Below are 275,710 nucleotides of genomic sequence, written 5' to 3' on the forward strand. Positions count from 1 at the left end.
TCTTCTCTCCTCACAGTTGGATTATTGTGGAACCATACGCGACATCTACGAAATTGATTTCAGACGATTTACTATTTTCATTCTTGATGTAAAATGGTTTAGAACTACTTACAACGGTCCCCATGCGACAGTGAGAAAAGATAGTAGCGGTCTCTTTGCAATAGACTCCACCAAACATTGGACCGATGAAAGTGATACTTTTGTTCTTCCCGAGCACTGTGAGCAGGTGCATACTAATGATTTAATTAGTCAAGCTTTCATTTTTAAAGTCCATTGATATATATATAATTGACGACATTTGGCACCCATCTTCAATATAGGTGGTTTTTCATCCGGATCGTTCTGATCCAAGATGGTGGTACGTGATCCAAGTTGCACCACGAAGTAAGCAAATATTTGAAGATCGAGATGTGGATATGGAGATGCCACTACCAATGCCGGATCCAATTGATGAATCTAGCGAAGAAGATGTAGATCACCATATGAGGCAAGAGGAAGATGCGCATAATGACATCGCACGGGAGGAGGATGGAGATCACGATATTGACGAAGAAGACAACAATCATCAAGATCAATCACCACACTTAAGCTTTATTGAAGAAGATGATCAAATACTTTTAGGTGAACGTACGATACTAGAGTACGATGATGATATAGGAGATCAACTCGGTATAGAGTTGGAGATAGACTTGCTTGGCGCCTTAGACTTGGCTCAAGATGAAACAGTTGATGTAAATGTTCTTATTTGATTTTTCTCATCTCAAACTTGGACATGAATATATGAGCTTCAAAAGCTTGATGTACATGCTCTCTTTTTTCATTCTCTATGAGCTCAAACATGTATGAAAAATTTAAAAATTTTGCCATTGGAAAAAAATAATTTTTAAGGCCTAAAAAAAAAAAAAACCTCTCTGTAAAACGTCGCTATAATATTTTGTCTCAGTGTCGCTATATAGTGACTTTTAAATATCACTATATAGCGACATTTACTAACGTCGCTATATAGCGACTTTTAGAAATAGTCGCTATATAGTGACTATTTAGTAAAAGTCGCTATATAGCGACGATTTACGACACCCGATTTTTATACCGACGATTAACGCTAAGCGGGCGCTAATCGTCGGTACGTAAACGTCGCAATAGGATGCGTGTGTAGTAGTGTTTTTTGTATATAGGTATCTTGCATGACCCATAACTTATGCATTGCTCACCGAAATTCAGGAAACTTTGTCTTCAAGGTGTAGTACACATTCCAAAGTTGAACATGAGAGCAAAAAATTATGGAATAAGTATTTGAAACGAGACCATTAAAGCATTACAAGTGCTATGTCGCATGTGAAGCATGCATCCTAAAGACTATAGGATATAGCAATTTATTCAAAAACATCAAAATAACCAAGTAATCATTCAAAAGTACGCTTCATGATCTTCTCCTCAACCCAAGGACACACGTAAATGAGAACATCAGGCATGGGTTAACAGGCCTCCAATGTTATGCTAAAGTGATGCATATCCATTTGAGGGCACGCTCCATAACTTTTTTTTGATTTGTTGAAAACCAAAACAGATTGAAAATTTGGAATCCAAACTAGTGGAATTACTACATGGTGGTCTTAAAAGATTGATAGTTGTTAGTATTGGTATCTAGATTCACCCTAAAATGGAAGAAGTTGAAAAAGTGCAATTTGTGCATGTGCAAAGATCTTTTAATAAATCCAGCACTATTTACAATTTTGAATTGTTTCTTTTTCCATGCACTTGATTGCTATGTGGATCATGAGCATGCCAAAGGTCGTTGCATTTCATAATACACAGCATCAAACCCGATAGCGTTCCCTTTGGCCTATTTGTGTTTTGAAGCATTTTAGGCCACATTTCACTTGTTTAGGATATCCAATTCTGCTGACATGTATCGCCAGAGGGAGGGAAAGTGGTGACTGAAAATTTCTCTACTCCCGTGAATTTTAAATTTTCACACCTCCTGCCCATCAAATCTTGGAAAATTAAGTACATGAAACTTGCCCCCACCCTGTAAATGCCCTGCAACCTGCACACACCTCGATGTGACCTTGCGTAGAATTTGGTTTGTCATTGTCTTCTTGGCAGCATGCAGCTCGCCATGGATTACAAGAGAAGAAGACAAAGGTTGCGAGATAGGAAAGCTAAAAAGCCAAGTCAAGGCACAAGGAACAGAGTGCGGGTTGAGGAAAGCACAGGCACGGTATCAAAATGGTAACGAAAGACACTTTTGCAACATCTATGAAGGGGAGGGGCAACTAGTCTATCAAGGTCAAAAGATTACCATCAATGAAAGCGTGATTAAAAATGCTCTAAGAATTTATGGAGGTAGTTTGCAAGCACACTTTTGCGAGAAGCAGTGGAAGAGACAGGATATTCTAGATGTATACCCCAATGCTCATATTAGTAAAGATGGTGGAGTCAAGATTTTGAGCTTGCCAAAAGACCTCCAAGATGTGTTAAAGAAGACCATTCACTTCTTTCCTGATACAAGAGGAACCTGCAAGTTCTAGTAGGTTCAGCAGTAGTAGAGCAACTGAAAGGATGTGATGTATCTTTCTCAAGGGTGATCTCCAAGAGCATGTTAACCAATCTAAAGAATTGTGTGGATGGAAAATACCAATTTTCATCTCAATCCGTTGGAGTTGCAATGCACTTGATGGCATCTACCCTCAAAGGGATTTTTTAGCAATACAAATAGCAGATATCTCAGAAAGTGTCTTTTCTACATTAGAAAGCCACCGATGCAGCAAAGGCAAAGCAAGTTGAGAAAAGTCTCAGGGAAGGTGCAGAATCCAAGGTAGAGGAGGCACAAGCGAGGGCCTTGCAAGCATAAGAGCAAGCTAAGGCTGTTACAAAAATGGTTGACATGGAAAGGCATAGAAGAGAAGAAGCAGAGAAGCGCATGAAGGAGCTCCAAGATAGGCTCACAGAAGAGTGAAATGACGGGGACATGGCAGACAAGGAGCTAGAAAAGATGCAAAAGGATCTTGAAGATTAGAGAGCCAAAAAGGAGGGTCTTTACAAACGACTCTGCAACATGCAGCACGCATTGAACATTGAAAAAGACTAGATGATGGAGGAGCTGAAAAGGGAGAATGCAAAAACCAGAAAGGTGATACAGGAACTAGGAGACAGCTTCAAGGTCAGGAAGGATGGGGCAGAGAGCAGTCAGGGTGGAGAAGACAACGAGGCAGCTCCCCAGGCCAGGAAAGATGTAGATAGCAGCCATGATGGAGCAAGTTGCAGTAGCCATAGTGGAGCAATTTACAGTAGCCACAGTGAGGGTTTTTTTTTTTAAACACTATTGGAAGTCCAAAGAGTAAGCTACACATATGCTGAGAAATTCAGATGAAGTTGTTGCACAGAGTGAGAAAAAAGTGGAGGAGATGAACGAGAACATCCGCAGCCTTAGGATGAGGGAGGAAGGAATCAAGAAGCAACTTTAACATGTACAGAGCAAGACTGTGGTGTTGACGGCTGTAATAGTTAAATCGGATGCCTATCCTGCAATGCAGCAGGGTCCGAAATGCATGGTCTTCCATTACCCCATCATGGATAACTGTTGTATCTGATGGCTTGCGTGCTACCACCCTGTGTATGTTTTTTACTTTGGGGTTTTTGTGCATACAAAATCGCTATGTAGAGAATGTCATTTGCCATTGCCCAAGTCATGGACAGATCAAATGTGCCTGCCTACTACATGTATCTACGACGAGAAAGTAGATGCTGCAGCTCAATTTGCCATTTGGGCAAAAGATACAAAAGATAAGGAGCTCAAATTGAAGAAGGCCAAGACTGAGCCTGACTGTGAGAAAAAGGAGCCTGAAGGGAGGAACCAACCCCCTTCAGAAAAGGAGCAAGAAGGGCCAAGCCTGCAACCAGTAAGCTCAAATCAAGGAAAGAGGAAGCGGCATGAAGGGAGGGGTCGGGCCCTTGTAGGAAGGAACCAGCCCCATTCTCGAAAGGAGCAAGGAGGGTCAAGCCTCAATCAGGGAGCTCAACAAGGAGTCCTTGAGATGTAATCTGAAATAAAGGAGTCTTTGAGATGTAATCTGTGTGTAATCTATTGAATTGTTAATCTTCTCCAGAGTTTACTTGGGCAATGTTTTCTCAGCTATGTGACTAGATAGTGTCCTTTGATCCATGCCAGTGCGGTGATAATAATGAGACGAAACATTTCAATTTAACAAGTAATGTGAGACAAAAGATTTCAATTAGATCACTAATGTGAGACTGAAAGATTTCGATTAATGAACTAATGTGAGACGAAAGATTTCAATTAGACAACTAATGCGAGATGAAAGATTTCGATTAGACAACTAACATGAGACTGAAGAATGAGAAGGTCAGGCTCAATGAACTCAAAGATTTCAATTACCAAACTAACACGAGACTGAAGATTGAGAAGGTCGGGCTCAATGAACTCTCACCCTATTTAAGTGCAGTGCAGACACAACTAATAGCCCATTATGAAATCTAGCCCCAAAACTCTTTACACTAATCCAAACTCTGTACACCAATTCACCTACTGTCGATCCACCTATAGCAAATATATGGCATACACAAATAACTTTAAAATACTTTTGTTCTATCTGAAAATGATGTTGGATGGCATCCTCGCAGAAACAGACCTGGAGAAGGAGGAAAATAGCTACAAGGAAGACATGCTTCGGTGGTGGGTGTATTACTTGGAGTCAGTAGAGACGGTGAACATGAATTTCCTTGGCTATTGTTTTTCCTACTCCTTTAAGGTACTTGTCAAGCTCATGATGTAGGTTTCTTTTGGTAGGACATGATAGAGGCGCAAAGATGTATAGAGCGCAAAGACTAGGATGAAGTGGACCCCCAGCGAAAGGAGGAGTTAGTATGGTCATATAAGTCAGTAGGGTCAAGCAAGCAGTGTGTAATCTGAGTGTATGAAGAGGTCTGCCATTGTGCATCATACTGGCCTAAAGAGCTGGGAGATGCTTGCCATAGAGAGGCTGATAAGATAGTTGGGAGTCTGGAATTTCCTTGAGCCGCAAAATATTGTCGTATTTTGAAAAAATAAAAATCTTGCAGACATTTCTTGGACTTGTGGACTTTCTCATGGTGCTCGTAATACCTGATTTTGTATCGACATGCTTCCATGTTAGTACTTAAATGTTTTAAGTAGCCCAGTGGTTGAAATCTAATGGTTAATGATAACCAATCTAAAGGGCACTATTGTAGCATAGCACTATGCAACAAATTTTAGGATAGCACGGTAGTAGTGTAGGGATAGCATGGTAGTAATGCAAGATAAGTTGTCGCCAGCGTCGTGGTTGGTTGCACTAGGATATTAACAGCCACCAGCGTAGTGGTTTGCTTCTATTATTACAAGATGAATGGATTTATAGGATGTGTGGATTCATTATGGGAAACCAGCGCAGTGGTTGTTGGGATATACTAAAAACAAGCATGGGATGAAATCTAACGGTTAACAAAATGATAAACAGTCTAAAGGGCACTATTTTAGTATAGCACTATGCAACAAATTTTAGGATAGCATGGTGGTAGTGCAGGATAAGTTATCGCCAGCGTGGTGTTTGGTTGCACTAGGATATTAATAGCCACCAGCACGATGGTTTGCTTCTATTATTATAAGATGAATGGATTTGTAAAATGTGTGGATTCATTATGGGAAACCAATGCGGTGGTTGTTGGGATATACTAAAAAAAAGCATGGGATGAAATCTGATGATTAACGAAACGATAAACAATCGAAAGGGCACTGTTTTAGTATAGCAATGTGCAACAAATTTTAGGATAGCACGGTAGTAGTGTAGGGATAGCACAGTAGTAGTGCAGGATAAGTTATTACTAGCACGGTCGTTGGTTTGCACTAGGATATTAATACCCACCATGGTGGTGGTTTTCTTCTATTATTACAAGATGAATGGATTTGTAGGATGTGTGGATTTGTTATGGGAAACCAGTGTGGTGCTTGTTGGGATATACTAAAAACAAGCATGGGATTTACTGTTTGGGATTTACAAAAATAATTTAATTAAACTAGCACGGTAGTTGTTTGGGATATACTAAAAATAAGCATAGTCTCAAATACAAATTCCATTTTCTAGGACAAGTGGACATATTGTTTCCTTGCAATGAGACTACATACATTTTCTTAGTAGTATCTCAGTTGTCCTCGTCCACCGCTCCAAGACACCCCAAGATGTGCTCATCCATCTCTAAATCCAATTTGAAGACACTCTTGCCCTTCTTTCATTGTGGTGCAAGTTGCATCTGGAACTTAATAGCTCTTACTAGATGAGAGTACACACATGTTTGTGGACTCTTATGTAGTAGTTCGTAATTGCAGCCTCTCTTAGATGTTCTTTTGTACCAAAAAGCTCTGACTACTACATCCCACTTCTCATAGGTTGTTCCCCAATTATCCTTGAAAGTTTCCTCAACCTTGTGCTTAGGTTTTGTACACTACAATAGAAAGTATGGGTCATCTTCCTCGTTCTCCCCAGAATTTGCAACAACTGCAAAGTTATCCCCTCTTCCAGACACTTAGTGAGGTCATCAAAACTCTCCTCAAACTGTGGCAAGTCGTTTGTCTCTCCATTGTTTGTCACTCCATCTGAACGTAGAGGAAAAACTTGAACTCGCTCTCATGTCCTCACAGTTGCAATGTTCTCACAATCGTCATGATCCCCTATGATGCACTCATTGTAAAAACAAGAAAGTTTTCTTGTTTTAATCATTTGGTTTCTTGAACAGCCCCATATGCTATGCAAACCATGAACTCCTTTAATTTTCTCGCAATCATGCCGGCTTCTCCTTTGCAATTCATCCACTTTCACTTCATGTTTACTGTATGTTGAATGCATGCCTATGGAGAGGTTGGTTATAAGCCATGTTACAACATCATGGGCATCATTGATTTTTTCTTGAGGGCATGCTAATTGGTGTTTAAATAGAGCTTACTTAATAACAACACCACATCCATCATGTTCACCCTTGCTATGGCTAGACCCAAAGAAATTCCACATCATGTCTAGACCGCAGGGATTTGAACCTTGAGACAAAGTAGAAATCCACGGGCTGATTTAAATTGAGAGGCAACACCATCTGACCACACCCAATGTTGTTTTTTTTTTTGCATGGGGATTTTCATTTTTCAGCCATTCCCAATGCAGTAGAAAAGCATGCTGCACAAATAAGGTGTCATGTTCCCTATCATCTGAAATGTAGAAATGGTACATGCATTGCACTGACCTAGACTCCTATGAGTCAGCAAGCAGATTGGCATCAAGCATGGAAGAATCAAGCAAATGACTGTACGTGATATGCACAAGAATTGTTATCTACTTGTTGTACCAGTGAGCACTTTGTATCTCATCTTGTTCTTGAAATGAATATTTTTTTACAAAATCTATGATAGATACAATAGTGTCACGGGGAAAATTGGCAAGGCACATCCTGAACTACTTATCCTACCAGTTGGCCATGAAATTGTGAAGCACATATTGTCGGATGGATTGAACCATGTGACCTATAAGCTCCCTTGGTTGGGTGCTCCTATATGATAGTAGCCATCTCTTTTTATTGGATCCTTCAACATGGACATTTTAAAATCTCCTCCATTTTAGAGCAACATAGTTGTATTCCCTCATGTCATTTGGACAGACATTGAATTTCTTCTTCTTTAGCTTCAAACTGCAATGCTTGCATGTGCCACAAATGCATTCAATCATGTGCCACTCACGATCTCCCTTTGGACAAACCACTGGCTCCCATAGAGACCTTAGGCTACAAAACCTACCCTCCCTTGCAACACACGATGAGGATCTAGGTGGCCTACAAACTGCGCATTCATCGGGGAGGCATGGGCATCGATCCCCATGGAGCAATGCTCCAACACGACTAGATCTCAAGTCATTCATAGCTTGCCAGGCCAAGTCAAAGTCTATGTGTGTTTTGCAACAACAAACATTCCTGTCTTTGAGTTTCCTGACGTACCAGGACTTACAATGCTCAAAGCTCCTCTGCCCAATTGAAATGTTCGGATTCTGATCCATAAACTTGAGATACAACTCCATCTGTTGACCCAACATGTGGGAACAATAGAACAATGAGCCCCCTTTTTGCTACTACTAAAAGAAGACAAAACAATTTTCAACCACCGCATTGGTTTAGGATAGTCACAAATTTCAATCATCGGGTTGGTTTAGGACACGTTTAGGACAGTCACAATTTCAACCACCAGGATGGTTTAGGACACTGTCACAATTTCAACCACCGGGATGGTTTAGCTTGACGGTCTCAACTTCACATATTAGACAATAACAAGTATATTGCTTTTCATTTTTGAATTTCACCATTAGAAAATAATAATATATTGCATTTCATTTTTGAATTTCACAATTTAACAGTGATATATGACCCGAATAGCAGGAAATTAAATTTAACAAATTTAAGTACTAAGAAACACAATAATTTCAACCATCAGGTTGGTCACTAACTAATGTTTGTTCAACCACGCTGGTTCAGTACAATCACATAACTAGTGGATTGAGCTAAAGTAGCCTTGGTTGCATGATGTTCCAACCACTGGGCTGGTTTAGTAAAATAACAATATATTGCGAAATATATTACTACTAATTTCTACTCAACCATGCCACCGGGCTGGACAACAACTAATGTCTGTTCAACCACGCTAGTTTAGGACAATCACATAACTGGTGATTGAGTTGAACCAGCCTATGGTTGCATGATGTTCCAAACACGGGGCTGGTTGAGGACAATCACATTTAGTCCAAGCCTGGTTTAAGAAATGAAACAAGTAAACTATCCCAAAGCTCAATCACAAACAACCACCGAACTGGTTTAGGAACCACTTGCCTGTGTTGTATTTAGCATGTGTATGATGTGCTCCTCAGACACCTTGCATCCCATCCACTTCTTATAGATGTCCTTTCTATTTGGAGAAACTCTCATATTTTTGTGCCAAAACGTCGTCACTATAGCAATGATTTCCACACTTATGCTGTCTCTCCTTTTCTTGCATTCTGTTGAAGCCCACTGACTTCTCAGATCGAGATGATCATGCATTGCTTCTGCTCTATGTTCAACCACTGGAGCCACGTTGGTCCTTCTGATTGACATCTTTGACATTGTGCACCCAAGCCGTTTCTCCTTTGTTTCAGGGGATAACAACATAGCTAATGTCACCCTCTTTGTAGCTATTTAATCTAAGCTATGCACCCCTTTCACTTTCTGTAGGCCATTTCTATAGAGGATTGTGAGGTAGAAGAGATGCATCATCGCACAAAGAGTGAGAGCACAAATGAGGCAAAATTCATTGTTCTTAGAATGAAGGAATGACCTCCATTTTATAGAAAGAGAGGATGGTGTAGGCACCTCCCCTATATCAGTGGCAATCAGCCCCTACATCAGTGGGACTTGCCTAAATCAAAGGAACCTCCCATGTGGGGGCCTTTGGCTTACATCATCACTTAGGTCACACACTAGACACATCATAGCACTTGATGTGTCTCTACAACACACACACACACACATGTGACTCCCCTAGATGCACACATGCACCATAGAGTAAGCCCTTGATCACACTTATCCCAACATACCCCCCCTCAAGGGTTTGCCTCTTGCAATGTCAAGGATACATCTAGTCTCATAGTTTCTCATGCCATCTCATGGTGGTCACACATGGCCATCTCATGGTGGTCAAGGATAAATCTATGTCTAGGATCTCATGCTACCAAAGGTGCCCAAGGGTCAAGGTTCACAAAAATGGAATAGACCAAACACATATCACATGGCCTACATCATATGGTGACCAGAGGTGATTTACAAAAGACAAAACATATGACATTCTTTTTGGAGTACTACTCCAGGCAGAGAACCTCAAAATTTGACCAAGTGATGATTTAAAAAAATTCAAAGACAAGTTGCTCAAAAGGCAAAGTCCTTGTCTTCTACCACAAAGTTGGATGCTTCTTTTGCTGATGGAGTTCTCTCTTCAACCATATTTGACATAGTCCTCTTTTTCTCATTGCAAAACTTTTCAGAGTGATTATTCTTTCCACAATATGAGCAAGGTTTGATTCTATAACAATCCTTCTCAAGGTGATTGTTTTTCCCATAGCATTTACAAGCCTTTGTACTTGCTCTTTGAAAACCTCACTGCAAGTGCCTCTGTATGCATTTTGCCCACTCTTGAATTGTTCTTCCTTTCCTCTTCTTGTAAGGCACTAATGATGCCTTCTAATGAGGATTGAGGTAGATTCTTCAAAGTAGTAACCACATAGTCAAAATCCTAAGGCATGCTCTTTAAAAGCACTGCCATAGCATCATCCTTAGTGAAAGGGGAATTAATTTAATTGAAGCTAGTTGTGTCATAATACTTCTCATAGTGTTGGCATGGGCAGCAACATTATCTCCCTCCATTCTAAGTTCAAAGAACTTAATTTTTAGATTTAATTTGGAAGTATGAGAGCTAGCACCAAACAATATATCTAACTTGTGCCATGCTTCAAAAGGGGATTCCAAATCTGAGATGTGGTGTACATAGTCATCACCCAAACCTAATGTAATGATGGCATACGCTTTCTCAATTGTCTTTGCATCTGCAGGTGTAGAAGTAGAGTCAGTGGCTTTTCCTTTACCTTTTGTTGTAGTTGATTCACCTTCCTGAGAGGTTTGAGTTCCTTCTTTGACTAAGTTCCATAGATTCTCCTTCATAAGCATAAACTTTATCTTCATCTGCCAAGTATGGAATCCTTGGCCATTGAACTTGTCAATTTTATAAGTAGCCATGAGAGGGTCTTACCTTTATCAAGCAGTGTCTACTCTCTTACAAAATGACTAATCTTGTGGAACAAAGAAATCTCCCTCACCATACAAATGTAGATTGCTAAAGATAAATTCAGATATTCCTAATTGTTTAGCATACTCATACCCTGTTGGCTTCTCCTAGAGTTTCTTGGCTGGGGTCTTCTTCACTTTGAATTGTGTCCTTCTTGTAGTCTTCTTCAAGTGTTTATCATTTGAAGATCCCTCAAAGCTTGGCATTTTGACACAAGATCAGTTCTAACTGAATTTCAAACTGAAAATACATTCTCTGAATTGAAGTTTCCATTACTTCAATCCTCAAGCATCAACATAGCATTTACTCTAGCATCAAATTTTCAAAAAACTGTCAAAAATTCAGGACAGTGCTCCAAAGGTGAAGCTGGAAAATGCTTTAGATCACTTCAAATGAGAAAGAATCCAAAAGCCCAAAGATTACTCACATAATAATGAAACTTTCTAGCGCTTAACCATGTTCAATGGTTCATAGTAGAAGTAGATATCACTGTTACCCCCAAATTGAGCAGTCTAAAATTGGAGGGTGTAATTGAAGTTGAAGAGAAAAGCTTTGAGAGGGCTTTCAAAGGAAATGGAAGCTCTTACTGAGGGCTACTTCCAGCAAACAGGATTGTTAAAAAAACACGCAACATTGCTCATGATAGTAGTGCCTTCTCCGACTGGTCTTTTGCTTGTTTTTCCTTATTCTCGCAAGCATTTGAGCTCAAAATTCATGAGCAGCAAGCTCATAATGTCGCCCACCCATGGCTAAGAGGAATTGGCAAAATATTGCATCAATAGGCAGAATTTCTTGAAAGTTCATCGAGCAAAGATTATGTCGGCACGAGCTATAGAGGGCATCTCTCCCTAATTGCTTGGTTTCAAAGGTCCACCCTAAGTAGAGGAAACTTTAACTCAGAGGGCTCTAGGAATGGTCGCTTAATGGAGGAGGACAAAGATAAGCAAATTTTGGAGAGAAAGAGAGCAGAAATGAAGAAAAAGATGGAGGGCGGAGAAGAAGATGATGAGGTGGCATATTGAAGCTACAATGGGCTAGGGACTTAAGGAGGCTCTGATACCAAATGTAGAGGAGTGTGGGGTAGAAGAGATGCATCATGGCACAAAGAGTGAGAGCACAAGTGAGGCAAAATCCATTGTTCTTAGAATGAAGGAATGTCCTCCATTTTATAGAAAGAGAGGATGGTGTTAGCACCTCCCCTATATTAGTAGCAATCAGCCCCTACATCAGTGGGACTCACCTAAATCAAAGGAACCTCCCATGTGGGGGCCTTTGGCTTACATCATCACTTAGGTCACACACTAGACACATCATAGCACTTGATGTGCCTCTACAACACACACACACACATGTGACTCCCCTACATGCACACATGCACCATAGAGCAAGCCCTTGATCACACTTATCCCAACAATTTCTCATGTGAGAGAGCATCGCCTCTTGGGCATGCATCTCTCGAGGTGTTGGTAGGGTTGTTACTCTATGAACTTTAGGGTGTAGGCTAAAACTTGTGAAGACTCAAGACTGGTAGTCACCTGAATGGCCTGATGTTGTTGCCTCAAATGCTCCCACCAATTGTGACACCATAGCTCATGTTCTTTGCTCTAATGGCAATGGTCGAATCCATGCATCTGCAATCCCTTCTTGCTACTATTACTCTGCAAGGATTCTTCTTTCTTCTTGTTGTTTCTCCCTTCGCAAATGTTGCAAAAGTGTCTTCCATTGTTGATTCGATACCGTGCCAATGCTTTCCTCGACCCGCACTCTGTTCCTTGTGCCTTGACCTAGCTTTTCAGCTTTCCTATCTCACAGCCTCTTTCTACTTCTCTTGCAACCCATGGCGAGCTGCATGTTGCCATTGATGCCATGGCCACGATCAGTCCAGAATAGACCCAGAGAACCTAGCTGGTGAGGCAAGCAAAGAATAGAAGACAACTTACTCAAAAGAAGACAATGGCAAACCAAAGTCTGCGACAGGTCACGTTGAGGTTTTGCAAGGCCTTTGCAGGGTGGGGGCACATTGTAGGTACTTGGTCTTCCAAGATTTGATGGGCAGGAGGTGTGAAAATTTGAAATTCGTGGGAGTAGAAAAATTTTAGCCGTCAGTTTTCCCCCCTCCAGCGATACACGTCAGCAAAATTGGATATCCCAAACAGGTACAATGTCGCCTAAAATGCTTTAAAACACAAATAGGCCAAAGGGCATGGTGTTAAATGCAATGACCTTTAGCGTGCTTATGAGCCATATAGCAAGCAAGTGCATGGAAAAAGAAACAATTCAAAATTGTAAATAGTGTTGGATTTATTAAAATATATTTTCACATGCACAATTAAGTGCAATGACCTTTGGCATGCTTATGAGCCATATAGCAAGCAAGTGCATGGAAAAAGAAACAATTCAAAATTGTAAATAGTGTTGGATTTATTGAAATATCTTTTCACATGCACAAATTGCACTTTTCTAACTTCTTCCATTTTAGGGTGAATCTAGATACCAATACCAACAACTATCAATGTTTTAAGACCACCATGCAGTAGTCCCACTAGTTTGGATTCCAAATTTTCAATCCGTTTTGGTTTTCAACAAATCAAAAAAATTTATGGAGCATGCCCTCAAATGGGTATGCATCACTTTACCACAACATTGGAGGCCCATTAACCCCTGCCTAATGTTCTCATTTAGGTGTGTCCTTGGGTTGAGGAGAAGCTTGCATAGTGTACTTTTGAATGATTACTTGGTTGCATGTATGTATAGAACAAAATTATGATGTTTTTGAATAAATTGGTATATCCTATAGTCTTCAAGATGCATGCTTCACATAGCATAGCACTTGTAATGCTTTAATGGTCTCGTTCCAAATCCTTATTCCATATTTTTTGCTCTCATGTTCAAGTTTGGAATGTGTACTATACTTGAAAAAAAAGTTTGCTAGATTCCGTTGAGCAATGCATAAGTTATGGGTCATGCAAGATACCTATAATAGAAAAGTCCCTGAACCTCACCAAAAATGGCTACACCCAAGCAGACAATGACCCGAACATGACACCTTATTTGTGCAGCAGTGCTATCTCTATTTTAAATCAGCCCATGGATTCTACTTTGTCTCAAGGTTCAAATCCCTTACCGGTCTAGACATGATGTGGAATTTCTTTGGGTCTAGCCATGGCAAGGGTGAGCATGATGGATGTGGTGCTATTATTAAGCAAGCTCTATTTAAACACCAATTAACATGCCCTCAAGAAACACTCAATGATGCCCATGATGTTGTAACATGGCTTACAGCCAACCTCTGCACAGGCGCACATTCAAGATATAGTAAACAAAGCCTTAAGAATAGTGTAGTATGCAAACTATTCCATGAAGTGAAAGTGGATGAAGTGCATAGGAGAAGCCGGCACATTTGCAAGAAAATTAAAGGAGTTCATGGTCTACATAGCATATGGGGCTTAAACAACTAGCTGATTAAAACAAGAAAGTTCTTTCTTGTTTTTGCAGCGCATGGATCAAAGGGGATCATGACGGTTGTGAGAACATTGCAACTGTGAGGACATGGGAGCAAGTTTAAGTTTTCCCTCTATGTTCAGATGGAATGACAAACAGTGGAGAGACAAACAACAACTTGCTACAGTTTGGGGAGAGTTTTGATGACCTCACTAACTGTCTAGAAGAGGGTGATAACTTTGTAGTTGTCGCTACCTCTAGGGATAACAAGGAAGATGACCCATACTTCCTGTTGTAGTGCACAAAACCTAAGCACAAGGTTGAGCTAGCATTTAAGGATAATTGGGGAACAAGCTATGAGAAGTGAGATGTAGTAAAAGCAGCTTTTTGGTACAAAAAACCATCCAAGAGAGTCCACAATTATGAATTGCTACATAAGAGTCCATAAACATGTGTGTACTCTCATCTGGTAAGAGCTATTAAGTTCCAGATGCAGCTTGTGCCACAATGAAAGAAGGGAAAGAGTGTCTTTAAATTGAATTTAGACACGCATGAGCACATCTGGGGTGTCTTGGAGCAATGGACGAGGACGACTAAGATAGTACTAAGAAAATGTAGTCTCATTGCAAGGAAATAATATTCCACTTATCCTAGAAAATGGAAAATGTATTTGAGACTGTGCTTTTGTTACTAAATCCCAAACTAGCCCCCGCACTTGTTTTGTAAATCCCAAATGATAAATCCCATGTTTGTTTTTAGTATATCCCAAACAACCACCGTGCTGGTTTTATTAAATTATTTTTATAAATCCCAAATGATAAATCCCATGCTTGTTTTTAGTATATCCCAAACAACCACCGTGCTGGTTTTATTAAATCCCATAACGAATCCACACATCCACAAATCCATTCATCTTATAATAATAGAAGTAGACCACTGCACTAGTGGCTCTCAATATCCTAGTGTACAACCAACCACACTGTGCTGGCAACCACTTATCCTGCACTACCGTCGTGCTATCCTAAAATTAATTGCACAGTGCTATACCAAAACAATCCCCTTTAAACTGGTTATCTTTAACTATCAGATTTCAACCACCGGGCTACTTAAAACATATAAGTATTAACATAGAAGTAGGTTGTTACAAAATCAGGTATTACGAGCACCATAGATCATCGATGATGAATTTTTCAAAAATATAACATTTTGTGGCTCAAGGAAATTCCAAACTCCCAACTATCTTATCAACCTCACTATAATAAGCATCTCCCAGCTCTTTAAGCCAATCTGATGAACTATCGAGACCTCATTACACACTCAGACCACCAACTGCTTGCTTGCCTCACCCATAGTAACTCCTCCTTTTACTCAGGGTCCTCTTCATCCTGGTATTGGCGTTCTATACAACTTTGTGTAGCCATCATCTACTACCAAAAGAAACCTACATTATGAGCTTGACAAGTACCTTAAAGGAGCAAGAAAAATGAGAGCCAGGGAATTTAATATTCATCTCCTTTCCCGACTCCAAGTCATACACCCAATTGTGAAGCATGTCCTCCTTGTAGCTATTTTCCTCCCTCTTCTCTGGGTTAGTTATGTGAGGAGGTCATCCAACATTGTTCTCAAATGAAACATGAGCATTCCAAAGTCTTTTGGGTATGCCATAGATTTCTAGTAGGTGGATTGGTGTACAGAGTTATGGGGCTAGATTTCATAATGGGCTCTTAGTTGTGTCTCATTGCACTTAAATACAGAGAGAGTTCATTGAGCTCGGCCTCCAAACGGGCCCCGCAACCCGAGAGTGGGCTGCCCCAAGAAATGCTATGTCTACCCTCAGTGCGGTCAGTTATGGGATGCCTTCCCGCACTTGCATGTAGCCTAGTTGGCGGTGTGCCAACTCTATCTGAAGCCGTCCAGCCATCAGGCCACACATGGCCCCCATCTGGTGTCCAAACCAGGACCTACCGGATAACTGAGATACTCAAATGCCTTCTCCTCATATGGGGGGCTTACAAGTAGAGTTAGTTGGTTCCCGCGTAGTTACACGAGAGTGGAGCATTGATATCTAACACCCCCCCTCAATGTCCACCCGCAAGTGAACTTACTTTTTTGGTCCAATGCCAAGTCGATGAAGATGCCTCTCCAGCAACTCTCTTCCAAGAGCCTTCGTGAAGATGTCCGCAGCATTCTCTGTAGTCGGACAGTACAGCAAGTTGACCTCTCCATCCATGATGAGCTTGCGTACAAAGTGATATTGAATCTCAATGTGTTTTGTGCGAGCGTGGAACACAGGGTTCTTTGCGATCGCCATGCAACTCTGATTGTCACATGATAACTGCATAGGCTTGTTCTACACTCTGTTTCGGCTCTTGCCAAACTTCCATCCCCAAATAGAAATGCATCAGTCCGAGGTCTATCATTTCAAACTCTCTTCGTAGCAAATGCTTTGTTTGTCTACGAGATCTTCTCTTCATGGTTCCCTGTTATGACAAGGTCGTCCACATAAAGGACCACGATCATACACTTGCATCCTTCTCTGAAGATATACAAATTTGCATCTGATGGGCTCCTCCTGAACCCATTTTGCAAAAAGTAGGCATCAATTCACTGGTACCACGCTCGTGGGGCCTGTTTCAGCCCGTAAAGTGACTTCTTCAGTTTATAGACTTTACCTTCTGAACCGGGGATCTCAAAACCTAGTGGTTGTTCCACGTATACCTCCTCCTTGAGATCTCCATTCAGAAAGGCGGATTTTACATCCATCTGAAATACGGGCCAACTTCCCTAGGCAGCTAAAGCCAAAACACTGCGAATTGTGGTTAGTCGAGCTGTGGGAGAAAAAGTATCCTGATAATCAAAACCATGTACCTGTGCGAATCCTTTTGCCACGAGCCGAGCTTTGTACTTATCCAACGTGCCGTCGACTTGTGCTTGGTCTTGTACACCCACTTGGTTCCGATTACCTTGCGTTTTGGTGGTTGATCCACAAGGTCCCAAGTGTTGCTCTTCATTATGGAGCCATACTCCGACTGCATAGCCTCCATCCACCTATCATCACCCTGTGCCTCTTCAAGACACGGGTTTATTCTCTTTTGCTCAATTTTCACTCGATGAATTGTAGTTGATTATCTGGATGGCACCACCGAGCCTCCAGTCACCACGGTGGCTCAGAATACTTTTGCCCTCATTTAGGATTTACTGCAACAAGGACTAAAATACCAGTAAAGTAGGACTACAACTTCCTTGGTTTAGGACCAAAATAGCGCTAAAATAGCTCCAACAACACACCATTGTGGTTGCATGGACATACATCTAGAAAAATACAACTAGACTTTTAGAAAATGCAATTGATGATATGGCCCTTGAGGGGTCCCCTCTAGGGGCAAGGGCCATGTCGACATACATTATACAATATCCAGGATGCCACTGGACAAAAATGGCATGTTGATATGGCCCTTGCTCCTAACGGGGACCCCTCAAGGGCCATATCATAAATTGCATTTTCCTTGGTTGCACAAGGAAAGACATTTTCCTTGGTACACAAATATATACCTCCAAGAACCAGCGTGATGGTTGTCATAGATCTCCTTTTGTTTGCAAGTGCAATGATCATCATAGAACTCCTCCTATAATATGTAAAAATAGGTGATATAGCTATAACTCCAAGAACTAGTGCGGTGGTCATTCCAAGACAACCTTCAATTCTGGGCAATGACAAGTCGTTAGGCCAGAGATTGCGGCGAGGCAATGTTTAGAATGATAGATTGCATCTCATTATTATGCAAAAAATCAATGCGGTGTCTCTCCAAGCCAACCTCTAATCTGCATGGGCGCTCTGCCCAGTGGTAGGTCCCAAAGTTGTGGCAAAAGGCTGCACAATGATAGGTCATCAAGCCAGATATTGTGCTGCGACGGTGTTCAAAATGATAGATTGCATCTCATTATTATGCCAAGAACCAGCGTGGTGGTCTCTCCAAGCCAACCTTGAATTTTAATGATCTACATGGGTGCGTTGCCTAGTGACAAGTGGTAAAGCTGTGGCAAAAGGCTGTGTGATGATAGGTGGTCAAGCCAGAGATTGTGCTTTGCGAAGCAGTGCAGAGATACACAACATAGTAAAGAACTACCGTGTGTTGATATATGAGGTGTTTAGAATAAATAGATTGCGTCTCATTATTACAACAATGCAGCATCATGACATGAGGAAAATTTTTGGCGACAGCATGGGTTTGCATAAAATTTAAAATTTCACCCAAGAGTGCATCGCATCACGGCCCCAAAATGGCCCCAAAAATAGTTTCGTGATTGGCTACACCCAAGCAAACGTTGACCCTAGATGATAATATGAAAGACAAGGCCCAAGCAAAAAAGCCACAGGTGGCTCCTAGTGCGCCAACTCCCTTTAGTAAGAAGACCTATCAAAATATTGAGTATGGGATGAATTTAACAATATGCCATGAGTAGAAATTATTCAAATTAACTTGGTTGTGTTCTACACTAAAAGAGCTTCAAATATGTCTTTACACCATGAAATTTGGGTAATACATGAAAAAGTTACATCAATTTGAAAAGAGATAGGTTTTCATATTTTAGTGTTTTTTTTATTTTACTGCCCCTCATCCAAAAGACCCCCCCCCCCTCCCCTTGGGCCTCACATATTATGAAAAATATGTACAAATCTTAAAATCTTACATAATATACTTTATATTTTGTGGGAGGGGGGACATGAAACTTTCATATTTTTCTTTGCATATTTGAAAATGTTTAAAGAAATCCATGAATATTATATAGGGACCTTGTCCCCCCATAATGTGGATTTTGGATGAGGGTAGTAACTTATTACATATTGAATTGGAGCCCCAAGAGGTGGCTTCATCCAACAATCTGTCCCACATTAGTAAAACCGTTAGTGGGGTTGAAGCCAAGGAGGCAAATCCACTCACCAAGGGCACAAATATAGATGAGGTGGCCACTGATCTTTTGAATCAGGTGGCCCAACAACAACAAGGGAGAGCCCAAGCAATCTAAACCTATTCCCTAGAAGAGAACTTGTGGTGTGGTCTCTGCACGGGCAACCATCCAACTAATGAATGCCCCCACCTTAGGTCTAGGGAGGCGCTCTACTGTGCCCATTGTGCTAGATGGGGAAACCACGAGACATCTTAGTGCTGCTATCCTAAGGTCATCTTCTAGCCAATGTACCAACAAAGTAGCTGTTGACCTTGCCTGCACCACCAAATTAGTTTAATCAGGGATAGTTGGCCATTCAAAGAGACCCCTCTACCAACCAAGGGAAATGTAGGGATCAAAACATCCCATTACCTCCCCCTATCTTAGGCCCTCAACCTCCACCACCTCAAATCACCCCTATGAACCAGGTGATCATTAAGGAGCCACCCAATGAGTGGGAAAAACTATATTACGCCCCTTTGGCAAGTGACTCTTTGCAAGATGAGAGTGCCCCATATCGATTCGGGTAGACAAGGCATTGCAGGACAAGCAATACATCCCAGTGTACCAAACGACTCCTGCCACTCAAAGAGCTTGAGATATATCCACCTTGACACATAGACTAGCTATGCAACGCTGTACATGTCAAGGACCACACCAAGCCAGTGAGTGTCCCTATAAGATGCCAATAAATCAAAACCAATGGCTTTCTTTAAGTGTCAGACTTCACTTGCTAAGGGACTAGCCCTACAAGGATGATCAACCCTTGCCTACTATAAGAATTGCCACTAACAAAAGTGCTCCGTTGTGTTTGGGCTACGGGGTGAACCATCTTTACAAGGAAAAGGACCCCAAAAATGATCACACATACTAAGACCAGCATTAATTTGTTGAGTATCAAGAGAGGCCAAGTTTTATTGATATCCTTAAATGTTATTACCAGGTCCTAGGCTAGAGCATTAAGCAAGGAACTCCATAAGTAGGCCAAGAAGGATAAAATGGCCATAGCCCAACCTTGGGATACAAACCATAAAGGTGATGTTAAAGTAGGAAGAGAATCAAATAGAGTGATTATTCAAAGTGGGTCTGATGTGGACACAAACACTGTATCCACTTCCACATCTTCAAGACATACCTTGTCAGCTCCAATTCCAATTAACCCATGGACTAAGGGCAAGGATAATGCAAGAGTGGTGCCAAGTTGAAAGTAGAACCCAACCCCTAATAGTCAAGGTGAATACCTTGACCTTGCTATCAAAAAACAATGCCTCGCTCAAGCACAACAGCTGGTGCGAGACTGCCAAGAGAAATTTGAGTAATAGCTCAAGACTAGCAAGGGCACAGATACGATACATCCAAACTACTAAGCCCTTAATAGAGCCCGTAATGCCTCTCCCATTTTGGAAAAGGTAAATGAGGAAGGATAAGGTGGATCATTGGTAAGACATTCTCTCTTAAGGCACAAAATGTTTGAAGAGGACCCCATATGGCATCAAGCTACAAAAGAGGACCCTTTTTCCTTCTATGGATTTGAAGAGCCACAATTAATAGATCAAGAGACTATTACCCAACCTCAAGATGTGGCTAGCCTACCTGCTATCCTGTCCACAAAAGTGAAGATGCCTATTGTCACCCTACTAAGAGGGAATCCCATCCTTTGGAGAGATCTCTCCGACTGGATGAATGGACAGATGGTCACCCCTGAGGAGGTGCCCATGAGGAGGTGCCCAATGAGGTAGTATCTTGGTAGTAGATGCCCCTATGATGAAAATGAACCTTCTTAAAATACTGGTCAATAAAATACGCCAATACTTTGAAAGTGATGACACCAATGTCATACTCCTGATCACCTACCAAAATAAGGTGCCATGGAAATCCTAGATGGAGGTGAGAGGGTGAGAATAGTCACCAAACAATGGTGGGTCAAGTGGGGACAACCATAGATTGAGAGTACCAATTTGGTGGTCAAGCTAGCAAATGGAGCGACTGCCAAACTGGTGGTCAAGCTCGTAGATGGAGAGACTACCAATCTAGTGATCAAGCTAGTAGATGGAGAGACTACCAAACTGGTGGGAGTGCTGAGGGACATCAAGATCAAGACCTTCAAACTCACCTGCCATGTATGGTTCATCATTATGGATTTCCATGGCTAATCAGATGGTTATGATATTATACTAAAGAAGGCCCTTTATGTGCACAATAGGATTGGTCCTCCAACCAAATCTATCTGCACAAAGATGAGCAAATTATGAGGGTCAACAACCTTCAGACTTGGAAGGCCCATCCCATGACTGATAGCCTTTTTGTGGCTAAGTTTGGCACCACATAGTGGACCACCTCTATAAATGTGTTCCAAGCCTACAATGAGAAAGATGTAGGAGAGGACCAAGATGAACACTGATATGCTCTACTACTAGAGCTCGAGCTCTCCCAAGATTAGATGCATGTTCTTGCAACCATAGACATGGTCAAGAAGATAGGAACACAGATGTCGGCGTATGATCCTATGGCTCCCTGGACTATAGTCCCACTAAATATAATTAATGTAAAGATGGAAAGGGGGTAAGGAAGGTCAAGAATAACCTCCATTGGTTGAGGTACATTGGTGTTGTCTCATGGCACACCACAAATTCTCCTCCAATTAGGGAGGAAGGCTAGATAGGGATTTAAAGGCCCCCTTACGATCCCTAAAGGCAAAGGAAGCCCCTCTAGCAGTGCAGCTAAAGCCCCTCTAGAAGCTAAAGCCCCACATGAGGATAAGGCCTCAAGGACCAAAAACAAAAAGACCTGAACCAAAAGGCTGGGGGATGATAAAGAAGAAGAGACGGACATATGCAGGTCCCCAAGCACTTTAAATCCTACACAATCCAAGACCATAAGATACTTCTCAAGCAAGCCAAGAGGATTAGAAAGGAGGGAAACAAATATGATTATGACAGTTTGACTAAGGTAAAGAAAGTAGACGTTTCTTCAAAGAATGGAGACCCTAAACCAGTCTATGTAGCCGATAACCTCACAATAGGACAAGAAGAGGCCCTAATTGCCCTCCTAAGAGAATACAAAGACTACTTTGCTTGGAAGTATACCCACATGAAGGGCATGCCCCCTAAGGTCATGCAACATACCATCCCACTGATGGATGACATTAGATCGGTGAGGCAAATGCCCTACCCCATGAATCCCAAATATGTGATGATTGTGAGGGAGGAAATACAAAAAAATAATCAATGCAGGATTCATTTATGAGATCAAACCTACAAATTGGGTGTCCCCCATTGTCATTGTTCTAAAAAAGAATGGCAAAATTCAAGTATGTGAAAAGTTCAATGCTATGACACATAAGGACCATTATCCACTGCCCTTATAGAGCATGTGCTAGAGAGAATTGTAGGAAAGGAAGCTTATAGCTTCTTGGATGGAGTCTCTGGGTATCCATAACCCCAGTAGATCAACATAAGACACATTCACCACTGAATGGGGAGTATATGCTTCTAGGGTGATGCTCTTTGGGTTCGCCAATGCTCCTGCTACCTTCCAACGGTTGATGATCACAACCTTCAAGGAGTATTTGAGGGACTTCCTAGAGGCATTCTTAGACAACCTATGCATACATTTTTCATGGGATGATCACCTCAAATATCTTAGACTTGTTTTTGAGAGGTGTCACTACTATAGGATTTCTCTCAACCCTCTCAAGTGCCAATTTTGGGTTAAACACGGGTAATATTAGGCCATGTTGTATCCAAGAATGGAAATTCTATGGGTTACAACAAGATCAAGCTCATCTTGGAGTTGCCGTCCTCTACCAATGCAAAGGGCGTGTAGTAATTTTTTGGGCATACAAGCTACTATTGTAGATTCATTTATAGCTACCAAGATTGCTCACCTCCTGTACAAGCTATTGATCATATTCAACTAGACAAAGGCTTGCCAAACCTCCTTAGGACTCTTAAACTCATCCTGGCCTTAGCCCCTATCTTGCGAGCACTAAATTGGAATTTAATATTTCATGTGCATATAAATGATTCAAATTTTGCAATAGGGTGTGTGTTGACACAACCAAGAGAGTATAGCCTGGACTATCCTATATACTTTACAAGTCGCCAGCTAAAAGATATAGAGATGAACTACATGACTACAAAGAGGGAGGGCCTTACAATGCTATACTCTGAGAAGAAATTCCATCACTAATTGTTGGCAAATAATTTTGTGTTCCTTGTGGATCACCAAGCACTCCTTTACCTAGTGAACAGAGCCTGCATAACCGGATGCATCATGTGATGGATGCTCATCCTTTTAGACTTTGATTTCATCATAGGATTTGCAAGGGAGTTAACATTTCAAGGCAAACCATATGTCCTACATCCCCAATGGAGAGCCCACAACTAGAGTGGATGATGATCTCCTAGATGCATCATTATTCCTTGTAGACCTAATACTAGAATGGGCTCAAGAGGTTGGTCATTTCTTGGCCAATGGGTTTCCATAGGATAAGGCCCTCAATAAAAAGACAAATCTCGAATACTCATCAAAGATGTAGCACCATACCAATTAATACCCAACCAACTATACCAAATGAATAAGGACGGCATAATGCAACACTATGTCTGTAAGGATGAGTTTGTAGAGATGTTGGACAAAGCCCATTCAAGCATTGTAGCAAGACACTTTGTAAGAGAGCTCACGGTCCGCAAAGTGCTACAAGCTAGTTTATGGTGGCCTAATCTCTTTGCTAACATAGCTCGAATTCACCAAGTGATATGACCCCTGCCAACAAACTTCCATACCTCAACAGGACTATATGCCTCTTATAGGGGTTTTGACAGACCAACCTTTCAAGAAGTGGGACATTGATTTCATTGGACCTATCAGTCCAATGGCAAAACGGCCACAAGACTCGTATATTACCTAGCTATCAATTACTTCATGAAGTGCACAAAAGCCAAGGCTACTAGGAAGGCCGATGCACGAGCGATGGCCAAATTCCTCTATGAGAACCTTATATCACGCTTGGCATCAAAATCATGAGTAATCATGGAACCCACTTTATCAACAAAACTATTTGTATTCTAACGAGCGATTTCGTTACTGTTCATAGAAAATCCACTCCATACTAGAACGGCCCAAGTTGAGAGCTCTAATAAAACTCTATGCTTGACAATGACTTGCATGGTAGAGGCCAATCGGAATGACTAGGAATAGAAACTCACCACTGCACTCTACGCGTATCACACGGCATACAAAGTTGTGACGAAGTGCACACCCTTTAGCCTTGGATTTGGGGTAGAAGTAGTAATGCTTAGGGAATTATAATGCCAAGCCTAAGGGTGGTAGTCCAAGATATACTATCAAATGAGGCCATTCCCAAGAGGCTAATAGAGCTCAAGAAGCTTGACAAAACGAGGTTGAGAGTGGCGTATGTCATCAAAGTCAAAAAACTTCACCAAAAAAGGTTGTTTGATCACAACTTAAAAAACAAGGAGCTTGAGGAAGGCGACCTTACGCTATTGTACAGCATGAGGAATACTAAGCAGGAATACTAAGCATCAGCTTAAATATCATGGAATGGGTCCATATTGGGTTGTGGATATCATGCCACAAGGGTCATGCTGCATTGCAACCCTTGACGGAGTCTAAATGGATGGCTTCATTAATGGTAGTAAACTTAAATGCTATTATGGGCCCCTAACTCTCCAAACACTACAAGCCATCCATCAAGAAAAGGAACTAAAAAAGGAAGTTATCCACATGAAAAGGCAGGCAATAAAAGAGGCCTGAGCCCACCAAGCCAAAATGAAACAATTAGGGCTAATGTCAATTTGCACAGTAGTAGTATAAGTGCTAGACCCTCTTAAAGACCTAACCATTGCCCCTATTAGATTGCCAATGGACTTTCAACTTTGCAAGGAGAGGATCTGCTCCATTGAAGCATTTGCAAACCCCAAGGCGAGTCATAACCTGATTTCCCAAGAGGTATGCAACCAACTATTAACATCTAAGGTAACCCTTGAACCCACACCTATCATTGTATGAGTAATAAATGGTCAAAGCACATCGGTAGCCATAGGGTATGTGGAACCCAAGTGGAAGTACCAATAACCATAGTGTGGTGAGCAGATGCTATGTGAGGTGCCATGGACAAACAAGTAATCCTTAGCAAGGCCTAGCGTTGGGCTGTCAATTGTCAAATTGATTGGTAGAACATATAGTGACCTTGAAAAGCAGTGGTCACATCCATGTGATCTCAATAGGTTTAGGAGTTAAGGATCCCCTTGACCTACAAGTCCAACAAGGCACCCACCTAGGTCGGCAAGAAAACCAGTGGTCTACCCAGTAAGGTTGAGGCTTCATCATCTGCCCCCACCACATCCATTACTGTAGGTGGAAAAGGCAGTACCTCTTGGATGGTGCCTTCATCCTTCAAGGACATCACTGTGCCAAGGCACCTAGAGGAAAGATAAGGACACCACCAACCGTTGTACTCACCACATCAATGGTTCCAACCCCTGCCTCTCTAAGTCAAGAGAAAGGACACCATTGGCTCCCCAAAGGCACTCCCCAAGCCAAGGCTCTCTTACATCCAACAAGAGAACTTCATCATGTAGCTTTACTTCTGCCCTTATTTCCCACACCAAATCTAGTGCAAGCTACTAAATAAAGGACACCTCGAAGAAGGAGACGTGCAACAAATCCCAAGAAGCAAAGGAGTCACCCACGTATCCCTAAGCAGTTACTAGAAGTACAGGGCTACTATGAAGGCAATGCATATATTTGGGTACCCAATACCCTCCACATAGCTACTCCAACTTCCCTCAACCTCCTCAAAGGCAAAAGGCAATCTTTAGCTTCATCGAGTGGCATGGCAACAATAGTCCCACAAGGACTTGCCTCTAAAATGGAGGTAGTCCCACAAGAACCTATTTCTCGCCCATCAAAGTCTAGTAAGGTCACATGCGACCCCTTTATAGCCTCGAATCCTTATGTTACAAGGGAGAATGTTGTCAACGACTACAGTAGTGACACAAGAACCTACTCCTAAAAAGGGGATAGAGACACAAGAACCTATTACATTGGAAGAAAAGTTAGAGGCCAAAGCAACCAATGAGGATCAATGGGTTCCAAAGAAAAAACCACTCAATGCGGCTTCCACTTTTGCTTCTACATCAACAGCTAGCATGGTAGCACCACAAGAACCTACTCCTAAAAATGGAGTAGTGCCCCACAAGAACACAGGTGCCACAAAAGATCAAGCTGAGCCGAGAGACTACCAAGACTTCAAGGCCACACTACTCCCAGTGGATGCTCATGTTGAGACCATGCAAGTAGAGAGAAGCAAGGTACCCCAAACACCTGCAATTCTAATTTTATTTATCAAATGATAGGGTCTAGGTGAAAATCTGAGGTCCAAGGGATAGGTGAAATCAGAAAGTCTCCATAATAGAGTCCTACTCTTAGGTGAAAATAGCACCCCATCCCCATCAACTTGAGCACTGCACACCCATAATTCAGTGAGTAGGTACCTTATGAGTCCACTTAGGTGACTAGAATTCAATTTGTGCACAATTCAAAATTCAACTGCCTTTTTAGCTTCACCACGTTGCATTGTTTGTAATGTAAAGCATGCTACAATAGCCATAATGCAATGCACGTTGCAATAGCACTCACGCAACACATGCGATGATGTCCATAATGCACTATCCACTAACACACCACATGTTGTGTTATCACTAATGCCTCATCCATGATCACCATGCCATTGCATTCACACTAACACCATGCCACACTGCAATAAGCATAACGCCCCATTCCTAATGCATCATCATGTTGTGATAAGGCTAATGCCCTACTTCGCCTTATGAAAATCTATAAAAACAACTCTTTGCAACCCTCCATGTCACAGTAGCATTTCTAACAGGGTTCTTCCAAAAAAATTTAAAAATTTCTACCAGCTTTCGTTGACTTCCAGCATCCATCCAAGCTCCTTCAAATGTTATTCAATTCTTCCTCATCTACCGATTCCCTTATTGCTAGCCTGAAAGCTCACTTCCCAAAAGATCTTGACCTTGATTTTGAGTTTGATTCCAATCTCCCTCTCCCTCCCCTAACTAATCTCATGGCCACTTCCCAATCATCCAAAATCACCACCTCCCACCCCACCTCATCGTAATTCCCTCCTAGCTCCACGAGGAATAACTCTAGGATGACCCCAACCCTGAACTTCACCAATAGATGGAAGGGTCCAAGTGAACGAAGCCAAAGGACTCCGATGAGGCGAAGATGGACACGGAATATGCAATTACATGGACCACTCGTTCCCCTCTCATAGCATAGCGGTTCAATGAACTCAAAGGCAGGGTCCATTCAAAGTGCAAATTCAGTGCCACTAATGAGTACATGCTACACTATCACACTGCGCCTTGCTATGATGCCCTGAGGGACCCTAAAGTCCAACCTCACTTGCAAGCACTAGGCCTACAAGGCATGGCTGATCTTTTTCCCTATTGCATTGGCATTTTCCTTAACACTAAGTTCCTATAGAACTATAATGCGGCTATATGCATAGTACATTCATTAGGAACAAGGATGAGGAGCTTACACAGCACCACCTCGATCTCAATGTGGTGAGCGTGACATAAAGGTTGCCAATCAGCAAGGAGTAAAAAAGTATTCGCAACATGCCAACCAAGCTACATGAGGTAGTAGACTATAGCACAAAGAAGCACCATGGCAGCATCCCCTTTGATGCTATCTAGCTCCCCGCTCTAATCAAGCTGGCCCATGCTTTGTAGTTCCTCACAAGATGAAGGTGAAATACCACCCCAACAACATCACACCCAAATTATTGGCCCGCCTACATCAACCACAGCCCATAATTGGGCTATGTTTTTTGCAAAGGCCCTCTACAATCTTTGTGCACATCATGATTTCAAGATTGGCAATTCGATGATACTTAGGCCAATCATCTATCACATGAGGGATGAAAACAACTCCCCTCGTGGATTATTTGGCCTAGCAACAAAAGATTTTGGTTCACTAGGATGCCCTATAATAGGTCCAAGCACCAGTCGCACAACCATGAAGCGTAGCCATAGCAACAAGGCTGATATAATAGAAGATGTAGCCAACAAGGCGAGTGCCATAGAAGAGGCTAAAGTCGAACAAACCTACAATGAACATTTAGAGAAACATCTCAAGGACAAGGCCAACAAAGAGGCCGCATGCCTACATGCATCACAAGTAGAGAAAAAGCAGTAGGAGTGAGAGCATTTGAAAGAAAAGGGCAAGGTAGTAGGAGATCCAAATGACACCGACTTGCACCCAGAGCAGCAATATGTCTTAAAGCTGGAAGATGAGGTGGTTTGAGATGCCTACCAGTAAGTAGGATTGGACCAACAAGAGATCTCCACACTTATGGGGTCCCTTTAGAATATCCTACGGCAGCAATCCTCTCAAACACCACCTACAAGTCCCTCTATTGCCCAACAGCCAAGTGGCATGACCACCTCCCAGCCCTTAGCCTAATCCATCCCCTCTTATAGAGTCAACTAGATTGAAGCATAGGAAGCATTCACATTTTGTGCCTCAGTTGCCTATGACACTAAGGAATCCTACATGGCAATGCGGAGCTAGGAGTTCCATCAAGCTGACAGAATGGAAGAAAAGATCATGATGGCCATGATACAATATAAGCAGATGGACTTCAACATATTCCAATGGCAGCATGAAGCACAAGCTCCCACATCTGCCCAACTAATCGTGACAGAATGGAAGAAAAGATCATGATGGCCATGATACAATATTAGCAGATGGACTTCAACATATTCCAATGGCAGCATGAAGCACAAGCTCCCACATCTGCCCAGCTAATCGTGACCAATCTCCACCAAAATGAGCTACAACAACAGTTGAATGTGAAATGATGGACTACCAAGCCACCACCAAGGCTAGCTTCAAAGCAACAAAGCAGTACAAGCAATAGGCGGAGAAATTACAGAACTGCCTGTGCCAACTTGAGGGGCAACTGGCAGAAGCGCAAGGCCTTAACAAAGAGCTGTGACATCAGACACTCACTCTCCACAACAACTACACAACATTGGATAAGGAGTTTGAGTAGTACGGAGTGGAAGCTGAAAGGCAAACAATCTCCCACTATATCCAAACTAGTGTGCAACCCGCGCGTTGAAGAGAGAGAAAGAGAGAGAGAGAGAGAGATAAAGAGAGAGAGAGAGAGAGAGAGAGAGAGAGAGAGAGAGAGAGAGAGAGAGCTCCTTTTGGCACATGCATTGATTGGTTCTTAAATTGCTAATCAATTAACCTTGCATAATTGGATTGGAACTCGTACGTTGCCATGGGAGAGAAAGAGAGAGAGAGAGAGAGAGAGAGAGAGAGAGAGAGAGAGAGAGAGAGAGAGAGCTCCTTTTGGCACATGCATTGATTGGTTCTTAAATTGCTAATCGACAATTAACCTTGCATACTTGGATTGGCTTTTGAAATTTTGGCAAGTCTTAACCCATGGCTTTATCTCCTCCTTTAATCCATTGACCTTCCATCTCCTCGTTCCTCCCAAATGTGAACTTCTATCTCCTCCATTCCATTGACCTTCTATCTCCTCCTTCCTCCCAAAGTTGCCTCTTGTCTTTCCACCTCCTCCCCTCTCCCAACCTTAATCCAAGAGCTCCTTCTTTGTGACACGTGGTAGGCTCTTCTCTTCCAAGCTGCCACGTGTCCTTGCTTTTTTTTCCCTTTGTCCATGGTTAATAGGTTAAAGATATATGCCCTATATGATACTTTCCACTCAGAGTGCAACAATAATTGGCAGCTACATCAATAGGTAGCCTTTGTGCAACAAGTATCTTGACAATACTATTCCCCCCTTAATAGGATGCAGACAGAGGAGTTTGTGCAGCTCACCAGCGCTTACCACTACCTCGCCACACATGCATTGGGTCCATGCATAGTGGAAATCACTTTCACACACTACTAATCCACCCCCTCAATCTTTTTTGCTAACCCATCTTAGCAATGGCCTTTTTCCACAACCAAGACATGGCAGTATGAAGCATGAATCATGCCATGGTAAAGCAATCTACATATAGCTTTCCAATATGCAATGCCATTTTCAAGGTCAATAATTCGTGGAATTTTCTTTGTCTTCAAATGAGAGATTTTCTTGGCATTTTGGCTTTAAAAACATAACAAAATACAATATATGACACATACTTTCCCAAAAAGTTAAAATATGACAAACAATTTTAACTCATACAAACTTTGTGTAGGCTATACCAAACCTTGTGCAAAGATGCTCACAAAACCATTGTTGTTGTTCTTCATGAAGTTCTTTCACTAATGCAATTACCTTGGAAGATTCCAATAGTCAAATAAGAAAGTTTTTCTCTCCCATTGTTGTGGGGATATATCCTTGCTTGTTGACTTTAAAGACAAATTTATAGATTATAGATGCTTACAGAGTCTCTTTGATCAATCTCTTTGAGATCCTCCCTGATCTTTTTTTTTTTGGGAAAAAGAAGTTGATGTTATATTATATTCATAAGATTTGTACAATAATATCCCTATTGAACAAAAATTTCTCCTCTGAGGAGGAATAGCTATATCTAGAGATAAAAGATTCCACTGATCAGTGACCATCCACAAAAGTTTAGACCACCCGTTCTGCTCTGTTGCCATGGGGTAAACTGCTCTGGCACATCTATTAGAGGGAGAAGTACCTTGCATATTTTGGGCAAAGAGTAACAGGTTTAGTAAAAGGCAATCAAACGTCTGGCTCATCTTTGACTGGAAACAAAGGTGGGATAATTTGAATCTTCCAGTCCTGATTGAAGTTGGAGCAGGTTCCAAAAGATCTGAGGTGTTCATCAAATTCAACCTATAGCTGAGAAATCTGATCATTAAAGTTATGAATATCTTGGTCCAATAGGTATCTAGCCTGAGCCAAAAAAGAGGAGAGCTAGTTAGCAAGTAGAGTTGCATTCTTACCATACCAACTTATGGATAACTGCTCATGACTTAAGTCCTCATCATTAAACTGAAAGGCATTTATGGCAATCCATATAAACCACAATGCATGTGCTCTGATAATGACCCACAAGGCATAAGGTATCTTCAAGGCACCTCCTAATAGTAGAGACTTCAATTGACAGGTTCTCCTATCTTGAGCTGGATCACCTTCTAGACCTTACTAGCTCTAGGGCAAGTTATGAACAAATGAACAATATCTTCCTTTGTTGCAGGGTAAGCTTTGCAAATTCCATCTCCCTTACCAATACTCAGACTCTTGTTGCAGTTGGTCCAAACAGCTTTATGAAGGATCAACCACAAGAGTATGGACATTTTTTCTAGAATCTTTTTTTCCAAGATCAAAGAGAATCTACCTTTCCACTTTCTCTCATTGTCTGAGAGCTTTCATCTGGTGTTGAGAGTGAGCACCACCTCTTCTATACCTTCAGATGGGGTGGGGATGGGTAATAGAGAGGAGTTATCGACCCAGCTAAATTCTCTAGAGTAGTTTAATATTTTGCCACCTTTCCAAGTAAGATCACCCTCCCAGAGTTAGAGTCTATTCATAACCAGTTCTTGATCAATGTTAGTTAATCTGAATTCTCTTCTGATCTCTAACCAGGACTTCCATTTGAAATTATTATTGTCCCACAAGTCACCCCAAGTTTGCAACCCTTTCTTTAACAAATCCCAGGCTCTAGAAAAATCCTCATCACATAACTTTTTTTTTTTTAAATACTGAAACCCAAATTGAATCTAGTGCCATGAAAATTCCTTTGCCAAAGAAAACCAAGTGACTCTTGATCTATTCAAATGCACTCCAAAGTATTTTCAAAGTTGGCTTCCTTAGTCATACAAGGCTCAGGGTTACCAATACCAAAAAGAAGAGGGAAATTCTTCCACTTGGGAGCCCTATAAGGTCTTACAAACTTTAAATTTCTAAGAAGTAGGTTAGCCCAATCACTGTCAAGAGAAGTAATGGCTTTTAAAATCCAAGTAGCAGCAAGTTTGTAAGCAGCTAATTGTATATTAACCACTCCAAATCTGTAAAATCTTTAAATCTTGCATTTTTTTCAAGGTATATACCTTATATTTGTGGGAGGGGGGACATGAAATTTTCATATTTTTTCCTTGCATATTTGAAAATTTTAAAGGAAATCCATGCATATTATATATGGACCTTGTCCCCCCATACCTTGGATTTGGACGAGGGTAGTAACATATTACATATTGAGTTGGTGTCCTAGGCCTGAAGGTAGCTCAATTCCCTTTGGTTGAATTACTAGACACCTGATCCTTTATCAACCACCCTAAGGCATCAGCTACAATAGCAAATAATAAGGGAGCCAAAGGACACCCTTGTCTTATGGATCTGTTCAAAGAAAAATTTTGGTTCATCTCCCCATCAACACAAACTCTGCAAAGGCATCGGAGAAAAGCAGAGCAACAAAGGAGGTGAACTTTTCCCCTAGTCTTGAATTCCTGAGAGATTGCAATAGAAAATCCAAGTTCAACCTGTCATATGCCTTGTCAAAATCAATTTTAATAACACAAATATCTTGATGAGTTTCCTCAGCATGATTGCAACCCTCCCAAAGGTTTATAATTGCTTCCAAAAGATGTATGCCCTTGATAAAGCTTTTGTTCCTGTAGAATCCAAATGCCCATCTTGTTCCTCATCCTTAGGGCAAGGGCTTTGGCAAATGTTTTATAAGGACAATTTAACATAGTCAAGGGTCTCCAATTTTTAAAGAGAGATCTGTCGGGATGAGCTTGATAACCCCTCCATTTAGGTGCTAAGGAAGATAACCCTAATTAGAACTTTCTTGCCACACTGCCAAAAGGGCAAGTCCAACAATGTCCCAGAAATTTTTATAAAATTCTATTGGGAGCCCATCTTCTCCTAGAGTTTTGCCATCAACTATGGAGAAAGCAACCTCTTTCAGTTCTTGAATGGAAAATTCATTTTCCAACTGCATCCAATCCAAATTTGACACCATAGTGTGCCTAACTTGTTGGCATCTCTTCCTGGCATCAAGTATATTTTCATCAGCTGTATCCATAGTGCTGAGTAGTTCCTGAAAATGACCAACAATGATCTCCATGTTTTCTTCATCTGACTTAGCATATGACCCTTCTTCCTTCTACAGAAGAGGGATTTCTTCCTGATTTCTCTTCTTTCCAATAAGCTTAAATTTTCCTTGGGTGGCCTGTCTATTTTTCTTGCCCACCATTCCCTGAAATAAACCTTAGCACTCTAAAATTTGATCTCTACTTGTATTTTGATCTCTTTTCTTTTGACTAGAAGTTGTTGCTGGGCATTAGTGTCTTGTAGCGTTGCCTTTTGTTCTAACGCTTCTAACTTCTCCTTTAGTTTGTCCATTCTCCTAGCCCTGATGGCAACTCTACTTTTTTTTGCTTCTTTTAGGATTGATTGATTGATTGAACACTTAACACTACATTTTCCCACCCTTGAGAGCAAGATTTTGTAGAGAAGGCTATATTCCACCTTTTAGTGACTTGCTTCTGAACAGATTAGGGTCAGCTTTAAACGATGAGCTACCCTTCCTCCCATTTCCCATATGTAGCCAAGTAGAGACAGGTTTATGATCTGATAATGTAAGGGAAAAGAAAGTCTTTTGCTTGGCTTCAAAGGATTGATCTAGGAGGGATTGAGAAACATAAATTTTGTCAAGCCTTGCCTCTCTTCTGAGCTCTCCAGTCTATTTGTTGCACTAGGTAAAAGTGCCAATAGAGCCAATGTCCACAAGTTGCAAGTTTTCTTTGAGGTCTTCCCAAATTTGAAGGTCAAGACCCCTCAGCACAGAACCTTTCTGTAGCCATCTATCATGTGACCCCTCAACCATATTAAAGTCCCCTAATATCATAGAGTCGGTGCCAATATCAATCGGAGAATACCACGTATCTCTTCTAGCCATATAACCAGTAGGAGCATACACTGAAACCACAGTGAAAGACACTCTTTTCAATTTGCATTTAATGGAAATGCATATGTGATTTAAGTCTTGCTGAAAGTTGGATACACAATCTTTGTAGTTAGAAAAGACCCCTATTGCAATCCCACTCCTACCCTCTTCACGAGAAGAAAAAAACCAAACTCTTATGTTATCAATACTTTTGAGTCTATTCACCAAAACCTAATTTGTGACTTTAACTTCTTGCAAAGCAAGAAATGTAGGGGAAATAGAGTTCCCTCACAGCCAATTGGCTAACTCTTGACTCCTCAAAGGATCAGTAAGTCCACACACATTCAATGTGAGGAATGAAAAAGGGCTACTTACCATTTTTACTTTTCCCCTTTTTTACCTTGGGGGTAGGGCTTTTGGGAGGGATGCCTTGGCCTTTAACCTAGGAAATTCTTCTCTTGTTTTGCACACTGTCTGGGGCTTCGCTGGCACCACAGCTATTTAACCAAAGGTAGTTCCTCCTTTGATTCATCCAACTCAGAGTCACTCATACTTGCATCTTGATGATTGACATCATCCTCAAATTCCTTAGACCATCCAGGTTTCACATCATCTTCTTCCATCTTGGCCTCCTCAATCCATTGTTTAGTTTCATGCACTATCAAGGCGTCAAAAGTATTGTTTGTGGCTAAAGGAAAAGTGACTCTGTCATTCATCATGAGATTCTTGCTGTCCTTGTCTTTTTCTGTCCCTTTAGTTGGGACATTACTATTTCTTTTCTCATCAACACCTTCCTGTGTTTGAGGTTTTCGTTCTTCTTTGATAGACCACTTGGGTTTGGAGGGTTGCTTAGGAGGTTGCTAAGGAGGCTCCTAAGGAATCTTTGTTTTATTCCTTTTTAAAGGGCAATTTTTTATAGTGTGGGAGGATAATACACAAAGGAAACAAGAATTTAGTAAATTCTTGTAAACTAAAGGTTGCTTCATGAAAATTCTCCCATTTATATTGACAATCACCAGTGTGTCAAGGAGCTCCTCAGCCACGTCCAGCTTGACACAGACCTGAGGATGTCCTCTAGGATTAATAAATTGTTCTTTTCTAGCATCAATTACCTAACTTAGACACCTACAGAGATTGGGAGCTTGATTGACAAATGAAAAAGGGAGATTAGGGAGCTCCACCTAAACTGGTACAAAAGTAGACTTGGGTCTATCAAGATTGAAATCTTGGGACCAGAACTCTAAATATAAAGGCTGGTGTCTAATGGTCCACAAACCATGATGGAGAGCTTTCCAGGCCGTATCTTCTGTTTCAAACAAAAGAAAAATAAACCCTTTCTAAGAAATCTCACACTAGTGACAACTAGGCCCTTCCTAATTCCATTGTTTCTAAGCTAGTTTTCAAGAGACACTGCTGGAGGTCTAGGGATAGGAAGGAAACCTATCAAGGCATGAGAAGAAATCCATTCAATGGATTGACCTAATCTGTCCTCATCAAGGAGAGCACCACTTTACCATTAAAATATGAGTCCTTCTCATCTTTAGAATGAGGGCTCTCTTGCTGATGTGGGCATGGACATGCTGGTGGATTGATGGTTCCTAAGCTATTGCTTCTTGTTGCATTGGCACCTCCAACTATGCTTCTCTTTGAGTCTCCTTCTCTGTAACCGGTTCTATCTACTGCGCCATCTCCTGCTTCTTCTCCTTGTCCTACGTGTGCGATGGTGTTCTTGATGGCTTGCTACTACACATACGCTTCTTTCTGGATTTGATCATCTTCTTTCTGAGGGGAACATGGAGAGGTGTAGGATTCTTATTTTCCATTTTTGGCACTGCCTTTTGTGGCTCATGGTGATCCTCGATTACCTCCTCTTATGGTTCACTGGGTATCAGTGAGGGGCACTGAGATGCTTCCTTTTTTGCCTTGATTTTCACTGGTAGAGCTAATAGCACCATGCGTGAAGGGAGGAGCAAAAATTCCTCCCTTAAACTCCCAAACGATGCCCATGTATGAGGGCCTTGAAGCCTTCTATGATGCTCCACCGAAAGCGATTGGAAGCTAAATAGTGCTGTTGCGTTTATCCCATAGCTCTTCTCCTCAGTTGGATTCATCATTAGGATTGAGTAAAGGAGGGAAGTCGACGAAAATGAAATGCTCCTGGTTTACGTCAAAACGCAGTCTCTGGGTCTCCTTCTCATGATGAGTAGATGACGTCTCGTATTTTAGAGATCCCATAGAAAAGCCATGCATGAAAGAGAGAGGTGCCACCTCATTAGTCAAAACAAAGATAGGATAGATAGTTGGTACTAAGCTGGGGGGAAGTCTCTCTCCCTCTAGAATCCATCCCCATTCTCTTCTACCGATCGATCCCCCCTAATCTTGTGCTCATTAAAGATCATAAACTATCATGGGCCAAGATTGATAGATGCATGTCTCTTCTCAAGGGATTAGAGCAAGACTATTTGGAGCCCAATCAATGGAACTATGGGTGGAGTCTACACTGTAGTATCAATTAGATGGTGCTTCATCCCATCATTCAAGAGGGTATATTGATGGAGAGTAGGGTGGTTTATATAATTCAAGTTGAGAATACCTCTGTTGGCTTTCTCAATGTGTATGCTACCACCACACTAGGGCTCAGATGCAATTTGTGGTAATAACTTAGAGAGTCTCTTCCTCAAGATGACACTTACATTATTGGAGGACATTTCAATATGGTTAACTTCTTTGAAGACAATATTGGCTAGAGAGAGGGAGGATTATAAGATAGAGATAAGGCTGAGTGGGATTGCTTTTTGCTCTATGCTGGACTTCATGATGCATCATCATGCTTGGATGTTTTTTTGCAAATGTGTAGAGATGTGTGTTGGTCTATGTTCTACATTTTATATTATTTTATGCCAAGAAATCAATCTTTTACTAGACTTCTTATTCGCCGAGAGAACACGCACAAGGAGATGCCACGTTCTAAAAGTAAGAAGGTTTGAAGAAAGTATAAATATTGAAGTGGTATTGATAGCATTCACATAAAAAGATAAAAACCTAAGTTGAATATATGTATGAGAAGGAAATCTATGAGAAAAGTATGCAAGAGTATGATGTTATTGTAGTTGGATAGTTGCATTTGATATTACTACAATTGTGTATGAAATGCTTATATTACAAAATTAATTTCAATGTGTAGTGTGAAGCAAATGGTCCTGAAAACTCACAGAGATTAAATCCTTTGTGAGATGTGTTGCATTCCATTCTCAATTTTTTAAGTGGATATACTACTATGAAATTTTTTATGGAATAAAAATTTTAGATCAAGGCCAACCTAACAAGCATTGTTATGTCTTCAAAATGTCAGCAGCTCAAGTTACATATTTAACATTGTTGATCAAATGCATGTTGTTAGTGATGGGGACCTTTAATGATCTTGGATCAATGTTGATCACGTACATCTAATTGATGGTTGGGCAACTATGGGTGCACACTATATGATGCAAGGTTAAGAAAAGTTAAACAAAAAATAATTGGCCACACTCGTATATGAGTATTATTCTTGTTCGTTGATTAGAATAATAAATTTGTGTTTGTGATGTTGTATTTATATATACAGTGTGCAAGATCTTTTCATGATTGCAACTCGTGAGTGTAAAGAAGAGGACCGCATCTCCCAAGTGACTTCTTGCAAAACCTTACCCTAGTCATGGTGGATCATGGCTATCAACTTGCAAATTTCTTTGGGTTCATGTCCAAGGAGGTAGGAGCATACTGGGTGACAAGTGAGGTTTTCAAATTGAAGAGAATATAAAAAATGGAAGGAGAAGAGTGTTCTTGCTTTTTTTTCACCAGAAACAAAGTTTGAACCAACATATAGAGAAGTATGCCATTCTTTAATTCAAATCCAAATACAAGTACATATGTGTAGAATGGCAGATGACAACATTATGCATTAGCTCAAATGAGACACATATGTGCATGGTGGGCTAGCGGCAAGGTTCTACATTGTAATATTTCTTAGTTGCAAAGCTGGCTTAATTGGTGGCACTATAAAATGTCTCACTGGGATGCTTCTTGTAACTTTAATATCCTTGTGAATCCATTGATATCAACATGACTATGTAATGAAAACACATGAACGGACATTAACATTTTTATTGCAAAGGAGAGTGGCTTTTTACTTAGGAAAACCACAGTCAAACCATGGTAGTTGTGTTGTAGGTGAATGTTACAAGCACGCTATTTCTCTATACGATGTATGCATTAATAATCTCAATAATGCAATATTATAGAGTATACGACAACTTGCTTACATTGAAGTGAAGTATATGTGCATAGGACATACATTGCAAATGTTCATTGAGAGAATAATGTCTCAAGATGTATATTGTCCAAACCTAAATATTAATATCTCTTGTAGTTGAGATGTTGTAATGGGTACTTCAAAGTTCAAGGAGAAGAGAACATTGGTTTGACATAGAAAGACTCTAAGGGGAAATCGTCCTCTTCATCAAAATTGATTCAATTAATAAATGCTAAACAAGCACACACATGCCATAGCATACTGTTGTGAATAGAGAGACAAAATCCTTATAGACCATGGACCATAATAGATGGTAGCCCTGATGTAGGCTTTGAGAGATCCATCCATGATATTGCATGAGCTATACAGAGAATTGAAACCACGATGCCAACATTCAAAGAAGAGGTAAAAGTGCAACAAGGTAATGTTAGGAGGATCTTGTGTCCTTGTTTTTGGACTCAGTATCACTAGTTTACTTTTGTAGCCTCCTTGTAGCATTGATATTAAACATACATGGGAGCTTAATCTAGCCTTATGATAATGACCCAACCATGTTCCTTCTATTTGACCTATCACAAAGGGAATAGATCTTTCACCATTTGAAATACACTCATTGTTTGTAGTAGATTTGACTTGGAATTCTATTAAGGACATACGAGCACACAAAGTCCATGAAATAAAAGCAAAGGGTACTTAAAAAGGCTTTTGTCATAGGCAAAGTGTATCTAAGACTACATACAAAAAAATAACAAATGCTCTATCATTATACTAAGGTTGCGGTAATAGAACAACAAATTAGGCTTTGCTTGTTGGCTTTATGAAAGATGTAGGAGGATAACATTGTTCAAAGCATGCCCCAACTTGTTTAATTGATGGGCCGAGACTACCAATCTGACATACATGCACCATGATGCGTTCCTTGGATGGGTGAGTAAGACACTTTATAAACTTTAATGACATGATTCTTTTCATTAAGTAGTATAATAGCACGTAATAAATTTGTGCCTTAGCCTCTAACGGAGAGATTGTGAGTGTGCTTCTTGGTGGTTAGGTCTTGCATATGGTCGTGTGGATAATGAGGAGGCGGGACTCTTTGCACAATGTAATGGGATCATTCAAATGCCTCCTTACAAGGAACCAATAAGGTTTTACCTTCATGCATTTAGTATAAGCATTGTCAAGTATGATGATATGCACTGAGGGCATTTTTGTAGATAAGTTGTTTTTCTTTTTTAGTTTGCAGCAATTCGTGCAATTCGTGGTGAGTTAAGTGGCCAATTTGCACACCTCAAAGATTTGAAGCAGGAATCTCATATTTTTGTTCTCGCTCGTTCTAAAGGATGTACTACTAAGAAGGCCCTCCATTGAAAGGCACTCATGGTTTTGTATCATCTAAGGATTGAGCCTCCAATCAAAGAAAAGTGACTGGAATATAATTTTGTATTTTCATGATTTTACTTTGGATTGTGAAATCTTTTTGGGACAACTTCATTTGTTTTCTACTTGATTCGGTTTCTAGTTATTTCAAAGAAAAACTCATCTTCAACTTGGAGACAAGTTTTAGAGGCATTTAACATTGTGTTCTCACCTAGCAAGATGAAGAACAAAAATGTGCAGTACTACATATGTGAGTTTTCCTTCTAACATCCAGTGCATGGCCAAAAAGTCCCCCAGTGGAAGAAATTGGAAGATAACTTGATAACGTCATGGTTCCAATTCTCACTAATCAGATTCTTGAAGATAGTGTGAATGTTGTGACCTTGCATGACTATCATTTTGAAGTAGCTCCGAGGCAAATAATGAATTGTACAGCTCCAATTTGAGAAAGCAATGGCTGGAAGGTTTGTTCAATTACAAATCCATATAAATTCTTGGAGTACATTTTATTTTTTGTTTGGTATCTATACAATCTATCATCAAGTAACATGCCTAATTCACAGGTGACATGTTTGGTGTTGACTACCTTTGTTACAAGTATCTATGAGGGTTATATGTACGCGGAGCAAGTGCTTGCAAGTAAACTTGGTGATGAGCATCTTCCACTTATTCATGACAAAGTGAGAAGTTGCCTTTTGTTTTTATTTGTTAGCTCTTTCAAGATATTGCAAGCACATCATATGTTGTCAATAACACTTACTAATTTTATTTTTGTATGTAGGTAGTCAAGCAAAAAAGAAAAACGAAAGATTTCATGGAGGGGTGGGTGAGGGAGTGCGATTAAGTAATTACATTCTCATTGCCCTTGAAGTTTGATGGTAGAGTTGTAGACCTATTAGTTTGTTGTCATTTGTTGTAATCAGTAAGACTACTCCATGGTGCATATTGCATAGAGACGATACAAATCTTATATTCCAATGCAATTGATTTCATGTTAAGACTATCGGCAATCTTGCCTGCCCATGGTGCATTGAATGCATTTGGGCCATGGGTTGCATGTTGGTGGGCAATCTTGCCCATCCATGATCCATGGGCATGCCCAAGGTGGCGTAAGTCTGTAAACACTCTAAGGGTGGTTACACACCGCCAAAGGGTGCTTTAAAGGCGCCCACCCTGTGGGTGGCCAAAAAAATTAATGGGCCATCTTCAATGGGCACGGGGTTTACACTGCCCAACCATAAAAAGGTAGCATTTAAGATCCTCTACTTGAATTTGTTTGTTGGGCAACGGGTGTCTAAGCTTGGGCAACCAAGGTTGCTTGCTGAAGAAATCTCTTATGATGGACAGGAGTGGGCAGGGGTGACTCAACTTTTGGAATCACCTAAAATTTTTGCCGAGTGTAAATGAGGGGCGCCCGATTGGCTCCCACACAGGACACGTAGAGGTCCAAAAAATCAGAAGGTCTCTAAAGGGCCTCCTCACCATTTTATTGATTTCATCCTGATCTTTTCAAAAAACCGTTTAAACCTCTGCTGTATTGAAACATCAGCCCCTATGTCCACTTCTGGTATGATTTTTTTAAATTCTGCAGGACTGATCAAATAGTTTAACAGAATGTGGCTCATGTAAGCCATATACTTACTAGCCTCACAGTCGGGATGGGTCCTTGTGAAGTCTTGGCTTCACTTTCTCGAGCAGCTGCTGGGACGAGTGCCGGTTGGCTGTTTTTTCCCGTTTGTTCCTTTTGAACATCATGTTTTTTTAGTCGTGATCATCAAGGTTTTTATTTTTGCAACGGATTCAAGTTAAATCACGAGTGCAACCACTGATTCGATTTTCTGGCATGTTGGGATTCTTGAGCAGACATGGCATTGAGCCTTGGAAATTGGCACAAGGCAATTCAACGAACTCCCTGTGATGCTTGGAAGGGCAGGAATTCTCGTTCAGCTCGTAGGCACGCCAATTTGAGACATTGCAACGTGCTTAGCTCAATATCTGGCCAATTGGATTGTCCCCCGTCTGAGATCGATTCCAAGCCACCAACTGGCATTAAGAGTGTAAAACGGAAGGTCGCAATGTGGGTTGGTTATGTTGGTTCCGACTACAAAGGCAAGGGCCTTGTACCGTTCAAAGTCGACTCTAATTTCGTTTATGCTTTTGTCTCAAGGCTTTGGCGCTTGGATTGATCATATACTTTTTAAATTAGAACTCTGGACTATAATGTTTCGACGTCTCAAGAAATATTCGAGGATAGATCTTGGCATTTGATACTTGCATTCAGCATTGGCCTTCATCAGAGCACTTTAAGTAAAGATTCAGATATGACGTTCCTAGGGTACCTCCCTCTTTGATTCTTGCCACAATAGATACTAGATACAATTAAGCTCAGTGATGGTAGAGGAAAGTTCCTTCCTTAATATTTGTGACAAGATTGACCGTCATATTTCTTGTCATCGCAACTTGCTATCATGTGCTTCATACCATTAACGTTCCACCATTTCGATGTGCATACATTTCTTCACAAGGTTGTTGAGTGAACTCAGTCTTGAGTGCTTGTACGTAGCTCTACCTGTATGGTTAGGATCACAGAAATTTACGAGTAGTACCAAATAAGCTAATATATTGTTCTTAATCACACATGTAAAACATGACGGAACCCATTGCCACGGAGAGCATTTGCGGTGGAACGGCTTGTGATAGAAAGTATATTGTTGTGTTACATTTTGCTCCCTCACAAAATGTTGAAATAAAGAATAATGCCTAATCATAAGAGTCAATCTCGACGACCTGTGGCATCGCTTCTAGCCGCTCTCTGGTCTGTCGTATCAGTGCATCTCAGTGTCGTCGCATCTCAATTAGATAGAGCCCAACACAAACCTAGTCGGGAAAATGGATCAGCTGTGTAAGCGGACCAAAACCATGCCCCTCCTGAAAGAGGTAATGATATCACCCTCGGATCTCATAGTAGACTGGGCAGACGCATAGAAAGTGCTCCTCTGTCTCGACTTCCCCCATCATGCATAGTCTATAGATCCTCTGATCTGTGGGTATGCTTGCAGCTCTCCCTGCCTCAATCCTCAACTGTTGTGACGAGACTCGTAATTGTCCGATGGCGATCTTTAGTGCGCGTGAGACTCTCCTATCCTCAAGATACTGAGGTCTGATGACAAGATCATACTCCGACACCCTCAGGAAGTACTTGGTCATGGTAGAATTGGATCTTGGTGGGGAGCTCCTCTCCTCCCCAAGCCCGGGACGTATGAAGCTGGAGGAGGTCCAACTGTATGATACGATTGATCTCATCTTGTGGGATCATCTTGGGTGGTGCATCCATGCTGTACTGAAAGGGGGGAAGTCTATCCATCTGAAGGCCGTGGCTACCAAACCATGTGGATACCCATGCATACCATGCTGTATCAACACCGCTCTCTGCCAGTCGCGTGGAAGACTCCAATGCTGGCCTTGATAATCTCCACTTGGGTAAGGCCCAGACTCTGTGGAGGAATGTCACTGTCAGAAAGATGGCATCAACTTGGAGAGGAGTCATGGCAAACTGTGCTTGTATAATCTGATGGGGGACCCAAGGCTTACTCCGAATCATCCTAGATCTCATGATTAGCTGTAGCCTCTCAAACCTCTTCCACTCTGTCAATGAAATGTCACTCCCGCAAAAGGGTGCTGCATACATGGCGGCCGGCGGTCTCACTAGGGTGTCAAAGAGCAGGGTCTTGGAAGTGTGCCTGGAAGCACTGCCTCTCTAGTCGCGGACCAGAGCACCCCGCCCTTGTGTGAGTCGTGCTGTAGCTGTATGGGTCATCGTGAAGCCTGGCTTGGTGAGCACTACCCCCAAACATGTGTAAGACTGCACTATCTCCACTAGCTCATCTTGGTATGTGAAGCTATGGCAAGACGGGACACTGCTCGCAAGGTCTTGAAGATCATAACCTTGGTCTTTCCAAGGTTAACTGCCGAGTCTCTCTCTCTGCAAAACATCTCCAGAGCCTCTAGATGTTTCTGCAATCCCTCTACTGAGGATGATATGAGGACTATGTCATCTGCGTATAGCAGTATCTACACCATCAGGTCAGCCACCTAGACGATCTACAAAGGATGTAATCTCATCAATATAGCGCCCGAAGAGAGTCGGTGAGAGGGGGCAGCGTTGCTTCACTCCGATAGTGCTCTCAACCCAATCCAATAGACCACGTGGGGCACGTACTCTCCCTCTGACGGACTCATATAGACTCATCACCTCCCAAATCATGATCTATGGGAGCTGCAACTCTTGTAATCTTCTGATCAGGCGGGAGCACGGAATAGTATCAAATGCCTTACAAAAGTCTACAAAGCAAGTGTAGACTCTACGGTGCCTCGACTTCGCCTCCTCAATGATAGCCCTCAAGGTGAAGATGTGGTCCAAGGTGGAGGGCTGTCTCCGAAAACCTGCCTACCCAAGAGCCCGCTGCCTATGACCCTCTGTGTGCCTGTTGATCTCCCGCTCTAGTACCGACCCATATATCTTAGCCAAAGTGTGGCCAATCATGAGAGTACGGTAGTTCCCAATGCCCATGGGATCACCTGCGTTGTGTATCGGTACTATGGTGGTAGTGCTCCAGGTAGCCGGGAAATCCATGGCATAGGGCATGATTGAACAGCTGCGCTAATACTGGGGTCAAGACCACCTGCCCATGTGCAAAGTGCTCAGTGCGTAGCCCCTAATGATCTAGTAATCTCTGGTTATGAAGCCGGAGAAGGGCAGCCCGTACATTCTGTGCAGTAAACAGGTGGCACGCAGTGGGTCTAGGCATAGAGGACATATCAAGTGGTGTTTGACCTAGGACATCATAGAGGGAGCATGCATGTGTGCCAAACATCTGGATCTGTGATGGGGATGGGTGGCTCCCCTTCGATAAGAGCCCCTATCTTGTAGTAGGATCCCCCCCGCGAAAGGATCCTATCACCTCATCCATCCTATGTATGAGGAAAGCCCGCTTCTTACATCGTGTGACTTGGTGTGAGATCCGCTGTGCCTCTGGTGAAGTCAAATGTCCCAATGTGTGTGCGAGAGAGAGAGAGAGAGAGAGAGAGAGAGAGAGAGAGAGAGAGAGAAAGAAAGAAAGAAAGAAAGTGTATTATTGTCCACTAGAGGCCAAAATGGGCCCATGGGACATCAAGAACTCTGCATACAAGATAGCACAAAATCAACGTGCCCCAAAGAAGAGGCATCGTCGAATATCATCTAAGTGCTACGCAATATAATGCAAGTGAAAGTACATAATGTCAAATCTGAGCCTAAATACAGAGTAAACTAGATGCAAGGAAACCGCCCCCGGGTGCAAAATGGGGGGGATGAGCACAATATGCCAATGCAAAGATACAAGTCCAGGTGTCACGGAGTCTGAGAACCAAAATAATACTGGAAATCCTGTCCATCGACTCTGCCTCCTGCTATGAGAGTACAAATCTGGGCAAAGGTGAGGTGAGCGGCTGGTGGGGCGAGATCTCCATGAGTAAGTCTCCTCCGAAATGCTGCCATCATCCTGGATCGTCTGGAAATGAAGCGGCGAGTACGTCCCCTATGTAACAAGATCCTGCGGCGTCTACAAACCATCTCATATGTACATCCACATGGTGGAGGCATGTGTCCTGTGTGGGCTCTGCCGTCCTCGTGCTCCTCCTGGTCTCTGTCCTCTGGTATGGCGTGTGCCTGAGCTCTATGAGGCTGGGCTCTATCACGCTCCGGTCTGTGCTCTCTGAGGTAGTCTCGCCGAAGCATAGTGGCCTCCCTGACATAAAGGGCTAGGCAATGCTGATCCTCGTAGTCCATCACTCGTGAGAGAGGTCCAAAGCCATCCGTGAAGAGACAGTGGAATCTACCTCTGATCTCATAATATAGCGGGCATCTGCAAATGAAGTGCTCCTCTGACTCCACCTCTCCCATGGTGCAACAAGGGCAGATCCTGGTCTCTCGGCCTGGTCGCCGTCCATCCTCCATGCGTCGCATCCTACCAGCCTCTATCTCGAGCTGATGCGAAGAGACTCTAAGCTGGCCGAGGGCAATCCTCAGTGAGTGGGACATGTGGGTACCTGTATAGCCTGGTGGGATGACAAATCCATCCTCTGAGATCCGAAGAGAGAGAGAGAGAGAGAGAGAGAGAGAGAGAGGTCCGCAAGAGGCCTCGCAGGCCTATGGGACAAAGTACGGAATCAAGTAACTCATACAGACCACTGTGGGCAGGGTGGCATGAAAATATCAAGTGCTCAGAGCTAGAGTCCCAAGTGCATGAACCAGCTCCACGTATCCAGGCTCCATGGTGTCTCTCTGATGAGATGCAAAGAGCTCATGTATTTGCATCCGTCGGGCTGTCTCCTATGGTGGTGGAGGGTGTGGTCTCCTCGATCTCTGGATCCGATGGGCTATGTGAAGGGTGACTCCTTGCCTCGATCGATCTCCCCTAAGGAGAGCTGAAATAGGTCGAACCTCGATCGTGTGTGCTGTGGTCGCCTGTTGCGCTGTGTACGGTGTCTGTGTCCCTCGCCTAGCAGTGCTGTATCGACTCTCTCCACCGATCCATATGTCTCTCATGTCGGCTAGCTCCTCCTCCTCTACCCCAGAGTGCACTGGAGTTGAGTCAAATGCATAGAAATCCGTGACCTGTCTCTATGCTCGGTCTACCTCAGTACCCTGTGGTGTGGTGGTCCCATCCTACTGCTCTCTGATATGTTGTAGTAGTGTCTCCTTGTGCCGTCGCATCTCCATTAGGTAGAGCCCAGTACAGACCTGGTCCTGGAAGTGGATCAGTTGTGAGAGTGGGCCAAAGCCGTGCCCCTCCTGAAAAAGGCAGTGGTAGCGCCCTCGGATCTCATAGTAGGCTGGGTAGACACATAGAAAGTGCTCCTCTGTCTTGACCGCCCCCATCGTGCACAACCTGCAAGTCCGCTGCTCTGCGAGACCCAATCCTCAGTGCGTGTGAGACTCCTCTGTCCTCGAGATACTGAGGTCTGATGATGAGCCCATCCTCCGATACTCTCAAAAAATGGTCATAGTAGAGCTAGGTCTTGGTGGGGAACTCGTGGTCCCCCCCCAAGTGCGAGATGTGTGGAGCTGGTGGAGATCTAACCGTATGATGCGTTTAATCTCATCCCGTGGGATCAACTCGGGCGGTGCATCCATGCTATACTGAAACGGGGGAAGCCGATCCATCTGAATGCCGTGACTGGCAAACCATGCTGTACGTACCCCCCTCTCTGCTAGTCGTATGGAGGACTCTAGCGCCAGCCTCAGAAGTCTCTCGCGAGGTGGGTCCCATCTTCTTACCAAGCATGTACTATGCTGGTCATTACTTTGCCCACTCCTGGGTAGTTGGCATTTAATACCGCCCAGCCATGAGTATACAGCCCGAGGCAACAGCCAACCTATCAAACTCGTACCTGCAAGCCGCCCAAAGGAACAACCAGCCTGCCCTTACTCATTTGCTTATAGTAAGCATTCACTCACCCGTGATGAGCAACTCGTAGTGGAGGCTGCAGATGCTTTGTACCACAGCCCGTACAGCAGCACGTGGATCACCGTACAAGAACTCCTACCCCATTCTGTCGTACCTGACCGTACAGTTCATTGACCATCCATACAAATCCCACACAGCCTACCGTACCAATGGTGCTGAGAGCTCCGTACATAGTCGGTACAAGCAGCAATTAAGGCTCCGTGCACAGCCTGTACCAACAGCGATTAAGGCCCCATACACAGTCCGTACCAACAGCAATTAAGGCCCCGTACACAGCCCGTACTAGCTCATACTTGCAGCCCGTACCAGCCTACGCTTAGGATGCCGTACCAGCCCGTACGTAGGATTCAATACCCGTCCGTATGTTGCTGTACTAGCAGCCTTAATTGCATTAATTGCTCCTCCCGTACCGTCGTACGGACTTTATGCCTTCTCTCCATGGAGGCGCCAACCTTCGTAAGACCTCCTCTGTTATGTGATTCTGTCCCCCCGCCATCCTTTTCTGTCCAAACTCATACCCAAGGTCTTCCTTGGGCTTCCTTTCCAAAAGGGGCCTGCATGGGCTTGCCACGTGGCAGCCGATGCCTTGGGTTGCCCCCAAGGGCTTCATTTGCCCCTAGGCCCCCTCTAGTGGGGCCTCTTTACAAGCCTACCAAGGTCCAACTTGAAAGGCCTAAGGTTTTTGGGCCTTTTTTGGCCCTAAACCTTTCAGTTGCCCCCAAAGCACAATTGCCTAGGGGAAACTTGCACACCCACATCCCGTGACTTCGCCATTTAATTACCGGGGTCAAGGCCACATGTGAGCATCAAAACTCACGCCCTCGTGACACACTGTCTGAAAAATGGCATCAACCAGGAGAGGGGTCATGGCGAACTCTGCCTATACTATGTGATGGGGGACCAAGGGCTTACTCCGAATCATCCTAGAGCCCATAATCACCTGTAGCAGCTCAAATCTCCTCCATTTTGCTGCTGAAAGATTACACCCCCAAAAAGGTGCCGCATACATGGCAGTTGGCCTCACTAGAGTGTCGAAAAGCCAACACTTCGTCAGTGGATCCTGGAAGTGCGCTTGGAAGTACTGTCGCTCTAGTCGGGCCAAAGCACCGTGCCCTCGTGTGAGTCGTGCTCTGGCTGCATGGGTCATCGTGAAAACTGGCCCTGTGAAAATTGCACCCAAGTATGTGTAGGACTGCACAATCTCCACTGGTTGACTCTGGTATGTAAAGCTTGTCGATGAAGCACTGTGTAAGAGGTGTTGAAGATCATGACCTTGGTCTTCCCAAGGTTAACCATCAGCTCTGTCTCTCTGCAGAACACCTCTAGGGCATCTAGATGTCTCTGTAGTCCCTCTGCCGAAGATGATAGGAGGACTATGTCATCTGCGTATAGTAGAATCTGTATCATCAAGTCTACTAGTGGTGCTCCCTCGCCTCCTAGATGGTCTATGAAAGATGTAATCTCATCAATGTAGAGCCCGAAGAGAGTGGGTGAGAGAGGGCATCCCTGCTTTACTCCGATCATGCTCTCAACCTAGCCTGATAGGCCTCTTGGGACACAAACTCTCCCTCTGACGGACTCGTATAGGCTCACCACGCCCCAGATCAGAACCTCTGGAATCTGCATATCCTGTAGTCTCCTGATCATGCAGGATCGCGGGACAGTAAGGATGTCCTCAGTACGCGACTCCTTTACTCTTGGCTGCGGCTCACAACCTTACAGTCAATGTGAACCATTATCTCAGAATATCGTGTCAGGGCCTCCACTGTCTCCTACTTAATTCAGTCCTTTATCTATCCCCACTCTTAGTTGTGTATTGTTGTGCAACGGTCCTCCCTTGTTCTCTAATCGGATCTCGGCATGCGCACATTCATAAGTCCATAAGTCCTATGGACTTATGGACTTATGGACCATAGGTTTCATCAAATCAGGAGAGTCAAGGAATTGACAGTGTCACTGGTGACACTGTGTATCAGTGATACATTGATGTATATGACATTGTGTGATCACCAACTCAATAGAAGCACATACAGAGGAGCATGAAGTTCTCTTTAACATCTTCAATAATGGTGAAGCTTCAGCTGCCTCAGGGTGAAGATGTGGTCTAGTGTGGAGTGCTGTCTCCGGAAACCTGCCTTCCCTAGAGCACGCTGCCCATGTGCCTCTGTATGATTGCTGATCTCCCTCTCCAGTATTGATCCATAGATCTTGGCCAGCGTGTGGCCAATCATAAGAGTGCGATAGTTCCCAGTATCCATGGGGTCACCTGCCTTGTGTATCGGTACTATGGTGGTGGTACTCCATGAGGGTGGGAAGCCGTGACATATGGCGTGGTTGAACATCTGTGCTAGTACCAGAGCCAAAACCTCCTGTCCATGATCGAAATGCTCAGTCCGTAGCCCCTCATGGTCCTATGCTCTCCGGTTATGAAGCCGGCTGAGTGCAGCACGCACATTTTGTGCAGTGAACAAGTGGCAAGTGGTGGGCCTGGGCATAGTGGACGTATCAAGTGGTGCCTGCATCGGGACATCATAAGGAGAGCATGCGTAAGTGTGCCAAACACCTGGGTCAGTGATGGGTATAGGTGGTTTCCCCTCCGATAGAAGCCCCCAGCCAATGGTGGGATCCCCCCCTCGAAATGAAATGATCACCTTGTCCATTCTGTGGGTGAGGAAGGCCCGCCGCTTACGGTGTGTCAGTTGCTGTGAGATCTGCTGATGTCAAGTGGCCAAGGGCTCACTCACGTGTGAGGTGAGCTCTCATCTCTCTGCACTCATCATCATACCAAGGATTCTGTGGCATCTTCCCTAGTGAGGCACGTGCAGATCGAGTCGAGGGGGAAAACCTGATGGCTGCGTCCATGACTACTGTGGCAAGGGTGTTTGAGGCGTGGGCGAGGTCTACATCATCTCCAAGTAGTAGGGCTGGAAGTCCCTTTGCCAGGTTGCTCACATAGATGGGGTCCAGGGCACGATCAAAGTGAACTTGTACACAAGTGGGCGTGGGGGGGACCCTCTCTGTGACTGGCATAGTGGTAGAGATACAAAAGGCTAAGTACAAGTGATCAGCACCGAGTGGGGGAGGGGGCACAATAAAGTCGGTATATCCGTGAGGTAAAGGCCAAGGGACCCAATAGGTAGTCCACTGTGCTTGTCCCTCCGCCATGCGGGAAACAACTGAGACCACCGGATGATGGCCATCTCTGTAGACCATTGTAAATGATCAAATCATGAACAGCCCCTAGCTCAAGTAGATGTCGTCCATACTCTTTCACCTGTGGTGCATCTGCAGAGTGTCTCACTATCCTGAGCTCAGCCGCATCTAGTTCTGGTACTATGAGGGAATCCGATGCAAAGTCCAGTAGGCCCACCTGCCTGTTCCCTGTGCGTGCATTGAAGTCACCAAGGAGGAGGATGTCCCCCTGCCTGGAGAATTCAGTGATATCATCTTGAATCGACTTATATGGACTGTGCCCTTCTGTGGTGACCTCACGTGCATAGGATGAAGTATCTGGGGGGAAATAACACACCGCTATGAGAATCGGTCATGCATCTGGTGGCTGGACTCGTATCCACATGTGTCGCGCATGCTTCTCTCTCCGTGCCACTGATATGAGAGGTCTCATGTGTGATCTAAAGAGGATAGCCACTCCCCCCAAACCCCGTACACCAGTGTCTCTCCTCGTCTCCTTCCTATGAGATGACTCCCATGTATATCTTGTCACAGTGGGCAGTCCTCTCTCGGGGCTCTCATGTGTCTCAGTATAGAAGACCATGTCTCTGTCAGTGTATGTCTCCAAGAAACCACCCGGATTAGACCAGAGTGCCATTGCAATTCCACACTGCAATTCTCAGTCCACTTTGTGTCCCATTGGCCCGACACCGTCATAATTCACCCTCTTCTTTCTCTTCCTTTTCTTCCTTCTCCCCCTAGTCCTGATCTCCTCTCTCTGGGATGATCACCGTACCATCCCTGTATGCAGCCCATTTCCCTGTTTTCTCGCTGCCATGACGTGTACCATACCTTCCCTCCAGTGTTCCTGCTGTAGGAGGGTGAGGTCATCATCCAGGTAGATCTAGGTTCCTTTCAAGGTCACCCTCGTGCTCATGAGGGTCTTCCTATCCATGGGTGTTTGGAGCTTCATCACAAGTGGCCTTGTGGGTGCATCGGGCTTGCCAACTCTCCAAGCTGTCTCACATGTCAGGTTCACACCCATTTTGGTGAACAAAGCATTTGCATCTGCCATAGGAGTATCTCCTACTGTGAGACCTCGGACTAAAACATTTAGGGCTTTACTGTTTCTCCTTTTATCCTCCTGTAGAGCATCTGAAATGAACTCTTTCTTGGGGACAGCAGTACCTTTCTTGACCGCATCTCTCCGTTCCAAGATTGCAGCCTCTCCTTTCTTGATTTTCTGGGTGAATTCAGCATGTTTACCCTTCATAGTGTCTTGCAAAACTGCCAAGTCTTTTCTGAGTTTTTCATTTTCAGATTTCAGTTCATCTATGATCTTGCATCCTTCTTTTGAAGTTCCCTTTGCCCCCTTGAGCTGCTTCATTTGTTACCTAATGATGTTCAGCTCCTCGTGTAGGGATGGCTAATGCTCCCCTTCATTTCCATGTGTATTTGCCTTCAATTTTACATTCTCGTCTTGGAGACTAATCACTTGAGCTTCCAAGCTCTCTATCTTGGATGTAAGAAGACTGTTTTTCACGTCCATATCTCGTATCATATCCATCTGCATTTTCCCAATTTGTTTTGCCCATTTTGCATGCATTTCTTCTTGCCATCCCTTCATGTCGTCGTTCATTTGAGCACGTATGTTTGAAAACTCATCCTTCTTGTATTGTTCCATTTTCTTTTGTAAGCATTCAATTTCAGCATCTTGTAGCCTACATACCTCTTTGATAGTGGATAGACATGCTTTGTATTCCCATCCTTTACTTTCTGCCCTTTGGTCCAAATTATGCTGTATTTCCTGCCTTTGTCCCCTCTGGTTTTCTGATCGGGCGAGCTTTCCATGGCCTCTTTTTTCTGATTTTTCGGCTCTTTTTTTGCAGGCCCTTCTTGGTTGGACTGCCCATAGCGACCCATAAGCTGCCAAGAAAACCGCAGCAACTCATGAGAGGGGGGGCTGAACACCCTGGCGCAAGTTACAGCAGCTCACGATGAGCTTACGGGGGCTAAGAGCCCTGGATTCGATTGCAAACAGCCCGGGGTCCTTGAGGCTTTATTTGCAGATCGCGGGGGCCTTGGGGCCCTGTTTGCAGGTTACGGGGGGCCTTGGGGCCCTTGTAGCTTGTGAAGGTGGCACAATAGGTGGCGGGGAGTGGTATGGTAGGTGGCAGGGGTGGCGCAGGTGGAGCGGGTGTTGGCGCTGGAGCCTTGGAGGCCTGATGGCCTGTTGCAGCAGCAGATCAGCAGGAGCAGCAAGGTGGCCTGCTAACAGCCCGCATGGAGGCTAGAGGGCAGCGTTTGGGGGTTGCGACAGCAGGTTGGCCTGCTGTAAGCCCATGCAGGGGCACGCGGAGGTAGGAGGACAGCCCACGGGGGCTAGAAGAGCAGGCGGGGAGGGAGGGGCTGGCGTCGATGGAGGGAGAGGCTGGTGGGGCTGGCGGGAGGGCCTGGCGGTGATGGAGGGAGGGCCTGGCAGAGGTGGCAGGAGGGCCTGGCGGGGGGGGGGGAGAGAGAGAGAGAGTTTATTAAAGTCTGCTAAAGACCGATGGGTCTATGAGACTGAAGAAAAACCTGATACAATGAGCAAAAGGGTGGAGCTACTAAGCGAGCATCCTAACCCATGTAGACATAGCTAGTGGCATCATAGTATATGGAGCGTCAATGCTGTATTGGAAGGGCGGCAGCCTGTCTATATGAAAACCCAATCTCTCAAACCACCCACATGTGCATGCGTACAAACATCTCTGATCACCCTGAGCTGCTAGTGCCAACCAAGGTAGCTTGCGTCGCCCTATGGTACATGAGCTGTACATGTGCGCAGGTAGAGATAAGTGATAGTCTGGAATGCCGCATCTAACTGTAGAGGAGATGCCCCGAACTCAGCCTGGATGATCTGATGAGGGATAGATGGCTTGTTGCGTCGTATCATCTGTGAGAGTAGGAGAACCTGTAATCTCTCCACGTGAGTCCGGAGAGGTTTGGTCCCCAACAAGTGCTACCATACATGCCCGCAGGTCGGACCAAGGAGTCGAAAAGGAGAACCTTGGTCCGCGGGTCCTGAAAGTGCGAGTGGAAGCATTGTCTCTCCAATCGAGCAAGGGAAGCGTAAACCTCTACTCATCAGTCGGGCCGGCATCGCCGGTCTCATCGTGAAGATAGGTCCTGAAAACAGAACTCCCAAGTATGCGTATGATGAAACGATCTCAAATGGTGCCCCATCAAAAGTAAATTGCTATGTGTGTGCGGCTGCTCTGGAGGTGTTGAAGATCATAACCTTGGTTTTACTCATGTTGACTCTCAAGTCACGAGACTCGCAAAAAGCCTGAAGTGCATCTAGATGTCTTTGGAGCCCCTCAACGGACGAGGATAAGAGCACCACATCATTAGCGTACAAAAGGATCTGAAGCAAGTAACCAGCGAGAGAACAACCAGCACCTCCTAGTGTCCTCATAAAAGACTCAAGCTTGTCTATGTAGAGACCAAACAAGGTCGGTGAGAGTGGACAACCTTGTTTGACCCCAACGGTGCTCAGGATATCATATGTCCATCTGCCCCCCGGGTCCGAACCCTGCGAGAAACCCTCTCATAAAGTGCCATAACAGCCCAAACTATCTCCGTCCCATACCCCAGCTCTTGTAACCTCTTGATGAGGCGTGCACGAGGTACTGTATCAAAGGCTTTGTGAAAATCCACAAAGCAGCAATATACCCTCCGTCTCTGTGTCCTGGCCTCCTCTATGACGGTCCTAAGTGTCAGGATATGATCCATGGTCCCTTGGTCATGTTGAAAGCCTGCCTGTCCATCTTCTTTGAGTCCTTGCATCTCTGCATATAGCGAGTGACCTCCATATCTAGCACCGAAGCATATATCTTGGACATGACATGCCCGATCATAATGGTCCTGTAGTTACTTGGATCCATGGGATCTCCTGCCTTGTGCATAGGTGTGTGAGCGTTGAGGGTCCAAATGTGTGGGAAGCCGAGACAAACTGCTTTATTAAATAGCTTTTCCAGGATAGGGGCTAGGATATCAATCCCATATGCAATAAACTCGGTGCATAATCCCTCATGATCCGCCTAAAAACGCGCTGCTGCTCCTGCGAGCCCTTCTCCCCTCGCCATCGCATCTACCTCCCTACCTCCCTATCCGCCTTGCCTCGCCCGTCGCCTCGCCTTGCCATCACCATCGCCTCCGCCTCGCCTCGCCCGCCGCCTCGCCACGCCATCGCCATCGCCTCCGCCCTCCGCCCGTCGCCTCGCCTCGCCTCGCCATCGCCTCCTCTTCCGCCTCGCCTCGCCTCCTCTTCCGCCTCGCCTCGCCTCGCCACTGCCTCGCCTCGCCTCGCCTCGCCTCGCCTCCTCTTCCGCCTCGCCTCGCCTCGCCACTGCTTGTCGCCTCGCCTCGCCATCGCCTCGCCTCGCCGTTCCCTCATCCACCCCCAGGCTCCACCCCTCGTCTAGGTGGAGTTCTCGTAGTCTGTCTTGGCGGTATGGCGGCTCCGTGCCCGGAACCGGAGGCCCAGCCGGACCCCCCCTCTCCAGAAGCCTACCGCGTGATTCTGACAGAGCAACAGTCGTCCCTGGTAAAACAGGCTGCCAATGACTTTGCCCACACTTCAGTTTATGGCAGAGTCATTGGACACTCTCCCTCCAGGCCAGCCATCAGGGATTGGCTACAATCTACCCTTATGCTAGAGGATAGCCACATCGAGGAGGTGGCCCTTATGGGAAGGGGCATCTTCTGGCTTAAACTCTCCACTGCGAAAGCTGCGAGCAACTTGATTGCTGGTTCCCCCACATCTGTGGATGGAAAGATCATCATGATAGTCCCTTGGTACCGAGGATTCAGCGCAGCGGACTTTGATGCTCGTTTCCGCATACCTCGCCACCCAGTGACGCTAGTATTTCCTAGCCTTGCTGCTGAGTTGCGGCCGATAGTCAGGGACCTAGGTTCCCACTTTGGCTGGGTGATGCATGACACTTTTGTCGACGCGGTTGCTGCGACAGGAGCTCCCAGAGTCCGTGTGGCTGTGGCAGATCCTGCGTCCCTCCCTGCAGAGATCGAGATTGTGACAGATGCTGGCAGCATTACTCAGAGCATGATAGTCACAGGACAGCCAGGCCAGTGCCTGCGTTGTCATGGCTTTGGGCACCTGGCTGCTGCTTGCCCGCGCTTCTCCAGCCCCTCTCGGCCGCCCCCGCCCCCCCCCCCCGCAGCCCCCTCCCCCTCCCTCCAGGCAGCCACGCCAGGCAGAGCAGAGGCAGCCGGAGTCGAGTCCAGAGGTGGTTGGTGGCTGGACCGAGGTCAGAAGGAAAAGAGGAAAGAATAAGAAGACTTCTGACAAAGGCAAGGAGGCAGAGGTTACCCAGCCTGCAGCAGTGCCTCAGAGACCTGACAGGCAGCCGCCCCAGGGTCTAGGGAGAGCTTCTTCTTCGTCTGTTACCCGCCCCCCGTAGCTTCAGGTCCCCCTCTCTCCCGGTCCCCAGCTCCCCCCCACCCAGCCGCAGCCCCTACCCCAGCCGCAGCCCCCTTCTTCCGACCCTTAGCCTCAGCCCCCGCCTCTTCCTCTTCAGCCCCCGCCTCTTCCTCTTCAGCCCTAGCCCCAGCCCCAGCCCCATCCCCCCCCCCCCCGCCCCTCTCAGCTCTCCCGCAGTGTCTGCTTCACCGATGGTTTCTCAGCCGCGTGCAGCCCCTACTCTCCCACCTCCGGCCCCCCTGCTAGTCGCTTCAGTGGAGTTAGTGTCTCCTACCCCGCAGCCTCCTCCCCCTTCCTCACCCCAGGCAGGGCACCCCAAGACAACACCACCCCAGGAGCAGCCTTCCTTGTCTGCTAGCCCGGCCCCCTCAGTTGCAAATTCTGGCGGGCCTCAGCTCCAGGAGAGAGAGCTCCCTCGCGACTTCTACAGGTCCGGTCCCTGGGATTACTTGGATGTGGCCGACCTCGGGACCTTCCCAGCTTGCCTCGACATCAGTATCTTCCTGCTCCGTAAAGGGGCGGATGGGAAGATCGCAGCCTTGGCCCCGAGGGATGGACCCAGCTTTGCCTTCACTTTTCTCAGCGACGGCACCGAGATTTGGACAGACGACTCGGTCTGGGAGGCTCTAAGAGAGCAGACACACGCTCAGATTTGCTCCTGGATAGGCCCGACGGGTGGACAGCTTCTCGAGACCCAGTGGTCCGAGGGTGACGTGCGCCTGCGGTGGCGATGCGTCGCCAAGCGTTTCAGATTGATTATGATCCTCAAGCCCCCTCTGCCTTGGCCCCTCCCCCAGGATGTCAGAGTCTGGACAGCACAGAAACTTCGCGCCTTCTACGGGATGACTACCTTAGAGATCTCGAGCTGGCTCGAGAAAGCGTTTGTCCATGGCACCAAAGGCCTCACGCCTTTGCTAAAAGTTTTGAAGAACGGACAGGATGACCCCGCCTCCCCCTCTAAACCCTCACAGAAGCGTCAGCGCCTTCATTCCGAACTACCAGCCTCTTCATCGACCTCGGCCGCGAGCAGACAGTTGTTCGCAGCCTACCAGTCCTCACCATGAGCTTACACTTTGTTTCCTGGAATGTGAACGGGTTTCATTCTTCTGGCACCCGTGGTCCTAGGAAGCTTATCTTGAGACAGGAACTTCAACCAGCAGTGATCGGTCGCTTGGATATGCTCCTGCTCCAGGAGCATAAGCTTTCAGTGGCTCATACCCGTAGTTGCGGGAAGATCCTCCCTGGGCGCTCTCACACTTATTGGGAGCCCTCGATCGGTGCATAGGGGAGGAGTGGCGGTGTCTGCACGTCTGCCCAGGGAGTTTTTGGCCATGGTACGTTGATCCCAGGCCGTGCGCTGTGGGTTGGCCTAGAGTTGGAGGGCTCCAAAATAGGAGTCCTTAACATTTATGCACCCACAGACCTCCGACGCAGAGCCACCTTCTGGAGGACACTTACAGAGCTTCTCCCAAACATGGATTCGTGGATTGTTGGAGGTGACTCCAACAATCTTGAGACCTTGGAGGACCAGCAGGGCAGAGGACCAGAGTTTACAGGTATAGCTCAGGCAGAGCAGTCCGCTTGGGACTCCTTTCTCTTTGCGACAGGAGGGAGGGACAGCTGGAGAGACCCGTCCTTCCGCCGATGGCATGGGAGCTTGGACTTCTCGTGGGGTTTCCGCAGGGAAGGGGGCAGACTCCTGGAGAGACTGGACAGATTTTATGTCAGTGATTGGGCCATCAGCAGAGGTGGTCAGGTGGGTGTAGTGCCAGGGACGACGCTCTCCGACCACGCGCCAGTGCTCGACACTAGACTCGGCAGCTCAGTCCCTTCCCCCCCGTTCGTGCAGGATTCCTGATTCCATCTTCTCTAGGGAGGAGGTGCGCAGTAGTATCGGTAGCCTTTGGGACAGAGATTGGGGCGAGTGCGTGGATCTAGCAGAGTCGGTGGCGCAGGCTCTGCAGGAGTCCAGCCAGATTTGCCAGCTAGCAGCCCTTCAAGTTCGTCAGGAGTGGTGGGGCAGAGAGAGAGCTCTTCGTAGGGACCTCGCCTCCATTCAGCGGCTCCAGCAGGAAGCTTCGGGTTCGGAGGAGCTTCGGATCCAGGCCCTTCGAGCCAGAGCCCTTCTTGAGGAGACTCTCCAGCATCGCTCGGAGTTTTCTTATCACGCCTCCCTCTCCTACTGGGCTAGGAAGGGCGACCGGATGAGCAGAGAGTTCTTCAGGACGCATGGCCAGAGGGCGGCAGGTGACCAGATCCGGAGTCTTAGGACAGCAGAGGGCCACATCATTACCGACCAGGAGGAGGTCATGGGGTTGGCTACGGACTTCTACAGGATTCTTTTCCAGCAGGAGCAGCTTGCCCCCCGCACCAGACGTTCCCGCGAGGAGGTGTGGAGGCACATTCTGGCCCTTGTTCAGCCCAGCATGCAGACGACGCTGATGGCACCGTTTACCATTGTCGAGATGCAAGAGGCCTTGATGGCCATCGATGGGCAGAAATGCCTTGGTGAGGATGGGCTCTCTAGAGCTTTCTTCACTTCATTCTGGGATCAGATCCATCAGCCCCTCCTTGCAGCCCTCCAGAAGATTTTCAGCAGCGGACATATGCCAGAGAGCCTCTCTTCGGGATTGATCTGCCTCATCCCGAAGGGGGGAGATCGGTAGGAGATCTGTCAGTGGCGCCTGATCACTCTCCTCACCACTGCCTATAAAATCCTTGCCAAAATGATCAGCGCCAGAGTTCGGCCACTACTTCCTGACCTCATTCATGACACTCAGACAGGCTTTTTCCAGGATCGCAGTATCCTGGATAATGTCTTCACCTTCTCAGAGGCGACGGAGTGGGCTCAGCACAGCGGGTTTCACTTAGCCATCCTACTTCTCGACTCTGAGAAGGCTTACGATCGAGTGGACTGGTCCTTCCTGGAGGGTACTTTGGAGAGACTTGGATTCCCAGTGGGATGGGTTCAGGGTATCTCAGCGTTATACAGGACAGCTTCCAGCAGGATCATCATCGGCGGCAGGATGGGAGAGCGATTTCGATTGGAGAGATCAGTGCGTCAGGGTTGCCCACTTGCTCCTTACCTGTTTCTCTTCTTCGTCGAGGCGCTGACGCACTATCTTCGTGCGAGGTCGACAGGGATTCGGGGTGTTCGCCTTCCCATCAGGGAGGACACTGAGCTCCTAGACTCGAAGTATGCAGATGACACGGCGCTGTATGTTCAGGATGATGAGATGACGCTGGAGAGGGTGAGGCTGGCCTTAGAGGTCTTCTGTTCGGCAGCCGGTGCGAAAATCAAGTGGAACAAATCAGTTGGTTTTCTCACAGACCCTGGGGCCTGCTCACAGTGGGGGAGGTTTTTGGGTTTCAGATGGATCCCGCGGGGGCAGACTACTAGATATCTCGGTTTTCAGGTCGGCTTGGACATCACGCCAGCTCAGCAGTTTCTCCCAGTGCTAGATTCCATACGACGGAAGCTGGCTTTTTGGAGCACTGCTAAGCTCTCTCTTGCAGGTCGTGCTCTTGTGGTCAATCAGGTTCTCTTGGCCACGGCCTGGTATGTGGCCTCTTGTTGGTGCTTCTCGAGATCTTGCTTGGCACAGCTCAGGAGGATGGTTTGGAATTTCGTGTGGTCCGGAGGGGGGTCTCAGAGATACCAGAGCCAGGGTAGCCTGGCAGACAGTCATTCTTCCGCAGGCTGAGGGTGGCTTGGGGGTCATTGATCCAGAGCTCTAGAGTCAGGCCCTGCTGGGCAAGTTAGTTATCCGCGGTTTGACCCCGGGGGGGCAAACGTGGAAGATGTTACTTCAGCAGGGGATCAGTTCTTGCACCCCGCGTCGAGGAGGAGAGTGGCTACCGTCCCTCAGGTGGATCTTCACCTCTGCACCGCTTACCCGCCCCCGTTCCCCGCTCATTCGTAGCCTGCTCACGGTTTGGAGGCGACTTCGTCTCAGTCTCATCCAGTCGCCTCCTAGCAGTCAGGAGGAGATCGACCGCCAGCCGCTCATCTGGAACGGTCAGGTCAGAGATGCCTCGGGCCTTCAGCTTGGGGAGAGGTCGCATATCTCGTGGGACGGCTGGATGCGGGGGCCCGCCCGGTCCCTTCGAGTTTGGAGGGACACTTACAGACACTTGGAGACTGCTGCTCTAGCTGCCGCAGCCGGGGGTGTCCGTGGAGCTCAGGCGAGGCATACAGAGATAGATGGAGCGATTCCTGCCGGATGGTTGGTTCCACCAGAGATTCAGACCCTCATGCCTGGTGATGCCTGTTGGCTTGGACAGTTCACCCCTCGTGGCATCCCACTGGTTGTTGCAGGCCGGCTGGACGACACCTCTGTCTCCTTCGCCGTTTTGGGGGACGGTCGACTCAGTAGAGAGGGTGCGCTCATCGACCCCCTTCTCTCGTGGCAGAGGGTTCGTGTCGTAGGCCTCGTGGGGAAGGTTTGGCGGATCGATCCTAGAGTAGAGCAGGATCAGCTGCAGTTGTGGCGTCTCTGGCTTTGGGAGGGGCGGGCCCTTTCAGAGCTTGACTGGGACCCAGGAGAGTGGAGATGGCCAGAGGTTGTGGCAGCCGACCCCTTTCTTCGCTTTCAGCACGAAATTGGGCAGGAGCGTTCTCGGGAGGATGCAGAGCAGACCGCCCACCCAGCAGCCCAGTTGGTATGCTCAGGGTATTTCCAGGCTATTTCTGCAGGCCTTCTGGAAGGCCTTGTGGGAGAGCTGGCGGCCGCGGAAGATTTCCTACTTCCTTTGGCTACTTGCCCACAAGGGACTTCCAGTGGGGAGCTGGTTGCGGCAGATTGGTCAGGAAGGACTCTGTCAAATTTGTCATGAGGACGAGGAGTCACCAAAGCACTGCCTATGGAGCTGCACTCGCGCCCAGGACGTGTGGAGGTGGGCCTTCGGGATCCTTACTCGTGCAGCACCGGAGTTAGGTTTGATCACTTGGGGCGCGTTTGCTGGTGCAGCACCACACCTGGCTATCACCAGTTGTTTGAGGCAGGCCCGCAGGACCCTATGTTCCTCATCACACAGGGGACTTGGGGGCCGCTTGAGGGCATCCCGCAGCACTTGGCAGAGGTGGACACATGATCTCAAGTGAGGCAGCCAGTCTGGGAGATTATTAGCAGCATCGTCGGATGGCACATTTGGACCTCGCGCTGCGCGCAGATCTTTCGACTGCCCAGGTCATGGCCGACATCTGGAGCGAGATTATCCACACGCTCAGAGGCCAGTGGGACCAGATCCAGGGGGATTCCCGGGCCGGCCGGGAGAAGCGGAGACGTTTCCTCCGAGATTGGGATACGCAGGGCCTCTTCTTCGAGCATACATCTCAGGGCCTTCAGTGGCGCTACTCACCGCCTCTCTGGCTGTTTATTCACACCCGCCTGATCCCTCCGTGAGAGAGAGCTTTTTGTTTCCTCTTAGGGCTGCGTCCGATTTGTGAACGCAGCCCCGTCAGCTGCAAAACTGACCCCATGTATTCTTGTTTTTTCGAAGTAATATAATCAGCACTGTTTTTTCGGCAAAAAATAAAATAAAATCCCTCATGATCCTTCGCTCGTGTACCCCACTGTCTTTCCTCATCTCCTTCCTATGGGCTGACTCCCAAGCATATCCTGTCACTGTGGGCAGTCCTCTTTCCGGGCTCTCATGCGTCTTGGTGTAGAAGATCATGTCTTTGCCAATGTATGTTTCTGAGAAACCACCCGGGTCAGACCAGAGGGTGCCATTGCAACTAGGCATTGGCTACTATGTCCTCTTGGTGATTGAGGACTTGGTTCGAGTTTTCAGGGCTTGGTGAGTTGTGATTTTGCTGCTGCAATTTCTTTTTGCCATAAGCTATTGGTTGGCCTCGTGTGCCGCCTCTTTCTTGGCTCACAGGTGCCCAGGTAGTGCTACATGAGTCATTCTTTGGTTGGGTACTTTGCTGATTTTATTTTGGAGCTTTGAAAAGCTTTGTGAATGCCATTTGGAAACCACTCAAAGAGAGTGCAGCTGGGGTGCAGTGTGATTGCATCTGGACAGCCAATGGAATTGCACTCAGAAAAGAGAATGCCTTTGGGTTGAGCCTATGGATTAAGTGCACTTATGTGATGGTGTTCTATGCTTGAAAGCCTTGTGAAGGCTTAGTGAATTGGGGCTGCGTGCTCAGTTGCAGGGAAGGTCTCCCAGATGCAACTTGTAATCATTTCACTGTGAAATATAAAGAAATACCGAAAGGGGCACCACGGTGTTTGGGGCCAATCAGGTGCACTTGTCTATGTTTGTTGAGCAGGGGCATTCTAGCCTCCATCCCTTTTTCAGTGGTTTTGTTTGTGAACAAATGGGTAAACGCCAAATGGTGATCATGCAATGGTTAATGGTTGTGATATATGCTTTGTGAACTGTAAATAAGTGCTGAAGTGATTAAAGCTTTGGTTCCACTGTCCTCTGAGTGATTAGAGGCCGGTTTGATTGGTTCCATTGCCGGGATACCACACACTCTTTCTCAAGAGGTGGGCCCGGTAGTTTGGTGGAAGGATATCTTTGCTGCACTTTTTGACAGCTGAATATTACAACCTTAAACATGGTGAGTACCCATGAGCAAGAGAGCTCCACAACTCCTCAAAGGAGAAGGTAGGAAAGCCTTAATGATCCAGCTAGTGTACGGCTGCAAGGAGCACAACAAATGCCTTTTGAGCAGGCCACACATAGCTCAACGGTGATACTAGTTCTAGCAGTGAGTCAGATGATGCTACTATGTTGAATGCACAACTTGCAAGTGCAGTGACTGCTTTGACTCAGCTGGCTCAAAATTTGGCTCAGATTGTGCAAACAAATGCCAAGAAGAAGAAGAAATCAAGAAAGCACAAGCACGGAAAGAGTGAGTACACACATGCATCAGCTTCTCATGGCGGACTGCACACTCATGCATCAGTTTCCCATGAGGGACAGCCATCAAAAATGACTCAGAAAGTGACTTCCAAGAGAGAGGAATCACCCAAAAGAGCACTTGAGAAAAAGTTACAAAAAGTACAGGCAGTGCAACAGTATGAGCAGCCAGCACAAGGCCTTGGTTTGGGTACTTCTACTCCTCAAAATAATAATGTGCAGTCCATAAATGTGGCTCAACCACCTCAGCCATATTTGAGGCAGCAACCTGAATATTTTGGTACAGATTCTATCTTTGATGCTATGTTGATTTCACCGCCAATTGGGCATAGAAAGCAAGCCATGTATGACAATGTGGGAATGCAGCCAGGCATGCAATCCACAGCATATGCTCCCATGCCTAATGTTCAGCCAAGCATGGCTCTCCCTAGTGAAGGGAATACTGCAAATATACAGCCATCTTTGGGACAGCCAATATCAAAGGTATATAAAGAATTTAAGGATGGTGGTTCTCATGTCAAGTTTGAGACATATAATGGAGTACAGGACAGGTACAAAGCCCTCACATTCCTTCAACAGTTTGATGCTGCATTTCTTGGGGGTTTGTTTACAGAAGCATCCAAGATGAGGAACGTTGCCACATTTTTGAAAGGCAATGCACTTAAGTGGTACACCAACCTTATGCTTCATGGAGATGCACCTGCTACTTGGCTGGAATTTAAGCAAGTGTTCTCTTCTACTTGGCTTACTCCAACTTTTGAAGTTGAAGTACTTTCACACTGACATGACTTGTCATACAAACTTTGCAAGAATCTTGATGATTACACCCAGAGGTTTTGGGATGTTTTGCTGCCATTGAGCTCTTACAAGCATGTTTCTTTGAAAGAGCAAATAGAGAGGTACTGTTGTGGATTTCCTAGTGAGCTACGTGATTATTGCATCAAAATCAAGGTGGGTTCTATGACTCAATTAATTGAGAATGCAAGGATAGCATATGCATGGATGCAGGAGAAGAATTTGGGCTTTATGGACAACAAGAAAGAAGACAACAAACGGGCTGCCAAACACCAGGATAAGGACATCAAATCTGAAAATAAAAATTATGGCAAACGACCGTTTCAAAAGGGGGGAAAAGCCCAATTCAAAGCTGGTCAAAGGCGTGGACAGCCTAATAAACAGCCCCGTACCAAGTTATTTGATGAAGAGAAAAAGTCACTCATGGAGCAAAACAAATGTTTTATATGCAAAGGAGAGGGACACCGCTCTTATGATTGCCCATCCAAGAAAAGAGACAGGTCAGATGATGATAAGAATGTGATAAACAGGCTGATCGGAAGGGCAAAAGGCCTAAACCTTCCACAGGACTTCTTCCAGATGTGATTGGGAGTTTGCCACATGCACATGATGAAGAGGAAACGAAAAAGACTGAGATGTGCAGAGCATGGGGAAAAATCAGAAATCAGAATTGTTTGTTTTTCTTTGATTCTGGGGCAAAGGCAAATTTCATAACTCCTGATATGGCAGGAAGGCTTGGCATCAAACCTGAGGAAATGGGGCCATCCGGCATGTGTGATATGGCCAACCCTGAACTCAACACACCTGTCACTTCTATCATTGGCAAGTTGAGGATGCATATCCAGGGATATCAGGATGCAGAGGACTTCTACATTATGCCTTTGCCAGAGTGTGATGCAAAAAGGCTTGGGATGCCTTGGATGTACAAGGTGGGGGCTGATGTGCAGATGAGAAACAAGAAGATTTCTTTAACTCATAGAGGCGAAAATCATGTACTTGATGTAAAGTTGAAAGGGGAGTCCATCCCTGTAGTTTCAGCTTCTTGTATTTCCAATGTAATAAAGCGTCATATTTCAGCGTACTTGATTTTTGTTAAAGAGGACAGCCAACCAGTTCAGGAAGGCTCTACTCTTTTTGCTTTAGATAGAGAAAGGGTTGCTTTTATTTCAGATTTTCAGGATTGTTTCTCAGATGCACTTCCTCAAGAATTACCTCCCAAGAGGCTCGAGATATAATTCCAGGAAGCTCACCGCCTAATATACCTCCCTATCGTGTCAGTAAGGCACAACAGGAAGAGATAATGTCACAAGTGAAGGAACTCTTGGAAAAGGAATTAATATAGCCAAGTAATTCTCCTTACTGTTCCCCTGTGTTGCTTGTGCAAAAGAAGGATGGCAGTTGGAGAATGTGTATTGATTATAGGGCTTTGAATAAAGTCACAATTAAGAACCGTTTTCCAATTCCACGCATTGATGATATATTGGATCGGTTGGAAGGTTCCTCAATGTTCAATCGTATGGACCTTAAAAGTGGATACCTTTCAGATAAGGATACGGCCTGAAGATGTCTACAAGACTGCCTTCCGCACTTCATTCGGATTATATGAGTTCCTTGTGATGCCTTTTGGTTTGACTAATGCATCTGCCACTTTCAATAGAATGATGGACAGAATTTTTAGAGCACGCAGAAAGTTTGTGGGCACTTTCTTCGATGACATCATTGTGTTCTCTAAAAATGAGCGGGAGCACAGGAAACACCTCACTATTGTGTTTCAAGAGTTGAAAAGACACAAGCTATTAATAAACACCAAGAAAAGTGAGTTCTTTATGCATGAGATTCATTTTCTCGGTCATATAGTGTCAAAGGATGGAGTCAAGATGGATCCTGCAAAAGTTGAGGCCATAAGGAGTTGGCCAATTTTGAAAAATCTGCATGAAGTCAGAAGCTTTCTTGGGTTGTGTTCATACTATCGGAGGTTTATAAAGTACTTTGCAGCAATTGCTTCTCCCTTGCATGCTTTACAAAAGAAAGCTGTACCGTTTCGGTGGGGACCAAAGGAAAATGCAGCTTTTGAAGAGCTGAAGCAAAAGTTGTGTTCTGAACCCGTTATTATCTCGCCAGATCTTGCAAAACCCTTTGCTGTAACTTGTGATGCATGTGGGAACAGCATAGGAGGCACTTTGATGTAGGATGGCAGAGTGGTTGCATATGAGAGTAGAGTTCTCAAAGATGCTGAATTGTACTTGCAGACATACGAGAAGGAAATGTTAGCAGTGATACATGCTTTGACCACATGGAAACATTACCTTCTTGGAGCTGATTTTTATGTGCAGACAGATCATCAGTCACTTAGATATTTTCTCACGCAGAGAAAATTATGTGAAAAGCACATGAGATGGGCTAACTTCCTCTCAATGTTTCATTTTCAAATTGTACATGTGCTGGGTAACAAAAATGTCGTGGCTGATACACTTTCCAGGAAACCACAGCCTGAAGCAGTCTCCAAGAAACCTAGTGTTTCAGGAGTGAGCATTGCTTACAACAATGTGTTAGATGTGATGAAAGATCAATATGTTAATGATGCTGATTTTTCAACTATTTATGATCAGCTTTCTGATGGTCAAAGGCATGATCACTATATGTTGAAAGAGGGTTTCATTTTGATGCATGAACGACTCTGTGTCACTGATCAGATGCGACAGAAAGTCATAATGGAAAGTCATGCTCCTCCATATGCAGGACATAGGGGAATTACAGCAACAATTACAGCAGTGGAGCAATACTTTTATTGGCCATCTTTGAGGAAAGATGTGGAAGAATATGTCAAAACATGCATGGTTTGTCAGAAAATAAAGTTTGACAGGCAGAAGGCACCTGAGTTGTTACACCCTTTGCCAATTCCGGATAGACCATGGCAAAGCATAGCTATGGATTTTGTGTTTGATCTTCCACGTACTCCTACTGGACATGATGGATTGTGGACAATAATTTGCAGGTTTAGCAAACAAGCCCACTTTGTGCCAGTAAGAAAGAAAATTACAGCAGATCAAATGGCCAAATTGTTTCTGCAGCATGTCTTCAAGTATCATGGGATGCCTGAATCCATAATCAGTGATAGAGATCCGAGGATGACCAGCCTCTTTTGGAGAGGGCTGTTTGAAAATATGGGCACTACACTGAATTTTTTGTCATCTTTTCACCCTCAGTCTGATGGACAATCGAAGCAGGAAAACTCTACCATCTTGGATATGTTTAAATGCTATGTCTCAGGCCACAAAAGCAAATGGGAGCATTATTTTCCTTTGCTGGAATATGCTTACAATAATACGGTGCCCACATCCACAGGTAAAGCACCTTTTGAAATAGTGGAAGGTGCCAGGAAGATACCTCCCATTTTGCATACAAAAGAGAAAATCTTCGAAGCTGATCGTTTTGTGGAAAGCCTTGAAGAGGCTTACAAGAAGATCAAATATGCTTTGCAAAGTAGTCAGGACAAGCAGAAAAGAGCAGCAGATAAGCACCGCAGGGAATTGGTATTCACAGAAGGTGATTGGATTTTGCTGCGTTTTCAGAAGGCAAGGCTGAAAAATAAGAAAGGCAAGGAAAGGTTGTACACAAAGCTGAACATGCGTTACTATGGTCCTTTCCAGGTTTCTGAAAAGATAAACGAGGTAGCTTACAGGCTGAAGTTGCCTCCGCATTGGAAGATACATAATGCCTTTCATGTGAGCTTATTAAAGCAATATCATGGAGATATTTCCGAGGATTTACCTGATGAGGTGCAGCCTGAAGTGGAAGAACAGGATGAACTTCTGGTCCCAGAGCAGATTGTGGCACACAGAGATAGAAAGCTCAAGGGTAAAGTTATCTGTTGCTACTTGGTAAAATTTCAAAATTACCCATCACTTGATGTGAAATGGATGGAGGAAGGTGAATTGGCAAATTCACCTGGGATATTACAGCTTTACCTTGATGCTTTCCAGTTAGAGCCGACTGCGGTCCGGGCTCCTACAGGTAGTTCAGCAGAGCGAGCATCTGGAGCATTACCTAGTGTTCGAGAGGGAGGTAGCACCTCCACTCCCTCAGTACAGACGGGCTCACCGTGATTTCATGAGGTCGCTTAATGACACTGTATGTTTCATCCGAGATGCTGAGCTGACATCATTTTACTGTGAGACTTCATGATATTGATGCATCTTGACTATTGATCACCGAAGATCTCATAGATTTTAAGCAGTGTATATGGATGGATGCATGCCTCTCCTAGCCATATTTTCACTGTCTCTGTATACTATAGCTGCGGCTTTCTTGTATACTCTTTTATGCTATATTTCATGCTCACTCCTGTGTTTTGGGGCAGCAAATTGTGGTTTGCTGTTTCAAGAGAGGGGTATGTCACGGGGGCGTGAAATTCTAAGTACTTTAATGTCCTACAAGACCGTGACAACTTTGGTTTTAAAAGTCCAAGCATGGGCTTAATAATGTGTAATTAAACGTGGCATGGTGCCTAGCACATAAGCGTAATTAATCCCTAGGCCCAAAGGCATTCCAAGGAATTAAAAGAGTGGTTGTTGGGAAATGATGATGTGGCATTTTTAATGGGCCCCCTAGAGGGCCATGTACCTTCAGTGGCCCCCCTAGAGTTCCAGGTGGCTCTAGTGCCTTCTACATGCTCCTTTGCCATTCCTGGACCTTCATGGGCCTTCTAAACTTCACATGTGTGGTTTTCTCTCTCATCTTCTCCCTTTGTTGAGATTTTGGACTGGTTTTTCAGCCTCCTTCAGCTGAATTCCGTTTTTCTTCATAACTCCTCACCCTGGATTCCTCGACTTCCGTTTGGCCCGATGGCTTCCCCTTTGCCTCCCCTTCGTAGTGATATGCTTTTCCCTCCGTGCGTTTGGTAGAACGGGCAGAGCTGAGCACTTCTTTTGCTGGTCGAATTTGCAAAAGTGGCTTTTTCTGGACCTTTTTACTTCTACCGCCTCTTGGGCCTCTCCTCTTGCAAAGCTACAGCTTTCTGTTGAATTTCGAGTGGTCCCACGCGTTGGTTAATTGGTTTTTCTCAGTTTTGGAGGACTTTCCGGCGATGAACCTTCTCTGCATTCCTCTCTGAAGCACGCTTCTTTTGAGCCCAAGAACTCCCATTTCTTCGCGACAGAAGTGCTTCTTTTCGCATTTTTCAGTGAAATTCTTGCTCGTCGGCTCTTGTAAATGCTCTTTCTTCATGCCTTTGCACTCCTCTTTGGCTTAGAATGCAATTGGGCATTGGCTACTATGTCCTCTTGGTGATTGAGGACTTGGTTCGAGTTTTCAGGGCTTGGTGAGTTGTGATTTTGTTGTTGCAATTTCTTTTTGCCATAAGCTATTGGTTGGCCTCGTGTGCCGCCTCTTTCTTGGCTCACAGGTGCCCAGTCAGTGCTACATGAGTCATTCTTTGGTTGGGTACTTTGCTGATTTTATTTTGGAGCTTTGAAAAGCTTTGTGAATGCCCTCTGGAAGCCACTCAAAGAGAGTGCAGCTGGGGTGCAGTGTGATTGCATCTAGACAGCCAATGGAATTGCACTCGGAAAAGAGAATGCCTTTGGGTTGACCTATGGATGAAGTGCACTTATGTGATGGTGTTCTATGCTTGAAAGCCTTGCGAAGGCTTAGTGAATTGGGGTTGCGTGCTCAGTTACAAGGAAGGTCTCCCAGATGCAACTTGTAATCATTTCACTATGAAATATAAAGAAGTACCGAAAGGGGCGCCACGGTGTTTGGGGCCAATTGGGTGCACTTGTCTATGTTTGTTGAGTAGGGGCATTCTAGCCTCCATCCCTTTTTCAGTGATTTTGTTTGTGAACAAATGAGTGAACGCCAAATGGTGATCATGCAGTGGTTAATGGTTGTGATATATGCTTTGTGAGCTGTAAATAAGTGCTGAAGTGATTAAAGCTTTAGTTCCACTGCCCTCTGAGTGATTAGAGGCCGGTTTCATACTCCCCTTTCTCTAAGAACTCACTCCTAAGTTCATAAGAAAGTCCGGAAACTCTCTCTGAAGGTTAGTCAATGTCTCCCATGTAGAGTCTTCCTCGACACGATCCTTCCACTTAATCTTGTATTCCATGATTGTCCTATTTCGAACTTAATGTTCACGAAAGCCAAGAATACTCTCGGGCTCGTGCGGTATATGACGGGAAGAAACGTAGGAAGCAAAGTTGAATTGAGACAGTATGTTGGAAACTACAAGGGGAGAAGGTTTTGTCTAAGTGACAAAACCTTATCCTAACCACACCTTATCCTAATCACTAATTGTAGTTAGGGGGAAAAACCTTAAATGAGGGAAAAATGCCCCTAACCTACTTATTACATTACATTGGTCACTGCTTAGAATATGGCAATAATTCTAACACCCCCCTGCAGTGCCAATGTGATGATATACAAGGAAATGATCAATCACCAAAAGGAGATAAGTTCAGGGCACTGCGAAATGCCTCAAACTTTTCACGTGGAAGTGCTTTGGTGAAGATGTCTGCAACATTGTCATGTGTTGACACATAGATCATACTGATCTTCCTGCATGCAACTTCTCTCTGACATAATGATAATGAACCTCAATGTGCTTCGTGCGAGCATGAAACAAGGATTCTTTGCAACTGCTATAGCACCCTGACTATCAGTGAGAATTGGAGAAGGACCCTCCAATGAAAGATGAAGATCAGCAAATAAGCAGCGGAGCCACACACAACTGTTGCTGTGAAAGCTATCCTGTACTCAGCTTCACATGTGGAAGTAGCCACAGTAGATTGTTTCTTGCTTAGCCAAGAAATGCAAGCATGTCCCAAAAAGAAACAATTACCAATTGTGGACTGCCTAGTGTCATTATCTCCAGCCCAATTTGAGTCACTGTAAGCATGCATCTGCAAGCCACCCCCCCCGGGGAAACATCAAGCCATAAGTCTTTGTGCCTTGCAAGTAACGGAAGATGCGTTTTACAGCCTGCCAATGTGTTGTCTTTGGGTTGTGCATATATCTGCTCACTTGTGATACTACAAACTGAATATCGGGCCGTGTTTTGCACAAATAAATGAGGATCTTACAGCCTGGCTGTAGAGTGTGGCATCTATTGATTCACCTGCATCATACATAGTAAGCTTCAGCCCTGGCTCCATGGGAGTGGCTGTAAGCTTGCAATCTTGCATGTTGAACCGATCCAAGAGCTTTTGCACATACTTGGATTGAGACATAATGATGCCATGTCTCTCTTGTATGAACTGGATCCCCAAATAAAAATGTAACATGCCCAAATCTGACAGTCAAATGTAGCTTTCAATTCAGCTTTAAAAGCTGCAATTTTTTCTTTATGTGACCCTGTGAGCAGCATGTCATCATCTACATAAAGAATGATGACTAAAATATCCCCCCCATCCTTCTTGATGTAGAGGGTACTTTTAGTTGGACGTTATGAAGCCCCTTGCTGGTCAGAAAGGCATCAATTTTGGAGTACCATGCACGTGGGGCTTGTTTCAACCCATACAAAGATTTATTCAACTTGCAAACTTTATGTGCATTACCCAAAATTTCAAAGCCAGGAGGTTGCTTGACATAAACCTCTTCCAACAAGTCTCCATTGAGAAAGGCTGTTTTTATGTCCAACTGATGAACATTCCAATCAAAATGTGCAGCCATAGCAATAATTGATCTGATAGTCGTCATCTTGGAAGTAGGAGCAAATGTTTCCTCATAATCTATGCCCTTCTTTTGAGCATAGCCTTTTGCAACCAGCCATGCCTTGTACCTATCAATGGACCCATCTGGCCTTCTTTTGACTTTGAAAATCCATCTGGTACCTATGGCATTCTTTCCTGGTGGCAAATCCACAAGATTCCAGGTCTAATTTTTATCAATGGACTGCAATTCATCTTGCAATGCACATTGTCTTTGGCCTCTTCAAAAGTATCAGGCTCTTTCTCATAAAAAAGAGTATCTGCAAAAGTTGATTCAACAGAATGAGCCACCCCTTCGTGTCTTGCTGCAGTACGAGTTCTGCCAGACAAAGGAGCATCAAGCCTACTCTCCTTGAGAGTTTGGAGCAGACAGTTCAGAACAGTTTTGGCTGCGTTTATGTTTGTAATCTCTTGCCTGACAACTTCTTCCACTGCTTGTGGAGGAACTAAATCAGCTTTGAATCGGGGCATGTGGAATAGGAGGAGCTTGCTGTAAATGCTGATTTTCAGCAGGGATTTCAGATGCGGAACCCAAAGAAATGGGTAGTAATCCCTCAAAAACATCATCTGATGTGGAAGAAGCTGGCATATGAAATTCAGCATGTGTATGTGCTGAATTTTCTGAAAAGATTACATCTCCGCTTACAAAAATCTTGCGTGTTGCAGGATTATAGAGACGGTAATCTTTGCTCTTTGCACTATACCCAACAAATATGCATTTAAGTGCCTTGTCTGACAATTTATGTCAAAACTCAACATGCACATGTGCATATGCAACACATCCAAAGACTCCACTGAAGGTTTTCTCCCATGCCTTTGTTTTCAAAGCCTTAGTGGAGCCGGATTCAAAACATAGTTGGCACACATGAGACCCTCAAGCCAAAACTTGTGAGGCAACTTTTTGCTTGTGAGCATGCATCTATCCATCTCCTTAAGAGTTCTATTCTTCCGCTCAGCTTTGCCATTTTGCTGAGGGGTGAGCCTCACTATAAGGTGATGTGTGATGCCTTTCTCATTCAAATAAGCCTCAAATTCATGAGACATATACTCCCCCTCCTCTATCTGTACGTAGTATCTGTACCTTGAGTCCTGTGTCATTCTCAACCTTTGCCACAAAGTGTCGAAAAGGCTTAAACACATTTGATTTTTTCTTTAAACCATAGAGCCAAGTGTAGTTTGAGTAGTCACAATAAATGTGACATCATATAGATAACCACCCAATGCAGGAGTCCTCATGGGACCGCAGACATCACTATGAATGAGCTGTAATTTTCGAACAGCTCTTATTGCACCATTTTTTTTGAAGGGAAACCTGTGCATCTTCCCAAGTATGCACCCTTCACAAGCATGAGGGGGAGGTGACTCCAAGGGAGGCAAAGCGTCAACCATAGCATGTTTTTGAAGTGTCATCAAGCTGCCATGACTCATATGCCCATATCTGGCATGCCATAACTTTGCATTCTGCATAGCAACAGTGGAAGTAGAAACTGCAAGTGCATGATCTGGTCTTTTCTAAAAAACATCAAGCTGAAAAAGACCACGAAACAGCATGCTAGATAGTCTCAAGGCATAATCATCTTCTCTGTCTCAAACTGCACACTTGTCATCTTCAAAGACAACCTGAAATCCTCTTCTATTGAGAGAGGACACTGAAAGCAATTTTTTTTTAATTCCAGGCACATAAAGCACATCATGAATCCTGAAATTTGTGCCATCTGTGGCTGTAAGCACAATCTCACCAATGCCACGAACTGAATAAGAAGAATCATTTGCACAAGACACCCTTTTTCCAGCGGGTGATGGATGCAGAGAATAAAACAAACACTTCCTGGAAGCGATATGTTTGGTGGCACCACTATCAAAATACCAATTATTCAATGTCTCATTGACATTGAAGGTGTATGCATCCTTAGAAGGGTCATAACTGCAAGTCAAAAAAGCATAAGAGTCATTCTTAGATGTGGTTGTAGTATCCGGAGCAGCCACCTGAAAATCAGAAATGCAAGTCAAAAAGGCATAGTCTTCTTCCACTAAGTTGGTTGAAGCATCACCACCATCATGTGCATGAGGAGCTGAATCTGTGACAGCCATGCTTGAATCCTTTTTCTTTTCCTTGGCAATTCTTTTCTTGCATTCGCCTATGTAGTGACCCGGCTTCTTGCAATAATGACAAACGCCCTTTTTCCTAGGCTTCTCTGCATCACTCTTAGCCTTGTGAGAAGGTTGTCCAGAATCAGCTTTATGCTGATGTGTAGGCTTATTTGCATGTTGCTTATGCTGCCCCTTCCCTTTGGGCTTGAATCTCGAAAGCATGGCATGCTCACCCCGTGAAGCCATGTTCTTCCTGGTTTGCTCGTCCTATCAGGTCGTGAAAAGTGAGAGGGTTTGCCACCCCCCCTCAATGACAAACTCAGCGAGGTGTAAAATCCGAGAAATGACTCAAGAAGAGAATTGAGAGTAGTGGTTATCATCTCATCTCTGAATCAGGAGTAATCTCATCTATTTTCAACAATTGCTCTCTCAAGTCCTGAAGCTTAGTGAGGTGATTAGACATTGAGTCACCCTCATCCATGTGAGTATGTGATAACTCTCGCTTCGGGAAAGAGACCTTGGCATCATTGTGGGATGCAAACATACTCTACAAAATATCCCAAGCTGCCTTTGAGGTCTTGCATGACCGAATGTGCAGAATAATAAACCTTTTGAAAGAAAGGGAGATTACTGAAAGTGCTTGTGCATCACATGAATCCCACCTTTTCTAGAGGGACAACTGCTGCAGCTAGCACTTGTCATGCACCCTGAGCTTGTCCTCTACCCCTTCCTCCACCTTGTTGAGGAGGAGTGGCAGGTGCAACCACATTCTCTGGCCGTGTCTCATCCCGAGTGACATAATCCCACAAATGTTTTGCCAACTAAAAGATTGCGTACCATAAAACTCCATAAAGAGTAATTGGTACCATCCAATTTATCCTGCTGTGTGAGGACACCAAACACTTCACTGGGATTGTTTTGAGCCATAACTGCCCAAGAAAACAAAATGCAGCAAATGTGACAAGAAATATCCCTTCCTGGGATGTAGATGCAAGCTCAAAAAATCAGCCAATCAAAGCCTCAAAATGCAACAGCCCAAAAGCATAAACCCAACTGAAATTCTGCCAAATCTGCCCGCAAAACACTTGCAAAGTGTCCAAAAGCCCCAATCTTGCAAAATTGGTGTCCAAGACCAAAAGCCCCAATTTGCAGGGCGAAATCGGGCTGAAATTGAGGCAAGTATAGGAAAAGCCCCAAATTGTTCAAAATGCCCAATGCTCAAATCTGCCCCCAAAAATTGCTTGAATCCAAGCCAAACATTGGCTCAATGCAATGGAAAAATTGGCCCAAATGCAAAGTACTTCTGTCCAAAAAATCAGCCAAGCATTGGCTCACAACACTGTAGTAATTTCTTGCGAAATCTGCCTACAAATTTCACCTGCAAAGAAAAGGCACCTATGCAATGCACTTTGCAATGCCCACACAAAATTGCACCCACAGTTGTCCCGAATGCACGGGCTGTACGGTGAGCCACCGAGCCAGCAGGTACCTATATGGATAGCTAGTACGGATGGGTAGACGTGAAAGAAAGAAAGAAAGAAAGTTTATTAAAGTCTTCGGAAGACCGATGGGTCTATGAGACTGTGAAAATCCTGATACAACAAGCTGTGGTAGTGGAGCTACTAAACGAGCATCCATACCAATGCAAAATGCAAAAATGCAGAATGGCAGTACGAAGTCCTAAGTACAACATAGTCTAGTCGATGGTCGACTATATATCAATCTCAGCATCATCATCAATATCATCATCATCATCGACATCAGCAAGATATCAGGATGGATGAGGCAGTGGAGGCATGAAGTCGGCAATAGAGCGTTGTCGGCCACTCAGAGGTGCGGTCCAAGCACGTCTCCTGGTCGTAGCTCTGCGTCTGACCAGGGTTACTGTGACCCCCGTCGGTCGGGCTCTGACTCTAAACAAGGAGGAGATGTCCCCAAGTGTGATCTGTGTGTCGACCCTATGTCTGAGCTGTCGGGTCACAGGCTCCGGGTCACGGTCATGTCAAGGCCTCATCTTGTGGGGGTCCATGTGATCTAGCTAAAAGAACTTCGTGATAGAGCTCTAAGAGGGATCAGCCGAGGAAGAAGTCCGCTCCTGTCTCCGCGCTTGGAGTATCCTCTCGTGGTGTCTAAGTGCCTCATGAATGAAACCTGCCAAACACCGCTGGTTTGGGTAGGAGAGCAATGTACGATGGCTGAGCAGGGTACTTGTATAGACGGGTATCAACAACATTGTACGGACGGGATACAGGGTACTTGTATAGACAGGTTCAGCAATGTTGTACGGATGGGATATGAACAATACAACCCTGCTGTACGACGGTTGTACGGATGCACTGAGCAGGTGCGGAGTTGCGAGGCTATACAGGCTAGCAGCGCACGTCTGCTACTGTCGGAGCACGACTGCTGTACAGAGCAGTCAAGTGGATGCCATACGGCGTACGGGCGAAGCACTGGAGCAGATATAGAAGGCTGCTACGCGAGCTGTACGGCAGGCACGTGGGAGCATGTAGGTACAGAATGGATAGATCGTCCGTACAACGTACGGACGTACGGTCGCGCAGCATACGGGTTGCGAAGCAGGTACGAGTGTACGATGGGTGAAATCTTCAACCTCTATCAGTTCGTGAGGAGTAACTATTTGATCCTCAGTTGTAACACAATAACTATCTATTCCTACTGCAGATCACGGGAGCAGCACCATGGATATCCTCCTAGCCAACCTTGCTGAAGCTAAACAAGCAGATAGAGAATTCCGAATCAAACATACGTGAAAATGACTATTCTCTTCTCTCTCTAGCCTCAACAAGCCCCATCTCCCTAGATAGATCTAGATGCCACATGTCATCCATATAGGGCCTTCCTAATGCAACATTTCACCCCAGGCACATTCTTTGCACTAGGCCCTTAGCCTTAGATCCACCTAGTCTGGTGCTATCAACCCTCACCTAGGACCTTGACATTAATTCCCTCCCGATCATTTACATGAAGCGCAAACAAATATATTACAAAGATAGATCCTTTAAGGGAAATGTCGACTGATTCTTCCGAGGTCATGCTACCTCGGCTAGAGCGTAACATTCCTTCCCTCTTCAGACATCAGCGTCCTCGATGATAAAGTCTGGGAACACTCTCCGTAACTGATATACGGATTCCCAGGTAGCTTCGGATAGAGGCTGACCATGCCATGCAACCAACACCGTGGGTATCTTCCGATTTCGTATTTGCATTGTTCCTCGGTCCAGGATTCTTGTTGGTTTGCGCCTCGCATTATCCTCTATCTCCTGAAACAAAGCCACACCTTCGATTAGTGAGTCACTTGTATGTAAAAATTTCTTTAAGCGCGAAACATGAAAAACCGGGTGTACCTTAACACCCCTGTGGCAATTCTAATTTATAGGCTACCTTGCCTATTCTCTTTAGAATTAACCACGGCCCACAGTATCGAGGTGATAACTTAGCACACTCTCCTGAAGTCAACGACTTCGAGTGCGAAGGAACTCTGAGAAAAACTTTTTCTCCTTCCTTAAATACTCTTATAGACCGGTTTTCATCTGCATACACCTCTGCTCTATCCATAGCCTGGCGGATATTAGCTCTCGCAAGTGCTAGCATCTCCCGCATCTGAACCACAAAGTTCGCGACACTAGGCACTTTCTGAGGTACTCCAACTATAGTTGGATTCGCTGGTCTATAACCATAGTTCAGCTTAAACGGACTGAACCCTGTAGAAGAATGTTTTCTATCATTGTAGGCAAACTCCAACAATGGCAACCACTTGTCCCATGTATGTTGCCTCAATGACACATATGCCCTCAGCATATCCTCTAAAGTCTGGTTGACTCTCTCCGTCTGACCATCCGTCTCAGGATGATCCCCACTACTCATTCCCAACTCAATCCTTAGTGTCTCAAATACCGCTGTCCAAAAATGACCGGTAAATCTGACATCTCTGTCTGACACTATGGATCTAGGCAATCCATGTAGACGAAATATATGTCTAATAAACAAATCCGCCACTTGCGGGGCACTAACAGACTCTCTAGTCGGAATGAAGTGAGCCATCTTGGTTAGACGATCAACCACCACAAGGATAGAATCATACCCTCCTTGTGTCGTAGGCAGCCCTACAATAAAGTCCATGGAAATGCTCTCCCACTTACTTAGTGGTATCTCCAAGGGCTGTAAAAGTCCGAGTGGCTTCACCCGCTCGGCCTTGCTTACCTGACACGAGAAACACCGTGTCACATATTCATGAATATGCTTTTTCATCTTTGGTCAAAAGAAATCTCGCTTCACAAGATCATATGTCTTCTCGACTCCTGGATGTCCCGCACACGGGCTATCATGGCACTGTCGAATGACTCTCTGCCTGAGATCATTCTGACTAGGTACTACAACCTTGCCATTTCTTTCTAGCATACCATCCCTTATGGTATATCTTGCATAAGTTTGGCCTTTTCTGGATGCCAGGTCATCCTTTTCATTTTCCCCGGGTTTTAACACATGAGCTTTAGGCCATAAGCTCTGGACAAACTCATCCACTTTTTGAGTTTCTTTGATCTCGGTCATTAGAGCACTCTCTAATACCGTGAAACTCAGGTTGTGCATAATGCGAGACAACGCATCAGCAACCTTATTATCTTTTCCTCTTTGGTACCGAATCGTTAAATTAAACTCCTGCATGAGCTCTGTCCACCTAGCTTGGCGGCCCCTCAAGTCAGGCTGTTTAGAAAAATGTTTCAGAGTATCATGATCCACATCCACATAAAACTCTGAACCATACAAATAATGCCTTCATGTTTTCAAAGCATGGATAACAACATACAACTCCAATTCATGAGTTGGCCAATTCCTTTGAGAGGGAGAAAGCTTCTTGCTTTCAAGGCTACTGGCCTTTCCTCTTGAAGGAGAACTGCTCCTACCGCAATGCCACTTGCATCGGTTTCCAGGAACAACGGTTTCTGGGGATCAACTATTTTTAACACCGGTTCTGTGACCATAGCTTGTTTTATGGTGTTAAAACTTTCTTGTTGATTCTGTCCCCATATAAAAGGTACTTTATCTGAGGTCAGATCAGTCAATGGCGATACTATTTCGGAATATCCTTTGATATGCCTTCTATAAAACTGGACAAATCCCAAGAATGATCGCAACGCGGTCAGACTCTGAGGGATTGGCCAAGTTAGTATCGCAGCCACTTTCTTTGGATCCATTTCTACCCCCTCTGGAGTAATTATGAATCCTAAATATTCAAGCCTAACCATACACAATATAGTTTTCTTTTTATTTACATAAAGACTGGCTTTCCTCAAGGTACTGAACACTACTCTTAAGTGTTCACGATGCTCAGTAATACTTTTACTGAATATCAGGATATCGTCAATAAAATGTACTACGAACTTTCCGATATACGGACGTAGTAAATCGTTCATAAGCATGACGAATGTCGCTGGAGCATTGGTAAGTCCGAAGGGCATTACCAAAAACTCATAATGACCAAACCTACTTCTGAAAGCGGTTTTATGCACATCTTCGGCTCTAATCCGGATCTGATGGTAGCCACACTTAAGATCTATCTTACTGAAAATCACGGCTCCATGTAATGCATCTAGCAAATCATCAATCCGAGCCATCGGATACCTGTGCTTAACAGTGATATTATTCAATGCTCTGTAATCTATACAGAGGCGAAACATATCATCCTTTTTCTTCTTTAATATCACTGGCAAAGCAAAAGGTGAGAAACTTGGTTGAATCTGCCCCAACTTGAGGTATTCTTCCAGTTGTCTACGCACCTCCGCCTCTTCAGTAAAACTCATTCTATAGGGAGGTCTATTTACAGGTTCTGCCCCCGGGATCAGTTCAATCTTATGTTGAACTTTTCGCTCTGGAGGTAACCCATAAGGTAGTTCATCCCTTAAACATTCAGAGAACTCCTCTATTATAAGATTAGCCAGCTTGGCCATCTCACCACTTTGCGTAACATCAGTGCTAGCCGAAGAATCATCAACCGGCTCTACCGATGCTGTGCAAAGGAATAAAAACTCTACTTGAGCTTTTCGGATTTCCATCACGGAAACCAACGGTCCCTGAGGTATATCTTTTTCACCTCGCAAGACATAAAGCACATCATTCATCTTGAATTGATGTACGTGCTTTTTCCAATCAATGGCTGGATTCTTCCTAGAATGCCACGCCATACCCAGGGCTATATCCGCATGAGCAAGCTTAGTCATTTCAAAATCAAGCTTCTCAGCATAGTCCTGAATACGAAGCTCCAACTGGGTAACCCTTTGGTCCCATACTTCAGTTGAACTTCCATCTGCCATCCTGACGGTATACGCATAGTCAGATGGACTTGTCTTTAATTTCAGCCTCTTCACGAGCTTGGAGTTAATCACATTGTGAGTTGACGCCGAGTCAAACAACACAATGACATCATGATTGGCCACTTGCCCTTTCATTTTAATCAACTCCATATCATTAAAGGCTGTATACCCCGTTGCTGCGGGCTTAGATAGGATGTTATCAGGTGCACTCGTCACTAGCTTAGCAACAGACACACATAACAAACAAGGTACTAACCTCTGAGAAGATCCCGCTAGCTGAATCTGCATCTCTTCCGCTCTGGGACTGCCCTCCATCTCCACGTCGCATTCTGAGACCACCATCTCAGCCATCCGACGATCTTTGTTACGTGGATAATTCTTCCACTGATGAGGCTGAAGGCAATCAAAACATAAGCCTTCTCTCCTCGCTTTTTCCCTTTGTTTTGGGTTTAAGGGAGACTTAGACCAAGCCCGGGCTGCCATTGGGGTTACTTTCCTTTTCACTCCAATGGTGGTACTTGGTTTAGGAGTTTCAGCCGGTTTCGCCTGCTTGGCTTGACCACTCGGCTGAGAACCACTCCCTCTACTAGTCCACTTCTTCTTAAACCCAGATTTCTTCGGATACCCATACTGGGTTCCGACCTGTGCAAACCCACTTGGCCTGCTGCCCTTGGCATCTTCATAGTTCAGGGCTATAGCTATTGCATCATCTAACGTGTTCGCGTACTTAGCCCGAACTTCCATTTTTATTCGATCATTCAATCCAAATATGAAATCTTTCACTTGGATTGATTGAGGCAGGGGTTCATCAACCTTCATTACACTCTCTCGAAACTTATCAGTGTATTCTGCCACCGATAAATTTCTCTGACGAAGGTTCCTATATTGATCCCAAGCTCGGGATGCTTCGTCAGGAGGTAAGAAGTGTTTCCTGAACTCTCTTTTAAACCCCTCCCAGGTAGTGGATGCTATATCATCTTTTTGTTGTTTAATCCACCACCGATCCGCTGCCTCACTAAACATGTGGGTGGCCTCACGGATCTTCTTGATGTCATTTCTGATTTTACAAATGGCGAACGCCTCGTCCCATTTGTGTAACCAGGTCTCAATGACATCGGAGCTACGGTCGTTCATCCGACCAGAATACTTTTCTGGCCTGTAATTGGCAATATTTGGCACTTTAGCCTTTCTAGGCTCGACCATATGGACACTAGACTCCGGTTCCATTGGAGCCTTTCCCTTCTCCTCTCGAGAAGGTCTGGCAGACATACTGTGTATCGCTCTCCTAAGTTCAGACTGCCTTGCATTGGCCTGTAACTACTGCGCTAACAACTGTTGCAAGGCATCCTCAAGCAATGCAATCCTGCCAGATAAAGTGTGAGCTACTGGGCGCGACACCTGCTGGGTCGGCCGGACTCCTGATTCACCAGGGTCCCTCCTGGAAGCTCCCTCTTCTGCTTCCATCTAGTCCAATGGGTGTTTTGTTTTGTTTTGTTTTGTTTTGTTTTTGTTTTTGTTTTTGTTTTTTTTAAAACACCGCTAGAAAACTGTATTTACAAGCTGACACAGTTCAGTGTACTGACACTCCGACACAATTCCCTATACTAGGGAATCCCTGTGCAATCAGCTGTGTAAAGATAGCATTGAACTCACTCAAGTGTGAGGTCATAGCTGTACCTTCCTTCTGCGAAGATCAACCAGCTTCTTCAGCCAATAAACCTTACTGGCTGAGCTCTTTTGGGCATATAATTCTTCTAGTCTTTGCCATAGACCATAAGAGGTCTTTTCAGCCTGTACATTGAACACAAGAGTGTCAGAAATAGTGAGCATGATAGCTGCCCTCGCGGACAAATCAAGCTCTTCCCAGTCATCAGCTGCCATATCAGATGGCTTGACACCCTTTACCCTTATGGGCTTAGCAATCTTCTTTAACAGAAGTACATTCAAGCACTGTTCTGCCCATAATGCATAGTTATGTGCTCCTTCCAGTTTCTTTATGTTCAGAATTGAAGAATCACCTCCTCCTGATGCCATATCAGATGAGGAAAGTACCTGACTCCCTGGAAGTAAAAAAGACTGAATAAAAGTTCTGATTTCTCAGAAAAGCCTGCTCTATTCAAGAGCCAGAAGCACTCTCAATGGTGCTGTTTTTACTGTCAGTAAAATCTGCAGCAAAACAGTAAATGTCCCTGCAAATACTGTACCTTCTGACAAACTGTTCTGAGCTCAAAAAAGGCATAAAAAACAGTGATTTCAGACTGCTGCTGCTGCACACTGACTAGGCATTTAACATAGGCATATATCTCAAACCGCGCTTTTTCCCTATCCTAGGGAAGCTCCTGCAAACAAACTCAGACTGTAGCACATAGGCATAACCTCAAGCATAATCTGTCTCTGCTATCGCATCAAAGCCTCATGCAAGCTGATCACTCACGAGATCCTGTCTATGAAAGTAGAGCATCAACCGACTAAATCGAGAAGAAAAAAAACACGAAACTGATGGAGGTCAAAGAGAGCTCCCTGGTCATCAACGGTTTCGTCACATCCCTCTTGGTTCCATGCAATTCCAGCCAACAGTCTCCCGCACTCCTGCGACCAGTCTGCAGTCACAGCTTATGTACAGGCTGCGGGCCACCAGCCTGTCCTACGTCGCCTTTGCGCTCCTAACGGTGTTAGGCTGATGGTTTGACGTTCGTCCAGTTTGTCCGTCGACTAGCGCTCTGCGTTGATCTGGCGGCGTCACGAACTATCTTCGTCGAAGGGTCTCCCTCATTCACGAATCGCTTCACCGTAGACCACAGGCAGCGCCAATCTCTACGTCGCAATCACGGCAGCGGCACCAGCCACCCTTCCGTCGTATTTCGTGATCACCCCTATACTATTCGTCAAACACATTGCAGGTCAGCATGGATCCCGTCTGTGCGTCGTAGGTCATAAGTAACATATTCTCATATCCATCCCCTAGCATTTGTGCACAACACCCTATATCATAGTCAACACTAGTATGATATCATTGATCTCCTCGACTTCATTATTGTCACTAAGTAGCTCAGGCTCATCCTCTTCTTCACTAAATGCACCCTCAACAACAACTTCTGTAGTGAAGCCTATTGTTCAACAATTCTTGTTGCATTGGATTCCCTTGTTGCCCTTGCCGCAACAGTAAACCCTTTCAACAACCACAAATTTCCAAAGTAATAAACCAAATCTATAGCTCTTGGTGTCTTTAATTGATTGCGCCTCTTTGAATGAATAAAATCATACACACTAACAATTTATGAAAAAAATGTGACATGTCAGGATCATACTTGGGATGTCACATGGGGATTGATACTTCAGCTAATTAACGTTAGTTTGCCCATGATCAGAAGGGGAGCCTGATCCGTTTGAGTTATCATGAGTGAATTCACAAACATGGCAGTGTTTCATCCTATGAAGATTGATGGCAAAGCACCAAAGTAGGCTCATCACCTTATAGAGCAGGTTTTTCACTTGATAGTTGTGAAGATCCTAAGTTTATGAGCCACCTTTGTCAAATAGTGTTTCAAAAGTTAGATAAATTATGTCTTGTGGGGATCATCCTAATACTGATAAAGAGACTAAACCTTTTATGATTAGCATACCTGTTCATGTTATAGGGTTACCAGTACTCCAAGGAAGGCAGGAAGGGAGGACCCTTTACCTTGATTTTTGATCAACCAAGCGCTTATTTTTCGACGGACATACGTGAAAATCACTATTCTCTTCTCTCTCTAGCCTCAACAAGGCCCATCTCCCTAGATAGATCTAGATGCCACATGTCATCCATATAGGGCCTTCCTAATGCAACATTTCACCCCAGGCACATTCTTTGCACTAGGCCCTTAGCCTTAGATCCACCTAGTCTGGTGCTATCAACCCTCACCTAGGACCTTGACATTAATTCCCTCCTGATCATTTACATGAAGCGCAAACAAATATATTACAAAGATAGATCCTTTAAGGGAAATGTCGACTGATTCTTCCGAGGTCATGCTACCTCGGCTAGAGCGTAACACCAGTACTTCTTTGAGTCTACTGACGTGAAAGATTGGATGTAACATGCGGAGACTTGCTGTGCAGAAATAAGATGAATATAAAAGGTTAACTCAAGCATGAGAGACACATGAGATTGACCTAACTATAGTACACTGCTTTTTCTATACATGGTTGCCAAATCGGCATACAAAACTGTGCTGAGACCACTCCCCTAACTACGACATGCAGGAGATGGAGCTATGTTGCGAAAATAGGACACCCAAACCTCGCACATATGCTAGCTGGAAGTGCTGCTGGAGGCTGGGAGTTGAGTCCTGAACTGAGGAAGGCTGAGTGAGTGAAAAGGGGGGTTGAAGGCCCCTTATATAGGGCTGGGAACCAGTCAACCTTGGGCCAGCACAACTGACTGGCTAGTCGGTTTTGGCCGACTAGGTTGCTGGCCCTTGCCTATAAAACCAAGCCCTTTTGGGCCATTTCAGGCAGGCTAGACAGCTGGTTGTCACTACCACCTGGGCTTGACCCTGGTGCATGTGGCATTCCCCTCTTTTGAACTATTGCTAGGTGGATACCTTGCAACACTTTGCCCTGGCGACTCGAACTTCTCCGTCGTGTTCTGTGACTTTGGGAACTGGGAACAGACCCCTGTAGCTCGTGCCTCTGACTTGTCCCTGGACTAGGGCTCACAATGAGGTCACGGCATAAATGGGTCAGACTGTGTGTCACATTCTCCCTAGTGTAGGGGGTGCATGTGACATTCCCTCCTGCTTAAATTCTGGATGATGATAGTTGCTGAGGAACAGAGTGAATCTGTGAAGCAAATGTGATCGTGCTGCCCACCAACTGCTGCTCGAAACTTGACTGTCCTCCCGAAGAACTGAGGAATAACAGCCTGGCACTAGGACTGATCTGGTACGGCTCCAAAAGGTTGAGGAACGAATGTTCTATTAAGGCAACACGGTGGCTCAATAAAAACTTCTGAGAACCGATACTGCCGTGAAGACTGGAAACCAAACTGCTAAGGTCAGTCATCCCACCACACTACTACTATGAACTCTTGATTCTTGGGTGGTATCAAAGGAATAAGAAATTTAGGTGAGCGGACCCAGGCGAGCGGCCACAGTTTAGGCGAGCGGACCTAGGCAAGCGATTGTAGTTTAGGCGAGCGGAACAGAGTAGTCCGAGTTCTTTTTTTTGTATTAGATCTCTAAGTATAGGGTTCAATGTTATCATTTATACACACAATTTATGAAAACTCCACAGTGACCATGTTCTTCATCTTCATCTTCATCACCATCTTCTTCTTGACACACAGAGCTCGGAGCTCACCGGCTCGAGCCCCCCCCTCCATAACCTCAAGCCCCTCCCCTCCCTCACCTCCGCCCAGCTCGCCTCCCACTACTAACCAAGAATTGAGAAGGCCTTGAAATCTCGTTGGTAGATGCAATCATCTCGACTGTGGAATTTCGGCAACAAACAGGCATGTGGTGTTTGATGCCGCGGTGGAGATCGGGTGCTGAAGGCAAGGTCTGGCTGAAGGCAAGGCCATTTGCGCCCGGCGCAAATGGCTCAGCTCAGAGCCAATTTTTTTTATTTTTAATTTTTTGCAAATTTTTTTAATTAAAAAAATAAAATTTGCGGGGCTGGTCAGGCCGCCAAAAAAGCAAGGGGACTAAGGGAGTACAAAAAAAAGGGGAGGGGGGTCGACCATGGGCTCACGCCCTCGACCAACGCTAAGAGAGCAAAAACTGGGCTAAAGCCAGGTACACAGCTCCTTTAAGGAAGAGCTCACCACGGGGGACCTCTCCACCCGAAGGTAGTTTCCTTCCTCTATGCTCCCTTCTTGCTAGACTTCATGTAGTTTGGTGGATCAAGAGTACATTTGGAGGCAAGGAGATCATCACTTGGGTGGAGGCACCCTAGTTACGCAACTATGTCCTGTCCGAAAGACACGTTCCAAAATATTGTTGATTGTGTGGCGTTGGGTTCACAAACTCCATAGCTCATTCAAGCCCACCAGGAGAGAAAGGAGCACACATACATGGCAGGAGGTGGAGATTATATAGGTTGTTGCATGGAGAGTAAGGCCCCCATGGTAGGGAGAAGCCTTTCACTACCTGCGTTTGCGTAGAGTGTGACCGCTCACCTAACGCTCACCTAAGCAGTACCCGCTCCGCCTAGGTCCCCGCTCACCTAGACTGTGGCCGATCGCCTAAAATTTTTACCCGTATCAGAGCCTACCTGGGCTTGACCCTGGTGCATGTGACATTGGACGAATCCTTACATTAGGAGGCAAATCCAGTTCATATGCACCTTGGCCAATTCTTTGGATAACCTTGAATGGACCACAGTATTTGGGGAATACTTTTCTAACCTATCCAGTACTGAGACTCTTGGATTCCTTGGGAATACGCATCATTCCAATAAGGAAATCTCTACACGAACGATGTCTATTAGCATAAAATATGTCCCTGTCTTGGGCACTTCCAATAGACTCCTTGGCAAATTGCAACATCTCTTGCATGTCTTGCAACAATGTCTTAGCAACATCATTCTTGATTCCCTTGAATCTGACCATAACTGGAGACTTAGGTTGAAACCCGTACATAAGCATAGAAGGATTGAAACTAGTACTAAAATGCTTTGCACTATTGTAAGCAAATTCAACCATGGGTAAGTAATCTTCTTATGAAGATTGTCTCTTGGAAACATATGCCTGAAGCATGTCCTCCAGAAGTTGGTTCACAACTTCTATCTGACCATAAGACGGGGCATGTTCAGAGGAACTCAAACTAAGAGTGGTATCCAACTTGTCAAAGACAAGCATCCAAAATTCACTCGTAAACGTAGAGTCCCTATCACTAACTATGTCAGCTGGCAATCCATATAGATGAAACAATTGGTCAACGAACTGTTGAGCCAACTGATTCGCTGTGACCGTGGATCTAGTAGGTAGAAATCTAGCCATACTCCAGCATTGTCTCTCATGCTCCCAATGATGCATCTGAGGGCATCTCTTACATTACTGCAACATCCATTCCAGGGTCTAACATTTGTCATTGTATGCGAAGAACTCTACTGGGAGACCCTTCGCACAGTCTATGTGCTTATCCTATTTAAAATGAAGGTAAAGTGACAAATGTCACATGGAACCATCAGATAATAATTTATAAGATTCAAGCTATTCAAGAATGGCCTGAGTTGAAAATTGTTCATGAAGTACGCAGCTTTCTAGGTCTTTGCTCGTACTACAGAAGGTTTATCAAGCACTTTGCTGATATAGCCTGCCCCACTTCATGACCTGACTCAAAAGAATACAGCCTTCAAATGGCATGAGCCACAAAGGACAGTATTCAATACACTCAAAAGTAAGCCTCCGGGAGAGCTGGTGGGCTGAACTGCGTCATGGATCTCAATCCGGGAAACCTGCTGTCCATGTATCCTGTAAGCTGGCGTGACAGGGTCGATCGCAAAGGCGTGGCCTCCCTCTGTGAGCCAAGCCACCATCCCCCACGTGAAATCCTGCTCATCCTCTGCATGCTAGCAACAATCCTGAGGGCCGCCAACCAAATCCGTTGTGCAGCGAGGTAGCCCCAAAGACAATGTGGGAGGTCTCCAAAACTCCATCCCCGCAACCAATGCATCTGCCATCAATCCGAATCTACTCTAGCTAGGGTCCGATGGACAGACCCCCATGCACCAACAACCAGAAGAAGAGATCTTCCGCGGTTGCAAACTCGTCCAAAGGCAGGGCATCTTTCGAAGACTTCTTATAATTTTCTTTCTTTCTTTCTTTCTCAAAGCTCATCATGTAGAGGCATGCTGGCTAAATGGCTGCAGCTTCTTCACAATGCATGTGCCTCCCTTTAGCCATTGGGTAGGAGAATAAGAAAAGGAGTGTTGAGGTAAGAAGAGAGGAAAAAAAGAGAGCTGTGAGTAGGGGGGAGTTTATAAGCTAGTACTGCACAAAAACAGGGTCCTCAAAAAGAGAGGGATGAGGCGGACTGATGCAGATTTGCTTTGCAATTACCCGTTGGACTTATTTGCAAACACTATGGGCTGGTTCGTAGTATTGTGGGGTGGTTAGCAGTGGTTGTTATATAGAGGAGTGTAAGAACCCTAAAAGTTAGGCTCTGTTCTAGAAAAGCAAAATCTAAAAGCAAACCATAGCAGAGAAAAACATATGTCTAGCTTTGGAAAGCCTTCAAAAGCTCCAAAAGCAAGCTTTTAAGATTTTCTAGGACTTTCAGCCTTGCGTAGCTACCCAAAACATCAGCTACGAAGAGGAAGCGGGCACAATCAGCAGCAACCTCCAATCTGGTATCCTTGTTGACAAATTCGCCCCTCCATGTCCTTGGTACTACAACCCATTAACCAATGTTGTCAAGCAGTCCATGATAACCCATATGGAGTCATGACCCCTATGTGTTGGTGGCAATCTCATAATAAAATCATGGAAATACTTTCCCACTTATTACCAAGAATGTCCAAGGGCTGTAGTAACCCCACACTTCTAAGGCGTTTCGCCTTGGTCATTTGACAAGTACGGCAACCTGCTACATAGTCTTGAACAAATTGTCTCATCTGAGGCCAATTAAAACTATGTTTCACAACAAGAGATAGAGTCTTGTGTACTGCAGGATGTCTCGCACTAGGTGCGTCATGACACTCCCATAGAAATTTGGATCGAAGATCCTCCACATTTGGTATACAAATTTTATCATTTCGGAACAGCAAGCCATTCTATCCACCACTGACCTTCCGCCGCCTGAACGGTAGGTGGCATAATCCCTGAGTCTTGGTCAATCATAGAGCTCCCATTCTGGACCTTCTGCCAATAATGACTATCAATCACGCAAAGCCCTCCCAAGGATTGAAATAGGTCATAGGATATCTCAGTAATAAATGATCCCTCAAATCATCCCCTTCACACACATATCGGATTGACTGATGATCAGTCAACACGACAAATTTGGAACCATACATATAATGTCTCCAAACCATGAGAGCATATACTACTGCATAAAGTTCCTTTTCCATGGTAGGCCAACAATATTGAGTATCATCGAGCTTTTTACTTTCAAAAGCTACAAGTCGACCCTCTTGGAATAAGGCTGCCTCAATGGCATAATCACTCGCATCGACCTCTAACACGTACGGCCGGGTAGGATCGGGCAACGCTAGAACAAGTGCACTCTTGATGCCAATTTTCAAAGTGTCGAAAGCCTTGTTCAAATCTTTATTCCAAATAATAGGTTGAGTAGACCTACGGCCACGAGCCTTCAATACGTTGGTCAAGGGGACCGTGATTTTACGAACTGATTTCCTAAAAAAGATAGTAAATCCTAGGAAAGTGCGGAGTTGTTTCACTGTCTGAGGTATAGGCCAAGTCAAAACCTTTTGAATGCGATCTTCATCAGTACTACCACCTTCACGAGAAATTGTGTCCCAAGTAAATGATCTGTTTCATAAAGAAATCACATTTACTGAGCTTAGCATACAACTTATGCTATCTCAATAAAACTAAGACGATCAATGTGGTCCTCTAAAGTCTTGTTGTAAAGTAAGATATCATCCAAGAACACAACAAAAAACTTGCCTAAGAACTCTCGGAACAAGTCATTCATCATCTGTTGGAAGGTTGCGGAAGCATTGGTCAATCCAAAGGTAATACGGGAAACTTGTAATGACCATTCCTAGTCAAAAGGCTGTCCTTTCGATGTGTTTGACATAAATACGAATCTGATGGTAGCCAGTCCATAAGTCAATCTTAGAGAATTACTTTGCTCCAGCCAATCTATCAATTAAGTCATCAGCACGAGGGACAGGATACTTATTCTTAACCTTGACTTTATTTAATCTTTTATAATCCACACGTGCTCTCTATGAACCATCCTTCTTCTTTCTCAAAAGAACGAGAGCACACAGGGTGGTTTGCTTTGGTGGATATACCCCAACTTCAAATATTCTTGAAGTTGCTGAGCTAACCCGTCCTCCTCTAACTTGCTCATCCTATAAGGTTGGTATACTTATAGGTTGAGCACCTGGGACTAAATCTATGCGATGATCTATTGCGCTTTCTGAAGGCAAGCCTACCGGCAGTTGCTCGGGAAATCCAACGTCTTCAATTCAATATGTTCAACCACACTTAAATCATTGGTATCAGACACAAATACAACAAATTAAGAAAATGGAATCAAACACATTGAAACACATCATAAGAAGTTGTTTGTAATATATTCTGAACTTGAATCGCATTTGCAAGAGGTTCCTCGGAGGGATGTATATCATCACACTGAATTGTGAGACGAGTGTCCCCGTGCAAAAGAGAAAGAGTATGTGATTTCCAATCAAATTGGACATCATGGGTTTTAAACCATTCAATGCCCAACAACAAGTCTACATGCTCCAACTGCATAACATAGCACTCCAAAATATCCTCGTAGGCTTGAATCCTGATTGGAAGGCAATCCACCTTGTGATCCCAAAACTGCTTCTCGACTAGAATCTGCACTTTGTAGGTGTGATCACTAGATATCGTAGTCAGCTGTAGCTTTTGCTCAAGTTTATGATTAACAAAATTGTGAGAAATGCCCTGGTCAAACAGAATATGAATCTGTGTCCCTTTGATCTCTCCATAAGCCCGGTAGAGATCATGAGGGCCAAACAATGAATTATTAAAAGAAAAAATCACAAGAATGAGGGCATGTGAGGACATTGACAAAACTACGTGTCAAAGTAGTCTGGGTGGCTGTCTTTGACTTTGTAGGTGGTCCTTTGAGCTTCAATAGAGGTCCTTGTGAGGCTCCAGGTCTCTTCGGGCAATCAGCTCGGGTATGCCCACACTCCTCACAAATAAAGCATCGTCCTTCCTTCTGAAGCCAAAGTGAACGAAGGAAGCCCTCCTTGCTGCCCCTTAGCTGGTTTCTGTTTCTTCTGAAAAGGAGAATTTGAAGGTTTCACTTCTCCTGTGCTAGAAGCTGCATTAACGAACTTTCTCTTGTTCTTGCCCTGGATCTTGGCTGTAGTTAACTTCTTGGTCGAGGCCATGGTATCATCATAAATGCGCACAAAATGAATGGCCTCTTTCAGGGTAGATCTCTTAGTATTCTTGACCTACAACTTGTAGGAATCGGGTAGTGCAGCTACAAAGAAACCCAAGAGGGTAACATGATCCATCTTTGTAGCGCGGGTCTGCAGGTCCCGAAATTTCTAGAGACAGGTCTCGAAAGTGAGGCTCTGTTTGGTCATATCTAAGGCCTTGAACTTGGCCATGATATCATAATCATCTATCTTTGAACTCTGCCCAACTGGATGGCTGATGCCTCAATTCCTTCCATTAGAGAAGAGCCTTCCGGCCGGGTATCCAACTTCTAATTGGATTCGCTTGTCTTGCGGGGTAGGGGTGAAAGTTCAAGTGGACTTGTCATTTGTGAAGCCAAATATCCACTTCTTCTTTCTTTCGATCCTTTTGTTCCCCCGAGAATTGAGATGGGGTTATGTTAGGACCAAGGATAGAAGCCATCGCATCGTGTCCATGTCAGTAATAGGCTGAAGTTGGGTCTGTATAGCAATGACCTGCTGGAAGAACTTCTCATGGTTCAAGTTCAGGAGTGTAAACTTTTCATCCAATCCTGTGACGAATTGGTTGAAACCTCCTTGGTAATCAGATGCTCATAGACATCATAGTTGTCCCCATCAACTTCCCATTCAGACATGGGGGAGGGCTGGTTGGAAAGGGTGATATTTTGATCTGCCTTAGGGAGATTACTTGCATCAGCCATGGAAAAACATCAAGAGAAATACCCAACGAAATAGGGCTATAAACTGCAAGACCTGTCTCAAATTGCGATTGAGGAAGGAGGGCTCTAGCGCACCAGCTGAACACCAGCTGATGGAGCAGACTGATCCAACGAACCAAGTGTAGGCTGCCCAAACGATGACTGGGCTGCTTGAAACCTTGACGAATCAGCTGATCCCCCAACCCTTGCTGACGAAACAGCCTATAGCTGTCCTGAATCCAACAGCCAGCAAAACGAAAGGGAGCCCGAGCAGCCTAGTAGGTGAAGATGAAGGAGAGAGGATGGCGAGTTAGGAGGGTGGTATGGCAGAAGGCAAGGAGGAAACAAAAGCTTGGAACTCAATCCCTAGAGCCGCCTAGGAACTAGCGAAAGTGCAAATGAACAAAGTGCGCCCACGTTGAAGAAGAATTCGTGGGGTTTTTGTTCCATCTAATGCCCTAGCTCTTGAAAAAGCAGGGCATCCAAATCTGGATGCTTGCTTTTAGGGTTACCTTGGTAGAAAAGCAAGATTACATTGAAGTCAAAAGATATGCGAATCAAGCTTCTTCGACAATCTTACAAGCTGAAGGGTACCAAAGTATGGATAGCTGAGGAGCTTACATAAGCTCAACTCAAGAATAAGGCAACTGAATTAGCAAAAGTCAGGGCTGCCAGTGTCTAGAAAGGATGGAAAATGGGCAGTTTACCATGAAGGCGTATCCCTAATTAGAGAGTTTAAATCAAAACCAAAAGACTTCAGTCTTAAAGTGATTACTCTTTCATACTATTATGTAGGTACTCTAAATAAATTGGGGTTGCTTTTGCCTTAGGAGCTGCCATGCACCCTCCCTAAAGCAGATGCACTAGAGGGTTTCTTGCTGTCCCATAGACCTTTTGGTCTCTAGTGGACGTTAATAGACTTTCTTTCTTTCTTTCTTTCTTGCTCCTCAATGTGACGGAGATTTCCCTATCTCTCAGGGTAGATGCCCGCATGCTCGTGCACCACTAAGCTTTCCAACAACTGAAAACTCTACCCTGACTTTTTCCAATCAAAATGCATCTCCTACCATAGAAAAAAGCCTTCAAGACACTCACGAAAATTCACATGCCATCCTTCCTCAATTTCGCCCATTCCTCTCCAACGAATTGACAGATCACCCATTGAAATAGGCACCAAGCCAACCAGTACACATCTTCCCACACACGGAGATCACTCCTTCCCTACCTACTGACGAAATTGAGCAGTTCCTAGCCAAAGTAGTGCAAAAAACGAAATTCGCACCTACTTGGAAGATCCAAGTAGAAATTGCTATCACCTACATAAATTCACCCTCCAGGAGTGGCTCTAATACCAACTGACATGACCACGATCGATCCTGGGAATCCGGACCAGCACAAAAAATCGATCATAGAACCACAAGGAGAGGCGCAGGCATGCTCACCACCCAGCCATAATGCTCAAGGGTCCAGGGCCCGTAGAATCCGAGCATCCACCCCGCGCGAGCCACAAGCTAGGCTGTTGGCACGAACACCTACATACAACTAGTCCACAACCATCCTGGCGTCCCATACCACCAAGAGGTGCCCATAGGTCCTCAGAACTGCCTTGGGAATCCGGGCTACGCTAAAAAGCAGGTGCGCATCCGCAACACTATCCACGATCCAGACTAGCAAGGAAGAGCTAGACGTGCTCTTACTTGAATGAGTGAAAACTGAACCCCTGGGCCCCTTATATAGGTTCTAGCTTAGTGCTGCTAAAAATAGCAGGAACCCTAACTCATCCATTGCCCTTGCAACCCAACTTGAGAATCGCCTGCCTAGCCCCTAGCCTCCCCAGGCTATCAAAGCTAGTCTTGTGCAGCTAAGCACACGTCAAATACGATCCATGCACATGACAGATGTCCTCCGGATGGGGGTTCAAATACCAACCAAAAACCAAAAACACTGCTCCATGTGACGCACAATCATGAACGGCTCAAAACATACATCCACGAGGATATTCTCTTCCATGGACCTAGATAACCTGCCCCTAGAGTTCACATTAAACCCCAAGTCATCTCTAAGTAGCCCTATTTTCTGACATCATGCATCTTAAATACATGTATCCAGCCATTCTTGGTGCTTGCATGGTTAAGTAGCATTTTCATTCAAAAACATGGGAAATCTGCATGTTGCTAAAATTGAATGCATGTTGTGTTTAAAGCTATTTTAACATCGTGCTTGATTTGAGTGTGTCGAAAACACATATCGTGCTTGATTTGAGTGTGTCGAAAACACATATTTCTTCTGTTTGGAGCGTCATTTGCGATTCCTAAAATTTTATTTATGATCCAACTGGGATCATTGGACTACTAATCTATGCTAAGGGTATTAGTTCAAACCAAGAATCTAAATATCCATATCGCTATTCTTGAATTACAGCTCAAGTTCTTTGGAAATTCATTGTGTCAAATTAAGGTCAGCCTAAGGCAGTCTTATGCTCTATAAAAGCTAGCACCAAAGAGGAACTTGTTGGTCCACCTTGTGTACAACATTGAATAGGTGATATCCATTTTTTAAATCTGTGAAAGTGGTTGAATCTGAAGGTTCTGAATCTAACTGAATTGTTGGTATCTTTCATGAAGCAGGTCCTGTTAATAATGCTAGATGACTTTTAGCATATTATTGTATGGAAGCCACATTTCAAAGCCATTTCCGGCCCTCCTTGTTTGTACAGTTGTTGTCCATTCGTGTTGGGTTTCACCCAGTTTTTGTATTCCATTCAGTTAGGTCCAGTTAAATTGTTTGTGAGGGTTTGACATGGAGGGATTAGTTCTTTTGTATTTTGCATGACTATTTTCTCAAGCTATTCTTATATCTTTACAAATAGTCAGAAAATCAGATGTTTCTTTGAATTGACGAATATTTGTTATTTTACAGGTCTACAAATTCAGCGGAATTTAACAATTGGACAAAGTAAGTGCTCTTTGTGAATGGGTTCTTTTGTGTGGTTTGTATCTGATGTTGTTTTGACAATCTTGTATAAAGAGGACTGATAAATTTTTGCAAGTCGTGTTACGGGACTGGGGAATAGAAATCCAACTCATAGAAAGTCTGCAATTTTAAACCTCAACAAACTGGTTTCAGGAATCCTTGGGACAACTACACTATAAACGGTATTGTGCATGTTTGGTGGTACTTTAGATACAGTTTTTGAGACAAGTGGACCCCATTCATTATGAGGACAGAACTTGATGTGAGGGCGATGGAATTGTTATCTGTATGATGGACGTGCGTTGTGAGTTTTGTAAATGCACATTCATGAGTTCAAACATGACATGACAATTATTTGAAGGGCATAGATTAGGCTTTCCAATGGCATGTCTTCCCCATATGTGTGTGTTCACCTTTAATTTAATGAGGATTATATCTACTTAGCTATGCAATCTATTTAAGCAGGATGCCATTACATGTGGAAAACAGATCAGTTCTCCATATGTGTGTGTTCACCTTTAATTTAATGAGGATTATATCTACTTAGCTATGCAATTGATTTAAGCAGGATGCCATTACATGTGGGAAACAGATCAGTTCCTGGTAAATAGATATTAAGTATCTGTGGTTGAACTGAATCACTTCAATAGTAAATCAGTTCCTGGTAAATAGATGGCAAGCACTACATGCACACTCTTAGGGAGGATGTTGCCAAGGCTAGAAGCACTTGTCAGGACTTGACGGAAACAGTCAGCTCCGTGAATTATTTCATGTTGAGTCTGCATGCGTCTGTCAGGCTAGACATTTTGTACAATGCAATGACTGCTGAAAGGTTGAGAAGTGAGAAACCAGGGCTAGGCAGAGGACATTTACTGGTAAGAGCTGCTCCTCCAAGGACCTTTTTAAAGGCTTCTATTATAAGAGGTAATATGCAAATATTTGCAAGATTAAAATTAGGGATGGTACTTGGACCAATTCACGGGCACAACTTGCTACGGCATATGTTGGTCACTTTGCTAAACAATTTGGGTCTGCTGCTTCTCCGTCACATGCCCCAAATTGTTTCATGTCTTATGTGTGCTTTATCTCTATATATCACATGTTGTCATGTCTACAAGAGATCTTATATGTGAACATGTGGTCTTTCATGTAGACATGTCAACATAGGACATGAAGGATCACATGTTGACATGAAAGACCAGCTGCTTCTCCGTCACATGTTGTCATGGCAAAAACTCTTGCAACATGTCAATTCATTTCTATCTTCTCAACAGGCTATGCACCTTGAAGTTCCTTTCAGGGATAGAAAATTAAAAGATACCGTCTGATTGTTGTGGCAAATGGAAATGCCTAAGTTGGGATGGTCTTATAGTGGAGTTCTTTCTGCATTATTGGGATGTCATTTCACTCGCACTATTGTTTATGGTTAATCATGCCTAGGAAAGTCAAAAGATCTAGCTCATGCTTGTCATCTATAAGCTGTTTGCTAAGATGATAGTGAGTCCTATAAAGGTTTTTTGCATCAGAGCTTACACCTTGTCTAGTATGGTTTCATTCAGACTTATTATAGATAATATTGCCAATGCCTATGTGGAAATGGTTGGAGTAAAGGCAAGAAACTAGCTGAAACAGTCTCAAATCTGGGGCAAGTACAGCAAAGAATGGTTCAAATGAGGTTAAGACTTTGAGCATATAATGGGGAAGGACTTTGACAAAGAATGGCCACCTTAGGGTGGAGGGCTTTGATCACAGTTCAGAGGGCAGCAGAGGTGTTGGGCGACACAGTGGCAATGACAAACATACAAGCAGCAATGGCGAGCAGACAATCGATGGATGGAACACAGAATGAGCAAGAAAAGGGGTGCATCGGAGTAGGGGGTTGGCGCGCAAGAGCAGAGCTGGAGCAGGTGGTCAATGGAGCAACCAGACAAGCGATGGATGGCGCATAAATGGTGTAGTTTTGAAGCGCCGGGTTATTGTTATATCACAATAGGGTCAGAGTCATTGCATTGCTCATAAAGAGTGAGTTGGATGTCACTGCATTAGAAAATGCTACATTGGCCTTAAAGAAGTGAATTGATTTTTCTAGCCTGTTTTAGGGTTTGACTGGCATGTTGACCTTCCTAGACTCACCTATGGGCTTGTGAGTGCATGGGGAAGGCGTGCTGACACTGTGATGGACTTTTGTGGGTAGAACAACCATCAAGACATTGAGTGTGGATCTCTTTTGAGAAGGCACATCGAAGGTGTGCTCACAGAACGAGTTTGTAATCAAATTTCAAGTCTATCGGTGCTACATCGGAGATATCCGCCCTGTCTGCCGGCAAGGCTAGGCTAATTCGACGTCGTCCTCCGTTTGTGTAATTCTTCTCTTTGAATTCCAGCATTTACACGAGGATCCCTTGATTTTCTTCTTAAACGCTCAGGTTTAAGCGTACTGCAAGTCGACGACGTCTTTGCTCACTGAAACGCATTAAATTTGAGCAGTGACTTTGCTTCACAGAATCAGACTAAAGGTCGAATGGTGCTATATCGAAGATATGAGGCTAGGCTGATTTGACGTGTCATTGTTTGTGTAATTCTTCTCGTCATGCCGCTCGTTATTTTGTCCTCCAATTTTCGGCTATTGGAGAACCTGTACTCTGGTCTCCAATGTTGAGTTTCACCTGCAGCAGCAATGACGCTATCCTTCCCCTCTCCTTTGTTCGTGATTCAAAGCCTTCTGGTAGCCGATTTGGACTCCGCTTGTGCTGATCTTGCTGAAAAGAGAGGTGGCTGTCCGAGACAACCATCGGGGTTGTAAGAAGGGACATCTGCTACTGGATAAATCGCCTGTGGATTTGTCTTCAAAATCGGAGAAGTGAGAAGAACTACCTGGGTATAGCTGGATTTGTCTTCAAAATCGGGAGAGTGTGGAGAACTACCTGGGTACAGCTGGTTTGAGAGAGTCACTCAGTTTGTAGGACGGCCATGACAGTGGTTGATGGGAAACAATTTCATCCCCATCCGCTAGGTAATTGCCTTGATTTGTTATCTTTTTCGAGGCCGGAACAAGTATGGGCATGAAGCCAAGCTCTCAAGATGCGTTACCTTCACCTTGGCTTCCGGTAGAAGCGTGCAATGTGCCATAGAGATGGGTCATACCCTTCCGTCTTTGCCTCTCTGAATAGATATGTATCTCCCTGCGCGTTAGTGAGGTTTTCGGTCGGGGGAAACACTACAGTCGTTGAATATGATGCAATGAACTAATTAAGAGCAAAAGTCCTCTTTGCTTTTCAGATTCAGTTTGTAGCTGCAAGAAATTTTCCCTGAGATTCTGTTGGTTGTTTAATCTATCAATCTCCCATTAAAAACTTTGAGAGTGAAGAAGCTCAACAATTTATGCATTCTCACAACCATATGTTGAACTATGTTAGGTATTCTTATGCATCTAATTTTATTACTTCATAGCATTGAAAAGGTTGGCATTGTTGTTGCATCTTTGACCTTGCCTCACGTTTTATGCTTGCCTTGCAAAACAATTTCTTGTGAGATAGATTGATCTAGCCCAATATGCAGTTGCAATTGACTTTTTCTATGGTTATGACTTGGTAGCATAGATTAGTACTCAGCAAGGGTCCTAGCGTGCCCTTTGCTTTAGCCCACTGAGGCTTGTATGAGTTCGCTTTTTGTGTACTTTGTCCCATAGGCCCGCGAGGCCTCCTGTGGACGTTAATATATCTTTCTTTTCTTTCTTTCTCTCTCTCTCTCTCTCTCTCTTCTACCCCATCTCCTTCCTTCTTCCCTTCCTCTCGCGTCTCATCAAATCACAGAGACAGGAGTGGGGGGCCTTACCTGGTCCATGTATGATCACAGAGTTGGAGCAGGTTACCCCCCTGACCACAGATAGCAAGAGAGGCAGGACCCCGAGATTGAGATGCGACACACCCGACAAGCAGACGCACAGATCACACTGTCCGACATTTCTTCCTTTTAGACTTGGGGTACGGCCAACTAGGGTTACTGTGGCGCTTGTCAGGCATCGGATAGTGACCAGGAGGGCACGATGGACCTCTCATCCAGATAGCAGACATCGATCTATCACGGGCTTTTTGCCTACACTATCTAGTCCATCATCGGGTGTGTCTTGACATTTGATCAGACTACATCTTCCATGGGGATGTTGATGCCAGAGATGTTTTATGGACATGTATGATGTCATTGACTATGTCTACACAGTCCTTTATTCTCTAGCTTGAGGTAGGTTGCTAGCTTAGTAGCTCCACCCTTTTGCTCATTGTATCAAGTTTTTGTATCAGTCTCATAGACCCATCAGTCTTTAGCAGACTTTAATAAACTTTCTTTCTTTCTTTCTTTCTCCCTTCCCATTCTACCTAATCTGCCCGTACCCGTTTTCTACATATGAGCCAAAGATCTTGAGTGGCTTTGTACTACTTACATTGCAAACGGCATTACTACACTAGCGTGATCTTGGCAAAGCTATTCAATGAAGCGGTTTGCATTGGTTTTCCCCACACCTGGACCCTTGACACCATTGTTGCAATGCACATGTTAGGGGATCCCATGAGTCCGAAAAACTATAGGACCATCATGGTTGGACATGTTTATGTCCAAGATTTCTGTAGAAGCACTTGACACTCATGTTACCCGAGAGGCAGATTGTGAGGGATTCGGAGCGATGGGACGAGCAGGCTTTCGGCTAGATCATGCTACATTGGATGACATATCTACACCAAGAGCTATCATTAAGGAGGCATGTGCATGGAAGCAGAGAGTCTATTGTTGTTTTGTGGATTTCTGCAAAGCCCTTGGCTATATTACGAGCCTGATTATTTAGACGACTAGTTGATATAGTGTACAATCAGGACACATCTGGTCAGTTCAAACATTATATGAGCGGGTATTAGGCAGAGTCAAGACTTCAACGGGGTGGGCAGAGGAGAGCATGAGCACGATGATTGCCAAACAAGGTTGTCCGTTAGCACCCACCTTGTTTGAAAATTGGCCTTTACATCGGCGATCTCAAGTCCTTCATCACGACTCTGGGGGGTGCAGGTTCCCCTTCACTGGGCTCCTTGATCTTAATTCTACTACGCGTAGATGATGTGGTCCTACCCTTCTCCTTGGCTGATGGTCTCCAACGGCATTTGGACACGCTCCAGTCGTTCTACGAATCACGATACACATGATTTGAAGGTCAGCTTGGGTAAAACCCATTCCGAGCAGCCATGCACAGAGAGCACTTTACCTTTCATGGGACTCCTATAGAGATTGTTGCATCCTATACATACGTAGGGTTCTCTTTTAGGCCCGATCTTCACGATGTGACTAGCTATGCAGGTCTATTTGAGTAGAGGATGTGCCATACTAGCCAGGCTCGAGCGTCAGTGCTTCCACTCACATTTTCAGGATCCCAGAATGAAGCTTCTCCTCTTTGGCTTAGTGGTCCTCCCAATTGGGATGCATGGTAGTCCTTTTGGGAGACAGACTTAGCGGAGATAGATTGGTTCTAATTAGCAACAATAAGCCATTGGTCCCACATCAGATCGTACTAGCGGGGTTTGGGACTACCCCTCTATAGCTGGATGCAACCTTCTAGGTGGTGCCTTATCTCCATAGGGTCCGGGACTTTGGTACCACGACATTCAAACGAGTTGCCATGGCAAGCCCCGACTTCATCTATGGCATTAGAGGTGGAAAGGGTGGTACGCTTGGGGACACAGATGGTTTGCAGGCTTGGACTACAGATGGACAGATTGCCACCGTTTTCGTATAGCCTTGAGGCTTCATCCATTCTACTTGCCTGTCAAGAGGTGAACTAGGTCATTAGAGCGAATCTCTTGCAGCTCCACACATATATGACCTGATTAGGGCCTACTAAGCTTTTGGTTAAACTTGGGTTTTACAAAGTTTACTGCTCATGGATCTCAGAGGATGGGTTTACCAAACTGTTGGGCTATATCGAGATTCATCCCCCACATGCATTGAGGATCTCGATTGGTCAGTTCAGATATCTTCACACAGGCTACGGGTTGAGACAAGGTAGGCAGGGAGCATTCCATGTGAGAGATGAATCTGCACTTTATATGAGATGCAGGGGATCGAAACAGAGGATTACTTTGCATTCAGTTGCCCTTTATACTATGAGATCCGTGGATGATGTCAGTGTCTTTTTAGTAGCGGTTTTGGCCCACTTGGAGAGTTCCTAGAACATCCCGCTAAGTGACGTGTGGCTACCTTCCTTCTTGACATAGAGACTAGCTTATATTAGCTGAGAGGAGAGCACATGAGCGGATGACCCTAGCTAGAGCACGATCATGGATTTTTTCTGTGGTAACCAGAGCCAAGGACAATAGGGGACCAGACATAGCAAAGAGACAAAGTGCGCGACTTGAGTAAGCCGACCCCGGGTGGACACTCACATGAGGATTGCAAACATATTTTCTCTCTTCGACGTGGGGAGATAGACCATTGGAGTGACCATAGCAGTTGTAAGACAACGGGTTACATTAGGAGACTATACTAAGGAGACTACAGAGAAGGAGGGATGGACATGTACAGGCCAAGTGCGAGTAGTGATCTATCATTGACTTTCATCCAACACCAACTTTCACTAGAATTCGAACCAATGTCAGACGGGCTCCTGTTGTCTCTCGTCATCCGGCGGAGTTGGTCCCATAGACAACATATATAGGCCCAACACTCGGATGGACATCCGACGATTGGTAGATGGCCAAGGGCTTCATCCTTGGAGTTTCCCCTTTTGGGTTTCGCAGCGACAGCATGATATATTACTCTTTCTTGTCACAGGCATCAACCTTGGGTATGGGTGCCCGTTTTAGTGAACCCAACCTTAGCTTTCATTGTGTCTCGTTTTTTTTTCAGACTCATAGATCTATTGGTCTTTTGTAGAGGTGAATAAAATTTCTTTCTTCTTCGTGCCACCCCCTTTCTTCTTTCTCATATCACTCCCTATCTTGTTTTCCTTGCACATGATGTTGATTTACTTCAAGTGTGTCTTTCAGCATTCTTAGAATTTTCCTTTTAATTTTTCCTATCGTGGTTGGCAATACAGCAATTGAAGAAGAGTTGGAGAAAGCCATTTTTAGGGCTGGAGGGATGCTTGAAAGTAACTTTGGAAACCTAGAGAAGATACGTTGGATGCGAAGCAGCCGAACAGACAAGGGGGTACAGCTCTGAGTACCTACCTTTAAAAAAAAAAAAAAATATTAGGTTGCTAGATTGCATTTTAATTGGAGTGCTATTGTATTCTTGGGTAAACACTAAATAATACATTTGTTTCTTGAAGTCTGCAAAACTTGTGTGTGTTTAAATTTATGTGGAGACTTTGTTTTTCTTTGTTTTGCTTGCAATGTACAAGTTACCACTTATGCATATCAAAATGGAATGATAAAAAACATGAGCAAATAGGACTAGACACGCACGCACACATGCATAGGCACACACACACACACACACACACACACTCAAAAAAAGTTTATCTTTCATACAACATAATTTCTTTTACTTGATAAAGAGAAACAATGTTAGTACTAAATTCTGCAAGCATTCCGGAATGCAGGTCAATATAGACAAGATAAAGGTAATGGTGACCTGGACACGTAAGAAACAATTAAGTGTCACATTTGAAGGGGAACCCCTGGAAATAGTCAACACATATAAATATCTAGGGCTGGATTTCACAGACAACTACAAGTGGAATGCATATGTGGAAAGGAGGATTCTGTGAGGTTTGAAACATTTATACAGCCTCCAAATGCAGGAAGGTGCATTTGTGGGATTGGGAAATGAGAAAATTTCTGTACACCATACACAATAATCCTTTATGGATGCCCAGCTTGGGCACCCAGGCTCTCTAGGATATACCGGGAAAGAATAGAACTTTGCACAAAGGTTTCTTGATAGGGGAGTTAGGGGTTGAGGCACAAACACCCTACCACATCCGCTGAACAGGTATCATACCTTTAGAAGGGGAAGCTTTATGTCTATTCATGGCTCACCTCAACAAAGTTGAGAGATCGATGCTAGTAGGATACCACACAAGGCGATGGAAGCTACGAAATCAGCACAGAGAGGGAATGAAGTGAATGGAATCATAGGTATAACAGCCGCTTATATACCAGAAGATGCATTTGAAATAAGGGAGATTGTGATGCACACAGAGGGAATGAAGTGAATGGAATCATGGGTATAACAGCCGCTTATATACCAGAAGATGCACTTGAAATAAGGGAGATTGTGATGGAGAAAGTGCTGCCAAAACTATGGCAAAACCCAGGGACGAAAATGCAATTATAAACAGTAAATAAACTCAATGGACAGATACGGAATGCAGAAATACCTTGGGATAGACATCAGTATTTAAAAGGCATATAATCTGTAAAATCAGAACTAGTTCACACGATCTTGAGGTAGAGAGGGGTAGGTGAGCAAGACCTAGGATCCCTAGACAGGAGAGAACTTGCAAAATTCTCCCACAGGGGAGGTAGAAAATGAGGAGCGTGTACTCCTACATACACATTAGAGAACGTTATGAGGTCAGCAGAGATAATGTGGATAATCTGCTGGAGCATGCTACCAAAACTATGGCAAAACCTGTGGATGAAAATGCAATTCTATAAACAGGAAATCAACTCAATGGACAGATACAGAATGCAAAAATACATTGAGGAAGACATATTAGTATTAAAAAGGCATCCGATTTGTAAAATCAGAACTAATTCACATGATCTCAAGGTAGAGAGGGGTAGGTCGGCAAGACCCAGAATCCCTGGGGAGGAGAGAACTTGCAAAATCTGCCCCATAGGGGGAAGTAGAAAATGAGCAGCATGTACTTCTACACACATTAGAGAACGTTATGAGGTCAGCAGAGATAATGTGGAAAATCTGCTGGGGCAGCCAAGCCAAAAGGCTAGGAAGCTACTTGAAAGAGATTTTGGAACACCGTAACAAGGTACTGGGACCAGCATATAAGCTAGCCCAACAAGTACTCACTACGTAACAAGTTGTACTACTTTTCTCTCAACTAGATGTAAGGGATCACTATTAGTTGATAGTGATCGCCAGTCCCATAGATCCTAAAGGGTCTCATGGGACTTCAATACAATCATATCATATCATCTGTGTGTGTGTGCAGCCACCTAGCTTCCTGTTGCTACTCTTGTCGCTGCTCCGACCATCTAGTTCGTCGCTTGCTTCAGCCGCTTAGTCGTTCTAACTAGGCCTGTCTAGTTTGTCCCTTGTTGCAGCCGCTTAGTTGTTCTAATGAGGCTTGAAACTATTGACATAGCTCCAGCACCAGTAGCGTTTAGGTCGTGCCACCGTCAGATTCTAGTTTGCCACTAGCAATAGGGGCATCGCTCAGCTTTTTCTCCAGATCGAGGGTTAGGCCTTTCAGCCGTCACAGGTCAGCCCCAACAACACGTATCCAGTTAGGGTTCCTAGGTCCAAACTGACTGTCTCAACTTAGGTTGCAGCGGCCCTTCTTTCTTCTTTCCCCTAATCCCGAGTTGGGCTGAACCCCCATCCCATCCGGGGGTTGGTCTTAGCCAAGGGGTAACCTAGAAATGGCAAAAATGGAGAAGCTAGGCTCCTAGATCTTTGCCTCTTGTGTCTCCTCTTGCCTTTCTTTGCACTCCTTGGGAGCTGCCGGGTGCCCTCCCTATGTGGATGTACTAGCTGGATTTTTTGCTATCCCGTAGACCCATTGGTCTCCCATGGACATTAATAGACATTAAAAAGTAAAAGGGCAACTCGAGACCCTTAGGATTAAAGTATGGAACATAGGAGTATAGACCTTCGACAAGGCCATCACACTAGAAGAGGAAATAGCTGAGACAGATATACTTATAATCTTGGAGCATTGGGAGAATGAGGGGAATGAAAACATCAATGTGGAATGCAAAAACACACTACATGAGAATGACATGGGGAAAAAAAAGCAAAAGTTGTAAAAGAACTCCCACATAAACAATATTTATGGTTAGAAATAGTAGCAAAGGAGGGGAATATCAGACTGGCAGCATGCTATTTTGCACACTCACAATCACCCATCTACGAAAACAATAGTCACATATCCCGAGAAGACCCCTCATGCATTTAGGGGAGGATATAGCCAGGTTCTCTAAAGAGAATACAATTATTCTTGTACGAGATTTAATGCACGAATAGGGTCAATGCAAGGCATAATAATGACAAAATGGGGAGACTTGCAGAAACGAGCACGCCTCACGACAGTCGCCCTAGAGCCTGGGGTCCCATGCTCCCATGTGGAGCAGAGGGTGTAGATGATATTCTGCTAGATGGCGACCAAGGTAGCCGAGGGCGGACCCATCACTAGACTGCAGCGAGCAACCCAAATGTTCCATGCAGTGATACTGGCTACTACCTCCCATACGCTGTCCTCCGGAGGAGGAGGAACCAGGCTATCAGGAGGGACCGCCTCATGGAGCTCAATCCTTTGAATGCTCTAACCGTGTATCCGATAAGCTAGGGAGATCTCATCAATCTGGAAAATGTGTCCTCCCTCAGTCAACCAGGCCACCATCCCCCAAGTGTAGTCCTTGTGAAGACTCTGCATACGGGTCATGATCCTGAGGGCTCCCATCCAGATCCTTGCTGTGCTACGACAGCTCCAGAGGCAGTGTGAGACTGTCTCTAGAAAACTTGCAGAGCAACAATGACACTGTCCCTCCACCCGCATCTGCTCCAACCACGGGCCGATGGGCAAGCCTCCTTGGGCGGCCAGCCAGCAGAAGTAGGATATCTTCCTCGTCCTCAAACTGGGCCGTAATCGTGTCCAAAACCTAGAACGAACATCCCGGGGCACTCTCTGGGCCACCCAATGCCTCTCCCTTGAAGGGGTCCACATCGAAGAGTCCATCTGAAGCCTCCTGCCAATCCGTGTGGTGTAGGAAAAAAAGGTCACCTCGTCCAGTTGCTCAGCAAGGCCGCCTTTGGAGGGCCAGAACCACTCTCCCGCGGATCCCACTGGACCTCCCTCAAGGGCCTACCCTCCCAAAGTCAAAGGCCCCATCTGGGGGCATCCTGCTCTGAGATACTGGGAGGGTCAATGTGCCACTCCTTCCCCAAACGTCCCACCACTGTGATCATCTGCCAGTGAATATCCCATCAAGACTCCCATCCATCTCTGGGTCTCTCTCAATGAGTGCCTGGACTAGACCTCCAGGTCCTACACGGAAAAATCAGGCTGCGTGCTGCCTCACTACACCATCATCCTCAATGGGACACCAGTCCAAGAAAACTGGCCCAACCACCTGTTGTCCATCCACACGTGAAGTCCCTCCCACCAGGACTTAGGGATGGCTAGGTCAATCTCTCTCATCCGTTGCCCTGCCCCTCGTAGATGCGCTACGGCGCTAAGCCTCGCCTCTGCCTCCATGGGTAATTTGCTCTATCTGCCAAAGGACCCGGCCAGTCCACTGTCCCACTGTGCCCAACCAATGTGAATCCGTTGTCTCAGGATACACCCCTCTTGATCTCGGATCTCAGGGTGCCAAACAAGGGGCTAACGCTCGAACTCCTCTCTGCATTTGGGCTGAGAACGAATGAGGCCCCCTGCTAATCTTTGCCAGACCCTATGGAGGCTCCTCATCAAGGGGGAATCCTTCCCCGTAAGGGGGGTCTCTGAGAAGATCCATCTGTGTGAAAGTTGCCACTACCCCCCAGTGCGTGGGGTCTTCCTGAGAAGCCCTCGCTGCTGTAAGAGGAGCTTCCAAGGCTCTGCACCCGGGGTGAGGCCGCGAATAACCAACTTGCCCAAGAGGGCTCTGCTCTGCATCTTTGGATCTATGATACCCAAGCCTCCCAGTGATCACCGTCTGCCAAGCAACCCGGGCTCTAGTATTCCTCGTGTCGTCTGAACCTGCGCATAGGAAGTCCCAAACCAACTGTTGGAGCTGCCCAATGCACCCTCTGTGAAAACACTAGTAGGAGGCGATATACCAGGTCGTGGCAAGAAGGTCGTGGTTTGCCCCTAAGGCACAACCTGCTAGGGCGAGTTTGGCCAAGCTCCAGTAGAGAAGCTTGCGTCGAATACTCTCAAGGACCGGGGCGATCTGCTGCTTTGCTATAATGTCAATACCGACCTGGCATCCGAGTTATCTCGCTGTCAGGACTTGCGGTATCCTTCCAAAACCAAAGTCGCTCCCCCACTCACGAATCTCCTGTGTCTCCTCAGAGCATGTGAAGAAACCTATGGACTTTGTCCAGTTGATCTGCGCACCCGAGGCCTCATAGTAGATAGCCAGGGCTCCCCTGACTCTCTCCAAACTCGCTGTGGTGCCCTCAACATATAAGGCCGTGTCATCTGCAACCTCGAAGTCAAAGCAGTTCCTCCTCTTGTCTGATTGGGAGCCTCAACCCTGTGAGGCCCACCACCTGTGATCTCAAGTAGTAGCCCAAAGCCTCCGCCACAAACAAGAAGAGGAAGGGAGCAAGTGGGCAGTCCTGGGTGGATTGAGCGAGGGAGAGGAAAGGCCTCACCCGTTTGTCCTCCGATAAGCATCCGGCTAGAGCTCCCCGCATAAAGCGCAGAAACTCCTCTGACCCATCTGTATGAGAAACCTAATCTCCGCATAGTACCCTCTAGGAAGGACCACTTTACCCTGTCATAGACCTTCTCGAAATCCAAGAGGAGGACGGCCAACGGCTGTGACTCCTCCCTGGACCAATCCACTGTTGGGTGTTGGAAGCAATGGAAGCTCAAAAATGGAAGCACAATGGAGAAAAACGAGATGCTATAATAGATTGCTGCAAAACTAAAGTGTGGAGGCTCAAGGGAGAGCCAACATAACAAAACCCTAGGGCTAACTGCCCTAACTGGACTAAGTGTCCTAACTAACCTAGATGGTACATAAACTAACTGTACCAATAGTCCTGACTGACTATAACTAGGCCTACAAGGCTCATACCAAGGTATAAGTGGCATCTATGGATAGCCCATGAGATAGCCTACAAACCCCCCTTTATGGTATGGGCTGAAGTATCCTGGACATGGCTTAGGATACCTAAATATCTAGTGTCATGGTTGCACATGTTCGTCCCGTAGGATATAGCAACCTATGACTGTACAGAGTACAACAGATCAAGTTACAAAAGGTACTAAGTTTAAAGCTTGCCAAAAGCCTCAAACTTAGGTCGAGGTAGAGCCTTCGTAAAAAGATCTGCCAAGTTGTCTTTAGTGGGAACATAAGACAATTCAATATCACCTGCTGATAATCGCTCTCGGACATAGTGATAGTGAACCTCAATGTGCTTTGTGCGAGCATGGAAAACTGGATTCAGTGCGACAGCCAAAGCACTCTGACTATCAGTGAAGATGACGGTAGGAGCAGTCTGACATGCACAAAGATCTGCAAGTAGCTTACGAAGCCAAACCCACTCCACTATAGCTGTAAAAGCCGCTCTGTACTCAGCTTCACAACTAGAAGTAGCAACTGTACTCTGCTTCTTGCTGAACCAAGAAACACATCATCCTGATGGATAGAATCCAATTCAGCTTGCATGGCCTTCGTCCAACAATCATTCTGAAAGGCATCTTGATGACATAATGGCTCTTCAGTGCATGCTGTAGCAACCAAAGCATAAGCAATAAAACTAGCATGCTCTTTCCGGACAACTGCTCTCATACGGGCTGGCAGAGGAGTGTCTTGTTTGGTGTCTTTTAATGTGTCAAGGAGCCAACGGGGTACCTTTTTAGGCTCTTGAATTTCTGCTCTTTCCTGGTCAAGAGCCCGGTGCAAATGATCTTGATCAATGATAGGCATATCAGACTGAATTTCTGCATGCACATGTGGCTGTAAATGACCAACAGATGGAGGAGGGACAATTGGCATCACGACCATCCCACTGAATTTGCTCCTGTGAAGGAGGCAAAGCACCTGGAGCAGGAGGTGTAGGAGTCCTGGCTGTAGCAATAGAGCCATCACCTGAAGAAGCAGAGGCTGCAGGTGTAGCACCAGTAACAGTGCGTCTAGGCCTGGTCTCAGAACCTAAAACAATATGCCATAGATTCTTGGCAACCAAAACATGTCCCATCATGTATGACCACATGGGGTAATTAGTGCCATCAAGCTTGTCATCGGCCCGAATCAGCCCAAACAAATCATCTTTGCCATCAGACATGGTGCTGAAATACAAGGCAAATGCACCAATTGGCAAAGCAAATGAGAGAAAGGCAACCTCTCACAATCAAGTGCCAAAAATCTGCCCAAGCTTCAAAGCTTATATATGCAAAAGACTCTGCTGTCCCAAGGTGTACCGGTTGCAAGAAAAATCCCCAAAGGCAACACGAGGCCTTTCCAAAATGCAAATGAAGCAGAAATTGGAAAAAGCCAATGCAACAACAGCTTACCCAATGATGAACAGCAGTGACAGGCTCTGAAAGCGAGCAAATGAGGGCTGGTAGAAAATTCCGTACTTCTGTCCGGTTTGTTAGAATTTCAGTACATTCACTGTGGTACGGGCTGCCTCAGGGTACGCGCTAGTCTACGCGCCAACATTTCGGAGCTGCCTCGAGCTGCGTGCCAGCATTTCGGAGCTGCCTTGAGCTGCGTGCCAACATTTTGGAGCTGCCTTGAGCTGCGTGCCGGCGTTTGGAGCCATTTGGAGCTACTAAATTGATCCGGAGACTTCTCTTTGAGCCCTTCCCTCCTCATTTGGCATCCCTTTGCCTCGGGCTGCGAGCCTCTCTCCATTGGATCTCTTTCTCTCCATTTCTACGTGCTCTTCTCCTCGTGGGAGCTTCTTTTGCTGTAATTCTCATTTGAACGGATTCCCATACAATTTCTGACAGATGTACGGATTTTCGTACAATTTTTGACGCATGTACAGATTTTTGTACAATTTTTGACGCATGTACGTTTTTTTTTGGGACAGATTCGGAATTCTGTACAGATGCTGTAAATGCTCGTGTGTGGTCGTTTTTTTTTGTTGTAGCAGGCTGGAAAATGCATCGAAAAAGAGTTCCCTTCACGAGAGTTGCTCCAAAGTGCGGTCTTCTCGCGACAAAATGGGGTTTTTCGCGACAGAAGTGCTTGAAAAGGTCTCAAACACTTGTGGGAGTGTGAAAACCAGCAAGACCAGCAAGAATGAGAGCTCCAGAGGCTGCCAAACAGCTTGGGAAAGCTGTCAATGGCTGAGGGAATGGGTTCCCGACCTGCTCTGATACCACTGTTGGGTGTTGGAAGCAATGGAAGCAATGGAGAAAAACGAGATGCTGTAATAGATTGCTGCAAAACTGAAGTGTGGAGGCTCAAGGGAGAGCCAACATAACAAAACCCTAGGGCTAACTGCCCTAACTGGACTAAGTATCCTAACGGACCTAGATGGTACATAAACTAAGTGTACCAATAGTCCTAACTGACTATAACTAGGCCTACAAGGCTCATACCAAGCTATAAGTGGCATCTATGGATAGCGCATGAGATAGCCTACATCCAGTGGCTCCCAGAACGTGAAGATGTTATTGAGGAGGTTGCGCTCCTGGACGAACCCGGTCTGTGTGTCGTGAATGATGTCAGTAAGATCAGGCTGTAACCGCAAACTCAAGACCTTGGCAAGGATCTTATATGCGGTATCAAGCAAAGTGATCGGTCTCCACTGCCGGATATCTTACCTATCTCCCCCTTTCGGGATCAAACAAATCCACCCCCTGCTCAGGGACTGAGGGAGGGAGCCCATGTCAGAAATCTCCTGGCAAGCTAGTAGGAAAGGGGTGGAGATGATCTCCCAGAAGTTCCGGAAGAAGGCCGGAGTCAAGCCATCCTCGCTAGGACACTTCTGGGTCGGGAGAGCCTTGAGGGCTTCCCAGAGCTCCTCATCCTTAAAAGGCTCCTCCAGACTGCTGCACAAATCCTGCGAGACTACCGTCGGAACGTGATCCCAAACTACCTCCCGGGCCACAAGACCAGCTGAAGTAATCCTCTCCGTCTGAAAGAGCTGGCTGTAAAAACCTGTGGTTAGGTCTAAAATCTCATGCGGGTCATCAGTGTGCATGATGTCCTACAGATCTCAGAGACGCTGCAGCTGCGTGCCTTCCGATCGGGGCCTAGTGGTCTGAAAAAACTGCTTCGTCATCCTGTCCCCCTGCTGTACCCACCGAGCCCGGGAAGAGTGATGGGAGAACTCAGCCCCCACCGAATCTCCGTGTCCTGAAGCTCAAGGCGAGCACTCTCAAACCTGTCCCTAAGCCACCGAGAACCTGGGTCCTGCTTCTTGAGCGTGCTATGGAGGCGAGGTCTCTCCTAAGTGCCCGCTTGTGCTTGTGAAGAGTCCTCCTCTGCCTAAGGGCATAAGCCTGTAACTCCTCACTGCTCCTCTAGATCGCATCGGCCACCCACGAAGCCGAGCCCTTGCACGGTGCCATCTCTGACTGCTGCCAAATCCGTGCCATGACCTGCTGAATTTCCTCGTCCTGTAGGAGGTCGTCTGGAATGTGGACCCCCTTTTGGAAGACCCTTGCGGGGCTGCTCTAAGTGAAGTACTATTGGAGAGTGGTCTGACATCGTGGTATCTGCCAGAATCCCGGTAGAGCTGCCTCTGTGTAGTGCCCAATCCCCAACGTAGAAGCGGTCCAGCCTCTCAAGCAGTCCATCATGTCTCTTCTTTCCGAAAGAGAAGAGGAGGCTGCTAGGTATCCTGCTGAAATCTGGCTCTCGCCACGGGTCTTTGCCACTAATCATGAAAATGAACTTCTCCCAGGTGCTCCGCTCTGCTGCTGGCATCTCATAGAAAGAGGCGTCGCCCTGCTTGTCCTCCCCAAACTCAAGGTTGTTGAGGTCCGCTCCAACAATCCAGGAATCTACATCCGGAAGACACTTTGAAAGCCTCCTCCAAAAGGCCGGACGGTGCTGTCTGCACGCTGGGGCATACACGTTCAGGATCCCAATCCTGGACTCTGTCATCCTAACTCCCATCCAAACTGCCTGTCCTGGGATAAACTCGCTCTGATCATAGACCTCTAGAGCCACTGTCTGTGAGACGGAGATGCAGACCCCTCTGCTCCGTCCTACTGCAGTGGACCACACCTCTGGACCTCTCCCTAGGAGGAGGCAGTGTCGCTGTTTGATGTCTGATGCTGAGAACATATGCTCCTGAATCAAAAGGATGTCCACTGTCCGCCCTACCATTGCCCTCTGCAACTCCTGCCAAAGGATCAGGTACTGTGGTTGACTACGAGCACGATCGTGGAGCCTGTGCATATTCCAACTCACTATGGTCTAACTCATGAGGACAGGGACGCAGAAAACAAGGCTCTCCTGTGAGTGGGTGCTCGTTCCAGAAAAGCTGCCTTGTGTGACTTTGCCGGGGGTTTGCAGGGCGAGTAGTCCGTGTCTGTACGTCGACATACTAAGGTGGACAAGGCTCAATGCCAATCTTCCGTGCCCACTTCATCATGAAGGAGACTTCCACCCCGAACAACTTCGCACACTTCTAGAGTGGCCAGTAGAATGCCTAATCAACCTTTGCCTCAAGCGGCAATTTGATAACTCCGACCGCCAAACCAGACATCGGCTTCTCTCGTGTGAAGCCCAGCTGAAAATTCACCTCCGCACCATGGGCTTGCCAAAGGTCCAATCCCTATGGCCCCATCCACTCATCCATCATGCGTGAAATTTGATCTCCCATAATATCATCAAACACCATTGGGGACCACTTCTCCAACCCTGTGGATGCGAACTGGAATCTCCAAACTGGATGTGTCTAGGAGCCCACTACGCTGATCGAACCCCCTTTTCGGGGCTGCAAGACCACAAGCGTTACCTCCAGGGGACGGGTACGAGTCCGGAATCTCCAGATAATTCCAGGGTCCCAATCTCCAGAAGTCCCGCTGTAAGGGACGCCCAGGTTGAAGATTGGGAGCTGCTGACCGGGAGGCCGAGCCCCTTTCCTCTGTCTCCCTCCCCAACTGGACTGGATGCTGCGTTGAGGAAGCGGAAGGGGACGTCATCTTATCCTTGCATGCTGGCAGGTGTGTCAAGGCAGGGGAGGGGTGGGAGACTGAAGGGGGGGGCGAAGGGGGAGGGAGGCGGAGGGAGGGGGGCGGGTGGTGAGGGTGATCATATCAGGAGTGGCGAGAGGGGGGGGGGTAGGGGGCGAGGGAAAACCAGGAGGGAAGGGGGGTAGTGGAGAGGGAGCGGGATCATAGAGGGCGGGTGGTGAGGGTGATCATATCAGGAGTGGCGAGAGGGGGAGGGGGGCAGGGGGGAGTTGGGGCAGCCACAGGCCCCTTGCTGATCAGGCTCTCCGGGGCTCTGGACTCGCTCCTCCTTAGCCGCTAACAGGCTAACGTTCGTAACTTCCGCCATCGCAGCGTCAAGAGTACCTGGGGCTCGCTCTGCTGATGCAAGGGTGAGTGCGGACGCTAAAGCTCCATAACGGGAGGATCCTCTGTCTGGGCTGTGGTGTGGCCCCTTCCGCTGGGGGAGGTGGATCTCCACGTAAGGGCTCCTGCTGCTCCTCCTCAGGTGCCTCTCGAAAAGCCTTGTCTCTCTCTGTACGTCTAGCCCTCCACCTGCAACGCTTGCGGGCCTGTTGCTTGGTTTCTTTTTCTTTTTAACCTGGGTCCAGTCCCCTTCTAAGGGGGTCACCCAGGGAGTCTGAGACTCCTACTGCTCCTGTCTGGGGGGGTGCTGGGCTCTAGCCTGTTGACTCTGCCTACTCTGCAGGGGTGGGTGGCGAGGGGCTCGGCCTTGGCCAGGGGGGCAATCTCTGGCTAGGTGACCCATTTATCTGCAACAAAGACATTGGCGTGGTAACCCAGAAATCTCCACTCGCTGGCGAAGTGTGCTCCCTTCGAGGGTCTCTAGGAGGATCAACTCTGGGAGGGACTTTGGGCTCTCAACCACCAGTCTGATCCTGGGGACCCCGTCATCTGCTACCATTGAAGCGGCTGAATCTGGCAGAGACTCGAGCACGGTGCCAAATGCCCGACCAAGGGAGGGGAGGATGGCTCAATACTCCTTTGGGAGCCCTGGGAAGCGGAGCGTAGCCGGAAAACAGGGAACATGGTGTGTCGTGTCCATGTCCTCCACTGTAAAGCCATGGTACCAAGGAAAGAGGTACACCAGATGCGGGCCAAGGAGGATGGGGCTCTGCTCCACGAGTGTCGAGGTGGTGTCGGGGGAGCTCAGCTGGATGAGGAATACACCTCTTCCATTGATGGTGACCTCCTAGATGTGGTCACCCTGTAGTGCCAAGCTTGCTTGGATCCACTCTCGCACCTGTCTCCTTGTAGGAGGGAGGGCCACAATTCTGCCCACGATCGCCTTGTCCTGGAGGGACTGAACTGTTAGCTGTATCTGTTGCTTGTCGGCTGGGGAAAGAAGAACCTTAACAGCGTCATGAAATATTAATCGTAGTTGGTGATCTTTTTTTGGTACACTATGTCTTTCAAACTGGGCTGTGCTGGGGAGGTTTCTTGTAGGATTTGACTTTTGTAGAATCCTTAACTTATGTGACATACCCACTGATATAAATGAAGCTTAATCATGGATATTTTAACATTCCAGAAGCTTATTTCAGGATGGGATTATCTTTGATACTTGATTACAGGTTACTATGATAAATGGGTATATATTTGTCGCCATGGAGACCTGAGCTGCTTTGAATTATTACACATATTAGGCCTCGCTTATGGTTCATATTGGTATGCATGCCTTGAAAAGTAATGCATTGGTCTCATGATGTCAGGGCGGTTATTGAGTGGAGGTTTCTAGAGCTTTGAGATGGTCATTTGTTAGTTGATGGTACTTGTCAAGTCTACTGTAGGCATGCGTAATAAGATAGGATTTGAATAGTAGTGCTTTTGTCTCATCATGTCAGGTGTTAAGAGACTTGAGAAACCTAGGGCTTTGGGAAGGCCACTTGCCTGTGGTGGTTGAGGCTTAGTTTTCTTCACTTGCCTTAATGTTTGTGGTCCTTACTTGCAGGCTAGGCATATTCCCCAAAAGATCCGGATTTCTTGTAGAGTGTCTACCTAAATTAAATCATTTGTAGTTGTTTTCTGTGCATTCTTGGAAGAGTTGACAAATGTGCATTTGTCGGGACGTTTTTGTAGTGGAGGGTTTTTTGTGTTTGAATATTAGATGAGTGGGACTCTACAAGGTGAAATGTCAATTCCTTGATGGCAGAGACTTGGCATGAGCCTATCGTGCTGATGTTGATCACCCTTAGCACAAGATGATCGTTCTTTGGTCTAAGGCACACTAGTATGAAGGGGGTAGGACTAGTCTCTATGATGTAGAATGTGGTAATGGTACTGTAGATAAAATTAACTTAGTGATCAGCAATACTGTATTTCTTGAGTCTTTTGAGCATAAAGTTTGGATGATGTTGCAAGTTGATGAAGGTTATCATGCATCTTGCATATTTGATATATGTTCTGCTGATGTCCTAATTTCTCCTACAGGTACATTCTCTATCCACAGTCATTTCCTTTAAGCTGGAGGTTGAACAAGGTACTCTAGGAGGTGATATGGATGGAATAGCAGACCGAATAAATGAACATCTTCCAAAGAGCATTCGGGTATTTGGAATCGTACCAGTAAACAAGTTAGGGTTTTCTCTTGTGCTCCTGCCATGAAGTCACGGGGTGGTGTTGGTGTAATCTGCTGTAGCTTTGCATTATACACTTAGCAAGATTAGGCAGAAGGTAGATTTGTTGTTATTTTGACTAAATTGAATCAGCATCCTTGTGGACTGGTCAATAAGATATGGATATATTATGATACATGAGCTTCCTGGATAGGCCTATTTTAACCTACCGTGGATAAAGCATAGTCCGCCACTCCGGCCTTCTGTTTTAAACCCAATGGATGTGCTACAGCTGAGAAGGCATATGTACTGCTGAAAACATGTACTCCTAACCATCAAGGTACGATTAAGCTGCTTGCTAGAGCTCTCTAAAGTTCTCAACGTCTGTGGCTACTGATTGGCATGCTCATAGAAGCCGTGAACATTCCAACTCATGATGGTCTAGCTCATCGTGAGGGTAGGGGATGTATGAAGCAAGCCTTGTGGGATCTCAAAAGCATATGATTTGCTAGATTTTGAGGGGGCCTTGGAACATGAATAATCTGTAATTGTGTTAGTGTACAATGCACCAAGATATTGATTTATATCCCTTCCCTCGGTTCACTTTGTTTGCCCAAGCCACCAACACGTGTAGCCCAATGACAATATCTCCGGCTACGAGCTCAATCACTAGACTCTAGCTAATGGTGGACCACGCATCTAGTGGGATGGTGATCTATAAAGCTTGATTTAGGCATATCCTTTCCAGAACACACTCATGATAGGCCTTGGGACTCTTCATGACAAAACCCAGTTGGCATCTTGAGCCACGCAAAAGCTGCATGTAGTGCATCACTTGATCACAAAGCATAGTATCCCTTGCATTGGAGGTTGCAAAGTGGAATCCATAAGCTGTAGCCGTTATGGATTTTCTCTATGACCTCGAGAGGCTTGCCCTTCCATGGCCAAAGGATGAGAAGTAAGGCCTTGAGGGGGTACAGTTTGGTGGAATCTCCATGTAGTCCTGTGGAAGCCTCTAGCATCATCTAGGAAGATCCTATACCCATAGATGGTGTTGCTGTGGAGGTAGTCACCTTCCATTACTAAGCTCAATTGAAACCAATCTTGAACTTGATAAAGTGGAAAGATGTTTGAAATCGTACCTTACAATTGGCCAGTCCTGCAGGTCTTATGTAGCATGCTCAACTTGTTTCTCCTTGGGGAAAGTGAGCTTTGAAGTCAAGGAAACTGCCAAGAGATCGCATTTTGGCCAGACCAATGGTCATTGTACAAAAGCCTATACTTTTGGGAAAAACTTTCCTAGCTACTTTGTGGGAAATCCAAACCAAAAGGAGGGGGAGAGACCATAGGAAGAAGGGAAAGGGATGAGATGAAGAGGCCGAGGGGGGGATGGAGAAGAAGGGGACGAAGAGAGGTCGAGAGAAGAGGGAGCGTAGATACTTGAGGAGTGGTACGGGGAGTTGAGTGCAGGGCAGAAGCAGGGGGATGGCGGCCATTAGCTGCTAGGGCAGAAGTAGGGGGATGGCAGACATTAGCCGCTATGGCTGTGAATAGCCTTTGTTAAAGGGTGGGGGGGAGAAGAGATGCTCCATTGAAGGGCAGGATGAAGAAGGCATGAAGTGGTGATAGGAAGAGCTTGCACTGAAAAGCAGGCACGGGGAGGAGCAAAGGTGGATGCGGAAGGTATGGCAACTCCGAGATATAGAGACCATGAGGGATGCGGGGCATCTTAGTTGTATGATAGCTTGGCATAGTAGTCCCATAGCTCATGGGGAGGTACAGGCTAGAGGGAACTGAGAGGAGGGAGCTGCATTGTGCAGGGAATGTTGGAGACATAGGGTCAATGCCCCACACTGAGCCCCCAGAACATGCATATGGGTAGATGTAGGGGGAAGGGCTGAGGCTGCCATGCGGGCAGCAACATGGATATCACATGGGCGGCAGACCATAGTCCTTGTTAGGGTTTATTTGGAGCAGCCCAAAGGGCCCAGCCATGCACCTAAGCAGTGGGCACATTAGTGCGCAGCATCAGCTGGCAAGGAAGACTGTGATAGTACCTGGCTAGCAAGTACGGAGAGTACTGGAGGTGTTACGGCTAGTACAACAGCAAGTGCAATAGATACAACTGGAGTTGGAGATGGTACAGTATGGACGAGGCAGTATGGAAGGTCTGCAGCAAGCTGGCAGTGACATGACAGACCTGCAAAGGACCAGATCTGGTCGGCAGTACAACAGAGTTGCATATAAGAGAAGAGCAAAGACTGCGCAGTATGGAAGTTTAAAATAGGCTGGTCAACAGGTCAGCTGAACGGTTCACACATGGTTGGCTGGCTTCAAACATGGTTGGCTGACAGACTGGTTGGCCAGGCTGTCGGTTTTGGTTGGCTGGTCTGTAGAAGGCCAGTCGGCCCATTTCGATGGGTAGTTTTTACTATAAAAAGGAAGTCACACTCTTGAGGTAGGTTCAAGAACAGTACGTGTTGGAGAAGACATGCAGTGGACAAGGGAGCATAACTTTTGCAAGAGTGCTCAGCCTTGAGCAGCTACTCAAGCCTACCACAGAAGTGTGTGGCAAAGAGAAGAATCCTACAGACGGTGCAGAAAAACAGAGCTTGTTTTGGTGCCTTACCTCAGGGGTTGTTTACAGAGGCATTGTTACATATGTGGGCACGTTTTTGTTCTTAAGATTCATTTAATATCTTTTGTTTTTGGCTATATTTAGTCAGATCTAGATTTCCCTCTTAAAATATTTCTGTTTTTGGCTCTACATCTGAGTATTTAGTCAGATCTAGATTTCCTTTTACATTTAAGTAGAGCACATGTATTGATGAGTTGCGCTCTCCATTTAGTATCTTGTGATCTCGGGGCAAATGTTCCTCTGCAGAGTAGTGTTGGCCTTGAGCAAAGCAACCTACCTCTACATTTTTTCGTAGGAAGGAGGCAGCTCCACCCTACCATGTGTGAGGTGTGGCGATGGAGATAGCACAAAAATGTGGAGCTATGTTGAAGAGAGGTTAGAAAGAGATACAAGAGGACTATCTACGTGATAAAACCCTAAACCCTTGGTACAGCGTGGGGTGAGTGAAAAATCACTCAACTACTAATGCAATACTAACTGCAGTTAGGGGGAAAAAATCTTAGAAGGAAAAAGAGCCCCTAACTCTTCTAAATAACGAATACATTGGCCACCACTGCCTTGCATATTACAATATTTCCAATGCCCCCCCCTACAGTGACAATATCCTGGTGTAAAAGAATAAATGCAAGCGTACCTGCAAAGGAAAATACAGCAAATGGACAACCGAAAGACCATTGACTGCTATGCAATCACTGCAATGACATTTATTAGATAGTGGATGCTCTGAAATAGCAGTAAATCTGCCCCAAAAATTTTGCTCAAACCTCAGTCCCTTCCGGGATACAAAATGCAATCAAGCACTGTATTTCTGCCCAAAAAATTGTCCTTAACCACAGCCAAACATTGGCTCAAGTGCAATGTACTTTTGCCCCCAAAAAATCAGCTTGAATCTCAGCCAAGCAATGGCTCACAATGCGATAGCAAACTCTTGCTCAATAGGCATCCAAAAGTTCATCAACTTACAGCCAACACTTGAAAAATGCACAACACCTGAGCAACAATTTGCGCTCAATGTGCTGCCCAAAACTGTCCCAAATGCACTCACACCTGTGCAATGCAATCTGCAAGAAACGTGCGCAATGCAATTTGCAAGAACCAAATGGGAGAGGCTGGAAATGAGCTGAAGCAAAGATCAAGAGCTGGAGTAGAAGAAAGAGCTGAGCTAGGAAGCTAAATCCGGAGCTGTAGAAGCAAATGGCGATCCGGAGAGGCAACGGGCAAGCTGGCCAGGCAATAGGCGAGCTGGAGAGGCGAATGAAGCTGCAGGCTGGAGGCAAGCTGTACGGACAGCAAGCCCGTACAGTATGGGCTTATGGTTAGTCCGTACGGATGTACGGATGGCGAGGTAGCTGTACGGACGGCAAGGTAAGCTCCCAGGGCGAGGCTGCAAGCTAGAACCGAGGGAAATCAGTACGTACTGATTGTACAAACTGTACGGACAGCTAGAAGCAGGCTGTACGGCCTGTTTCGGGGCTGTTGTACAGCAGCAGCAGCTCGAGCTGATGGCGAGGCAAACGGGAGCTGGTCCAGGAGCTGTACAGCCACCAATGTGCACCAAAAGAGCAAGGAGCTAAGCTCTCAAGCTCTCACAGATTGTCGGTGAGCTGAACCGAAGTCACCCAGCAATGAAACCTTCTTCTCTGCGACAAAAATGCAACGGGAGCACGCAGAAGAGCGGGAAGGAGGTAGGCTGGATAGACTAGCTCTGATACCACATGTAGGAACAAGAATATATAAGGATTGTGAACAAAAGAGAACAAGAAATGAACCTTGTAGTGAACTCCAACTGAAATGTGCAACCAAATGAGTTCAAGAACTAGAACACGCTAAAACACCAAAATAGACTAAGTCCTAGTCTATCCTACACCACAATATCATTGTATATATCTCTACAATAGCCTCACTATGCTAATACATACTCTCTTTCTCTCCATCATGAGTACTCCACTCTTCCTTCATACTCTCCTTCCCTCCCCTTCCTTCTTCCACAATGCCTCATCCCTCCCCCGTTGTGTAATACTCCTACTCTCTCCAACCTTTCCTTCTCTCATCTAGTCACTCCTCACATATGTATACACCAAAACTAACTCCTATGAGTCAATGCGCCGAGGAGATTCACAGTGACTAACGTACTTTGGCTATCTTGCATGAAGCTATGCTAGAGTCCCAAGGTCTTGAAGGTGTCATTATTGCTAATCTTACAAGGGGAATAACTTAGATGCTCGTCCGCGTATGTAATGACTTGGCTCTTGGATCTCTATTTTTAAGTGGATGAACTATTGCACTTCGTGTTCCTAAGTGACATACTACCATTTCCCCAAATTAATGAAGAGTTGTTCTTGAAACTTGGGTTCCTTTGTGAACAGTATGAGTGACTCTCATGAGATTGAAACTGCACTATGTGTTGTGGTTTTAGAGGATGAGTTTGGGCATGCTTGGATTCATCTCGATATATACTTCCACCGTATTAGCGGACATGCAAACTTTCATTTGGGAGACTAAAATGAAATCGTATATAAGACATGGATCCCTTTTTCATTGAGTGAGAAGGAATTCTTCAATAAGGGAGCATGTTATGTGGATGGTTTCATTGTACGCTTTGCATATATGAGGGTTCATCTTTCTTTCATACCTCATGCATGTGGAAAAGCTCTGAGCATCAATGTTTCATTGAGATGAGCATGCTCACAGGGAACTTACTAGTAGCAGATTTGGAGACTGCAATCTATCATAGATCAAGTTGGGGAGGCACACCATACAACACCATAGGAGGAGTGCATTTAGTGATTCTTCAAAGATGCCCTCACTCAGATTTCATTTAGTATCGAGACATCAGGATCTGTCTCTCCTCATTGAGGACTTCACTAGCTCGATTGAATTTATAACTCATGGACATATCTCCAATGATGGGGAGCCGGCTACCCTTAGTCGAGGTGCATCATAGACTTCCTTGTGAATTAGGAGGCCTTAGCCATGGCTTGGTACCACCAGCCCAGACACCTCTTGAGCACCATGTAGAAGAGCTGCTTTGATCACTAGGTTCTTTCACTTGTGTCCATCCATGAACTTTCACGAATTGGTACACCAGTAGAATCATGGGAACTACATGCCTCAACACTGTACCTATAGAAAAACAGTTTCTTGCTATAGGCCTACTTCCCTCCCAGTGGAAGATTTACCCCAAGATCTGAAGACAATAGATGAAAGACACAACCAATTTCGTGTGCTTACTGAAGTTTGAACAGTAATGAGAGCGACACAGATTTGAAGAGAAGTAAGATGTACAGGCAAAACATAGTATATATAATGGCAGAAACCAAGTACAAAACAGCCAGATCTGAAAGAGAACTCAGATGTACAGCCAAAACAGAGCATATATAATGGCTGAAACCAATTACAAAAGCTACCAACACCTTCAGCAAAAAACCACTGAGGTCAGGTACCAAATCTGGCTCCAGTTGCTGCACCCTTTGATGTGGACGACTCCTGTTCTGCCACACGTGCCTCTGTATAGGCTTCAGTAGTTTGCTAACTCCTGCAAAGTTCTGCTCTAGGGGTTCACTATAGACAAAGCTCCCTCCAAGGCACTTCCTTATGCTCTCCTACATGCTGTAGGCCTACACCTAGGTCTGCTGCAGATGTTTGGGACTCTTGCTCCTGCAAGAACTCCTTCAGTGTACTGATCACTAGGGCTCCCTCTGCCCTTTACCCTCCAAGATGGTCTGCAGGCTGAGCACCAATGTGTACCTGGAACGCCCAAGTGGGCCTCCTTGTATAGGGGCTGATGCCCCCCAAAAATGGCCGACCCTGCTCCAGACTGGCCGACCACTTGGCACTTTGTCAGCCAACCAATTGGCCCACTAACCTACCAACAGTCTGGCCCACTGTTGATCTGCCATGTGGCATGCCCGCAGGTTCGAGATCTGTCTCCTGCGCCAACCTGTACCTGCCTGTCTGCCGACTGTTGCAGACACAACCTGTACATGTAGCCCTCCATTGGCTGACCTGACAGTCTGCTTTTGAGGCCTGCACAATGTCCTGCTGCTTATGCAATTCCTGCCCCCGTACCGGGTCCTGCACCAGCCTCCGTACGTCGCTTTCTCCAGGCCACTACCAAACCATTGATTCAGGCTGCCCTATCCTAAATTGTTTCATTAAGGAGATCTGTCTTCTGCCCATGTGGCAGTCGAGCTGTTGCACACATGGCAGCCAAACTATTTCAATAAGGAGATCTGTCTTTTGCCCATCCTACATTGAACGTCATCCTCCCTAATGCCCTCTTATAGGGGGCTCACAATTGGGGAAGTGTTCCTAATATTCCAATAATACCTCGTTAGAGGGCAGATTGAGGGCCTCTGCCTTGCCTGAAGGGATTTGGGACTTCTCATTCCTTGAGAAGATGGTGCCCAGCCTTTTGCAGATTGTTCCGTACTACCCACTAGATCCAATCATTCTTCCAAGCTGAATTCCCTGTCCCAAACCCCAAAGGAAGCTGAATTTTCAGTTTTGAACATTAGATATGGAGGACCCTCCTTGAGAGGATAGATCTACTCTACTATGACCTTGTTACGGCTGTCTTAGCAATGCCATCAGACATTATGTCCTACACTTAGTACTCTTGTTGCTAATAAGTATGATAGCCAGGAGAAGGCAGTTAGGCTATCTCTTGTAGCATATTTGTAAATGTGTTGTACTTGCTCATACACCATTTTGGTCTTTCAAAGCAGTTTGGAGAGATCCTCCCGAGTAAAGTGTTCGGTACCACGGGCAGCAGAATCAATTCTCGGGAACAGTGATAGTGGACGTGGGAGATGTGATAATATTGAAATAGCCAACCCGCCTTGTTTATAAGTTCAGTAGCAAGGATAGTAGCAAGGATAGTAGTTAGTCGTTGCTGTGGCATTGTGTAATATTTGTTCTTCTTAGTCTCATGTCTTTCAAAGGTGTTTTGAGAGATCCTCTTCACTACTTTCCTGCCAATAGGGACTTTTATCAGCTGCATTGTTACATGGTCCTCTGGTATGAATTTTGGGTGTATATGTGTTTAGCAATTCTGAGGGTTTTTGTGTTTTAGTCTAACATTTTCCAGAGGGAAGATGGCTACATCTTTTACTGCATGTTGCCATAGAAAATTCTCAATATTGCCAGCTCTATGTATCATACTTTTAACAACTATTGCAGTAGCTGAGTCAGCAATTTCAAACGGCTTTAGGGCAAGGGGTACATATATATGTATACATGGTGCTGATTCAGACACTATTTTGCAGATCTTTTGACCCAAGGAAGGACTGCTGTAGTCGAACATATCACTATCTTCTTCCAGCTAGAGCAATAGGAATCACAGATGACAGTCATACAGAAGAAAGACAGCAATGCATTCTTAAATTTCAGAGAGTTTTGTCGTCATTTGAGGTAATCACCAGTCATCCTTGTGAACATGTCTTGATTATCTGTATAAGGTATCGCATCCTTCCTCCTGCCTATTGTTTTTTTTTCCCCCTTTTCTTTCTTTATGTGTCATCCTCACTACCTCCCTTTCATGCAAAGACTATATTTTTAATGTACATATCCCATGTGCATGTGTTTGTGTTGCACATTCACATACGCATATACTTTTTTTTTAAAGTAAGATCCAGTGCTGTATTTATATGCTCATAAATTTACAAGATGGGAAGTCTCCAAAAACGGAGAGTATCCCAATGATCAGAAACATAAAGAGAACAGCTCTAGGCAAGAAGCATCTATATCACCCTCATGGCAGGCATCATATAAGGATTGCCGCAATGAGGCTCGGAAAGATTCATATGACTTGTGAATCTGTCGACCCAAGTATGCCAAATTATGCTCACTCCAGATTGTCCAAAGGGCCCAATATCTCACCCAAGAGAGAAATAGTGAGTATTGAGACAAAGGCCTCATAAATCTACCAAATAGCCAAAAATGTTTCCCAAATCTGTGACTCGGGAAACGGAGCCGAAGATGATCTGAAATTCTCCCGAGGAGGTTCCTAGAACACGGGCAGTGCCAAAGCAAATGAGGGACAGTCTCTGAAGGAGCCTGACATCTCAACAATGTGGATGGTGCAATGCGATGTTTGGCAAGTGTGACTCCCACTGACAATGTGCCTGTCATGCATCTCCAAAGAAAGAGTGCAAAATGCCTTTGAAACATACGCATATACACTCAAATATGCACGTACACGTGCACACACATAGATGATATCAGCAGTGTGAATGTCATGATACCTGCATGCAGGCATGCATGCTTGCCTGCATACATACATACATACATACATACATATACAGATATGACGAGGGAGAACGGATCGTACAAAGAGGTGTCTAAATGGTTGGAGAAATGGCAAATGGATATGAAGCTTGTTCCTTGTAAGAAAATAATACAACGTCTGTGCTCAACAGATAACAGGATCTCATACACAAGAGAGAAAACCAAATAGTATGGAGAATCAAAAATTTGATTACTGTAGAACTGATACAATAGATGGCGCTGCCTCCAACCATGCGCTCCTGTGAAAGAAGCTTCGATAGCAAGCTGGAAACAGTAGAAGACGGAGGCTGGATGCTAAGGAATCAGGGTTGCTGTAGCCAGTGATGAAATGGGCTTCACGGGCTTGCTCTTATATAGCCACCAGTCGTAGTCGGTTGGGCTCAATTGGGTGACCGACCCAGTCTGCCCAAAACGGTCGACTGGGGGTCGGTCCCGAAATAGGCCACCGACCACACGATAGAACCGATGCGCAAAACAGAGCAACCAACCTATGGTTGCCGTTCGGCCCAGAGCCATCCGGGATCATCTGAGGCTCCAAACGGGCCCCACAACCCGAGATTGGGCTGCTCCGAGAAATGCTCCGTCTACCCTCAATGCGGTCAGTCATGGGATGCCTTCCCGCACTTGCATGTAGCCTAGTTGGCGGTGTGCCAACTCTATCTGAAGCCGTCCAGCCATCAGGCCACACATGGCCCCCATCTGGTGTCCAAACCAGGACCTACCGGATAACCAAGCTACTCAAATGCCTTCTCCTCATATGGGGGGCTTACAAGTAGAGTTAGCTGGTTCCTGCGGAGTTACATGAGAGTGGAGCATTGATATCTAACACCCCCCCTCAATGTCCACCCGCAAGTGAACTTACTTTTTCGGCCCAATGCCGAGTCGATGAAGATGCCTCTCCAGCAAGTCTCTTCCAAGAGCCTTCGTGAAGATGTCCGCAGCATTCTCTGTAGTCGGACAGTACACCAAGTCGACCTCTCCATCCATGATGAGCTCACGTACAAAGTGATATTGAATTTCAATGTGTTTTGTGCGAGCGTGGAACACCGGGTTCTTTGCAATCGCCATGCAACTCTGATTGCTACATGATAACTACGTAGGCTTGTTCTGCACTACACCCATGTCCCCCAAAATCCTCCTCAACCACATTGCCTCGCAGGAAGCAAAGCATGCTGATTTGTACTTGGCCTCGGTAGAAGAAAGAGCAACTGTGGGTTGCTTCTTGCTGACCCATGACACAGCTCCAGATCCAAGTGAGAAACAATAACCTGTCACTGATCTCCTGCTGTCCACGTCTCCTGCCCAATCCGAGTCACAGAATCCGGTCAAGATGTTGCTCTTGGTATAGGTGATGCCATAATCAAGTGTGCCTTTGATGTATTTCAGCACCCGCATCCTTGCCCTCCAATGGTTCTCCTGGGGCTTATTGGAAAACCTGCTTAGTACACCAGTCGCAAAACTGATGTCCGGCCGTGTGTTGCACAGGTAAATCAAGCTGCCCACAAGCCTTCTGTACTTCGCTTCGTCCACCAGTGGTGATGAATCCTCGTTTGAGAGCTTCACGTCAACCTCCATAGGGGTACCAACTGTCTTGCACTCAGCCATGCCAAATGCCTTCAGTATCTCTCCAGCATACTTCAGCTGTGAAATGAAGATCTGTTTCGGCTCCTGCCAAACTTCAATCCCCAAACAGAAATGCATCAGTCGGAGATCTGTCATTTCAAACTCTCTTCCTAGCAAATGCTTCGTCTGCGAGATCTTCTCTTCATGGTTCCCTGTTATGACAAGGTCGTCCACATAAAGGACCACGATCAGACATCTGACTCCTTCTTTGAAGATATAGAAATTTGCATCTGATGGGCTCCTCCTGAACCCGTTTTGCAGAAAGTAGGCATCAATTCGCTGGTACCACGCTCGTGGGGCCTGTTTCAGCCTGTAAAGTGCCTTCTTCAGTTTACAGACTTAACCTTCTGAACGGGGGATCTCAAAACCTGGTGGTTGTTCCACGTATACCTCCTTCTTGAGATCTCCATTCAGAAAAAGGCGGATTTTACATCCATCTGAAACACGGGTCAACTTCCCTGGGCAGCTAAAGCCAAAACACTGTGAATTGTGGTTAGTCGAGCTGTGGGAGCAAAAGTATCTTGATAATCAAAACCATGTACCTGTGCGAATCCTTTTGCCACGAGCCGTGCCTTGTACTTATCCAACGTGCCGTCGGACTTGTACTTGGTCTTGTAACCCACTTGGTTCCGATTACCTTGCGTTTTGGTGGTCGATCCACAAGGTCCCAAGTGTTGTTCTTCATTATGGAGCCATACTCCGACTGCATAGCCTCCATCCACCTATCATCACCCTGTGCCTCTTCAAGACACTTGGGTTCTTTAGCACGGATCACTTCTGTCATCAAAGCGTAGTTGACCAAGTGTTCCAGCGTCCTTCTTTGCTCCTCTATTCTCTTGGACCGGCGGTGTTCGGATGGTTCCTCCTCAATGGCTGGAGGTTCTCTGCCGTCCCATTTACCCACTTCGGGAATGGCCGTTGCCGTTGTGGTTCTGCAGGCTCTTCTTCATCTTCTTTGTCTTGAATCCTCCCAAGCACCGTTGGGGGAGTTCGGTCTGCTGTTGGTGCTAGATTCTCGCTGGTGATGGTGATGCCAATCGCAGTCATCTAATCACGCAGATTCTTCATCCTGGTGATGAAATTCTCTGCCGCTTCAGATTCAGACAATTTCTCGTTCGCGAGTTGAGTCTCCAGATTCTGAATCCGCGTCTGATTCATGGTCTCGTATTGATTTTTCAAGATGTCCATGCCTCCTCCGCTGTGGTGACATGTTGAAGACATAATCACTTACACTACAAACAATAGAACACAGCGCATCTGCATTTCTTCTTGTCCATGCGAGAATCTCATCTGCAGTTGGTACTATCTGTTGTCCTGCATTGGCTGGATCCGGTCTCGCAACCAGCCTCACGTCCACCCCAGTAGCAGTGTCCCAAAGCTCATATGCGCTTAGGATGGTCTTCATCTTGAACTTCCAAAGTGGATAGTTAGAGCCGTCCAACTTTTCGCTTTCGCCGAACGGTGGGATTCGCAGTCTTGCGGGTTGGGCCATCTCTCACAATCTGCTCGCAAACAAAAACACACTACCAAATCTTCTTGCTAGAGTCCAGGCTCTGATACCATGTAAGAAAATAATACAACGTCTGTGCTCAACAGATAACAGGATCTCGTACACAAGAGAGAAAACCAGATAGTATGGAGAATCAAAAATTTGATTACTGTAGAACTGATACAATAGATGGCGCTGCCTCCAACCATGCGCTCCTGTGAAAGAAGCTTCGATAGCAAGCTGGAAACAGTAGAAGACGGAGGCTGGATGCTAAGGAATCAGGGTTGCTGTAGCCAGTGATGAAATGGGCTTCACGGGCTTGCTCTTATATAGCCACCAGTCGTAGTCGGTTGGGCTCAATTGGGTGACCGACCCAGTCTGCCCAAAACGGTCGATTGGGGGTCGGTCCCGAAATAGGCCACCGACCACACGATAGAACCGATGCGCAAAACAGAGCAACTAACCTATGGTTGCCGTTCGGCCCAGAGCCATCCGGGATCATCTGAGGCTCCAAACGGGCCCCACAACCCGAGATTGGGCTGCTCCGAGAAATGCTCCGTCTACCCTCAATGCGGTCAGTCATGGGATGCCTTCCCGCACTTGCATGTAGCCTAGTTGGCGGTGTGCCAACTCTATCTGAAGCCGTCCAGCCATCAGGCCACACATGGCCCCCATCTGGTGTCCAAACCAGGACCTACCGGATAACCAAGCTACTCAAATGCCTTCTCCTCATATGGGAGGCTTACAAGTAGAGTTAGCTGGTTCCCACGTAGTTACATGAGAGTGGAGCATTGATATCTAACATTCCTAACGAACTTCTAGCAATAAAGGAGCTAGTGCAATAGATGATGACATATAAATATGGCCTTGAGAAAAATAGCAAATGGCCTTAAATAGAAACGTTTTTAACCACATGATTGTTTATGGAGAACAATAAACTACTTCCAAATTGGAATCTTGATTGGTGAAAGGCATATGATCCAAGAGTGAGTCCTCATGATGTAGATGTTGAAACTGGATGATGGGGTAATATTAGCCAGGGAGAGAGGATATGCAAGTTATCTACAATAGCATTGATATAATGCAGCAACTATGAGCACATCAAAATGAAGTTTGACATCTAGGACTTGCAGCCTCTTACTCTCTACAACCTTTTTAAATAGTCTTTCAATCAAATTGGGAGCTACATTGTGGAGATGTGCAATTAGAAAACAAATAGTGTCATTCCTCATGGATTTTATAATTTGTGATATGTGGTGCATACATTTAGAGCTGCAACAAGAGATTAGTATGCTTAGTCTCATCTTCTTTGTCCCATAGATTCATTGCGGGGTGGGGGGGAGAGAGAGAGAGAGCGAGAGAGAGAGAGAGAGAGAGAGAGAGAGATGATGTGATTGTATGAAAGTCCCTGCGAGACCCTTCAAGATCTATGGGACTGGCGATCAATATCAACTAATAGTGATCCCTTACATCCAAGGAGAAAGAAAGAAAGAAAGAAAGTCTATTAACGTCCATGGGAGACCAAGAGGTCTATGGGACAACATGAAAGCCATCTAGTACATCAGCTTAGGGAGGGCGCAGGGCAGCTCCCAAGGGGTGCAAAAGCAGCTCCATTTATTTAGAGAGTTCCTATATTGTAGCCTAGATAAAACATACACACATATATATAGTATTACAAACTTGTCATGTATTGAGTACTTCTTGGGCTAGCTTGTGCACTAGACCTAGTACTTTGATGTGATGTTCCAGAATCTCTTTCAAGTAGCTTCCTAGCTTTTTGGCTGACTGCTCCAACAGATTTTTTAGATATCTGGTGCCCCCATAGCCATCTCTGATGTGTTCGTAGGCTTTGCATCTTAGGAGTACATGCTGTTTCATTTTCTACCTCCCTGTGGGGCAGATTTTGCAAGTTTTTTTCCTCTTTGGGGATCCTAGGTCTTTCCTCTTTGGAGAGAGAGAAAGAAAGAAAGAAAGTTTATTAAAGTCTGCTAAAGACCGATGGGTCTATGAGACTAATAGAAAACCTGATACAATGAGCAACGGGGTGGAGCTACTAAGCAAACATCCTAACCCATGCTAGAGAAAACTGTGTAGACATAGTCAATGCTATCATCATACATGTCACCATAGTCATGGACATCCCTGGCATCATCATCCGCATAGTAGATGCAGTCTGATCCAATACAATACAATACAGTGCAGCATACACAAGGTATGAAATCGTCAAGGTACATCCGATAACGGACTAGGCACTGTATGCAAGAAGCCCGTAATAGATCGCTATCTGCTATCTGGAGTAGTCCGTCGTGCCCTCCTAGCGGCTACTCTACGCCCGACGAGTGCCACAATAACCTTGGTCGGCCGTATCTTAGGTCTGAAAATCGAAGAAATGTCAGCAAGTGTGATTTGTGCGTCTGTCCTCTGTCAAGTGTGCCGCGTCTCGGTCTCAGGGTTTGTGTCTGTCCTTCTATCTGTGGTTGGGGGGGCAATATGCTTTGACTAGAAGAACTTTGTAATCATGCTTTGGGATGGACTAGGCAGGCAAGGCTTCCTGCTCTTGTCTCCATGATTTGAAAGAGAGAGAGAGAGAGAGAGAGAGAGAGAGAGAGAGAGAGAGAGTCATATTAACGTCCGCAGGAGACCTCACGGGTCTATGGGACAAAGTACAAAATGTCAAAAAGACTTACAACATCTGGATAGGCCAGAGGATCGAGGAGTGCACATGGCATCTTAGCTTGATTATTATATCACACCGATACATTCTAGGACTATAAAACTAATAGAAGTGGCCTTCATAACATCAGTTTAAGACTGAGAGTCTTTAGGTTTAGATTTGAAATCCCTAATTAATGTTGTTCCATCTTGATATACAGCCCATTTCCTAGCTTTACGTGCATCCTTCATTTTGGTGAGCTCGACACTCCTCTGTTTGAGCTGAGTTAAGGTGAGTTCCTCGGAGATCCAAATCCTTGTGCCCTTCAACTTGTTTGTTTGTCGAAGAATCTTAATCCTCCCCGCTCTCTCCTTGAAAAACACTTGTACTTGCATTCCTGTTTGGGAGACAGCTAATATCATTATGATCCCACTCTACTTGTGGTATTTCCTTCTTGAGACATGCAATCCTCTCATCTGCTATGTAATCCTCTTCTTCATTGAAAAGTCCAATGCAATCCTTGGGCAGCCCTCCAATGCGTAGTATCTTCTTATTATGTGCTATAGCCTGCTGCTCTTTTACTTCTGTGTACAGATCTGCTTTGTTAAGTTTGCTGCCCGCAACAATGGCCATCTCTTCCTTGGCTGAACTCACCGAGTGTTAATCATTTCCTTGACCTTGGAGACAAGAGTTGGTGCTGGTGGAAATGTGCTGAACTTCTCCATAGCTTTTGCAATAATTTCTTGCTTGCCGTTGTTCTCCATCTCATTCACCTTTCTGCTAAGAGCTGCAATTAACAGCCTGAGCTCTCTGATTTCATGCTCCAAGTGGTAAATGTGCTCCTGAGGGTCTAATCTAATCGTTTTCCTGTAGGTCAAAGCATAGGGGCTGGGTGTTGCTGCAATGTCGGAGTAAGAGGGCTTGTTGACGGGGGTCATGGCAAAAGTCTTCACCTTCGGGAAATCCATGGTGGCCTTGTAGTTTATGAAAGTCTTCGGAAGACCGATGGGTCTCTGAGACTGTGAAAATCCTGATACAAGCGAGATGTGAGGGTGGAGCTACTAAACGAGCATCCACACCAATGCAAAATGGTAGTACTAAGTACTGAGTACAACATAGTCATGTCGGTGGCCGACTACATATCACTCACATCATCATCATCATCATCATCGTCATCAAGACATCAGGGGTGGATGAGGCATTAGAAGCATGAAGTCAATGATAGAGTGCTGTCGACCACTTGAGGGTGCGGTCCTATGACGTCTTCTAGTCATAGCTCTACGTCTAACAAGGGCTACAGTAACCCTTGTCAGCTGTGCTCCGACACGAAACATGGAGGGAATATCCCCAAGTGTAATCTGCGCGCCCGTCCATTGTCTGAGCTGTCGAGTCAGTGGCTCTGGGTCCCAATCATGTTGAGGCCTCGTCTCGGGGGAGAGTCCAGGTGATATGGCTGAAAGAACTCTGTGATAGAGCTCTGAGAGGGGTCTGCCAAGGAACTCTGAAAGTACTCTGTGATAGAGCTCTGAGAGGGGTCTGCCAAGAAAGAGGTATGCTCTTGTCTCTGTGATCGAAGTATCCTCTCGCGGTGCTAGACTACCTCATGAATGAAGCCTGCCAAGCATCTCTGATCTAGATAGGAGAGGAATCGGGACAAAACCCCATAGCTATCTCTGAAGAAGCAATAGAAATGCCCTCGGATCTCATAGTAAACGGGACACCTGAAGATGAAGTTCTCCTCCGTCTCAACCTCCTGCATGTCACATAATGTGCATAAGCGCCTCTCCCTGGGTAGGCGCTTTGCTCTGCTGCTCTCGATGCAAAGTCTATGTGAAGAGACTCGGAACTGCCCAGTAGAGATTCTCAGTGAGTGGGGTAAGTGGATCTGCGTGTATCCTGGTGGGTCAATGAAACCCTCCTCTGTGATATGTAAACAATGATCTCTGTAGAAGCTAAGCTTCACTGGGAGTTCGCTCGGTCCCAACTAGGTCCGGAATGTGTGTAGTTGTAAGAGATCCTCATGGATTACTTGGTTGACATCGTGTGACATGAGGGGAGAAAACGGAGCGTCCATACTGTATTGGAAGGGAGGGAGTCTGTCCATTTAAAGCACCGGTCCCTCAAACCATCTCTCTGTGCGTGCATACCAGCCTGTTGAGAGTGTCATAGAGGAAGACAATGCTAGCCATGGCAGCCTGTTGCGTCTGGAAGAGTAATCCCCATACTCTCTGACTCGGTACAGATATGTGCTAACCTGAAATGCAGCATCTAGCTGTAATGGAGATGACCCAAACTCAGGCTGAATGATCTGGTGAGGAACGGATGGCTTACTGCAAATCATCCATGATAGCATGAGAACCTGTAGCTGTTCCACCCACGCCCACTCTGTATCCGATAAGTCTGGCTCCCAACAAGGGCTGCCATAACATTCCTGCTGGGCGGACCTAGGAGTCAAAGAGCAGCCTCTTGGTCTATGCATCCTGAAAGTGCGAGCGGAAGCACTGCCTCTCTAGTCTGGCCAATGAAGCATATCCTTTGCCCAAGCCTGCCTGCATCGCGGGTCTCATAGTGAAGATGGGTCCGGAGAAGACAACCCCAAGGTACGTGTATGATGAAACTATCTCAATAGGTGACCCATCAAATGTGAACTGCTCCTGGCGCATGGCGGCTCGAGATGTATTGAAGATCATAACCTTGGTTTTACCTAGGGGACCTAAGTGCGTCAAGGTGTCTCTAGAGTCCCTCTGCAAAGGAAGATAGAAGAGCCACGTCAGCTGCATAAAGCAATAATTGGATCAACGTGCCAGCAAGAGAGCAACCATCCCCTCCTAGTGTCTGCATCACTGTCTCGAGCTTGTCTATGTAAAGGACAAACAGGGTAGGCGATAAAGGACACCCGTTTTTGACCCCAATAGTGCTCATGATCTCGTCTGTCCACCCAGATCGTGCTCGGACCCTGCCTATGACTCTCTCGTAAAGTGCCATGACAACCCAAATGATCTCCTGTAGGCGCCATATGAGGCGAACTCTCAGGACTGTGTCAAACGCCTTGTGGAAATCCACAAAGCAACAGTAAACCCTTTGCTTCTTTGCCCTCGCCTCCTCGATGATACACCTGAGCGTGAGAATGTGATCCAAGGTGCCATGATCTTGTCAGAATCCAGCTTGTTTTGATCTGAGAAGATAGAGAGTGAGTGTCTCTTTAAGCTTCGTGTAATGCCCAAATCTCGTCTCTCTTCTTCAATTTGTGGGTTGAGACGTGACCAAAACCAAAACCCCAGTTTTGTGTCACATATTTTGGTGGAGACGCCGAGTAGGTTTTGCCTAGGATTTTCCTATCATAACCTCACGATCTCATCTTGTTTACAAGCAAAGATTTTCTTCTTTGTGCTCATTTTATGTGCAAGATGTACAACATTCCAGTGTTCCGTGGATCAGAAGGAGAAGACCCGAGGAGTTACCTTCGGGAATTCAATCGAGCATGTCGCTTGACTGGTTGGTCTATGAAGGAACATGCTGAGATACTTCCAAATTTCTTGGAGGGTGTGGCCTTAACTTGGTACGAGGCCTCGCCAAAAGATACCAAGGATGATTGGGAAAGCTTGGTCGAGGCAATGAAGGAGAGATTTGGGACATTGGAGTCACCAAATTCCTTGTTATCGCAGTTGAAGAAGATTTCCCAAAAGGAAGGAGAGTCAGTTTCGACCTTTGCTATGAGGTATGAGGATTTATTCATCAAGTACCAACAAGCTGCTTTGCATATGGTCGAGTCTTCTTCATCTTCTACGGGAGATTCTAAAGGTTCATGGGCATGGAACATCTCAAGATGAGCAAATTTGTTTATGGTTTGGATTCTACCTTGCGTGGAAAGATTCTAAGCAAAAATCCCAATAATTTCAAAGAGGCTCTTTGCATTGCTTTGAAGAAGGAGGCGGCCCATCAAATTGAGTCCGCATTTCAGCCATCTACAAGTGTCATGACTCCGGCACATCGGGTAGAGATAGCCTCAACATCCCAGGTATCTGCTCCCTCACTGGATCATAATATTGCACAATTGATGGCAGAATTTGCTGATTTGAAGTTGCACTTAGTGAATGCCAAGCCATCTAGGGCTCCACGAACTGAGGATAAGCCTAGGGATAAAAGCAATGTTACCTGTTATGAATGTCAAGAGAAGGAACACTATCGTCCCGAATGTCCAAAATTGAAAAAAAGAGAAAACAAGAGTGTACTACTTTTAGAAAGAACATGTTGAGAGGAGGAAGATGAGGAAGAAACTTTGATGCCATTGATGACAAGAAGTTGTAAAACTAGGAGTGACGAGGAAGAGGAGGAAGAGAAAGAACGGAAACATAAGAAAAAAAAATCATCACGAAGAAAGATTGGACAATTTGATTTTCCTCTTGGACAAGGGACTCTTAGTTATGATCTATTGACAGACCTTAGAGAGAAGACGGCACAAATCACATTTGGGCAGCTTATGGCACTCTCTCCAAAAATTAGGAAGGAATGGAGTAAATTGGCCAGCACTAGGGAGTCTAAGAAAAAGAAGAAAAAGGATAATGGGACACATATGGCACAAAAGGTAGACATAGATGTGGGAGATGATGTACCTGCTGTTGATGTCATCATAGATGGCCAGACTATTTCTAATGCATACATTGATGGGGGTGCATCGATAAATGTCATGAGTGAAAAGACAATGAAAGATGCTGATTTGAAGTTATCTTCTCTTAACTCTCCTTATTGCATTAAGTTAGCTAATAATACTAGAGTGAAAACTCTAGGAGTTGTGAAGAATTTGGCAGTGGATGTGTGTGGAATTTCTGTACCTACAACATTTCAGGTTATTCCTACAAAACCAGATGCTAGGGCTTACCCATTGATCTTGGGAAGGCCTTGGCTCCGTCAAGTGAAGGCAGTACAGAAGTGGGAGACAGGTGATCTTATTCTCCAAGGAGGGAATAGGAAGGTCTGCTACAACATCAAGAGTCGCCACAAGAAGGTGATAAAGGAGGAAACTTCAACTTCCGAGAGCTCAGAGTCCGAGTCATCTGATCACGAGACAAGTGGCACCTGCGAGGAGTCCATCTCAGAAGGAGAGGTGGAAGGAGTGGTGTTTGGTCTTTGCCTTGGTGTTGATTGGGGGGACAATCAAGGAAATGGAGCTTCAGAAGGAGAATCATCTTCAACCATGTATAAGGAAGTGGTGGATCGCACTAGTCTTCGCCAACAAAATGAGATTCTTCTTGATGAGACTATAACAGGTACTGAAAGAGATGAATACCTAGAAATGCTTGATGGGTTTCCTTATCTGTTTGCAAATAATTACTCACACATGCGCCAAGTCACCTTAGTGGAGCACAAAATTGACTTGAAGCCTCAAAGCAAGCCAGTGGTGAACGGCTTAGACAGTTGGGAGTGATACAAGCAGAAGTGCTCAGGAAGGAGGTAACTAACTTGCTCCAAGTTGGGTTTATTTTTCCAGTTGAGAATTCAGAGTGGGTTTCTCCAGTGGTGGTTACTCCCAAGAAAAAAAAGAAATGGCGTGTTTGTGTGGACTTTCGCCCTCTGAATGCATGCACAAAGAGGGATTATTTTCCTCTATCATTTCAAGATGAGATATTGGATCAAGTTGCAGGCCATGAAATATATTTTGTATGTGATGGGTACTCCGGATACTTCCAAATTCGGATTTGTGAGGAAGATCAAAGGAAGACTTCATTTGTTACAGCATGGGGGGTGTATGCATATAGGGTGATGCCATTTGGTTTAACTAATGCACCAGCAACTTTCCAACGTTTCATGAGCTAGGTATTTGCACCCTACTTGGAAAAGTTCATAAGAGTGTTTTTGGATGATTTTTGCATTTATTCAAGCCGTGTGGATCACTTGGAAAAGTTGAGGATTGCATTGAAAAGTATTGATGACGCAAAAGGTTGCCTTAATCCTACAAAATGCCGTTTGGCCAAGAAGAAGGTGGCTCTGTTAGGACATGTTATCTCAGAGGAAGGTATAGAAATGGATCTTGAGAAGGTACAAGCAATCATGGCCCTTCCACCACCTAGTAATGTCAGAGAGGTGAGTGGCATTTTAGATAAAACAAAATATTACCAGCGCTTTGTTGATATGTTTTCTGAAAAGATGTATCCTAAAAATTTATTGACAAAGAAAAATGTATCTTTCCAATGGGGACTAGAGCAAGATGAGGCATTTTATTTGCTTAAGGAATGCATGAGCCAAAGGCCAATTATGCAGCCTCCTAGGTGGGAGGATGATTTCTATGTGAATCCACGTGTGTCAACTCATTCAGTGGGAGCTATACTACTTCAGAAGGGTGAGCAAGGACGCATGCAACCAATGTATTATGCAAGTCGGCAACTCACGGAGGCTGAGGAGAGGTACGGTGAAATGGAGAAAGAAGGTTTATCTTTTTTTGCCGAAAAAACAGTGCTAATTATATTACTTCGAGAACAAGATACAAGAGGTCAGCTTATAGCTGACGGGCTGCGTTCACAAATCGGACACAGCCCTAAAAGGTAGCAGAATAAAGCATACTCTCACGGAGGGATAAGACGAGTGTGAATGAACAGCCATCGGGGTGGTGAGTAGTGCCACCGAAGGCCCTGCGTAGTCTGCTCAAAGAAGAGGCCCTGTGTGTCCCAAGCCCGGAGGAAGCGTCTCCGCTTCTCCTGACCGGCCCGGGAGTCTCCCTGAATCTGGTCCCACTGGCCTCTGAGGGTATGAATAATCTCACTCCAAATCTCCGCCATGATCTGGGCAGTCGATAAGGAGGTGCCACCGAGGATCTGCGCGCAGCGCGAGGTCCAGATGTGCCACCCTGTAATGCTGCTAATAATCTCCCAGACTGGCTGCCTCTCCCGAACTCCTGTATCAGCCTCTGCTAGGTGCTGCGGGATACCCTCGAGCGGCCCCCACGTCCCCTGTGTGATAAGGAAAGTGGGGTCCTGCTGGTATGCCTCGAATAAGTGATGAAGACCAGGTGCGGTGCTGCACCAACAGAACGCGCCCCAAGTGATCAATCCTAGCTCTGGTGCTGCGCGAGTAAGAATCCCGAAAGTCCACCTCCACACTTCCTGGGCGCGAGTGCAGCTCCACAGGCAGTGTTTTGGTGACTCCTCATCCGCATGGCAAATCTGGCAGCATCCGTCCTGGCCAATCTGCCTCAACCAGCTCCCCACTGGAAGACCTTTGTGGGCAAGAAGCCACAGGAAGTATGAGATCTTCCGCGGCCGCCAGCTCTCCCACAAGGCCTTCCAGAATGCCTGCAAAAAGAACCTGGAAATACCCTGTGCGTACCAGCTGGGTCGCTGGGTGGGGGGGCGGCTCTGCATCCTCCCAAGAACTCGCCTGCCCAGAGTCGTGCTGTAGGCGAAGAAGGAAGTCGGCCCCTGTCCTGTCACAACCTCTGGCCACCACCACTCTCCTGGGTCCCAATCAAGCTCTGACAGGGCCCGCCCCTCCCAGAGCCAAAGACGCCAAAGCTGTATCTGGTCCTGCTCGATGCTAGGGTCGGTACGCCAGACCTTCCCCAAAAGGCCTACGACCCGAACCCTCTGCCATGGGAGTAGGGGGTCGATGAGCGCATCCTCTCTCCTGAGTCGTCCATCCCCAGAAACCGCGAAGAAGGAGATAGAGGAGTCATCCATACGTCCTGCGATCACCAGTGGGATGCCACGGGGGGTGAACTGTCCCAGCCAGCGGGTGTCACCAGGTATGAGGACCTGAGGCTCAGGTGGAACCAACCAAACAGCTGGGATCGCACCGTCGATCTCCGTGCGTCTCGCCTGGGCTCCACGTGCTCCTCCAGCTGCGTCTGCAAGATCAGCCAACTCCAGATGTCTGTACGTATCCCTCCAAACTCGAAGGGACCGGGCTGGCCCCCTCATCCAGCCGTCCCACCTGATATGTGATCTCTCCCCCAACTGAAGGCCCTCGGCATCTCTGACCTGACCGTTCCAGATAAGCGGCTGGCGATCGATCTCCTCCTGACAGCTGGGAGGGGACTGAATGAGACTGAGGCGGAGCCGCCTCCAAACCATGAGGAGGCTACGAACGAGTGGGGAACGGGGCTGAGTGAGCGGGGCGGAAGTGAAGATCCACCTGAGGGACGGTAGCCACTCTCCACCTCGGCGCGGGACACAAGAACCGACTCCCTGCTGAAGTAACATCTTCCACGTCTGCCCCCCCGGGGTCAAACCGCGGATGACAAGCTTGCCTAACAAGGCCTGACTCTGAAGCTCTGGATCGATGACCCCCAGGCCACCCTCAGCCTGCGGAAGAATGACTGTCTGCCAAGCAACCCTGGCTCTGGTATCTCTAAGACCATCCTCCCCGGACCAAAGGAAGTTCCGAACCAACCTCCTGAGCTGTGCCACGCTGGATCTCGAGAAGCACCAGCAGGAAGCCACATACCAAGCCGTGGCTAGGAGGACCTGGTTAACTACCAGGGCACGACCTGCAAGAGAGAGCTTAGCAGTGCTCCAGAAAGCCAGCTTCCGTCGGATGGAGTCTAGCACCGGGAGAAACTACTGAGCTGGCGTGATGTCTAGGCCAACCTGAAAGCCAAGGTGTCTAGCTGTCTGTCCCCGTGGAATCCATCTGAAACCCAGAAATCGTCCCCACTGAGAACACGCCCCAGGGTCTGTGAGAAAACCAACTGATTTGTTCCAGTTGATTTTCGCACCAGCGGCCGAGCAGAAGACCTCCAGGGCCATCCGCACCCTCTCTAGCATCCTCTCATCGTCCTGGACATAAAGGGCTGTATCATCTGCGTACTTCGAGTCCAAAAGCTCCGTGTCCTCCCGGAGTGGAAGGCGAACACCCCTGATCCCTGTGGACCTCGCCCGAAGGTAGTAAGTCATGGCCTCGGCGAAGAAGAGAAATAGGTAAGGAGCAAGGGGGCAGCCCTGACGCACTGATCTCTCCAAGCTAAAGCGCTCACCCATCCTGCCTCCAATGATGACCCTTCTAGACGCTGTCCTGTACAAAGCTGAGATACCCTGAATCCAACCTGCCGGGAAACCTAGCCGCTCCAGAGTCCCCTCCAAAAAGGACCAGTCCACGCGATCGTAGGCCTTCTCGAAGTCGAGAAGTAGAATGGCAAGATGTGATCCGCTGTGCTGAGCCCACTCCGCCGCCTCTGAGAAGGTGAAGACATTATCCAGGATACTGCGATCCTGGACAAAGCCTGTCTGAGTGTCATGGAGGAGGTCTGGGAGTAGAGGCCGAACTCTGGCACTGATCATCTTGGCGAGGATTTTGTAGGCAGTGGTAAGGAGAGTGATCGGACGCCACTGGCGGATCTCCTGTCTATCTCCTCCCTTCGGGATGAGGCAAATCAGTCCCGAGGAAAGGCTCTCTGGCATCTGACCGCTGCTGAAAATCCCCTGCAGAGCTGCAAGGAGGGGCTGATGGATCTGGTCCCAGAAGGAGGTGAAGAATGCCCGGGATAGCCCATCCTCACCTGGGCATTTCTGTCCGTCGATGGCCATCAAGGCCTCCAACATCTCATCCATGGTGAACGGTGCCAACAATGTCGCCTGCATGCTAGGCTGGACCAGGGATGGAATGTGCCTCCACACCTCCTCACGGGCACGACTAGCACGAGGGGCAAGCGGCTCCTGCTGGAAGAGGGTCCTGTAGAAGTCAGTGGCCAACCCCAGGACCTCCCCCGGATCCGTAACGATGTGACCATCCGCTGTCCTGAGACTCCGAAGCTGATCACCTGCAGCTCTCTGGCCATGCGTCCTGAAGAACTCCCTGCACATCCGGTCACCCTTCCGGGCCCAGAAGGAGAGAGAGGCGTGATAGGAAAACTCTGAGCGACGCTGGAGTGTCTCCTCTAGAAGGGCTCTGGCTCGAAGGGCCTGGATCCGAAGCTCCTCCGAGCCCGGGGAAGCCTGCTGGAGTCGCTGAATGGAGGCGAGGTCCCTCCGAAGAGCTCTCTCTCTGCCCCACCAATCCTGTCGAACCTGTAGAGCTGCGAGCTGGCAGATCTGGCTGGACTCCTGCAAAGCCTGCGCAACCGAGTCAACCAGATCCACGCACTCGCCCCAGTCTCTGTCCCAAAGACTGCAAATACTGCTGCGCACGTCCACCCTCGAGAAAATGGAGTCGGGAATCCTGCAAGACCGGGGGGGAAGGGTCTGGGCTGCCGAATCTAATGATAGGAGCACTGGCGCATGGTCAGAAAGTGTCGTCCCTGGAACTATACCCGCCTGACCGCCTCTGCTGATGGCCCAATCACTGACATAAAATCTATCAAGCCTCTCCAGGAGTCTGCCTCCTTCCCTGCGGAAGCCCCAAGAGAAGTCCAGGCTCCCGTGCCAACGCCGGAAGGACGGGTCTCTCCAACTGTCCCTCCCTCCTGTCGCGAAGATGAAAGAGTCCCAAGCTGACTGCTCTGCCTGAGCCATACCTGTGAACTCCGGACCTCTGCCCTGCTGGTCCTCCAAGGTCTCCAGATTGTTGAAGTCACCTCCAACAATCCAGGAATCCATGTCTGGAAGAATCCCTGTAAGTGTCCTCCAGAAGGTGGCTCTGCATCGGAGGTCTGTGGGAGCATAAATGTTGAGGATTCCTATTTTGGATCCCTCCAAATCCAGGCCTACCCAAAGGGCCCGGCCTGGGATCAACGTGCCATGACCGAAAACTCCCTGGGCTAACTGCTCGCACACGGAGGTACAGACACCCCCACTCCTCCCCTGTGCGCCGATCGAGGGCTCCCAATAAGTGTAGGAACGTCCAGGGAGAACCTTCCCGCATCTACGGGAATGAGCCGCAGAAAGCTTGTGCTCCTGGAGCAGAAGTACATCCAAACGACCAATCACTGCAAGCTGAAGTTCCTGTCGCAAAATGAGCTTCCTGGGACCACGGGTGCCAGAAGAGTGAAACCCGTTCACATTCCAGGATACGAGGTGTAGGCTCATGGAGAGGGATGGGAGGCTGCGAACAACTGTCTGCTCGCGGTCGAAGTCGATGAAGAAGCAGACATATCGGAATGGAGGCGCTGCCGCTTATGAGAAGGTTTGGAGGGGGAGACGGGGTCGTCTTGCCCGTTCTTCAACACCTTCAGCAAAGGCGAGAGGCCTTTGGTGCCATGAGCAAATGCTTTCTCGAGCCAGCTCGAGATCTCTGAAGTGGTCATCCCATAGAAGGTTCGGAGTTTCTGATGGGACCAAGCTCTGACATCCTGGGGGAGGGGCCATTACAGGGGAGGTCTGAGGATCACAATCAGTCGGAAGCGTTTGGCGGCGCAACGCCACCGTAGGCGCACATCGCCCTCGGACCACTGGGTCTCGAGAAGCTGCCCACCGGACGGGCCTATCCAGGAGCAAACCTGGGCGTGCGTCTGCTCTCTGAGAGCCTCCCAAACCGAGTCGTCTGTCCAGGTCTCGGTGCCATCGCTGAGGAACGTGAAAGCGAAGCTAGGGCCGTCCCTAGGGGCCAAGGCGGCAATCCTCCCATCCGCCCCTTTGCGGAGCAGGAAGATACTGATGTCGAGACAAGCCGGGAAGGTCCCAAGGTCGGCCACATCCAAGTAGTCCCAGGGGCCAGATCTGTAAAAGTCTCGAGGAAGCTCTCTCTCCTGAAGCTGAGACCCATCAGAGTCTGCCATTGAGGGGCTAGCGGACAGGGAAGCCTGCTCCAGTGGTGGTGTAGACTCCGGGTGTCCTGCCAGCGGAGGGGGAGGGGGAGGAGGCTGAGGGGTAGGCGACTCGGACTCCACGGAGGCGACTAGCGGAGGAGGTGGAGGAGGAGCGGGGGCTGCCCTCGGCTGGGAAGCCGACGGTGCAACTAGCTCTGTAGGAGAGTCGAGGGGGACGGGGGGGGGGGGGGGGGATGGGGATGCAACTGGAACTGGGGCTGAGAAGGAGGAGGAGGAGACTGAGGAAGAAGAGGCGTGGGCTGAAGCTGCGGGTCGGGCGAAGGGGGGGGAAACTGGGGAAGGGGCTGGGACTGAGTGGAAAGGGGCGGGGGAGCGGGAGAGAGGGGGATCTGAGGCTGTGAAGGGCGGGCTGCCGTCGAAGAAGAAGCTCTCCCAGGTCCCTGGGGCGACTGCCTGTCAGGTCTCTGGGGTGCTGCTGCCCGAAGGGTAACCTCTGCCTCCTTGCCTTTGTCCGAAATCTTCTTGTTCTTTCCTCTTTTCCTTCTAACCTCGGTCCAACCGCCCACTAACTCTGGACCGGACTCCGGCTGCCTCGGCTCCTCCTGACGTGGCTGTCCGGGGGGGGGGCGGGGGCGGCGGGGGCGGGGGCGGGGGGGGTCGAGACGAGCTGGCGAAACGTGGACAAACAGCCGCCAAGTGCCCAAAGCCGTGGCACCTCAGGCACTGACCTGGCTGTCCGGTGACTATCATGCTCTGGGTGATGCTGCCGGCATCTGTCACGATCTCGATCACTGCAGGGAGAGTCGCAGGATCTGCCACAGCCACTCGGACTCGGGGGGCTCCTGCCGTAGTCACCGCGTCGGCGAAAGTGTCGTGCATAACCCAGCCAAAGTGGGAGCCCAAGTCCCTGACAATCGGCCGCAGCTCAGCAGCAAGACCTGGAAAAACTAGTGTCACTGGGTGGCGAGGTATACGGAACCGAACATCAAAATCCGCTGCGCTGAATCCACGGTACCACGGGACTATCATGATAATCTTTCCATCCACCGATGTGGGGGAACCGGCAGTCAGGTTGCTCGCAGCTTTCTCATTGGAGAGTTTGAGCCAGAAGATGCCCCTTCCCATAAGGGCCACCTCCTCAATATGGCCATCCTCTAGCAGGAGAGTGGACTGGAGCCAGTCCCTGATGGCTGATCTGGAGGGAGAGTGTCCAATGACTCTACCGTAAACAGAGGTACGGGCAAAGTCAATGGCAACCTCCTGAACACGAGATGATTGTTGCTCTGTCAGGATAACGCGGTAGGCATCTGGAGAGGGAGGGTCCGACTGGGCCTCCGGATCCGGGCAGGGAGCCGCCATACCGCCAAGACTAACTGCAAGCTTCCGATGAGGAAAAGGCTGCCACCCAAAAAAGGGGGTCGAAGCGGGAGGGTGGAGCCTGGGTGTGGAGAGGACGGTTGCGGAGGCGGAAGGTGGAGAGAATGGAGGGCGGAGGACGGAGGGGCGAAACGGAAGGCTGGGAGGCGGGGGTGACGCGGGGGGAGTGGGGGCGGAGAGTTGGTGAAGTGAAGAGGCGGCGGGATCGGGGTGAGGCGGGGAGGGGCGGAAGGGAGGGGGTGGCGGGGTGGAGGAGTGGAGCGGACGGGCGGGCGAGGCGGAGTGAGGGGGCGGGGGGTTCGGGGGCGGGGGGCGGGGTGAAGGGTGCGGGGTGCCCAAAAAAAAAAAAAAAAAAGGTGAGGGGGTACGGGGCGCGGAAGGGCGGGGGGGGCGGGGTTGGTGTGGCGAGGGGCGGAGAGGTGAAGCGGGGGGCGGGGAGAGCGGAATGGAGGCGGGGGGGGCGGGTGAAGCGAGGGGGGTCGGGCGGGTGAGGCTGAGCTTCGAGAGGGGGGTGAGGTGAAGCGAGGGGGGGAGAGAGGAGGCGAGGGGCGGCGATGGAGAGGCGAGGTGGAGGGGAGCGGAGGGACGAGGTGGAGGGGAGCGGAGAGGCGAGAGAGCGGCGAGGTGGGTGAGGGCGGAGGCGAGGGGCGCAGCGAGGTGGGCGGCGGGTGAGGGAGAGGGGGGGCGGGGGGCGAGGGCGGAGGGGCAGGGGGTGGGGGTGGTCAAGGCGAGGGGAGGAGCTAGGGGGGGGGAGGTAGAGCTAGCGGTGGGGGGGAGGGGAAGCTCGCAGGAGCGTACGCAGAGTAGAAGTATGCTCTCTCAATCACGGATCAGAAAGAAGGTTTATCTTTGGTCTTTGCAGTGAAGAAGTTTAGGTCATACTTGCTGCCTCGCCCTTTTTTCTTCCTTACGTCTCAACCTATTTTACAATTTTTGGTTCGCAAACCCAATCCTGCTGGAAAGTTTGCTAAGTGGATTTGTGTTCTTCAAGAGTTCTCTTTCACTTTTATTATAGAAAGCACCACTAGAGCTTCTCTGGCAGATTTGCTTACAGGTAAGAAGGAAGAAGAAGTAACAAAGGCAAAGGAAAACTTAGATGAAGAGTTGGAGACCCCGCCAACAGCTTTCAAGCTGCATTTTGATGGAGCCTTTAGCCCTTCTAGGAAATGTGGGGCTGGGGGGATAATTCTATTTGATCCAGAAGGAAAAGAGGTATGGGCCAAGGGTAGGCAATCTCCTGAAGTAATATCAAATAATGTGGCTGAGTACAATGCATTGATCTGTGGATTAGAAGATTGCCTAAAGGAAGGAGTGAAAGAGGTAGAGGTTAAAGGAGACTCTCAACTGGTCATTAGGCAAATGAAAGGTGTTTATAAGGCACGGAGTCCTAATCTATAAGATCTTTATAAAAGAGCGATGGAGTTAAAGGGAGCTTTTGAGTTTGAAGTTACTCTTGCATTGATAGATACAGGTTGTTGGCCAGAGCTCCAAGATGTTCAATATTACTTGGATGAAAGACATTTTCCTCATGGATTGACCCCTCAACAAAAGCAGAGGCTCACAAGGAAGGCTCGTCCTTATACAATCCTTGGGGATGTTCTATACAAGCAAGGTAAAGATAAGGTTCTTAGGAGGGTAGTGAGCTTGGAAGAATCTAAAAGGATTATGGAGCTGTGTCATGAATGTTTAGGTCACTTTACTTCAACGAGCACTACTTGAAAGATCCTTAACAGAGGGTATTATTGACCCCGACTCAACAAAGATGTCCATGAGTGGTGCCGAAGTTGTGAGGTATGCCAAGCATATGGACGCAAGCAATTGGTTCGTGGGCCCTTGAATCCCATTCCAGCATATGGTCCATTTAAGAGGTGGGGTTTGGATTTTGTTAGCCCCCTTCCTCGTTCTTCACAAGGGAAGTATTATATATTAGTTGCAACTGATTATGCAACTAGATGGGCAGAAGCAAAAGCTACTGTCAACAACAAAGCAACAATGGTGGCATCATTTCTTAAGGAATTTATATGTGCCCGTTGGAAATCCTTACAGATGGAGGGAGGTCTTTTAGGAATGACTTGATTGAATCTTTGGTGCACAAATTGAAAATAAATCATGTCATATCAACTCCATATTATCCCCAATGCAATGGTCTTGTGGAAAAAACCAAAGGTTTGCTTTGTGGGTCCTTGTCTAAGCTAGTAGACACCATGAAAAGGAAGTGGGATGTGCATATACCAGAGGTTTTGTGGGCTTATAGAACCACTCATAAGCTCTTCCTTGGTTTCACACCTTTTCAGCTAGTTTATGGAGTGGAGGCCATCTTGCCAATAGAATTGGAAATCTCAAGCCTTCGCACGTCTTTTTCTCGATTGTGCAACGAAGAAGAAACACATGCCCAACGTCTAGTACAGCTGGAGACCTTGGATGAGAAGCGGCTTCAAGTACTTCAACATTTGGAGGCAGCACAACAACGTCGCAAAGCAAGCTATGATGCTCTTACCAAGAAGAAGAAGAAGCCAGAACTCAAAGAAGGAAGCTTGGTCATGAAGTTTGACGGTCGTGTGGAGAAGCGGCTAGACAAGAAATTCCTTCGGCGCTGGGAAGGTCCCTTCAGGATGAAGAAAAAGTTCAAAAATAACACTTATCTTTTGGAAGATGCAAATGGTCAAGAGGTCCCTGGACGTGCCAATGAGTACCGGTTTAAAGTATTTTATCCGCGGATCCATGGCCAACAGACCCCCATGCCAAGCACGGGGATCTGCTTGGGGGAGAAAGATGTGACAACAAAAAATGATATTTTGTTTTGAAACCTGTGGGAGGATTTGTGGGACCCGCAAGGTGACAAAAGCTAGCCATTATCCCCTCTAGGGCTCAGTGGATTATTCTTTTGATTGGAGGGCGTAAGGTTGGCTTCCTCAACCTATATGCCTCCAACATTAGAGGGGAACGTGTCCTTATGTGGAAGACTTTGCTCTCCTGGGCCCCCATTGTGGATTCTTGGGTGATTGGAGGTGACTTTAACATGGTCGAGTTACCTTCAGACAAAAAAGGGGGTAGAGAAGGCAGACTTCACTCTTTGGAGAGAGCAGCTTGGGATGCCTTCCTTTTCCATTTCTGTGGCAGAGATACTTGGTGTGATGATGCCTTTCTTATTCAGCCACAGTCCCTCCTGTTCTCTTGGTCGAACAGGAGGCAACAGATGCCTATTCATGCACGCATTGACAGATTTTATGTAGATGACTGGGCACTAGACAGAGGTGGATCGGTATGCATTGCTGCGGGGGTTTCCACTTCAGACCACTTCCCTGTTGTTCCGGCTATCTCTGAGCCTCACTTGAGAGGCCGATCTGCCAGCATCAGGATTCCAGATGCCTTTTACACAGAGGAGGACCTTACGGAGACAGCCCTACGGATATGGTTTGCTCATGTCCACGGTGGGCAGCCACATCCATCACATTTAGCCGCTGCCCTCTCTGGTATTAGCGACTTTTACTGCTCAGTTGCTTCTACCAGGAGACGAGATATTCTCAGATGTGAGATTGGTGTTCGCCAGCAGTTAGCAGCTTTGCAGAGGGAAGAGCAGAAACGGCCTTCAGATGCTTGGATTCAGGAGCGCCTTGCTGCAGCGAGGGCTCATCTGCAGTTATTGCTTGATCAGAGAGCAGAGTATGCCTTTCATGCACGGGAGTCCTTCTGGATTCAGATGGGTGGTAGAGTCAATAAACACTTTTTCTCTACTCTTGGCCCTAGACATAGTAGAGAGAGTGTATCTCAGCTTATTGACTCACATGGGGTTTTACAGACAGAGCCAGATGACGTCTTACGCATAGCTTCAGATTTCTATGCCACCCTCCTTACTGCTGATCCTGAGACACACGATATAGAGGATGCTAGACAGGCTATTTGGCAGAGTATCCCAGTGTTGGTGAATCCGGATATGCATGTTCTACTTGACGCACCTTTCACCAACACAGAGTTCAGGACTGCACTTTCAGCCCTTCACAAGGGCAAGTGCCCAGGTTTAGATGGCCTCACCCTGTCTTTTTCCATTGCATTTTGGGATATGATTGGAGACTATATTACTTCACAGCCATGCAGGCCATTTGGGACTCTGGCGAGATGCCTGAGTCGCTTACAGAGGGCCTCATCCACCTTATCCCAAAAGGAGGTAGCAGAAATTTATTGTCCCAGTGGAGGCCTATCACACTTCTGGGGACTTGTTACAAGATTCTGGCCAAGGCTATCAGCCTCCGATTGCAGCCACTTCTCCCTGATCTTATTCATGACACTCAGACGGGATTTGTGCATGGCAGAAGTATTTTTGATAACATTTTTTCTTTCTGGGAAGCTTCAGAGTGGGCCATGCAGAGTGGCCAGAATCTTGCCATTCTACTATTGGATTTTGAAAAAGCTTATGACAGAGTAGATTGGAGTTTTTTGGAGGGCACCCTTCTACGCTTTGGATTCACTGATGTTTGGATCAGAGGTGTTTCCTCTTTGTACAGATCAGCCCATAGCCAGGTACTTATTGGTGGGGTAAGGGGTGAGAGATTTCAGATTTCGAGATCAGTCCGTCAGGGATGCCCCCTTGCTCCTTTCCTTTTTTTATTCGTGGCGAAGCTATGAGCATCTATGTTAGATCTCAAGCTGACATCTTTGGGCTGAGACTTCCCATCAGAAGAGAAGAGGAGCTGCTTGACAGTGAGTTGGCTGATGACACAGCGATTTATTTGGATGCCTCTCCACAGACGCTGACTTCTTTCAGGACAGCATTGGATTTATTTTGCTTGGCGGCAGGGGCGCAGATAAATTGGCATAAATCCAATGGCTTTTGGATCAGTGATGAGGACACTCCAGTTTGGGGGCTTGACATAGGGTTCACTTGGGTTCAGAGGGGTGTGCCTATCAGGTATTTGGGCTGCCAGGTCGGCTTGGGTATTTCTACCACGCAGCAGTTTGCTCCCGTGTTGGAGAGCATCAGAAGGAAGCTTCTCTTTTGGAGCTCAGCCAAGCTGGATCTTGCCTCTAGAGTTGTGGTGGTCAACGAGGTCCTCCTGGCCACTGCCTGGTTTATTTGTTCATGTTGGTGCCGTTCTAGGGACTGCATCATTCAGCTCAGAAGACCGATCAGGAACTTTCTCTGGAGTGGGCTTGATGGCACAGCAGATGCCTTAGCCAGAGTGGCTTGGGAGACCCTCATCCTCCCTACACAGGATGGGGGTCTCAATATTATTGATCCAGATTCACAGTGCAGAGCTTTACTTTGCAAGATAGTGGTGCGAGGACTTATGCCAGGACAGGAACCGTGGAAGGACTTTCTTATCAGCAGCATACAGAGGTGCACACCTTCCTCAGGAGGAGACTGGATGATCAGTGTTAGATGGATCTTCACCACAGCACACCTCAGATCACCTTCATCCCCTCTCATGGTTGCCATTCTGAAAGCTTGGGCTAGTTTCAGAAGCTCTCTTCGGAGGATTCCTCCTTCCTCCCAGGAAGAGATTGATAGGCAGCCCATCATGTGGAACGACAGTATTTTAGATGATCGTGGCAGGCCACTGGGTGCCTCACTCTACATGCAGTGGGCCAGGTGGGAGAGGGGACCTGCTTCTTCTTTGGGATCTTGGAAAGCTTTCCGTAGGCTTCTAGAGGAAACCAAATCAAGGTTGACAGGACATCTCAGAGGGAGTGCAGGGAGGATCTTGCAGATTGAGACAGCCCTTCCAGAGGCTTGGATAGACACAGATGATATGCCTCTCACTTCCTCCACTTGGGCAGGTACTTTCTCGAGAGGCGGGGTTCCACTTCAGGTCTTAGCCTTCCGAGATGCACAGGAGGATGCTTTGGTTTTCAGTGTCCAAGATGGTGGCAGATTGCTCAGATCTACAGAGGACATCTTGCTTGAGTCTGCTTTTCAGCCTATCAGGGTTGTAGGCCTTTTGATGCAGGGATCAGATTCAGAGTGGTTCTTAGACCCTGACCCCCAGTTACTCTCCACCGGGTCTTGGAGGCTCTGGCTCTATGGAGGAGTTCCCATCAGGTATTTATAGTGGGACCCCGGAGAGTGGGAGTGGATTGACGCGGGGCATCGAGAGAAGACCATCCCCTTCTTTCGTTACACGGTCAGTAATGCCAGGAGATTTCAGCTCAGTAGTAGAGGCTAGAGACCCTCCAGAGTTCCTCATTGGGAGACTTTTGGTATTACTGCGGATCAGCAGAGGTACTTCTGGAGGAGGCTCTGGAAATCCCACAGGAATAGAAAGATCACTATCTTCTTTTGGCTTTCTATACGAAGCTTAAAGAGACACTCACTCTCTATCTTCTCATATCAAAACAAAGATATAGACGTCAAAGGTGAGGTTGTACTCTAGCATTGGAAATAAGAAAGGCTGAGGGGAAGCATTGATTTGAGCTAATCGGTCAGTCCCAAAAGTAAGGGCGAGCCGTTGTTGGAAGAACATCTTTTGACTCAACACAATGTTCCCTCAGTTGGACTTAAAAACAGCTTTCCTTAACGGGGACTTGCAGGAAGAGTTTTATGTCAAACAACCTCTTGGATTTAAGCTTTCTGGCAATGCACTTCAGGTTTGCAAGCTTAACAAAGCTTTATATGGGCTGAAACAAGCCCCATGTGCATGGTATGCCAAGATTGATGCATTCCTGGCAAGTAAGGGGTTACATAATAGTCCCACGGAAAGCACCCTCTACATCAAGAAGGATGGGGGGGATATTTTGGTCATCATTCTTTATGTAGATGGCATGCTGCTCACAGGGTCAAATGAGGAAATAATTGCATATTTCAAAGCTGAGTTGAAAGCTGAATTTGACATGACAGATTTGGGCATGTTAAATTTCTATTTAGGGATCCAGTTTATACAAGACAAGCGTGGCATCGTTATGTCTCAATCCAAGTATGTGCAGAAGCTCTTGGATAGGTTCAACATGCATGATTGTAAGTTTATTGCCACTCCCATGGAGCCGGGGCTGAAGCTTACTATGTATGATGCAGGTGAATCAGTGGATGTCACACTTTACAGCCAGGCTGTTGGATGCCTCGTCTATTTGTGCAATACAAGGCCCGATATTTAGTATGCAGTATTTCAGGTGAGCAGATATATGCAGAGCCCAAAGAGAACACATTGGCAGGCTATGAAACACATCTTCTGTTATTTGCAAGGCACAAAGTCATATGGCTTGATGTTTCCCAGGGGGGGTGACTTGCAGATGCATGCTTACAGTGATTCAGATTGGGTTGGAGACTATGATACCAGGCAATCCACTAGTGGTAATTGTTTCTTTTTGGGCAAAGCTTGCATTTCTTGGCTGAGCAAGAAGCAATCTACAGTGGCTACTTCCTCATGTGAAGCTTAGTACAAGGCAGCTTTCACAGTGACAGTTGAATGTGTTTGGCTGCGACGTTTGTTCGCTGATCTTCGTCTCTTATTGGAGGGTCCTTCTCCAATTCTCATTGATAGTCAGAGTGCTATAGCAGTGGCAAAGAATCGTGTGTTTCATGCTCGCACGAAGCACATTGAGGTTCATTATCATTATGTCAGAGAGAAGTTGCATGCTGGGGAGATTAGTATGATCTATGTGTCAACACATGACAATGTTGCAAACATCTTCACCAAAGCACTTCCACGTGAGAAGTTTGAGGCATTTCGCAGTGCCCTAAACTTATCTCCTTTTGGCAATTGATCACTTCCTTGTACACCACATTGGCACTGTAGGAGGGTGTTAGAATTATTATCATATTCTAGGTAGTGGCCAATGTAAGTGGTTAGGGGCGCTTTTTCCTCTTTGAGGTTTTTCCCCCTAACCACAGTCTAATCCCTAACTACGGTTAGTGGATAAGATAGGGTTTTGTCAATTAGACAAAACCCCTCACTTCACTTTTGTACTCACTTCATTTCAGTCCACTATTGCTCACTCTCTTGCTTTCTAATTGACAAAACCCCTCACTTCACTTTTGTACTCACTTCATTTCAGTCCACTATTGCTCACTCTCTTGCTCTCTCTTGCTCACCTTTTGTTCAGAATTATTATCATATTCTAGATAGTGGCCAATTTAATGTAATAAGTGGGTTAGGGGCACTTTTCCCTCTTTGAGGTTTTTCCTTCTAACCACAATCTAATCCCTAACTACGGTTAGTGGATAAGATAGGGTTTTGTCACTTAGACAAAACCCCTCACTTCACTTTTGTACTTACTTCATTTCAGTCTACTATTCAATAGACTTACGTTTAGCTCACTCTCTTGCTCTCTCTTGCTCACCTTTTGTTCATAGACAGTGGCATGGATGAGGCGATCCCAACGGGGTGTGGGAGCGTAGGCTAACTGAGAGGGAGAGGGGAGAAAGAAAGAAAGAAGGAAAGTTTATTAAAGTCTTTGAAAGATCGATGGGTCTATGAGAATGTGAAAAACCTGGTACAAACGAGCTGTGGTGGTGGAGCTACTAAACGAGCATCCACACCAATGCAAATGCAAAAAATGCAAAATGTCAGTACTAAATCCCAAGTACAACATAGTCATGTCATGTCGGTAGTCGTATCTCATCATCATCATCATCATCAAGGTGGATGAGGCAATGGGGGCATGGAATCGGCGATAGAGTGTTGTTGGCCACTCAAAGGTGCAGCCCTGGCATGTCTTCTGGTCATAGCTCTGCGTCTAACCAAGGCTACTGTGACCCCCGTCGGGCGAGACCCAACTCTAAACATAGAGGGGATGTCCCCAAGTGTGATCTGTGTGTCAACCCTCTGTATGAGCTGTCGGGTCACAGGCGCTGGGTCACGGTCATGTCGACGCCTCATCTCGTGGGTGTCCATGTGATCTGGCTGAAAAAACTCCGTGATAGAGCTCTGAGAAGGATCAGCGGAGAAAAAAGTTTGCTCCTGTCTCCGTGCTCGAAGTATCCTCTCGCGGTGTTTGAGTGCCTCATGAACGAAACCTGCCAAACATCGCTGGTCTGGGTAGGAGATGAATCAGACCAAAACCCCATATAGCTGTCTTTGAAGAGGTAGTGAAAACGTCCGCGGATCTCATAGTAAACAGGACACCAAAGATGAAGTGCTCCTCTGTCTCAATCTCCTGCATGTCACACAAAGTGCATTTGCGCCTCTCCCTGGGTAGTAGCTCTGCTCTGCCACTCTCGATACAAAGTCTATGTGAAGAGACCCGGAACTGCCCAAGAGAGATCCTCAGTGAGTGGGTCAATGAAACCCTCCGCTGTGATATGTAAGAAGTGATCTCTGTAGAAGCCCAGCTTCATTGGAAGATCACTTGGGCCACAGCCAGGTCCGGAATGTGTGTAGCTGTAATAGATCCTCACGGATAACCTGGTTGATCTCGTGTGATAGGAGGGGAGAAAACGGAGCATCCATGCTGTAGTGGAATGGAGGTAGTCTGTCCATGTGGAGCCCCAGTCCTTAAAACCATCTCTCTGTGCGTGGATACCAGTACCTTTGGTCTCCTCCTGCTACAAGTGCCATAGAAGAGGACTGTGCTAGCCATGGTAGCCTGCTATGCCCAGAGGTGTAATCCCCATACTCCGTGACTCGGTACAGATACATGATGACCTGAAATGCAGCATCTAGCTATAATGGGGGTGAGAGAGAAAGGTCGAGGCGTAATGCGGAGCAGTGTATCACACCTCCGAGATAGGTCATAAGCGGTGAGAGAGGTGTAACAGGAGAGGAAGGGAAGGAGGAGGTCTGTGACAACCCCCCTATCCCAGGGGAGTGGGAAGAGGCCAATGTCATGGGTATGTTGCTGGCAGTAACTGTAGCTTGGGATGTAGAGTTTGTAGCTGGAACTGAGGCTGAAGCTGAAGAAGAGGATGTAGCGGGGGCTGAAACTGAAACTGAAGCTGAAGCGGGGGCTGAAGTAGAAGCAGAGATTGAGGCTGAAGCTAAGGCTAAGGTGGATCCCGCCTTTGCTTTGCTGTCAAACCCAAATTTGCTTCGGTTGTAGCGTGTGTTCACATCCTCGAGTTTCAGTTCTGTTTGCTGTTTTTTTTGTCGTCTTTCTTGGTTTTTTTCATCTCTTTATCTCCTTTTCCCATTTCTTGGGCTGACTTCGATGTCCTTTGTATAGGTCCTAGTGCAGGAGCGGGAGCGGGAGTATGAGGCCCCCCCCCATGGCGGGAGGCACAGCCATGGTAGGGAAGATGGGAGGGGTTGTGGGGAAGAGGCTGTGGGGGAGGGGGGTGGTTCGTTGTAGAGGATAGGGGGTGTGGGGGTAGGTTAGCTGCTGCGCGGGGGGGGGGGGCACAGAGAGAGAGAGAGAGAGAGAGACGTCCACAGAAAGCCTCGCGGGCCTATGGGACAATGTGCAAAACACACCAAAAAGGGAAAAGAAGTCATATAAGCCACAAAGAGCTGGAGCAAAGGGCGCAGTAAGGCCCTTGCTGAGTACTATGTAGAAAATAAAATAAAGAAGCTCAATAGCTCAGTAGCTCAAGCAAAATCAAGTGTAAGATATATCACGTGCTATCTAAGGTAGGCTGAGACCGGGGCTGGAGCTCAGAAACTTAGAATCCGAGACCCGGCACCGTGATGGCATGCCTATGAGTGGTACAAATGTCTCGGATCTGCGTCTTTCTAGCTGTCTCATGCTGTGGTGGCGGAGGGGGACGTGGTCTCCTCAATCTCTAAACTCGCTAAGCTATGTTCAGAGTGACCCCTTGTCTCGGGCGGTCTCCTCTAAGGAAAGCTGTAATACGTGTGACCTCAATAGAGGGTGCTCTGGTTGCTCTCCGTGTCGCAAGTGGCCTCTGCACCCCTCTCTCAGAAATCCAAATTGCCCGAATATTGGCTAGGTCCTCCTCCACCCCAATGTGTCCTAGGGCTGACTCAAAGGCATAGAAAGTTGTGACCCGCCGTTGTGTCTGATCAACCTCTGTATCCTGTGGTCTAGTCGCTCCCTGCTGCTCTTGGATTTGTCGTAGCAAGGTCTCCTTACGTCGGCGCATCTCAAGCAGATAGAGCCCAACATAGACCTAATCATAAAAGTGGATCAATCGTGATAGTGGACCAAAGCCACTTCCATCCTGGTAGAGACAGTGGTATCGCCCTCGGATCTTGTAGTAGGCTGGGCAGGCGCAGAGAAAGTGCTCCTCTGTTTCAATCACTCCGAGTGTGCATAGCATGCAGATCCGCTGCTCTCTGGGTAAACTTGCTGCTCTCCCAGTCTCAATCCTTAGTTGATGGGATGAAACCCGCATCTGCCCAATAGCGATCCTCAATGCATGTGAGACTCCTCTGTCCTCGAGATACTAGGGTTTGATGATTAACCCCTCCTCTGAGACGCTCAAGAAATGATCGCAGTAAAATTAGGTCTTGACTCGAGCTCTTGATCCCGCCCCGTCCGAGATGTGTGGAGCTGGAGGAGATCTAACCGTATGATATGGTTAATCTCATCTCGCGGGATCGCGACTCAGGGGGTGCATCCATACTATACTGAAAGGGATGAAGCTTGTCCATCTGAATCCCGTGTCATGTGGATACACGTGCATACCATGTGTCCGTCCCGCTCTCAGCAAATCTTCTAGATGACTCCAGGGCCAACCTCGGTAGTCTCCAATGGGGTAGGTCCCAAACTCTGTGAATGAATGTCACTGTCTGGAAGATGGCATCAGTCTGTAGTGGTGTCATGCCGGACTCTGCTTGTACTATCTTATGAGGGAGTGAGGGCTTGCTCCGAATCATCCTAGATCCCATGGTCACCTGTAGCCTCTCAAATCTCCTCCACTCTGCTATCGGTAGATCACAACCCCATAAGGGTGCTGCATACATGGCAGTCAGTCGCACTAGTGTATCGAAGAGCCAGCACTTCGTCAGTGGGTCTTGAAAGTGCGCCTGGAAGCACTATCTCTCCAATCGTGCCAAAGCACCCTGCCCCCATGTGAGTCGTGCTTGGGCTGCATGTGTGATAGTGAAACGGGGTCATGTGAAGACTGCTCCCAACTATGTGTAGGACTGCACTATATCCATTGGCTCATCTTGATAGGTGAAACTAAGTCGGCGAAGCACTACATGTGAGGTGTTGAAGAATTGCCCCCCACAAGTAGCAATCACCTTAGGTCCCCAAGATCGGAGTGCATCAAGCATCTCCAGAGAAGTGCTTGAAGCATCTTCACAATTGTTAAAAATCATATCTACTTCCTACTGCTAGCATTGTATGGGAAAACAACAATGTGGTAGCCTCATTACACATTACATCAGTTCAAATATAAGAGTGTTAGCCCTTTCTGTTCTTCCTGACTGTCCCTACCTTCTCTTCTGCTACTCTATGCCCCTTTCTAAAACTTCTCGTCATTATAGAGTTGAACAGGCTCATAGACCACCAATTATAAAGCCACAGCATCACACAGATAGATATTTTAGAGAAACTCATTGCCTCTTTTTATCAAGAGGCAAATGAATAGCACAGGACAGGATGACTGAGCAGGTGTGATGGACTGACAGATCAGACAATCTAGTATGCGTGCATGCAAAAAGCTCACTGAAGCTCCGTATGAAAGCCATTAAACCAAATTCAACACCAATGGTCTCAGGGTTGAATTGGATGCAAATGGTGACAAGCCAATTCCATATTGTACGAGCAGCTAGCGGGCCGCTTGAATTATTTTATGACAACTAGGCTTAACATTTTATATGTGGCTAATTGTAGCAGTCAATTTAATTATAGTCTATCCACAATTTGCTACACAGTTCTTGTTAGTAGTGGGGGCATTGTATGAGTTTGCAAGAATATAATACCATTGCTTTCTCATCCTTTCAGCTTTATGGCAGCCACTATTGCAATATGTGATTGCTTCAGTGATTACTTACTGATCTTGGCACATCATAACAGGTTTCTGTTCTTATTGGTTGTAATAACCAGTCTTATATTGCTTTTAGAAGAGAATCAGGGGAATGTTATCATGCCCAATCGCATATGTATCAAGTATCATTTCGTCCATGAGAAAGTGGAATGGGTCCAAATAATTTATTTGGTCTACAAAAGATTGTCTAACAGATATATTCACCACTCTACCAAAGAACACATTCTTTCTTTGCAAGCCTTTTTTTGGCATTTATGATAACTTCTTAAGAGGAAGATTTGATGATGCATAGGATGCTTGTTGGAATGTTGGAATCTTATTTATGGGTTATAACTATTTTTGCATTATGGGTGGGATCGTTGGGATAATGCTCTTGTGGGTTGAACTCATTTATGAGTCAACACTAGGTTGATTTGGTTACTCGGACCTAGATTTGTGTAACCGACATTTACTGTCCCATAGCATATTATTTAGGGATCAGTTTTAGTATTGTGCATCCCTAGGTTCCTTCTAGCTTATGGCGCAATAAATTTCTTAGTACTGTCCATGTGGCAGCACTAGATAAGCTGTGTCACTCCAAGATATAATCTACGTTAGGTCTAGGGTTTCATAACAAAACCCTATGTTTCTTTGTGTTACACTTGATGTGAGTAACCCCTCAAATACTGCATAGTTGAGAGTTAAAACTCTCTGTTTTGTTGGCCAACGTGAGTAAAGTGCACCATATCATTTCATGTTTTAACTTTGATGTCACATTTTATTCTTTGTAAAATGACATTAATATTCTTGTTTATTTACAAGATTCTCTTTGTAAGCTTTATGATATTGGGATAACGTGTGTAAGCTTGTGACAATTTTGATGATACTAATAATGGAAGCACATCATTTATCTGAGATAAAGAAGACCACTCAAAAGGGTTGCCATACTTGCCACATTCATTTGTGGATCAAATCTTTCCTCATCAATTGGTAGCATCATCTTTGAAAGGTTTATAGGTATTTTGACGTACATTCCTTGTTCCAGAATTGTCAAAATCCTGTATGAATTTCAATGTTGAAAATGGAATTAATTATTTATGTTACAAGTCTTTTTCAAAATTAGAAGTATTTTCTAGAAGAAAAAGACTTGCTTCTCTCTCTCTCTCTCTCTCTCTCTCTCTCTCTCTCTTTTGTGTCAACCAAGTAATTGCTATAATCTTGCTTATTGCTTATGGCACAAATGTGATAGGAGAATGTCTTTTGATTGGCTTAGGAATTGCAATACATGAGATAACCATTTATATCTAGTTCTCAACCTAACCATCTTTCAGGGTCGATATGCATTTCATAATTATACTGTACGGGCCCACTATAGAAAAAAAGCTCGCAATCTTGATGAGAATGTTATGAGGAAAGGCGATCCCATGGAAAAGGAAGAAACGTTAACAACATTGGAGGATGACGTTGATTCTAGTGATGATGACTCCCTCTTCGAAAACAGTGCAAACGACTTCAAAAATATAGATTATTGTTCCAAGGATGACAACTCACATATCGTGGAAGAGGTTCAATGTGCAGCTCCATCACCTCCTAAGGTTCGATGGCTTCATGAGCGCGATTTTGCAGATAAGATTAGCTCTGCACATTTCAGAAAGATCTTCACATTTTCATGCGGAGGATTGGATGCATACCAAGGGCTGCAATTTCTTAACCTAACAATACATGGAGAATCATTCATGCTTCATCAGGTACAAATTTATGTGGTCGATCTATTTGCATGTGTATGCATGGAGATTAATTCATGTAGTCACATGCGTGGTTGTTTCTCTCTTTCTCTGTATGTATGTTTGTTGGTGTCCATGGGCATGCTTGTATGTGTTAGAAGTCACTATCCCACCTGTGAGCCCCCAAATAAGGACAAGGGGTCAGTATACGAAGTAAAGAATAGACTTACCGGGGTTAGGTAATGCACACATGCCGGCAGTATTTTGGAGTTTGTGTACACCAGGCAGAACTGCAGCGATCCGCTATGGTACAGGAGAAGACTGCGAGGCTGGAGCGTCTGGAAGATGGACTGCCAGAGTCTATTTCTAGCCCTGGCAGCAGGCCCCTACACCCGCAGCAGTACCCTGTTCAAGTCATGTCAGTCTGGAGGATTACCAATCGGCAATCTGTGTAGGCCATCTTCTGGTGGTTCTACTGATGCCCTATAGGCCATGGTATGTGCCTTGTAGGCATAAATATAGGCACTTGTAGAGTTAGTGCCTTTTAGGCCACATAGGACACTTAGTCCTATGTGACACCTAGGACACTTAGTCCTAGGTCTAGGTACTTGTACCTTGTACTTCTCTTTTTTCTATCATCCAAGTTTGACGTGATGGCTAAGACGTGTGCGACACTTTGCTACCTGCACTCTCTCTCTCTCTCAAGTGATCCTACAGTGGTATCAGAGCCACGTTCGACTCGTTTCCTGCCCCCGGATCTGCATCTGCTCCCTGTGCCACCATCCGTACAATCTGTACGACTGTGCGGACGACCGTACAGATCCCGCATCAGAATCTGTACTTCTTCTACTAGTTGCTTCCGTATGTACTCACGTTGTACTTGCACCGTACATCCTGCACACAGGACACCCGTATACTTGCATCGCCGTACCTGCTCCGTATTTGCGCCGTACAGCTCCATATCTGAGCAGCTGTATAGATACGTACCTGCGTCACAGTACATCCGTACATCTTCCGTACAAAAGTACGGAAGGTCTTGTTACTAGTGTATTCCGTACTTGCAGTCTCGTGAGCACGTACTAGGCTACCGTACAGTTCCGTACAACTGTCGTACACTCTTCCGTACACTCGTACCGTACATTGTACCAGTTTCGTACCTGATCCGTACGATTGAACGTACACAGTACATTGGACCTGCTCTGTACATCCGTACATTGTACATGCATCCGTACAGTTTTGCTTGTTTCGGGATCTCCGTACAGGTTTTGCACGTGCAAAGTAATATTCAGAACATTCTCAAAATTTGGGGCTTTTGAGGGCTTTTGCTGTCCTTACCTTTCTTTTACTGTTTGAAATCTTCTCAAGCCATTTCAACAGTTTGGAAAGCCTACCTCTTGAGGTCTATACTTTTGGACAGTTGCACTTTTGCAGTCAATTTGTGGATAGCAAGTCCTAATTTTTTGCAGTTGCAAGCCTTGAGGCTGTCTTTTGGGATTTGGTCTGCAATTTCTTATTTGATTGGAGTACATTTGGGTCAAATTGCAAGACATTGAGTCACATTTGCAGGACATTGAGTCAGATTTGCATACATTGGGTCACATTTGCAAAAATTTCAGCAAAATTTGAGGCTTTTCTGCATTTTCCCTCAATTAATCTGGGGCTTTTGCTAGATTTGCTGTCTTTGCAGTGAACATTGCCTGCCACAGTCACATTTGGGTCAGATCTGCACTTGCCCTTTGATTTGGGTCAGGACACTGCCATAGTTCTCAGTGGCACTTTGCAAAAAGGGCTTGATCACCTTGATCATCACTCAGCTGCACTTTCTATTGAAGCATTGGCTATTTCAAATTCACAGCTTGCTGAAACTTATCTTTGGCATGAGAGAATGGGCCATCTCAATTATAGAGCTCTTGCAAAGCTACATTCACAACAGATGGCAAATGATGTACCTCAAACTCACACAGTTTCCAAACATGTGTGTGAGGGTTGTCTTTTGGGTAAGATGCATCGATTTCCTTTTCAAAAGAATTGTCCAAAACTCTCACAAAGGAAATTGCAGCTAGTGCACAGTGATGTCTGTGGCCCAATGAGGATGAATGCCATTGGGGGGTACAAGTATTTCATGACTCTCATTGATGATTTCACAAGATATTGCTGGATATATCCTTTAAAAGCCAAATCTGAAGTTTTCTTATGTTTTCAGAGGTGGCTGAATATGGTTGAGAATGAATCAGGATGCGAGCTTGTCACCCTCAACACAGATAGGGGGGGAGAGTATATGTCTAAGGAGTTTGATGCATTTCTGTCTTCACGGGGCATTATTCACTCATGCACTACTCCTTACACTCCTCAGCAGAATCCTGTTTCTGAAAGGAAAAACAGGTCCACAATGGAGATGGCCAGATGCATGCTTGAGGCCAAGTCTTTGCCCAATAAATTTTGGCTCGATGCAATGATGTGTGCCAACTATGTGCTGAATAGATCACCTACACGGGCATTGAAGACTGCTATACCTTATGAAGCATGGAAAGGCAGGAAGCCTTCACTTTCACACATGAGAGTTTTTGGGTCTCTGGCATATGTTCATGTACCATCTCAGCTGAGACATAAGCTTGATGACAAGGCCATCAAATGCATATTTATTGGTTACAGTCAGGAGAGCAGAGGGTATCAGTTATACCAATCAAATACTGGGAAGATTATTGTCAGTAGAGATGTAATCTTTGCTGAACATTCAGCTTCTCCTCTTGTGGACTGCAAAGCTAAGCCAGATGTTGACATGTTTGATGCCTTTGAATCTTGGTTACCTCTGCCATCCTCAGAAGAGGATTTTGACCAGCAACATGAGCCTCCTGCAGGCCCTCCACCAAGCAATAATCAGCCACTACCTCATGCTGATTTGCAGGTTTCTCTTCCGGCACAAAATGATCCCACTATTCATGATGTAGTCATTGAAGAAAGAGCTGTCAATAGATAGCAAAGGCAAGTTCCCAGATGGCTTCTTGATACATTAAGGGACAGCAAACAAGATCAGCCTTTTGCTGCCCGGACAAGATCAGGGAATAGACAGCATGGTCACTTTCTTGAGTTTGCACTCCTTGCTACAGCTTGCAATGAAGAGCCTCTGTGCCATAAAGATGCTTTTGACAGCAAAGAGTGGATGGATGCAATGAGAGCTGAGCTAGATTCCATTGCTAAAAATGACACATGGGAATTAGTAGATCTCCCTCCCGGCAAGCATGCCATTGCAACCCGGTGGGTCTACAAATTAAAAAGGAAATTTGATGGCAGGATAGATCGATACAAAGCCTGTCTTGTTGCAAAAGGGTATGCCCAACAACAAGGCATTGACTTTGAGGAGACATTTGCTCCCACATCCAGGATTACTACCATTAGATGTGTCATTGCCATTGCCGCCCATCATCATTGGCAAGTGCACCAACTTGACATCAAGACTGCTTTTCTTCATGGGGATCTGCAGGAAGAAGTATATGTCACACAAGCTCCTGGCTTTGAGGTTGTTAATTCTGAAAATAAGGTAGGCCGGCTTAGAAAAGCCCTTTATGGCTTGAAGCAGGCACCTAGGGCATGGTATGCCAAAATTCATGCACACATACTATCCCTTGGTTTTCAGAATAGTCCCACAGAACCCACTCTTTATGTCCGTGGGAGTGGATCTGATTTTTTAGTGCTGATTTTATATGTGGATGCTATGCTCATCACGGGCCCAGATACTCAGCAAATTGCAGCTTTCAAGGCTGATTTGCAGCAGGTTTTTGAAATGTCAGACATGGGACAGCTTCACTATTATTTGGGCATTCAGTTTGCTCATGTTGAGGGGGGTATCATGATGTCTCAGTCCAAGTATATTGGACAGCTCCTTGATCGTTTTCAGTTTGAGGATTGCAAGCCAATTTCTACTCCAGTGGACCTTGGCTTTAAATTCTCAGTTCATGATGGGAGCCCACCATGTGATATCACTCTTTATCAGCAGGCTGTTGGATGCCTTATTTATTTATGTCACACCAGACCTGACTTACAATATGGAGTATCTCAGCTCAGCAGATTCATGCACATGCCCAGTTCACAGCATTGACAGGCAGTGAAGAGCGTCTTCAGATATCTCAGAGGCACTCAAGATTTAGCCCTCTTCTATGGTGATCAGGATTCACTTACCATGCATGCCTACACGGATAGTGACTGGGCAGGATGTTTCGACACCAGAGTGTCACATACTGGCAATTGTTTTTTGCTTGGCAATTCATGTATCTCTTGGCTCAGCAAGAAGCAACCAACAGTCGCCACATCTAGGTGTGAGGCTGAGTACAGGGCAGCTTTCACCGCTACAGTAGAGTGTGTTTGGCTTCGACAGTTACTTACAAATCTTGGTATTCGCCATACATCCTCCACTATTGTCTACACTGACAGCTAGAGTGCTTTGGCCATTGCACGTAACCCAGTGTTTCATGCGCGTACCAAGCATATTAAAGTTCATTATCATTATGTTTGGGAGCGGTTGTTAGCAGGAGACATAGAGTTGTCCTATCTTCCCACAGAGGACAACATAGCAGATATGTTTACAAAGGCACTTCCTCGTCCCAAGTTCGAAGTCTTTCGACAGGCTTTACACTTGGCTTCCTTTGTTACATGATCTGACATCCCTTGTACATTCATAGGTGGCTATATCCTTTTGGATGAACATGTGCCACCATGACCAGAAAATACCAGGTATTCTGAGACGTTTCTAGAATACTTCAGCCCATCCCATGGAGGGGGGTTTGTAGGCCATCTTCTGGTGGTTCTAGTGATGCCCTATAGGCCATGGTATGTGCCTTGTAGGCATAAATATAGGCACTTGTAGAGTTAGTGCCTTTTAGGCCACATAGGACACTTAGTCCTATGTGACACCTAGGACACTTAGTCCTAGGTCTAGGTACTTGTACCTTGTACTTCTCTTTTTTTTGTCATCCAAGTTTGACGTGACGGCTAAGACGTGTGCGACACTTTGCTACCTGCACTGTCTCTCTCTCAAGTGATCCTACAATCTGGTCGGTTTGTTTGGCAGATCTGGTCAGGGTATTTACAGACCCAGTTGGCTGGGTTAAGGCAGGGCTAAGTGCCTATAAATAGTCCTCACTCCTCATTGCATTCTACAACATATTCTCTGACAGTATGCAGAGGATGTTTCGTGTCATTTTATTTTTATTGCATCTGTCTTTGTGCACGTGTGTGCATTTTCCTATATGTATGTGTGCATGAGAGAGAGAGAGAGAGAGAGAGAGAGAGAGAGAGAGAGAGATGTATTAACATCTGCAGGAGGTCTCGCGGGCCTATGAGACAAAAGAGGACCCATACAAGCCACTGTGGGGCTGGGGCGAGGGCTTGCTAAGGCCCTTCACTGAGTACTTGCTAAAATCAGAAAGCAAAAACTAAACTAGTACTCAATATCAAATACTCAGACTCAAAATAGTCGGGTGCCCTGGTAGCTGTCCTATGGCTGTGAGGATATCACGTATCTGCATCTGTCGGGTCGTCTCTTGCCGTGGCGGTGGGGGCATGGTCTCCAGGATCTTTGTATGCGGCGGGCCATAGAGCCCTTGAAGTGCAGTTAAGTTCACAAGAGTCACGAGGATAGAGTCCTTTCCCAAAAGCACAAGTATCCTTGTACATAAAGTCTTGACAGTCGAACATCTGGAGCAAATAAATCATCTATAAAAAGCCTAACTTGGCTAAGCTTATGTAAAATGATAGGGCAGGTATTGATAGAAATAAGGCATTGCATAAACTCAGATTCATAAGTGAAGAGACAAAAGTTTTTTCAAAGGACGTTTGGTAAAAGGACATCACAATTAGTGCCCATAGGGATTCCTATATTTGTTGAAACAAAGAATCACCTATTATGATATAAAGGTTATCTTAAAGAAAGTCTATTCAAGAGCAAACATCCTCAAACACTTACAACCAAAGTCTGCTCCTATTGATTGTGACCAGAGTCTGCTTCTATTGATTTTGTGAAGGGGCATCTACCTCCTTTAATAGGTCCCTCCAAAGTTCATGGACACTAGGCAACATGGCTTTGAAACAGTAGCTTAGCCATTTAGAGAAATCTATCAAAGTAGTCTTACAAGCAGCTGCAATAAATCTTGGCTTTTTTGGAATTTTGTGTAACTTCCAAATTTACAAAACCCAGGCTAGACTGTAATTTCAATTGCATCGTATACAAGAAATATGTGGCCAGGGGTTCCCCTCCAAACAAGGCCTCCAAACAAGGCAGGACATCCATCATGTGTGCCGTGGTCCACGCAAGTGGTCCCTGCGTGTCTAGCTATGCCTCACCTCGTCCTCTCCTCTCATTGATCCATGTGGCCTGCAAATCATCGACCTCCTCCTCTACATCTCTATGTCTCAGGGCTAAAATCACAAGAGTCATGAGGATAGAGTCCTTTCCCAAAAGCACAAGTGTCCTTGTACATAAAGTCTTGAAAGTCAAACATCTGGAACAAATAAATCATCTATAAAAAGCCTAACTTGGCTAAGCTTATGTAAAATGATAGGGCATGTATTGATAGAAATAAGGCATTGCATAAACTCAGATTCATAAGTGAAGAGACAAAAGTCTGTTCAAAGGACGTTTGCTAAAAGGACAGCACAATTAGTGCCCATAGGGATTCCTATATTTGTTGAAACAAAGAATCACTTATTCTGATATAAAGGTTATCTTAAAGAAAGTCTATCCAAGAGCAAACATCCTAAAACACTTACAACCAAAGTCTACTTCTATTGATTGTGACCAGAGTCTGCTCCTATTGATTTTGTGAAGGGGCATCTGCCTCCTTTAATAGGTCCCTCCAAAGTTCATGGACACTAGGCAACATGGCTTTGAAACAGTAGCTTAGCCATTTAGAGAAATCTATCAAAGTAGTCTTACAAGCAGCTGCAATAAATCTTGCCTTTGTTGGAATTTTGTGTAACTTCCAAATTTACAAAACCCAGGATTGCATCGTATGCAAGAAATCTATGTGGCCAGGGGTTCCCCTCCAAACAAGGCAGGACATCCATCATGTGTGCCTCACGCAAGTGGTCCCTGCGTGTCTAGCTGTGCCTCGTCCTCTCCTCTCGTTGATCCATGTGGCCTGCAAATCATCGACCTCCTCCTCTACGTCTCTATGTCCCGGGGCGGACTCGAAAATGTAGAAATCTGTGATGTGTCGCTGCGTATGGTCCACCTCTGTCTCCTATGTCACAGTCTCATCTTGCTATTTGGCATGGTGTAGTAGAGTCTCTCTATGTCGCCGCATCTCCATCACATAGAAACCGACACAAACCTGGTCGTGGAAGTGAATCAGCTTGGAGAGAGACCCGAAATCAGATCTGTCCTAGAAGAGATAATGGTACCGCCCTCGGATCTCATAGTATACTGGGTAGGTTCACAAGAAGTGCTGCTTTGACTCCACCTCTCCCAACGTGCATAGCTTGCAAATCTGCGGCTCTCGAGGCCTACCTACGGCTCTCCCTGTCTCGATCCGAAGCTGATGGGATGAGACCCGCATATGTTTGATAGCAACCCTCAAGGCATGTGAAACGCGTCTATCCTTCAAGTACTTGGAGTCTGATAATGACTCCTTCCGCTAAACTCTCAAGAAATGGTCTCGGTAGAATTGTGTCTTGGGGCTCCCCACCTGAACCAACCCCCCCGCCCCCCCAAACAAAAGTCCATGATGTGTAGAGACGAAGTAGGTCCAACCATATGATATGGTTGATCTCATCACGAGGGATCCAATGATCAAGGGGGCATCTAGGCTATACTGAAAGGGAGGGAGACGGTCCACCTGAAAACCCTGTCTCTCAAACCATCTAGATATACGGGCATACCGTATTGTCGTGAACCCCCTCTCGGCTAGCCGTATAGAAGACTCCGATGCTATGTAATCTCCCCCTGGGTAAGGCCCATACTCTGTGGAGGTAGGCAACTGTCTGAAGATACCATCAATCTGGAGCGGCGTCATAGCGAACTCTACCTGAATAATATGATGTGGAATCGATGGCTTACTTCTGATCATCCCGGACCCCATGATCACTTGGAGTCTCTCAAAATGTCGCCATTCAGGCTCTGACAGGTCACCACCCGAGAAGGGTGCCGCATAGGTCTCACAAGGGTGTCAAACAGCCGCCCTTTCGTTGGGGGATCTTGGAAGTGTGCGTGGAAGCACTGCCGCTCAAGTCGGGCTAAGGCTCCTTGCCCTCCTGTGAGTCGTGCTCTAGTTGCATAGGTGATCATGAAAACTAGTGCCCGCAAAGACAGCACCTAGGTAGGTATATGACTGTGCAATCTCAGCTGGCTCCCCTCGGTAGGTGAAGTGATGTCGGTGGAGTGCTGCTCGTAAGATCATAACCTTGGTCTTACCAAGGTTGACTATGAGGTCTCTCTCCTTGCAAAACACCTCTAGGGTCTCTAGGTGTCTCTGTAGACTTGCTGTTGATCAGGATAGGACTATGTCATCTACATAAACAGTATCGGCACCATTAAGTCGGCTAGCATTAATCCTTTCCCTCCCAAGCGGTCAATGAAAGTCCTTATCTCATCAATATAAAGCCCAAACAATGTCGATTGCAAGGGGGCATCCCTGTTTCACTCCTATTGTACTCTAGATTCAGTCTGATAAGCCTCCAAGGACACGAGCTCTCCCTCTAACTACTCATATAGGCTCATCACCCCCCAAATCATCCCCCTTGTGAGACCGTGGGACCGTGTCGAAGGCCTTCCAAAAGTCTACAAAACAGGCATATACTTTTTGGGATCTAGATCTCGCCTCCTTGACGATAGCCCACTGAGTAAAGATATCAAGAGTGGAGTGCTGTCTCTAGAATCTAGCATGTCCCAATGCCCGCTGTCCTTGCATCTCCGTGTGGGAACTGAGCTGTCTCTCTATTTACTGATCCATAGATCTTGGCCAATGTATGGCCAATCATGAGAGTATGGTAATTCCCAGTGACCATGGGATCTTCTGCTTGGTGGTGCTTCAAGCAAGAGGGAAACCGTTCCCGGGTTTTTCTAGAGTTTTTGGAGCATTCTTTGCATCACAATCTCCCTTATTTCACATGCATCTTCAGGTGTATCAGCGGCGGTTGTCATACCCCATGATTCCATACATTGCATCCCTCTCTGTGCCAGCCCATGGTTTGTGTAGCTTCCATCTCCTTGTGTGGTATCCTACTGGTGTTTAAATTCTCAACTTTGTTGAGATAAGTCATGAATTGACACAATGCTTCCCCTTCTAGCGGTATCATACCTGTTTCAGCCAGTAGGATGGGGTAGGGTGTCTATGCCATAACCCATTCCCCTATTAGGAAACGTTTATCTATAGTTTTATTGTTTCCTAGTATATCCTAGACAGCCCGGGTGCCCAAGCGGGACATTCATGAAGGATTACTCTCTCCACAAGCATGGTGTACAAAAACTTTCTCATTTCCCAATTCCATAGACGTGCATTGTTGCTTTTATTTTGGAAGCTATATAGAGCTTTCAAACCCCCTAGAATCCTTCTTTCCATGCATGCATTCCATTTGTTGTTTGCGAAATCCAGTATATGAATTCACTATTCCAGGGGCTCCCCTCTAAATGTGGCATCCACTTGTTTGCTATGTGTCTTTATGACCATTACCTTTGTACATAAACTTTCTCATTTCCCAATTCCATAGATTTGCATTCCTGCATTTATTTTGGAAGCTATATAGAGCTTTCAAACCCCCCAGTGAAATCCAGTATATGAGTCAATTGTTTCCAAGGGCTCCCCTCTAAATGTGACACCCACTTGTTTGCTAAGTGTGCCGATGACCATTACCTTTGTCTTATCTATATTGACCTGCATCCCCGAGTGTTTGTGGAAATCTCTCAGCTCATCCAAATGTGCTTGCAGGCTCTCCTTATTCTTTGTGAAGAATACTACATCATCTACGTAGATAAGCATTAACGAAGCGTACTTGCAATCTGAACCGCCTCTTTGCTGTGTATTTTCATCCACTCTCCCAACTCATCGATAAAAAGACCGAAGAGTGTCGGTTAGAGGGGGTAGCCTTGTTTAACCCCTATGTCGCTTCTTATTACAACTTTTCCCTTGGAGCATGACCCATCCGCTAGTGGCTGTGCTAACTCAGCTAGTACATTCTCATAGAGTTGGTATGTGGCTTCTCTAACTTCTTGAGAAACTTTGAGCTTTTCTAGTCTTCCCATAGCCTGTTACGCGGCATTGTGTCGTAGGCTTTATTGAAATCTATGAAACAGTAGTAGACAGCCTGTGTCTTACCTTTGAATCCTTCAGTTACAGCCCATATGGCAACTAGATGATCCACCATTGAGTGCTTGGGACAAAACCTTGCCTGGGATTGTGCCCTCATCCTTGTTCCTCCGCTTCTACTCAAGGATAGTGCCATATAACTTTGCCATTAGGCTCCTTACCATGATTGTCTGATAATTCTTTGTCATCTTGCTATCTCCCCCCTTATTGATCGGTACAATCGTTCTTATTTGCCAATTTATAGAAACCCTTCCTCTAGAGACATATTAATTGATGTACCGAGGCATGGAGGGTTCCCAGGTTCATCCTTCCTAGTCTCTGGCCAGTATATGGATTGATACTATACACACATTGATGGCCATCTGGGCGAGCATGCATGGATCCTCCAGAGCAGCTACAGCCAAGAAGAGACTTTTTTCAGAGTTTGGAGAGGATCCTTTCTTCTCTGAGTCTCCTTCAGGGTTGAGGTGGCATTTTCAGCCTCCACCTTGGATTTTTGCTAGCTCTTTTTGAGCTGATTTTTTTCTCATGCATGGCATGATGTACTCCCGCATTAGAGCTTGATCTTGCGGTTTTCATTTATACTTAATGAAGTAATCTTTTTGAAAAAAAAAAGAGACATATTCATAAGACTTGTAAGCATTTTCTTTGTTTTCTCACCTCCCCATGTTAATATCTCTGCTAATAGCTCTTGTGTTTCTGGAGCTTTCCCATTGGCTAAGTTTTTCAAGCTGTTTTCCATGTCTTCCTCTGTTATGATTCCATTTGTTTCTTTGATAGTGTAGTTGTGGTTGATCTTTACTTCCCCATCTCTTTTATAGAGGCTTTTGACATATCATATCATGTCTTCCCATTGCGCCTTCCTCTTTTTTGGTTTGTTGCCGTGTAGTTTCTTGAAAATCTTTATGGGGTTTTGTTTCAGTTCCTCAAAGCTCTCAAGGTGCTTGCTTTTGAGATATATCTTAGTGACCAAGATGTGAACACGGTGCGACCAGGTGCGACCAAGGTCTCACCATCCTTGGCATGCTGCTCAGGTAACCATGATGTGACCATGATGTGAACAAGGTGTGACCTAGGTGTGACCCAGGTGTGAACAAGGTGTGACCCTAGTGTGACTCTTGGTGGGAGTCCGTGACCGAGGTTCAAAGTACAACAGTTCCCCCGCCACTATCATTCACCGTCTCGGTAAATGACTGAGGTTTCGTGTTATAAAACTATAGGTACAAATTGCTCAAATAAAAATGGCTTTGAGCCTTACATCCCTAAAATTGAAATAAAAGTCGCTCATGGCCTTACATCTCCAAAACAGAAATAGAAATGGCTCATGGCCTTACATCTTCAAAACTGAAATAGAAATGGCTCATGGCCTTACATCTCCAAAACTGAAATAAAACTAGCTCATGGCCTTACATCTCCAAAATTCCATTATCGACATACCACACCTCTTGTTTTTTGTACATTGAAGTAGAATAAAATAAAGTACATGATAACTACAGGATCCAAATGCACGGAGCTGGAAAAAAAAAAGAACCGCAAAAGTCAGAGATCCAGGAGCCACTGCTTGCTGCATGAAGGTTAGGGAGGGGGAGGGGGTGGTGGGTGTGTGGATGTCCCGGGGTTGCTCTTTGCCTCCTCCTCGACTGTGTCCATGAGGTTGCAGCTGTCTTCATACTTGGATTTGTAGCGGTGGTATCCAGACCTGTAATGATCATGCTTAGATTTGAGAGCAGAAATTTCAGTTTGTAGGCCATGAAAATCTTCTTGCAACCTGGAAAGTGAAACGTGGAGATCCTCGAGAATATTCTTCTGAGAATGATCCATAGAAGATATGTGACTTTGCAACACCTCCACATGTTGGTCAATAGTGTTTTTGTCCTCTGTCAGTGAGGTGTATCTGCCCCGTAGGGCTGCATGCTCCCTCTGAATCTCAGCTTGCTGGGCTGAGTGAATGTCCTCCATAGCCTATTTGCTGGCCTCCCTCTCTATCTTCTTCACCCGAATACAGTGCTCAAGCCCATCTTGCTGAGCTTTTCATTCAGCCTCCCTTGCCTGTAAAGTTGTTCCCCACTCAACCTCTTTTGCGTGTAAGGTTGCACCCCATTCTTTACGTTGATTTGCCATGATTTTTTCATGTTCCAACAGGAGATGTTGCCTCTGTGACAATTGCTTGCAAATCTGACCTGTAGTATTGAAGAGGGAAGCACCCATCTGAACGTAGCTGTCATCCATGATGCGTTGAGCCATGTGAAGTGATCATTTGGCCCATGCATACCTGTCCTGATAGGTCATGCAGTCAGTCATGTCCATGATTTCACCATATTTCGAAGGATGCTCACATTCCTTCATCTTCCGGGGTCTTTAGAGATGCCACCGGAGCGAGTGTGTCGATATCTGGATAGCTTCTTGGAGCCCTGGATGCTTTCTTGTTGCAAGCGAGGTCTCTTGTAAGGGGATCGTGAAGATTTGATCTAGGTCCCCCTCTTCCATACCAATTGGAGACCTCTTGCGCTTTAGTGCATACAAAAGCCATTTGTGATCCTGGCTTTGCTCCTCGATTTGTACTTCATGGGTGACGAGTTTTCCCAAAGAGGAGGCGAAGTATATATCTAGCATAACATTTTGTGGCAGTGAAGGACAATTAGCTGAAAATGGTAACTTACCCCCTCCAAAAATAACTTCACCAGGTCACGTATCAAGTGGGTCTTGTTCAGCAGCCTCCATAGTCTGATCATGTGTCACTCGTTGAGATACCCGAGGAGGTATCTTCACGTCAGCAGCGGTTCCCAAAGTTAGATTTAAGTCCGATAGGCTGCGTTGCTCCGATGTCTCTCTAGCGTGAGATTCCAAGGCAGAGGTCACTGCTTTCGTAACTAAAGGTTGTCCATCCTCTGCTGTGGAGGTGCAGCCCACTGACACTGATGTGATGATTGGGTTGATGAAGGTCATGACTGCGGCAGGGGAGGTAAGTGGTGATGTTAATTTTGCAGGAGGTAAGTTACCATTTTCAAATGATTGTCCTCCACTGCCACAAAATGATATGCTAGATATATACTTCGCCTCCTCTTCGGAAGAACTCTTCACCCACGAAGTATAGATCAAGGAGCAGAGCCAGGATCACAAACGGCTTCTGTATGCACTAAAGCGCAAGAGGTCTCCTGTTCACATGGAAGAGGAGGACCTAGATTAAATCTTCACGATCCCCTTGCAAGAGACTCTCGCTTGCAACAAGAAAGCGCCCAGGGCTCCGAGCTGCTATCTAGATATCGACACACTCGCTCCAATGGCAACTTTAGAGACCCTGGAAGATGAAGGAATGGGAACAGCCTTCGAGGAATATGATGAAATCATGGACATGACTGACCGCATGATCTATCGGGATATGTATGCATGGGCCAAACGATCGCTTCACATGGCTCAACGCATCATGGATGACAGCTTCATTCAGATGGGTGCTTCCCTCTTCAATACTATAAGTCAGATTGGCAAGCTATTGTCACAAAAGCAACATCTCCGGTTGGAACATGAAAAAGTGGTGGCAAATCAGCGTAAAGAATGGGATGCAACCTTACAGGCAAAAGAGGTTGAGTGGGGAACAACTTTACAGGCAAGGGAGGCTCAATGGAAAGCTCAGCAGGATAAGCTTGAGCAGTGTCTTCGGGTGAAGGAGGCAGAGTGGGCAGCCAGCAAAAAGGCTATGGAGGACATTCATGCAGCCTAGCAAGCTGAGATTCAGAGGGAGCTTGTAGCCCTATGGGACAGATACACCTCACTGACAGAGGACAAAAACACTGTTGACTAACATGTGCAGGTGTTGCAAAGTCACATATCTTCTATGAAACATTCTCAGAAGCAGATTCTCGAGGAGAAAGACCATCTCCAAGTTGTAGGAAGATTTTTATGGGCTACAAACTGAAATCTCTACTCTCAAATCTAAGCATGATCGTTACAGGTCTGGGTACCACTGTTACAACTCCAAGTATGAATACATCCGCAACCTCATGGACACGGTCGAGGAGGAGGCGAAGACCAACCCTGGGACATCCACACACCCACCACCCCTCCCCATCCCTGACCTTCATCCAGCAAGCAGTGGCTTTTGGATCTCTCACTTTTGCATTTCCTTTTTTTCCCCAGCTCCGTGCATTTGGATCCCGCAGTTCTCATGTACTTCCTTTTATTCTACTTCACTGTATAAAGAACATGAGGTACGGTATGTAGAAAATTGGAAATTTGGAGATGTAAGGCCATGAGCTAGTTTTATTTCAGTTTTGGAGATATAAGGCCATGAGCCAGTTTTATTTCAGTTTTGGAGTTGTAAGGCCATGAGCCAATTTTATTTCAGTTTTGGAGATGTAAGGCCATGAGCCATTGTATTTCCGTTTTAGGAATGGAAGGCTCAAAGCCATTTTTATTTGAACAATCTATACTTGTAGTTTTATAACACAGAACCTTAGTCATTCACCAAGAAGGTGAAAAATAGTGGCGGGGGAACTGTTGTACTTTGGAGCTCGGTCAACGGACTCTCACCAAGAGTCACACCTTTTTCACACCTAGGTCACACCTTGTTCACATCTTGGTTACCTAAGCAGCATGCCAAGGATGGTTAGACCTTGGTCACATCTTGGTTACTTGAGCAGCATGGCAAGGATGGTTAGACCTTAGTCACACCTGGTCACACCGTGTTCACATCTTGAGTGACCAATACATGACTTGGACATGACTGGAGGAGTACATGACATGACTTCGGCATGACTGGAGCAATACATGACTTGGACATGATGACTGGAGCAGTACATGACTTGGACATGATTGGAACAGTACATGACTTCGACATGACTGGAGCAGTACATGACTTGGGCATGACTTGAGCAGCACATGACTTGGACATGTTTGGAGCAGTACATGACTTGGATATGACGGGAGCAGTACATGACTGGAGGAGTACCAAGCCTCGACTGACCTTGGTCAAATTTGATCAGGGTGAAGTACTGATGCACTGGACTGTAGTAATTAAGAGGGCACATGTGCACATGTGGTAGACATGTTGATGCACATGGTTAGCAGTCCAGCTATTAAGCGGTACAGGCGGTGCACCAACGCTCGCCACCAACTAGTGTCAGTTGCACATGGAATAGATAGGAGTACACATGGAGTACTTGACTCACTAACTTGGAAGAGGTTGGTAAGTTGCAGAACCAATCAAGATGAAGCAGTGGCGGAACGGCTAAGGATACAAGAAGACAACCAATAGGAAGGAGGGAAGGGGATTTCCAGCGAGGAGGAGCAGATGAGGGGAAGTTGAAGAGGGGAAAAAGGGGAGGAAGGGCAAGGGGAGGAAGGGCGCACTAGGCCCGAAGGGCATGAGTGAGAAAAGGAGGCTAGAGTCAAGAGCTCGCCTAGTGTGTATCTTCTCCGGGTATATGCGTCATTTGGTGTAACTCTCATGAGTGCATCATTCTTTCCTTCTAATGAACTATGCTTCTTCCCATCTCTGCTCGCTCCTCTAGCATCTCTTCCTGTTGTGTTCTCCTTCCCTCTTGTCCCTTCACCTAGTATAACAGACCCTGTGTCGTGGTTGTAGTCCTGCTCCGTTCATCTCCAGGTTGGCTTTTGTGATTTTGTTGCACTTTAGTCTTCCTCTCGCTCACATTACGCTTGCACTTGTACCACTCGCACATCGTTGACACTATCGACTAGCACTCGCCCCACGCACCATCCGTGACACCCCTGACACTTCCTGCTTGCTTCTCGCACCAGTGGCCCTAGGCCTTCGGTAATACTTCCGGAAGTGGTAGGAACCCCCCCATCAGATAGTTTATGGGTTAGTATGCACCACGATGGAGTTAACTATCCTTCCAAGAGTTGTTTCCAGATCATGTAACAAAGGGAACCAAGTGTAAAGCCTGTCGGAAGACTTTGAACTTGGGACGAGGAAGTGCCTTTGTAAACATATCTGCTATGTTGTCCTCTGTGGGAAGATAGGACAACTCTATGTCTCTTGCTGACAACCGCTCCCGAACATAATGATAGTGAACTTCAATATGCTTGGTACGCGCATGAAACACTGGGTTACGCGCAATGGCCAAAGCACTTCAGCTGTCAGTGTAGACAATAGTGGAGGATGTCTGGCGAATACCAAGATCTGTAAGTAATTGTCGAAGCCAAACACACTCTACTGTAGGGGTGAAAGCTGCCCTGTACTCAGTGATACACGAAAATCTGTTTGCTCCTAGCTTCTTACGTCGAATCACAGGCGTAGGCACATCGATTATCCTCCCAGTTGATCTCAGTGGTCGTAAGCTTTCACGCTAAAAATTTTTGTTCAAGCTCTTGCTTACTAAATCTCCACCAAGCCCCAAAATTCCCTAGATGGATCTAGTATGCCACATGTCTTCATTCTAGGGTCCCTCCTTAATGCATCATTTACCCCTCTCTTGGGATATCATTTGCCCCTAGGCACATTTCATGCATTTAGGTCTCTTAGCCTTAGATCCACCTAGTCTAGTGCCATGTCACCCTCATTAAGGACCTTGACCTTTATTCCTTTTTTATCATTTACATGAAGCCCAAACAAATATAATACAAACATCGATCCTTTAAAGGAAAATGTCGACTTACCCTTCCGAGGTCATGTTACCTCGACTTGAGCGTAACATTCCTCCCCTCTTCAGGCATCAGCGTCCTCGATGATAAAGTCTGGGAACACTCTCCGTAACTGGTATACGGATTCCCAGGTAGCTTCTGATAGAGGTAGACCATGCCATGCAACCAACACCGTGGGTATCTTCCGATTGCGTACTTGCATTGTTCCTTGGTCCAGGATTCTTGTTGGTTTGCGTCTTGCATTATCCTCTATCTCCTGAAACAAAACAACACCCTTGATTAGTGAGTCACCTATATGCAAAAATTTCTTTAAGCGAGAAACATGAAACACTGGGTGCACCTTACAACCCTGTGGCAATTCTAATTTATAGGCTACCTTGCCTATTCTTTTTAGAATTAACCATGGCTCACAACATCGAGGTGATAACTTAGCACACTCTCCTGCAGTCAAAGACTTAGAGTGCGAAGGAACTCTGAGAAAAACTTTTTCTCCTTCCTTAAATTCTCTAGCGGATCTGTTTTCATCTGCATACGCCTTAGCTCTATCCATAGCTTGGCGGATGTTAGCTCTCGCAAGTGCTAGCATCTCCCGCATCTAAAACACAAAGTTCGCGGCACTAGGCACTTTCTAAGGTACTCCAACTGTCGTTGGATTCGCTGGTCTATAACCATAGTTCAGCTCAAACGGACTGAACCCTGTAGAGGAATGTTTTCTATCATTGTAGGCAAATTCTAACAATGGCAACCACTTGTCCCATGTATGTTGCCTCAATGACACATATGCTCTAAGCATATCCTCTAAAATTTGGTTGATTCTTTCCGTCTGACCATCCGTTTCTGGATGATCCCCACTACTCATTCCCAACTCAGTTCTTAGCGTTTCAAACACCGCAGTCCAAAAATGACCGGTAAATTTGACATCCCTGTCTGACACTATGGATTTGGGTAATCCATGCAAACGAAATATATGTCTAATAAACAAATCCGCCACTTGCGGGGCACTAACAGACTCTCTAGTTGGAATGAAGTGAGCCATCTTGGTAAGACGATCAACCACCACAAGGATAGAATCATATCTACCTTGTGTCGTAAGCATACCTACAATAAAGTCCATGGAAATGCTCTCCCACCTACTTAGTGGTATTTCCAAGGGCTGTAAAAGTCCGGGTGGCTTCACCTGCTCTGCCTTACTTACTTGACACGAAAAACAACGTGTCACATATTCATGAATATGCTTTTTCATCTTTGGCCAAAAGAAATCTTGCTTCACGAGATCATATGTCTTCTCGACTCCTGGATGTCCCGCACATGGGCTATCATGGCATTTGTTGAATGACTCTCTGCCTGAGATCATTCTGATTAGATACTACTACCTTGCCATTTCTTTTCAGCATACCATCCCTTATGGCATATCTTGCATAAGCTTAGCCTTTTCTGGATGCCAGGTCATCCTTTTCCCCGGGTTTTAATACATGAGCCTTAGGCCAAAGGCTCTGGACGAACTCGTCCACCTTTTGAGTTTCTCTAATCTCGGTCATTAGAGCACTCTCTAATATCGTGAAACTCATGTTATGCATAATGCGTGACAACGCATCAGCAACTTTATTATCCTTCCCTCTTTGGTACCAAATCGTGAAGTTAAACTCCTGCATGAGTTCTGTCACCTAGCTTGGCGGCCTCTCAAGTCAGGTTGTTTACAAAAATGTTTCAGAGTATCATGATCAACATCAACATAAAACTCTGATCCATACAAATAATGTCTCCATGTTTTCAGAGCATGGACAACAGCATACAACTCTAATTCATGAGTTGGCCAATTTCGTTGAGAGGGAGAAAGCTTCTTGCTTTCAAAGGCTACTGGCCTTCCCTCTTGGAGGAGAACTGCTCCTACCGCAATGCCACTTGCATCGGTTTCAAGGAAAAACGGTTTCTGGGGATCAACTATTTTTAACACCGGTCTTGAGACCACAGCTTGTTTCACGGCGTTAAAACTTTCCTGTTGATTCTGTCCCAATATAAACGGTACTTTATCTGAGGTCAGATCAGTCAATGGCGATACTATTTCGGAATATCCTTTGATATGCCTTCGATAAAATTGGATAAATCTCAAGAATGATTGCAAGGTGGTCAAACTCTGAGGAATTGGCCAAGTCAGTACCGCAGCCACTTTCTTTGGATCCATTTCTACCCCCTTAGGAGTAATTGTGAATCCTAAATATTCAAGTCTTACCATACACAGTATAGTTTTCTTTTTATTTACATAATTTACATAAAGACTGGCTTTCCTCAAAGTACTGAACACTATTCTTAAGTGTTCATGATGCTCAGTAATACTTTTACTGAATACCAGAATATCGTCAAGAAAGTGTACTACAAACTTTCTTATATACGGACGTAGTAAATCGTTCATAAGCATGACGAATGTAGCTGGAGCATTGGTAAGTCCAAAGGGCATTACCAAAAACTCATAATGTCCAAACCTGCTTCTAAAAGCGGTTTTATGCACATCCTCGGCCCTAATACGGATCTGATGGTAGCCACATTTAGGATCTATCTTACTAAAAATTACGGCCCCATGTAATGCATCTAGCAAATCATTGATCCGAGCCATCGGATACCTGTGCTTAATAGTGATATTATTCAATGCTCTGTAATCTATTCGGAGACTAAAAGTATCATCTTTCTTCATCTTTAATATCACTGGCGAAGCAAAAGGTGAGAAACTTGGTTGAATCTGCCCCAACTTGAGGTATTCTTCAAGTTGTCTTCGTATCTCCGCCTCTTCAGTAAAACTCAACCTATAGGGAGGACTATTTACAGGTTCTGCCCCCGGGATTAGTTCAATCATATGCTGAACATTCCACTTTGGAGGTAACCCATAAGGTAGCTCATCCCTAAAAGAATCAGAGAACTCCTCTGCTATTTGATCAGCCAGCTTGGCCATCTCTCCATTTTGAGCAACATCAGTACTAGCCGAAGAATCATCAACCGGCTCTACCGATGTTGTACAAAGAAACAAAAACTCTTCTTGAGCTTTTCGAATTTCCATTACGGAAACCAACGGTCCTTGAGGTATATCCTTTTCACCTCGGAAGACATATAGCACATCATTCATCTTGAATTGATAAATGTGCTTTTTTCAATCTATGGCTGGATTCTTCCTAGAATGCCAAGCCTTACCCAGGGCTATGTCTGCATGAGCAAGCTTAGTCATTTCAAAACCAAGCTTCTCAGCATAGTCCTGAATTCGAAGCTCCAACTGGGTAACCCTTTGGTCCCATACTTCAGTTGAACTTCGTCTGCCATTCTGACTGTATATGCATAGTCAGATGGGCTAGTCTTTAGTTTCAGCCTCTTCCCTCCCAAGTAGTGGATGCCACTCCATCTTTCTGCTGTTTTATCCACCACCTATCCGCTGCCTCATTAAACATATGGGTGGCCTCGCGGATTTTCTTCATATCATTCCTGATTTCACAAATGGCGAAGGCCTCGTCCCATTTGTGTAACCAAGTCTCAATGATATCGGAACTACGGTCAGACATCCGACCAGAATACTTTTATGGCCTATAATTGGCAATATTAGGCACCTTAGCCCTCCTAGGCTCGACCGTACGAACACTGGACTCCGGTTCCATTGGAGATTTACCTTTCTCTTCACGAGATGGTCTAGCAGACATACTATGCACCATTTTCCTGAGCTCAGATTGCCCTACATTTGCTTGTAACTGTTGCGCTAAAATCTATTGCAAGGCATCCTCTAACATTGCAATTTTTCCAAACAGTGTATGACCTACTGGGCGCGACACCTGCGGGGTCAGCCGGACTCCCGACTCTACGGGATCCATCCTAGAAGCTTCTTCTTCTACTTTCATTTAGGTCAATGGGTGGGGTTTTTTTTTAAATAATAAAACACCGCTTGAAACTGTAATTACAATTCGAAAGTCCAACTTCCAAATTTACAGCTAACAAAGCATATATCACACTGTAACCAAAACCACTTTTCCCTGTACTAGGGAAAACTCTTGCAATCCAAATTAACTCAAACACGGAAGCAAATAAACTTAGAAGGCATAGAGAGATCCCTGGTCATATTTCTGTTGCATGACGAGATTAACTTGACCCTGTAAGCCACTCCAAATCTGCATTTATAATCTGTCCTAAATGGATGATGTGGCTCTCTCTTAAGGTCCAAAGACCTTAAATGACGTGTCCCTGTCAATACCACCGTCCCAACGGTTGTCAAATTCCTCACGCGATGTCAAGGAGCACCAAACCGTGACCAGCGCGTGTGCCACCCTGATATCCTGCGAATTGATTATTCGATCTTGGAGGTTAACACCGTTCTCCCTGGTTCTTTGAATGGCGATGACGTCCGTGAACAATCAATGCCCGAAATATGACAACAACAAGTTCCGTGACCACAACAGTAGCTCTCGTCAAATATTAATCTCGATGGTAGTAGTTCTCACTCACTTCAGAATCGTTACCCAGACTAACGAACTGCCAAATGACGCAACGTTCTCAGCTGTACTATCTTCGTCTTCCTTCCCCTCGTGACGCCAAAGGGCCCTGAAGACACCAAGTTGCAAATCTGCGATAACATCTGTCAACATACGACCTTGCGAGCAACACAACGGACCATCGCCTCTACGCACTACTCTCCAACGACTTTTGATACGACGCACCACATCACGCCTCCACACGCTGTCACGGATTCCGAAAGTAACTACCCGTAAAACTAACGTGTGCGTCAGTCTCTGGTGAGTCCTCGATCCAACCCAATCACAATCGCTCTGATACCAATTGATACGCAAAAATCTGTTTGCTCCTAGCTTCTTACGTCGAATCACAGGCGCAGGCACATCGATTATCCTCCCAGCCGATCTCAGTGGTCGTAAGCTTTCACGCTAAAAATTTTCGTTCAAGCTCTTGCTTACTAAATCTCCACCAAGTCCCAAAATTCCCTAGATGGATCTAGTATGTCACATGTCTTCATTCTAGGGTCTCTTCTTAATGCATCATTTACCCCTCTCTTGGGATATCATTGAAACCATTTGCCCCTAGGCACATTTCATGCATTTAGGTCCCTTAGCCTTAGATCCACCTAGTCTAGTGCCATGTCACCCTCACCAAGGACCAAGACCTTTATTCCTTTTTGATAATTTACATGAAGCCCAAACAAATATAATACAAACATTGATCCGTTAAAGGAAAATGTCGACTGACCCTTCCGAGGTCATGTTACCTCGACTTGAGCGTAACACTCAGCCTCACAGCTAGATGTGGCAACTCAAAGTCCTCTTCTGAGGATGGCAGAAGTAACCAAGATTCAAAGGCATCAAACATGTCAACATTTGGCTTAGCTTTGCAGTCCACAAGAGGAGAAGCTGAATGTTCAGCAAAGATTACATCTCTACTGACAATAATCTTCCCAATATTTGGTTGGTGTAACCGATACCCTCTGCTCTCCTGGCTGTAACCAATAAATATGCATTTGATTGCCTTGTCATCAAGCTTATGTCCCAGCTGAGATGGTACATGAACATATGCAAGAGACCCAAAAACTTTCATGTGTGAAAGTGAAGGCTTCCTGCCTTTCCATGCTTCATAAGGTGTAACAGTCTGCAATGCCTGTGTAGGTGATCTATTCAGCACATTGTTGGCACACATCACTGCATCAAGCCAAAATTTATTGGGCAAAGACTTGGCCTTAAGCATGCATCTGGCCATCTCCATTGTGGACCTGTTTTTCCTTTCAGAAACAGGATTATGCTGAGGAGTGTAAGGAGTAGTACATGAGTGAATAATGCCCCGTGAAGACAGAAATGCATCAAACTCCTTTGACATATACTCTCCCCCCCTATTTGTGTTGAGGGTGACAAGCTTGCATCCGGATTCATTCTCAACCATATTCAGCCATCTCTGAAAGCATAAGAAAACTTCAGATTTGGCTTTTAAAGGATATATCTAGCAATAACTTGTGAAATCATCAATGAGAGTCATGAAATACTTGTACCCCCCAATGGCATTTGTCCTCATTGGGCCACAGACATCACTATGCACTAGCTGCAATTTCCTTTGTGAGAGTTTTGGACAATTCTTTTGAAAAGGAAATCGATGCATCTTACCCAAAAGACAACCCTCATACACATGTTTGGAAACTGTGTGAGTTTGAGATACATCATTTGCCATCTGCTGTGAATGTAGCTTTGCAAGAGCTTTATAATTGAGATGGCCCATTCTCTCATGCCAAAGATGAGTTTCAGCAAGCTGTGAATCTGAAATAGCCAATGCTATTCTCCTCTGTATCGTTCCAATTTTATCAGATGTCTCTGAAATAGCCAATGATCCTCCCCTCTTTGCTTCTCCTCCCTCCCCTCCCCTCCCCTCCTTGCTGCCCCCTCCCTCCCCTCCCTCCCCGACTCCCCTCCCTTGCTGCTGCAGCCCCCCCCCGCACTGCCTCTTCCCTCCCCTCCCTCCTATCTGCGGCTCCCCCCGCCTCCTCCCTCCCCTCCTTGCTTCTCATGGCAGACCTCTGGGCACTTCCCATTATATGCAGTGGTCTAGATGGGAGAGAGGCCCCGCCTACACAGTAGGCACTTGGAAGTCTTTTATCAGGCTACCTGAGGATCAGAGGCTACAGTCCGTGAGTCACCTCAGAGGGGTAGCACGCAAGATTCAGCAGATAGATGCAGCCATCCGAGTGGATTGGACAGTTGAGATGCCTATTACTTCCACCACTTGGATGGGAGCTTTTTCGAGGACAGCAGTTCCTCTACAGGTGATCGCTCTTTGAGGTCTCGGGGAAGATGCTCTGGTCTTTGACATTGGGGATGGAGGTATACTCCCTAGATCCACGGATGATATTCTTCTAGAGGTTGCCTTTCAGCCTGTCAGGATTGTTGGTTTTGTGGACCATGGAGCGGGCTTGCAGTGGTACTTAGACCACCCCGACCCTCTGCTCTTGGCCCTAGGATCCTGGAGGTTGTGGTTATATGGAGGTGCACCTATCAGGTGCTTGCAGTGGGACCCAGGAGAGTGGGAGTGGATAGATCAGGGGACGAGCATTTTCTGAGCGAAATCTTCTGAGCGTCCGAGCGAAGGAAAAGAAAAGCTTCCAACTATGCATAAATATGGCAAAAATCGATCAGAAGAAAACATAGTTTCACTTAGAAATATGCAAAGTATTATAGCAATGCCTATTTTATACAAAAATCTTTAGGTGAATCTGTAGGAATGGTGAGAGCATAATGGGATGGCTTTTGAAGAAACCCACATGTAGAGTAGACTTCTCTATGAAAATTCCCTTATGATCCTTCTTACAACTTTTACTTAATAGGAGGTGACATTGAAAACCCTCTCTCAACCTATCTTCATGAAAGAGTTTCTTCAAAGAAAACTCATTGAAGCAAGCCATCCAGTTAGTTTCGCCAGCGAAACCCCTTTGAAGCAAGTCTCCCAAGGTAGTTTCGCTGGCGAAACTACCTTGGACAGCACTTTTAAAAGTGACATAACTTTCATATCCAATGTCCAAATATAGTCATTCAACCACTCAAATTGATCGGAACACCCCATTTGAGCACATCTATGGAGTTATATTTTGGAAAATCTTTCATATATAGTATTAAATATTACATGTATTTTATGAGAGTGATATATAAGCCTAAGTTAATACTTATTTATAGTAATTTAAACTTCTTTAGAAACATGTCCATAAATATGCTATAAAAACACTAAAAAGATATTGCCATATGATATAAATGTGTTAATAAGTAATTATATATGCATAGTATTATTACATTGAGAGTGATTATGAGGAATGTTTCTTAAAGGAATCAACACTTTTTTAAGGTAATAACAGGGGTACAAAGGGATGTCTCTAAATAAGAAAATTATGTTGTGTAAAAATGAATGAGTGACTAGTCTGTATATTTTTATGATAAAGGGATCTAGTTCTAGTGAAAATAAAAGTGTAAAAACCATGTTTCCTAAAGAAAAACATTTTTAAAAATCTCTTGAAAAACACGCTCGGATAAACCTGCTCATAGGTTTTTGCTCGTAAAATTGACGCATCCTGGATAGATCATGGGCATTGAGAGAGGGGGATTCCCTTCTTTCGTTTCATGGTTGGTAATGTCAGGAGATTTCAGCTGAGCAGTAGAGGTTGGATTCCCTCCAGAGCCCCCCATTGGGATAACTTCTTCATCACCGCAAATTTGCGTAGGAATTTCTGGAGGCGGCTCTGGAAATTCCTTAGAAATAGAAAGATTACTCTTTTCTTTTGGCTTTCTATTCATGGAGGGATTGCAGTGAACGTGTGGAGATCACGATTTGGGGCCGATCCTACTTGCCCTCGCTGTCATTCTGCAGAGGAGTCAGTGCGACATTGCCTTTGGGACTGCAATCAAGCGAGAATTGTTTGGAAAGGAGTTAAAGCCCTTTTTGCAAAGTGCCAGTGAGAACTATGGCATTGTCATCACGAAGATCGTAAACTAGGCATCTGTAGCCATCAAAAATAACTTTGAAACCTAAAGTGGCAATTGCTGAAATTGAAATCACGTTGACTTCAATTCCAGGCATAAAAAGAACATTTGTCAGAGTGACAGGATGGCTTGAAATGGATGTGAGCTGCACATCTCCAATTCCTTTTACAGCATATGAAGCATCATTGACAGTCCCCCCTCGAGGTGCATCAGCTAAAGAGTGAAACAAGTGTCTGCAAGATGTGACATGCTTGGAAGCACCACTATCAAAGTACAAGGACTGAGCATCATTAGTAGTAAAGAATGCATCAGCTTTGGAGGGATCAAATGAGCAATGGACATCCCATGCCCAATCATCCTGAAGAGCATGTGCATGTGAAGCATCTTCTGGCTCATGGGATTCAATAGCATGAGAGGCATTAACTGTCAATCCTACTTTCTTTTTCTCCGAAGCAATGCGCTTCCTGCATTCTGAAATGTCATGTCTAGGCTTGCGACAATAGTTGCATCTTTTCTTCTTTGACTTATCTGCTGTATTTTTAGATGCATGGGAGGAATTGCAGCTGCTATGCGCAGATTTTGGCTTGCCCATAGGCTTGGAAGCCTTGCCTCTTCCTGTCTGCTGTGAAGCAAATGCATGATCAGGAATAATGGCTTGTCTATTAGCTCTACTTTGCTCTTCCTGCAAAAGCAAAGTAACTAGCTGATCAAAAGAATAGTGGTCTGGATTACCCATGGCCACTAATCGAAGGGTTGTAGCAAACCCTTGATATGTATCTGGCAATCCATTCAATGTGGTACTGACAAGCTGTGAATTTGGCACCACCTCATCAATGTTGGCAAGTTGTTCCATGAGGTCCTTGACCTTTGTCAAGTATGCATCCATAGACTCACCTTCATTCATGCTGACTTCTTGTAATTGCCTTCTCAAATATGCAACACGTGCCTCATTGCGAATTTGATAGAGAGAAGCCAATTTATCCCAAGCATCCTTTGCTGTCCTGCAAGACCGGATGTGTGGAATAATGATTCTCTTGCATGATAAAGCAATACATGAATGTGCATTTGCATCTCTTGCGTCCCATCTTGACTGTTCTTGAGTTGGAAGAGCAGCAGCAGGAGTGCTAGAAGATGAGGCATCAGGAGGAGTACCCCCTGGAGAGGGACCAGCAGTAGAGGCAACCACTGTAGCATTGGCTGGCCTCAGATCAACCCCAGAAACAATATTCCACAAATGCTTTGCAACAAGAATATGTTTCATGAGATAAGACCACATCGGATAGTTGGTGCCATCCAACTTCACGAAGAACACCAAATAGATCCTGATTGTTCCCAGCCATAGCAAATGTGATACCCTGAAAGAGACCTGAAAACCCAAAAGCCTCAAGGCTATCACTGCAAACAGCTGGCTGTCAAAAAATGACAGCAAATATCTGCAAATTTCCAACCCAAATCAAAGGGCAAATGCAGATCTGACCCAAATGTGACTGTGGCAGGCAATGTTCACTGCAAAAACAGCAAATCTAGCAAAAGCCCCAAATTTATGGAGGGCAAATAGGCCAAAAAGAGGGCAAATACAGAAAAGCCCCAAAATTTGCTGAAATTTTTGCAAATGTGACCCAATGTATGATAATCTAACTCAATGTCCTGCAATTTGATCCAATGTACTACAAATAAACAAGAGATTGCAGACCAAACTCCAAAGCCCCAATGTTCTTGCAAGAAATTGCAACCAAAGAAGGTGAAAAGAACTAGAAGCCCCAAAAAATACCAATGTCCTGAATATGACCTTGTACGTGCAAAACCTGTACGGAGATCTCGAAAGAAGTACTAGCTGTATGGACAGCTCAAGTACAATGTACAGTGATTGTACGGATCAAGTACACTGTACAATGTACGGTGTACGGCTATACGAAAGAAGTACAATGTACGTTGTACGGGACCTTGAAGTATGGCAGTTGTACGGAGGCTCCCACATGCAGGTACGAAAAAGGTACGGAAGATGTACGTAGTGTAGTACGACGGTGGCTCTGATACGGAATGGACAAGTACGATGTAGGTACGTAACAAGTACTGTGTACGGAGTCCAACGTACGGTGGCGGAGATATGGGAGTTGTACTGGGCAAGTACGATGGCAGATACAGATCTGTACGACGCATGTACGGATTGTACGACGCATGTACGGATCTATACGACGCAGGTACGGAACCCAGTACGGACAGGTACAACAGGGAGTCCGGGGGCAGGAAGACGAGTCGAGCCAAGCTCTGATACCACTGTAGGATGGATAGGCAAAAGAGAGTGCAAATTGCAAAGGAGTCGATGATAATCAGCCGTCACGTCAACTAGGATAATGAAAACAAAGGAGTACAAGGTACAAGTACCTAGACCTAGGACTAAGTGTCCTAGGTGTCACATAGGACTAAGTGTCCTATGTGGCCTAAAAGGCACTAACACTACAAGTGCCTATATTTATGCCTACAAGGCACATACCATGGCCTATAGGGCATCACTAGAACCACCAGGAGATGGCCTACACTGATGATGTGACCAAGCCCCGTCGCCTAAGTAAGTACTCTCTGTGTCAGACCCCCTTGTGAATGAAGGCCGCGAGGCATCTCTGATCTGGGTAGGCTAGGAATCTGGAAAGGAGCGCGGAGCTGTCTCTGAAGTGGCAGTGGTAGCGACCTCGAATCTCGTAGTACATTGGGCACCTGAAAATAAAATGCTCCTCCGACTCAACCTCCTGACAGTCGCACAATATGCATAAGCGATGCTCCCTAGGAATCCCCTCTGCTCTGCTGCTCTCTATGCGGAGGTGTGGACGACAAGAGTGCCACGTCATCTGCATAAAGAAGAATCCTGATGATGATCCCGGCAAGTGAGCAACCGGTCCCTATGAATGCCCCCATGAAAGTCTCAAGCTCATCGATGTAGAGGCCAAACAGGGCGGTGATAAGGGACAACCCTGTTTGATCCCTATGGTACTCAGGATCTCATCTGTCCAACCTGCGCCTATCCGAACTCGGCCTGAGACTCTCTCATACAGTGCCATGACTGCCCAGATGATCTCCTGATCAAATCCCAGTGTCTGTAGGCATGTGATGAGACGAGCTCGAGGTACTGTGTCAAAGGCTTTGCGAAAATCCACAAAGCAACAATATACCCTCTCCTTCCGTGATCTGGCCTCCTCAATGACACTCCTGAGTGTGAGTATGTGATCCATAGTCCCATGGTCTCGCGCCTGAAACCGGCCTGACCCTCCACTCTGAGCCCTCTCATCTCTACGAACAGGCTGACCGATGCATCGAATACAGCTGCATAGATCTTGGACATCACATGTCCAATCATGATAGTCTTGTAGTTACTCGGGTCCATGGGATCCCTTGCCTTGTGGATGGGGGTGATGGTGTTGAGTGTTCAGGTGCGGGGGAAGCCAAGGCAAACAGCGTCATTGAATAGCTTTGCTAGGATCGGGGCTAACGTGTCGATGCCATATGCGATAAACTCAGTGCATAGCCCCTCGTGATCCTTCACTCGGCCATTGTGCAGTTTCACTGTCACGTCCTTGACTCCCCCTCTGGTGAACAACGTGCAAGTGGTGGGGCGAGGTGTGTGTATGAGATCTGGAGTGGGCTGGTGTGGGACATCATAAAGATGGTGTGCATACGTGTGCCAGACTCTCGTGTCGGTGAGGGGTGATGGGGACCTACGCTCAAGGAATCTCCGCCAAAAATCCTAGTTGCTGCTGTACAAGATGTGCAGCAGCTCCTTCTCATTTCGACGAAGAAATGCCTGCTTCTTCCGACGTACGAGACATCGGTACTTGCGTACCGTGTCTGGTGTGTTCGGGAGGTGACATCTGGTTTCAAATCGGAGCTGTTGGCGATAAGCCTTGCACTTTGCATCGTACCAATTGTTGCAGGGTACAGAACCAAGAGGTGGTGGTCTAGTGGACTGTGTGGTGTGGGGAAAGATTTGGAGGGCAGCACGGTCCTCTATGAGTGGTATGTGATCGATGTAGGTCAGGAGTCTGTTTAGGCGTCCAGAGTAGGCCGGTGAGAGGCTGTGATCAAAGTGTATGTCGTGGTAGGTGTCGTGCTTCCTATGTGGTGTGTGTGGTGTGGCTAAGCGTGGGGTGGTGATATTGAAGAATAGGCATGTGTGATCAGCTCCTGGAGAGAGTGGTGCTACGGTGAAGTCGGTGATACATGAAGTGGAGAGAGAGAGAGAGAGAGAGAGAGGTATATTAATGTCTTCAGGAGACTTCGCGGGTTTATGAGACAAGATACAAGAAATATGTAACCCATACAAGCCACTGTGGGCTGAAGCAAAGGGCTCACTAAGGCCCTTGCTGAGTGCTAAGTGCTAAAAATGCCAAAAGCTAGTACAAAATATAGTAGGAAAAAAAAGAGCAATCAACTGCTGAGAACCAGAGCTCCAAGTACATGTGGATGCTTTATATAACCCGGCTCCGTGATGGTCCTCTGATGTGATGCAAAGAGCTCACATATCTATGTCTGTTGGGCTGTCTCCCGCGGTGACAGGGAGCGCGCTCTTCTGGATCTCTGTATTCGATGGGCTACATCGAGAGTAATGCCTCATCTCTGGACGTCCCCTCTGAGGAGGCCTGAGATAGGTCAAACCTCAATCGTGTGTGCTCTGGTCGCCCCACGTGTCGTGTGTGGTCCTCGCGTCTCTCGTCCAACCACATCGTGGTGACGGGCCTCATTGCTGACTCATAGTGCTCGTCTCCTCGAGCTCCTCTCCCTCGATCTCATCTGGTGCTGGCTCGGATGTGTAAAAATCAATAACGCATGTCTGTGCTCGGTCTAGCTCGGTGTCTTGAGGCATCGACTATAGCTGATCTCTGGCCTGCCGCACAAGGGAATCTTTGTGTCTCCACATCTCAATCAAGTAGAGCCCAATGCAAACTTGGTCGGGGAAATGTATCAGTCGTGTGAGTGGTCTGAAGCCGAGCCCCTCCTAAAAGTGATAGTGGTATCGCCCTCGGATCTCATAGTAGGCTGGACAAACACATAGAAAATGCTCCTCTGTCTCGACCTCCCCCATCATGCATAGTCTACAGACCCGCTGCTCTCTAGGTATGCCGGTCACTCTCCCATCCTCAATCTGCGGCAGGTGGGACGAGACTCATATTTGTCCAATAGCAATCCGCAAGGCGTGTGAGACTCTCCTATCCTTGAGGTACCGGGGCCTGATGATGAGACCATGCTCCGATATCCTCAGAAAGTGGTCATGATAGAACTGGGTCTTGGTGGAGAACTCCTAATCCCCCCCCAAGCCCGAGATGTGTGAAGCTGGAGAAGGTCTAACCGTATGATACGGTTAATCTCATCATGTGGAAGGAGCTCCGGTGGTGCATCCATGCTATACTGAAAGGGGGGGAGCCTATCCATCTAAATACTGTGGCTATCAAACCATGTGGACACCCGCGCATACCATGCTGTATCAAAGCCTCTCTGCCAGGCGTCAGGATGACTCTAGTGCCAGTCTCCTGGGGCAGGTTGGATCGGGTTGCACTTTTTGAGAGGCCCTCCTTGTCGAAAGAGGAGAGGAGGCAAGAACGGTGGAAGTGAAAGTGGAAGAGGTGGCAGTGGTGGTGACAGGAGGGGAGAGGGATGACGAAGAAAGTCGACCTGTGACAATGGAAGGGGGGTTGGCTTTCCACTAGTACAACAAGAAAGTGAGGTGTGGCCCACAAGTACATGCATATATGTCCCCCGACGCTTGCGGGCTGTGTTGCAGAAGGCAGAGTAGAACAGAGAGGCGAAGTCGTATGGAGTGATGGAGAGAATGGAGTCGAGTGCAGAATAAATAAATGGCCTTATTGATGAAGAAGTGTCCTGAGGCAGAGTAGAAGTGAGTAAACAAATACCATGCTAATATAGCCTCTCTGCTGTTGCCCTCGAGAACCTTCTTACACTCATGTTCACAGCGATGAGGTTTGCAATTCGATAAGAAGGACATGAATGTGCGGGACCGGTGTGAGGTGGCAAAAAAGGGAGGGTGGGAAGACTAAGGTAAGTGGACATGAGACTGGGAGTGAACATATGCCGGGAATTTAAGAAGCCAAAGGTGGAGTTTCTTTTCTGATGAATCCAAAAGATTTAACACTTATACACGTCAAATGGTTGCGATCAGAGAGGAGGGAGAAGAAAATCAGTAAGACAAGCAACAAGAGGCAATCATTATGGAATGGTTATACTCGATTGTTGTGAAGGAAAAAGAAGACATGAGTAAAATTCTGGCTCGAGTTTATTGGAGCATAATAGAGTAGAAGTTGGGCCCAAGTTGGGTATTTTTTGTGCCATAAAACACACAATGAATAAAAGCAATACACATTTGGATGTCCACATGGGGAAGTGTCACTCCATCAAACTTTGTGAGGGACATGCGGGCTATCTCATCAGGAGATAAAATGCTAGACAGCTTGAGCTTAGGATCCAGGAAAGGTTTGAAGATGAACTGAAGCATCGATGAGGATGAATTAAGAGCGGGAAGGTTGCCAGCTGTACTCTGTTGGGCCAAATCACCACCACCGGTACTGTGCTCACTAGATTCCTTAGAGGTGGCCTTCGGAGTACTTGTGTGGGGGGCAGATAATCAGAGCCTCCATGATCCGAAGATTCAGAGGAACTAGGAAAAGGGGATAGTTCCTCATCAGAAATGATTGTGATACTGTTGGAGGGCGGTGAATCTGCAGCTGCTCGAGGGCGTTTGGAAGTGCCCTATGGTGTAGACCCAGCACTTTGGTCATCTGTTGAGCGTTTGCCAAGTGACGCCATTGAGGGTGGTCCTGATCCTGGTCCTCGGGCTGCCCGAGCCGAATGAAAGTCCACAAAGAGAGTGTCTCGAGGTACTTTAGGCTTGTTCTTGTGGCGAGGGACAAGGGCAGACATGAATGCTAGCTATTGACCACTAGTTCTAGACTTGGAGTATACATGCTTAATATTTCTGATTTTCAGTCTAGTATAGTTTTCAGCAAAGGGTCTTCGTGTGCCCTTTGCCTCAGCCCTTTGTGGCTTGTATGAGTATGTGTCACATTTGATTTTTTACTTTGTCTCATAGGCCCATGAGGCCTCTGGAAGACATTAATACATCTCTCTCTCAAAAACTATCGCACCATCATGGTGAGTAGCCTAATGGCCAAGTTATATGGCACAATAATTGAGCAAAAACTCAGCAAATGGGCAGAAGAGCAAGGAGCCAGGGCACCATCCCAGGCAGGGTTTCGTCCTAAACATTCGACAATAGACCACTTGGTTGCCATATGGGCTGCAACGGAGGGGGTCAAGAATAAGAAAGTAGTCTATTGTTGCTTTGTAGACTTTAAGAAAGCATTTGAGACAGTTCCATGCAAAAAGCTATGGGAAAGATTGGAAAAGCTTGAAGTCCCTCAGGAGATTAGAGAAGCCACATACAGGTTGTATGAGAGAGTACTAGCCGAATTAGCGAAACCACTTGTAGATGGCTCATACTTTAAAGGAAAAGTCATCATAAGCAGTGACATAGGAGTCAAGCTAGGCTGCCCCCTCTTACCAACTCTCTTTGGTCTATTCATCGATGAATTGGAAGAGTCAGCGGAGAAGGTGTCCAGATTGCAGGCTATGCCCTCTTATTGCTTATTTACGTAGATGATGTAGTCTTCTTCGCAAAAAGCAAGAAAGAGATGCAAACACATTTGGATACACTGGGAAAATTCTGCAACCACTCAGGAATGCAAGTCAACATATCCAAGACAAAAGTGATGGTGATTGGGGCTCGGAATAAACAAGTTGATTTCACTTTTGAGGGGGAGCCTCTGGAAAGTGTCACTACATACAAATATTTGGGGCTAGAATTTGCAGACACTTGCAAGTGGAATGCATGTGTGGAAAGAAGAATCCTAAGAGGTTTGAAAGCTTTATATAGCATACAAATAGTGGTCCTTTACGGGTGTCCAACAGCCTGGGCACTTGGGCTCTCTAGGGCCTACTGGAACCGAATAGAGACTTTGCATAAACGATTTCTCATAGGGGAGTTAGGGGTGAAGGCACAAACACCGTACCCCATCTTGTTGGCTGAGACAGGTATGATACCTCTCGAAGGAGAGGCATTGTGCCAATTCATGGCATACCTCAACAAAGTTGGAAAGATGGATGCCAATAGGATATCACACAAAGCAATGGAAGCTATGCGAATCGTTGGATGGCACAAAGAGGGGCTGAAATGGATGGAATTATTGTTGGAGTAGCATGAAGACAAGATGGAGATACCAAGATAAAGAAAAAGAGAGTGTTTATTCATGAGAGATATGCCCAATATATAGGCACAAGTTACATCCAAGAGTGACATCATATGTGAGCTTAGTAGAGCATCTAGATCCACAAATTTCTCCCAGTATCTCTCAATCAAGTCCACGATTCTCTCAATCACACCTACTAGAACCTTCTACCACCTAACCTGGTCACACTAACCACCATGTGGTGACACACAAACCTTGTACCCCTTGGTACACCCCATTACATCAATTTGTCCTTCATTCCTCCCCACAAATTGATGACCTCATCCCTTAGCAGTAGTACATGGGATGCTCCATGGCTTGCCCACCATCATGTGGCAACACACATGGCCCCAACATGTGACTTACTCCTAGGACTCTTGGTTTACAACTAAAGGACTGGGCAATGACTATGCATGGAAATACCCATGGGTCCAACAAGGTAAAACCTCAAACATAAGAACTCACAATCATTTAAGGATGGACTATCCATGGCAGAGAACCATTATTGACCACACACAAATCCTAAACCTAATGTGAAATGTCTTCATTAATTTATTGAAGTTGAAAGGTATCCTTTGGGGATGCCTCTCTTGTCCTTTTCAAGAGAACCTGGAGTATCAAACTTGATCATCATCATGTCTTCAGCATGTCCTTTGATCACCAGACCTTCTGATATATTGTCCTTCATAATCTTCTTGTCATGCATCCAAGAACATATCTCCATAAAAGAATCACTAGCTAGTATAGCTAGTATATCACCATTGAGGCACATAATGTCTTCCTTGATCTTCGGATCTATGCTCATAAAATCACTACTTAAGGGAAGCACATAACCTTTCACCATTACATGCATTTTAGGCAAAGCCAAGGCAGAGAACATATGAAGAGTATCTATCATAAGATATATTGCATAGACCATTAAGTCATCTCCATAAATGCAAAGTACAATGACACCCATGAGTTCCATAACTGAGTTCTATTTCTCAAGAAGAGTCAATATACTGAAAACTTCTAGTCAAGGTCAAAAGCTCTCATGTTGGTAATCCCAAAGTCTCTTCACTAGGGTCTTTTTCACTTGATATTTGGCTCTCCTCTTTGTCTTTGTTGTCTTCACATAGTCTTCATTGGAGGATCCACAAAGCAAACACCTCAAGTGAAAGTTTAGCAATCTGAAACTGAGTGGTAATTGACAGTTTCACTGAGTGTGGTCAACTGAAAGTCAAACTTTGACTATCTTTTGCAAAAGACAAATCTGCCGGTCTCTCCCCGCTCCCTTAGCTCTACTCTCCCCTCCACGAGACTCACCAGCACGTTGACACACAGATGAGGCTCGTTTGTAGGACCAGGTACACATCCAATAGGAGTGACAGTCGCACTTGTCCGACAGCGAGCTATTGCAAGGGGACCATAGTGGACCATGCAGGCTGATTGAGATCAGCACTTTATCACAGGTTTTATCCCACTTTGGAGCTGACCCTCATCAGAGCCTTTGTTGTTGAGACCCGCCTATCCATTCTCAATCTCCCAGTGGACTTGCTCCTTAGATAGCATATAGAGGACCGTCCAAAGAGAGACCACATTGCAGGTTTATCCTTCTTCCTAGGGGTTCAAATGTTGTATTTGCATTTTTCTTGGGTGCGGATGCTCGCAAAGTGGCTCCACCCATTCAGCTCATTGTATCTATTTTTTTCAGTCTCGTAGACCCTTCGGTCTTTTGAAGACCTTAATAAACTCTCTCTCTCTCTCTCTCTCTCTCACACACACACACACACACACACACACACACACACACACACATTTTTTTAATTGAAAGCTTTGATTGATTATATAACAAGAATAGTCACCTCAGAAAAGAGGCGCTAGAAAATACATCAACTGAAGATCTCAGTATATGCCAAATATACATCCTGATCTATGTGGCGAGTCTGCAAGCGATCAAAGAAAGATTGCTGCAGAGAACACTTAAAGAAAGCAAACAAAGAAAAATTGGGATCACTAAAGACTAGGTCTGCCTTGGTGAACATGATCAAAGGCAAATAAAATTGAATGTATGCCACAAGAATGGACTGCACTATTCGGAGGCAAACATGTAAAGGCCACGTTGCCAGTTTTCAATATTCAAGCTTTTTCCGGAGCTTGATTAGAACCCAATCAATTTGTTGTCGACGAGTAAGTCTCCATCCCAAAGGATAACCAAGGTGATGAACTAACTGAGTGGGTGGGATGATCTTCCCTGGTCATAAGAGACTGTGCCAGTCTTTAAGATGCAATGGGAGCAGCTTAGACTTTTGAAAGTTAACATGAAGGCCAGCTGCCAAACCATAAACTGAAAGGGCTTGCCTCAAAGCAGAAAGATCAGGCGGAGTATTCCTTGGAGTAAAGAAAGAATCATCAACATAGGCTTGCATGTTGCGATTTTCATCCAGTTCCAAACCATGGAGAGAATGTGTAGCCACTAGATGATCAATGTATTGCAGCATAGGATGAGTAGCAATAGCATAGCTGCAGAGAACACTTAAAGAAAGCAAACAAAGAAAAATTGGGATCACTAAAGACTAGGTCTGCCTTGGTGAACATGATCAAAGGCAAATAAAATTGAATGTATGCCACAAGAATGGACTGCACTATTCGGAGGCGAACATGTAAAGGCCATGTTGCCAGTTTTCAATATTCAAGCTTTTTCCGGAGCTTGATTAGAACCCAATCAATTTGTTGTCGACGAGTAAGTCTCCATCCCAAAGGATAACCAAGGTGATGAACTAACTGAGTGGGTGGGATGATCTTCCCTGGTCATAAGAGACTGTGCCAGTCTTTAAGATGCAATGGGAGTAGCTTAGACTTTTGAAAGTTAACATGAAGGCCAGCTGCCAAACCATAAACTGAAAGGGCTTGCCTCAAAGCAGAAAGATCAGGCGGAGTATTCCTTGGAGTAAAGAAAGAATCATCAACATAGGCCTGCATGTTGCGATTTTCATCCAGTTCCAAACCATGGAGAGAATGTGTAGCCACTAGATGATCAATGTATTGCAGCATAGGATGAGTAGCAATAGCATACAGTAAGGCACTAAGGGGACAGCCCTGACGAACCGAACTACGAAGAGTCCATTCTTCATAAATGCCTCCAGAAAGAATACAAGCAGCATTGCTATCCTTGTAGAGCCAATAAATAACCTGCTGCATTTTTATTCCAAAGCCCAAGGATTGCATTGTTTGTGAGATCAACTCCCATTGAACTGTGTCAAAGGCTTTGGCAATGTCAATCTGTAAGAGCAAAACATCCTGCTGCATGTACTTGGCATATTCAATCCCAACATAAGCATTGGCGATATTATCCATGATATGCCTACGAGGAACAAAACCATATTGGAAAGGATGCAGCCCATCATGCAGATAGCCTTTGATACGATCAACAAGCATTTTAGCTATGATCTTATAAATGACTGGCATGAGCGTGATTGGTCTCCAATTAGTTATAAAATAAAAAATCTGCTTTTTAGGAAGGAGCTTTACCAGTCCCTTTTTCCATGACAGAGGCATTTGCTGATTTTCCCAAGCTGAATTAGCCATTTGCAGCAGAGGGGATTTGAGGCTATCCCAGAAAGCAAGAAAAAATTCAACAATGAGGCCATCCCATCCTGGAGATTTCCATCTACCACAGGATTTAACTACATCTGACAATTCCCTTTCAGTGAAGGGAAGTTCCTGTTCCAAAGCCTGAGCTTGAGAAATAATTGGATGGACATGTTGTAAAAGAAGTTGATGTGCAGACAAAATCTCAGGAGAAGGAAAGTCCACATGTCCAAAATGGGAGGAGAAGTGCTGCACACAAAAATCAGCAAGTTCAGAGCGAGATGAAGACCAAGAACCATGAGGCATCCAGACTCGACAAATATTTGCAGCCTGTCGTTTGTAATGAAAACTTTTGAAAAATTGCTTCAAAGAGCAGTCTTTATCCAAAAAAGCCCTTTGTCAAGATCGGGTTTCCCATTTAGCAAGCTTTCTTCGATCATTTGATTGGAGACAGAATTTGTCCAAACATAAGTGCATGCTTTCATTAGAAGACAAAGGCCAAAGGTGACTATGCTTAGTAAGACTCTGGCAAGTGAGTTTAGCATGCACAACAGTCTCCCGTGTGGCTCGCATAACAGTCTCCCGTGTGGCTCGCATAAATGATTTACCATAATCCTGAATCACAGCTTGCATTCAAGCAACAAAAGCCTGCATTGCATAATCCAGATCAAAAAGCATTTGAGAAGAGAGGCTGAATGGCATCAGAAATCATAACTTTAAAATCATCATGTTCCAGATAACTGTTATTCACCAACAAAAGCCTTCTGCAAGGCAATCTGTCATCAGGAAAGTCATGCATGGAGAGCCTCAACCAAAGAGGTGTATGATCAGAATACGTGAAGGCATGATCAACCCAAAGTTGACAGGTAAAGGCATCACAATGCTGCGGATCATCAACCTGATACCATCTGTCCAGGCGTGCCTGATAAGAAGATTGAGCATTGTGTTGAAAGATATAGCCCAGGAGTGTGGGCTGAAATTCCTTCCAGAGATCCACCAAACGCAGCTGAACCAAAAAGTCAGACCATGCCTGCTGTTCAGAAGCCAACATATGAGTGTGGCCCGAAGTATTATCTCCTAGTTGCGGAGCATCGTTGAAATCACCACAGATGAATGCATAATGTCTCCATGGATAATTATGCATGGCATCCCAAATCAAAGCTCGACCATTGGAAGATTGAGGGGCATAAACCGATGCAAATTCAAATATAGCATTGCATAATAATGCATCTACCATGGCGATCATTGAGAGCCGCAACGGGCTGAAGATCATGCCTAACCAAAAAAGCCACTCCAGAGAAAGAGTGCTCTCCAGCATAGAAAATATCATAACCAGCAAAATGTCCTATGTGACCAGCATACATGTGCTGATTATGTTCCTGCAAAGCCACTATGTCTGGCTGCAATTGTCTACGATCACACAAACCCTGTACATTAAGTGTAACACATTTGATGTGGTCAAGCATATTTACAGCTATGGGATAGTTATGTACAGCAATAAACAAATTGACTATGTTTGCATCTCTACCTCAATATTTGGACCTCTGCCTTGAGAAGAGGAATCAGGCTAAGGGGAAGACAATAGAGCAGTAGTGTCCTCTTCTGGGAAGAAGGTACGATTGACAATGACTGCAGCCCAAGTCAAACCAATGCCAGAGTTTTCAGCTAGTGTCTTGGCCTGTGAAGATGCACCATTCCAAGTCCTGGATGGCAGAGGTCTCCTAGGAGAGAGAACTTTGCAAGGAGTTTGCCATCCTTCATCCAAATTTTTACCCTTCACCTGAGACTGAGAGGCCGAGGGCATAGGAAGAGGAGCAGTAGCATTCGAGACAGCCGGGGCTTTACCTTTGTCTTGAACATCAAAAAACTGTTTTACCCCTTTGTTTTTTACCACAGAAGAGGCATTGGCATTCTTACTCTGAGGCGGAACTATTTCAGCTTGTACTGACATAGTTTGTACTAGCATTCTAGGAGCTCGGGAAGGGCATTGTGAAGCCATATGCCCAAATTGCTTGCATTCAAAGCAAGCACCTGCAAACAGCCCCCATTTCAGCTTGTAGAAAGCACTGCCCATGGAAACATTACTGACAGTAACTAAATAAGAAGCCGCTGTGGGATTATCTGTGTCCCACAAAATGCAAAAGCGATTCGAATTGCCATTTGGTCTCGGTGGACAGAGAAGCCATGCACTGAGGAAAATCCACAACTTCTACCCATACAGGGCAGAGATGCCGAATCAATGCGTGATAATCCCTAGTAGGAGACCAAGGCAATACATGGACCATCTACTGGCCATAGAAGAGCGGGGAGTGCTCCAGCAAAATCTGTCTATGCTCTTCATCAACCATTATCACTTCAAAAAAACCCCTCACTGCATAATGCACTTTCTTGACATAGCAACCACCCTTGGTTCTAGTCAACCAATTGCCAACATCTGCAGCAGCAGGCATCCATCCCGGAAAGAAAATAATGATGGCATGTTTGGCATAATCCTTCACGGGGTCGAAGATATCATCTACCTCAATCATGATACCTATGGTGATCATTCCAACTTTTCCTCGTATCCTCAAAGCCCTCATGCATTACTTCATATACCAGCTAAGCCTCTGCAGAGGCATGTAGGGGGTCATCCTGACCCATTACCTGCTTTTGCTTTTTGCTTTGAAGCGATCTTTCCTTGTGAAAGGTCTTCTCATATGGACAATCTGCCATTGTGGAAGAGGGAGAGAAGGAACAAAAGGACAGTAAGACAAGAGAAGAAAGGACAACAGGAAAGGAAAAAAGATAGTAGCAGCCCAAAGGAGAACGGAGAGCACAAAGAAAAGAACAAATAAAAAAACAAAGGGACAAAAGAACAGAACGGACAAAACGTACGGAAAAGTACGCTGACAAAGAACAAACGATGACAAAAAACAGTACGGACAAAGGAAAACAACAGTACGTACAAACAATGACAAAAAACAGAACGATGACTAAAAACAGTGCGGAAAAGAACGATGACAAAAAGCAGAACGGACAAAGGACAAAAAATAGTACAGAGACAGAACGTACGGACAGCCAAGAGAAAAAGCGTACGGACAGTATGGACAAACAACGGCAGTACGGGCAAAAAGAACAGTACGGAGCAAAACTAGCCAAACGAACGGAAAACATACGAAAACCCATAGACGAACGGACGCTGTACGGCAAGCTAGGCTGTACGGGAAGGCTAGGCTGTACGACAGGCAAGGTAGTATGGCAGGCTAGGCTGAGCAGGAGCACTCCTTCTCTCTCTCGGCCTTCATTCACGAGGGAGTCCGACACAGAGAGTACTTACTCAAGCGATGACGCTTGGCCACATCATCATACACCTCTCAGAGCAGGATCACAGAGTTCTTCCCATCGAGTGACATTGATCGTCCAGTCTCTAGCCACAGATGTGACAGAGACTTCGACCCGACGACCGCAGCAGGACACATGAGACATCGAGGGGGGACACAGATCACTCTGGGGGACCTCCCATCATTGTTTAGACCCGGGATACGTCCCATGGGAGTCACGGTGGCTCTGGTCTTGTGTCGAGCCTCGTCCAGGAGACCGAGACGCACGGCACCCCTTGACGGGCGCCAGCGTCCCATCACCGGCTATGCACCAGCCAGGGCGACATGACATACGGAGGATTCCGCTCCGCTCCAGTCCTTTTCTTTTCTTTTCATTGTTACATCCAGATGTATTTGATTATGTATGATCAGACTTAGGGTTCAGCACTGGTGATGATGCTCGTTTCAGTAGCTCCACCCTTACTGTGATTTGTATCAGGTTTTCTTTCAGTCTCATAGACCCATCGGTCTTCCGAAGACTCTAATAAAATTTAGTTCTTTCTTTCTTTCTTTCTTTCTCTCTCTCTCTTCACACTGGAGAGTGTCCGTGCAGCAGTCCACCGATTGAAGAACGGGAGAGCTAAGGATCATGATGGATTGCAAGCGGAGTATGTAATCCATGGGATTGATACCTTAGATTTTGTTCTCTCCCGTCTCTTCAATGAGTCTGTTTGTACAGGCCTACCACAGTCCTGGTTAGGCAATACCATAGTTCCTATTCACAAGTCGGGGGACCCTATGGAGCCGTCGAATTACAGGACCATCATGATTGGCCACGTTATGGCCAAGATCTATGCATCAGTTTTGGAAAGCCGTATAAATGACCATGCCGAGACGACAGGACTCAGAGCCAGAGGGCAGGCTGGATTTCGCAGGGATTATTCGACACTTGACCACATTCTCACACTCAGGGCACTGGTAGAGGAGGCGAAGTCACGAAGGCAACGGCTTTATTGTTGCTTCGTGGACTTCAGGAAGGCATTTGACACAGTTCCGCGATTCAGATTGTTTCAGAGGATTCGCGAGATGGGCTTCAGTGGAGAAACACAGTGGGCTATCATGGCTTTGTATGAGAGGGTCACTGGTCGGGTTCGGACACGTGAGGGGCTCTCAGAGGAGGTATGCAGCACGATTGGGGTGAAGCAGGGTTGCCCGCTCTCTCCTACTCTCTTTGGACTATATATTGATGAGCTAGAGATGTTCGTACAGATGACAGGCGGTGTGGGCTCTACTCTCTCAGGATCCTCCATTCCTATCCTCCTGTATGCGGACGATGTGGTTCTCATTTCCTCTACTGCTCAGGGCCTCCAGGCACATATTGAGGCACTCCACAGGTTTTGCCAGGACAGGGGATTGACCGTAAACCTTGGCAAGACCAAGGTTATGGTTTTCAACACCTCTGATCGTATCTACAGCACGGATGAGTTTTGCTTCACTTATGACGGACAGCCCATTGAGCTTGTTAGAGAGTACACTTATTTGGGGGCAGTTTTCAGGGGACCGATCTTTACCATGACATATGCAGCACGAGATAGGATTAGTAAAGGGTATGCTTCGTTGGCTCATCTTGAGCGTCAGTGTTTTCAGTCCCACTTTCAGCATCCCGATACGAAATCCCTGCTATTTGACACATTGGTGAGACCAGCTGCGATGTATGCATCTCCTTTCTGGGCAGGAGACCTTGGCGCTACAGATTGGAGACGAGTAGAGAGGTTACAGATCATCATGTTCTCTCGGCTCATTAGGGCCAAGGCTACAGTTCCGCACGAGATCATGCTAGCAGAGTTTGGAGCTACTCCCCTTGCATTGGATGCAGCGTTTCAGTCGGTCATGTATTTGCACAGGGTTAGGGAGTTTGGAGACTCAGCAGCAGGCAGAGCTCGGTTGCCATGGTTAGCACTTGCATCTTCTATGGAGTTGGCACGATCTGGGGCCCGATACTGCTGGTACTTCAGACTCACTAGGTGGCTCACATCTCTTGGACTAGACATGGATAGACTGCCTCCCTTCCGATACAGCATAGATGCCCCTCATCTCGAGTTGACTCGCCACGAGCTTAGTCAAGTCACGAGAGCAGACTTGCTGCAGCTTCATACGTACCGCACTTGGATTTATCCCACGCAGCTTCCGACGAAGATGGCCACATATCGTGACCACTTCCTTCGGATCTCAGAGGATGGATTTGTCATTCCACCAGGCTACACAGGTATCCACATGTCCCACTCACTGAGGATTGCCCTTGGCCAGCTTAGAGTCTCTTCGCATCAGCTCGAGATAGAGGCTGGTAGGATGCGACGCATGGAGGATGGACGGCGTCCAGGCCGAGAGACCAGGATCTGCCCTTGTTGCACCATGGGAGAGGTGGAGTCAGAGGAGCACTTCATTTGCAGATGCCCGCTATATTATGAGATCAGAGGGAGATTCCACTGTCTCTTCACGGATGGCTTTGGACCTCTCTCACGAGTGATGGATTATGAGGATCAGCATTGCCTAGCTCTTTATGTCAGGGAGGCCACTATGCTTCGACGACACTACCTCAGAGACCATCAGCACAGACCGGAGCGTGATAGAGCCCAGCCCGATAGAGCTCAGACACACGCTATACCAAATGACAGGTATCAGGAGGAGCACGAGGAGGTCAGAGCTCACACAGGACACATGCCTCCACCCTGTGGATGTACATATGAGATGGTTTGTAGACGCCGCAGGATCTTGTTACATAGGGGACGTACTCGCCGCTTCATCTCCAGACGATCCAGGATGATGGCAGCTTTTCGGAGGAGACTTACTCATGGAGATCTCGTCCCACCAGCCGCTCACCTCACTTTTGCTCAGATTTGTACTCTCATAGCAGGAGGCAGAGTCGATGGACAGGATTTCCAGTATTATTTTGGTTCTCAGACTCCGTGACACTTGGACTTGTATCTTTGCATTGACATATTGTACTCATCCCCCCATTTTGCACCCAGGGGCGGTTTCCTTGCATCTAGCTTACTTTGTATTTAGGCTCGGATTTGACATTATGTACTTTCACTTGCATTGTATTGCGTAGCACTTAGATGATATTCGACGATGCCTCTTCTTTGTGGCACGTTGATTTTGTGCTATCTTGTACGCAGAGTTCTTGATGTCCCATGGGCCCATTTTGGCCTTTAGTGGACAATAATACACTTTCTTTCTTTCTTTCTTTCTCTCTCTCTCTCTCTCTCTCTCTCTCTCTCACACACACACACACACACACACACTTTTTCTTTTTCTTTTTGGTGAGAATTTTGCCTTTATATTATAGATTCAGCATCCCAAAGCAGGATGTGCTCAAATACATCAAGAGAAAATCTCAATATAGGACAAATATACATCTTGATCTATAGACCTTGTTTGCAGGCAATCATAAAAAGATTGCTACAAAGAGTGCCTGAAGAAAGAGTAAGGTGAGAAAATTGGATCACCAAAAACTCTATGATTTCTGTCTTTCCACACACACACACACACTTTTTTTTTGCGTGAAAAATTGAGTTGCTTTATATTACAGAATAACCATCCCAGAATGGGATGATGGAAAATACATCAAGAGAAAATGTCAACATAGGATATACATCATGATCTATGTACTTGGTCTACAAACAATCATTGCTACAGAGAGTACCTAAAGAAAGAAAAAAGTGAAAAAGTAGGATCACTAAAGACTCTATCACACACACACACATTTATTTATTTTTGGGTGAAAAGTTTGTTACTTTAAATTACAGAATCACTATCCCAAAACAGGATGTGGAAAAATATAAGACAAACACACACACACACACACGTACACGTGTGCGTGCATGCATGTGCACGCAACCATGTGTGCATGTGTGCAAACATGTTTACATGTGTGACCATGACACTGTACAATGCTCACGGGTGGAGGACCTTTTGCAGATAAGAAAAATGGTGGGAACAGCTGTTGCTATCATGCGGGATGTGCTTCCATCAGACATAATAGCAATATCCCTGACAGTTCCATGTCGTGTGGTGCTCCCTCTTGCTCCTTCAAAGGGACTTTTCTTAGCAAGCAATGAATTTTTCCCTTTTCGAAGTAATTTTAATAAACCCAAGAACGTGAACGACTCTAATGACCTACCAAGGTTGAGAACACCTGACAGTGTTGTCAAAAGAAAAGAAGAATTTTGGTCGAAGGTATTGCTCCCAGAGATGGTATCAGTGCTGAAAGATACGAATTCAATGTGGAATGAATGGCTTGAAAGATTAGAGCTTGGCAGGATTCCTGAAGGAGAATTGAATACTGTAAGAGAAGCATGGAGTGATTGGACAGCACAAGTCTTGTTAAGTGCAGAACAGCGGAGGAAAACGGAAGTGACAGATAACCAAAGGAAATGATGGTATGAATCTACATGCTGCCTCAACTTTACTGAAGCCAGTAATTGTTTCAGAGGATAGATTCTTGGGAGGAATTTATTTCTTGCCATTTTAATTTGTGCAACATTTTTCTTTCCATTTTTGCGATGAAATAGTGTAGCAGTTATTTTACAGAGTACATACAGCCACCTGGTTCCATATCCAGTCAGGGTTCTGCAAAGACTATACTGGGTCTGTTTGAATGGAGTTTCAGCATAAGCACGGGAGTTTTATAAAAACATTTAAAACTGGTGTCTAAAATTTATTGATTTTGCAGCATTGGTAAAGAAAGCCACATTGAGGTTGTAACTTGTAACAGGTGCTGCCAGAGAGCAGGTACGGTTAATATCGCTTTGTAAAACTTGGGATGCAGGGACTTGTAACTTGAAGACATAAATGTGAATTTCCAATTAATGCAAAGCTCATGTCTGGTGATCCTTTTATATGGATGTCTATTTTGGCATAAATACATGTGCTCATTTCATTTTTCATAATACATAACAGTAGTTTGTTTGAATTCACTATACGGAATTGTTACTAGCATTGTAAGCACAAAATCTACCTTTCGCCAATTGCACTCATGTCTCTTGAGAGTGTTGCTCAAATTCATGTAGAGCAAAGATGTGACGAACACACCATTGTGGAATGGCCAAACCGAGGCTCAAACCTTCAACATAACATTTAAAATGCAAGAAATTTGGCGAAGAAATTCACAAGAGTGTGCTTGGTGTACAGTGGGTTTTGAAAGAGGAAAAGAATGGAAGGACCAAGCGATAAAGAAAACTGGGAAATTATCTGGAATATGAATAGTATTATTGCAAAAAGGTCTATCAAACTTCAACCAACAAAGCAAGAAGTGCAGATGCAGTAAAGCTCCCTCTCTTCTATTTTGTAACAGTCTTTCTTCTATTAAAATTTAAGAAGGATGCTTGCAAGCTAGAAATAAGGAAGATGATAGAATCTAAAATGCAAGGACTGTAACAGTAACCAGTTTTAGATACTGAAGATACATTTTGAAGCTTTGTCATCTTAACAATATCAAGGTGTAAAGTACTCATGATAGTTTATTTAAAAGCGGGGACAGTTGACTAAACAAGGGCAAGACCCACTCTTAAAATTTTGTCCCTTACCAGTTGCTGATTGCAAGGACTGTTTTTTCTGAGAGTTTAGGTGGTCTTTGACTTTTTGTATGACCCATTAAAAAATGGAGCATTTGGCAAAACAAACCAAGGTGGCTGCCTAGAAGGGCATTATTCTTCACTGTTTTGCGGCCATATGAGGTTCAACACAGCCTCTCAGTCTGCCTGGACTAGCAATTTGAATTTTGTTCTGGATTGGGACCAGAGGCAGACGAACTTAGTTTGCAAAGTTTTTACGTATTTCATTACAGTTGTTTGGCATGCAATGGGCTTAATGAAGGAAATGTGCATACACTGCTCGGTCTTCCAGAACATCCTCCCTAACCTTTCAGGAGTTCATTTTATTTTGGTGTGGTCCAAAGCACTGGGTAGGAGCTGGGGGGTTTGCTTTTCAGTAGCTCAGTCTTGCTGGCCCCGAATGTGTTTGATGCTTATTGGAGGGCATGTGGTTTGGACCGTCCTATGGATCCTTAACATTTACCTCCCTGCTTGTCGACAGCAGTGCCCCTCTTTCTGGAGGTGCATACAGAGCCTCCCAGATGTAGACTCTTGGATTGTTGTTGTAGACTTCCACATTAAGAGTTTGAGGAGGATAAGCAGGGTGGAGCCTCCTTTTTGGTGATGCCCTCTACCGAGCGGAGTACTTGGGAGCAATCCATCTTCGCAATTACTGGTCATGACTCCTAGATGGAGCTTGAGATCTCCAGGCTTCCCAATAGTCTTCAATACTTCGTCGGTCAGCGGCAGCACAATGGTTTGCTAGAGAGACTCAACATATTTTACGGGGGATTTGGTAATGTATAGAGGGGGAGCCACAAGTACTTAGACAGGGACGATGGTGGCAGATCACTCCCCGATTGTGATGCACCTAGAGCAGCCCTGTCACGGACTTCCATGGACGGAGGTCGCGGTACATCTACACTCTCCTATGTCTGGCTTTTCAAGAGATCTTCAACTCTCTCTTGATTTCCCAATCATTGAGACAAGGGTGGATATGTTTGATCTTGAGGAGAGATCGATCAGACATTTGAGTGTGGTGACTGATCAGCTTGCTGGATATCCTTACAAGATCTTAGCCAAGATGCAGGCCCCTTCTTGCTGACATCATGCATGAAATGTAGATAAGTTTTGATCAAGAACGCAATATCCTAGGCAACATCTTCATCTTTCAGGTGGCGGTGGGTTGGGCGTGAGAGGAGTCTTAGTGTATCGCAGTCCTTCTCTTGGATTTCGAGAAAGTAGGGTGTTGGGCCCGAGAGGAGTCTTAGTGTATCGCAGTCTCCCTCTTGGATTTCGAGAAGGCTTATGGTCGGTGGAGTGGCCTTTTCTCGAGGGCCCATGCAAAGGTTAGGTTTCTCAAACAAATGGATTTGGGGGGTATCTGCCTTGTATAAAGGGAGCACCAGCCAGATGCTTATTGGGGGTCATACGGGGGAGGCCTTTCCCTTTACCGCTCAGTATGGTAGGGTTGCCCTCTTGCTCCTTTCCTCTCTCTTTTTGCGAGCTACTTGATGCTGGGTTTGCGGATGACACGGCACTCTTTGTGGAGGACACGACAGAGAGCCTAGAGGGGGCCTGGGGAGCCCTATAGAGGTATTGTTTGGCTCACAATAGTTGAGGTTCAAGAGATCCTGGATTGGGGAGGCATGTTGGGCTTCTCTTGGATTCTGGGAGGGTAGACAATGTGGTACTTGGGTTGCCAGGTGTGCATTGACATCTGAGCAGAGCATTAGAATATCTTTGTGCTAGGGGGTGCAGTACAAGATTTTATATTGGAGCTCGGTCAAACTCTCCCTAGTAGGATGGGCCCTCATGCCCACGGCTTGATATAAAGCCTCGTGCTGGTGTTTTCAGAGGGGATGTATGGGACAGTTAAGGCACTAAGTGCGCAATTTCTTATGGTCAGGGTCGGACGGTAGGAAGAACATTAGAGCCATGGTAGTTTCTTGCCCTAGCGGAGGGAGGACATGGCATCATTGACCTAGGGTCTCACTCCAGGTTTTAGAAGCTCGTGCTTCAAAGAGGGCTTCTCAAGAACACACCCTAGGTCAGTGGTTGCAGTCCCATTGATGGATCTTTTGAGAGGGTTCAATCATAGGGAAGGACTCACTTGATGAGGAGTCGTCACAGAGTTTGGTAACGCTCGTTGGAAGGACTTGTCAAGCCAACCTGCATTGTCATTCAAGCGATAGGCTCCTCTTGTTACTTGTAGCACCCAAAGGTTCATGATTAGGAGGGTTTCATGTTGGGGCACATTGGCTGGGCACAATGGGATAGTGGATGAGCTAATTCATTCCAAGCATGGAGCCGCTTGCCCTTTGCGACAGAGGCACAAGCAAGAGCACTGATGAGAAAGGGGGCCAAGTATTTGGATGTTGGAGAGTCTGTCATAACAGATCCTTGGCCCCTTCACGATGGTATGGACAATTTTCTAGGATCGTGATACCCTTGAGGATCTAGTTTTTATGTAGATCAACTTTCATGGGGGCTGGGATTCTCGCTTGAGTGGCAGAAGATTAGGGTAGTATGTCATTTGGGCAAGGATTGGACCATTATCTAGTTCTAGTCTCAATGGTAGCGCAAGAGGGGTCGTAGTGGCATCTTTGGTTGTAGTAGGGCCAATTTCTTTGGGAGGTGCGGTGGGATCTTGGAGAGTGGTTTTGTCCTACTCGTGTGGCAATCAGAGAGGGTGGTGGAGGTGCTCTTCTTCTTGTACATGACATGCATTGGGTGTTACCTTCAACTGAAGGCAGTAACCTGGACTCGCACGAGAGAGCGGGGTTGCTTGATGTAGTTTTGTGACGGGAGGCCACCAAGTTCCCTCTGCTAGCTACACTAGTTGCCATCTCACAAGACATCATGTACACCCTATGCACCATATGGGACGATTGGATGCCAAGATCTCGAACAACCCACAGGTTCTCTCTTGGAAATAGAATGCATCTAGTTCTCAAGTTCAAAGTTTGAAGGGTTGTTTCCCAAAGAAAAAGTCTCTAGGATGGACTTGTTGTCACCTCCTGCGAGTCTTGTTCCCTCGTTTTTGCCTCTCTTTCCCTCCCACTACCTTTCTTCCTGCTTGCCCCCTTTCCTTTTCGATCCCCCCTCCCTTCCTTGGGGCGATCAATGTGTAAACAAATAAAATAGTAGGTTTGTTTAGGGAAGGGGATTTTTAAATTGGAGGACTTATGGTCCATCGATGAATAGGGCAGGCTTTTGAAAAAACTTATCTAATATAACTATGGTACTTTAAATTCAAAATTACAACATGCGTATACGTATGGAAAAGGCGTGAACAATAATACAAAAATGAGTAAAATTTTAAATGTAGGGATATTTTAAATGTGTGCTTGCTCGCACGTGTTTTATGGGTTTTCACATAGTGATCGCTCCCTCGGGCTCCCTTCCCAACCCAATTGAGATTGGATCTCAGTCCATTTTGGGTTTGTCTCTATCCTATACCACACTTGCTTTCTTAAAGGGGGCTCTTGCTTTGGTCATGTTGCCACCACCCCTTGTGAGGGTTTCTGGTAGCTAGCCAAGGACCTTTGATGCCTTTGTAGGGCTATAACTTTTGTCGTCCATTTTAGGGCCTCTACCTTCGACTTTTGCCATTTCAACGTGCTTGGTCGGATGCACAAGCCGCTTGTGCAAGGAGGTAACCAAGGGGGTGGGGGGGGGGATCCGTGCTTCACCCTTTATTTCTTTATTTCTTTTTTTTCTCCTCCTCTGACTAACAAGTGGCAGTTTTCTTTGACAAAGCAATAGTGATCCAAAAGGTCTAGCCAAGAGGGGCTCACATAGCAGCACCCTCGGCCACGTCTATCTCCCTCTCTCTAGAAGACAAACAATAGGTGCATAAAGCTATTCCATCCCTTTAGGACACATTGTTGGCCTTACCCCCAATCGATGGCAGGTTGGCAATTGGTCCAGTTGAGTTTAACCTTGAAAGGTGACCACATCCAAGACTGTCACCATTTATGGAAAGGGAGGTTTCTACTTCATCTCAGCTCCTTGGACACCACCTAGTGGAGCAGAGCCAAGTTTACCTTTGAGCTTGCATATCCCCAAGGACTACAAATCCATCTTGTCTTCTATCGGGGCCTGTTTTGGCACTATTCTTGAGATACTGACCATAGTGACAAGGTACTAACCGTAATGTTTTTGGTAATTCGAGATGAAGTCTCAAAGGTGAGGTTGGTTGTAGATGACCTATATACCCTACCAAAGAACGAGGTTGTCAGTCTGGTGAGCTACATTGTCAATCTCAACCTCTTGAGATTGCATTGTCAAAGGGGGCTTGTTACATCATCAAAACCTTTCTACAAGCTAGGGAAATATCATAGTTTTGTTACAAAACCATACAAGTGACGAACATATCTAATAACAATATATAAACCCTCCCCTTTTCAGAGTCGGACAAAGAGCTAAGCATGTCTCCTATTTCTTCTCCTCTTCTAAATACATTCATCACTCGTCCTCTGACCACTATCACCGAAGGACACAGAGGTGAGCTTCCTTGTCACCTCCACTCCATTTTCTATGTGCTTGAGTTTGTTTCTTTGGTCAACCTTTCCTTTTATGTTTGCACCAGCTTCTTCGTTTCCCCACCACATCAATCAAGGAGAGGTAAGATAGTTCCTCCATGAAGTCATTTCTCTACCAAGTCATTTCTCTACCAAATCAGGGATAGTTTCTCCATGAAGTCATTTCTCTACCAAGTCATCTCTATAGGTGTCGATATGCCGCTTGGAGCTTGTGCATGTGAGCCCGAAAAATTAAAGCTAGTGGTGAACTTTTGAAAGCCATATGTACAAGCTTGAGTGAATTCAACAAATTAGTGGTGAATTGGAAAATATCACAAAGCCTAGTTGTTTTTATATTGGCACATTCTTCTTCAATCATATGTTGTGGGGATCTTGAAAGAATGCCGAGGGAACCTCTCCTGCTACTTGTGGGAGCAATGCAAGCACAAACTGTCCTTGAGTGTCACTCTTAAGACTCTCGGATTGTTGTAATGTGTTTTCAAGAGAGAGAGAGAGAGAGAGAGGGGGGGAGGGGGGGTGGGGGATGGAAGAAGAGAACGGAGAAGGGAAGAGAAGAGGGGAATGAAGGGGGATGGAGTGGCAAACACAAGGGCATTACAAAGGAAGCAATACAAGACTCAAACACTCTTGAAGACACAGAGAGAGCTCTTATTCCATACTTGTGCATACAATAATGAAGACCAAAGTTGACCATTTGGCATTTTAAACGTTCCATCTTTTGAAAGGAGAGCCAACCCTATTCTTTCTTACCTCTCTATCTCATTTATTTTTATGTGATGGGTACACTGCAATGGATCAGAAGGTGTTTTTGATAATGAGGATTCAATGATTTTAACCTATGGATAGCGCAAAATGTAGATCTGAGGTGCTCAGCCCATGGACCACGATTTGGCGATCATTTTTGCTTTTTGGATCACCTCCAAATTCCACTTAGATCAAAAGTTATGGCTCCCAGAAAGAAGGCAAAACTTTGATCCCAAGAGGGTGATCAAAATGATGAGGTGGTTGGAGGGTGATGTGGCACTGAGGGTCACATGCTGATTACAAAAGTTGTCTTTGTGGCACAGTGTGCTTAGAAGGCACATGGTGACTATATAGATGATGTGGCATTACCACGTGGGCATGTTGACACGATCGTTGACATGGCACTACCACGTGGGCAATGAGGTGACCTGTTGACTTTAACTAATGGCATGGCCAATTTGGTGACATGGCAATTAGGGCTTAGCTAGTAGCCTGATGATGTGGTAGGGGCATAGTGATGCTGATGTGTCTATGATGATATGGTAGTAGGGCCAAGTGACTCCTGATGTGGCTGAGTGACTTGTTAGCGCTTATGTGGTAGTCAATTGACGTGGCAGATATGCTACATGGTTGATAGGATAAGGTCGCCCCGGAGACGTGGCGACTTGCCATGTATTAATCCCTTGTGGTGATGACATGGACAGATAAGGCTTTATTGGGCAACCACGTAGCAGAATCAAGTGGTGCCACGTGTCAAGTTAGCAGCCAACAGTTGTTTAAATGAGCTAGTGATATATTCAAAGAATCTTTAAGATTCCATCTCGACGGGATTTTGGTCGGGCGTCGTAAGCTAGCTATGTCGTTGTGCATGGAGGCATGTCTGGAGCTTTGGCTGAGGCCTGTGGCTGGTTGCAGAGCCGTTTTGGCTTGTGTTGGTTGCCAGGATTCTAAGCATGGCCCGTTTGCCGTGCTCGTTGTTGTCCCACTCTAGAGGACGTTGGAGAGTGCACGGGCTAGTTGATGGAGGTCGTTGCTGCCCTAAGATTTGGTGTGCTCTTGTTGTTGGAGTGCTGGAGACTGTGGCGACTGTGCACGTTTGTTGCATGTTGCCGTCGATGGGCATTTGTCGTTCGTCGAGGAGTGACCACCGGCCCCCGAGTCTCGTTAGACTCGTGCTGCTACTTGTTGGCAAAATTGCGTCTGTGGGAGGCCTGTGGGTCGTTGGAGTCTATGCGTGTGTTGAGTTAGGTCGGTGAAGCTGAGAGGACGCTTGGTCATTGTTGTGAGCTGGGTAGCTGTTGAATGGAGGCGTTTGTTGATGGAGGTCTTCTTCGTGGAAGCTTGCTGTGAGCCGCAGGCGTGGTAGAGCTACTGGTTGGCTATGGCGTTGGCGGCTTGGTTCATGTGGCTCGTAGTCGTCGCTAACCTGCTTTGTTGTGCGCTTGAAGCTCGTTGAAGTTGCTTGGCGCCGCAGTCCAGAAGGGTGGAGTGCCGCTTGAAGCTCGTTGCAGACGTTCCTGGAGGAGAGTATGCTATGGGTGATAGCAAGGTTCATTGGCACTGTCGTTAGGGCCGTGCTGCTTGTTGTGGAAGCTAGCCTTTACTCGTTGCAGTGCAATGTGAAACTGCAAGACAAGCAGCACTAGTGCCGCCAAATTAAATGGATTTACAAAGAGAGCAGTGGAGATCAATTTCCCTGTCAGGCTCGTGTGTAGTAACTTAGTTCTTGAACAAAGAATGCTTAAGGCTGTGAGTGTAGTAGCTCCTAGCACAATTTGCTTGTTTGATGTAGGTTGAGGAGGCTTACCAAAACTATAATAGCAAAGAGAGAAAGAGAACCTTGAACCTTACTCTCTCAAGACCTTGCATAGTGCTTAAAGTCTGAATCACTCATGAAATGAATCTCTCTTTGTCTCTGATTTCTTAGCAGAAAATCTCTAAACTCTCCCAATGAACTCAGAAAAGAATGACAAAAATTCTCTCTCAAACATAAACAAAATTCCTCTCAAAAAGAAAATGAACATATCTCACGTTCCATAGCTCAGAATGACAAGCTTTCTGATGCAAATCGGAGATGGAGAAAAGCTCTACGATGAGAGCTAGAGAAGGTATGGAGATGCGTCAAGGGGAGGGATTGTGCCTTGACTGAGCAAGGGCTTGCATGCCTTGACGGAACAAGGGCTTGCACTCTCTCTCAAGAAAACTCTCTCAATGCAGGATGCCTCACGGAAGGAGGGCTTGACACTCATGAAGGGAGTGGGAGCACCATCGGCTAAGATACCATATCGATCAGAATTCCATTCTCACAAATACGAGAGTTATCCTATGAGGGACAATATGGAATGCAAGGAAGGAGTGAAAGAGAGAGAGAGAGAGAGAGAGAGAGAGAGAGAGAGAGAGAGAGAGAGAGAGAGAGGAATGGTCAAGCTTCATCAATACGTCACCACTTCCTCCATCGCTATGCCTGGAGGCCTTGCACTTGCTCTCAAGAAAACTCCCTCAATGCAAGATGCCTCACGGAAGGAGGGCTTGACACTCATGAAGGGAGTGGGAGCACCATCGGCTATGATACCATGTCGATCAAAATTCCATTCGCACAAATACGGGAGTTATCCTATGAGGGACAATATGGAATGTGAGGTAGGAGAGAGAGAGAGAGAGCGAGAGAGAGAGAGAGAGATTTAAGAAATATTAACATCCGTAGGAGCCCTCGCGGGCCTATGGGACAAAGTACAAAATCAAGTAGCTCATACAGACCACTGTGGGTCGGGGCAAAGGGCTTACTAAAGCCCTTGTTGCTGAGTACTAAAATGCTATACTAGTACAAAATAGCAAAAAAGGCATGAGAGTAGCATGAAGACATCAAGTTCCCAGAGCTAGAGCCCCAAGTACATGAACCGGCTCCACATATCCAGGCTCCATGATGGCTCTCTGATGAGATGCAAAGCGCTCACGTATCTCCATCTGTCGGGATGTCTCCCGTGGTGGTGGAGGACGTGGTCTCCTCAATCTTTGGATCCGATGGGCTATGTCAAGGGTGATGCCTCGCCTCAGTCGATCTCCCCTAAGGAGAGCTGAAATAGGTCGAACCTCAATCGTGTGTGCTCTGGTCGCCTATCGCACCGTGTACGATCTCTGTGCCCCTCGTCTGGAAGTGCTGTGTCGGCTCCCTCCACTGGTCCATGTATCTCGCATGTCCGGTTAGCTCCTCCTCCTCTATCCCAGAGTGCCTTGGGGCTGAGTCAAATGCATAGAAATCCGTGACCTGTCTCTACGCTCGGTCTACCTCGGTACCTTGTGGTGCGGTAGTCCCATCCTGCTGCTCTCTGATATGTCATAGTAGTATCTCCCCGTGTCATCGCATCTTCATCAGGAAGAGCCCAACACAGAGTTGGTCCTTGAAGTGGATCAGACGTGAGAGTGGGCCAAAGACGTGCCCCTCCTAAAAAAGGCAGTGGTAGCGCCCTCGGATCTCATAGTAGGATGGGTAGACACATAGAAAGTGCTCCTCTGTCTCGAATGCCCCCATCGTGCACAACCTGCAAGTCCGCTGCTCTCTGGGTATGCGTGCAGCTCTCCCTGTCTCGACCCTCAGTTGATGTGGGACGAGACCCGCATTTGTCCGATGGCAATCCTTAGTGCGTGTGAGACTTCTCTATCCTCGAGATATCCTCGAGATACTGAGGTCTGATGATTAGCCCATCTTTTGAGACTCTCAAAAAGTGGTCATAGTAGAGCTCGATCTTGGTGGGGAACTCCTGGTCCACCCCCCAAGTGTGAGATGTGTGGAGATGGAGGAGATCTAACCATATGATGCATTTAATCTCATCTCGTGGGATCGACTCGGGCGGTGCATCCATGCTATATTGAAACGGGAGAAACCGATCCATGTGAATGCCATGACTGGCAAACCATGCGGTGACGCGTTCAAACCCTGTTGTACCTGCCCAACTCTCAAATAGTTGTATGGAGGACTCTAGTGCCAACCTCGGAAGTCTCTCGTGAGGTAGGTCCCAAACTCTGTGGAGGAAAGTCACTGTCTGAAAAATGGCATCAACCTGGAGAGGGGTAATGGCGAACTCTACCTGTACTATCTGATGGTGGACCAAGGGCTTACTCCGAATCATCCTGGAGCCCATAATCACCTGTAGCTACTTGAATCTATTCCATTCTGCTGAAATATCACACCCCCAAAAAGGTGCCGCATACATGGCAGTCGGCTTTACTAGAGTGTCGAAAAGCCAACACTTCGTCGATGGATCCTGGAAGTGTGTCTGAAAGCACTGTCGCTCTAGTCGAGCCAAGGCACCTTGCCCTCGTGTGAGTTGTGCTCTGGCTGCGTAGGTCATCGTGAAAACTGGCCCTGTGAAAACTGCACCCAAGTATGTGTAGGACTGCACAATCTCCGCTGGCTGACTCTGGTATGTAAAACTATATCGGTGAAGCACTGTGTAAGAGGTGTTGAAGATCATGAACCTTGGTCTTGCCAAGGTTAACCATCAAGTCTCTCTCTCTGTTGAACACCTCTAGGGCATCTAGATGTCTCTGTAGTCCCTCTGTCGAAGATGACAGGAGGACTATGTCATCCGCGTATAGTAGAATCTGTATCATCAAGTCTGCTAGTGGTGCTCCCTCACTTGCCTCCTAGGCGGTCTATGAAATATGTAATCTCATCAATGTAGAGCCCAAAAAGAGTCGGTGGGAGAGGGCATCCCTGGTTTACTCTGATCATGCTCTCAACCTAGTCTGATAGGCCTCCTGGGACACGAACTCTCCCTCTAACGGACTCGGATAGGCTCACCATTGCCCAAATCAAAACTTCTAGAATTTGCATATCCTGTAGTCTCCTGATCATGCGGGATCGCGGGACAGTGTCGAAGGCCTTCCGAAAGTCTACAAAACAAGTGTAGACTTTATGGCGTCTCGACCTCGCCTCCTTAATGATAGCCCTCAAGGTGAAGATGTGGTCGAGAGTGGAGTGTTGTCTCTGGAAACTTGCCTACCCTAGAGCGCGCTGCCCATGTGCCTCTGTATGGCTACTGATCTCCCTCTCCAGCATCGATCCATAGATCTTGGCCAGTGTGTGGCCAATCATGAGAGTGCGATAGTTTCCAATATCCATGGGGTTGCCTGCCTTGTGTATCGGTACTATGGTGATGGTATTCCATCAATTTTATTGTGTCAATATTTCCTTTAGTATTTTTGTTTAAAAAGAATTGAACGTAATACAAGAATGTTAGTGTTGTAATTTCCAATTTGAATACCATTCCTCATTGGTATTCTAATGTTATTCCAACCCTTCCACACCTTGATCAATCAAATCCTATTCTCAAAACATATTGACTATTATTTTGAACCTTTCATTTCCTTTTGCCACTTCTTGAATCCCAACCAATCCTTGATGATTCATGTTATTTGGAAGTTGAGGAAGGGATGGATCCAATTAGCAAGAACTTCTAAATGTTGAGGCATTTATGAAATCTAGACTTTTTTCTACTCCTTCACTTCCATCATCGTCAAACACAATCTACCAAGCTTGGCACTCTTCAAGGCCTTATCATTGAAGATTTTGAAGTCTCAAAAGGATATTGAAACGAATGGATTAGGGGATAAGAGCAATTTATGAATTTTGGCACTTATTCAAGCACCATTTTTAAATTTCCTTATAAAATTTTCTACTATTCTAGGGAAAATTTGTCTCTAAAGATATTCTTTAAGAAAATGGATTGGACAGAGGCTTTTGTATACTGTACTTAAAGTTGTATATATTTTTTAGTTTCTCCACAAGGTTGAGATTGAAGAAATTTCTTGATGATCAAACTCAAGTGTGTGCCTTTAATATATGGAGTACAATGTACAACGATCCTTGTCATGCACTAACTTAAGTTTGAGGTAAGTGTGAAGTAAATAACTTTTTTGTATACTAAAAATATTAAGATATTAAATCGAACTCATTTCTTTATTAAATATTAAATTCAAAATTTTAAATAAGAAATAATTAAAAATCATTGTATCTTTATTTTCTTAATGTTAGATAAATAATAGGTGTTTTTACTTCATAACCATTGAGAAATGGAATGCCATGGATTTGGCTTGATCGAAAATTCTTATGCTCGACAAATCATAGAACCAAGTGTCGGATTTTTTTTCCTTTAAGATTTCTCTTTGAATCCATATATTATACAACACCCTAGACTACTATCACTTAAATAAAATAATTGAAAATCATCTCATGTATTATGTGGTGTTGATAATCACCATCTCTAAATCTCCAAATCTAACACCTGTAATACCCATTGAATGAACAAAATGCATGAACATAATTCATAAGCATTAGATGTAGACCACCCTACATAGACATAACGAAATAGAGGTGTACATAATAAGCAACATTATAAATTCATTATAGTCATAATCGTACAAATACATCATACATAATCTAATGCTATGAAATTTGTTATATCAATATGATAGAGAAAATAATAATACATCATACACAATCTAATGCTATGAAATTTGTTATATCAATATAATAGAGAAATTAATAAATAATACTATGGGAAAAACTTTTGAAGTGGAAAATGATCATTGCACTACCATATAGATAATTACAATAGCTTTAACTAAGGTCATAGTCTACAAAAAGCTCATCAACTAAAAATCTCAAGATGGACATCCATGCAAATATTGCCACCTTTTTTTGGGTATTAGCATCTCTATTATTTAACAAAACAAAGAGTTACATGACTTAGATTGCTACAATCATAAACCCTGAGAGGAAATGCAACCTCTTTTACATGCTTTCAGAGAGAGATGAACATACTTCAATTAGTAACCTTCCTCTACTTGTTTGTGCTATTTGTGCCTCCCTTACTTATATTTTCTTCGTATTTCCCCTTCTTTGTCTTCTTCTTTTCTTCTTTGTGCATTATGGACCTTAGACTTTCTCAAGGTGTGTCCCCTTGCCTTAATAATGGCTTGCTTACTCTCAGTAGAATTCTCTAGGATCTCTCGATCAGACTTATATTGATTCAAGATTTCCATGTCAGTGCCCTTGGTGCTAGGGACAAGATGTGCCCTAGGAGCAAGACGCCTTTTGTAATCTCATAGTATTGGTTGTTGAGAGGCCCTCCTACCGTTTGTACTCCTTTTGGGTCATCCTCTCTTTGAGGCATTAAGTCCGATGGGCTCCATTGTTAGTGTCAACAATTGAAATCTTTGCTTGCAATTAATCACCATATTGCCTAATCCTCTCAAAGATGGAAGTCCCTTTTCTTGTGAGCCTTGAAATCACCTTTGACTTGACATGGGAATCTTTTCCCAAGGATTGGTCAACTTGGGCTTCGAAATATTGAGGGGGGTCTTCAATTCAATCTCCCTTCTTCTTTTTCTTCTTCCAAGTATGTTAGTAAAGCCTATTTGGTAGGGGCCATTGGAAACCAAGATATACCTATGAAATTGTATGACAATGTTATGAAATTTGCTAAATATTTATTTCAATTTCGTACTAAACAAAAAGATACGCAACTTGGAACAAAAACTTTGATAGAGAACTATCACAACAACCAACCTTGAAAGAAAGGAACAAAGTAGTGAAAATGTGGGACCTATGGCATCGGACAAGCAAACAAATTCATAGATATGCACCAAACATAGACCACAAGGTGGAAGTACCCAGATGATGTGGCGACATGAGGTGGTATTTATAGAACATGTTGTGGAAGCTAACAAATCAAAGAGATGAAGCACGTGTCTTAACCATTTGGGAATGCACATGGCATGCATAAACTATAAGATGGAAGTGCCTCAGGATCGTTTTTGAGGGTGTGTGCGGCACACAAGGGATCCTTATATTAAAGCATGCATGTAAGAGTTGGTGTTAAGGTGGCGATGGAGTGCTAACAATGATGCCAACGTATTGGCTATTTGATGTGAATTTAAAGAGTTTATGCTATGTCTAATGTTAATTGCCACAGTTAACAGTCTATCCAAGTGAAAGCGACTGGGTATTTGGCAAGTTAGAGCAGAGAAGAAAGACAGGATGAGAGGTAGCTACTACTACTTGTGGGAGCAATGCAAGCATGAAACATCCTCAAGTGTCACTCTTGAGGCTCCCAAATTGTTGTTGTGTGTTTCCATGAGAGAGAAGGGGGAACGGGGGATGGAAGAAGAGAAGGGAGAAGAGAAGAGAAGAGGGGAATGAAGGGGGATGGAGTGGCAAACACAAGGGCAGTATAGAGGAAGCAAGAGAAGACTCAAACACTCTTGAAGAGAAAGAGAGAGCTCTTATTCCAAACTTCTGCATATAACAATGAAGACCAAAGTCCCGGGGGATTCACAAGAGGAAAATTATGATATCACGTGAGTGTACAATAGGGGTTTTTTTTAAAAAGAGGCATAAGCTTATACATTAGGGGTGGGGGCCCTTTTTATTTTTTCCCAATATTGAATTTAAGTTAGGGGGGCCATGCCATATTTAAGAGGGGGGGACATAGTATAGGCTACCTTGGGTAACTAGTCCAAACAAGTTTGGTTTTGTGTATGGTTTTAAATCGTCATAAGGAAAGTAATATAAATTTTCTTATTGTGTAATCTAAATGCTTGAGAAAGAACGTAGATTTAAGGAAAGGGGGGGACATAATAGAAATTTGGCGTTACCTTATAAACTTAAATGGGGTGTTTTATCATCCTATGTAGACCTTAAATAGGGGGTTTTCTTGAAGTTCATGCACGTAGGTGACGTCCCCCTTTAATGAAGAGTGAATCCCCTAGGACCAAAGTCAACCATTTGGCCTTTTGTACATTCCACCTTTTAAAGGGAGGGCCAATCCTATTCTTTCTTACCTCTCTCTCTCTCTCTCTCTCTCTCTCTCTCTCTCTCTCTCTCTCTCTCTCTTCTCTCTCTCTCTCTCTCACACACACACACACACACACACACACACAAACTTTTACAAGCACTTGGGCCCATATGGTTCCAAGGAGGATCTCCTATTTGAAAATATGTTTGAGACACATTTTTGGAAGCCTCTCCATCCATTTCTGTTGCATCTCCCGTAGGTTCTCCGACCACCATGGCATCATGAACAATGCCCTAAATTCTAACATTATGTATCAAGTCCAATCCACGGATGGATCGGGAGCAAGAAGGGAGGCATGTGGTGCTGCAAGTCAATAGGAAGCTCCAGGAACACATCTCGCCACAATTGTCCACAGTAGCCGATCTTAGACCTTGGAGGAAGTCTTCAAAATTGATGATCTCGATCATATAAGCCAAATTGTCACCCTGATAAGCCTTTGGTTGAATCTGATTTGCCGATGCTATCAGTTTCAAAGAATTAAAGACTTTTCCTTTTTTTTGTAGCACCTCAAATAGAGGCCTAGAGCAAAAGTTACATTCAATTGATGTTAAAGCGCAAAAACAGATTTGAACTATAGCGCCTTTGCAAACCCTCTATTTCAACAATTTGGTGATGAAGAGGTCAAAAAACTAAACAATTTTTCCTTTTGCAGCATGCTCAAATTCCACTTCCATCAAAATTTATGGCCTCCCGAAATCTTTGATCTAACATTAAAATATATGCATTAAAATTTATGCCCTCTCAAAATCTTTGATCTAACATTAAAATATATGCAATTTATCCCCCATAATTTCAAAAAACTTTACTTGGCCCAATGGTAAAATAAACCTTTTGCAAATCCAGAGGTCCAGGGTTCAAATTCCTTAATGGCTCCATAGTGCCATGTCATCATGCGTAGGTGCCACATCACGAGAACGAGGAGGCACCACATCATCGGTACGATAGACTGCCACCACATCGTAGTATGGTGGGGCACCAAATCAGCTTGTATGCTAGAACACATGACGGTACATATGGCTCCACATGGCAGTATGGGTTACGCAGGGCCACGATGGTGGCGATGGCACCACGTCATTGGCGATGGTGGGCCACGTGGCAAGGGCAGCTAGTTAACAATCTATGCAAGCAAAAGTGACTGGATATTTTGCAAACTTGAGCGGAGAAGAAAGAAAGGATGAGAGGCAGGCAATAGGAGATACACCTTGGAGATGTATGGGCCCAAGTGCTTGAAAAAGTGAGTGAGAGAGAGAGAGAGAGAGGTCCCGATGCAGGCACCACCTGATATGTCCACTATGCCATGGCCCACCATTTGCCACTTGTTCACTGCACAAAGCTGCACTTAGCCGGCTTCATAACCGGAGAGCACATGACCACAAGGGACTACAGTACAAACTTCCTTCTGGCCAAGGTAGGTGGGAGACCTTGCCATCTTGCAATTTTTTCTTTGACTTTCTGGATGACCCAATCCCACGTACTCTTATTTGAACATCTGAATCCCATTGGTATCCCAAGAAGCCGAAAAACCTCCCCCTCTTTGATAACTTTGCACCGGTCGAGTAGAGCAGTTGGAGGTTGGGATCTTGTGCCAAAACTACCAGTCTTACTATTGGTTGACGTTGGATCCAGAGGCCAGACAGAAGGTCTCGAGGCAATCCATCATAGTGCCCACTGATCTGGGATCATTTGTCGGAGTGAGATTGGTATCATCAGGAAACTGCTGGCAAATAATTTACTTGTTTCCCTCCAAATGAATGCTTGCAATATTCCTGTTGTCAGCCATCCAAGTGCATCAGTCACTATAGCGAAAAGCAGGGGGGAGAAGGGACATCATTGTCTAATGGAACTTTTTTTAAAGAAATCATTTGACATTTTTCCATTGACTTCCACTTTAGCTTTAGCCCGTTGGAGTAAAGCGTCGACAAAGCTCCTAAAAATAGGTCTGATTCCCATGTCCTGCACAACTTGATGAATGAATCCCCATTCCATTCTATCATAAGCTTTGTTAAAGTCAACTTTCATGAAACAAATATCTTGCCCATGCTCTTCAGCATACTCCAATCCTTCCCACAGAGTGAGGATTGCTTCCAGAATGTGGAGACCCTGGATGAATCCTTTTTGCTCTTCTCTAATCCAAACCTACATTTTCCCTTTCAACCTGAGTGCCAAAACCGTGGCAAATATTTTGTAGCAAGTGTTAAGCATTGCAAGTGGCCTCCAATTCTTGAGTTCCTCCTTCTTCCCCCCTTTCGGTACTAGCTTGATCATCGCTATGTTTATTCTAGAATCGAGATAGCCTTTCACTACCGTTTCTGGCCAAAGTTGCAAGAGGAAAGGACTCATGGTCTCCCAAAAGACTTGATAGAATTCAATTGGGAGGCCATCTTCTCCTAGCATCTTTCCCTTAGCCATTTGATCCACGACTGTTTTCAATTCTGCAACTGTGATCTCTCTTTCCAAATAGGATGCATCAAAACTGGCTACTACCACTCTCGGCCCGCGGCTTGCCAACACCCCACTGCAGCTTGTTTCATTATGGAATGCATTTCCATTTCCCCCAAAATCTATTGAAAATGTTGCACCACTGCTTGGAGGACATATTAGGGTATGTCACTAAAACCATGTTTCTCATAGAAACTGTACTTTTATAGTTAATTACAAAAAAAGTACATTTCCACTTCAAATGAGAATGTATATTGTGTCCATCTAAGCATGATAAAGATGGAGAACTTCATCTAATGGTGGCAATGATGTTAGGCATGGTGGATACTGGGATGAAAAGGCTTTTTAAAAAACCCACATGTAGAGTGGGTTTCTCATAGAAAATCCCCTCATAACTCCTCTCATAACTTCTATTTGATGGGGGATTATACTTGAAGAAAACCTCCCTCTTCATGGGGGTTTTCTCTAAAGAAACTAATTTTAAGAAAGCAATTTCATCATGAAACTACCTTGGACTTTGAAGAAACGCTCTGATCACCCCTCTTCATGGGGTGAAATCCATCTGTAGGAAGCCTTCCAAGGATAAAATTCTGCTTAGAGGAAATGCAACTCCAATTCCATGAACACTTTGCATATGTTGTCATATCTCCACTATTAAATGCTACAAAGAGGTGTAGAGATGAGTTGTATAATTTTATAATTCAACCAAAGTTTGGGTTTTACTAGATCATTATTGAGTGGACATCATGACTTATGACTTTGGGGAATTTTCAACTTTATTAGGCCTTCTTTGTGTGGATGTGACGCTTCACCCAATTTTGAAGTTTACCAAGTGGATATTGATTCAAGGTACCCACTCTAAAAATATGCCAAAAAAAGGTGAGAAAGTCCAAAATTCTTGAATCGTGTGTTATATATAATCTAGAGCACTTATATAGTATAATTACATGTCTTGATATGCCATACAAGGACATATGATCATATAGTGTGCGAACATATCTCTTAAATGCCTCCTTAGGTAACTGAAATACCTAATTTCAAATAGTAGTCTTATAATGACATTAGGGAGATCCTAGTCTTTGAGGGCCTCCTAATAATCACCACACAAATATTAGGGTGCCCTTAATAACCTCCATGTATATCAACTCTTGAGAACATAGGCTCATAGTGACCACTGACTACATGGACATTAGGGAACTAATGGCCATATGGCGACCAACTATTGAGCACATAGGTTTATAATGACTAACATGTACATCTAGCTCAGGCCCTGGCCTTTGGTACCATGTTAGAACATGCAATGGACAATGAATCGTCCACAAGATCACACCTAAGAATTGTGAATTGGCTCTTACACCTCTAAATTTTGAACTGGCTCTAATACCAAGTTGAAGTAATGTCTGAACATGTACATCTAGCTCAAGCCCTAGACTTTGGTACCATGTTAGAACATGCAGTGGATTATGAATTGCCCACACAAGATCACACCTAAGAACTATAGATCCTACTCAAATTGTGAAAACATACATGTAAATGTGAACCATCCTCAGATATGGAATAGAAAGTAAGATATGACATCTAATACCTCAACAAGAGCATCCAAGAGAGGACCAAAATGTATTATAAAATGGTGCACTCATAAACCACACTATGTGGACAGTAGGGTGTTGCCTGTTAATGTTGGATCTAAGGCCACATAATGTTGCTCTAATTCAGTAGTCTATCTTGTTGCATGCCTCTATTAAGGACCTCGCGCATGTGGCGATAGATAAACATGCCAACCATGGCCTACCCTTTACATTACTTGAAAGAATGTGAGAAGGAAATGAGCCACCACATGATAGAGCCAAAATAGTAGGTAAGAGACCACTTACATGAGAGGAGCCTCAAGACAAAAAGGAGCCTGATTGTACAATTCATGCACACTATGACTGCCTCCAAATGATTGCCACTGCATGTCCCAGTATTTTATGAAAACTATCCAACACACCTCACAATGGGAAGAACTTGGTGTCTGAAGATGAGGCTTATTTATTTTGTTCACTAGATGCAGCAAACAATTTGACACAACGGGGTGCCAAAGAAGATGAAGGCACTCAACCTTAGGTTCATAGCTACTTGAGAAGCATGATCGATGAAATATCAATTTTGACACCCAGACATTCAAGCTCAGGCACGTGCTATATATATTGATGTATATGGTAAAGAGACCCGACCATGGGGCGTTCCTTTGCACTTTGCAAGAAGGGACTCCAAGTAGACTTCTCATTGTATAGTGAAAAATGCATGAAGCCTTAGATAGACGTTGCACGACATCAAGAGATGATCTCATATTCATTGATAGGAGCCATTGGAAGAGCAAGTTATGAAGCTATGTGATGACGTGAAGCTCATTTTGAGGAGATCCAATGCTTGTAAAGTACAATAACAAAAAATATGCATAAAACATTTTCACACAACTCTATAAGGAGAGGTGATAACCTTGAACAAGATGAACTCGCACTTAAGGCAAGAGTACATGGATCAAATAGCCACATTGCAAGAGGCACGTCCAAGGGTATAGTGATGGTTATACGTCCCCATTCTACACATCATCTTGTTCTAACAGTAGAGGCACTTTCAGTGTGCAGTAGTGATGCTGTACTCTGATGTCCTATTTGTCAGATAGATTTTGATGCATCTATCCGATTTTAGACCACACCTTATGGGTATAGGTTTCACTTATCATGCAAGTAAGTAGGATGTGCCCACTTTATCATTGTGAGTTTTTTCCATCATTGTATATGGTTTTGGGACTTGGAGATTTATTGCCAAAGTAGCTCATGAGTCCAGGGATGATTTTTTCATGTTAGTTTCATTAAGAAGCGAAACTTTTATATTGGTGTTGAAAGTTTGTATGCACTAATAAAAATAAATGTTTGAAACATTTGCTAGGATTTGAAACTTTAATGTGAAAAATTTGAAAGTTTCGCCTAGATTTATATATTTTACTTCAAAATTCAACTTTTTTTTTTGCCAAGATGAGCACTAACTCACCATGCCTCTGGCTAATCATGAATAGAGCCCTAAAATTGATTTGCGACTAATCTAGATAGTTGTCCAATTTACATTTTAAAAACCATTGATTTTGATCTTTTGCTTGCAGTAAATATCCTTTAATGAAAGAGTTCCTTTAACATAACACAATACACTCTAAGATATACATCATGATATTCTTGAGATGAGGAGGCAACATGTCTTTATAACCCAAAATCTTGTTGAATTGTTAACATGGCTTACATTAGTCCACCAAGAACTTCTCTATATGGACAAATCTATGATTCATTTCCTCAATAGAGACCATATGCATGCTCTCCATAGACATAGGAACCATTAGTAATTTCCACAACCCTATTTTCACACCAAGTTTTTAGACACACTTGTTGGATTAGATGCATTTCAGCTCTCCCTTCTGTCCACTAAATGAATTTCCAAGAAGCAACGTGCCCCTTCAAGGTCCTTCATCCTAAAACGTTTGTTGAGCTCCTAGTTCTGTTTATCCAAAGCCTTTATATCCCATCTTTTGAAGTTTTATCTATCAAAATACTCATCAATCTTACGTTGGAATCTGCAAAAGTTGAACGGTCATGACTTGAACTACGATTATGAAACGAATATTGAAATCACCATTCTTGGTAACATCAACAAATGCCTTATATGTTGAGTGAATAGATGTGGCAAATGCCACGTAGCAGTAAATAAACCATCAACTTGATTATAAAACGAACATTGAAATCACCATTCTTAGCAACACCAACAAATGCCTTATATGTTGAGTGATTAGATGTGGCAAACGCCACATACCACCAAATAAACCATCATCTTGTAGAATGTACACTGGCATATCTTTCCGTGAATGTGTTCATGTCTCTCTTCTTAGGGGCATCCTCGTTTGTTTGAATACTCACATCCCACTTACCCACGCATTTGGCCCTATCTAGGGGCGCTCTGCCTTGGGCCTAAGTAGCACGCTGCAAGATTCAAGCACAGGCCGCCGCCTAAGGTACTCTTTTTTTGTTTGCGTTGTATTGGAATTGAGAGTGCCAACAATTTTTTTGCATTGTATTGGAACTGAGAGTGGCGTGACCAAGATAAAGCCCGAAACTACCGGTGGGGCTTGAACTCAAGACCGGCACATACACACCCACACATGTGAACCACTTCTCACTTAGGCTGCAACATTCGGCATCCCAGCATTGTCCTGGAGAGAGGACTGCATAAGAGTGCAATTCTCCACAAATGCATCTGAGCACTAATGCCAATCTCAACGGGAGTTTGTGGAGTACCAGATTGCAGCAGCACCATGTTGCAGGCTGCTTTGTTGAACTATTCTGTAGTCGAGTTAATTGTGGAATGCAATGTGCAGTTTGAACTCAAAATCAGTCCTCCAATCCCAGCAAAAATAAGATTCTAGGCACTTGGGGACCAACCCACTTACCTTCCTCTCCAAACACACAAGCTGCCACATCATCCAATGTCCCAAAGTTACGACCAAATTCTTATAGGATGATGACACGCTATTGAGAACCAGCGACGCTTGGTCGTTCATCATCGACATGAGCCCCAACAGTGGCCAATTCATCAATGATGTCCTGGACTCGCTTGGTATGTTGCAAATCCTACTCACCAATCCGCATCTTGATGGGCACTAGCTGTATCTTCAGCTTTGTTTCCCTAGACAGAAATTAGAGCTATGCGAATGCCTCATTTTGTTATTATCAAAATAAGGTTCACCTTGTCTACACCTGCGGAAAAAGAAGATCCATTACGCCATGATCATCGACTTTTCTTCACCTTTGTGCACCGACTAATACCAAATCCTAAATCCTAGGGGCTCCATCTATACTTAGGTAAAGGGCGCTATATTGATTCCTAAAGCGATGCGTTAGCCCAAAAATGCCAGGAAACCCATCAGTCACAAGAAAACTAAAGGCAGACATCACATCACTGAACTCCTACAGCCAGGCCAAACAAGTGAAAGATGCACATAAACCCACGCGCACAAAACCACTCTAGAAGAGCATAAGTTTGGCTGAGTCCTTTGAAACCTCGAATGTGAATGCCAACCAGATAAGAAGTTCTTTTCGTTCTTCAAGGTCATCAAACGGCATCTACATATTAAAAAATGTATAGATTTAGAAATTTTTTCTAAATTCCGTCGGCTTTGATGGTCGAAATAGGAGTGATGGCTTTCACTTTATAACTAGCGGGATCCATTACAAAATTCCCTAGAAAGAAATCAGCCGAATTGCGATTTATGGAGACAAGAATATCTTCTTGAGGTAGTCTCTCTAGTCAAAAGAGACTTCATATATGCAAGATCAGGACCAGCAATCGTGATCTTGAAGGTGGAAATGATACAAATATTAGAGAATGTAGAATTTATAAATTGGGCTTGGCAGGCAACATAGAAGAACATAAAAGGTGAGCATCACACTCTTCTTGTTAGAAGTAAACGCATTGGCACATCAAGGAGAATATAGCATACAAGATTAAGCACAAGTAAATCCATAGGTCTCTTTGACCAAGTAGCACAGCCAGGATCATATACAAAAGAGGTGCAAGAAATATTCTAGACATCGTACAAAATATACCAAGGGCCAAATTAGCGGATTTTGGACACATCCCACATGGCTGTAATAACTATGAATGTCAGTTCACTATGGTCAAATATGATTGCTAGGAGAGAGAAGACATTTCTAAACCTAGTGACTTAACGATGACCCTTAGGATAGGACACTCATTAGAGGGCCTTCATGCACCAACCTATTGTCATGTTGCGTAGGTAGGTTTGCATGCTGACACATGGCAATGGCTGGGGAAGCTTCGTATTTGGGCTAGGGGTTCCCAGGCCTATAAATGCAGGCCAATGGGCTCAAAAGGCCATCTTGGAGAGATGGACTTTCCATGAGATGTGTCTTCTATGCACCGCCTCAAAGGCAGGTTGGCCTGACAAGCAGGGACTCCTTCCAATGTCACCGTCACGGTTGGTATAGACATAAATTCTTACTATAGGGAGCTGCCTGGCTTCTAGACCCCAGGCTTAGGGGTGGCTCGACGTAGGCAGCCTTTGACTGGGAGACGAGTTAGTTAGCTCCTGCTATGTGGTTCATTTTGCTCTTTGGAATGATCTTACACACTATTGCCGTTGAAATCTATCTCACCAGAAGACAATCTAGACCTATGGTAAGGTCAGATCTGAACTAGACCCCTTTAGGTTTGCTCCTCTCTCTCTCTCTCTCTCTCTCTCTCTCTTTCATGTAGGTAAACACACACGTTCACTCAAGTCATGCATGCACACTTGCATATACATCATATATCCACGGACATTAACGTGCATGGGAACATAAAATAAGTAGATGCATGAGTTTTCAATGTCAATACGTTCTAACTTCTGACAACTTGATGGAGTTAGTGTATAGCAAATAAAGTATACATGGAGACTTAACTTATACAGTTACAGCCCATCAGTAGAAAAAATGGATCCTTCAAAGTTCTAAAATCCTAGGAAATCATACAACTAGGAAACCAGGCTAGGATCTATAGTGTGTAAGAAGCACAATGTTTCAGTGAAGGGCACACTGTAATACTAGGAACATCAGTAAATTAATGAACAAAGATTGAGATCATGGGGTGACCTCTCCATAAGTAGACTTAGCAGAATATCTTATGAAAATTCAAGGGATTTAATGGTACCACAAAAGAGATTTCTACCCATGGGTGTCTCCAAGCTTGTTTTCTATTGGAACCAGCCTGCTAAAGATCAAAGACAAAAAATAAGAGCTATCATCCAGAGAGATTTTCTTTTATGAGTTCTGTTGAGCCTTGAGGAGACAAAGTTTGTTCTCCACTGGACGATGGACTACTCTGAGTTTTTAAAGCTTCTTCACTTTCTCTCAATTTCCTTTCAGCTTTAGACAAAGCTTCTGACTTTAGCATCAATTCCTCTTCCAAGAATTGCAGTTTCTTCCGAAACTCATTTTTCTCTTCTTCATTTTCTACCCTGCCCAAGATCTGACTCACCAATTTCCGGAGCCTTCTGTACTGATAAAATTGCTCTGCTTCTTGAGCCTTTTGACCTTCTTGTGCATTTATCAATGACTGTAAGTCGGATAATTTCTTCTCCATCTCTAACTTGCTCTGCCTAAGCTCGTCTACTTCATATATTGCAGACTCAGAAGCAATGACCTTCTCCAAAAGGGTAGTATTCCTCTCTTGTAGCATAATGTTTTCAGCTGTAAAGGTTTCAAAGGATGATTCAACTATCTCTTTCTCAGCCTTCATACTTTCATAGCTATTTTTAATGGCCTCCATAGCTGTCTGTATTTTGTGACATGCTACAACCTGGATCCCAAGCTCATTGTTCTCTGTTAAAAGTTTCTCCCTTTCAAGCTCTAGGTCCAGAAGCCTTTGCTGAAGATCCTGAATCCAATGTTTATCACACTCTTTAATAGAGCTCATCGCTTCAATTTCTCCTTCTGAAGATTGGAGATCTTTTATTAACTTCTCTCCAGCACGAAGGTTCTCACTCAATATCTCCATTTCAGCCTCCATTCTTTTTAACTTTTGTGAAGCTTCTTGCTCATCTTTTCTGGCCTGCTCTTGCATCCGTTTCAAAGATTCATCCCATTCCAACTTTGCCAAGGACAGCTCAATGGCCATTTGTGATGCATCTATGGAGCTCTTTTGTTTCTCTTCAATTATAGTAGCTAGCTCCCCTCCTAGCTTTTGTAACTCATTCTGCAAATGCTGAATTATCTGGGACTTTTCCATCTCAACAAGCTTTAAGGTTTCTTCTGTCTTATTTGCTCGAGTTGCATGCTCATCTTTCAACCTGGTCAGAGAATCTATATCTGCTTGAAATTCCTCCTCTTTGTGATGTGCATCTATTAGCAGTGCCTTTAGTAAGGCAATCTGAGCAGTGGACATGCCTAATTCTTTTTTCACGTCTTGCAGTTGCTGCTCAGAAAAGGATAATGACGTCTGCAAATTCCTGATGTCATTCTCGATTTCTCTTTTTGATCTTTTCAGTGCACAAATCTCGATTTTCAAGTCTCTAACATGCTCTTCTATAAGGCTCCTCATAACCTCACAATGACCAGCAGCGTTCTCCGGTGATTTTTCTAATAGTTTCTCGGTATCACAAGGCTCTAGCTGGTGCTGAGATGTTGCGTTCTCAGACTCAGCTTCAAGGTCCTCTGTAAGATTCTGAAAATAAGGCAAAGAATCTTCAGTAGCTTCCTTTCCTAGTTCTTGAGAGATTCTCTCTCCCACTATACTTTGAACCTGTCTGTAAAGACTGGAAATTCTTTGTAAAAGTTTATTAGTGTCTCTTTGCTTGTTAGTGACCTGAATGGCAAGCATTTCTTTACTTCTCTTCAGCTCTTCCACTGTTACGTGTAGAGCTTCTTTAGCTTCCACCTCTGAATTGACCATGTCGTTGAGATGTGCAATCTGACCCATAAGATCTTCATAGTGCTCCTTCAAAGCTTTGTTTTCCCATTCCACCTTCTTTTCAATTGCATCTTTCTCTAGTTTGAGGCTTGCAGTCTTTAACTCAAATTCACATGCAGAAAGCTGAAGTAATTGGTGTTCATTTGATAAGGCAGACAGTCGAAGATCAAGCTCTTTGATATGTGATTCATTTAGTCTATTCTCCTCCAATAATCTGCTCTCAAGGTCCTGGATTTTCATTTTGTCACCTTCATTAATGGATGCCATGTGTCTTATCTTATCTTGTGCTACCTGCAGCTCCTCCTTTGTCTGTCTAAGTGAACGTTCTAAGGTCTGATTCTCTGCATATATGCCAAAATCCTTGAGGGATGCATACAAATCCATGCCTCCTTTCTTCTTGTTCCTTCCAGTGAGGTTCTGTAACTTTTCCTCCAGCGGATTTATCACACTGACCGTTTTCTCTTGACCATCATTTATCTTTCCTTCTGCATTGTCCATAGAGCTGTTACAGAAATCCGTTTCCACTTCACGTTCCCATTCATGATGCCCAGGCTTAGTCTCTATGTAGTCAATGCCATCTTGTGTGAATCGTAGCCTCTTTTTAGCTCTAATTTGCAGTTGGGACTTTGCAGCATTCTTGATCCCAAGTTCCATTTCCAGTCTTCGTATGCTCGAACTAGCTTCCTCTGCTTCCTGCATGCTCCCTTTCTCCAGTATCTCTGTGAATGCTGTTTTCTTATTGCACTTGTTAGGATATGTGACTTCTGATCCTTTACAAATTTCAGAGTCCTTGATTCCCACATCAGTACCCAGTTTCCTTATCATGGAAGCAGATTCCTCTGCCCTCTGCATCATCCTTTTCTCCATCTGTTTGATGGTCTCCTGCAAATCTGATTTTTCAGCACATAAATTTGAGTATGTGCATGGTGGTTCCGAATCCAACGTCTTACATTGCTTTGCATGGTCTTCCTTTGAGCAAGTCACCCAATGAGCACTTTGCAGATTTTCTTCTTTTTCATGAGGATTCTTTCGAAGACATTCTGCGTCTGCTTTTATGAAGGCCAGTTGAACTAAAAGTGAACTGTTTTCCTCTTTTGCCTCTTCTAATTGCTTCTCAGCAAGGGAAAAACCAATCTTCAAGTCCACGACCAAGTTCTCAAGTTTCCTTTTGAACTGAGTTGATGCACAAATCTCATTGTTTAGTTGATCAAGCTCTTCAGCAAGACGAATCCTTGCCTGACGATGATGGTCAGCCTCTTCGAGAGAGAACTTCAATTTTTTGTGTAGTTTGGCAAGCTCTTGGCGATGCTCAGAAATTGCTCGATGAAGAGACATTTCAAGCTGAGATTTCTTTTCAAAGAGATTGAGAAACTCGATTTTGTCACTTTCCTTTTCATTCTTGTAAGTTTTAATCTCAACAGTTACATGTCCAAGCTTTGCCTCAACACCTGCGATAATTTGTCTGCATGCCATAGTTTGTTCCTGCAGATCAGTGACCTGAGTCTCCAGCTGCTTTTTAATTGCCTCGAGCTCATTTAATCTTCTCTTCAAAGCTCGATTTTCTGTTACATGAGAATCCAATGTTTGCTTGAGAATTACATTCTGTTCCTCAAGTTTTCCTGTAGCATCCTTGCTTTCTTGTTCAAGTTCTTGTAGCCTTTTTTCAATTATTTTTTTCCTATCAGCTGAATCAACAGCTTCCAATTGCAATTCTTCCCTAGAAATTCGAAGCACTTGTATATCATCTGACAGGATAGATAGTTGTTGCTCAAGTTCTCTAGCGTGTGCGCCTTCCTCTGACAGCTTCAGTTCAAGCTCTTGAATTGTCATCTTATAACCATCTTGACTGGATTCCATTAATCCTATTGTACCTTCTGCAGATTGCAGCTTCTCATGGATATTTTTTCGCAGGTCCTGTTCAATTTGGATTGCTGCTTTCATATTCTCAAGTTCAGTTTCCAGCATCTTGATGACAGAAATGACTTCTTGCTCATTCAGATTTGGGTTTTGCTGCATTTGCGTAGCAGATACTGAAATATCTGCAACCTTAAATGGGGTTTCTAAAATGAGATTCTTTTGCATGTCAATACAACCGGTCAGAGCCTTTGGCAGGTGTGGCATTTCATCTTCTGGGTGGCTGAAAGCATAGGACTTTTCCAATGCAGTACTGCCCACTGTTTTCTCAGCTGAAGGTGCCTTCTTGACATACCCCTCATTTCCATTCCTTGATGGTTTTGTTTCTGCTGGTGAATCCTCTTTTAAATCATTAGAATCCCTTCGCCAATGTACTCTCTGTGTAGAAGTTAGGCTAACTGGAGCAGAAACGTTCTCTGCTTCTTGCAATCTATCTGAACTAAAAGTGTTTGGATTCTGCAAGTCAATTACCTCATTCACTAATATGTCTTTTGGAACCTCAGAGTCATTCATTCCATTGGGTGTCTGATTGAGCAGGCAATCATTTAGACTACATGCTAACTTAAGCACCTTCTTGGTTGGTAGATCTTCATGATGAGAAATTGCATGATGAACAGCTACCTCAAGAACAGGATTTTCACTCTGGAGATCAAGAAGAGAATCCTCGTTTGTTTCATTTGTTATTCCACCAGACACTCTGTCCTCTGATGCAGGGGTGATTTGTGTCTTGGGACGTGGAAGGGTTTCCAAAAGCCTTTGATTCTTCATCTTCAAACCATTGATTTGGTTCTCCAAGGCCTGTTTGTCACACTGAAGTTCTGTTACTGTCCTTTCCAAAACTTTATTGGCTTTCTGCAGGGCCAGTATCTGGCAGAGAAGCACATTGATTTTCTCCTTCATATGAGAGCTTTCTTGTTGCACCTCTTCAAGCCTTCTTATGGTGGCCTTTTGCTCTTGCTCAAAGTCCAAGAAGATATCGTTTATTTCCTTGGAGAACCCAACTGGTTCAATGCTCTCTGAAAGAGTGGATAGTTGAACCTCAAGCTCCCTAGTGTGCTCATTCTTTAATGAATTATCCTTAGGGCTTCGAATTTGAATATGTTCATTTTCCCAAAGCACTAATTTCTTTTGTAATTGACCTGATAGACTCCCTTGAATCTCATCTTGCAGCCCCATCTCAGAATTCATCTCACAATTACAGAACTGTAGTGCTGCCTGTAACTTTTCTACAGTAGTTGCAAACTCCTTGTGTCTGTGTTTTACCTTTTCCTGAAGGCATCTGAAAGCATCCTCCAACACCCGGTTTTTGGCACAGAGCTTCAAGTTCCTAGCTGAGGCTTCCAATTCGATTCTCTCTTTTTCCTTGACTGTGTCAGAGATTTTTTGCTCAAGTCTTTCCAGTTCATTTTGCAATTGATTCATACAGTTGGAATTTTCAAGGTGCAAAGTACAGATTGTTTCTTTTGCCTGTTTTAATCTCTTTGCATCGTCTGTTTTTAATCCAACCATTGAAGCCACCTCAGCTTGCAATCTCTTTTGCTTCTCGCTTGCATCCCATTGCAAACATGTGATTTCCTTTTGTAATGCAGTGATTTTAGATCCATGTGAATTCACTTGGCTCTCTAAACTCATTTTCTCATGCTGAAGCTTTGACACTGTTCTTTCTAAGACTTTCTTTGCTTCCTGTTGTGAGACCATTGTGGAGTTGAGGGCTGCTAGCTGGCAGAGAAACGCATCAAATACTTTTTTAATATTACAACTTTCTTGCTGCACCTCTTCCAGTTTTCTTTCAGTAGACCGATTTTCTAAATGCGAGTCAGAAAATCTGAAGTTTTTCTCCCCAGGGATCCCAACTATGTTCTCTAGAAGAGCAGACGGTTGAATCTCAAACTCTCTGATCTGTGATGTCTTCTGTGTGCTTTCCTCCAACCACCTGCCTTCAAGTCCTTGAGTACTGTATTTCTTATTTCCCAAAATCATTCCTGTCTCTGCTAACATGGAATCTGCAGCAATCACACTCCCTTGGATGTCATTTTGCAGCTCTTTCACAGCACTGAAATGCAGTGCTGCCTGTAATTTCCCTATGATAATTTCAAGTTCCTGTTGACTGTGTTCTTGCTCTTTGTGAAACTGTCCAAGAGAATCCTCCAGTGCACTTTTTTCTGAACAAAGCTGAAGGATCCTCGTTGATGCTTCGGATTGTATTCTTTCTTTCTCCTCAATGGTTTCAACCAATTTTTGCTCAAGTCTCCAAAGTTCATTTTGCAGTTCCATAATCGCTTTGGAACTTTCCATCTCCATATCACTGATTCTTTGTTGTGCGTATTCTGCTATCTTTTTGTCCTGTTCTTGTAAATCTGCATCAAACTCCAGACATTTCATCCCTTTCTCTGATGCCATGAGCTGAGCTGTATTTGAAGTGTCCGGTTTTTTGTTCTCTTGCATCTTCTGATCCAGAGATAACCACAAGTTGTCAGTTGCTTGGTCTTTGTCTTTTGCTATACAGTTAGCCAACTCTTGTTGCTGAATCTCCAAGTCTTTCTCTTCCCATTGTAGTCTATCCTTCGTAAGCCCTAATTTGACTTCCACCTTTGACGTCTCCAGAACTTGCTCCCTGAACCTTTTGTTTTCTGCCTCAATAGGTCCTTTTACCTTTATATGTCCCTTGAATCTTGACATGTGCTCATCTTTAACCTTCTGGATATCTGATTCGTCATCCCTCTTGTAACCTTCCAGTTTTGGCATCTCTTTAAGACCAATGCGATCTTCTACAAATGAAGTGCTTCTAGACAATGCATGTATGTTTTTGTTGCTTATATCCCTGGTCTTTGACAAAAGGGCCACTTTTTCATCAAGTGATCTTTGTAATTTGTCCTCTAACAGGGTGCAGTTCTTCTTCAAGTCTTCAATTTCCTCTTGCAAGTCATCAATCAACATTTTGCTTTCAGCTATTTCCTCCTTATAAGAGCTTTCTGTAGATTTAAACAGATCCTCCATGTCTTTGAGTTTGGACAAAAGCAGATTTTGTTCTATTGGTATCAAAGAGCTTTCTGATGCTACTTCAACTGAAAGGATTCCAGATTGTACAGATGACCCTAGAAGCATTCCAATTCTTCTCTCAAGTAATATAATAGAACGTGTTTTGTCTTCCAACTCCTTTTCTGCTGTGTTCAACCTGTAAATCAACTCAATGTTTTCTTCTGTAAGCTCTTTGCAATCCCTATTCAGCTCATCCATTTCTGTCCTGAGTATTGCCATGTTCTTTTGGAGCTCTTGAATCTGTTCCTCTTTTCGTCTGAGCTTCTGCATGCATTCTGTGTCACTCGCAGTTAACTGCTTCCTTATTGCTTCTGCATTTAGTTCCATCTGCCCCATTTGAAATTGCAACTTTGAATAATTTTCGTTTAACTGATTCAACTCTTCATTTTTTTCTGCAAGTCTTTTCTCAAAGTCAGTTTCAAACAGTCTTCTATCAGTCCTTGGTGACTTCTTTTCTCCATCCTCATTTTCTGGAACGAATGGGCATTCTTCCTCTTTCAGGGCTAAAGATGCTGCCAGCTCATTGTTTGCCTCTGTCAATCTCTCGATCTCTAAACTTTGCTGCTCTAGGGTCTCTTCCAGTTCTCCAACTGCAGAAATAAGTTCTGAGTATGATTCCTGAGTCTTTTTCAGTTGAGAGGTAAGGTTAGCATTTGCTTCCTTTTCATACAATATTTCCCCTTGTAGAACTTCAAGCGAATGTTTTGCATCTTCTGCCTCCCACCTAGCACGACTTTTCCCATTCTCCCTTTCTTCTAATGCAAGTTTTGACATGTTCAGCTCCGTCATTTCCATTTTCAAATTCTCACACTCAACCTTAAGTGCGGATAGTTCCATCTTGGATTCAGACCCCTGCTTGATTTCAGTGTTAAGCTGCTGTTTTAGTGTCTCTACCTCAAGGTTTAATTTTCGGGCTTGCCTTTCCCATGCCATAGCATCTTCACGAAGTTCCTGAATTGTGAGCTCAGCAGCTTCCATGTCTGCTCTAATATACTCTCTTCTAGAATCTCTTTTGCCAGCACTTCCTGGTAATCCTGGAAGATACGTCTGCTGAGTTTTCCTGCCATGTGTATTTTGCAACGAATTTGGATTGTATTTATCAGCTGTTTGTTGATATGTAAGATTAGGACTCGAAGAGGATCTGCTATGCATTCCCCCGACTTGACCAATGCTTGATTCTTGTTGATGATTTGAGCTGGCTGCTAAAAAAGCAGTAGAAAAGGAACGTGTAGGCACCGGAGTTTGAGATCCATAGTTGGCATAGCTTGATGGTTTTAAGGATGCCAATGTGTCCGAACTGTAATCAGGTGCTAAAAAAGGAGCAGTATCCTGTCAAATCAAAGGAACAGGCTTAAATCAATCTTTAAGGAAACAAAACAAGATCATACCGCCTTGCAGCAGGAAACCTTTATTTATAAAAGAATGTGCGAAACAACTATACTAGCTGAGTCTCATACCAGCTTCTATGAACACCCAGTCAATGTATCAACGTATGCACACAGCCTCATATTAGCACACAATTTCTGTACCTTTTTTCGATAGGAAGATGTCCTGATTGGTGGAATCTTCGAAGGGTGGATTGCTGAGAATCGTTCCCTATCAAGCCTATCAGAGTTGGAATCATTATCATCTGATATTGAAACTGGACCCTCTTGATCCACATAGTTCTTTCTTCGAAGATCCCTGCATTGCAAAGGTAATTTGATGGAGACTTATTTAGAGTTATAGCATGGAAACTTTTGTATGTATTTTAAAGTGAGCTTGATCTTAATTGGATATTACAAAAAGGGACATGTCATTAAAACCTGGTGCGAGAATGAGGTGTCAAGCATTGGATTTTCATCTGCAAGCGTATGGACCAACATAAAGTGAAAGTCAGAAATTTGATCTTAATGCACGTAAAGACTGTTAAGTGGCAAGAACCATTTTGGGAAACCAAGATTAGCTTTAACTTACATGTAGAACAGTCCCAGCATCACAATTCTGCAAAGGCAAGGAAACTTTGCAATGACCACTTGTATTTATGAATTCAGTCAGGTTGATGCTGGTTTCCCCCAGAACACCAGACTCTATCGAGCCCTGTGCATGAAAAGTAAACATTACCGGATTCAGAGTGTAGCACCTTCTCGCAGCAGATTTTTTCTTTTTGAAAAGGTTGATGAAGCATATGAACCTCCATTAAGCTAAACAAAAAGAATGGAAGTCTCATGAACCTGTGCGTCGGATGAGGTACATACATACCTTCGAAACAACTAGCTTGGCTACTTTCTGATCATATTCATTTGTTCTGGGATCTCGGGTGATTTTTGTGGACTCAATAAGTGGTTCTCTCCATTGGCACGTTCCATGCCGAACCTCTCCTTTCTTGGTTTTGGCAGTAACCCTGCCCAGGTCTACAGGTATCAAGTGGATCACCAGCCTGTCCCACACGTCGCTTGGCACCTAGAGAGTGAAGATTTTTTTTTTTAAAGATTCCTTCCAGCAGTAGAATTGGACATATACTGTATAAGCACATGACCGATTGTTCAAGTCGTCACGAGCGTTAAAGAATTTTTGTGCGTTGTTTTAGGCAAGAATTGACAATTTTTAATTATTCATCGAGGGACGAAAACGACTATATTCTGGAACATCACCTGAGTGGCATGGAAATAGAACTTGAAATCGAAAGTTTCGAGGGGCTCTGATGGACTTTCCCGTGTCGAAGATGCCGCCATTGTGTTGCGTGCAGCACAAACAGTACAGTTGCCGTGAGCTACGCGTACAGGTCTGGGGCATTCTTATGGCAAAGCGCGTTGGGATATGGGAGCTAGAATGTTGTTTCAGCTGCATTCCGATGGGTCTAAAAAAAGAAGGAAGGGGTGTGAAAAATGGGTGGGATGGAGGGAGGGAGGAGGGAAATGGGTAAGGGAAGGTAAGGAATGGAGGGGAGAGATCATTGTGAAGGTGGAGGAGCAAGGGAGAGAAGCAAAGAAGGCGAGCAAAGGGAGAGAAGCAAAGAAGGCGAAGATGGATCAGAAGAGGCTATGGCGATAATGAAAATGGAGGAAGAGCTTGGACGGAGAGGTCGATGAGACGGCGGAGCAGCCCACGCCCAAATCACGTAGCTTCCCATGCAAAATTCCTTAACAAATAAATTTTAAAACAAATAATATCCCCACATTTCCCTCACACCACCCAACATCTGCGCTGCACGCCCGTGCCTTGCCTACCTTGGCCTCACCCCTCGTTCATCGATCCCCACGGTCGGTAGCGGCACGACGCGGCACGTCCGATAGCCTCCACTCGGGTGTGTTTTTTTCCCCCCCTTTGTAAGTGAATAATATCCCACAATTTGCCAGACACCGGCCTCGTTCATACCACCCACCCGCCATCCTCGATGGGTGGGTTCAAACGGCCCGCCCGCCCCCCATAGAAGAGCAAATAGAATTGTAGGACGGCGTCGGGTGTGGCGGTTCACACCAGTCGATGGTGTCATCGAGCTGCTAATTTATGTCACCATCTTGTGATTGGTGTTGCGGTCAAAGGAGATAAAGTGGGCCAATCTTGTAGCGGTCGGAGAAGTTGGCCATGGGGTTGGTGGCCTTCATGGGTGGGACACATATTTTGTGTCAGCGCTAGGGCCTATCTCTCCTATAGGGCCAACTAGGATGGCAAACCCTTCACACCACCTTTTGGGGGATGTTCGACGGGTGGTGTGAATAGCTCCCCTCTTGTTGGGCATCTCATGTACATCGAGGGCCTGTGTGAGGCTGATGTTGATGGCGATGGTGGATCGACTTTGTGCTTGCCAACTCGCAATTCTAGTTTCCAAACCATCTTCTTAGGTTCGATGGTGACAAGAGAGGCGAGGAAGATTGAAACTGATTGCTCCCACGTTGCGATTGGACGTCTCATTAAGAAGCGGTTACAATCGGACGATTGGGTTTTTTCCTCCGACCTCAAACCTTGATGAGGTGGTGTGAAGGGCTGTCATCATAGTTCCTCCAAACCTACACCAATCACATGTTGGTGTCATAAAGTGGAAGCCTACTTTCTAAAACATGGCCACTTGGTGGTGTGAACCACCACATCCAACGGCCATCCTCTAATTCTATTTCCTTCTCCCTAGGCAGGCAGGTGGTCTGAACCCACCCTATTGTGTAAGATCATATCATGCCCTATCAAATCGTATTCATTCTTGCAACCACAGAGAGTAGACCACAACGCAAGTGTGGCTTTGCCTATTAGGTAAATTGGTATGGGAAGGTACATGATTGTGGGCGTATCAATTGATGGCCAGGCATCCACAATCACGTAGCTTCCGCCCCCAACAAATAATATCATGAAATTTGCCCAATAGCATAATTCCACCCCCGTTGTGCTATACTTTATAAACACAAAGTAGGGGCCTTAGCACATAATTGTGTTCATCACCAACATTTGCAAATAGAGAAACCTTGCATGTTTTTCATGGAACATTTCAAATTTTACTTTTAAATATGAAATCCTTAAGAATTTTAAAAGTTGCTTAAATGACTCGGACAAATTTGAGAGCTTGAAGTTTCATTGTACATAGTTGGCCGGTCACTATAGCACATGGATGAGACTAAGGTGGGTTTAGGATGGACGTCCATTTGTCATCATTACTCCCATTCTAGACCAAGGCGTTTAGGATGGGTTTAGGATGGCAAAATCCACTTTTTCTCCCATCCTCAAGACCCTACAACCAGAATTGGATCCCCCTTCTTAGGTATCTCAAAGCATGGAATGATGACATGTGTCCTTATCCTCACCTCTTAAACACATGAAATGATGCTCTTACACATAGCACATCCCTTGTTCTTTTAACTATTAGCATATGGTGGGATGGGACAAGGATTAAAACACATCTTGAATATGTAAGGAAATAGAAACAAATTTGAATATGGTAGATGGAAATAGGATAGAAACATATTTGAATATGGGATGGGATGGGACCACCTTTTCCCACTCCCATCCTATTTGGTTACCCATTGGGTCTTCACTCAGTATTAACTAGATCATATCTTATGTTCTCTCTCTCTCTCTTTCTCTCTCTCTCTCTCTCTCTCTCTCTCTCTCTCTCTCTCTCTCTCTCTCTCTCTCTCTCTCTCTCTCTCTCATGGATCAAATCATTGTCATACCTCTTGGCAACAGCACTTGGTGTGATATTACTTTCTTTGAATACTTTAAGTCTTAGAGCAACCATTGTTAGGCTTTTGCAAGCATTGCATCATGTCCATTATGTAGTATGAGAGAAGATGTGTATCTTGTATAGCCACCAACTATGCCATCTTCCTCCCAAGCTTGATTGTGATCCAAACCCACCACATTCCATGAATTTTTCCAGCTCGAGTTCATGTGAGAAAGTGCAAGAGGGCATCCTATTTCACAAGACTAAGTGCCATTTCTCAAGTTCAAATCATACTAACATTCCAACATTCAGAGCTAAGAGGGTGCCAATCCAACCTCTATCTTCTTCAGCCACATACAGGTTGACCATGTGTTAGTTGTAGGATTGTGTATTAGTCCATCAAATGAATGGAGTTGTACCTTCATTGAGAAGAAGATAAGAAGGTGGCCACTAGATTATAGTTGTATCGTCATTGAGAAGAAGATAAGAAGGTGGCCACAAGAACATAGTTGTACCTTCATTGAGAAGAATACAAGAAATAAGATTTAAGAACTTAGTTGTTATCACTTATTGTCTCTTTTAAGTACCAATGTTTTAGCCACACCTACGAATGTTACATTACTCATTGTAGCTAATTATGTGTGCACAATGTAGCATAGGGCCTCACGTCATATCCCATTGAGAATGTAGGCTCAAGCATTGGAACCATTCTTCTATAAGCTCAAGTGAAGATGAAGTGTTGTCATTCAATTTGATGGCACTGGGGGCTCTCATCTAAATTGTGTTGTAAGTTTTAGACAATCTTGTAGGGTTAAATAAGGGATAGGGTTGAGAGAGTGGAAAGGTAGACTTCTAGTCCACGAGATGGAACCACAAATGTTGAACTGTAAATCAGGTAATAGACAAAATGTAAGAGAAACGAACTTGAGTTTCTTGGGACTTATTCAACCAACTTGGGTTCCTTGGGACCTATTCAAAGAATTGTGCTATAGTTACCATAGATGGATGCAAAAGGTTTTTAAGAGAAATTCTACAAAGGCAAGGACATATAGAAATCATTTCCTTAATACTTATTTTTGAGACACTTTTAATAGATTATGTGATGCCCATTATCTCAATTAAAATAAAGTTCACAAACATTGAATGTGCCATTATTAACAAAGGACCATGCATGCATGATTACGCATGAAAATTCAATACTACAATTTGTATTGTTTCGAGTAGCATCTTCAATGGAAACTTCCAAGAACTGTTTTAAGTTCAAAGAAGTGAAATCATCTGTAAAGACTTTGCAAATAGCATCAATAAGGAAATGTTAATATGAACATTGACATAGTCATGGATCTATATATCAATATACAGTGAACATATCAATAGCTATATCAATGCTATCTTTAAAAACCTGATGCCATTTTTTATTGGTGTATCAACATTTTCACCCTTATAATTTTTTCCTTGAGGTGCACCACTAACTTGAGAAAGAGAAAAATAAGAAAGTTAATTAAGGTCTTTGAGAGACTATGAGATTGAAGTTGGGAAGAAAAGTGGCATAAACACCCCTCCCTTGTTATCGGTGCCACAATAAAAATAAGAACTTAACCACAGATTTATCAAGCTTGATGTAAACTTGTAAGTGTAAAGTTAACTAGGGTAACCATGGGTTTAGGGGTAGAGTGTGGGACAAAGGGAACAAACTTGGGATCATTATGGAGGGAATTAAATAAGAGGTATGCCAAGAAAAGGGGATAATGAATTCGGTATGAAACCATATGAAACTTTATGAAAGAAGGAATTCTAAAAAGAGAAAGGATAGAAGTGATTTTTTTTAAAAATTAAGCTGTACAAATAAATTTAATTAGTAAAAAGCTTACTCAGGGACATGATTTAAATGGAGCACAAAATGAACTTTTAAGACCATGAAGGGAGGGGAGGGTAAAAGAATAAATTAGGCATTAGAAAAGTTAGGGTTAACAATTTAGAAAGGTTAGAAAGGATAAAAAAGAAAAAGTGTTAGTGAGACAAGGGGTAAATAGACAAATAGAGTAATAGAGGTATTAATAAATAGACGGATACAAAATATGAGTTTTAGTAAATTAGAGCTACTAATTAATAGGTGATGGATAGCAATGGAAGCATGGAAGATACCAACAATGAAGGAAAAGACTAGTTTATTCATGAGTAGAAGTGCCCTCATAAAGGCAACCGATACAATGCATGTGTCCAAGGGAGAGCACCTCCAGATCCACAAATTACTCCCTTGATCTCTCAATCAAACCCATTAATCTATCAATCACACCTAATAAAACCTTCTACCACCTAACCTGGTCACACTAACCACCATGTGGTGACACAAAAACTCGCACTGACCTTGTACCCCTTGGTACAACCCCCATTACATCAATTTGCCCAACATATCCATTAGGGCAGAAATGGGGTCTCAAAAGGGCCTCCAATTAGTGTTTTCTAATTTCAAGGGATTAGAGAGTGATTTGAGGTGTACCAATGAGAGTGCTAGAAGGTGTGGGGCAATGGTATGTTGAGGTGGAGGGTGGGCAGGCCTGCAAAGAGCCCCTATTGGTTGCTCCCCTTACACTAGGGACCACCCAAACCATCCCCCCCCCCCTCTTAACCCATGTTTGACCCTCCTGCCAGGTGCACCTCCCCCACATGAGCCCAAAACTGCCTTCAATGGGATGGTAGGGCCCTTCTGGTGAATTGTTCTTTTCCCCTTCCTCTTTCTAGGGCCTCTGCCCCCCACTGTTCTGGTCCAAACTGCCAAATCCCTCCATTTTTGAAATGCCTCCCACGCATTTTTCCTCTTCCCCCTCTTGCTCTAGCTTGCTTGCTGCAACTCCTCTCTCTCTCTCTCTCTCTCTCTCTCTCTCTCTCTCTCTCTCTCTCTCTCTCTCTCTCTCTCTCTCTCTATCCCCCCTCTCCCTCTCCTGTGCCTCTCTTAGTGCTGCTCTGTCCTTCTCCATCTCCCTCTTTTGCGCCTCTGTTGGAGCTGCTCTGCCCCTCTCCTTCTCCCTCTCCTGTGCCTCTGTTGGTGCTGCTTTGTCTCTCTCCTTCTCCCTCTTTTGTGCCTCTGTTGGAGTTGCTCTGTCCCTCTCCTGTGCCTCTGTTGTTGCTGCTCTATTCCTCTCCTTCTCCCTCTTTTGTGCCTCTGTTGGAGCCGCTCTGTCCCTCTCCTTCTCCCTCTCATGTGCCTCTGTTGTTGCTGCTCTGTCCCTCTCCTTCTCCCTCTTTTGTGCCTCTGTTGGAGCTGCATTGCCCTATGTAGGAGTCCCATTCTTGCTGTTGCAACCTCTGCAAGCATGGTGAGGAGCAAGGCTACAAGACCACGCAATGTCGCGACCTCTAGTGTCTTCCACAACACCAAAAATGCATTGGATGAGTGGATCCCTTACACCTACAGCTTAAATGACTGGATAGTGATGAAAGGATCGGCCAAAGGTCCACATAAGCTTCCCAAGAGCAAGAGAGGTGACATCTTGCATGAGTGGAAGGGGTGCATCTTGAAGTTCAAGTTTGGGAAGAAAGGATGGCTTGCAAAAGTGCAACATGTTTGCATGGGAAAAGATATGCGGCTTCCTCCATCATTCAATCAATCTAGGATACCATCACACTGTGAGCCTTTCTATGTATGTATCTTTTTCACTTGTAAGTGTAATGAGTCCATTTGAAAATTTTGTGTTTGGTTTCTAAGAGCTCTTATTCATGGTGGCAGATGTTTTCCCTTTGGACTTCAAGGAGTGGGAACCAGTTAAATCATTCATAGGCAAGTTTATTGCAATTCATGAGGATTTAGGTAAGCAAATGCATGTAGGGGAGAAGTTGGCCTCCTTGCGACTGAAGAATGTGTATTGGTACGACATTGCAATCGTACAAGGATAAGATTGCAAAGGATGTGGACATGGCAATGAAGTTTACATTTGGATCCAAATGGGCAAGGTTATCTTGGTTTATGCCTCTGCACATTTTTGCTTCTTTGTTTCAGAATATACATATGCATAGAACAAAGACTATGTGGTCCTACAAGTGTGTAGATGAAAACGCTCTTGAAGATTTACTTGGGATGAATTAGAGAACTAGGTCAGGCGACCAAAAGGGTGATGTGTTTCAATGTAACATATGTAAAGACAATGTGGTTATTAGATACCATTTGTCACGCCAAATGTTGTATTTAGCTTTTCAGTACAAGCGCTGGAAGAAAACAAATGGCTGGTGGCTTCCCCTAGACTCTAATGATGAAGACAATACGGGGATAAGTTTGTCTATTGATGTTGAAGAGGGAGATGTCAAGAATGTGAATGTCACATCGCAATGGTCTCTAAGGGATGTGCGAGAACACCTATTGGTCATGGAGGATGGCATGCCAGAGTCCTTCTACTTTATCTTAAATGATGGTAAGATCAGCCACCATGTGGAGAAGTGTATGCATAGTGTCAATTTCATTCCTCCTACAACTTTGAGATTGCTAACAATGTGTTTGACTAGTCCAGCATTTAATTTTTTGTCAAATCCTAGTTATTACTTCAAAAGATGATGGACAATTAAATTAAAATATCATTTCTTTAAATGTTTTCTCCTTTTAGTTTATGATAAATATTTTTCAAAAAATTTGGGGATTTTATGATTAATTTTAATTTTTAGGGTTTTGATATATATTAAGGGGTAAGAGCCCTTTTTACATCACATTCTCACTTTCACGTTTAGAGAGCCATAGAAACTCCCACCCTTAAAAGTTACTCCCTCCATCAGCTATTTGCCATGGATTCAGCTAAAACTGCGTTCCATGACTTCATCTCGCAAACTACATTTGCAGATCGTGAGAAAGAGCTATTTTTAATGTTTGATAGGACTTTAGATGTCCTAGGCACATAAATGCGAGCCAAGGATGACTTCTCAAATCTCATCCTCTACATGCAAGAGAATTTCACAAATTTTGCTTATACACTCAAAGAGATGGATTCCCATAGATTACATAAAGTATATGTTCCTAGATGAACCCAAGTTTGTAAAGTGCTTGGCCCACTTTTGTGACAACCTTACAGAGGAAGGATTTAGGATGGTCGAAGTAAAAGACATCCTAGACGCGGGGATCACGGCAAATACAGGCACAAAATTCCTTTCATGGGAGATGACATTCATCTTCCTTCTCCAAGAAGAAAATTTAGACGAAGAAGCCTCATCGTCTAGCACCCCCTCTAGTAGAACTGTTGATCTGCTCGTCCCTAGACTAGACTCGGACATGTACATGGAAGAGAGTCTTGACGATGCAAGAGAGGAGATGGAAGCAACTCAAGCATTGAGCCTACTTCAAGAGCCCCCAGTAGAGCAAGAATCTGCATCGAAGACCGCTGACCCAGAATTAGATTTATGGTCCTTGTCCCCCCTCATCATCGATGGAGAAGACTACGTATTTCTCCATGACATAGAGGTTCTTTTTGGACTACGAGAGGATGAGGCACTCGGAGTCCTATCTGGGTTCAATGTGGACACAAGTGTCAAAGATCCCGGGGTTTTAGGTTTCGAAGACTAGACAATGGAAGAGTTTCCCTTGACGACGCTGGTTTCAATGAGGGATGCAGACTTGTCTGTATATGATGCACAGCCCTCTCATGCAGAAGCTTCCACCTCCAACACAGGTCAGGAGAAAGTGTCCACCTCCCAAATGAAACATCACACTGTACCTGCTTCCATCAACATTGCAAATGAGGAAGGGATAGGAACCGACGGCACTGTAGTGGTGGTAAGTTCTAACAATATTTTTTATTTTGATGTTCGTTCGGTATAATTTGTTTTGCCGGTCTTCTAATGTTTGTTGAATTGTTGCAAGACGCGTTTGAGCTTGATGAATTCTCATCTCGACGGGGTAATGTTCGCAACGCATTTGGGCGAGATCATTCTTTGGCCCATTACCTTGGCAAAGTCGCAGAGCACATCGTGGTCTTCCACAGCAAATTTTCTTCTCGAGGTCCTTCGGACCTGTTAAAGTGCAAGGCATTGTCGTGCGCTATCAGATACTCCAACATTACTCGAAATGCCGACAAAGTGATTTTGGTACACCGCCTGGCTGCTATCAATGCTTTTGGATCGAACATTCATGGCAAGGCATTGTGACGGCAACAGCTATGTCTTTGGCAGCAGCAGAAGAGAAGGATGCTAGTGCTGTTGCGGCTAGGTTTATATCTAGGAATCCACTAGGGGATTCAAAGACCCCTATTCTCAATGTACTCAAACTAGCCAAGAAGAGAGATAGCCTGTGAGGCCTTTTGTATATATAAACATATATTTCAATGGATATTTCAATGGATACGTGACTACGTCTTTATTATTTATTTTAAGTCCTCGTTACTCGTCATGAATTCATAATATTTATTCCATTGTATTTTGTTTAAGTCGTTGATCATATATTTTCTCCATCCTTTTAATTGTGTTAATTTAATGCATTTCTAGCCAATTTAGTATCATTTTCACCAATTCTGGGTATCGAAAGTTCATTTCTGTCAAATCCTGGAGGAATTTCACCATGGCACAAAAGGGAAAAGTGTCCGAGACGTCGCCAAGATCCTAGGCAAGTTTTAGGCTTTCTAGTCTCTTTGCGACATCTCGGACACTTTTCCCTTCTGTGTCACGATGAAATTCCTTCAGGATTTGACAGAATTCAAAAGTTACATTAAAATGAACAGTAATTTCATTCATAAACATGGAGAATTCACAACAATGCGATAGTGTAGAGAATGTGGATATATTTTATAAAAAAATATCGGCCCTTGGGCCTCAGATACAAGATAGTGCCTTCAAGGGCAGGGGGTGGTCTAAGTCCTAAGGGTGGGCTACAACAGAATCTAGGGCTTCAAGCTTGGGTCACTCCGTAGCCGCTTTGCCAGAGCCATGTCCTTGTCCATGACCGTGACGTGCTTTGCGTGGATGGCACACAAGTTGGCATCCTCAAACAGAGCAGTGGTCACTTGCTTTGCAGCCTCTTGGAGCGCCCCCATAGCTCCTGTGCTGAATTGCACATCGTCCTTATACCCCTGTGCTATCTCTCGTACCACACGTTGGAAGGGAGCACACGGGATCAGGTTGTCGGTGGTCTTCTACATTTGTCTGATCTCGCTTAGGGCCCGCGCTCCTGGCTTTGCTCTGTATGGCTTTCTGACTCTTGGTGGATGCTTTACAGGTACCCGAACATGGTTCCACGGCCTCCTGTCTGCCTTGAATGTCTTGCGCTGCTCTTCTCTGCATTGATCCTCCTCCTAATCCCCCTCTTGCGGACGTCTTGAGCTTTGTCCTTCTTTGGGATGGGGCTTCCTTGGCATCTGCTTTACCCTCTTTATGGGCACAGGTACCATTTCCATGATGGGCTCTATCACCGGGAGAGGGAAGATTGTGCTCTTTCTAGCAGTCTGTTGGCCCCTATCCGGAAGCCTCTCTATATCAGGGAGGTTATCAAATACATTTTGCTCATGCGGGGGAGTCCTCTCATGGGGAGGGGAACGCTGAGGGGAAGGGAGGTTCTCAAATATATTTTGCTCGATCGGGGAGGGGAAGGCTAAGGGAAAGGCTGCGGAGAAGACTGCTCATGCTCTTGGGGCTTGGGAGTGGGCTCACGAGACTAGGGAGTGGGCTCACGGGAGTTGGGGCAGGGCTCACGAGAGTCGGGGGAGGGCTCACGAGAGTTGGGGGAGGGCTCATGAGATATTGATGAGGCGCCACCAGACCCGGATAGGTTCATGTGCGCAGATGCCATGGAGGTGGTAGAGCTAGAGGAGGAAGGGTGGAGGCGACGGCCTGTGGGTCTAGCAGTGTTCTTCACTCGTGCCATTAAATAATGAGAGTTAGGGTTTTTTTAAATGTTTTATATAGGCCCATCATGTTTTGACACCCCTTTTAATTATGTTTAGGGTTTTATCGTGCCCTCGTCCTAACCCCCCCTACCCTCGTCGCCCTCCCACCCCATTGCACTCCCCCCTACTTGCCCCACCCACACCCGTCGCCCTCCCCCATACCCCCCATCCCCCCCTCCCTCCACCCTTACTACCACTCCCCCCCTCCCCCCACCCTTACTACCACTCCACCCCTCCCCCCACGCCCCTCCCTTCTCTTCCCCCTCCACCATGTCCCCACCTTCCCCAACATCGTTACCTCATACAAACCTTGGACTCCAAGAGAGTATAAAAATTGTGGTCAAAATAAGCAAGATATTAAAGAGTGAGTACACAAATTATGGTCAAAATAAGCAATATATTTATTTCATATTTGTATACAATTACACCATAGCTTCTGTTGCTCTTCTGTTGCTGGTTGGACCCATCTGCTCCCTTCTCTCACTCTAGCTTGCAACCAACGTGCGACTCCTCGACTCCCTATGGATGCTTTCCAAGCACTATGCCTTCTATTCTTTGATACAATTTGAACTGCTTTTGCAAGTTATGATGCCTTTGCCTTTTCAGACTTCAAAGTCCTTCCTAGTAAACATCTAAAAAACCAGTCGAACATCTCATGCAATGCATTGCTGCGAGTGATACCATCACCATGCCTTGAGTTCTTGAAGTAGGATGCCTTGGCTCTATAGTGCGACTTCTCCATGCCTTGTGTATTCCAAATGGACAAAGGGCCCCAATTTTGTACAAACCATGGTCCGTGTGCATAGAGAATATGCTGCAAACATGATGAGAATCATTTCAGCAACAAAAACTATTTATAAAGCAAGTGCTAAATATTACGATGGTGCCAAGATTACCATGTAACATGTAATGTGCGACTCCCTCCACGCTTTTACCATTAATTGCATAAACTCTTTCACAGCCATCCTGAACCTTTCATAATACATCTCCGATTTGAACTTGGCGAAGCAATTTTATCAATGCATCTACCTTTGTCCATACTTTAGCTCTCAAAGTTGCTACCTGAGAATGAGAAGCCTTATTGGTCGTGCATTCACACAATGCTTTCCAGTATTCCCAACCCAAACTGCTTTGAGATAATGTATGTTTGTCTTTGTTGAGATTGTGGTTCGATAGGAATCTCCTTGCCTTATCTCCACCCATGGACACTTTTGCAGGAAGATTCTATGTTGCTCCAAACATTTTCTTATCCTCCTTAAGTTTGACATGTCCTCCATGGAATCCCATCTCTGACAGCAACTTCTCAGCTTTTGCAATGCACCGTGCAAATACTTCTTGTGCAATTAAATTCCAAGCATAAATAAGATGCAAATACAACAACTTATCAGTACGCGTAATTCTGCGTGTAAAGTACATATGTGTACTCTCTCAAGTGGGATGGGCAAGATGGGATCCCACTTTGGATCCTTCTCGTCACGATTAGGAGCTTGTATTTGGCTGCAAGATAGAATGCCATTCTCCCATTATAAGCCAGCCTTTTGCTTACGTTGCGAACACATGCAATAAAGGCATGTGTTCATTAGATTTATCACAACCATGCAAGCACTTGAGGGTTTTCAAATCACCAGCAAGATGCCATTCAGCTCGAAATGTTCCATGGCCATCAACTGTCAATGTTTGCCCTTCCTCTTGTCTTCAGATCGTCGATGGGATTCCTATTCTATCTAGAACACACTTCAATGTCTCATGGCACTCTTTCAGAGTCTTAAATGGTGCAAGCCACCATATATCTTCCTCTGATTTCACATAGAAATCTTGGTCTACTTCTTCATTCCCTTGAACAAAGGCTAAGGCTTTATTCATAATGCAGATGCTGACTCTCTCTAACTTGTGTTCTTTCATAAATTGAGCTTCATCCATTTTGATGACAAATATGAGCTTTCCATTGCAATATGTACAACAAAAGAGAGAAATCATTAGGATAAACATGATATAGGACATGAACTAAGTAAAGTGCAATGCTATAATGGATTTCCTCTTACCATCTTCTCTCATGCCATAGAATTTGACCATTGCTTGATGTAGTTTCTCAACATCTAAGTAGACATTGCTGAAAGCATTCATCTCAAAGGTTTGCAAGCCAGATTTCTTTTTACTCTTCCAAGTCATTGTGCCCCTTATGCAATGGTACCCTTCAAGCATTTCTCTTGCACGTTGGTTTGTTTCTCGCCATGCACGTCTCACAGACCAAGGTGTGGGTACGAGCACTGTAAACTTCTTATACTTTCCCAAAATAGCAGACTTGAAAATTTTGAAAACAGATGTGTAAGTCGTGATAAGCTTCACGACTTACACCGGCAGTATCACAAGCTGCAAGCATCTCCTTTGCATCCACAATATCCTTGAAGTCCTTCATCACCTCTTCAGCAACTTACACACGTAGGCACTTGTGTCTTGGGTCCTTAGTATCCCAATGACATCGCTTGACTTCAATAAACTAGCTAGAGCATATGAACAGTCAATATCATCCCCGTCCATTCTTCCCATCACATCTTCCATAAAGTTCCTAAAGAAGAACACAAGAAAAACTTAGTCACAAACAGTGTAGCACAAAAGAGAGAAATTTCATTGGAACATTTGATAACGAACCTTGTAGCCTTGACTCTCCTCTTTCTAGCACCACCAGTGGGTGCCAATGCATCCATGTTATGTAAGTACCTTCTTTTCCTATCCTTCAATCCCAAAGGTGTTTCTTTGATCTTTTGCACTCGTTCTTCTTCCTTCTCTCGTTCCTTCTCTATGGCTCATTAAACTTGATTGTATATAGATCTTTCCAAGCCTTTTTTGGACTCAGCTAGCTTACAGAGTGACTCTTCTGATTTATGTCGCTCCAAGTCCAATGCTTTGGCTTTATCATGAAGTAACTAGTTCTTCCTTTGAAGTTCTTGCATAGAGTTATGCATTGCAACAATGGTGCTATTTCCTAAATGTGCTAGCATCTCTGCTTGGGCTCTGCACATCTCACTTGCTTGCATAGCCATTGACTTTTAACATATTGCAATAACCAAGCAACCCCGCATGTCGATTTCCAAAAACAGAACTAGCTCATGCATTGTATGGAAAGGAGGGCTCTTTTGGTTGGCAGGATCTAAAGGATACAAGGACCCTTCTACCCAAAGGTCAAGATGCTTCTTTCCTTGCGAACGAAGACTGTGGATTTTTGAAGCTCCCCTCAATCCCAGACTACGTGTGCTTGCATATTCAGCCTCCAACTCTAAGTGAACCTAGTACTTGTTGGAGACGTCCTTGAATGGTGCCATGAGTAAAGGAGTGTAGAGAAGGAGAAGGTGTGGAGAAGCAGGCTTGAAGGAGCAGCACGCAAGAAGAGGGAGGATGAGGAGGAGGAGGGATAGGGGAGGAAGGACCAGCAATTGAAGAGGAGGGAAGGGGGGCAGACCAACAAGTGTGGAGGGTGAGGAGGAGTAGGCGTGGAGGAGGGAGGGAGGGAGGAGGGAGGAGCATGAGGGAGGGGGGGGGGGAGCAGGCATGGAGGAGGAGGGAGGGGGAGGGAGGAGGAGTAGGCATGGAGGAGGGAGGGAGGCAAGCGGGGAGGAGGGAGGGAGGGGGAGGGGAGGAGGAGCAAGCATGGAGGAGGGAGGGAGGGAGGGAGGAGGAAGGGGGAGGGGGAGGGGGAGGGAGGGAGGGAGGGAGGAGAGAGAATGAGGGAGGGAATTCAAAATTTGAATTTTGGGTGTGGGTAAGTGTACGGGTGGGAGTGGGGGGAGGTTTAGGGTTGTGTGTGGGTGTGGGGATGGATAGGGGGGGGGGGGGGTGATGTATATGTGTTTTTCAAAAAAACCCTCAGTTTGTAAGACTGTAAGAGGTGTAAGAGATGGGGTCACTTTTGGGCTTAATTAACCCACCTAGGTGAGGGGGGGTTAGGACTTTTTGGGACCTACCTTAGTCCTTTCATTAGGACTAATCCATTTCTTAATCCATTCCTTATGAGGCCCTTTTGAGACCCCATTTCTCCCCTAATGCCCCCACAAATTGATGACCTCACCCCAATAGTAGTACATGGGAAGCTTCATGGCTTGTTCACACCTAGTAACAACACTCATGACCCCAACCTGTGACTCACTCTGGTTATGGCTCTTGGTTTACAAATGGGAGAATGGACAATGACTATGCATGGAAAGTTCCCATAGGTCTGACAAGGAAATAACTCACAAGACTAACAATCACTCGAGGGGGACATCCCAGGATAAATAACCCTTATTGACCACACATAAAACAACTTAGGAGATAAATGGGTCATTACCCTCATCAAGATTGACTTGGGTGGTGAAAGCAATGAGAGCCTTAATCTCCTCTGGTCCTTTTTCTTCTCTCTCTGCTTCTTCCACAAGATTTTTTAAAAGTCTCTTCGTTGCATAGCACTCCTTTCTAAAGTGTCCAAGCTTTCCACAGAAATTGCAATTCATCTTGCTCTTGCTTGTAGATCCTTTGAAGTTGCCTTTGACCAGATATGCCTTACTCTCTTTGTAGTCATTCCTTTGTTTAATCTTTCTTTCTTCTTCCAAGCCTAGATGCCTCTATATCTACCAAACTGGACCACAATGGTACCATACTCATCAGGTAGAATCTTAAGCAAGATAGCAATCATAATGTGATCATCAAGATCAAACTTGATGCTAGCTAGCTAAGCTGAGTTAATATACTTTTCATGGAATTTAAATGTGAGAATATTGATCCTTCTTTATCCAACTTCAGATCAAAGAACTTAATGAAAAGAGTATACTTGGAGCATTTCCCCTGTGCTCCAAAGACAATCTCACATCATCCGCCCAGCCAACCGAGAGCTGCCCCCCCCCACCCCCCCCCAAGGTGCCTCCATGCAGCATGAGTAGTTTTACAACCATCAATGTGATCACTGATGAATAAAGGAATCACTCAACCCAAGTAAAATTATAGCTAATGCCTTTTCATCCCTAGGTAACCATAATGCTTCTCCTTCCCTAGTAGTAGGTTTCTTCTCTTTCCCACTAGCAATATTCCAAATCCCTTTCTTCATGAGAATAAACTTGATTTTGGTCTACCATGTGTGAAATCCCTCTCCCTCAAACTTGTGTCTCTTTTTTTTAGTAGAAATAGGGAAGGTCTTATCAATAATGGCAATGTCTAATCCCTTTACAACTCTTCATAAAGAACCATCACCATATAAATGCATATTCCAAGCAAGAAAATCTAAAAGACCAAGTTTCCTTGCATATTGATAGTAGTGAGGGACTTGAGTTTTGGTTGGAAGCTTTGTGAACTTCCTTTTGACAAACTTGGGCTTCGTCTTGAGAGATTTCTTTACTCTGATGTACTGAAGGTTAGATGACTCACATTGATCTCACAATCAAGTGAGCACCACTAAGTCATCTCCCATAAATGCAAAGTACAATGACACCCATGAGTTCCATAATGGAGTTCTAAAGCTCAAGAAGATTCAAAATCTTTAAGTCAAGGTCAAAAGCTCCACTTTTAGTTGACTTGGTCAACCATTAAAACTACCAAACTCTCAAAAGCTGCAACCAAAGATAGACAGAACTTGAAGCCCAAAATTCAAACTAGTAAGAGCAGCTTTGAGATGGGTTTTTGGTAAAAAGAAAGGTCTAATACCAAAGAATATCATGCAGCAAGGATTGGCAAAATTTCGTCTAGCACCACCCGTGATAGTTGCGCTAAGTCCGACTAGTCTTTTAGTGATTTCTCCTCAAATACTAGAGCATTGTAGCTCAGATTTGAACTCAAGATGGCTTGAGATATCTCCCAACTATAGCTTGAAGCATTTCTCAGAATTTGATGTGTACATGCCGAATTAATCGAAACATCGATGGGCCAAGATTATGTCGGCACGGGTAGAGAGCGCAACTATTCTTTAATTCCTCCTAGATAAAGGTTTGCCCCATCATAAGGATGCTTGGGCTCATGGGGCATGGGAAATGGCTCATAGAATAATGAGAACTTGCTTAAGAAAAAGTCAGGGAGAAGAGGGAAGAATGGAGGAAGAAGGTGGAGGGTGGAGAGGAAGATGATGACGTGGCTAAATGGCATAGAAACTCAAGGAGGATGGAGTGGATCTATACCACATGATGGAGTGGCAATGGAAGCATGGAGAATGCCAACAAATGAAGAAAAAGACTAGTTTATTCATGAATATAAGTGCCCTTGTAAAGGTAACTGATACAATGCATGTGCTCAAGGGAGAGCCTCCAGATCCACAAATTACTCCACTGATCTCTCAATCAGACCCATGAATCTCTCAATCACACCTAAGAGAACCTTCTACCACCTAACCTAGTCACACTAACCACCATGTGGTGACACAAACTCACACTGACCTTGTACCCCTTGGTACAACCCCCATTACATCAATTTGTCTAGCAATAGGTTGGGGAGGTTAGGAAGGGTGATAAAGAGATAACATGAAAAGGTAGTGAGGGTAGGGTATTAGAGTAATAGGGTAAAGTAAAGTAGTAATATTGTAAAAGAGTAATAGAGTATATAGATAGTGAGGGGAAGGTAATAGCATAATAGAGTAATAGGATAGTAGAGTCATAGAGATAGAGTGAGGCCCGAGGGTGGTTTGAAATCCAGTTTACTTCGTTGAGGAGTGTCTTATTTCCTAATATGGATTTTTGGACTTTAAGGTGAGGAAAGTGTAAAAGGAATCTATCCCAGAAGAGTTGGGAGAATTGTGCTAGGAGTGAAGTGTAGGGTAAAACAAACATCCTGAAAAGTTTGTATAAGTAATTGAAGGGCAAGATGTGGATTTGAAAGGGTGATGGGAATATGATTGAGGCCATATTGTATGTGAGAATGGAGAGGGGGGTGATGAAAAATATTCGGGCCTGAGATACATACATGAAAGAGAGAGAGAGAGAGAGAGAGAGAGAGAGAGAGAGAGAGGGAGGGAGGGAGGGAGGGAGGGAGGGACGGAGAGAGAGAGAGAGAGAGAGAGAGAGAGAGAGAGAGAGAGAGAGAGAGAGAGAGCGAGAAATAGAGGGAGAGGGAGAGGAAAGAGAGAGTGTGTGTGTGTTGGGGAGAGAGAGAGAGACACACAGAGAGAGAGAGAGAGAGAGAGAGGATAGAGGGAGAGAAAGGGGAGGGGAGAGGATAAAAGGGTGAATAAATGGAGAGAGGGGAAGGATAAAGAGGGGTGTGATTAGCAAGGGTAGAGGTAGGGTGCAAAGTAAGGGTCAAAATTAAAGAATTACATGGAAGAGGGTGGAAGAATTGTGTGTGTGTATGTGTGTGTGTGTGTGTGTGTAAGATTTGACAACGCCCCTTTGCATAGTGAAGAGACAAAAGAGCGAAGCTAGATAATAACACACTATTCAAAATTTTTGGACTTGTGTAAAGTCCAATTTGAGAAATGGACTAAAAAACAGTCCAAAAATTTTAAATATACTAGTAATGTTGTTTTTTGAACTAGATTTGTCAACTCAAAACAAAAGATTTGATGATTAAGTACTAAGAACATCAATGCATAACCAAATCTTTTACAAAGGTGGTCTACATAAACATCTTCATAACTTCACAAAAATCTCTTACAGAGTGGTCTACATAAACATCTTCATAACTTCTTGTGAATTGAGCTACTATCACCTAAGAACATCAATAGATGACCAATAATAAATGACCAATTCTCTTAGAAAGGTGGTGTAAATAAACACCTTTATGTATAAGTGGTGTGCACACACCTTTATGACCATTTCTTTTAGAAAGGTGGTGTACATAAAGCCCTTAGAAAGGTAGTGTAGATAAATCCTTTTATGTGTAAGTGGTGTACATATACACCACACTTGGTATTAAAAAACACCCTTAACTATAAAAATACATTTGACATAAAGTTTAAAATACACCATTAAGTATAAAATGGCCCTCATAAACAATCTTTATACACAATAATGAGAGTAAAGAAATCAAAAAAGTAGTAAACTTTTTATTAGATATTCGCTTTACATAGAAGTTCAAAACTTGTGATTACAAAGCCGTCAGCCATCATGTTACTCAGTACCAATGTCCTCAATGCCGGGCCCTTGACTACCAGGGTCCTGACTAATAGGCTGCTCTAAGACTGGAGTCTCAGTAGCAAGGTCCTCAGTAGTTTGCTCTTCAGTTCCAAGCACCTGACTAGTAGGCTGCTCTAGAGTCTCATGACCAAGTTCTTGGTGAGTAGGGACCTGGCTACTAGGTTCCTGACTAGTAGGCTGCTCTAGAGTCTGTAAGGTCATGGTTGAAGAACCATCTATGCCTCCTGGTAACTCCTCCTGGTCATGCTTTGCCTCGTCCATACCTTCTTTGAGTAAGGCTTCCTTGCTTGATCCACTTGCCTGTCCTTCACCCAAGATCAAGGGTGCCTTCCTCACTTTTAATTTCAAGGGAAGTGCTTCCATCTCTTTAGCCTTACCTTTTCCTATGACGTGATGTACTACTATAACTTCTTGCTGCCACGAGCCTTCCCGTATGATGAGTGGAACCTCCTTGATTCCCTCCCCCTCCCCCGCGCCCTTGCCCCCCCCTCCCCGCGACCCCTCCCTTCCACCTCCCCGCGCCCTCCCCCCCTCCCCCCTGTTACGTGCGCAACAGGTGGGAGGGCCCCTCCCCTCCCCCCCCGCCCCCTCCCCCGCGCCCCTCCCCTCCCCCCTCCCCGTCGGCTCCCTCTCCCCCGTGCCCCTCGCCCCCCCACCTGTTGCGCACGCAACAGGGGGGGCCCTCCCCCTCCCCACCCTGCCCCCTCCCCCGCCCCGCCCTGCCCCCGGGGGAGAGAGGGGAGGGCGAGGGGCGCGGGGGAGGGGCACGAGGGAGAGGGAGGGAAAGGTGCGGGGGGAGGGGGAGGGTGCGGGGAGCGGTAGGGGGCAGGGCGGGGAGGGGGCAGGGCGGGGAGGGGGAGGGGGGGGATCCCCCACCCCCCCCACCTATTGCGCACGCAGCAGGGGGCCCCCCCTCCCCTCCCCCGCCCCGCCCCCTCCCCCTCCCCCCGCCGACGAGGAGGGGGGGGAGGGGCAGGGGAGGGGGAGGCGGGCGTGGGGGAGGGGAAGGGGGCGGGGCGGGGCGGGGCGGGGCGGGGGAGGGGGAGGGGGGGCGCGGGGGAGGGGAAGGGGGCGGGGCGGGGGAGGGGGGGAAGGGAGGGACGGTGGGGAAGGGGAGCGAGGGGCCGCGGTGAGGGGGGGGGAAGGGAGGGACGGCAGGGAGAGGAAGGGAGGGGGAAGGGCCAGCGGGGAGGGAGAGGAGGGGGAGGAAGGGGAGCGGAAGGGAAGGCAGCGAGGAGAGGGGAAGGGAGGAAGCCGGAGGAGGGAGGGGAGAAGCGGGAGGAGAGGGGAAGGGAGGGGGAGGGGAGGGCAAGGGAGGGGAGGGAGGAGAGGGGAAGGGAGGGGAGAGAGGAAGCGGGAGAAGAGGGGATGGGAAGCAGGAGGGAAGGGACGAGAGGGAGGGAGGGAGAGAGTACCTGGGTGGAGAGGTGGTGGAGCTCCAGGAAAGTTGTGAGAGAGAATGAGGAGAGTTGTGAGAGAGAACGAGGAGAAGTAGAGTTTTATAGGAAATTGGTAGCTTTTAGGTTAAGTCAGCTTTTTTTAGTTTTTAAGGTTTTTTTAGTTCTTCTAGGTTCACTATAAGTAGAACATTCTTCATTCTCTCTTTCATTCAAAGATCATTCGTTTACACTCCACGCTTCTCTCCTCTCATCAACCTGTTGCTGCAGGATTCTCAAAAATTTTCAAAATGTTGCAAGAGGTGAGTTCATTTCTAACCTATTGCGTACGCAAGAACTTCTAAGAATCAAGTTTTTATAAATTTGAATTTTTTTTCAAATCCGATCCTTTTCTCAAAAACTTATGTGTACGCAACAACTTAAAAAACCATTTTTGCATTAAATCTTTTTTCCCACAAATTTTTCTCTTTACCTCAAACTCTCACAACCTATTTTCAAAAATTTCTCTCCTAACCTATTCTATTACAAATTTCTCTCTCAACCTCAAAACCACTCAAACCTCCCTACCTAATGCGTACGCAACAACTTCAAAACAAAATTTAATCATAAATCTCTCCAAAAAACTCCTCAAAAAAAAAAACAATCTATTATAAATTTCTCTCTCAACCTCAAAACCACTCAAATCCTACCTATTGCGTACGCAACAACTTCAAAACAAAATTTAATCATAAATCTCTCCAAAAAACTCATCAACAAAAAAAAACAATCTATTACAAATTTCTCTCTCAACCTCAAAACCACTCAAACCTCCCTACCTATTGCGTACGCAACAACTTCAAAACAAAATTGAATCATAAATCTCTCCAAAAAACTTCTCAAAAAAAAAAAAACAATCTATTACACATTTCTCTCTCAACCTCAAAACCACTCAAACCTCCCTACCTATTGCGTACGCAACAACTTCAAAACAAAAAGTAATCATAAATCTCTCCAAAAAACTCTTCTCACGACACTTTATTACAAATTTCTCTCTCAACCTCAAAACCACTCAAACGTCCCTACCTATTGCGTACGCAACAACTTCAAAATAAAATTTAATCATAAATCTTTTCAAAAAACTCTTCTCACGACACTTTATTAATATAAGAAATCCATTTATAATATTTTTACTCCATAATATAATAAAATTTTATTAACTAATGTTAAAATATAATTTTGCTAAAAATATATATTATTAATCTATAAATTAATATAAATATTATATAATTATTATATAAATAAATAACATTTAAAATTATGTAGATTATATACTAATAACCTTTCAATTTTAAAAATTAGTCAATAAAAGAATTGAATTAATTTAAAAAATAAGAAAATATTAAATTTTACACACTTACTTTTAGCATGTATGCTTTTATTCCATGTGTATAATACTTGTTAGTTAGTCGAATAATGAAAAATTAGATAATGTATTTGTAAGGTAGGTATTTAAAACCATAGAATCTAGAAGAGGTTTAGCATACTTACTTATCTTTATTACTATGTGTAATACTTTGCAAAAACCTTAAACAAAGTTTAAGGCTTTGCACAAATCTACAGTATCATTGCATCCATATTATTTTTTTACTTTAGCAACCACCAGATATCCATGGTATCCATGATATGGAATACATATTTCTTCTGAATATTTCTTATCACATACTTTTTTATTTTTTCTGATACATCATGCAGCATGAATGTAAGAAAATATGAAACGGTGTGCTTTTAGCCTATGTACTTGTCCCTAATCAGTAGGATACTTTGACTAGGTAGACTTATAACTACTTCTTTGCAAAGGACCGTACCTTTTGATACACCATGCAACATGAATGTAAGAAAATATGAATCGGTGTGCTTTTAGCCTATGTGCTTGTCTCTAATCAGTAGGATACTTTGACTAGGTAGACTTATACTTACTTAAAGTAAAGCCTTTGCAATGGATCATACCTATAAACAAAACACTTTGGAAAGCAAATAACATATAGTCTATATATATCTAAACTAAATACTTTAGAATGCATATTTTATATAGTCTGTATATCTTAAATCTTACACCCTAAATCTTAAATCTTCTGAATATTTCTTATCACATACTTTTTCATTTTTTCTGATACACCATGCAGCATGAATGTAAGAAAATATGAATCGGTGTGCTTTTAACCTATGTACTTGTCCCTAATCAGTAGGATACTTTGACTAGGTAGACTTATAACTACTTAAAGTAAAGCCTTTGCAAAGGATCGTACCTTCTGATACACCATGCAGCATGAATGTAAGAAAATATGAATCGGTGTGCTTTTAGCCTATGTGCTTATCCCTAATCAGTAGGATACTTTGACTAGGTAGACTTATACTTACTTAAAGTAAAGCCTTTGCAATGGATCGTACCTATAAACAAAACACTTTGGAAAGCAAATATTAACATATAGTCTATATATATCTAAACTAAATACTTTAGAATGCATATCTTATATAGTCTATATATCTTAAATCTTACACCCTAAATCTTAAATCCTAAAGTTTCCTAAATCTTAGGTTATACAATCTAAGCTCTTAAACTTATATAACAGTTATAATTATCCCTAAACCTTAAACCCTAACCCCTATAACTTAAATTCTAAAATCTAATTTTCAATTCTAAACCCTAGATTCTAGACTCTAAGCTCATGATCTTATATACTAAACCCTAAAACCTAAAACCTAAATCCTAAATCCTAAACCCTAAAACAATAATCATAAACCCTAAATGCTAAATCCTAAACCCTAAACCCTAGATTTTAAACCCTAAACCCTAAACCCTAAAAACATAACCATAAACACGAAACCCTAAACACTAAATCTTAAATCCTAAGCCCTAAATCCTTAACCCTAAATACTAAACCCTAAACCCTAAAATACAATCAAAATTTTATGATTTTTTTCAGTTTGTGCAATAGGTTTGATATATCCTCCAAACTGTTGCAAGTTGAATAGGTTAATGGTGCACTCAACCTATTGCAAATATCAAGGAATTTTCTTGATTTATGCAACAGGTTGGATATACCCCCCAACCTGTTGCTTGAGCAATAGGTTGGGAGGTATATCCAACCTGTTGCACAAATCGAGAATTTTCTTTATTTGTGCAACAGATTGGATATACCCCCCAACCTGTTACTCAAGCAACAGGTTGGGGGATATATCCAACAACAGGCCTTGAGCAACAGGTTGCACAAATCAAGAAAATTCTTGATTTGTGCAACAGGTTGGATATACCTCCCAACCTGTTACTCAAGCAACAGGTTGGGAGTATATCCAACCTTGCACAAATCAAGAAAATTCTTGAGTTGTAGGTTGGATATATTCCCCAACTGTATATAAAATTGTTGCACAAATAAGAAAAATTCTTGATTTGTGCAACAGGTTGGATATATCCCCCAACCTGTTGCTTGATATATTCAACCTGTTGCTCAAGCAACAGGTTGGGGGATATATCCAACCTATTGCACAAATTTAAAAAATTCATTAAATTTTGGTTGTATTTTAGGATTAAGGTTTAGGGTTTAGGATTTAAGATTTAGGGTTTAGGATTTAGAGTTTAGGGTTTAAGGTTTAGGATTTATTGTTTAGGAGTTTAGGATTTAGGGTTTAGGGTTTAGGAATTAAATGTTTAAAGTTTAGGATTTACGGTGGTTAAGATGTTTTGGTATTAATTATTTAAAGTTTAGGATGTAGGGTTTAGGTTTAATTAAGCCTTCTCTGCTAGTTTTGATATAGAAGTTATTAAGTATTAATAAGCTCAATGATTATTTATTATGTTCATTTTGAGTTGCTAATCTATTTTTATACATAAAACAGGTATTCACCCTAACAGAGGGTATGGATGTGGTGTTATATAAGAAGAATGAAGTGGTGGCTTTTGGACGAATTCATAGTCTTGATCCTATGAATGTGTGTCATTTCCAACGTTGTGGTGAGAGAAGATGTGTAGTGATAATCACCAACGTTGTAAATCCTGAAGTACATTTAAAATATCCACATGGAGACTTTGAAACATTGGAAGATATCTTACAATGTGACATATTTGATATGCAAGCACACAGAACACTCTGGGACTAAGACGAAATTGTTCCAAAGACATACTTTCAAGATATCAAGAGAAGACTTGTCTTGTGTTGCAAGTGACTCGAACAGGCTCACTGGTATAGAAGACTTGTCATGTGTTGCAAGTGACTCGAACAGGCTCACTGGTATAGAAGACTTGTCCTGTGTTGCAAGTGACTCGAACAGGCTCACTGGTATAGAAGACTTGTCTTGTGCTGCAAGTGACTCAAACATGCTTATTGATATAAAAGACTTGTCTCATGTTGAGAATAATAAGATGGGACCACAAAGAAAAATACACGCAAAGATCGATGGGATAAGTGATGCAATAACAGGAATTGATGATATTAGTGACAATGATCATGATGTTACCACTCGAACACAAAGCAAAAGGGGCAGAGAATCTGAGACTTGTCATGTTGTTCGTAATATTGTTGCTAGCATGCCAGAGAATATAGATGGGAGAATCTTGAGTTACAAAGGAGAAAGAGTTCAACCACAAAATTCAAGAGGCATTGGCAACAAATTGACATCAATGAACATGTCTACCAGATTGCCATTTCCAAGATATTATAAGGTATCAAATAATTCTCAAGCCCACACAGCATTTGATTATAAAGATGAAGATTCAAGGGAAATGGATTCGAGGTTTGATGGTCTTACAACTAGAAAACGCAAGACACTATTTACAAAAAGAAAGTATGTGAGTGTGAAGAGGCGAAGAATCATGGCATCAATTCCAGAACCAAAGAGACATGTGATGCTATCCGAGGAGAATATGGAAAGGATGCTTATGCGAGTTTATTGCAAGAGACTTTGCATTAGAAAAGTTGGGAAAGATGATTGTGCAGCCATACGCCTTGGTATTTGGAGTAAGACAGCGCCTAATAGACATAACTATCTTCTTCAAGAGTTTTCATGCTTTCTTCATCAAGGCACTAATCAAGATTTGAGCACAAGACACTATAAACCTACATTGAAACCCATGGTTAATGGGAGACCCATTTGCAATCGAGGATATCAATGGTTAACTGGACTATCACATGGCACATACTGGACCATTTGGGCAGAGGTGAAAGAAAAAGTTTTTCATACAATTCATGGAAATACCTACAAGCTTAAATGCCATGGAAGCACTATAAATGCAACCGCAACATTAAAGCAAGTTCTCAAAGACCATGCATTACCGCAGTTTCATCTTCAACAAACAATGCTAGATGGACGTGTCGAATGCCAACAACATCTTCCTTTGGGAATGACAAAGAAGGTCGTCCTAGAAATTGTCAATAAAACTTTACAAGACAGAGACGAGAGCATGATTTCACAATTAACCTTGTACAAAATTTGGCGTAGAGATTTTTGCCATGTCAAGACACCATCAAAGCAAAGGATGTCAAAATGTAAGACATGTGATGAATTAAAAAATGCCATTGAACATAGTAAATGTGAGCAACAGCGAGGAAGATATATTAAATGGCGATCAATCCATTTACGTCATGTGCAGGATGCTCGAAAGTTGTATGCTTCTTGGAGAGAGGAAGCTATTTCACATGTCGATAAGTCCACGTGCATCACCATTGATGGCATGGACTAGAATACAACCACTTTGCCACGATATAGACGTATCCCACTGGCATTGGAGGGCAAATGTGGACTAAAAACACACTTGTGTGGAGTATTAGTACATGGATACCGAATCTTTTGTGATGTATGGATTGATAGTTTGCATGACCATGATAGTAACCAGGTTGTTACATCAATCATGAAAGCAATAAGAAAGGTCAGAGATGCTCACGGATGTTTGCCTAACACATTGCGAATACAAGCTGATAATTGTTGGAGAGAGAACAAGAATAAATATATATCTGCTTTATGCTCTATGCTGGTTGGTTTGAAAATATTTGAAGAAGTGGAAGTTGGCTTTCTTCTTGTCGGCCATACACATGAAGACATAGATCAAATCTTCAGTGTTATCTCTGGTGAGTTGAAGGCAATGGATGTTTTGACAATGGAGGATATGCTATTTCGAATTGGGAAAAAAATTGGAGGTTCTCGCAAGGAAGAATCAGAAGTGGCTATCTTAGAGAGGATGGTAGATTGGAGAGCATTCATAGAGCCACATTTACAAACAGGAGATGATGCCCTAATAGGACACACAAATCCACACTACTTTCGATTTCACATGCATAACAATATTCCAGTGATGCAATGGAAGCACTACCAGTAGATGGAGATCATTTATGGAGTGAGTCATATGCTTTATTACAACGAATAATTCCATTGGAGGAAACTAGATTTGTTCTTGCAAAAAACAAATCACTTGACATAGATGAAATGAAAGGCTTGAAAGCCTTCATTAAACATCTTCAAAGTATGATGCAGAAATATCCTGAGCAATCAACTAAGAATTTGGAGACAATTAAATCAACTGAAGCACTTATCCAATCTTTAGAAAGACAAGAAAACTTAATGAGCATTGAATACTGTGAATCCTTTTGGCCGGAACAAGCTAGGTCACCAAGTTTTCCTTTGGATATAAATATGTTAGTAGATATGGAGGAAGCAGAGGAATGCCTTTTACCTCGAAAATATTGTGGCAGGAAGGGAGACAAACCCTTACCAGAGTTTATACCATCTAATGAGATTGAAGAGGGTCTATTTGTTGCAGTTTGGGCATCTGATCCAGGTTCAGAGTTGGATGACCAAGGTGGCCTAATTTGGGTTGCAAAGGTTGCTAAGATAGAAAGGGATGACAAGGGAACTCCTATAACATTTACAGCTTTATGGTATGAACCAAAGCCATTGAAAAATCTCCCGAGAAGATATACAATAAAACAACTCTATGAGGGATGCTTGCAAAAGAAACGTGAATGGGTTCCAAATAATGAGGGATTAACAGAGGTGGAAGTCAGTAGCATTATTCATTGCTGGAAATCGAGGACACGAAGTTTTAAAAAGAAGCATGGATACAATGTTGAAAAATGTATCACAATCCCTGATCCAAGTCGTTTCCATATTAAACATCATTTGACAAGACTTGACCCATCAAGCGCAAATACATTACATGAATCTGATGACTCTGAACGAGATTCAGATGCATAAGATAATGTTTTGTATGCTTTTTTCCATACAAATGGTGTATCTATACACCACCAATAAGATAATTTATTGTATGGTTTGTTTTTCAAAAAAAGGGTGTATCTATACACCGCTTATATATTGAATTCAACAAACTCTTTTTTTTTTAAAAAATGGTGTATCTATACACCACTTATATGTTGAATTCAACAAACTCTTTTCATATGGTGTCATATTTTTACTTCATAGTGTTAAAATTGAACTTGAGTTAGGAGACTACTATTATTATTATTATAGTTATCGGATGGGGGCACCATGCACGAGTTTGGGATTTATAGCTTCACTGAGCCATTTTTTTTTAAATTAGAGGTCACCACTTGACTTTTTAGCTTAATAAGGCCATATTTGTATATAAGTGACCCATTTAATGCTCTAAAAAACCCAATTTTTTAGCTCACTAAGTGAAGTTGAGTGGAGCAGATATGCTCCAAAAAAAAGTCCAAACCAAGAGAGAAAGTCCAAAAATTTTGAATAGTGTGTTTAATGGAATAGGACTATTTGCATTAACGGAAAAGTTTGTACAAGTTGGTGAATCCCTGTTTATAAAGAAAACCAGCAGTGGGCCATTTTGTAGAAATGACTTTGTGGAAACTGTATAGAAGTTGAGCTAGGATAAGTCTTGGTAAGTATCGCTTTTATTGAAGAGGGGAGTCTGCCTACCTGCCACCATCCAACAAGAAAGACAGGTGAGAACCAGCTTAGCTTTAATTGGGAAGACAGGTGTCCTAAACACCCCTCCCTTGTTATCGGTGTCACAATAAAACCTAACACTTAGCCAGAAAACTTATCCAGCTTAATGAAACCATATGAGTTTGTTATGTAAAGGTAAGTGGAAAATCATAGATGGAAGAAATTATAAAAATATAATGAAAACAATAATATTTGAGGAGGTTTTGAGGGTTAGTAAAATGTAGTCTAAAAGAGATAGTAGGGGGTAAAGTCACGTTATGAAATTCTTTAAAATATAATGAAAACATTAATATTTGAGGGTTAGTAAAATGTAGTCTAATAGCGATAGAAGGGGGTAAAGTCATATTAGAGGGGTTAATAGAAAAGAAAAAGATAGTAGTTTAAAAAAATTTTAAAAAGTTTTTAGGGAAGGTTAGAAGTAGGTAGAAATAAAAGTAGAGTGGAAGAGAAAAAGGATAAATAATTAGGAAGGGGACTGGAGAGAGAGACACTTGAATGAATAATAGAGAAAGGTTAAGAGTGAATTACGAGAGAGAAGGGGAGAAAAATAATGAATACTAGTCTATTAAAGCATGGGGGAATGGGGGTTTTTTGGGGGGGTGGGGGTGGGGCTAGGGGGTATATAAGTATTAGAAATGATAAAGAAGGTTATAAAGAGCAAAAAAGGTGCAGGAATTATAAAGGCGAAGGGAGGAGGGTAGGAAATTAGCAAGGTAAATTAGGAAAACATAGAATGATAGAGAACAGAGGTTTAGAAGAGTATTAAGGAAGAATTTGAACGAAGATTTTAAAAGAAGTTAAGTGGAGGAGGAAGAAAATGTGTCGGAGGTAGAGAGGGGGGAAGGGCTTGGATGGGGTTGCTTGAGAACTTTCCAAGCAATATGAAAGAGAACAATGGAGGTACCTTATAGTCAGTCAACCCTTATGTCAATGGATACAATGATTTTGTTGTCATATGGCAAGTGAGCCACTTCTATTACCATTAGAAAAAAGAGCAACATCATGCGTGATGATAGACTTTGCATAAACATGTGCTTAGAGATTCTCTAATCGTATTAGCTAACTTTTTGGAAATATCAAATTCCTACTTAGATGGAGAGCCCTTGCCTTAGCATGTTGGAGGCTAGATTCTAGAGACAGCGATGCATTTTTTCCAAAATATTAAATGGGTGGAGAGGGGATCCTCAGTGATTTATCATAGAGTGCTACATTCATAGCAACATAACATACCTAGTAGTTGAGAGGATTACCAACACAATTGCAGATTGTATCAAGACCCTTGCATTATAAGCCATTTGGACCTTAGTTGCCCTTGTTACCAATAACTATTTCCCTAGATGTCATGGTACCTCGGCCACCGTTTGCACCCTTTAGACCTTCTAGTCGCAAGCGTGCTTCCAATGCTCTCTTTGGCTCAACTGTGATAGAAGCTACCATGTGTCATAGTCTGCTCATAGATTGTATGCCGAATCTGTTGCAATGCCATGTGTCACATCATTCTAGCTCTACCGGTCCAGCTTGTCTTAAGCATGTTGCATCATGCTAGCTCTGTTGTTCTACTGAATTTGGTACTTTGTTGAATCTACTTTGATGCCACATGTTGCATCACGCTAGCTTTGCTAGTCCAGCCTTGCCATGTGTTGCATCGTGGGCTGATCATGACTTCATTGCCATGTGTCACATTGCCTATTTGACTTTTTTGTAGCCTATTCTCTACTCTGCTTATCCATGTAGATAATTGCTCGATTGTTGGTCACTCCCCTATGTGCGAGCTCTACCACCTAGCTTTTTGTGCCAATTTTGGTTCTCTGGTTCTTCTTGCGAGTTTCTTTGCAGTGCACTACACAATCCCCATCAGCTATGCATGCCATGTCATCTATACTCCTTCTCCCTACTCCTTCTTGTTGTTTGTGACCTACCTATGGCTTCAACCTACCCATTTTGGCCACACTGACGTCGCTACCTCTTCTATTGCCCAACTCTCTGAGTCTCTCTGCACCTCCCCAACTCCCTCCCCTCCCTCCATGTGGCAGCTTTCTTCTCCTTCCACTCTAGCTTCTCCTCTTCCTCAATGTGGCTTCTCCTCTCCCTCCATGTTGACTCCCTTAAAATAGTAGAAAGATATTATGACCTTCTCTTGCAATCTCTCTCTCTCTATCTCTATCTCTATCTCTCTCTCACACACACACACACACCCTCCCTCCCCCCCCCCCTTCTCTCTCTCTCCACACACACACACATGGTTAGCATCGTCTAGAATAACACCTCACGGAAGGAGTGCCCACACGGAAAGTTAGCATCGTCTAGAATAACACCTCTTCGTTCAAACTCCATTTCGAGGTGCTGACTGCACCCTTCTATCACTGTTGATTCCCAGAGAGTGATGTGAGGTTTTAGCTAAAGCCCTCTTAATTGCTACTACAGGACCAGGAATTTGATAAGGTAAATCTTTCTGCAAAGGCATTGCCGGAGTGTTATGAGATTCGGGACCTTCACGTTCCTCTTCATTGCTCCGGTTTAGGGGGCAACGTCGGCCTGTGGAAGCGAACATATGTCCTCATTTCTGTGAGAAACACGTTCTGAAATTGGCAACTGAGGTTTTTTCATGAAATCCCTGCCAAACGGACGTTCCGGGTGGATTGGAGATGGTTGCTCAAGACTTTGTGTACCGTCCATTCGAGAAGAAGAACTCGCAAATGCAGGGAATCGATTTGAACTTGGATCAGTTTGATGAAGAGCGCCCTTGCTCTGCTAGAAAAGAACCGTGTACTTGTTCAGATGGATGTCTTTACCTTATGATTACAGCCTCAATATCGACTTTGCCACATACCAAACAGGATCTAGGTAGAAACATTATGACCTCCGTGAGTGAATATCTGCAAGGTCCATTATCATGAAATTGGATGTACTGGTGAGCTCCAGCATGGAAATTTAAAAATTAGGCTGGAGAACCGATGCTATGAGCAATAGTAGTATTTGCATTCGGCATCAAATATGTGGCGAAATCTAATCCTGCTGTCCCTTGTTCTACGCTCTGCTGGCTTGGTTTCTTTATGTAAGCTTGAGCCTGACCTCTATGCAAAGAGCGGAACCTGAAAAGCTCCACGATACATTGGTCATATTCTCCTCCGAGCTCATCAAGGTTTTGCGTCATGAAATCTCGGATTGACGGACCAGCGTCGATGCGTTGCAAATATTGCCTGTGCAAAGAAGGCATCTCCTACTGGAAAAGAAAGTTCTTAAAGAGTGCACACGTTCGCAAATAAGTCTGAGATTGTACAAACACAATCATGTTCTCCGTCACCCCTTACGTGCATAATTTATCCTCATGGATTGCACGTAGGAAAACCAAACTTGATCGTCCTGTTTCCTACTTGATAGTCCCTCTCTTGATGCTTTTGAGCAGGTATGGTTTTGATCGCTGAAATTTTGTTAATGGTCATCAATCAAACATGAGACTATATAGGTTTGTGTAGAAAATTTATTCACAATGGTTCTCGACGGTCGTGTAAAGCTCATGAGCCGTTTGTCTCGTTGTCAAAGTACTTCGGACTCATTATATTCTTTCACGAATCACAACCATAAATCTGAGGTCCATACAGTTCAATTTTAGATTTCTGCTACCCTGATTTCCGACTTGGTTAATATAGCAGCATTTGTTTTCATAAGGATTTGAAATTGTTTCTGCATAGCTTCTGCTTCATGCTAACAGTTTTCTTTTAAGCAAGCTAAGAATTCACATCTTGCGAGGTCTTTCATGTTCATGACAGGAAAAACCCAATCGTTCATGAGATCAAACAAAAACGAACAATGACCCTCCTTTTAAGGATCTTTTCGAGATGCTGAAGGAAGGATACTATAGCCTAAATAGCTTGTGGCAGGTGTTTGGAATTCCTTCTGCCGAGAAATTGTTTCTGTATTGATCCTCTCGTTTTCTTATTTCCTCTTTGTATCTTTGAGTCCCTTTCTCCATTCCAAACGTTTCTTACACAATGGGCACAGACTCCACGCTAGCCCACTACATGATACATCGGAAGTAGAAAAAGTGGTCAAAGGAATCCAATTTACCCCCTTACAACAACGTCCTTCTCGGAAAAACAAATTCCACAAACCTCAGCCGAGTCCTCCTCCGTCAGCTACATCCCTGGTTCATTGGTTTTTTGTTCTCCTAAAGGAATTCACATTACCTGTCGAGTCTTTTCCTTCTGGGTTTGTTTTCTAGCACTGCCGCTAAATGCAGTGGTCACCTCTGGAGGTCCGGAATACCTCGCCCTCTTAGACGACGACTCTGTGAGGGCTCCAACGGCCTCCAGATGGAAGGAGCTCCTCGATGATGCGGTGGACTTTTTCCACCTCGAATGTAACCAAGAGATGGTGCAATTTGATAGCTACTCCATCGCAAAGTGCGAGCTGTGGGTAGATTGCAGGATCAGGACGTACAAAATAGTCGCAACCACAACGGAGCCAGTTGAAACGTACTTTCCGCGCGCACAAAAGCAATCCAAAGGACCATCTTTACGGTAAGAAACCCAAACTTCCCCATAAACTGCCTAAGCTCTCCTTGAGCCACGTGTTTGACTGTAGGCCTTTGATCTTGGATTGATCTCACGGGCTACAAAGAGACTTCCAATTAGAGTTTGCTTTTCCTAGATTTTTTTATCTTCATGTTTCAAAGTTCGGGTAGCTTTTGGCTTTTGGTGTAGTCTTAAGACAGAAGCGTATCCCAGTTTTCTTCACCCAAAGTCCTCAGGTTGCGTCATGATTCACGTTTTTATCAAATTGATATTCTTCTAATCAGAATGATGAACTCCTTCCTTTCTTGTACATGTCTGTTGACCCTAGCTACTTTGCAAAACTAGATCTCCTAGGGACTCAAGCAAAAACGTAGTGAGAGTACAAAGGTTGTGATTGCGAATTGTGCTTGCAAAACCGGTAGCAGAAGATGGATGGTCAGATGCCAAGGAGAAGCAAGCAGAAATATTAATGGAAGCGAAAGCAATGGTAGATGCAATAGAGGTGAAAAGTATTGCTTTCGAGACTGCCATATAGGCACTGTAATGGAATATAGACATGATGATAAGGAGTGGCTAGACTTATCTCCGAAACAACTAATCTCCATGAAACTTTTGACTCTTTTGAAATCCAAGGGCACAGCTGCCGCCATCCAAGATATGAAAGACGATGCTTTCGTAGTGCTTTCATAGTTTTGGATGATAGCAGCGACGACAAGGAAGTTTGACCCTTTGAAGGAAAAACAACACGAGCTCATAAAAATGCATTGATTGAACTCTACGGTGGAGCAAAAATAGAATGGTGCGAGTTTAGCAGATGATGAGTCAATCTAGATATACAAACCCAAGAGACGAAACTCAGAAGTTGACCTCATTGGCAACACGTTGCGAAAGTGTGATGAAATCGTTGCATCGCTACTTAAAGAATTGAATATTAAAAGCTCATCGAATAATCTGGAGTGTGCTGATAGAAACACAGAGGTGGATGTTTCGACTGCCAAGATTGTTTTACAGGTTTGTCCTTGAGGCTTGCATGTTCTTGAAAGTATGCATGAATGCATTTCCCCCTGAAAAATTTTACGAAGTGGTGCCTACTCAAGTGAAGGAGGGCAACGGTAATATTATTTAGAGGCTGCTTCCAATTGCCAAATTTCCCTATGAGAGTTAGACGCCTTTGCTGCCAAAACGCCATGCAGTGGTTGTCGATTCCTATGATCGAGCATGATATATTAACACTAGCCCATTTGAAGCCATAAAATTTGTGGCGTAAGAGAGAAAACATGATGCGTTGACAAAATATGTAGCTTGATGTTCTGATTTTTGGGAATCTACGTATGCCTAAGTATGCCAGCAATAGTGTGCCATTCTTGGGGGAGTTGCTTTCATTGACTCTCTTCCATGGTTGCTAGATGCATTGAACAATTGTTGTTATCTTAGATATGTTTATGATCTCCCGTAGAAGCTTCGGAAAATTTCCTTGGAGAAAAGGTAGATGAGGCGCAGCTTCTGCAACATTCTCCTCGGCAACTCTATGTTCATAGCTCTATGTTTGCCATGGCTTCATGTTTGAGCATTCATGCGCATCGATGCCTCCCTTCACTTGATGCGTCCCTATTTAACGACACAAATGTTGCCATATCTAACTTTCCACTTCCTCATCATATCCATCCGAGAGAGAGGTCCCCCTGTACTCAGAAGCAACCTAGAAACTTGAACATTACTGTCAACTTCAAATAAAACCAAGAAGGGATGCAATTCGGGGACACGAGGAGAGAATCACTACAATCTCACAAAGCACAATCTCAAAAAGCACAATTTGTGTTACATAATGGTACACTTAACTTTGCTTTTGATTCCCCAATACCGAGCTGCATTTAGCTAAAATTTTGATAAAAGCTAGACTAATCATTTGTTCTTCAATAACACCGTATTTTAATACTGTTTTCATTTTCGACATGTTTTTTGTATCTTTTCAGAAAGTGACGCAGACGTACATACTTGGTGCATACGTGAATTTGGATTTTCAACTTGGAATACAAACATGCCAATTGAGATTTAGGTAATGTATCAGTCTCTTACATATTCACGATACTCAATCTCGACGCTAATATTCTCGACGATTCCAATCTCAGCGCATGGGGAAGGGCCCGTTCCCTCGGATTATAACTCTTTGGAAAAGGAAGCACGCCGCCTCCCCACCCACACTATGTGTGGTTATATAAAATATATTATATATATCTATATATATTTTTTGAATTCTACCTTGTTTGTTGACTTTTGCTTTTGCATATTCTAAATTCTTATCTATTTCTGTGTTGAGGTACTCGCAAGAAGGGAATGCTTAAACACACACGACATTTGCTCGGACCTACTATTACCTACCTGCTTAGTTTATATTAAGGTATTTTCCTTTCTTGACTTTCAAAACTTACAAAAATCGTATTCTTCAGTTTTCTTCCATCTCCTTGAGTCACCTATAATGAATATGAGCCCCTAGATTGATTTTAGCCCTTACAATGATGAGCCCTTTGATTGATTTTAATTAATGTCAATCATGAAGGTTTTATTCAAATAGCGTAAAACCTCATGGGTAAAAGCATATCTTTGCTTTTTAAGCACAAAAAAGAGAAAAGCATAAAATTTTAATATTCTCAGCGCTTACATTTTTCATTCTAATTTAAAACATTGTTAGTTTTAATCAACTTATTATAAATTTCGTAATTCATTCCGTCGTTCCCCTTAGGCGGCCTACTGTACCCTAGTTCCACGATGTAATCATGTGGCTAACCCCTTGTCCAACACTTCAATCACTAAAATAAGGAATATAAGAAAGATGGAAAAAGGTGAGTAAGAGTAAAAAATTAACCGCGACGTGGTATAAACTAGAAAAACATAGGTGGGGCAAATGTAAGGGGGTTTTTTTAATTATTTCAATAGTGGTTTATTAAGAGCAATGAAAAGTAGAAAAAATAAATCAAAGATTGAGTAGAGCAATAAAGATAAGGAAAATAGGACGTAGTAAGAAAAAATATAAGATGGAAAATTCAAACAAGAAAATAGAAATTTGCACAAGAAATTAAGAATATAGTATGAAATAGGAAGAAAGACAAAGATCCTTATAAGGACCAAAGGAAAACATTAAGGGAAAAGACAGTAGGATAGTAAAAAAAGATAGTAGGATAAATATCAAAATCAGGGCGTTTTAGGAATAAAAATAAAATTGCATTAGGGAGTGAGGTTAAGAGTGTAGGAAAAATAAGAATAGTTTAGAAATAGGGGGAGAGAGAGAGAGAGAGAGAGAGAGAGGGGGGGGGGGGGGGGAGGGAAAGAAGTAGAGAATAAATTGAGTAAAACGTAAAACATAAGAAAAATTTAAGAGAAATTAAATTTAAAAATAAAAAATAAAAAATTGGGAATTAAGAGAAAAATTAGAAGAAACTTAGAAACTAGGAGAAATTTTAAGAGGAAGATTTAAGAAATTAGGAAAAAATTAAAGAGGAAAATAGAAACTTTAGAACAAAATAGAGAATAAGAGGAATATTTAAGGAGAAAAGAGGAAATAATTAGGAAAATTCAAGAAATTAGGAAAATAAAGAACACTGGGGAAAAAAGGGGGGGAGGAGGGGTATATAAAAAATTAGAAAAAAGTTTAGGAGGAAGATTTAAAAATAGGAACAAATAAGGAGAAAATTGGGCAAAAAATAGGAAAAATTTAGGAGGGAAGATAGTTTAAGCGGGTTTTCGAAGGATTATAAAGGGGGAAGAGAAGTGATTAGTATGGTCGAAAGGCAAAATGGAAAGTAAGAGTGTGTGTGTGTGTGTGTGTGTGTGTGTGTGTGTGTGGACATTTCAAGGTAAACATTTTCCATCCCAGTCTTTTCATTAAAGCAACAAGATAAACTTTGTCTGAGTCTTTCCATCTCAGTCTTTTCATTAAAGCAACAAGATAAACTTTATAAAGAAGGGATAACACAATATTTTACAAAAATTGAGCAACTTCTACCATATAAATACCGAATGATATTGAAGGAGCTCCATTCACCTGCACCTTAGTCAGATATTTCCCATAAAGTAAGGTGTAAGGATAAACATTAATAAAGTGATAGAGTCAAACTCCTGAGTGGGAGCCATTATGAGTTGTAGGTAATAGGCCTTGTTTTCGTCATTCTTTAAATAACACACATACTCACTAAAGAAATAGTAGTAATATCATGGCAAGCTCTATAACCCAAGTGTACAATGAATCACCTATATAGAACATCAGGCATGGTAGTACCATATCTAACCATGGTATGTAACCCCATATATATTTAGTGCATCCAACCATCTTGACTGATGGTTTAACAAACTGGAGTCTTAGTGTTAAGCATGTATCAAATTTCAAAGGCTACCAACTTGCAAAAAATGAATTACCTTGACTAAGGGGCAAAGATCGGCTTTGTTGCTTGTTAGAGAGTTATCGTCAACTTAGTAAGTCATTCCTTAGATTGAGAGCCTATCATGGCTCATCAATAGTTTGCAACGAAGCCCACCCAAACATCCAACCAAATCAGTGTATGATGCGAAAATGATACGTGTAGAGGCGAATTTTGAACCATTTATGGTTTGATTTGTGGGCTAGCCTTGATCAACTGAGATAAAGGTACTTACCCGTGGTAGTGTCTAGCATGTAAGTTGTGGCATTAGAACTCCATCCACGCTCCAAAAACTCCCTGCATGCGCTACGAGCTCTGGAATCTTTCACGAGCTATTTTCTGTATTACTGGCCTTTTTGTATGAGAGCTTTGGAGCTTTGTTGGTCGTGTTGAGCCACTTATGGTGATATTTGAGTGTCTAGGTGTGACCAATCTGATCAATCGGTGGCCGACCTCTAACTTATAGGCAATGCTTAGTAACCACTAGCTTCTCTCTGCGTAGCATACATAGTAGCTATACTGCCTTCAGATTTACATAAACAATCGAATTTCATGTAGCATGCAATCACACCGTGACTCTATAGCTTCAAATTACGTACCAATCTCTTATCGCCAGTCATTTAGCTTCCCCAATATCTCTCTAATCGTCACGACTCATCGTAGTAGAATCTTTCTTGTCTACTAACCATCTGGTTATTACGCTTGGGAGGCCATATATCTCTTGCACCAGAATCGGAGCCTTCCTACATTCATAAAAGATTAGAGGTTTCTTAGATGCCTTCACCAATAGCTCTTAGAACGCCATCTTATGAGCCTTTGCATCTTGCTTCCTCCACGACTGATATCGGCTATGGGTGATGAAGACTACCGATGCTTGTAGTATTAGTAGACTATCGGTTGAGAGAACCTAAAGACTATGAACCGTGTCCTATCCTTGGGTGAAGACGCTGCAACCTCTTGTTGGGGACTGGACCTCTCAGACACAGAGTGGGCTCGAGTAGAGCGACTACAGATTCTCTTGCTCTCATAGATGATTCGAGGCAAGCCATCAGTGCCACATCATATCATTCAAGCCGAGTTTGTCGCTTCTCGACTACAATTAGATGCAGCATTTCAGACCATTACTATCTACACTGCGTTAGACAGCATGGATCTTGTACATAGGGGCAACGTAGGCTACCATGGCTGGCCCTGTCCTCGTCCATGGGCCTCGTAGGTGGAGGAGACGAGAGAGGTTGGTATGCATAGAATCGTAGGTGGTTTGAGGATTGGGGCTCCACATGGACAGATTGACTCCTTTCACTACAACCTAGATGCTCCATCTATCCCACTCGGGTACCATGATGTCAACCAGGTCATTTGAGAGAATCTCCTACAACTACACACATTCAAGACCTGGTTGGAACCGAGAGAGCTTCCAGTAAAGCTCACCTTCTACAGAGACCCCTGCCTATGCATCTCTAAGGAGGGCTTCACTATCCCGCCACAGTACACTCGGATCCACCTACCACATTCATTGAGGATCTCTATCGAACAGTTTCAAGTCTCATCGCATCAACTCCGCATCGAGAGTGAATGAATTGAGGGGATACCTAGGCAGAGCTGCATATGCATGTTATGTGATCGACAGGAGGTTGAGTCAAAGGAGCATTTCGCAGAATTACCGGTCGATATCACTACCTCTTTAGGGACGGTTTTGGACCCCTCTCCAAGCTTCTCTCATATCCAGATCAGGGGTGCCTAGCCGCCTTCATTCAAGAGGCACTTCAACACAGAGTTTTTTTACTCAAGACACAAAGACAGACCTCGAGCTTACCGTTAGACTCGTCCCAAATCAAGATTACAGAGTTCTTTCAGTCGAACCACGAACCACACGATCACAAATATCAGGCGCAACAGAGATCTAGAGCCTGAGGCACACAATACTCGACAACGGGCACACGCAGATCACACTGGGCAACCTCCCATCCATGTTTAGAACTGGGACACGACCCTTGTCAAGAGCAGAGTCACGACTAGAAGATCGAGGCAAACATCACTAATCGATAGTCGCCAACGCTCCATCATTAGCTACACATCAACACAACCTCGGCCCCCTTCGATCCTCCCCTGACTTCGTACACCCTTGTTAGGTCCCACATTGTGTGGCATTGGCTTGACTTGGTGATGACGATTGGCATGATGATGGTAATTATGTTGATGATGGTGAGGATGTTGATGATGTCATCACTGATGATACGACTATGTCAACAAGGGCGATGATGCCCATTTTAGTGGCTCCACCCTTTCTACTTGTTTGTATCAGGTTTTCGATCAGTCTCATAGAGCCATCAGTCTTCCGAAGACTTTAATAAATTCTCTCTCTCTCTCTCTCTCTCTCTCTCTCTTCCCCATCTCTTTTCCTCTCTCTCCTACCCCATCCCCCTCCTTCCCCCTTCCTCTCTCTCCCTACAGCGTATTCTACCCCCTTTCTCTAATCTGCCCTTATGCCCTGTTCTACCTGGAGGGTGATGCATGCCTAAAATCAAACAGTGTGCAAGATCTTTCTTTGATGCCAACCATGGCATTATCTGAAAATGTGCGAAGCTGGTCACAAAAGGCCTTCACCGCAGCACTATTGGGGACTGAAAAAAAGATCTCACTTCCTAGCTTTGCCTGGAAAAAAGGCAGCTGTTGAGCTACAATATGACATGATTAAGTCATCTTAACTGCAATTTTTCCTCCATCAGCCAAACACAAAGAATGAAAGAAAACATTAACATGGAAGATGTCTCCTTGTGAAAAGATACACCTT

At 44.7% G+C, this 275,710-nt stretch overlaps 1 protein-coding gene across 2 annotated transcripts; it reads left to right on the plus strand.

The window, feature by feature from the left end:
* Positions 1-41,389: 41,389 nt before the first annotated feature.
* On the plus strand, positions 41,390-202,778 carry LOC147901186 (Pseudouridine synthase family protein). Of its 2 annotated transcripts, XM_087375705.1 has the most exons (8): positions 41,390-41,596; positions 41,744-41,989; positions 94,556-94,591; positions 101,685-101,797; positions 115,062-115,204; positions 123,092-123,236; positions 157,020-157,436; positions 201,932-202,778. In XM_087375705.1, the coding sequence occupies exons 1-8, from the start codon at positions 41,539-41,541 to the stop codon at positions 202,388-202,390; spliced, it is 1,617 nt and encodes a 538-aa protein (XP_087231831.1). In that variant the 5' UTR covers positions 41,390-41,538; the 3' UTR covers positions 202,391-202,778. The 2 variants fall into 2 exon arrangements, with proteins under 2 accessions (XP_087231831.1, XP_087231832.1); XM_087375706.1 differs by lacking the exon at positions 157,020-157,436.
* Positions 202,779-275,710: the final 72,932 nt, after the last annotated feature.

Source organism: Dipteris shenzhenensis, chromosome 6 (assembly GCF_047967505.1).
Source record: "Dipteris shenzhenensis isolate YYH24624 ecotype China chromosome 6, Dip_SZ_1.0, whole genome shotgun sequence".
NCBI classification, from domain to species: Eukaryota; Viridiplantae; Streptophyta; class Polypodiopsida; order Gleicheniales; family Dipteridaceae; genus Dipteris; species Dipteris shenzhenensis.

Bases quoted from the DNA above. Each gene is read 5' to 3' on its own strand.
- LOC147901186 (XM_087375705.1), top strand. From the start codon at position 41,539: ATGGGTCCTTGTGAAGTCTTGGCTTCACTTTCTCGAGCAGCTGCTGGG. The intron at 41,597-41,743 runs GTTGGCTGTTTT...ATTCTTGAGCAG, and splicing joins AGCTGCTGGGACGAGTGCCG to ACATGGCATTGAGCCTTGGA. The intron at 115,205-123,091 runs GTTAGGGTTTTC...ACTATTTTGCAG, and splicing joins GGAATCGTACCAGTAAACAA to ATCTTTTGACCCAAGGAAGG.